The 223,859-nt window shown below is 41.5% G+C and overlaps 13 protein-coding genes, 1 long non-coding RNA gene and 1 pseudogene across 21 annotated transcripts; 5 read left to right on the top strand and 10 right to left on the bottom strand.

The window, feature by feature from the left end:
• Positions 1–21,646: 21,646 nt before the first annotated feature.
• Positions 21,647–23,212, bottom strand: timm29 (translocase of inner mitochondrial membrane 29). The gene is given in 3 exon segments (XM_082529605.1): positions 21,647–22,024; positions 22,026–22,609; positions 22,994–23,212. Coding segments are annotated over 3 exon segments (732 nt in total). The 5' UTR covers positions 23,100–23,212; the 3' UTR covers positions 21,647–21,982.
• yipf2 (Yip1 domain family, member 2) lies at positions 22,678–29,025 on the top strand. 3 transcript variants are annotated; one of them, XM_082529604.1, is made up of 9 exons: positions 22,678–22,699; positions 24,699–24,764; positions 25,798–25,952; positions 26,035–26,115; positions 26,215–26,302; positions 26,748–26,864; positions 26,952–27,118; positions 27,488–27,670; positions 27,755–29,025. In XM_082529604.1, exons 2-9 carry the CDS (start codon positions 24,734–24,736, stop codon positions 27,848–27,850), a joined length of 918 nt encoding a protein of 305 aa, XP_082385730.1. In that variant the 5' UTR covers positions 22,678–22,699; positions 24,699–24,733; the 3' UTR covers positions 27,851–29,025. The 3 variants fall into 3 exon arrangements, with proteins under 3 accessions (XP_082385730.1, XP_082385729.1, XP_082385728.1); XM_082529603.1 differs by lacking the exon at positions 22,678–22,699 and adding an exon at positions 24,208–24,306; XM_082529602.1 differs by lacking the exon at positions 22,678–22,699 and adding an exon at positions 24,220–24,546.
• A 5,287-nt stretch (positions 29,026–34,312) lies between these two features.
• Positions 34,313–51,555, bottom strand: carm1 (coactivator-associated arginine methyltransferase 1). Its single transcript, XM_082531122.1, has 16 exons — positions 51,327–51,555; positions 45,251–45,376; positions 42,897–43,003; positions 42,291–42,395; positions 42,059–42,169; positions 41,611–41,788; positions 41,286–41,376; positions 40,405–40,486; positions 40,159–40,244; positions 39,991–40,080; positions 39,757–39,894; positions 39,437–39,526; positions 39,207–39,319; positions 37,947–38,024; positions 37,474–37,542; positions 34,313–37,387 (listed from the first exon to the last, which is right to left on the bottom strand). The coding sequence occupies exons 1-16, from the start codon at positions 51,466–51,468 to the stop codon at positions 37,248–37,250; spliced, it is 1,746 nt and encodes a 581-aa protein (XP_082387248.1). The 5' UTR covers positions 51,469–51,555; the 3' UTR covers positions 34,313–37,247.
• Positions 51,556–52,174: 619 nt separating this feature from the next.
• On the bottom strand, positions 52,175–54,274 carry LOC309705415. Its single transcript, XR_014276546.1, has 2 exons — positions 54,152–54,274; positions 52,175–52,593 (listed from the first exon to the last, which is right to left on the bottom strand). It is a non-coding gene; the product is annotated as an uncharacterized lncRNA (long non-coding RNA).
• Positions 54,275–58,560: 4,286 nt separating this feature from the next.
• clpp (caseinolytic mitochondrial matrix peptidase proteolytic subunit) lies at positions 58,561–64,779 on the top strand. 2 transcript variants are annotated; one of them, XM_082531232.1, is made up of 7 exons: positions 58,561–58,760; positions 60,668–60,766; positions 61,174–61,245; positions 61,328–61,424; positions 62,645–62,832; positions 62,908–63,013; positions 64,061–64,779. In XM_082531232.1, exons 1-7 carry the CDS (start codon positions 58,749–58,751, stop codon positions 64,303–64,305), a joined length of 819 nt encoding a protein of 272 aa, XP_082387358.1. In that variant the 5' UTR covers positions 58,561–58,748; the 3' UTR covers positions 64,306–64,779. The 2 variants fall into 2 exon arrangements, with proteins under 2 accessions (XP_082387358.1, XP_082387357.1); XM_082531231.1 differs by having other exon boundaries at positions 58,565–58,760; positions 60,665–60,766.
• aldh3b1 (aldehyde dehydrogenase 3 family, member B1) lies at positions 64,477–74,322 on the bottom strand. The gene is made up of 11 exons (XM_082531230.1): positions 74,031–74,322; positions 72,570–72,740; positions 72,137–72,247; positions 71,489–71,609; positions 70,971–71,056; positions 70,777–70,858; positions 70,145–70,537; positions 67,542–67,708; positions 67,352–67,451; positions 67,069–67,270; positions 64,477–66,664 (listed from the first exon to the last, which is right to left on the bottom strand). Exons 2-10 carry the CDS (start codon positions 72,729–72,731, stop codon positions 67,086–67,088), a joined length of 1,407 nt encoding a protein of 468 aa, XP_082387356.1. The 5' UTR covers positions 72,732–72,740; positions 74,031–74,322; the 3' UTR covers positions 64,477–66,664; positions 67,069–67,085.
• A 1,543-nt stretch (positions 74,323–75,865) lies between these two features.
• Positions 75,866–83,465, bottom strand: LOC309705307 (serine/threonine-protein phosphatase 4 catalytic subunit B). Of its 3 annotated transcripts, none has more exons than XM_082531043.1 (9): positions 83,370–83,465; positions 82,401–82,681; positions 81,360–81,411; positions 81,221–81,271; positions 78,584–78,685; positions 78,298–78,471; positions 78,048–78,174; positions 77,738–77,927; positions 75,866–76,855 (listed from the first exon to the last, which is right to left on the bottom strand). In XM_082531043.1, the coding sequence occupies exons 2-9, from the start codon at positions 82,508–82,510 to the stop codon at positions 76,726–76,728; spliced, it is 936 nt and encodes a 311-aa protein (XP_082387169.1). In that variant the 5' UTR covers positions 82,511–82,681; positions 83,370–83,465; the 3' UTR covers positions 75,866–76,725. The 3 variants fall into 3 exon arrangements, with proteins under 3 accessions (XP_082387169.1, XP_082387167.1, XP_082387168.1); XM_082531041.1 differs by having other exon boundaries at positions 83,331–83,464; XM_082531042.1 differs by having other exon boundaries at positions 83,206–83,454.
• Positions 83,466–84,339: 874 nt separating this feature from the next.
• cln3 (CLN3 lysosomal/endosomal transmembrane protein, battenin) lies at positions 84,340–102,007 on the bottom strand. 2 transcript variants are annotated; one of them, XM_082531957.1, is made up of 15 exons: positions 101,734–102,007; positions 101,611–101,647; positions 100,081–100,177; positions 99,418–99,501; positions 97,504–97,583; positions 96,723–96,808; positions 95,973–96,045; positions 94,393–94,536; positions 92,010–92,149; positions 88,449–88,504; positions 88,306–88,374; positions 88,125–88,180; positions 87,936–88,029; positions 87,050–87,190; positions 84,340–86,768 (listed from the first exon to the last, which is right to left on the bottom strand). In XM_082531957.1, the coding sequence occupies exons 1-15, from the start codon at positions 101,786–101,788 to the stop codon at positions 86,652–86,654; spliced, it is 1,329 nt and encodes a 442-aa protein (XP_082388083.1). In that variant the 5' UTR covers positions 101,789–102,007; the 3' UTR covers positions 84,340–86,651. The 2 variants fall into 2 exon arrangements, with proteins under 2 accessions (XP_082388083.1, XP_082388084.1); XM_082531958.1 differs by having other exon boundaries at positions 88,449–88,501.
• Positions 102,008–106,519: 4,512 nt separating this feature from the next.
• LOC309705354 (tryptase-2-like) lies at positions 106,520–110,152 on the top strand. The gene is made up of 5 exons (XM_082531123.1): positions 106,520–106,623; positions 106,803–106,983; positions 107,516–107,778; positions 109,439–109,575; positions 109,822–110,152. The coding sequence occupies exons 1-5, from the start codon at positions 106,569–106,571 to the stop codon at positions 110,029–110,031; spliced, it is 846 nt and encodes a 281-aa protein (XP_082387249.1). The 5' UTR covers positions 106,520–106,568; the 3' UTR covers positions 110,032–110,152.
• A 92-nt stretch (positions 110,153–110,244) lies between these two features.
• LOC309704234 (battenin-like) lies at positions 110,245–123,201 on the bottom strand (annotated as a pseudogene). Its single transcript, XR_014280866.1, has 11 exons — positions 122,964–123,201; positions 122,754–122,762; positions 122,197–122,353; positions 121,416–121,501; positions 120,061–120,133; positions 118,119–118,218; positions 117,671–117,810; positions 111,582–111,637; positions 111,439–111,507; positions 111,258–111,313; positions 110,245–111,162 (listed from the first exon to the last, which is right to left on the bottom strand). The product of XR_014280866.1 is annotated as a battenin-like (transcript).
• A 1,228-nt stretch (positions 123,202–124,429) lies between these two features.
• LOC309704271 (tryptase-2-like) lies at positions 124,430–126,588 on the top strand. The gene is made up of 5 exons (XM_082529329.1): positions 124,430–124,557; positions 124,737–124,917; positions 125,450–125,712; positions 125,922–126,058; positions 126,258–126,588. Exons 1-5 carry the CDS (start codon positions 124,503–124,505, stop codon positions 126,435–126,437), a joined length of 816 nt encoding a protein of 271 aa, XP_082385455.1. The 5' UTR covers positions 124,430–124,502; the 3' UTR covers positions 126,438–126,588.
• Positions 126,589–130,369: 3,781 nt separating this feature from the next.
• dus1l (dihydrouridine synthase 1-like) lies at positions 130,370–140,313 on the bottom strand. Its single transcript, XM_082529469.1, has 14 exons — positions 139,960–140,313; positions 138,816–139,061; positions 138,380–138,488; positions 138,169–138,219; positions 137,912–138,024; positions 137,289–137,371; positions 137,034–137,137; positions 136,790–136,937; positions 136,069–136,165; positions 134,129–134,217; positions 133,850–134,016; positions 132,088–132,125; positions 131,784–131,859; positions 130,370–131,489 (listed from the first exon to the last, which is right to left on the bottom strand). The coding sequence occupies exons 2-14, from the start codon at positions 139,050–139,052 to the stop codon at positions 131,332–131,334; spliced, it is 1,470 nt and encodes a 489-aa protein (XP_082385595.1). The 5' UTR covers positions 139,053–139,061; positions 139,960–140,313; the 3' UTR covers positions 130,370–131,331.
• Positions 140,314–140,854: 541 nt separating this feature from the next.
• On the bottom strand, positions 140,855–152,417 carry slc16a3a (solute carrier family 16 member 3a). Its single transcript, XM_082531253.1, has 6 exons — positions 152,343–152,417; positions 148,043–148,306; positions 147,187–147,330; positions 145,816–146,435; positions 145,551–145,731; positions 140,855–143,586 (listed from the first exon to the last, which is right to left on the bottom strand). Exons 2-6 carry the CDS (start codon positions 148,263–148,265, stop codon positions 143,171–143,173), a joined length of 1,584 nt encoding a protein of 527 aa, XP_082387379.1. The 5' UTR covers positions 148,266–148,306; positions 152,343–152,417; the 3' UTR covers positions 140,855–143,170.
• Positions 152,418–170,466: 18,049 nt separating this feature from the next.
• On the bottom strand, positions 170,467–192,830 carry csnk1da (casein kinase 1, delta a). Its single transcript, XM_082531014.1, has 9 exons — positions 192,331–192,830; positions 183,580–183,690; positions 178,678–178,826; positions 178,252–178,480; positions 177,996–178,166; positions 177,755–177,903; positions 177,195–177,363; positions 176,996–177,105; positions 170,467–173,410 (listed from the first exon to the last, which is right to left on the bottom strand). The coding sequence occupies exons 1-9, from the start codon at positions 192,404–192,406 to the stop codon at positions 173,360–173,362; spliced, it is 1,215 nt and encodes a 404-aa protein (XP_082387140.1). The 5' UTR covers positions 192,407–192,830; the 3' UTR covers positions 170,467–173,359.
• Positions 192,831–193,878: 1,048 nt separating this feature from the next.
• Positions 193,879–214,024, top strand: engase (endo-beta-N-acetylglucosaminidase). The gene is made up of 14 exons (XM_082530966.1): positions 193,879–194,236; positions 195,978–196,054; positions 196,138–196,339; positions 197,996–198,144; positions 198,310–198,464; positions 201,252–201,400; positions 201,574–201,742; positions 201,814–201,920; positions 202,313–202,424; positions 207,822–208,009; positions 208,141–208,283; positions 209,755–209,854; positions 209,944–210,055; positions 210,570–214,024. The coding sequence occupies exons 1-14, from the start codon at positions 194,151–194,153 to the stop codon at positions 210,945–210,947; spliced, it is 2,127 nt and encodes a 708-aa protein (XP_082387092.1). The 5' UTR covers positions 193,879–194,150; the 3' UTR covers positions 210,948–214,024.
• Positions 214,025–223,859: the final 9,835 nt, after the last annotated feature.

Genomic DNA, 223,859 nt, shown 5'->3' with positions numbered 1-223,859 from the left:
GTGCATGCATGGCTGCATGTGAGCACATGTGTGTCTGAATGAGAGAACAGATTGTGGCAAAGTAAAGGAACGGGGTGGGGGTAAAGAGAGACTTGGTGGTGGGAGGGGAAACGAGCAACAGAGTGAGTGGTGGGCCTTGTCTCTCCCTCCATACTTTCCTCCTTTAAAGCCACTGTCCCACTCGCTCCCCCTCCCCCACCTGGGACTTGAACCCATGACCCACCCAGTGAATGAGTTCAAGGGAGGCATTGCCATTACTGAGGAAGCCACTGCTGAGCCTGCGCGAGGTTCAGTGAAAGTTTGTTTCTGTGCTAGGTTAAATTAGCCCGTGTGTGCATGTGTTTGTGTACAAGCATGTTTATTTGTTTTTATAATGGACGTTGTGAATAAGAGTCTAAGCAATGTTTGTGCATATGGGTATCTTTGTTTGTGTGTTTGTGCGTGTGCGTGTGTGTAAGAGTGAGTCTTTCACAGTTGAACCATGTGTGTTTTTGTGAGTGTGTTCACAGAGTTCTGAAACAGAGGCTGACTTTCAATTTCGGGCGATCGTGGCTCAAGAGTTGGGTGGTCGCCTTGTAATTGGAAGGTTGCCGGTTTGAACCCCAGCTCTGACAGTCTCGGTCGTTGTGTCCTTGGGCAAGACACTTCACCCGTTGCCTACTGGTGGTGGTCAGAGGGCCCGGTGGCGCCAGTGTCCGTCAGCCTCGCTTCTGTCAGTGCGCCCCAGGGTGGCTGTGGCTACAATGTAGCTGCCATCACCAGTGTGTGAATGTGTGTGTGAATGGGTGGATGACTGGATGTGTAAAGCGCTTTGGGGTCCTTAGGGACTAGTAAAGCGCTGTACAAATACAGGCCATTTACCATTTAAGGTCAACATTAGAAATGCAAACTGCACAGATATTTGTGTTTATGTGCGTTTTGGAACGCGTGTCTTTATGTTTCTGTTGAAGATGATTTGTTTTCCAATGGTACCTTTAAGCAGCAGACTTATACTTTTAATAAAATTATTAATGCACGTAGATATGTGTGTGTGCGTGTGTGCGTGCGTGCGTGCATGTGTGTGTGTGTGTGTGTAATGGGAATGGTGATGGCCCTTCCCCCCAGTTTGCTGCTGGGTGTGTGACTGAGACGGCATCTCCCTACCTGGCCCAGACTAAATCAATACTTTAATCTAATTGTCATTCACTTCCACTGGGGTAGCCAAGTGCATGCACGCATACATACAGCACACACAAAATATTCAACACATCTCCATGCACAAACCTAACAACCATGGATACTTGTAAAAACATGCACATCCTTCACACACACACACACACACACACACACACACACACACATGCGAAATTATGAATGAAAAGCCCCACTGTGTGAACGCACTCGCTGCTGTGTTAGCGTGCAGCCTCGCTGTCCTGTACTACATCCACTTCCATGCCCTCTCTGCACTCTTTCCCTGCCTCTTTGGGCGTTCCTCCTTGGTGTTGCATCATGCATGCACACATCAGTGTCGGCAAACATCCGCTGACACACTGTCACATCGCATTCATGTCCGCCGGCGAGCGGCCTCTCCCACAGAGCAACAATGGAAAGTAGATGTCAGGGCTGCTGTGGGATCAGAGCTCAGCCGCAGGCACAACAATCAGCCGGGAAAAAACATACACATATTTAAAATTTAAAGGTCCAAACTGACTTACCTCCTTCATCATCGCCAGCAGAAGCATTCCCCTTCTTTTTCTGCATTCCTCTGTCTCTACACCTCCTTCTTTCCCCCTCCCACAGAACCACCACTCTGTCTCTCTCTCCCTCTTTCTTTCATCCTCCCGTCCGTCTTCTTTCTCTTACCACCTTCTCAACAAATCCCTGCTCTTTCCTTACTTCCTCTCTCCTCCCTTTTCCTGTTCCTCTTCCTCTTTGCCTGTCGCTTAAAACACTCTTTCTCTTGCTTTTCTTCCTCTCCGGTGGGCTCTCCGGTGTCTTCTTCCTACTGCTTTAAACTGCAGACTGTCTGGCGAGAGAGAGAGGGAGAGCGAGAGAGAGAGAGAGACTATGGAGCAATGGGAAATGCAAACTGGGACACACACACACACAGCCTCTGTCAGTTTGAATGAATATTGTGCACACTCGGCTTGTCTCTCCTCCCCCTCTCTTTCTGTCTCCCTCCTTCCCTCTCTACCAGACACCCCTCCTCCACTTCTCTCTGGCTTTGCCCTTCTTCTCTCTCTCCTCCTTCCTCCCTCGTTGCTGCTGCTTTCAAACATGTTCACACTCCAAGACTGACTGACATTATAGAGCTGCACTTACTGACCCCCCACCCCAACGCACACACACGGACACACACACTTCTTAGTCTCATGGACCCAGACGGTTAACCCTTTTGATGCAGCTGCAGATCCCGTCTGTTTGGATTTATTTTCATCTTCACAATGTGAGCTGTTTTCCAACCACTCATAATCATACTTTCATGAATGCGTTGCCATTTTTTATTTTATTGTATAGTGACTAAAATAATCAAGAGTTCATAACAGTAAAACTTTATCTGCATCTACAAAAAGAACTTCCTGTGAAATATAAAAACTCATGTCATTGTGATGTTTGAACAGTCGATTCTTGGACTTAGTGAAAGTGAAATGTGTGGTGAAAGTAAGAAAAATGGACATGTGCAAGAATCTGAGTGACTTCAACATCGACCAAATGGCAGTGCCTAGACGACTGAAAAATACACAAGACTGCTCAAGATTATTTGATCTTGTGGGTGTTTGCCATTATGTCTATATGAGTAATTAATATAGCTATCTATAATGAGCAGTGAGCCTTTTATCCAGTGTAAACAGGTTGATGTAGCGCCACATGAATGAACCAGTTCTCAACCTGTTGCAACTTTTGTTTAGTAGGCCTTTATGCAATGGACACGAAAGAATTTGCTTGACTATTTTCGTTGTGTCCTTGGGCAAGACACTTCACCCGTTGCCTACTGGTGGTGGTCAGAGGGCCCGGTGGCGCCAGTGTCCGGCAGCCTCGCCTCTGTCAGTGCGCCCCAGGGTGGCTGTGGCTACAATGTAGCTTGCCATCACCAGTGTGTGAATGTGTGTGTGAATGGGTGGATGACTGGATATGTAAAGCGCTTTGGGGTCCTTAGGGACTAGTAAAGCGCTATATAAATACAGGCCATTTACCATTTACCACATTTTCAGCATTAAAAGTATTTTTGCCTCCCTTATTGTCAATGCAGCTGTTCACACCGACAGTGTAATTACACAACACAAAACTACAGCATTTACTTTTTCACATCATGCTTGATTTTTCAAAGTTTTTGCATGCAAATAAACTGATCTGGCTAATCAGGCCACTACATTTGGCAGCCAGTGCACTCGTAGCTCAAAATCACACCGGTGCTGAATATACACATATCTGTAAATGGTAAAGTAACACTGTTTTACCTCAGATATACAGCTAGATGCTCTCTGAAATTATTTCTCTGTTTCCTCGGATGTGGTACCAAGTCTGCCAAAAAGAGCTCAAACTGCCCCAATGAGATCATGAAATATATACTAAAGCAAACATGATACAGCCCCAACTCTTGGATCCAACCATAAATTTCTCCCTGCTGTTGCCTTCTTGTGAGAATTGAACCCCAAATCTCAGTTTCTTCTTCTTGTTTACAAAGTCCAGATCATCATCGCTTGAGCTCAACTTCATTTTTCAGTGCATTTTTTAAGGATGAAACTTTCAACTATCTTTTTTTTTCAGGAAGAACTCAGTGTGTATATAGGTTACATAACAACATTATAATACATATTCAAAAAATTTGAATTTCATGTGATTTTTTCACAACACACAGTAAAGGTCTTTGGAGTGGCCCACCAGCTTGCAGTGGATCTCAGAGAAGCAAACTGCAGTCCAAGGTGGTAGGATTTGTGTCAGGTAGGTCAAAGCAGGACCCAAATGCAGGACTGCCTAAGAAAAACAAATGGTGCTAATAATCCTCAATGCGTGCTCTCTTCATGTGCTTGTGCCCTGCTCCTGTGCTGTGACTTCTCCCTGTGATCTGTGGGGAGTATTTCCGCTCCCTTCGTTGTCTATGTACAACCGTGTCCAGCTCCCTCCACTCGTTTCCCCCAACTCTCCTGGAAACAGACGCTGCAGTAAGTACAGTCCCTACGACCTGCCAACACAAAACTCTTTCACTTCACTAGCTGGGGGACTGACTGCATTTCTCACAAAGAAAGTTGTGGTGCGGCTGCTGTGGAAGTCGACGTACCGGAGCTGCATCGGCTCATTGCGCCACCCTGCATAAATGGTACTGGGTCCTGAGTGTGGTGTTGTTGATGTGCAGCTTGGAACCAGTCCTGGCCGACACTGCCGCCACCCCCACCGGCGTTCCCCGGGAGCATGGGAGTGGAGGTCCGGACCGTTCAAGCGCCCATGCCAGCCCCCAGGGTGCAACCAGCCAAAGTACAGCCTGCCTCCGCGAGACGGAGGTCCCCGTGCAGGGGAGCCTGCTCGACCTGAACCATACCCCTCCAAATCCACCAAATACTGAAAGCCACTACCGTGTAACATCCGTGTAACGGATTAAGCAAGGGTGCCGTCAATAACCCGGGTGGGTGGTGGGGGCCTGAAAGGCGGACACTGGACTGGACAGGCTTCAGCTGGGAGACATGAAAGACATTATGAATCTTCATATTTTGAGGTAAGTTCAATCGAGCAGTCACAGAATTAATCATAGTCACAATGTCTTGATGCATGCTCAATAATCCAGGTAAGTAAAAGTTGATTCTGTTCATAGTTCAATGTTAAACATGCCAATAAAGTGAGGAGAAAGCTTTTTGGACTCAGTATCTAATGGACGTTTGCTGTAGACAACCATACTTTCTGCCCTGGACTGCAGGAGAGGCGATCCTGTGAACAATTTCCACAGGCGCCAGCAGCAACGGAGGTGATGCTGAACCGAGGGAACCTCGTGTTCCCCTTCAGTGATGGACAGGAGCGTTGATTAATACCCCAATGAATCCTGAGACAGCGACAGATCAGTGGCAGAGTTGGTCATTGAATTATGAGCATGTTCCACTCATGATAGGTGAGTGGAAGTGGGACTGCTTTGATGAAGCCACACAGTGGAGAGTGGACTCCAACTTCTGGTTGGCCCTCTCCACCTGCCTGTTGGTGTAAGGATAAAACCCTGAGGATAGACTCACTTGGGCCCCCAGCACGGTGCAAAACTCCTTCCAAACCTGCGACGTGAACTGCGGACCCCGATCGGACACAGTGTCTTGAGGGATGCTGTGTAGGCGGAACACATGATCAGTCAGTAGCTTCGCCATCTCTAATGCAGTGTGCAATTTGGGCAGAGCAATAAAATGTGCAGCTTTAGAAAAACCATCCACCATGGTGAGTATGACGGTGGCTGTCCAGTTATGAAGTTCAGTGCGATGTGTGACCAGGGCCTTCTGGTTATAGGTAGGGGCCTGAGAAACACACAAGGAGGGGAGTTGGACGCTTTATTCCACGCACAGGTAGGGTAAGCAGAGACAAAATCCTAGACATCTTGGCCCAAAGACGGCCACCCAAACAAGCGTTGCATGAATGATATAGCGTGCTTCAACTTAGGAGAATGGGCCCACTGGATAAGCTTGCCATGAACCACAGGGGGCACGTATATCTGGTTTGTAGGACCCATCCCACGGTCAGGTTTCTCCTGCTGAGCGCTTCTAATTAGAGCCTTGATCTCCCATGTGAGTAACCCAGGCTGCAGGCAGGATGGCATCGTCCTTCTCTGACTGAGAGAATTGCCAGGAGAGTGCCTCCGGCTTCACATTATGGGAGCTGGGTCTGTATGTGATGGTCAAATTGAACTAAGTAAAGAACAGAGCCCACCTGACCTAACAGGAGTTGAGGGGCTTAATGGCTTGCAGCTACTCGAGGTTCTTGTGGTCTGTCCAGATGACCAATAGCTGTTCCTTCCAGTCAGTGCCTCCATTTCTCCAGTGCGAGCTTTATGGCCAACAATTGTTGATCCCCTATGTCGTAATTCCGCTCTGCCAGCGAGAGACGCAGAGAAACAACAAAAAACACACACACACACACACGAGTGAAGCTTACGCCCGGAACTCTGTGACAACACAACTCCAAAATCTGATGCATCCACTTCCACTATGAATGGTTGAGAGAAGTCTGGCTGAACCAAAATGGGAGCGGAGGCGAACTTCTGCTTGAGTTGGATGAATGCTTGCTGGACCGCTGGGGAACACTGGAATGAGACCTTCAGAGAAGTTAAGCATGTGAAAGGCAGAGCAATGCGACTGGAATCTCAAATGAAATGTCTGTAAAGATTTGCAAAGCCCAGGAACCTTTGCAGCTGCGTACGGGTATGGGGCTCTGGCCATTGAACCACCTCTTTTATCTTAGCTGGATCTGCCTGAAGCTGGCCTTGCTCCACAATAAACCCCAAAAAGGAGAGCAACTGAACATGGAACTCACTTCTCTTCTTTGACGAACAGTCGATTTTTCAACTGCTGCAGGACCTGGCGGATGTGCTTCTCATGTTCAACCAAGACTTCAGAATCAGAATATTATCAAGGTACACAAAACCACAGAGGTTAATGAAATCTTTCAAAACGTCATTAACCAAGGCCTGAAAAACTGTGGGAGCATTGGTGAGGCTGAAAGGCATGACCAAGTAGAATCCAGCTCACCATTAACTTTTTATAATTATTTGAACATTAGGTACTCAAAATGTTATTGAGCCATCTTTCACTCATCTCCCTGATACTGACTGAAAGTCAATGGTAGGCATTCCTGAGCTTAGTGGCCCCTTGAAGCAGTTCAAAATTGGAAGACAGCAATGGCAGGGGACACTTATTTTTAAGTATCTTTGTGGTCTTGTTCAACCCCCCGAAAGGCAATGCACAGACGGAGGGTCTTGTCCTTCTTCTCCACAAAGAAAATCCCCACCCCAAGTGGGGATTTGGATGGATGGATTATTCCGCTAAGGAGTCATTAATGTAACATTCCTAGGCCTCTTTCCAGCTTGGAGAGACTGTACAGGCAATTGGTGGGAAGTGTATCACCAGAGAGCTGATCTGTTCCAGTCGCAAGGATGATGTGGAGGAAGGGAGAGCACCAAGTCCTTGTTGAAGACCTTAGCGAGGTCATGATAGAGCGCTGGAACAGAGTACAAATCAAGTAACTTGACCGTTTTGGATAGAGACACTATGGCAGAGTGCAAACAGTTCTTATGACACTAAAGGCTCCAACCAACAATTTTGGACCAAGCTGCGGGGGTTGTGTTTAACCAAGGGCAACCGAGAATAACAGGAGTTTCAGGAGCATCAGAAAGAAAGAAGCTAATCTTCTCTACATGGTTTTCTGATAGGGAGAGCTGAATGGCCTGAGTGCAATGGGTAATTTAAGCAAGCCTGGTACAGTTTAAGGCAGAAACCTGTAGGAGTTCGGTGAGTGGTGTCAACGGGAGGTTTAATTCCTTAGCGAGTGTCTGATCAATGAAATTTTACTCTGTGCCTGAGTCAATTAGAGCATGACTGAGCACTCATACTCTTAGTGTATGAGTTTTGCTAAACACTGAAGACCAAGTAGGGAGGCATCTTTGAATGTGTCTGCCAATTCAATTTTATTTATATAGCGCCAAATCACAACAACAGTCGCCTCAAGGCGCTTTATATTGTACAGTAGATCCAACAATAGATACAGAAAAACCCAAATATCATATGACCCCCTAATGAGCAAGCACTTTGGCGACAGTGGGAAGGAAAAACTCTTTTAACAGGAAGAAACTTCCAGCAGAACCAGGCTCAAGGAGGGGTGGGGCCATCTGCTGCAACCGGTTGGGGTAAAAGGAGGAAGACAGGATAAAGACATGCTGTGGAAGAGAGACAGAGATTAATAACAGGTATGATTCAATGCACTCACATAGTGAGTGAGAAAGGTGATTGAAAAGGAAAAACTCAATGCATCATGGGAATTCCACAGCAGCCTACATCTATTGCAGCATAACTAAGGGAGGATTCCGGGTCACCTGGTCCAGCCCTAACTATATGCTTTAGCAAAAAGGAAAGTTTTAAGCCTAATCTTAAAAGGGTGGGCCATTTATATGGATACACCGTAATAAAACGGGAATGGTTGGTGATATTAAAGTCCTGTTTGTGGCACATTAGTATATATGAGGGGGCAAACTCCTCAAGATGGGTGGTGGCCATTTAGAAGTCGGCCATCTTTGAAAAAAAACAAACAAAAAAAAAAAAAAAAAAAAACACACACACACACACACACACACACACACACACACACACACACACACACACACACACACACACACACACACACACACACACACACACACACACACACACACACACACACACACACACACACACACACACACACACACACACACACCCCAACCAAAAGTTGTATCCATAGGAAGAGGGCCATGTGACACATCAAACTTATTGGTAATGTCACAAGAAAAACAATGGTGTGCTTGGTTTAAACGTAACTTTACTCTTTCATGAGTTATTTACAAGTTTCTTTGTTCACAGCCATTGACATGTCAAAGAGGTTAACACGTGACGAGTGGATAGAAAATGTGTTGATATCTGGTGAACGCAGTAACCGGGTCATTGCAGCAGATTTCAATGCAAGACATCCTACGAGACCACCCATCTCCCATGCTACAGTTAGCAAACTGCTTGCTAAGTTTTGTGAAACTGGTTTAGTGTTGGATTTGCCAAAATGTGGACGCAAGAAAACTGTCACTAATGAAGAAACATCAGTGGCTGTCCTAGCTTCATTCAGCAAGAACCCACAGCGTAGCACTCGCCGCATGTCACTGGAGGGTGGCATTAGTCGAACATCCCTTCGGTGGCTATTAGCTACTCACAAATGGCACCCTTACAAACAGCAGCCACTGCAGCATCTCAACAAGGATGACCCAGATCGGCACAGAATTTGCAGAATGGGCAAAACAAAAATTGGAAACAGGACCCTCAGTTAACGCAGAAGATTTTCAGTGATGAGGCAAACTTTTGTGACTGGTGAAGTTAACAAAACCACCGCTATTGGTCTGACACTAACCCACATTGGATGGATCCCTCCAAGACTGTTGGAACAACAAAAGTGATGGTTTTGGTGTGGTATATGGGGTACAACGATAGTGGGTCCATTCTTCAATGGAAACCTCAAGGCCACTGGATATTTGAAATTGCTACATGATGATGTTTTTCCCTCTTTATGCACTGAAGCTGGCACGTTCCCTGAGTTTTTCCAGCAAGATGGTGCACCACCACATTATGGGTGCCAGGTCCGAGCATTCCTAGATGAACAGTTTCCTGGAAAGTGGATTGGTCGTCGTGGGCCAGTTGAATGGCCCACAAGGTCTCCCGATCTGACCCCCTTAGACTTTTATCTTTGGGGTCATCTGAAGGCAATTGTCTATGGTGTGAAGATACGAGATGTGCAGCACCTGAAACTACAGATACCGGATGCCTGTGCTGGCATTTCTCCTGCGGTGTTGCTATCAGTGTGTGAAGAGTGGGACAAGAGGGTTGCATTGACAATCCAACACAATGGGCAGCACATTGAACACATTTTATAAGTGGTCAGAAACTTGTAAATAACTCATGAAAGAATAAAGTTACGTTGAAACCAAGCACACCATTGTTTTTCTTGTGACATTACCAATACGTTTGATGTGTCACATGGCCCTCTTCCTATTGAAAAAAACAAAAGTTGTATCCAAGATGGCCGACTTCTAAATGGCCACCACCCATCTTGAGGAGTTTGCCCCCTCATATATACTAATGTGCCACAAACAGGACTTTAATATCACCAACCATTCCCATGTTATTACGGTGTATCCATATAAATGGCCCACCCTGTAAAGATAGTGTCTGTCTCCTGAATCCAAACTGGAAGCTGGTTCCACAGAAGAGGGGCCTGAAAACTGAAGGCTCTGCCTCCCATTCTACTTTTAAATACTCTAGGAACAACAAGTAAGCCTGCAGTGTGAGAGTGAAGTGCTCTAATAGGGTGATATGGTACTACAAGGTCATTAAGATAAGATGGGGCCTGATTATTTAAGACCTTGTATGTGAGAAGCAGGATTTTGAATTCAATTCTGGATTTAACAGGAAGCCAATGAAGGGGAAGCCAATACAGGAGAAATCTGCTCTCTCTTTCTAGTCAGGACTCTTGCTGCAGCATTTTGGATTAACTGAAGGCTTTAGGACTTCCTGATAATAATGAATTACAGTAGTCCAGCCTGGAAGTAATAAACGCATGAACTAGTTTTTCAGCGTCACTCTGAGACAGGATATTTCTAACGTTAGAGATGTTGCGCAAATGGAAGAACGCAGTCTTACATATTTGTTTAATATTTGTGTTGAAGGACATATCCTGGTCAAAAATGACTCCAAGGTTCCTCACAGCGTTACTGGAGGCCAAGGTAATGCCATCCAGAGTAAGAATCTGGTTAGATACCATATTTCTAAGCTTTTCAGGGCCGAGTACAATAACCTCAGTTTTATCTGAATTAAGAAGCAGAAAGTTAGCGGCCATCCAGGTCTTTATGTCTTTAAGACATTCCTACAGTTTAACTAATTGGTGTGTGTTATCTGGCTTCATGGACAGATAGAGTTGGGTGTCATCAGCATAGCAGTGAAAATGTATTCGATGTCTTCTAATGATACTGCCTAAGGGAAGCATGTATATTGTAAACAGAATTGGTCCTATAACTGAACCCTGTGGAACTCCATAATTAACCTTAGTGTGCACAAAATGCACAAATTGGAGTCTACTAGATAGATATGATACAAACCACTGAAGCGCAGTACCTGTAATACCTACAACATGCTCTAACCGCGCTAATAGAATATTATGGTCAACAGTATTGAACGCAGCCAGCATCCCTACTTGTACTGACATGCCTGCTCTTTCAGATGAGCAGAGCATGTGTCTGCATAATCTCCCCTAATGTCCCTTTTCCAAGGGAAAAAGAAAAAATTAAAAAACCCACACACACTGCCATCTCCTCCAGTCCAAGGGTGAAAGTTGGGCCCGGCCGAGCTGCATTGGTTGCTCCTCCTCCACAGCAGCCCCCCTCGTCTCTGGGCTCTGATCCCCAGAAACGCACCCTGCATGGGGTCGTCGGAAACAGAAAGCTTGCTCACCATATTCCTGCATGTGGTCATCCTAACACACATGGAAATGAATGCATCCAATGATTTAGGCAATTCTCTGGGGGATAATTCCCATTTCAGATCCTCATTGAGGCTTTTGAGGAAAGTCCATTCTCTCCCAACCCCATGTCCTCTGCCAATATCCAAAAGTCAATTGAGAAATCAGCCATGCTTCTCTTACCTTGCCAAAGGTTGAACATTTTGTGTTCAGCTGCATCCGGGCTCAAGCCTTTGCCAAACAACAGAATTTGGCAAGAAAGTCATTATAGGATAAATCAGGGCGAGCCTTTAGTACTGCCTGAGCCCACTTCAGTGCGTGACGCGTCAACAGCTCCACCATAAAATACATTTTTGAGCTGTCTGAGGTATAGGCTTGGTTCGGCTGGCGAAACACAAGCGGACATTGAGTAAAAACTCCCACTGTTTTGTCCAACTCACCCAAGAACTTCTCTGGGATCGGTAGTGGATGTTCTCATGGCTAGGAGGGCAGCAGGTCTCTCAAGTAGGCCAAAGCAGGACCCAAATGCAAGACTGCCTGTGTAGAATACAGTCCATTTATTCACAGTGCAAGAATAACAAATGGTGCTTCCGTGCCATGACTTCTACCTGTGATCCGTGAGTATTTCCGCTCCCTTTCAGTGTCTATGTAGAAGTGTGTCCAGCTCTCTCCACTCGTTTCACCCAACTCTACTGGAAACAACAGATGCTGCAGTGAGTAAACTTTATATGACCGGCCATCACGAAGCACTTTTACTTCAGTAGCGGGGGAACTGACTGCAAAGATCCAGCGTCAACTGAAGCTCAGCTACTCTGTTAAGTAGCTCCCTTGATGAGGCTGATCAGCAACAGGTGAGTGTGATTACTCCTCAGGTGTGGCTGGCTCCACGGCGGGAAAAAGTCTCCAAGCCTGGTGCCGCAGGAAAACATTGATACCACCACACACACACACCAACATGTAAAGGAGGAAACGAGGGACCGGGAGTGAACAACAACATAGACATGGCAGGTCGACCAGCGGACTGCAGACCATGCAATGAACTGACGACCATGAGCTTTAGAATAGAATAGAATAGAATAGAATTCAACTTTATTGTCATTGCACATGCACAGGTACAGGGCAACGAAATGCAGTTTGCATCCATCCAGAAGTGCTTTAGTGATATAGATATATTACAATATATATTAGCAATAATATAGATATGTGAGTATATTACAGAAATGGGTCTATTATGGTATGTTATAATGTACACGGTATGAAGTATGTTGTGAATATTCTATAACTATAAGTATGTACAGGCTGTAGTGAGTACAAGCTATGTACAGGATATGAACAGGATATAAATATGAAAAACTATACAGAATATGAAATAAATAACTTTACAGAATCTGGGATATACAGCTATACAGAAATGGGAACTATGCAAGTTGTAAACAGTTGTAGGATTAAAGATTATCGAATGTACAGAATGATTATTTACACAGAGCTATACAGTAGTGCAGTTAAGATAAGTGAGGGTGTAGATCGTTTCTACAGAGGCTATATAAAGTGCTAGTGGTTGTGAGTGGTGGTTCAGTCCATGTTATTATTGTGTTTGAGGGTACAGTTGTCCATTGTGGGTGTGTGTATGTTCAGTCCATGAGTTTAACGTGGGTCAGATGTCAGGAGGCAGGAGTCTGACAGCTGTGGGGAAGAAGCTGTTCCGGTACCTGGTGGTCTTAGTCCGGAGGCTCCTGTGGCGCCTCCCAGAGGGCAGGAGGGTGAAGAGTCCATGTGATGGGTGACTGGGGTCTTTGATGATTTTCCCAGCCCTTTTCAGACACCGCTTCCTGTAGATGTCTTTTATGGCAGGAAGTGGTGCTCCGGCGATGCGCTGGGCAGTTTTCACGACCCTCTGCAACGCCTTCCGGTCCGAGGCAGAGCAGTTCCCGTACCAGACTGTTATACAGTTGGTCAGGATGCTCTCGATGGTGCAGCGATAGAAGTTCACCAGGATGTCTGAGGACAGGTGGTTCTTCAGTCCTCAAGAAGAAGAGGCGCTGGTGAGCCTTCTTGACCAGCTTGGAGCAGTTGGTCGTCCAGGTGAGATCCTCGGAGATGTGGACTCCCAGGAACTTGAAGCTGCTCACACGCTCCACAGCCGTCCCCTTAATGTGGATGGGTGGATGTGGGTCAGCATTCCTCCTGTAGTCCACGATGAGCTCCTTGGTCTTCTCGGTGTTAAGCAGCAGGTTGTTTCTGTCGCACCACTCAGCCAGACGATCCACCTCCTCCCTGTAGGCGGCCTCATCGTTGTCACTGATGAGGCCAATCACCGTGGTGTCATCTGCAAACTTAATGATGGTGTTGGAACCATCAGCAGGTCTGCAGTCGTGGGTGAAGAGGGAGTAGAGGAAAGGGCTCATCACCAGAGATGGGCAGTAACGCGTTACTTGTAACGCGTTACTGTAATCTGATTACTTTTTTCAAGTAACGAGTAAAGTAAGGGATTACTATTGCAAAATCGGTAATTAGATTACCGTTACTTTCCCGTAGGAACGCTGCGTTACTGCGTTACTAAAACCGTGATTTTTTTTGCGAGAATGTCTCATGACAGTGACGTAAGCAAGTGCGACGTTGGTGACAGCAGCTGTGTGCAGATCAACAATGGATAATATATCGAGTGCGGGAGAGAGTATGAGCTTGCAGCGTTTAAAGCGTGGAAGCACTGACCTTACTTTGAGTTTGATTCCATAAAAAGTGACAAAAACATTAGCGTCCATCGTGCGTGGGAAGAAAACTTCTTTTTACAGCGAAAAAAACCCCTAAACTTCCGAGCAAGCACCGAGTAGCTACGACGTGATGGGAAACTCACAGAGACACTCGCGCGGATTCTTCAACTGACCGCAGCACACCTGCACTAGGGTAACCCTCCGCCTACCCTGCTCCTGCTTTACAGGTGAAAATAGAGCAAAAGGACCGCTGAGTCTTTGACTTTATTTATTTTCTGCTGTGTTTTACTTGCATCTGTTTGAAAGACTGAGTGTAAACACAAAAAATATTTTATTTTATGTGCTGGAATGTGTAGAAAATAGGTTTAAATGTTAAACTAATTTATTCAAGTCAGAGAATGTTGCATATAATTAAATGTTTTGCTTGATGCATAAAGTTAAAAGATTAAAACTGATAAAACAAGTTAAAAAAAGAGACTTTTCCATTTGATTACATTTTGTATGATGGATTATGTAGAAAAAGTAGAATTGGGCTGAAAGATCTATCGTTTTATCACCTCTTCAGGTTGTAAATCGTGTTTTTAAAAAGTAACTAAGTAACTAAGTAACTAAGTAATTAATTACTTTTGAAAATAAGTAATCAGTAAAGTAATGGGATTACTTTTTGGGGGGAGTAATCAGTAATTAGTTACTGATTACTTTTTTCAAGTAACTTGACCAACACTGCTCATCACACAGCCTTGTGGTACACCGGTGTTCATTGTGATGGTAGATGAGCAGCGGTTATCCAGCCGGACATGTTGGGGGCGGTTGGTCAGGAAGTCCAGTAACCATTTGCAGATGAGGGAACTGATACCCAGGTCTGTCAGTTTCCTGATGAGTTGTGAGGGGTGGATTGTATTGAATGCTGAACTGAAGTCTATAAACAGCATTCTGGCGTAGGTGTTGTTGTTGTCCAGGTGTGAGAGGACAGAGTGCAGTGCGATGGAGACTGCATCCTCTGTGCTCCTGTTCCGGCGGTATGTGAATTGGTGGGGGTCCAGGGTGGGGGGGAGACAGGATTTGAAGTGTGCTAGGACCAGTCGCTCTAAGCACTTAGTGATGATGGGGGTGAGTGCTACTGGGCAGTAATCATTGAGGTAAGATGGGTTGGAGTTTTTGGGTATCGGGACGATGGAGGTGGATTTGAAGCAGGCCGGTACCACAGCGTGGGCCAAGGACAGATTGAATATGTCTGTGAGCACTCCTGCAAGCTCCCCAGAACACGCTCTGAGAACACGCCCGGGGATGCCATCAGGGCCTGCAGCCTTGTGGACATTGATCTTGCTCAGCACCGCTCCTACATCGGTGGGGGAGAGAGTCATAGGTTGGTGGTCTGGCATCATGTCTGCTTTGGTTGTGGTTGTGGGGTTCCCTCGCTCAAAACGAGCATAAAAGTTGTTGAGCTCGTTGAGGAAGGAGACATCAGAGGATGCGGGGGAGGGTTTGGTGGTCCTGTAGTCTGTGATGGTCTGGAGTCCTTGCCACATGCGTCGGGGGTTGGAGTTGGAGAAGTGTTCTTCTACCTTCTTTTTGTAATGGTGTTTGGCTTTTTTGATGCCCTTCTTTAGATTAGCCCTGGCTGTACTGTAGGCGTGTGCATCTCCTGACCTAAAGGCAGTGTTGCGGGCCTTCAGGAGGAGACGAACATCCCGGTTCATCCAAGGCTTCTGGTTGGGGTACATGGTGATCCGTTTCTGGGTGGTGACACTGTCTGTGGTTTTGGAGATGTAATCCAGTACAGATGAGGCGTACTGGTCCAGGTCTGTGTGGGTGAACATATTCCAGTCTGTGTTTTTAAATCTGTCCTGGAGCACTGCGTCTGTCCCCTCTGGCCACACTTTAATTGTCCTCACAGCAGGTTTCACACGTTGGATGAGTGGTGAATACCGAGGTGTGAGGAACAGGGAGAGATGGTCCGATTGTCCAATGTGGGGGAGGGGTGTGGCTTTGTAGGCTCCAGCCAGGTTGGAATACACATGGTCTTTAGGCATAAGAGCAACAAGGGTTTTCTTCACTTTTAAGTTGAGTGTAGATGGTGGTGTTCTATTAAAAACAGATTTTTAAAAAATATATTAATGTAAAAAAAAACTACTCACTGACCTAACCTACCACCAAATGTAGCTAAGTGAGTCTCAGAACATAACAAGGAGCAATGGAAGATGGTGACCTAGTCTGATCAATCGTGGTTTCCTGAACATCATTATGACATATGAGTGACTCATTTACTCCAGAGAGAGATCACAGCAGGATGCACTATTAACAGATGAATGCCAGTCAGCAAAGGAAACATGATGTTCTGAGTAATGCTTTCCTTGGTTCTGACATTTGTGTGGATGCTACTTTGAACCCCCTCATAGTGCTATGAGTAAACACTTGGAGAAGAGTGGGAAGGAAAAACTCACTTTTAACAGGAAAAAACCTAGAAACAGAAGTTAGCATTTTATCCCATAAGCTCATCAGGGAAGAGTTTAGTGAGGTCACGGACATGTTAGAAAAATGGTCTTTTTCCCATGGACTAAATACCTTTACTCCTTTTGAAGGTTATGTACACATGCATTTAACTTAACAGTATTTTCTGATCACCATGGCTTCTTTCAATAAGATAATGCGCCCTGTCACACTGCAAAATGTATTCATATTTTTAACTTCCAAATCTCAGGTCAGTCAAGCAGATATGGAGAGAAGGATCAGCTGGTAATGTCCTGTGGCTGACATTAAAGGACACAATTGAAGGTCTTGTCTGACCGATGTCCAGGTGAGTCAGAGGCTTTTTGGTGGCATGAAAGAGGCATAATATCAGACTTTTTTTTATAAATGTTGTGGTTGATCAGTCTATTTCAGTACATACATGAAAATCATGTAATAATAAGATGTAATTTCATACGTAAGAAAATAACTTCTACAGTTTTTCATTTTCGGAGTTTCGTCAATTCAGGCCAAGCAGACTGTTTGTGACTTCTGTACTTTGTATTGTAATGTGTCTTTGATCTGTCGTTGGTTCTGAAATTTCAAACATTATTGTAATAGCAATAATATTAGTTTAAATTGTGTAGTTTGACTCCATCAGCACCAACCAGTCACAGCCATCTTTACTTGTAGTTTCCTTTCCATTCTTCCTTTCTTCCACCCCTACAACTTCTCCCCACTCTCTCCACCGTGCTCTCTCCTTCCTTAGTTACATATTGATTAGGTCTCTCAGTGTGTGTATGTGCGTACGTGTGTGTGCATGTCTGTGTGTGTGTGTGTGTGTGTGTGTGTGTGTGTGTGTGTGTACATGCCTGGTCCTGCTGTGGTCAATGAGGTCAACATGGTGGCCAGACAGGCTTCTACCCCCCAACCCACCCACCCATTTTTGTTGTTTTTTCTCCCTGCCTTTTCCATCTCCTCCTGTTCTCCCTTTTACAGTCATCGAGTGTAGTTAGATAAACGCAACTTTGAAGGAGTCAGAAAAGATCTCAGTTGGTAGTAGCTGAAACCAAAAATAAGCACTTATCTTTGGTTAATTTCCTATATTACTAAATGTCAGTGTAGGAAAGTCAAGTTTCTGAATGCGTTTCAGACTGAAGTGAAACTGGAATACCACCACACATGAGTAGTAAAGGTCAAAAACTTGCATTTTTACAAGTTTCTTTGGACACAGGCAGACGATGTCCCTCTTTTCTTGCACTGGAAAAAAAGAGGCAGCCTGTTTTTCAAACACCACCTGACAGCAGCTGCCCTCACTGACCCTTTGGCCATCAGACTTGGTGTCTGAGTGGAGGAGGGGTCAGGATGGATGGGAGCCCTGGGGTCAATAGAGGACATAGGGCAAAGACGGAGGGAGAGCCACAAAGAGGAAACTCAAAAGGATGCAGCACGAGAGAGGGCAAAAGAGATAAAGCAGGGACGACATGGTGTGGTCAGTGCTCAGTGTGCAGATTTTATGATCTGATTTTATAATCTGAATACAAAATCAAGTTAAGTTCTTAATGAAGCAAACCACAAACATCTAAGAAAACTACAGTTTCTTAGGAGCTTATCCTCAGTCGCTCACTTAGTTGGCCAGTCCGTCACTTTGATCCAAAGTTAAATAGCTCAACAATTACTAGATGGACTAACATGAAGTTTTAGTTTTTCTTTTAGTTATTAGTTTTACAGACCATCTTCCCCATGCCATGGTGGAGGGCATTAGCTAAATGTGGTGACATTTCAGCTGGTTTTAATGTGTTTGGGTTTTGTTTTTGACATGTTCATTACCAGTCTCCACAGAGAGGTGACCCCCAGTGAGTGCTTTGACAACAGTGGGAAGGAAAAACTCCCCTTTAACAGGAAGAAACGTCAAGCAGAACGAGGCTCGTGGAGAGTCAGCCATCTGCCGTGATCAGTGTGGAGGGAGGGGAGGAAGACAGGACAAAAAGCATGTTGTGGAAGAGAGCCAGAGATTAATAATAATATAATATGGGGTGGCTGTAGCTCAGGTGGCAGAGCAGGTCAGCCACTAATCAGAAGGTCGGTGGTTCGATCCCAGGCTGCCTCCTGGCTGCATGCCAACTATCCTTGGGCAAGATACTAACCCTGTGTTTGCCTACTGGTGGTGGTCAGAGGGCCCGGTGGCGCCTGTGTCCAGCAGCCTCGCCTCTGTCAGTGCGCCCCAGGGCAGCTGTGGCTACAATGTAGCTTGCCATCACCAGTGTGTGAATGACTGAATGTAGTGTGAAGCGCTTTGGGGTCCTTAAGGACTAGAAAAGCACTATACAAATGCAGGCCATTTACCATTTCAATAACTCATTAAATGATTAACTACAAAGTGGTGTATTTAATGTATGCTGTAGTTCCATTAAACTATTGGTCAGACTAACTGTTTGTCCTGTATTTATGCTAAGCTAACTTTAGCTGTTCAATTAAATATATTTTACAGTTCCACATAAATATATTATTGAAATGCTACATTTAAACTAGATGGTACCAGGCTCATAATTATTTTGAACTAGAGCACCCTCTGGTGGCAAAATCCAAACATGAACACCAGTGTAGTCCTTAGACTGCAAATTGAGCAGAAATCCAATAGCAACAACTTAGAAAACCAGCTGACCCGTGGCCTGTGACTCCCTCAGCATGGCATCTGATAGCCCTTGCTACAGGGTCACAGTAGTGACATCATGGGTCACCTCATTGTGGTGCAGTCTCTTTCCTGTGGTTAGGTTATCAGTGTGAGGGGTCAGACTCATTCTCCTTCTCAGGGGTGTCAACTGAACTGCTAAGACGTACTGTAATTGCTTTGGCCGTGTGACAGTGCAGGCAGCATTGCTGCACAGTATACAACCTTATTAGCAACATAAATGTTAATGCATTATAAGGTGCAGGTTATGATGATAAGGTGTGGTGTGTATAGGAATACAAAGTCCGTTTGTGTTAGCTACATATCATTAAGACCTGTTTACATCCACACCACCAATGTGAGTTTGTTATGGGTGAATGCAGAGGGCTTCACATCGTCTGTTTAGAATTCCCCAGTAACTTAACATATTTTTGGATTGTGGGAAGAAGTCTGAGTAACTAGAGAGAGTTCATAGAAACAACACAGAAGGCCCCCAGCTGGTTCTTGCATTTAAACCAAGGCCCTCTGTACTGTGCAGCAATAGTACTAACCACAACCTATGTAGAATCTTAAACACAGTAATTCTTTATTTACTTATGGTCCTCAGTGTGAGCTGGTCAAATATCGCCAATTTTATGGTTGGTAGTTCAATCCCTTCAGTCTGCATGCTGAAAAAGCTTGTCCCTTCTTCATCGTGAAGAAGAAGTGTAATTATTAGATTGAAAGAAAACTGATGTTGAAAAAGGTGCTTGAGATGAGTGAGATGTGTTATGGAAGAACTGTCCCATTTCTATTCTAGTTCTGAAAAAACAGGCTTTCTTGAAAATGCTTTAGCGGGTGCTTGAACAATCTTTCTCCAGTCTTTCAAAGTTTTTCTTTCAACAACACTGGCTAGTTTTTTAGGACAGTTTAATCCAGTCCTATATCTCTCCATTTTCAGAGGAATGTTTTTCGTTTGGTAAACTACTCAGCACTGACTTGTAAATGGCCTGTATTTGTAAAGCGCTTTACACTACATTCAATCATCCACACATTCACACTGGTGATGGCAAGCTACATTGTAGCCACAGCTGCCCTGGGGCGCACTGACAGAGGCGAGGCTGCCAGACACTGGCGCCACCAGTAGGCAACGGGTGAAGTCTCTTGCCCAAGGACACAACGTCCGAGACTGTCAGGGCCGGGGGCTTGAATCGGCAACCTTCCGATTAAAAGGCGAACTGCCAACTCTTGAGCCACGATCGCCCCATACTTATAAATCATTCAAACATATAAAAGGAACAAAAATCAAGGGGTGAGCTAGTATTGTGTTTACATATAAGGGACAACTTAGCAAAGAACCAGTTTTAAAATGCAAGTTTAGGCATTTTTTTCAAACACCTCATTAGTTCCAGCTTCTTTAGTTGAATTGATGAAAAATGCCAAAGAGAGGACGTTTTGACAGGCATAGAGTTGTATTTTTTGCACCAAAAGCTGTTAGCTGAAAATGTGAGTGTATCTTTTTAAAAAAGAAAAGAGGAAACTGGAAAAATGGAAGACAAATGAAGAGGATTAAATACTATCTATAGCAGGTGAAAAGTATCTGAAAGGCATGTTCTTAAGAAACAGGAGTGAAGAAAAATCCAGCAAAGATCCACAATTTACTCTTCACCAAGATCTCAACAGAAACGGTCTCACTGGAACAGAAGTGGTGAAGAAGTGCAAACAGGGAGAGACCAGGGTTTGCTAAATTACATAAGAACTGGAAAAAACTGAGCGACAAGTTCATAAGGGGACTGATGAATTTAACGATGTTCACAGGTTCTCATTAAGAGGAAAGTATTTTCAGTCAAGTATTAAAAACAAGCCTTATATTCAAATGCATTTGTTATTTCTTCCAATTGATGTTAAGCAAGAACAAAAGGGTCTGTAATTCCCAAATAGTTAACTTCATATTTATGTTAAACCCCTTGAATTACATTTGAATCACCTTAATCACATCTTCTTAGTTTGATTTAAATCCACTGCACAGAGACCAAATTACCAACACCTCTGGACCTAACTGTAGGTTCCACAGACCTCACCAAGACTTCAGATTCACTGGAGTTTTGCAGGGTTTTTTCCCCTTTTGTTTTAATCGTTTTTCTCTCTACATTGCTTGGTTATGTGTGGATAACCAGGTAGCTGAGAAGAAATACTAGTCATTTTTTTTTATATTAATAGTGTGACTAATAATCGTTTATAAGCACATAAGCTTCATTTTATCTCAATTTTCATGTTTTGTTCAGAGTGTACAGCCAATTGTACACTCTGTTCATTGTATTTCCAAATTATGCAGCTCTGTACCTCCTCACTACATCGCAGCGTTGCAGTTTTACCTCCACTTTTTTGCTACAAAATACTTTTCAGACTTGAGGATTTTGCAATAAAAGTTTTGTTCAGTGGGAATCTATTATCACCTCTGGTCATTAGCAGTTATGGTTACGTTTCAAAACTACCATTCTCAAGTTTTACTGCAACTAGATGTAAGAAAAGGTTGTATTTGCAGCAGTGCAGTTCTTTTCCTTTATCTTTGTTATAATTAAATACAACAATAGCATTTGTGCTTTCAAAAACTCTACAGTCACACACAAAATCCACAACAGCCATGTCAGTCTGATTAGTGATGACAGATCTTTAATAATCACCCAGAGTTCATATCAGTGCGTCACATCCAGATCAAATGCAAATCTCATGTTACACCTTAACATCTGTAAATAACTGACAGACTCGTTGTCACATGGTTCACAGTATAAATTATATACAACATTTTCTGTAAGAAAACAAAAACATGTCAGAAGGAATTTAAGCGTTTCCTTTTACTTTGATGTTTCCTCTGTCTCAGCGGCAGAATCATCATTTGGTCAGCTGAGATTGGTGTGAGTGTGTGTGTGTGTGTACACAGTCAGGCTTCTGTCCCGCTGTGTGAGTGCGAGGCTGCTCCTCTTCACTTTTCTTTCTGTCTGTCTACCACTTTAGTTTTTGTCTCCCTTGTCCTCCACGCTCACTGGTAACCACGAATCTCTGTGCAACTTCTCATTCCTTTCCACCTCCTTGACGCTGGGTGTTGACGTTACCTGCATGTGCACCGGCAATTGCTTGAATTCATCCTCGTTCACGTCATAGTCCTTCATCTTTGAGCTAAGGATCCACCAGTTGCCAGCAAAGCCAATGTCCAACACCCGCTGAGGGATCTCCCTCCAGGGTACTGACAAGTTAGAGCACTGGGCTTCATACAGCATGGCGTCCGGGTCGTAGTCAGCGTAGTACACCACAGACAGAAGACCCAGGCTGGCATGGCGGAGGCGGCCCTCATTACGGAGCTTCACCAGACTCTGTACATGGACATCAGAGATGCCGCTGCGGATCCAAGGGGACAGCAGTCCCAGCTGGTTGGAACGTTTCAGCAGGGCGTCGTCGAAGGACAAGCGGTCAGGTTTGGTGTAGAAGCAGGCCCAGGCACCGCCCAACAGCGTCACATACACTGATGTTCGGAGTGGTCTCTCCCAGGCGCCAACTACCGCCTCTCTGCACGCTTCTTTGTAGTCAGAGAGCAGGCTGCGACACCACACACCTGTAGGGAGCAGAGGACGAAAAACTAAGCCTGGATGTAAACCACCTCTCCTCATGACAAAAAAAAAAAAACACTGGCCGGCTGCAGGAGGTGAGAGGAGTCAGGTGACCTAATCACCATCTATTTATGACGTTATCACACCAACAACCCAATTCAGCGGCATATAGTTGTTAGGAGGATTAAAAAACTCTATACTGTATCACCGTTTTTGTCATGCAACCAACATGCACAAAGACTAGCAGAATAATGCGTTTAAAATGGTCATTTAAGCAATTAAAATTACTGGGACTGTTTCCGTTATAATAAGCTATGTTTACCACTGAGCTGGCCGTTAACCCCCTTGCTATCCAGCTAACGTGGCTAACCCGTGCCTCAGTTCCTCACCTACTTTGCTGTTTTTCAGCCGCTCCCAGCGGCTCGCTGTGCCCGGAGGCGCCGCTGCTTCCACCGCAGAGCTGAACATCATCCTCGCTACACGAAACGAGGCCATTTTAACGACTCTTCTGCACTAAAGACTCTTAACCTTCATGCAGAATTGACATTTTAACTAGTGACAGGGACCTCACATGAAGTCAAAATGGCAGCTACTTCTTTTTTGTTGGTTGACAGCTAACAAAAAGGTTTATTACCGCCATCTACTGGGCTGGAGTGGTGGTGCGAGACTCCAGAAAGAATTAGCCTACAAATACACACCCTGCTACCATAAATTACATTTCATCTCTGCTTACAATTTCTGTCTCTCTTTATAACTCAAAAATGCTGCTGTCCCACCATTAATAATTCTTTCCAATAACTGCCAATAACTTCTACACCCCCTTGTTTCCGTGTTTTAGTTTGATCATTTCTCTAGCTTTCCTATTTAACAGGAAAGCTAGAGAAATGATCTAGCTTTCCTGTTAAATAGGAAAGCTATTTAACAGCTTTCCTGTTCCCCTTTCCCTTTGGCACTGAGCAAATTATATTTCCCTGATATGCACATGCAGTTGATCATCAGTTGATTATTTTTCCCTTTTCTTATTGTCTTGCTTTGGTACATTTTCCCTGTATAGTCTATGAATGGCTTTAGTTTGCCCCTGTGGCCCATCTTTGCTGCCATTTATTTCTTATTTTCAATACTTTTAATGCTTTTACTACTGCTATTACTACTACTTCTTTATCTTCCAGCTGGTCCCTTTACGGGTCATCACAATAGATCATCTGCTTCCATCTCCCCCAATCCCTTGCATGCTCGTCTGTCTCACCAACCCCCTTTATGTCCTCCCTCACTACACTTGCACCTTCTTTTTGCCTGGCAGCTCCACCTTCAGCATCCTTTGTCCGATATATTATCCACCCTATCAAACTCTTCTCAACCTTGCTTCTCTTACTTGGTCTCCAAACTGCTCAGAAATCTTACCATGTTCACTTCTGACCGCCGACAGCTCCACTAGACACGATAGAGGGTCTCACTCCCTTGCGTGAACCCTTCCTTTCGTTCTTGTTGCTATCCTCCTGTCACAAATCACCCCTGACACTCATCTCCATCCGCTCCACCGTGCCTGCACTCTCTTGTGTTTTTTGTAACGTTAGAACCTTTCAAATAAAGTTATTTTGAAGAGCGCTTCCACGTGACAGCTTTGTTTACGCGGTGACGTGTACCGGAAGCTGTGTTAAAATGACTCCAGTATCAGCAGGACCTGTAAGGCTGTGAAAGACAGGTGTTAGCATTGTAATGTTATTAATGTCTAGCATTTTATTAAGTCCGCACAGACGCTGTTGTAATATATTAACCTTATCTTTATTTACAATTTAAATATTAGCTAGTCGTAGGATTCGCTGTCTCTGCTGAGTGGTTGATATTACGCCATTCAATATCATCATTATCAGCAGCAAGGTCCTGCTGAGCAGCGAGGACAGACTGCCAAGACATATTTCACCTCTCTGGTTATTACATTTTGGTACGTTTCACCTGTTCTTATCGGATTTTAAAGCGTCAAAATTGAATATTTTTATATTATACATTAACTGTAAACTTCAAGTGGTTCTCTTGTCGGTGAACTAACAGATGTTCGACATAGCATTTCTTTACTAACGTTCATTTTTCTCTCAGCTCTTGCATGAAGTTACTGGTTGTCCATTGGAGACATGGCTAGTCCAAACAACCTACAGTTTCAAGGTAAATGTGACAGAATCTTTAAAGGAGATATAGGTTGTAAATTTCTGCTTGTTTTGTTCTGCCTGGGTTTCTTTGTGTCACGTGTTAGTTCCAGGTAGGTAGTTGGGAGATCTGTTTTACGCAGAAACCAAGCTGTCGTGTCCACGTGAATCAGAAAACTGGACTCTCCCCTTACCTAGGGGTTTTAATTGGCTGTAAAAGGGTTTATACTGCAGTGACCATGCAGAGCACATAGTACAGTACTCTGAATCACGAAATCGCCCTGAAAACGTTGAAAAAAAATATTGTTGATTGCAAACCATCTACTAAAGGACAAATAGCGACATCTGCTTGCCATACTCTGCTATCGCAGTCGTATGTAAAGATGCTCTTCCTGCTTCCTTGTAATTTCTTTTACTTTCATGTAACATTGTGTAGATTGCACGGGCGATTATGGGTCAGATTGCAGGAAAATTATGCTTGTTTTCATTTGCATAATATGCATGGATGTATTGAACATCCTGCTGATTTATGACACACAGTGAGTTCCAGTGTATTCTGTGTCAAATACTAAGTCTTTTCTCTGACCTACTAAACGGCATGCTAGCATGGCTATTGAAACACCTTCATGGTGTGTTGGTAACTTCTCTTACTGCTTGTTTTCTAGTCTTATTCAATAAAGTGTGTGTTTTAAAAACCTTTAACAGAAAGTCTGTCTCTCTGTGAGGCAGGCTGATACCAACACTATGTAATCTAAAGCAGCACAACACTGCTGTTGAATAAAATGAAACAAGGTATGGAAGCTTCTTGCAGGAAGTTGTGTTCTTTGTCAGATAATATCATTAAAACAGGACCGGTCCGGTTCAGTGACATCAATTAGGAAACCATAGACAGAAACTGAGATCGCTTTTTCAGTAACAGTTTGTAAATATGCTTTTAAATCCTCTCAAGTTTGACATTTTAACATGAAATCTATGGGAATTTAGTCCCTGTGGGAGTGCTGATCAGAAGAACTGCGCTTACCGGACTGCCTTTTGCCCATGTGCGTCCATAGAGTTTGAAGAAGCAGCAGAGCTGCTATCGGCAGACCCTGGAGCCTCCACACTCAGTATGTCGGGCTCAAACACCCCCAACACAACAGCATCAGCAGGAGAAGATGTAAAGCTGGACCTATCTGAGGACGAGGAGGGTCAGCAAGAGAGTTCAGAGGTAAAAAAGTTGTGTGGACCACGAATAAAGTTTGAGTTTCTACTTTGAGTGCATATCAGCTGATAGACATCTGTGCTTCCAGCTGTTAGGAGGGCAGAAACCAAGTGGTGGCTTCTGGACCTTTGAGTATTATCAGTCTTTCTTTGATGTGGACACAATGCAGGTATGCCTGACATCTACCTGACACTTTGTCTACACATAAAGTCTTTGTCAGTCAGTTTGAAGTTACGTGTTTCTTTTGTTTGACCCTATCATGATGCAGGTGCTGGACAGAGTGAAGGGGTCAGTGATGCCACAGCCTGGGAGAAACTTCATCAAATACTACCTTAGGAGTAACCCAGATCTGTATGGTAAGTGGAAGAAGACACATTTAATTATTAAACTGTATTACAGGAAGAACATATTTTGCACTGTGCCTTGTCTTATGGGGGGCATGTAAGTAGATTTTTGGTAGGGGAAATTAGATTCTAGCTATGCCTGAAGATGAGTCGTAGGTGGGTAGGTAGGAGATTAAGGGCCAGATTACTGTTGGTTTGCACCAAGGTAAGCCTCTTTTTAATCCTAAACGTGTTTAATGTCTCATGGTCTTTATTATCTTATTGAATGTATCAGTTAATTCATGTGATTCAGGCATTTCTGATACATGTTAAAAAGCTGTTCAGGTGTCACTTATTGTCATTCCAGCTTTAACTGTTTGTTGCCCATAGGTTCAAAGGATCAACAAAGTGTCCATCAATTTTTTGACATTGATGAATTAGAAGATGAATGCACTCATATAAGTGTGCGTTTGTGCAGGTCCCTTCTGGATTTGTGTCACACTGGTGTTTTCTGTGGTGATTAGTGGGAACCTGTCCACCTTCCTTGCTGAGCAGAAAAACCCCACCTTCCACTACAGACCACAGTTCCACAGAGGTTAGTGCTGCACACGGTCTCAGTTTGACTCTGTGTCACTGTAGCACACTGGATCTGCATAGCTCTGTCTTGTTTCTCTGCCTTTAGTGACAATTGCTGCAGTAGTGATCTTTATGTATGCCTGGCTGGTGCCGATCGGGCTGTGGGGTTTTTTGACCTGGAGGCAAGGGGCCGAGAGGCAGATTGGAGGCTATTCTTTCCTGGAGACTGTGTGTGTTTACGGCTACTCGCTCTTTATCTATATCCCCACCTCTGTGAGTACATCTGTGGTGTTTACAGGTTTAATAAGTTGTATAAATGATCTCACCCATGATACATGATATACATGTATAATATAGCTCACATTTTCGGAAACCTCTGATGTCATTCTCTATGTAACTTGCCGTAATGTTAAAACTCACCTGTGGTTCTTCATTTGAATGAGTGCAGAGGTCTGTTCTGCCCAATGTTTTGAGTATTTTTGAAGAATAACATGTTCTGTCTGAATAATTCATTTAAGGTTTTGATTGGCAGCTGTGGCCCAGGCCACTGCCAAAAGGAAAGGTCAAACTTTGGTAAATTTCAACAAAAACCAAAGCAGAAACAATAATTAGCTGAATAAAAGGTCACCCTGTCACCTTCAGGTTTTGTGGATAATACCATATGACTGGCTGCACTGGATGCTGATCCTAATTGCCATGGTGATCTCAGGCTCAGTCCTGGTCCTCACCTTCTGGCCCGTTGTCCGTGATGACACCAAGGTGACGGCGGTGGCTACAGTAGTGACCATAGTGGTTTTGCACACACTGCTGGCAGTTGGCTGTAAGGTCGGTGAGCTGCGTGGATCTCAGATGTATGGAAGGACACCTTTACATTGAACCAGATACTCAATCTCCTCTCTTTTCTTCTAGCTCTACTTCTTTCACGCAGAAACATCCCCACCAACAGCTCTTCCTACTACCTCAACTCTCCACAATCACACAACGCTGGCCTTCAAAACCGACTGACCAACACCGAGGAGCAGCAGGGAAATGAAGACCGTCTTTTTTGACAGATCGAAAACGACTAGACTGGAGGAGACGGTGTTGATTATCACCACGGTGTGATTCACTTAATGCTTCATGGATAAAGTGCTGGGACGGTTGTGTGTATGTGCGTGTGTGTTTCGTTTGTCTAACTTATCCTGGGGTGGTTCATCTGTATTTCTACTGTGACTGATGTTTCATGATGTGGTGGATTGAGCAGTCCTTCTTTAACACTGTGACTTCCACTCATTTCATGATGTCGTAAAGGACGCAGGAAGACACTACAAAAGCTAATACATAAAACAATGTCACTCCTACTAATTTATCCTTATGACACATCACACGGACAACAACCAGATTTTTCAAGTTTAAAATGATTAGGTTAATGAGAATGCCCTAAATGTCTAATTTCTCATATAAATACACTTTGTGGCTTGTGGTCAACCCTGTGGGCTCATAGATGGAATTATGCGTGGCTCTGCACAAGAGTTTAAACATTGTTCAACAGCTGTTTTACAAAGCTCCGAATGTTATAATTGATATTATTAGATGACAATGATTGATTTGTTGGTGTGTACATCACTTTAATTTTAGAAGCAGGGGTATGCCCCCCTCCCTGCATCCGCTCTACACGTACAGATACATAGAAAAGGGACAATAATGGGGTATTTGTGTATTAAACATGTAGTGATACTGCCCTTAAGACACTGTTAGATGCTCTCAAGTCAAGCAATCTCTGAACTGTAAAGCTGCGGACTGGTCAAAAGATGATTGTAAAATAAAATAGAGTTTATGTGGTTCTGCCGGAAGAATATACATGTTTAGGTTGGCTCTAACTTATTAGTTATTCTATCACAAACTGAAACTCCAGCTGCTGCTTCTCTGCCACGTGGAAATGTAGTTTACCGTTTTCACTCACAACACTGACTCCCTGAATTTGCTTCAGTCGGATGTGCAGAAAAGAGTTTATTGAACCTGCAAAGGGACTCCAGCACATCACCGCCACTCTTCAGTCTTCAGTCACAGAATGACCTCAGCTGCTTTACTTGCATAGACAGTTCAGTGTAAAATGAAGAAAGGGTTGATGGATGTAGAGCTATTTATTTCCTACTGTGAACCCAGGTAGGGTTGTATTAATAAACGGATTCTCTACTCCAGATTGTTTGGATCTTATTACTGTTCCAATCTTTGATCACTCACAGCTGAAAAGGATTACAAGGTTTGCAGTTGAGCGATGTGAATCACCTTAAGCAACTTCAAAGATTGACTTGAACTAGGTCCCTTATGTGACAGGAAGACTAGAGACATGGCTTTGGTTCAGACTTGATGTCTAACACAGATCTTCAGACATTTGTCTAGATTTGTTTTTTTCTCAACATACTTCATTCTGACCTGGTTTCAGGATGAATTTGACCTACTTTGACTTTGTGTTAGTGAAATGATTTGAGAAGATGCTTGACTGCTTTAAAGCTCAACTTCGACTTCTTTCAATTTAAGATTTTTGTTTTGTAAATATTCAGAATTAAATTGAGATAATCCATCATCGTGATATACACTATTCCCATTCCAGGTACATTGTAACAGCAAACCCTGCTGAAACCATATACCAAAAATGTAACCTGACATGCATCTCCTGAGAAATGTAACTACATCTCGTCATCAGTGCACATCTGCAGTGGATCATCGGACTCCATCTCACCCTATCCCTAGCCTCCCTTTCTTCTGTCACACCAGCCCTCCTCATGTCCTCCTCTACATCCATGAACCTTTCTGCAATCTTCCCTTTTCTCTCATGTACTCATTTCTAATCTTGTCCCAATGAAAATCCTACCAACTTCACCTTTGCCTGCAGTCTTTATGTCAGTGTCACCATCTTCAAACCATCATAGCAGGTCTCTCAACAGTCTTGTAAACCTGTCTCCATACATTCTGCAATCTCTTCTTCGCCTGTCTCGTGCACTGTTCGTTGCTTTGGGTGGTTGACCCCAGGTATTTAAAGTCATCCACCTTAATCAGTCTACTCCTCTTCTTTCCAGAGCATGCTTCCACCTCTCCAGGTTCTCTTCCGTCCGCCTTCTGTTCTCACTACAGATCACTATGTCTGCAAACATCAATCCATGCAGACTCTTGTTGGCCTAATCCATCAACTTGTCTGTCATTATTGGAAATAAGAAGGGACACATCTTTTTCGTATGTACTCCATTTTCAGAATCTCAAAAGTAACAGGACAAAATAACAATTTGAATCACAAGGATTGTTTTTGAGCCTGATGCTAATATTTAGAATAACAAATCCCATGTATTTTTACTCTTTCCCCTTGTCATCCAGAGCTACGTGAGAGGAGGTTTTTGCTGACTCCATCAGCCTCGTGATCATCTTAACGCCTACTACATCTGAGTCAGAAAGCAGCCTTCCCACATTCAGATAAAGAATAAATAACACTGCAGGATTGCAGTGGAGAGACGGGACCAGATTAAACTTGCTGCCCTTGCACTACCCAGACTATGGATCTCTCACACACACACGATAAACTGTACTTTATTTACTTAAAACAGGCTTTCCTGGAACAGAGCACAATAATAATATTAGAAATAATAGGCCCCGCTTACACCGAGTGAACCACAGGAGTCTGTATGTTAAGCAGAATATTAGTAACGCATACAGACTATGAATACAACTGAATAGTTGTGAATGCATTTTACGCTCGTGCATTCACAACTATTAAAACCAGCTCCATTAAGAAAAACAAGGTAGATAAGAGAGCGGGACCAGTATGTGTACACTGTTCTTCATCAAGTAAACATTAAATGCACTACAGAAGAGTTTTCTTTTTGTTTTTTGTCTCTGTCCATTTTCTCAATTCTTTCTCATCTTCTCCCATATGGAAAAGATATTTATAAATCTTATCAAGTTTGTATCTGTCTTGTGTGAAACTTGTATGAAAAGCAGACAAGAGTGAAAACAGACATAAGAAACCTTGAAAAATTATATAAATGAAACTTGTATGTTTTGGATACTTACTAATACAATATATGAAAGTAATGAGAAAGTGGCCACTTTCATGAGTAAATCATATAAACCTTACATGATTTGCTATATGAAGCAAGCCAAAGCCGATGCAAGTTTTTCCTATTTCTTTTCCATTTGAGCTTATCAACAAAAAAATGTATGATCGCAACTTTAGCTCATATTTCAAACAATATTTCTTGTGCTGGTAAATTTAGGGTCATCACAGCAGATCATCTGCTTCAAGCTGATTCTATCCTTTGCATCCTCCAAGGTCACACCAACCCTCTGTGTGCTCTTCTTCATTACATCCATGAATCTTCTGTGGTCTTCCTCCTCTCTGACAGTTGTGTCTCGTCTCTCTAACTTTTGTCTCCAAGGTGGAAAAACTGATGAGTCCCTCTGATATGTTAATTTCTAATCCTGTCCATTCTGGTCACTCCCCAATAAAAATCTTAACATCGCTACCTCCAGCTCAGCCTAATTTTTAAGCCATATTTCGCACCAGGCTTCACTACCATCTTGCAAACCTTCCCTTTCACTCTTGCCATAAACCTCAGCTCAGAGGCAATCCCACCCTAACGTTCAACCCTCCATCATGTCCCTAAACAGGATCACTTCTGGCTCAGAGAAACCATCATGATGGTGGCCTTAAGGCTTTAACATGGGGAGTGCCAAAATGAATGTAATCTTTTATTTACAGCGTGTCTGGACTGGGTGAATGTCCCTCTCCCTCCTCTGTCCAACCAGAAATGTGTATGCAGACTCACTTAAGCCTGCATAAGCCAGCTTAACTAAGAGCTACAGTTGGGTGAATGAAAGCGAAATTGTTTTGTTTTTTAAATCAATAAATAAACTTCTAGACCTCTTGAAAGTACAGAAACAAACAAGGAAACTAGTTCCACAGAAGAAAGACCTGACAGCTAAAACATGTTTCCTATTCCACTAACATCCCTTCCCCCTCAGGTAACCTGCACCCTGAGGGGGAAGTGCTCTGTTAGAACAAGGTACTATGCGATCTTTAAGACAAGACAAGGCCTGATTGTTCAAGATTTCGTATGTGAGGAGGTTTTTAAACTGGATTCTTGATTTAACAGTTAGCCAAATAACACACTGAAGGAAAACTCCTAAAAATGGCTTCATGGATAAAGAAAGTTGGGTATCATCCGTCTAGTGATGAAAGTGTTTGAAGTTTTCTTTCTAACAGGATCATCAAAGGGAAGCACGTGTAATTTTACAAGCAACAGTCCAGAGAGCGTAACTCCATGGAACGTTTTGTGCAACTCCCATTTACATCTATAAACTGTAATCTTTTTGACAGATATGATTCAAACCGTTTCTACTAATCTCTGTTTAAATGTGAGATGCCCTAACTTTACAGAAGGCTTTGGGGGGTTTTTTGTTTTGTTTTTTAAAAAATAGCATTTGGAAAAAGAAAAAAAAAAAGAAAAGAAAGAAAAAAAAAAACACCCAACCTTTTTTCCAGACCAGAGAAAGATCTAAATCAGGGGTGTCAAACTCCAGGCCTCGAGTCCTGCACGGTTTTAGATCTCACCCTATGTCAACGCACCTGATTCAAATGATAAGTTCATTACCAGGCTTCTGGAGAACTTCAAGACATGTTGGGGAGGTCATTCAGCCATTTAAATCAGCCGTGTTAGATCAAGGACACATCTAAAACCTGCAGGACACCAGCCCTCGAGGCCTGGAGTTCGACAACTGTGCTCTAAATGGAGTGCAATCCCAGTTCCACCTACAATTTTATAAATTTAAACGCTTTATGATCTCAGTAAGTACGGCTCTCATCTTTAATTACACCTAGCTACCCAATTGAATTTGGAGTGGCTGGTATTTTTATTATGGCTATTGGAACAGCATTGTACCAGTGAGTCTAGGAGAAACCACCCAAACCGTTGTCCTTAACACTTACCTCAAGTACAAACACCTCAGTGTGGATTTCCTCAATACTGTACCTCTCAAACTCTCTTCATTTTCCCACAGCTTGGCTGAAAACACTTACATATAAACACATGCATGTTCAGAACACTGCTGGAGATTAGAAACATTTGTGAAACCCAAGTTTTTAATCTTGTTTTTAGACCCTTGTTTGGTTTGTAGGCACCACTTGCCCTGAAGGCCTCCCATGAGGTCTGTGTCGCAACCTGCTGTATTCATCACAAAAAACAAAGACAATTCTATTTCTATTTAAATAAAAAACCCTTAGGGGTTTTATGAGCACCCCCAAGGTTTATGAATAAATATCAGCAATCTGACATTACAGTTATTTTCAGCTGGACGCAGCACTGATGACTAATTAGCAACTGCTAGCATACTAGCACCAGGATGGTTGTGACAGAAAGATTTCCTGTGGTGTCCCAGGAGTTCATGGGCCGAGTCACTTATTTGGGGTCAGTGAATAAAAACAGTCTGTTTTGTAAATCTTGGCCACAACATGTTTTTAAATGGAGGATTTCCTGTGGCATTAAACTACAAGCTCATTGGCTAATGACTCAATCAAGCGATGCACCTTCACAGTTAGACCCGCCCTTCTTCACGTATGATTTTGTACACACTCGACTGCACAGGTGGAAATATCGAGGCCTTTATGACATGACAGCTATGTTTTTAACACCCACAGACAATATAAATGTTTAAAATAGCTTAACCAATAAGAGTCCCCCCATTATTTCTTTTGTAAATAATACTCATCATCATGGATAAACTGCATTTTCTTTGCCAATTATCATCAATTAGGACCAATAATATTCAGCTTTCGCCCGACCACTTTCAGACCACAGTATCAGCAGATATCATTGGAAGTACCTCGAAGTTGTCTTCAGCATTACCTCCTGACCCCTTTTCAAATTAAGTAGCAGTGACATTGCCCGTTTTTAAACAGGGAAATTATGAAGACAGAGCCATATCAGCAATCTTATGGTTGTTCCTGAAAGCAAGCCAGAATATACTATTCTTAAGTCATGATTCTATGATCATTTACTTTTTATATTCTATTCTGTTACCAATTTGCTTTGGATATTAGTCGTTTCCATGCGTTGCTCCATAATAGATGCCTCATGGCGTCATTTAAAGGTTTAAAGGGTGCCTACTGGGACATCAGTGACTAATTACCCATAAAGCAGGAATCACTTAGCAGTCTTAAGCACAGTGGCTTCTTTTAACTGTGTCTGGAGCAGACGAGTCAATGTCAGACAGTGAGAAAGGTGTTATTACTAGTTGGTGAACACAAATGAGAGAACATGACAGTGAGTCTTCCTCATACACTTCCATGGTCAAAGTGGATGCCACTATGACTACACAGAGCAATGAATCCATGACAGAAGAGACACGATGGCTATAGAGCAGCTACAACATGGTAAACATCTGTTGTATCCACAGTCTATTTAACAAATTAAAGTACTACAACACCTGACTCCAGGATGCTTTTGAAACATTTCCACAACATTTAATTTGCGCTTTTTTCCTTGTTTGCTTTTTTTGTGAAATAAAGAAAAAATATATATCAAGAAAACAAAAAAAGTTATTCCTACAAACAGACATTTTTCCCCCCTCAGCACTCCTACTAACTCAAATTCCAATAGTTGTGACACTGGAAGCAATGCATAAATGTGTCAGTCTTTCTTTCCTTGACTGATAAAAAGGGGGTGTGGGCAGGGGTGTGTGTGTTGGGGCAATGATATGTTGGAGGTCATACACATTGAACAGACGAGGAGAGAGGCGTACCGGCCCCTTCTCCCTCGCCTTGTCATTGAAGTCTACTTGTGACAGTCTCACAGTCTCAAAGGGAGGTTGGGAGGAGCGTCAGGCAAAGGAAACAAAGATGTAAACTAGGACGTTGCCGGTCCGGCACAGCTTTTCTTTTCCCGCTAGCCAGCTGGCTGCATCCTGGGTCATTGGTCTTTACTGGTTCATTCTCCAAATCTTCCTCCAACTGCACCAAAGCAATCTGGCTCAACAAATGCCTGACTGGCAAGAAGCTGCTGCAATTTATTCTGATTTTTAAAAAAAACCTTCTGGGTGCAGAAAACATGAGCAGCAGCAGAAAGTGCATTTCATATTTTAGGCTGACAGGGCTGAAATGTTCTAGCTTCTCTCTGACTGTGCGATCCGTCACCTTCCATGTTGGGTACAAGAAACAATCAAATCTTCCACAAGTCCCTAAAGAGACATGGCAAGCAGCTAGCAGCTATTTGGCAACCACAGACCAACAAAAGCCAAAATTTGGTGGCAGCCAAAAATAACTCTAACAAGAATAAAGCTGACTACTATGACAGGGCCGTAATTACAGATCGATGTGGATGAGTGAACTGCTGTAAGTTTATCATCTCCTGACCATCTATTACTACTACCACCACTGTAAGTGTCGTACAGTTCACGCACTGATCAGAAACCCTTTCATATCGAGCTGGAGCCGTTTACAGTGGTGACAAACATGTTCATCTTGAATGGGAAGAACCCTACAGGATCAAACAGGTCATCAGCTCAAATACAGATTTGCCTTAAAACTCTGATTTAAAAACATGAATTTCAATGTGTGAACTTCATGCTAAATTCAGTTGTATAACACGAAATAAAGACTGGACCAAAAAAAAAATCTTCCTGCAACTCCTCTAATGGTGTCTTGTTGAATTTTTGTATTCACTTTGGACGGTGGCAATGCCACAATGAAGACGGAGCTGGAAATGTCCTGTGCAGACACAGCATCCTACTGCTGCTCGTCAAAGCATCCGATTCCTCAAGTTTTATTTTCCTGTGATTTTCCTCAAGATATTAAATCCATCTAAGACACCTACTGTTTTTAGAAGGTGTGAGTCGGTAATCTGAACAGTTCTACTGCTTCTTAATATGAAAAACAGGAAGTAGAATAAAGTGGTATTATGCAAAGATGAGGTAAGTTAGCATCCCAACTTATCCCATCTGCAACACCAATATTTCAGCTACTCATTCTTTCAGAGTCCGTGGGTAAGTAGGACTCTAACCCTAACAGCACGCGCAGCCACACTGAATGGCACACAGGAGCATTTACTGAAAAGCCCCAACCATTCAGTCGCTCTTTTCCATTAACCCGAGGGCATCTTCAAGTTTCCTGTTCAGATATTAACCACAGTGAGTCATCTTATAAGGCCTAGTAACATTTACGCATCACTTATATCATCACACAAGTCTCAGTGTAGTCACATTTACTGATAGAAACACACACGGTTACAACTCTGAACGTCCTAAACAGCAGCGCGCACACAAAAAGGAGACTCGCTTCTGACTGACAACAGCAGAGACCCAAACATTTAGAAATGGGGTCAAATTCCACCAGAATTAGTGCTGGCTACACGTGCGGGCAACGCTGTGTACATATTGTGGATTTGTCTGAATAAGACGCTGAACAACATTAACGGAAAGGTAACCTGTCTGAATTGGAGAATGCCATCATTTTAAAAGACTGGGGATGTCAACAAACAGCAACTTATAGCAGACACTGAGACGCTCCGTTATCATGACTCAGCATGGAAGGTGATAGAGCAACACCAATGCTTCCAAGCAGAACTCTGAGGGTCAGCCTGTCCAAGCCACGAAAAAAACAAAACAACAAAACACAAAAAAAATATTTCTACTCCTCTGGGTGCCAAGACTTGTAGATGGCTTCAGTTTGTGATCCATCCTCCTCCGCCTAAACCCAAACTGCATGAGTAGGAGTAAGCAAGATGCCATTTGTTTAATGATTTGAGGGGGCTGTTTCATTCGGCACAGCTCAGTCTCTGGGGAAGTGTGGAGGGAACATGGCTGGATCCAGTATGAAAATCTAAGGTGGCACCTGTAGAGACGCAGTGATGATGATCATGATAACAGTGTCCTACTGCACAAGTGAAAAGCTTCAGCATCACTGGTGAGGAAGTGTGGAGAACCACGGGAGCGGACCAATGTTGGTATCTGACAACAAGCGGATTCTTGAGGAAAGACAAACACTCGCAGGGTCATGACATCTAAATAATGAGCTATAAAGAGAAAATAAGGGAGGTGGAGGGATTGAAATACATATCGAAGGAGGGTGGAAACCCAGGGAGGTCAGATGATAAACTGCTGTGCATCTCAGATGATACAGTCCCAGTGAGGGAGGGGGAAAAGGAAGGCTTCGGCTTTCGGAAAGACAAGAGTCTGGACGGAAACGAGAGTTTTCAACGGTTCATCTAGCGATGATTCAACAGAGCAGAAAGAGGGTGTCAAACAAAAAGGAATCTCCAGCACAGAGCTGGTTTTGGTATACTGGTTTTGGCTGCAGTTGGTGATCAATCTGGGTTGGGGAGGGGAAGGGGGATTCTTCTCATGCGGGGGCATAGGAGGTCTTTGCGAGGTCTTCGTCTTAACTGCCATAATGCATGGTGTTGCTAGGGATGACCATAGGTGAGGCCATGGAGATGGCAGCGCCCCCCATGGTGAACTGGTTGGTAACAGGATAGTAAGTACCGCTGCTACTGGGGCCGGACTGACCCGTAGTGGCTCCTGAATTGGAAACAAAGCATAACAGTCAACGTTCACACTGAGAAGACTTGGACAGTAAACTTGTGTTTGTGGACCAGTGGGCTTACCCTGGACAATTCCTGTGCTCATGATTGAGCCCATCCTGGAGTGGGTATGATTTACAATCCCTGTGTTCACTGTGACCAATCAGAGATGAAAGCACTGTTAAAACCAAGTAGCATCGGGAGTGACAAACCATTTCACCAGAGCAATAAACGCATGCCACATCAGCTGCTTTACAAAAATCTGCAGTAATTTGGGTCCCATCACAGACTATAAGCTGTATTCTGATGTAAACATCAGAAATATCACTAAAATCAAAAGCTAAACTATAACTGAGTACTTTCAAACGTTTTCAAACTAAAAGCCCTTTGATGTTGCTCAGAGGAGCCGAAACAACAGAGTGGGGTTAAAAAAATAAATTAAAAAAACAGCATTAAAAGAGTTAAGTGTGATTTGATGAGCTTGAATGTCAGTGTTTTGAGGACTAAAGATGCACTCCAGTAACAGTAAAATGATGATTTTCAGATGAGATTCATACCCAGGGGGATGAGGTTGTTGTGAGACACTGACGGGCCGCTGCCGATGACTGTGCTGAGGTCATAAGCTGCGGGCATCCCTGAAGAAAGAGGCAGCAAAGAAACCCAAAAAACAGCATTTACTATAAACCGTCAAAAAAAAACAAACAAAAAAAACACTCTTTGGGGTTGGTTCCTGAACACATCCAGAGTGGAAGTGATCTTAAAATGTGATGCCGGAGTTGGTAAGCAGTTAGTGATGCACCATGGCAGGAAGTCCTTCTACTGCAGGGCCGCACTGTACATTTGGAAGTTTAACTTTTCAGACAGGATGTTGTTGCTGTTCATTCCTCATAAATATTTTAGAACAAACTGTTTTAAACTAACATTCAACCTTTAAAAACAAACAAACAGTCTATTAGCATATGTTGCTAGTTTAGCTGTAACCTAGCATTTCCTCTTGTATCTGCACAGTTACAGCTGGAAAAGCTGGTGCTGACTACAAGGCGTAACTCTGGACTTCAATCTAGCTGCAGGGCAAAGTGAGTCACACCTGGCTATGTCCATCATTATATACAGTCTTCTTCCCAGGTTCTCAGAAACTTGAGCTAATAAAGCTATAGAATAGATGTGCATGAAATTTCAGGCATGTGTACTATAATAAATTCATGCAGACTGGTTTTTACACTGGCTCATGTTTGAACTGATTTAGTCTTTCCTGTTTCTACATTGGAGTTTTGCTACTAAAGCGGACGTTTGTGGAACCGCTTCACTTACTTCCAAGAAGCCCAGAGAAGAGGACAAATCTGAAGAACCGCTGCAGCTACACTACTATACAGAACAACTTCATCGCTTGACCATCGTGTTTCAGCTGCTGGTCTTCATCGCTGTCATCATGATTAGTGAGCACCATCCAATGCATTTAATTCTCAGTCCTGCTTTGTTCTAACAGGTAACTATATTTGTTGTTCTTTGGTCTCTGTGCGGCAGCACGGTGGTCTTTCTGTTTGCAGTTTGTTCTCCCCGTGTTCGCGTGGTTTCTCTCTGGCTTCCTCCCACAGTCCAAAGATATGCAGTTAATGGGGTTAGGTTAATTGGCCTAAATTGCCCAGGTGTGCCTGTGAGTGCGAGTGATTGTCTGTCTCTCTGTATTAGCCCTGCGACAGACTACCTGTCCAGGGTGTACTCTGCCTCTGCTCTAAGACAGCTGGGATATGGAGAATGGACATACCACGCCATGTCTGAAGTATTTACTTAATCTAGCAGTGTCTGAGTGTGTTCACCTGATACAGCCATCCCCTGACTCATGTTGTAGGCTGCCCCTGTGTTCCACATGTTCTCAGACGGGGAGGTGTAGTGTGAGCCAGGAGGGGGGTTGGGGGTAGTGCCTGTGTACCTGCACATAGATAAAAATAGATATAAGAAGTTAGAGAAGACTGTTCACCGACACCAGACACTGTGTCAATAGTGCAAAGCAGATTGGCTGTGTTTGCTGTGGTCAGGATAAACTCACCTGAAAAAGGGGTTCTTCAAGTCCAGGAGGTTGCTGGACTTTGATCCTGTCTGGTCCACCTGGGCAACAATACTGATGTCGTAGCTTTGTCTGTTAAGAAGTAAATATTGAGACTAATTATCATCAGAATAACATGATTAGCATGCAAGCAAGGTTCCTGGAGTGGCCACTTAAGGCACGCTCCCATGTTGATGCCCAACTTCAGCTAGGAAATGAACAGGTTTCCAAAACACGACAACAGGGTTTGCTGTGACGTCAAAGCTTATGCTACAGATTTGGGTGAATGAAACTGTAGTTTTCTTGCATTAATTCTAACATACCTCTTGTTGGCCACCAGCAGCGCAGTGCCGGACAAAGTGTCCCCAGCCTTGGTGAAAAGAGGAGACTGCAGGAGACAGCGCACCTGGTACCAGTGAGTGAGAGGCTCTGTGGGTGCTGTGGATAGCCACACTGTCATCCTACAGGAACACAAATAGATTGATGTTTAAGGACAAATCTGGCGCACGTCAAAACTTCTTTAGCTTCAACACACTCACGCAGACTTCCTGACTTACACTGATCCAATAAAAGCCACGTCAAACCAGAAAGCCAGGCCGTGCACCAGGCCCGAATGCATCATGTGGAACTTAAAGGGAATCTCTATCCTGAAAGCAAAACCATTTATCATTTATTAGTAGACACTCCTAAAGTAATCACAGACACACATTAAACTGGACACACACCTGTAAAGATCCTCTTCTTTGGCCTCCAGGAAGTTGACTGTGTATTTGACTGACTTGGCCATCAGAATACGGATATCAAACGTGTCCTGTGGGGGGAAAGAAATCTGCTTTCACACAACTCTAATTTCTACAAAACACTGCGCCCACAAAAAGCCAATTAAGAAGTCGATATTACCGTCAGATCGCTTTGCTCGTTTGTTCAATTCTGATCTTAAAATCCTGCACATGCATGCATGCATTACTTACCACAATTGGCTGGCGGAAATACTCGTCCACTGCTGCCCCCCGCAGGGCAGAGAGGTCTACACCGTGGAAGGAGGGCTGGTACCTGAGGGGACAGGAAGAAGTGTAGATTCCCACTTTTAGATTGCTTGATTCCTGCCTCAGCAATAAAAATGGCTCACCAACACACTTGACCCTGCAGGAGTCTTAGTGTATTTTAAAATGAAGCTGAATTCTGAGTCATAAAAAGCACACGCACCAATGCACATGCCAATGAATGTAAGTAAACAAGAGCAATAAAAATCAAATCATTAGCTCATTTTGGGCAGCGAGTACTCCTGCAAGCCCAACATGACATCATCATTTAAAAAACAAAATCAACAACAAAAACCAAGTACATTTTGTATTTAGGGACACACCTCTCCAAGGATCTACTGCTTCTTAAACAGCCGAAACCGGTTTGACGTCAACTCGACAACATTAGCATCGACTCTGATTGCGTCCTACACTCACTCGTGCCTACTGTTATCACGCTAGTTTGCATGACTCATACCTCTGAGTGCGATAAACACCTTTGCACGCTGCTGAAGCACCAACTCCCTCGCTGATGCAAACGGTCAAACTAGCCCCGAAAAGATGATTAAGATTTCGAACGTAATGACCAACATTTTGAACAATACTCCGCTCTCATAACAGAAACAAATGAATAGTTAAACTGCCAGCAGATGAAAGAAGAAAACTGCCTTTACTTGGAGCTCAGATGCATGAAGGAGTTTCTCAATTTGATAAGGCATTAAAAAGACATTCATGCATAGAAAAGCTTTCTAACCAAATGAATCCGATGAAGAAAACAGTGACGCTGACCCAGAGAACCTCCTTCGTTCCCTCCCTCGTTCTGTTCTTACCAGAAGTTGGCTTTGGTGAACTGCTCCATGTACAGCTGCTCATCTGTGAAGGGGGCCAGGTGGACATCTCCAATAGTGGGGAACATTTTACCTGAAACACCCGCACCGATGAAGACAGTAAGCAAAACTCGTGTTCACGTATCTTCCACCACAGTGCAAGATTCTTCTAAACTGACATCAAATGATTTGGAACACCAAAGCCTGTGGATATCTGACAACATGCAGAACTCGCCAGAAGCAGCTACTGTCACTAATCTGTGGCTGTCTGCAGTCTCAGCCTCCATTCTAACATTTCAAGTACATCTCTTGTTCTTCCAAGACTCACCATTAGGTTTGAGGAACTTCTTAGCATGCAGGTAGCTCTCCAGCATGCGCTCATTGAACAGCATGTAACCCATGGGCTCTGAAATGATGATGTCAACTTGCTCCGGCAGCGTCACCTCCTCTACTTTGCCCGGAATGACGGCCACACGCTCCCCCAGACGGTTGCTGTTCACCAGCACCTGCAGCACAACACAACAAACACATCATCATTCAAAAAGCTGGATTTAGCTTGTCTGATCTAAAGTTAATGTGGACTGTCCAGACAGCCAGAGCTCATAGCTGTTACATTTTCAGCAACAGCGAGATTCCCACAGCTCAAACAACATTACCTGAATTTAAAACATTTAGTATAGTGTTTAGAATGGATCGTAAACAGTGAGAGGCTGTGCATCCAGTGAAAGCATAATCAGAGGTAGGTCACTGATCTCAGCATGAATCTGTGTGTGTACCTCGGCGTGCTGTGCCATGGTGCTGGCCTCTACAGCGTACACCTTCCTAGCTCCAGCTTGAGCTGCAAAGAAAGAGAGGATTCCCGAGCCACAACCCACATCCAGCACCACCTGGAGAAAAGACAGCACACAGTCACAGCTGCAGGACAACACTTTAGTCTGTACTTAATGTAAACCAGCTGTTTTCAAACATCTGTCAGCCTTATCAAATAGCACATATTCAGCTCGCTACCTTGTCCTTAAAGTCAGTGTGGTTCTGGAGAATAGCCCGCTGGTAAGTCCCTGTCCGAACATAGTCCTGCATCATGTTCTGTTGCTGGGAGAGGTAGCCATAAAACTGCAGAAACACAAACACAAGCACGCTCATGAGTTTGGACTTTTGGCACTTTGACTTGAGCTCAATTTGCAGTTTTAAAAAAAGAGAAACAAAGTTAATCTTCTTTAAGTTTCTTAAAAAAAAGATAAGTAAATAAAAGGACCAGCTCAGACATAAAGCACCCAAGTTTGTGCTGGGATCTGTAAACAACCAAACCAAGCGGCTTCTCAACAGATGGATGCTTGCAGGTAGAAGTGCTACAGAGCCCTTTTAACTCCTCCTGGAGCTGACTTGCAGCTACTTTTAAACACAAAGTAGTTCAGATGGTGCCCAAAAAAACAGAAGCAGGCTTCATTCTGACTGAATATTCCTGTAATGAGCAGTCTATAAATACTCAGCCAAGAACAAAGTAAGCGTCATTACTGCAGTGTGTTTAAAAGGAAATGTGGATTCAAATTAGTCAGGAGATAATTCAAGAGTCCCAAAATTATGTGAGAGTGTGTGAGAGTGTGTGACAGTCACCTGGAAATACTGTACAGCAGAGGACTCCTCTGTTCTTTCACTGAAGACAGATTGCTCTCCAAGATGCCCACGACAGTTCTTCAGCACGTTATAAAAAGACTGAAAGTCTGAAGCGAAGCACAAACACACCGTAAGTTGGTTTTGTTGAGCTACACTGCAGTTTAATCCTTTTTCTCTTCCTGTGCTGTCAGCTGTAAACAGTTTGGTTTTCTGTCCTCTCGTGCTGGGAAACAATATTAAATCATGTGCAACAACTGCAACTTAGGTGTAACAAATACATGATTAAATAATTAAGTAATTCAATATCACAGTTTTAAGATTTAAGTTCGCATTTCACAAGCATAGATAATTTTTTTAAACTGCCATGTCCCACATACCTTGGTGTGTGTCTGCATTAATCATGAGTGGGTCTACCTCCTCCTCAGTGCACACAGTATTAGCATTTTTAACACATATCATGGAAAATGCACCAATACTGATGCATCCAACAATCACAACATTTCCTTCTTTTTCTGCTTCATTTGTGCATTTAGACGACTTTTTGTTCAAGGTGAACACAGAAATCTCAATTAATCGCGCGCCTTGAGGCGGCTGTTGTGATTTGGCGCTATATAAATAAAATTGAATTAAATCTCAATTTATTCCCAAATAAAATAAAATTAATAAATAAACAAAAAGCACTTCATTTTTTCAGCATCTGTCAGCTTGATGGCAGTGGCTGCTATTTTTCCAATGTCATCAGATTTGTGGCAGTAGTGAGAAGGGGCATATGCACAGGCACACGTGAGCATGTGTGCGTCCAAACGGAGGTATAGAAATACATTAAATATAATCTTTGCCAACAGCACCCCGTTCATCTGAACATGTATCTGTCAGAGTATAGCCAATCACAAGCACAGATGAGTGTACTGCCTGTGGGAAAAATGTGAAGCTGTTAAATCCATAAAGCAGGTTGAAAGTAACAGCTGCTGACAACGCAGCCCTGTGTGAGTGTGTGCGTGTACATGTTTAGACAGCTTAGTGAGGACAGAAAATGGGCGTGCAGCTATATTAGTGGGGACCAACAGTCACTTATGGGGACAAACTGCCCTTCCCTGTGAGTTTGAAAACATTTTTGAGGCTCAAAATGTGGTTTTAGTGTCAGGGTTACAGTTAGGTTATGGTTACGTTTAGGCTGAGGGTTAGGACTAGGCATTCATTTTCATGGTTGGGGTTAAAGTAAGCAGCTAGGGAAAGCATGATGTCAATGAGATGTCCTCACTGAGATATAAAAACATGTATGTGTGTGTGTCTATAGTAGTATTATAAAAATGTGTGTTTTAAGCATTTGACTAAGACTGATAAAGACCTCCAATATCAACAAAGATTAGCCTGTTTGAAGCGTGGAAAGAAACCTGGCAAAAATACTGACTAATTAAGTTAACTTGATATGAATATCGCAACGAATGAAATGTGGGACAATCGGATCTGATGAGTATTTCATTAAAAGGCATCTTTAGTTTTTATTCTTTCAGTTGCAGACTGGGGGGTGTTTAAGGGTTTGAGTAACAAATAAAAATAAAGAGAATCCAAACCAAGGCTTTGTCTACGTACACATCTGACATGAGGTCAGCAAGGACAGTATAGTTGTCCTGCTTTAGGATCATATATTAATGTTTACAGAAAAATATACTTGTTGTAAAACTGTTTGCAGAAAAAATAAATAAAACAGGGAATAAATTTGGGTGTAAGAATCTACACTTATGCTCATCAGAGAAACAGACACTCTCCTACACTCCCTGCAGAGGTCTGAGGAGCTTTCCAGGAATGGTGACACAATTTTCATTTAACAGATAAACAAACACTATTTTAACTAATAACACTCAAATGACTGCACTGCTCCTGAACACACCGTTGACTCAGTGCAAACTGTAAACAGTGTCCTGCAGGTGATAAAAGCAGGCTGTCATGAGATGAGTATTTGACTTTGTTGTTAACAAGCTGCACCACACCCCAGAAACAGCTCACCATCATCAGCTCCATAAAACTCCAGACACAAAAAACCCTTTCAGAGAGTTGACATATTCTTGGCTCCAAACTTGTATAAAATGCAACGTGTAACAGTCTTACTGTGGTGGGGTGAACGGTGCTTATATTGCACGTTTCTACTCTACTACAAGCTTCATTCACTTACTCACACTCACGCACTTTTTTTTCCTATTACTAAGCATTGCAGTGAGGACAGCTCAGGGTTCAGTATTGTGCCCGAGGACATTTTCACATGCCAACTGGAGCAGCCTGGGATCAACCTACCAACTTTCCAACTGGTAGACAACCCGCTGTACCTCCTGAGCCACAGCTGCCTGTGTGTTTACCTGTAGGTGAGGAGAACTGCAGCAGCACACTGTTACAGCCCAATGTGATGATGAATGACTGCTTCCCCACGCGACTGCACTCGGTCTCCCTGGAAACCGAACATTTGAACACGCTCGCCTCGTCTCCTAGAAAGAAAGGGAGAGAGAACAGAAAGAGTTTATACTTATCTTTACCAAAATATAAACAAGCAGCGAGGTGATGCTGCTTAAACTCTGCTGGTGGTTAAAAGCAGCGAGGGCTGAGATCACAGCATGTGAGTGCCAGAGTGCTGAAGGAGGGTAGCAGAAGAAAGCACAATGACCACAGCTGATATCCCAAATGTCTCATGTTATTAATGACCAGGAGGCCTGCACCACATATCATCTGGGATAATACCAATGTAGATTTTTACGCTGTATAAATAAGTCCGATATGATTGCTATAACAATGGCATATATTTATGTTCCCTAGTGTGGCAATCACAGGCACGTCTGAGAGCAAGAGACACATGTCAGTCTCTGACAACTTAGGAAGGTTATGAAGGAGGAGATGCTAGTAGTTGGATACGTGCCACCTAAATGTAAACAATGACTCCACCAAGTGTCTATGACATTTGTATACACCACATAAAAACAATCACAACAATAAGACAATATGTAGCACAATATGCATCTCAGGGATGATTTCGGGGACACCAATTTGTCAACCTGTGCGCAGCTCATGTTCACAAATTTGAAATAAAGGATTGTTCATCAAAAACAGGTCCAAACTAACGGGGACAATAGTCATTGTGGTGTTTAGGACAAGATTTGCTCTCTTACACCATTTAATGAAAGATTCAGGAACTGGACAGTGCTCATCCTCTCTATCGTATAAGAAGCCCACTAAAGCCAATCGAGAGGGCAGCAAAAATTCTCCTGCCACAGCTGATGAAAAGTCAACAAAGAAATAAATAAATCTTAGCACGACTCCTGATGAGTATGTACTACATGCAGCAAAGTTAATATAGCATCTTCCACCCCATGCTGTGTCACTGCTATTGCACTATAATGCTGGTGTTGGCACCTTGTCTCAGTAGGTTCACACTTAAAATGATTGGAAAAGGAGGATAGAAGAGACCTGGACACAGTGCAGTCTTAGTTTCCTTAGTCCGGCTCAAACAGGCTGCAAGAAGATCTCTGCAAGAGCTGAAATTTACTGATTTGCGTATATTTGTATGTGTACACAAAACAACCGGAACACAAGTCGGAACTACCTTGTTGACATCATTGTTAAAATGCAACGTTTTACCTGTATCCAACTGCTGGGTCTAAACTCAGACCCCGCTGTATCCAGCACTTATTCCCGTGAAAGAAAAACAAGGCAACAGCGATCGATCGTTTCACTTGCAAGGGAGGCCTCGTTGATGTCTACCACGAAATGCCCCCAAATCCGGCCTCCTCTCGCTGCCTTTTATTGAGAAACAGTTCACACAAAACACATCACAGCAAAGCAACGCCCACATGGTTCTAAGACAAGGCATTGTATGTATATGTGTGAACTTCTGTAAGAGAGTGTGTGTGTGTGTGTGTGTGTGTGTGTGTGTGTGTGTGTGTGTGTGTGTGTGTGTGTGTGTGTGTGTGTGTGTGTGTGTGTGTGAGAGAGACCTCCTGCTGACCAAAGGGTCATAAAAGCACAAGAAACAAATCTTCCAGACAGGGTGTATCTGCAATAAGACACTACAGCCCCCCACCCAGAACCTCGAGAATCTGGGAAGGGGGACAGTGGAATTCCTTTCATCAGAGTTGGCAAGCATAAAAAATGACAACATTTAACAATTCACTCTAACACCAACACTTTATTGACAATGTCTAAAGAGACTAGAAAAAAACAAAACTGAGACTAGCTCTCCTGGTTACGTGTAGCCATCTGTGGGCTGATAAGGGAGGAAGTGTGAGCTTGAGCTGCCTTTGGTTTTGTTAACGTTATAGAGCTCTCAGGATGTGCTCCTAGATGCACAGGTTAAATTAACTGGTGCATCCTAAGAACACCCAATGATTTCTATTAAGAAATTCCTTCTGAGCTTTTGTTTCAGTTGTCAAAAAGTTGATTTTACTTCCTCTTTACCACTGAGGTCAAAGTGGACGATAAAGGTGTTTCTAGAATATTGCTTTCTTGTTGCTGGGCTGGCATTCTGCCTCAGTCCATTTATAGTCTGTCTTTAGAGTTTACCAGGACTAAAAGTGTCTGATAAAGGTGTGAAGACTCCTGTAATGTGTTTACTGTTACAGAGGAAATACACGACCAAGACAAAAAGCTATTTTAAAAATCAGAACATACTCCATCAATATAGCAACATAATACGCTCATACTCTACTATAACTGACTAAAGTTCATTATGACCATTTTTCATTTCATTTATTTCATACTGAGAGCGCTTAGTCTTTTATTTTAGCCTCAGGGTACAGTCAGCCTGCACCCTCATGGGCCTCGAGTCAAAACATCAGACTGGAAGAGCCCAATACATTTCTTTCAGTTTCTCAGTCGTCTATCCTGTCAGGTAACTGAGCAGAACGAAAAGCAACTGCTTTGCTATGAAACAGTGGTTTAGTGCAATGGCATATTTTGCTCTTTGCAAGAATGAACGATTGCATGCTGACAACAGCAGAAAGGATACCAGGACACCGAAGCATAAACTTCTATTTTCTGAGGTTTCACATTCACATTTCATTATGAAAAACAGGCCATGTAATAAAAGTCAGGAGGAAGGAAAAAACTGTATAGGGAAGTTCCACAGAATCGTTTCTGTAAAAGTGCCCAATGCAAATATTCCTCCAGGGCCAAACAGCAGGCCCAGTGTGAACTCATAAAGCAGGCGGAGCTAATCCAGCATCTATTAAAGGATTGAGACCGACACTTCAGATTTAGAGACATGCATCTTCTGGGAGAAAAGCCAGCCAAGCATGTCGGTGAGTTCTCTTCTCAACCACTTAGACTACAAAACAAATGATAAGATACCTTTTTAAAAATGTGAGAAATTACCCGTCTCAGTACAAAGACAGATGATCCAGGCAGTCCACTGACCAACTGTAGGGGATCAATGGATCACACAGTTCCTATATTGTGAACAAAAGTGTCGATTCTGATCATTTTTGAAATGTCACACATTCAGTCACCTGAAATTGAGGTGACGCAGTGCACTTGTGATGTCATTAAGGCTTTTTTTTTTTTACGAGCTGGCTTCTGCTAGCCATGACCTACATCTTTACGATCCGTGCAACTTCCCATTAAATGACAACATAAGATAGCAAAGCCCATTTTCTACTAGTACCTACTCAACTACTGTCATTTTCTAGTACCACCTAATGAGTTTGGGGTCACACAGCAACATGACTGAAATTCCTGTGAAATCATTTGCATGTAACACAAACAAAGCAACAATGGACCACACCAAGGCGATGGTACACCTGCTGCTCAGTCTATGGCTTTGTGTCAGACCACAGTGTTGGTTGTTGTCCAGCCGTTTCCCTCATTGCCAGGTTTCAAAAATGGCGGTTTGATTTTTGTGAAGGAGTCACTCTCATGATGCCATTGACTGGCCAATCGGTTGACCCCGGCCGTGCAGGTAGTTGAAAGACAAAAAAAAGCAACTGCTACCCAATGCAAAAGTCGAGCCATGTAGGTACTAGTAGGAACAGCAATTTCAATAAGGCGGCCTCTGTTACATAAACATATGAAGGAGCTCAAGTTCTATAACTTTCACACCGTCCTGCTAACATTTCTCCACTGTTACCTTCATCAATTCAGTGAAAGAAATGAGCCTTCTGTTCTGACAATATCTGGAACTCGCACAAAATGATTGTGCGCAGCTGTCGTCTGTGAGCAGAATTAACGTTGCTTAGTTTTCACTAAGCTGCTTCCTCTCTAGGTCTCCTCTTACTGCCTCACCCACAGTGAGCCTGCACCTGCTCAGCTGTGATGAGTGTGATGATTGTTTATGGGGCTTTACGTCATGGATACATGAACCTGACTGGACAGGAAATGACAATACACAATATGCACATCACTGCATGGTCAGCCAGTCAGACTGCACATCCAGTGTCTATATCTATCTATCTATATTTTTTTTTTCATCTATATGGACTTTCAGACTAGCATGAAAGTTAAAGGTTTCTAATTATGACATTTTAAATATATCATTTGAGACAGCAGTCTAAAAAAGTGCAATATTCTTATGTATTTCAGTAAAGCATGAACACTGGACACAGACCTCCCCTCTAAAACATCTTACAGGGATTGTAAGGCTTACTGCAGCACAAGAGACACTTCACTAACAAGTCCTCTGAAAAGTCTTTGGTTGTTCCCCTGTAATGGTGCATTCATGTGGTGCTAAAATTACAGGGAAAAATCTGCTTCACATCTCCAAAAACTGGCATGAATTCCTACCTAAGTCCAAAAAAAAAAAAACCCCATCTTGGAAAGATTGTTGGAGTTTTGGTACAGGAGCTCCCGAGCTGTCACACACAAAGAGACGACAGATGTTTTATTAATGGTGCTAATGTGTGTATCAAATGACATTTTTATAACAATTAAGTGGTTATATTTCATAAGGCTTTTTCCATTATTTACTAATATTTAATATTTCCACATAGTGACCTGAATTTGTTATACGAGTTTGTTTTTGTAACGCTTTCCAAGTCAAAGACAAATCAAGTGCTTTTTACATTTAAACTTAAATCACGTGAACCCAGCAAAGAGGGCAGAAGACTTCACCATACAGGAAATCCAAGCATCGGAGGAGCACATGAGTGCAGGGTCTCCAGCAGAGACGAGCCTGCTGGAGAGGATTGGTAAAGCGCCCTTCTTTCCAACCAAACCCCCAGATGTCGTTCTTTCAAAGCTGGTAGACTTCAGACCTGGCCCATTAGTAATGTAAGTGACATCACTTGTGGAAATTTACTAGACTACACACAGCTCCGGAAAGGTCTGCGTTACCCACACAGCAATACTGCCCCACAATTTGAAACAGACTGTGTGTAAAATCAATGACATAAGTTATTTGCGGCAAACCTCGTTAGTTTGTATAACTTGTGTTCTCTGAAAATCATTTTTAGAAGAAAGCTCTACGGTCTGATATTATACACTGAAACCTGGGCGCAGAGTTGTGCTTCTCTTGAACTTGAGCGTGTGAAGCAGAAGGCGAGTCCAGCGCGGCCGTTTCTTTTCAGCGGGACATCCCATTCAACAGAAAAGCCGCGGAGGAGCGGAGCGGCTCTGCTGCTGCCTCCACACGGGAGGGAAGGAGGCGGCGGGACCCGGCTATTGTTCCAGCGAGAACAAAGATAAACGCATAAGTAATGAGGGCCCGGTTTCGTCTTGGCACCTTAAACATTACGAACTTATACCAGCACACAGAGTGCAAGTTTTACAAGGGAACGTGCTGATGGCTAAAATAAAGAGCAGCGATGACGGCGAGTCGTCCCAAGGATTACAACACATCGGAGCGGGTCAGGAGTGATGCCCTCTGCTCTGGGCTCCAAAACAATCGGGAAGGCTAGTCCACGAGCTAAACACTCGAACCCGTCCATCGGGTGTCTCTAGACAACACAAAGTCTATTCGTTTACATATTAATATATTGAACATATTTGTGAGACAAAATACACGTTGGTGAGATAGGAGGGGGAAAACAGGGAGAAAACACAAAAAGCAAATGTGCGGGACGTTGGCGCATCACCGCTGAGGCCAGGCTAGTGGCATTGTTTAACTAGCATTAAAGTACACATTACTTAGCTACCCTGCTTACTGATGCGCTTAAGCTACGTTGCATGTGTTACGTTATACGTTTCCCGTGGTCTTCAAAGCACTGAACTCGTGCGAATGGCGAGAGCTTAAAGTTAGCAACATTAAAACACCTACGGGACGGTGATAAAACGGGGTTTTAAGAGCTTCCTCGTGACAAGCAGAAGGTGGCGACGTGGTCTCTCAAGATGCGTTAGCTTCTCGGCTACTAACGCTGGCAGTTTAGCCTGTAAGCATTAACGCTGCAATAGCATTAGCGGCGCGGCAGTTGAGTCAGGCCGACCATCTGCGGCAACTGCGGAAAAGGGTCAACTCACCATTGGAGAGATTGAGGAGGGCAGCATCTTGTGATGTCTTCACTTCTAACCGCAGCGGCTGCTGCTCTGAGTGCCGCTGTATATCTCCATTCGCGTCTCCAATGGAGAGAAGCCGCACGCCACGGAATACCGAGACCGCCATCTTCGCTCTGGAAGTAGAGACAGATCTGTGGCGCTCACATCCAACCAAGCACTGCTCTCTGCTGGAGGCACACTGGGCACCAACGCGATAAGCCTTTGCAACAGTGCCCCCTGGCGGCTAGAAATGGGCATTGCGTAAACACCATCGCGCAATACGGCATGTGAAATCAAATTTTATCATGGAGATTAAAATATATCTATTATTGACGATTTAAAAAAACAAACAAACCTTAAAAACCAAACGAAAACTGTACTTCTGCCCGACACCCACAGCTGGCTATTTGTTTTTAGGGTCTCTTTATCGCCATGTTACACAAGAGCAAACACGGTATCTCACCCCCCCTAACCACCATCGTCACCACCTGCACCCCCCTCTCACTCACACACAGACACACGCCGTAATAGTAAAAACAAAACCTTTGATCAGCACCATAGAGATTAACCACAGACAGTAACACATTTTTCTAGCTCAGGTTATAAACTTACCAGCTTCTTCAACTAGACTAGTACAAGCTCAACACAGATTCAGCCCTACTAATATAACATAAAGACGACTGTAATGACTGTAAGCAGGCAACAGAGAGAAGCCCATTACCTGCAGGTGCTCTCCGACTGTATGGGGTCAGCGCACCACAAAACCACTGAGACTATCATTTCTAGTGGACCAGCTTCTAGATGTATTTGTGTGAGTGCATAGTTTCAACATATAAGAGAAGATAAGATAGAACTTTATTAATCCCTCGGGTGGATTCCTCTGGGAAATTCGGTAATATGAATGGGCACAGTGTTTCATAATTAAATAACCCATCAGAACTTTATTTTTTAGGCTTTGCTCGAGACCAAAGTCCTGGCCTTGTACTTTATTTGAACATCACTTTTTTGCTTTGGCTTTCTAAACATGATGAACTCCCTGAAAAACAAATTGTTGCATTGTTGAGTTTAACCAATTCATGGGTATTTTCCAAAAATGACCAAGAGCAGGGGCAGGAATTACAAGTAATATACGTATTTTCCAGCATGCATCAGCACTGCAACATCAACACTTCTCAGAAAAGGCACTTATTTTTAATCAATGGAGCATGAACTGATTGCTCGAACATCCGAAATGCAGATTCTCAAGAAGAGCCTGCAACAAGAAAAATAAAGTTAGACTTTGGTTCAGAAGATAGAAGTGCAACTTAAACATACAGCGGAACTCTAATCCAATAATCCAGGTAAGTAAAACCCAGAGAGTTGATTCAGCTCATCTGGATACGTTTTCAGTGAGAGAAACGTGTCATCACTCATCTGAGTTTCAGCTTACTGCAGGTTTCCCCAACCTTCTAAACACTGCTGATGCACAGTGAGTGACACAGGCATCACAGGCTAACATGGAGCCACAGGCTCAGTTTTAGGCCTGTTAACGTCATGACCACCGATCAATGGCGACGAGTACTATTCATGATAGTGATTCATTAACTCTTGCGTCCGCTTCCCCATTTCCATGATAGCCATTAGCTTTTCACATCCTAAACACTAACCACTACATTATTAATAATGTATAAACATAGTACATCTTCATTTTTTGAAGATATCTTTTGTGCATTTTGTATTACATTTTTAAAAAACGGAGAAAGCAAACGGAAAGGAAACAAAGTACATACAGATTGTTAGGGTAATAATTTAATGTGATACATGCATAGTAGCAATTAAATGACAGTGCAAGCAACAGTAGGTGTAAAAAACACAAGGGCCCATATCTGGCACATTTCATTACACTGTAAATAAAGTCACCATAAAACATTTGCTGTTCTTTATGTTATGATATGAATTCAAATACATTTTAGAGAGAGCTTTCTGACACAAACTGATGGCTGGTCATTTGTGTAGTACGCTCCGTGTCCAATGAGCTTCATTTATGCTCAGTTAGTTCCTTCATATCTGAATTAACTCGTGGTCATTTTCAGTGGTAAAAATAGATGATTACAGACAGTCAGCTTCTGACTGATGATGGGAATACATGCGTTAAACTCAGTTGTTCAGAAATTGAGTTATATTGAATGTTTTCATCTAGTGCTTGAAAGAATTGACAAAAAATGAATATATAAATAAAGAAATAAAGATTAAAACGATTGTTTTACACCTGTTCTGGACATAGACTAAAGATAAATGGAGCCAGTGTGATGTTGCTCAGTGGGTTTGTTTGAAGTTATATTTGGATGAGAGTGTGACATGTTATTTACCAACACTAGCAGTTAGCTGCTCGTAGTGTTAAGTAACATAAAAAAATATTTGAATAGTCTGAGTAAACACATTTATTTCTGTTTTAAAGCAAACTAAATGACATTTGGAGCCAAGTGGTCATTAGAGGAACTTCTGTTTCTTGATTTTTAAAGTCTAGACTCTAAACTCTAGAGTCTAGAGGTTGCTGCTTGATCCTGGGAAACATCTATAAATGGGAATAAACTGCTTAGGTTTGTATTTTAAGGTGTAATTTTCATGGGAATTTTTCTAGTCATGTTGTTTTCAGCTGTGTGAGTTTTCATCCAGTTTAATTCAGTTGTATTTTATTTATATAGTGCCAAATACAATTGCACATCCACTGATAATGACTGTTAAAAATGTTATTCCACAGGTCTTCAAAACAGAAATGCAGAATGCAGAAACACACAAATAATTAAAATAAGATTGGCTAAATGTTTCACCTGAAATCATTATCATTTAATCAACTCCCTCACTGACTAGGTCTTCGTTATCTTCAACAGTGGCGGCGCACATGACAGAAATCCACGTTAGAACAATGAGGAGACTGCCTGAATGCACTCTACGGATCTACAAAGAGAACAAGTAGATTTAGCTCAGAGGGATACATCTTGTGCTCTAATAAATAACAAGCTTATTGTTTAGCATTTCCAAAATTAAAAGAGCACAAATATATATATAAAAACTCATACCTCAGAGGAGGACACATGACTTGGGAGGCCGGAAAGGATTGTCACTGGAGGGCACCCCGGTGAGGAGAGGGTCTTTGTGGGCATTTTGCAAACAGAAGTTTTTCAGTTCTGCAGCAGCCTGAGAAACCTGAAAGCAAGTGTTAGTGTTAACTAATAAGTACTATAACTAAAAGAAGAGTGCTACAATAACTCCTCAGAAATATTCACAGTATGTGATGTGGAGTTTTGGTTGTTTTTGTTTTGTTGGCATATCCCAAATAGCACAGTAAACACAGTGGAGGCCGTGTCACAGTCTGGGGCTGGATTTATCTAATGGTGTTGAGAATCGTATCAAAACTAACAGAATTATGGACACAGAAAAGTAAAAACCAGACTTTGATTTATTATGTAGTACCACTTGTAAAGCGACTGATCAATGAGCCCAAACACACTGCCAACGCAGTAAAAAGGATAGCTAAATAAAACACACTCACACACACTGAAGCTATGTGGGATCATCCTGACAGAGAATGGAACAAAAACCAGCAAACATCCAAAGAAGAACTGTTTTTAGAAAATCTTGGAGAACCTTTCCTGAAGATTACTAATTTAAAAAAAGTACAGACTGTATTGAAGAATAGATGTGATCACATAAAATGTTGATTTTCAAGCTTGTCAGAATTTTACAAACTCTGATTTTGCATTATATAAAAGTGAAGTCCTAGCCAAATATAAATAAGTGAGAGGTGGCTCAGGACGTCTGCACAGTACTGTACATGCTGTCAATAGACATGGAATTGTCATTTCCTTTTCCAATAAATAGGTATTGCACACTTTACTAAGCATACCTGTTCAACTGCTTGTTAATGCAAATATCTAATCAGCCAATCACATGGCACTTGAGGTGCCATGTGATTGCAAAATGCATGTGTAATGCATTTTGGATGTTACACTTTGTGATTTTGCCCACATTTGTTTTGCTTATCAAAATATTTAAAGTTAAAAAACACTGATGCCAGTTTCCATTGCATGAGCTTGAAAATCATCTGCAAGTTGTTTCTGACACAGTGTGAGGTCCTGTTTCATGTGGATTTCCTGTGAGCCCCTCAGCCTTGTGCTTGGTCCCCAATACCCCAGTTTAACACAGAAACCATAAGAAAATGTTGCAAAACTTACAAAACTAACATCACAAATTAAATTCTTCTGTGTGTGTTTTGGTTTTCGGACTGTAACAAATTACAAGAACTTGTCTGCTGAATGAAACTGTTGTGTGATTTCTTTTAATTCACCAAACACAGACACACTTGAAACTGGTCTGACTTCTGTTCTAAAATAAGTAGCCACCCAACAATCAGTCCAGTCACGCAGCACCACAATTAACAAAGCTGCCACTGTGTTTGCTCCTACAGAAAAGTCTGTTTTGCTACCATTTCCACTGCACACCAAGAGATGACACTGTGAATGGCTTTCAAAACACGCTAACATGGGAATGAATAAAATATAGGTTATTGCAGTGGTGTGCGTATCAGGTCGTTTGATGTCCTTTGTGAATGCAGGAATAAATAATTCAATAATTCATTTTAGTGAGTGTATAGGCTGTATACTTTTAACAAGAGCAAACACAGAACACTTATTGAAACACTGAAATAGCTTTTGAATTTTAATGTTCCCACTTTGACGCTAATTGACAGATTAATTAGCTGCGTCGGGCGCCACGTTAAGCTTAGGTTGTGCTTCAGGGCGGGAGTCACGCGCAGGCAGCGGAGTAATAAAGTGTTGAGTTCAGCTGTGAAGCGAGGTGAGCTTACCTTTATCCGGCGGACGCTGGCCTCCAGACGAAGCTGTTTCACTGCCTTCTGAGCGATGACTAAACTGCTGTTGGCGGCGCTGTTGTTCGACATGATTGAATCCAAGTAACAGAGTGAGGGGGCAAGTAGACAACTGCACTTATGTTCCAAGTTTGGGCTGTAGGAAAGTACATCTTCCGGTCCAAGCTTTCAAAATAAAAATCCTGTTCGTGTTCATGACTGAAAAAGTATTTGGACCATTCAGTTAAAAAAAAAAAATATATAATACTCCATTATAACACAGTAATAAACTTTCGTTTTCTGACAGTGTTACAAAGTTGCTGCTTCCATGACTAAATAAAACAAAAGAGTGAAATAAAATAAAAATAAAATGACTTTAGGCTCATGTAGGAAGTAAAGACAACACATCACAGAAATTGTAATACAAATTGTATAGAAAAGGTTTAATCTTTAAAAACACACTGTCATGGTCCTGGTTTGGTGACCCAGCCTTTGTGTTTAGCTCTTTAGTTCTGTGTCTTCGGCAGGACATGATCATAGTGCCACCAAGCTTCCCTGGGACACTGACAGAATGTGCTGGAAATTTCCCATTCGATGAGTCTTCTTCCTTACCCAACCAGTAGGTGTGATAGAGGGGTGTGGAGCTTACTCTGTGACATCCTCCAGATATCTGCACAGCTGAAGCACCTGTTCACTTTCAGAGACTCCATGGGTTGACTTCCTTTCTGCTTATTTACGGTCAAGAAATGGTGCTTTATGGGGCTTCATGTAGCCCCTGAGGTAAGGTGAATAGAAACCCACTTGTGTTGCAGTCTTTCCTGCTGGCAGATGGCCTTTCCTAGTCATCCACCAGCCTTTCCCAGTTGTCACCTGTCCTTTTGAAGAGGTCACTGGTTTCCAAGAGTGCTCAGATTCTTTTACAGGCGTGATGTTTCTCCTGCTCTAAGCCTGTGCACTTGCTCTGCCAACAAGGGTCAGCTGCACGGTTGTCAGCTGCACGGTCATCAGCCGGAGGCTAAGAGCATTGGATGTTTTGCTCCCTATCTCAGTACATCTCCCAGTGGCGAGGCAGGGACACAGTTTGAAAACCATAAAATTGTATTTCTGCACTCACAAGGGGATTTCCTGTGAAAGTCACATGCAACAGGTCTTATGTAGCAATGAATCCAAATTTGAAAATTTTGGTGCAAATCATCCCAGTATTTGTATCGGGGCCATCAGTAGTGAGGTTCAGCAGTGATTGTCTTCTGTGCAAAACACAATGGAGGCTATGTCATAGTTTGGGGCTGAAATTTCAGCTAGTGGTGTTGGGGATCTTATCAAAATAGATGGAATTATGGTCACAGAAAACTGGCATCAGATTATGAGATAACATCCATTACCATTTGGAAAGCATATAGCAACAGCCTAATTTTTAAACATGACAGTAATTTCAAACACATTCCCAGAGTAAACACAAAGTGCAGCACTCAGTCATGGACTGGCTCCTTCAGAACCTCGATATAAACATACTGAAGCAGTGTACGATCATCTTCATAGAGAACAAAACAAAAGCTTGACAACATTCAAAGAAAGGGCTTTGGAATATCTTTCAATGAGCCTGCAAAACTCCCAGAAAGTTGAGTCTGCTTATACACATGTAGTGTTTTTAGTGGGAGAAACATTTTGTCACTCATCTGAGTGACTTCTTCAGGTCATATTGACATTAGACTGCATAAACAGAGAGCATGCATTGAAAAATAACTGAAAATCAGCATTTACTGACTTTCAAGCTCATTAGAATTGTGCAAACTCTGTTTTTGCCTTATATACTGTATTTCTATATAAACTGACACATTATCAATACATCACTGGACCTGAGGCTCGGGTTCTAGAGTGGGTGTAGCAATGTTTTGAATGCATCCATCAGAGTTTGAGTGTATTTGTGTGGGAATATTAGATAAAAGTGCTTGTGTATAGATAAAAATACTGAATGAATGCGTGTGTCAAAGTACTAAAAGAGATTTGCAGTAGAACCCACTTTGAGTGCTAAAACTGAGTAGAAAGGTGCTGTGTAAGTACCAGTCCGTTTACCTCTATCCTATTATCCTAGCAAAATATGACTCAATACTTTTGTACAGTACTGTACAACAAAGCACAAATTATTCTAATTAATTAATCTAACTAAACTAATTTCAAACGAAGGCTCTTAAATACTTGGTGCCTGATTTTTCACTACTTTGCCTCTTCCTAATCCTCACCATTATTATTTAACACGTGCTTCCTCTTCATACTATATAGATTTGTAGCTGGACTAAGTGCCTCTGAATGGAACTCTTTTTTCTTTTAGGTGCTCACGAAGTTTGAGGAAACAGCGTTAGCCGGGTTAAACGCACCATTGCGTGGTTTGCCAACTGACAGACGAAGAAAGCCAGCACGATGAGGTTGGTCAGCAGGTGGCGGTATAGCACCTCCAAACCCGTTGGATAAGTGCCAATAAACCCAAAGGAAGAAGAAGTTGAAATTGGTTCCGGAGGAGCTCCGGGGTCACACAGGAAAGCTAAACCCTAAAATCCTTCAAAATGCTGTTACGAGTGAGTACTGAAAACCTTTCCAGTAAGCTTGACTGTCCGCAGACGACACATCACAAACTGGTTATATGTGTACTCGGCGGTTTGTGCTGTTATTCTGTCGTGTTGATGATGTTAGCTAACAGCTTGTGTGACATAAGTCTGATGGCATCACCTTTAACTTCCTAAGACTCGAACTCTTCCACGACATGCATTTTTAATTTCTCTTTGATATTTAGGCATATTGGGACTCGATGAATGTAAAAACAAAGAATTACCAGATTTTTTTTTTACCTTATTTTTAAGAAAAATGAGAGCCACATATGAGGATATTTGTTTAAAATTTCGATAGAACAGTAGCAGTATAATGTCCTCGTAAGTGGATATCAGGCCCTTGTAGAGCGAAATTGAGTATTTTGGTCTAAATAACCCAAAATGTGATGTCCACATATGTGGACGCCAGGTCCTAGGAGGTTAAAGCTGCCAGCTCTGTACGCTAACAGCACTGAGGATCACAGAGAGCCCGATCAGCAAACACAACGAGCTTAAAAGCAGTTTGTGGGGCTTTCTCCCCACACGGTGCTTCTTTAGTTTTTTTAGTTTGTATTATTGTTATTATTATTTGATTGTACAAAGAGTGTTCAAAATAGTCGTATGAAAAAAAGTTTCAACTCATGATCAGAATTCTATGAGCAAATTCTCTCTGGATTATTTTTTAGTCCGAGGACAGCTGTGAACTTATGAACATGTTTGCTCCTTAAGCAATTTTAGTCTGTCACTTAAAAACAAACTAGTGCTGAAAACATCCCTTAGAGATGTTGGCCTTTATTCACATGATGCATATGGTCACACATAGTGTCATGCACTTGCTGCAGATTTGACAGCTGCACATTCATGATATGAATCTCTGTTACGTCCCAAAGTGCTCTGTTAGACTGAGATCTTGTGACTCATTTGAGTGCAGTGAATCCATCGTCGTGTTCACGAAACCAGTCTGAGATCATGCTGGAAGCAGCGATTAAGATGGGCAGATCATAAAAGGCTGTACATGGTTACTTCTGCCCTATAAATGATGCTTAGTTAGTATTAAAGGGGCCAAAATGTTCACTGAAAGTATCGTCCACACCATTATACCAGTTTGACCAGTTTATACAAAGCAGGATGGAGATATGCTTTTATGTTGTTTACACCATATTCAGACTCTACCATCTAAATGTCTCAGCAGAAATGAAGACCCAACAAACCGGGCAAAGTTTTTTCCCTGTCTCAGCTAGGACTGAGCCATGCTTGACACTAGGTGGCAACAGCAGTCTGTAAATGAGAGATGAGATGAGATAGCCTTTATTTGTCAGTTGCAGGTCTTTGGCCACAACCAAGATGACAGACCTTGCCGACCGTACATACAATACACAAACATCACATTGGGGAGACAGGTCAGGCTAGGTAGCGAGGAAAAAAACATCGAAATGTGTAACACAAAATGATAATACAGGAATGCACAGATATCAACACACCATAGCACAATAAACACAGACAAGCAACATGGGAAAGAGTTCCAGTGTGTACATCTGATCTGGGACCGCTGCAATCTTTCGACTGCGCCTCCAACTGACCCGATGGCCACATCAGAGGGGAGGTAAGCGTTGGAGGTGGCGTTGGATCCGGGGTAGGGAGGGTGATGCGTCGGTGAGTGCTTATCAGTATCAGTATATGTATGTGTGTGCGTGTCCATAGTTCAGCTGAGACAGTGTCCTTCGCCCTGCCAGGCTAAGTAAACAGTGTTCCAGCCAACCCAGGTGGCCTTGTAGGGAATGGGAAGGAACAGACTAAACACAGTCGTTATCAAATGTCTGGAAACTGCAGTTACTGAACTTTTGGGAGTGTTGTTGATCCTATATCTTGGGAGGATTTTTTTGTCTGTCTTTCAGCAGGTGTTGCGTATCAGTTCTTTGACACTGACACACAGCAGATCCATCCACCACAGTTCCATATGCCGGACTCCACTCATACCCATAGTCGTGGAGCAGACGGTGAGTGTGATCATTTGAACGGCTGAAGCAGGACTTTCTGTGTTTAGTAGAAGTGTATATACAGTCAGTATAGAGGTGTATATACAATATAAATACATGATTGTTTCTTTTCTCCTGCAAACAAAAGTGTTGCACAAAAAGAATTTAAACAGGTGTGAATCATGAAGATTTAGGATGAGAGAATTTTTGTTTGCTTGGCAAAGCAAAGACAGACATCTGTATAAGTGGCTTTATTCCTGCTAATATCGATGTAAAAACATGAATTTGTGTTGCGGCAGCATATTTGTGAACCTTCTGTATGAATTTGAGATACTGTGCTGTTCAGACCTGTAATCCACAGAGAACATCTTTGTCATTTGATTTAAAATCCTCTCCTTTTGTTTCGTTTTTTGTTTGTTTTGTTTCAGGGGAGAGGTGAACGAGCATATGACATCTACTCTCGCCTCCTGAGAGAGAGAATCATATGTGTAATGGGTCCTGTAAGTGTCTTCCTGAAGATTTTTGGAAACATGTTTTCAGAGTGATTTATATTCAAGCTCTTTCTCTTCCCCGTCTGCTCAGATCGATGACTCCATAGCCAGTCTGGTTATAGCCCAGCTGCTCTTCCTACAGTCAGAAAGCAACAACAAGCCCATCCACATGTACATCAACAGTCCTGGTATGACATAATCAAAACGAAGAGTTCCAATCTGAGTATTTTGCTGTGAGGTTTATTGATAAACTTTATGAAAAGAAGGATGAAGGAATGAGACATTTCACCGTCATGAAAATGAAACTGCAAAGAACTTGTTAGAGCACTACTTTTTCATTTCTGATCCACGGAGAAAGGCTGAGCTGCGTCAGTGTTACAGTAAACCACTGCTGACTGCGAGAGTACTCGCACTAACTATCAATATTTTCTCGTATATTTGTGTCATTGTGCTAAGGCTCAATTCTTTTGCCAAAAAGTAGTGCAGTTAAAACCTTTAAAATTAACTATAATTTTTTATTGCTTATTCAAAATATTGATGTTTTTAATCGCAGTATTTATAAAGTAACAGTTTCTTGATTTGTAGTAACAGAAGCAAAACCAGCTGCTTCACTGGCACTTTCACAGGCTGCTGTCATTTTGTTTGTGACTGAAGCCTGTCGGTGTTTGTGGCCATGCTTCAGCTTTGGTCATTGCATGTATGCTTATGGTACAGTTTGTATTAAGTGCTGTAACACTGTTTGTGGGTGTGATGGTTGCACTAGCGTTGCATTGAAGTTAAAGTGGACCTGCTATATTCATTGTCAGCTCCATGTTTTACTTTTGGACTCTGTTAGAGTAGCTTTGCACGATTCACAATACAAAGTAATCTTGATTTATCTTATACTGGGCTTTGGTGCAGCCAGTTTGTCCATCAACAGTCAAAGAAGCAGTTCTAGCCCCGCCCCTTTAAGCCACCTTTCTTCTGATTGGCTGCCAAATAAAAAGTTTGAACAGCAGATGGGCAGAGCTTCCTTTTAGCCCCTCTCTTTGACAGCATGCATTCACGGTAATGGAGCTCAAAGGGATTACTATACATAGGGTGGCCTGATTTTTTTATTTTTTTTATTTTATTTATTTGTCTTTTTTAACGTTATCCATTTTTTAAAATGAGCATAAATTGCTTTTATTGTGATGAAACTTGAGGAAAAGCACAATACGCCCACTTCAGTATATTCCAAATATGGACATATAAGAGCAGCAGCAGATGATCTTGTGTTGTTGGTATCACACAGTCCAAATACTTTGTGATCTGAATCTCACAGATGAAATTTTATGCCTGACATAATTAACGTCTCTGTTGAATGCAGTGTATTTAAGTAAATGAGTAAATTCATGCAAAGACAGCTCTCATTCTGTCTCTTTTTAAGGTGGTGTGGTGACAGCAGGACTGGCCATTTATGACACCATGCAGTACATTCTGAATCCCATCTCCACCTGGTGTGTTGGCCAAGCGGCAAGCATGGGCAGCTTGCTCCTGGCAGCAGGAACGACAGGCATGAGGCATTCACTGCCCAATGCCCGCATCATGGTTCACCAGCCTTCAGGAGGGGCCAGAGTAAGTTAGTCTCTCTGTGAGTACTGGTCAGTTGGTGTAAAGAAGGGAATAACATTCAGTGTGCTGTGTGTCCAGGGTCAGGCCACTGACATTGCTATCCAGGCTGAAGAGATCCTGAAGCTGAAAAGACAGATCAACAACATCTACGCCAAACACACGGGCCAGTTACTGGAGACCATTGGTATGTTTGTGCAGCTCATTACCACAACACAGTACAAACTTAAAAGTAGGACAAAAGCAGCACAATGATTTCCCCCCTTTGCATGTTTCCTGGCGACAAAAAACTTGGATTTCAGACAAAGAAGGCTAATCCAGGCCTGGAGTGCACGTCTCAAGTTCGTGGCAATGTGTGACATGCAAATAACCAACCGTATATTATATATGGACGAGGGTGGCCATAATGTTTTATTCTGAAGAGTGTAGGACTTGCAGGTGTGATGAACATTAATATTTGGAATTCACAGAGGTGTTAGACATCATCTCAAATAGGGATGGGTATTGATAAGATTTTCACGATTCCGATTCCATTTTCGATTCTAGTTAACGATTCGATTCTTTATCGATTCTTTTTTAAAAAAGGAGAACACTAAAGTCGATTAGCTCAGAACTTTGTTTTATATCTTCCCTTTGAACAAGATAGAAATTTAGGAGTAGCATGGCCTTACAAACCCAACAGTGAGATCTTAAGAGATCCAGTCTATGGCTCTTCAATGGGGTGTCACAGGGTCCCCGGGGAAAAAAATGTAAAATAATAAAATAAATATTCTTCTGTAGCAATAACAAAGTATAACATAAATTATTCTGTAGCAATTACACAAGAATATCCAGTAATGTCCCTGCCTACAATTGAACACATTCACTTACCGAAAATCATCTGCTGTGGCAAATGGGTGCAAACCTTTGACCACAAACTTAGTCACTGCTAGGTGACATTCGTCTATCCTGGCCTGAAAGGAGACGCTACCGGCAGACTGCAGCGAGAACTGCCAGCATCTGAGCCAAACTCTGTCTCTCTCATCATGGTCGCCTAAATGCACAGTAATGGCAGGTTTTGTGATAAGGCAGATCGCGCTAACATAATACGCACTGTTAGTTGATTATTTACCTGCCGCATTAACGGGAGAGGACAAGCAAACGTCCTCTCCCGATTTTCATGTGTATAAGGAGAGGAGGAAAGTTAGTTTAAAACATTTAAACTATAAAACGCTCATTTCTGTCCGACTTACAGAAAGTGTAATGGAAAGGGATCGCTACATGAGTCCCATGGAAGCACAGGACTTTGGCCTCATCGACCGGGTCCTGGTCCACCCACCACAGGCAGGGCAGGATGAGCCAGAGCTGGTGCAGAAAGAGCCGGCGGCAGCGGCAGCAGAAGCAGCAGCAGCAAGCCCCTCGCCCCAGCCAGAGTCCACAGATCCTGAGAAGGCCTCCCCTGGGACAAATCCACCCTCCTCATACAAACCAGAGCCATGAACGCACCACAGCAGAGCTGTCTGCTAGCTGCAAGATCATCTTCAGGAGTCAAGAGAGCAAGATCCAGCCTCCCCGTGTTTCTCCTCCACTCAGTAGTAGCTTACACATGAGCAGGACCCAAGCCAGCCTCATGTACAGTCATCACAGTAACGTCTTTTTATGATGGTGCTGTTTCCTTTTTTTTTTTTAAACGTAATTTCTGTGAAAGAAATCTTCAAAGAAGTGATATTAAAACGTAGTTGATTTTTATAATTTATACCACAGGAAGGAAAGCAGTGTTTCATCTGGGTGGGCTTTGGTCCTTTCTCTATGGTGGCTGAGCTGTACTGTACATGAGCTTGTTTAGGGGGAAAGCTTAAGAGTACAGAGCCATCTGTTTCTCTCTCCTGGCTGATGTCCACTCGAGACCAGAGAGAACCTGATTTGATGACCTGATGCTTAATATTTGTAATAAATATGATCAGTTAAACATGACTCACAAAATGTGCTACTTCTTGATCCAGTAGTGTACTGTTAAGTTTTCAGCTGGAGGTTAAAGGCTGTGTTTGAAACTATTTTTATTTTTTATTAATTTTGTCACACCATGAAGCAAAGTTACATTATTCACATTACTTCACGAAAAACAGTGACAGAAACCATCTGGCTAAAACTGTACGGTTGTTAAAACGGCAACACTGTAACAAAATTACACATAACTATGCAGCACAGGAACAGGAAGACGGACACAGTTGACATTTAAGATGCGCGGCCATTTAACGCCACAGCATGTCGTCTATAACAACTGCAGATGTAAACTTACCACACAGTATCATCTTTTATTTCCATTAAGAAGTTAGAGAAAAATTCATGTGTGCACAATAACACAACCAACCTCTAAATAAAAAAAATCTACATGAAATAATACAAGTTTTATCAGTTGATAGGTCAAAGAGGCAATTTTAGGAAGCATATGAAAATAAAGTGTAATAATTACTCCTATTATCATAATTATGCTTAACATGTAACACCAAGTGTGTCATATTTGATAAATGAGCTTTTATGAGATGTCAGTGTACTTTTGGTTTCCCAACCAAAAAAGTAAATAAATAGGACAATGCATTTTTAAGCAATGAGTTGCACAAGTGTAGCAAAGATGAGACATTTCACCGTCATGAAAATGAAACCAGCATATGCTAACAAATGCTAATTAGTATGTTTTTAATGTCAGAAGATTGAATAAACAATAACAAAATATAATTTCCTGGCAAATATAATATGGTTTCAACTTACAGGAGAAAGATACTCATGAGCATTATTGGTTTAAAGTTGCTAAAATTACTTGTATAGCTGCATTACTAACACAATAAGTTTGAAATTGGCACCTTGTTAATCAAGCTAGCTAACGTTAGCTAAACGTTGCACCGCTAAACGTGATAGCTTCTGGCTACAAAAAGACCAACATGCTAACATTTTAGGCAGGCAATTATCAGGAGGCATCATTGTCTCAATCACTAGTTGTAAGTCTTACTGAAGATTACATTCACTTTAATAATGTTCCCTATTTGAAGAGTATTATTAGATATGCTCATTGTCAATGCAATGATATTAGTGTACAGTATTACAATTCTGATACATTTCTAACATACCGACACTCAGCAAACATCATTTTGAACAAAAATAAGTCACTTTTATAAAACATTCAGAAAAAGCTCTATCAAATAAACATAGCCAACACCGATTTGGTCACCGATTTCTCCCTTCATAATATAAAGATTATGAGAGAGAATTTTACTTTTCTTAAAAAGCTTTTTTCTTTTTTTTTTAAAGGCTGTTCGACACAGTTTTTTAAAACATTAACCTGACATGTCAGATGTTATTCAAAACTGTTAGAAAGGCAGGAACTTTTCAAAAAGTACTTGGCACATGACTTCAAGAACCTCAGTCTGGTACAGTCTAACAGGCCAAGTTAAACCACAGGATTAATACAGCACAGTTTGTAGAGGTAGGACAACAAAGAGGGGGGAAAAGGCAACGGGAAGCATCTCTGATTACTCGCTTTTAAAGCTAGTAAGTCAGTAATGCAGTTAACATTTCAGCAGATAGTTTGTGCAGAAAATGAGCACTTTGGGAAAAGCTCTTTCAAAAGGAAATAATCATATGTTTATCATATGCATCATCACTCCTAAGACATGCCCGACACTGCCACAGGTATAATAATCCAGTGAGGTAAATAAAACATCGTCTTTGTTGGGTAACAAAATAAATTCAAAAGAGCTATTTCTTTTTCTGCTTCAACACTAAAATGATTTATTTGAATGCAACTTTATTCATTTTTTGAATGACACTTGACAACATGCAGCGCTCAGTCCAGATGGGGGATCTGTAAAAATAACAGAAATATTATGAGCATAACAGAGTCATGAACCTTAATAAGAAACTTGTCTATTTAGAGCCAATATTAACAAAAATGAGTTATTTAATAAAACAGCATAAAAGTAAGTAAGATGACATAATTTTTGTTATTTACATCCAACTACATCTTAGCAGACCGGTGGATGCAGAAAATATAATCGAGGCTCGAGCGACTCCTTCATGGATAAGTCAAACCACAATGAATTTTAATGTTATTCTAAATAACTAAGACACTCAAAGCAACTTCTTAAACATCTATACTGTTATTAAGTAAGATACGAATGCCTTAACATCTAAATAAACTTAATTACTAAGGCTTATTACAAAATCCTTAATGTGAACTGTTACTCATCATCTCTCGCTCTCACTCACACTCTTCTTGCCGGTCATCACATGATTGAGCAGCTCTTGGGTGAGGTGGTCCAGCGCAGCCAGCTCAACTTTTCATCACTATACGGTGGGTAGCGCAGGGCGTTAAGTTTTTCCAAAGCCCAACCACGCAGCATGACTGCTCGCTGGTGACTGAACGCCTCAAAGCCCCAGTGACCATGGTAGTGACCAAATCCACTGTTTCCTGGATGGCAGAGTGAACACTGGTTACGCATATGACTGCATCTCTTACATCTCTTTCTCAGCAGGCCAGCCTGACACATACCTACACCTCCAAAGGGCAGGCCTGGCAGGGCCATGTGCACAATTCCATCATTAGAGCAGAATCCTCCACTGCTTGAATTTTCCAGCACCTTCTTCACCACCTTAAAGAAATAATGACAATATTAGCTAAAAGACTAAATGTTATAAATGTTACAGCAGAAAGTGGAGGCTGCAGAGTTCTGTGTTCTTACAGAGGATTCATCTGAGAAAACATAGAAGGCCAGAGGCTTCTCTTTTGTTTTGGTTAATTTGATGCTTTCCTCCAGAGACTCAATCGTGAGGATCGGCAGGATGGGGCCAAAGATCTCCTCCTCCATTAGAGCATCATCTTCAGCTACATCCACCACTACCGTTGGAGCTATGGAAAGATGAGGACAAAATATTCTTTCATATATGCATTTTTTTCAGTCAAGGAAATTCAGACTCAAGCTACTTTATAGAAACGTGTGACAAAAAAAAGGATACAAGGAATGAGGTGAGATGACCTGTAAAGGATGCAGTCAAAAGAGGAATAACATAATGATCTCACTGACAAAAATAATGAAGTGTGTTACCCATGTGACCTGGTTTCTGTTAGTAACTTGGGTACAAAAATACACATGAATCCATTTGTTTGGTTTTTGTTTGCGCTTTTCCCCCTTTCACTCAGATTTTTCTAACATTTTTATATGTAGTTAATGTTTGAGTCTTTACTAAGCTAACGACAATGCAGTTTAAAAATAATCTTGTTTTATTGCCCAACTCTGATCTGATCTGCTGGTTGTTGTTTGTTCCATGTTACCAGCAGGAAAGTTGTAGAACGCCCTCTGGTGGACAAACTTTGCAAAATCAACATGCATAACTTGGTTGAAGGGTGTTTCTCTTGTCTCTTCTTTACTTTTTACATTCTCATTTAATCACTCATCACACCAATGAATCTCCAAATAGCTAATGTCAGCCAATATATCAGCCTCATCAATACACTGGTCACACTCTAATATAAAGACTGCTTTAAGAAAAAGTGAGACTATTTAAACACTAGTATTCACTGTGCCATCCAAGTCATTTAATTCAGGTGTTCCAATCATTTCATGGCAAGGTGGATAAAATCAAGCAGTTTTACTGCATTTGTGAAAGAATGGGTCGCTCTCATGAGCTCAGGGAATTGCAATGTGTTACTGTGATAGGATGCCACCTTTGCAACAAGTCCACTCATGAAATTTCCTCACTATTAAAAATATTCCACAGTCAGCTGTTGCATTATAACCAAGTAAGAGCGATTAGGATCGACAGTATGTCGGCCACAAAGTGGTAGGCCATATAAAATAACAACTGAGGTGCATAGTGCACAGAGGTCACCACGTTTCTGCAGAGCCAACCGTTACAGAGCCCCAAACTTCATGTGGTGTTCACCACCCTGCCACTGGACTCTAACACAGTGGAGATTTGTTCTCTGGAGAGACCAATCACACTTCTCTGTCGCTAGAATGGTACTGGTCTGATTGCACTGTGCCAAGTGTAAAGTTTGGTGGAGGGGGAATTATGGTGTAGTGTTTTTCAGAAGTTGGATTCAGTCCCTTAGTTCTAGTGAAAGGAACTCTTAACGTTTCAGCAGAGCAAGATATTTTGAACAATTTCACACTCCCAATTTTGTGGGAACCGTTTTGGGATGGCCCCTTCCTGTTACAACATCACTAACAGTGCATAAAGCAATTTCCATAAAGATATGGATGAGTCAGTTTGGTGTCTAAGAACTGCCAGAGTCCTGACCTCAACCCAAAAGAACACCTTTGAGGAGAATTATGTAGAGCAGAGACTGCGAGTCAGGCCTTCTCATGCAACATCAGTCTCTGACCTCACAAATGTGCTTCTGAGAGAATAGTCAAAAGTTCCCAGAAACACACTGCTAAACTTGTGGAAGTTAGATCTGAAAAGGTTAGGCTGATGTCATTTTCAACCATCCATCCATTCGCGGAAGGTATTTTCAGCCATATGGATTGAAATTGGGATGTCACTCAAGTTCATATGCATGTGAAAGCAGACAAGCAAATAATTCTGGCAATATAGTACAGGTCTCAAAGCTGAAAGGCAATTTCTTTTTCTTTTTTAAAAGCGGTGCAAGGCTAACTCTGGGCTGGGAGAGCAACTTTCCCTACATCAATGGTCAAGAAGACTGTTAATTTCCTCTTTTTGTTTTTCCTTGAAACATTAAGTAAAAGTGTGATCTAAACACAGATCAGCCACAACAATGAACAAAAACTAGGAAAAAGTAATGTTCTGTGGAGAAATCCTGGGTTCTGACATTGATGTTTATTTAGTTTGACTTGTACCACCTACCTAAACATTTTTGTAGACCCAACACACCTTGCCATGGTAATGGCACTCCCCAATGGCAGCAGTCTCCCCCAGTAGGACAATGTGTCCCATCACACCAGAGAAACTGTTCAAGACCGGTTCAACATGACAAAGAATTTAAGTGTTGACTTGGCCTCCTCACTTTCCAGATCCAAATCCAACTGTGCAACAATGGGAAAGACTGGAACAAGCCCGCTCCACAGGCCCTACCCTGCAACCGCCAGGACCCAAGGGACTGGCTACCAATGTCCCGATACCAGACAGAGATTACTTGTCCACGCCTCAACGGGTCAGAGCTGGTGGAAAGAGAGGACCTACACAATATTAGGCAGGTATTCTTAATGTTGTGGCCGACTGGTGTAACATTTTTTGCATTGTTTATTTAAAAGTAAATGTATACCAGCTAATATACGGTCTTATACCAAACACCAAATCCTCCTTAAAATACTTTTTAACCCACCTATGTACCTATCCTTCTCGTCGTGCTCTCCTCCCACAACGACCTTGCCCTTGGTCCTGTTGAGCAGTCCCATCAGACGAGTCCAGTGTTTAGGTGTTACAATGCGTGACATATCGGGGCTCTTCTGAATGTCACTGCCGTAGAAGTCCTCCAGGACCTGGCGCAACGCAGGCACAAGGGCATCACAAGTGGCTTTCGAGCACAGAACATAATCCGGTGCCACACAGCTCTGGCCAGCATTGAAAAACTTGGACCACACCAAGCGGTGAGCAGCAGCAGTGGCATTCACCCGACCATATATTAAGCAGGGGCACTTGCCTCCCAGCTCCAAGGTCACTGGGGTCAGGTGGACTGCAGCAGCCTGGAGGACAACGCGTGCCACAGCCTGAGAACCTAACAAAGACGGGTGAAGACTCAGTTCCCAGAACAGAAAAGGATAATCTACATTTCAGTCTTACTAAGCCAACCAGGGAAAAGAGGAGAGAATTGTGTGTCACTTTACTATTGACATGCTGTATTAGACAGTTCATAATTAACTCATAATCATCTAAACCTCTAAACAGTACAGTGAAGCTTTGGCTATGTAAAATTCCTGACATCTGATGCATACCTGTGTGCTCTGAGGTTTTTACCTGTGTAGAAAATGTGGTCAAATCGATTCTTCAGAAGGGCTTGGGTCTCCTTTGCTCCACCGCGAACAACTGCATAACAGTCCTGTCAACAGTCATATCGTCACTGTCACGTTCACTGTGCCCATCTCTATTCATAACAATTGTGAAAAACTCATTTGTCTGTTACTTCTGGTTGATATTATCAGTTATTTCACCTTAGACAGATATTTGGGGATGAGCTCCGTTATCAGATTGTCTGTGGCGGCGCTGACTTCGGAGGGCTTGATGACCACACAGTTTCCTAATCAAAGACATCAACAACAGGCAGCATGTAAAGGCACGTGAAGTCTATAAAATCATTCAAGGTGGACTCTAGGACTCGTTGCCATATTTGCAAATTCTGTCAGCTCACTTTAAAACTTTCGCTCTTACTTTTAGAAATATTACCAAGTTGAGTTCCACTGTGTCTATGAACTGTTAGTCATCCCTTTATTTCATCACATTTGAATTATTGAACTTCAAAACATCCCTAAGACGTCTGCAGATTGTTCAGCGCGCTCCTGTGAGGTATTCACATGTCACACCACCACGCCCCTCCCAGTTACATTTTTCCTGAGCTAGCATTAAATCTCTGAAGTCACCTCACTCAAGGTACCTGTGATTACATTATTGTCATCAATTTTAATGTTGCCTTCAGGATTTAGTTTTGCTAAAAGCGTGTTTGTGGAACTACCTGCAGCAATGGCTCCAATCAAGGGTACGATGAGAAGTTGCATGGGGTAGTTCCATGGCCCGATGATCAACACAACTCCTAAAGGTTCCCTCCGTACAAAACATTCATCAAGCTTTGTGGCCTGAACAACAGAAAACATTACAAAATAAATTATGCAGCAAGAAAAGGCTTTTCAAAATGCAGGACATGCATAGATATATGAAGATATTCTGGATTGCTGTCAGTAAATGCTAGACATATACATTTTATAAATTTAACATTAAAAACAGTCTGAAAACTATATGTGCCAATGAGGCACTGGCCATAAATTTCATCTTGCAAAAAATAGAAAGCGCAGCACACGTCGTATTTCAGTCTGTGCTCTTTGTTTAACAGTGATTTCCTAATAAATACGTTCAGAGTGGAGTTGCTACATTCATTCTCATCATTCTGCAGTGGTGAATTTCCTTTGGCACTGCCTGAAATCTCTCTGGGAGGTGCCAGGGATTTCTCTCTGCAGGAAAAAGACTGCGAGGACACAAGAGGTTCAACTTGTTTGACATGAGGAGTATTACTTGGGCCATGAAAACAGTTGTGTAACGTTTCCTTTTTTGTTTTATTTGGTCGCACACACACTATTAATAAGTCTTTTTTTTTTTTTAAACTTACCAAGTTTTTGCTCACATACTCCGGCTGCATCCAGCTTGTGAGGTTACTGAGGGCGCAATGGAGCTCGTTCATCACTATTTCAACCTCAGACAGGATAGCCTCAAATTTTGGCTATTGTGCAACGACAGCAACAACAGCAAGACAATTAGTGCTTATTTAAGAACAGCAGACAACAATGAATAATCTACTAATAAAACCATTGGATTTATAGATTAAATTCACTAAACTATTCTCACTTTAATGTTTTTTAAAGGAGATGTTAACCACTTCCGTACAGTTGTATTACGGGCTTTAAAACAAATTGTCATGATTGCAAAATCATCATGACAGCAAGACAAACAAAAGCCTGAGGCTTTAGTTGCGTAATTATGTGTTGGAGAATTACAGTCATGTGTTCATGCTTTGTGTGGAACACGTGAGCACAGTCCTGTACCTTTGTGAGGTCTTTGTGCAGCGCATTTACAATCTGCTCCTCGTTGTCTTTGATCATGGACATTAGGTTGGTCAGCTGTGTCCTGCGAAACTTCTCCGGTATTGTAACACGCGATTCAAACGCTGTGCGCAGCCTTTCCAAAACCTGACTCTGGCTCTCCATTTTTTCAAGCTTCACAAAAAGAAAAGAAAGAAAAGAAGGATTGTTTTCCCTAGAAGCTGTAACGGGCAAATACTTTGTGAAAGGTGGACATTAACTTCTCACATCTTCAACTCAGTGCACGTCGATTACTTATTCCTACTCAGAAATGTTAAACGTCATGAGAAACGTTACAAAAACTGTATTAGGTAAATGATGAATTATACCAAATGTATGTGTATAAAATCTGCATTTTAAAAAGCAAACCACTGCACAGCTCTTTACATACCGCTCCTGTCAGTCTTCTGATGGAATAGTTGGCAACGATATTTCAATTTGTGTAATTACTCTGACAGCGTTTGCATGGTCACTGTTGTGACAGCCTGTAATAACGGCAGATGACTCATTTGAAAAAGGGATTATGGAACCCGGTGAGTAACGTGAGCTGCACATTTCCTCATCCCAGTAAGTCTAGTTTGGAAAACGCCGAACAAGACCAGCGAGTCTGAGAAATTACTGCCACACACAGCTTTTAAATCCACTATTTATGGATTTCGCAACATTTCACAGGGGCAGTAGCGGTTTTTGATAGGGGCGACACAGGCGGTGGGGGGGGGGGGGGGGGGGGCATCGTGGTGGGGGGCGCCATCAGGGACATGGGGGAAAAAAAAAAATAAAAAAAATTGCTGGTACTCATGCTGCCCCGACATCATGCCAGCGCATATTGGGAACGGCATAGGCACCAATCAGTTTTCTATCGCCCGTTTGCTGGGAGTAAGGGCGCCCTTCGTTTGCAAGGTGCGCCAGAGGGAGTGTTCGCCCAGCGCGCAAAAACAGCTAGGACCGCCACTGCACAGCGGATATATCAAATATTTGTGTGGCGAAATGACCGGAACACTGATTTTGCGGAATGGGGAAGAAATACTAACTGTGACATTTCCAACGGACATTCGCACGCTACTGTAGACAATGGCACGCGGACGTTAACTGATAAGTGCAGTCAAACAGCACAGAAACGACGAATTATCAAACAAATTGTTTTTAACATAATTATTACAGCCTGGCAGATTTCCCACGCGGGATTTGGATGCCTATAAGTGCATTCGTACGCTAGCTGTTTGTGGTTAGGGCGAAAAAAACTTTATCGTGGGAAGTAATTCCCGGGAGAGATGAACAATAGGTTCCAGTGTAACCATTTCTTTCAGTGTGGGAGTCAGGATTTTCTCACGATGGTTTAAACTGCTCTAACATTCATTTGCGTGAAGTAGCTAGCATTTTGCAAACAGCAGAAATAAAGCGAAGATATTGCTGTGTTTAGCCTACCTGCTACTGGGCTTATCGTCTGTCCAACTGGCAGACCTGCGAGCAGACACCGTGCCGACAAAATGCTGAAGACCGTTGACGTTTCCGGGCTTCACTCCTTTTTTCGGAAGTACAGACACCGGGTTTCTTTGGGAGGGGAAACACTTTTGGTCGAGCTAGAAAAACTAGCCTTAAAACTTGTCAAGCGGCAAAGGTGGCTGTTTTTAGTATACATTTCCGTGTGCGAAGCATTGACTGTAAGCGAGTTAAGTGTCGCAGTTATTTGGCTCAGTGGTCCCCGCGGAGGGTTACATTTGACGTTTTTACGGGTACAGCAGTTATTCCTGTTTTAGCGTGAATAAGACAAACTCCCGTTTAAACCTTATTTACCAAAGCCAGCCTTATGTGCCCCAGGGACGGAAAAATAAAGCTGTCCACTTTTATACTTTCACACATTTTTCATTGTCTAAACCAGGGGTCTGCAACCTTTTACACACAAAGAGCCACTTGGACCCTGTTTCCACGCAAAAGAAAACACTGGGAGCCGCAAATACTTTTTGAAATCTAAAATGAAGATAACACTGTATATATTGGTTTTTTTTTTTACCTTTATGCTTTGTGTGAACAACTAAAGGAAGTAAGCAAAGTTTATTTATTAAGCGCTGTACACAAATATTAAAATAAACAATACAATCAATAGACATTATACACAATGTAAAAGATCAAATGTACATAATGTAAAGAATATAAAATATGTAGATCAACAAAAGGCTTGTTTGAACAGAAAAGTTTTTAACTGCTTTTTAAAATAATCCACAGAGCAACTAAGGTGTGTTGCTTATGAAATCCATGAAGTGCTACAGAGAAAATTACATTTTATTTATGTAATTAACACATTTTGAACTCTTAAAGAAATATAACAAAAGGAAAGACACCCAGCTGAACTAAAATAATCCATGTAGTAAACAAAAACTGTTGTGAGCCGCCACCCTTATATCGCCTTTGGGCTTTTGGAGCCTTGACCTGACTTTTAAAAAGTAATTGGAAAAAAAAGCACTATGCTGCTAAAAAAAAACAGCACCCGCAATCACGCCTCGCCACCTTAAAGTCTGTGCTCTCTCTGCTGTTGCGTTGTCGGGCTGTGAGCTGAAAAGCTACAGCCGGCTGTGTGCGTACAGCAACCGCGTGTGAAAAGTGGTCAATAAAGAGATGCTGAAAAGCGTGTTCATGCAAACACTGTCAGGTCTGCCGTGATATGTTTACAATAAGACTTATGGTCCCGAACCTCTGCGCACAGCGTCTGCAAATCGGGGCTTTCATCTTTACGCAGGACTGTAAGCTTTCATCTGTGAGGCGTGAGCGGTGTTTGTTTTTAACATAGTTCACGGTGGAGAAGTTACTGACATAATGTGGATCCGAAGATCCATAACTGGCCTATCTGGGTTTGAAAGTCGATAAATGCACGGCGTTTCGGCGGGTATACCGGCTTCCGCGAGTGTGACGCTTATTTTGAGCGATGAAAAAATAAGATATAATTTTATTTTTATATTTCAAAATCACAATAATCTTCCAATTTAGAACTACAAGTTTAAAAAAAGAACTAAACACAAATAAAATACACTTCAGCTAAATACTTCTAATTTCTTTTCCCAAACCACCCGGAGCCGCAGTATAAGGACTAAAGAGCCGCAGGTTTCCGTCCCCTGGTCTAAACAAACAATGATGCTATTTTGACAATTAGTGTATTGTGACTAACATCTTAGACAAGAGGATTTTTTTTTAGTCTGCTTTAAATAACAAACTGACAACTGTGGATTTGTAGCCATCTTTCATAAGGAGGTGCAACTGAATTGATATATCAGCATAGATACAAAACCTTTATTTTCACAATATCAAAATTGACACACCTACAGAGAAGTGTAGATTAAAAGAAATTAAGAGGGCAATGGTTAATACATGACTTGTGTTGGGAGTCGTTACATCTCTGGTGTTAAGATGTGAGGGTGTGGAGCTCTCGGGAAGCTCTTGTTAAAAGGAGCACATGTGGTGGGAGACAGTTAAACAGCAAATAAAGAGAAGAGAGGGCATTTTGTTTAATCCTGGCAGCAACAATTATACAAAAATCAAAAACAGAGACAACATATGCATTGAAGGAATTTCTAAAATGATAAAACTGAAGCTTCCTACGGCTGCATACTTTAGAAAAATCATGAAAAAGGAGAAGGAAAAAAAAAGAAGAAAAAAACAGCACTCCTTCCAAATACGTCTAAAACTAAATGACAGTGTCTGTCACAGGAGGGGGACAAAACAAAAAAACAAAAAAAAACAAAACAACTACTACAATTGTAGTGAAAGTTGAGCCAGGAAAGGAGAAATTCATATCTACACAGAGTGAGGAAGATGAGAACAAATGGAAGGAGAGCAGAAAGAAATGGCCATCTTTATGTAGCTGAAGAGAAATGACAACAGTCATGGGCCCATTAACCACCTCGTCCTTACACCTTCCACAGTGACTGCTCTGTCAGGCTTGGGCAGTAGGGCAAAAAATCCAGCTCTTCAAGCTGAAGCTGTGCAGGAGCTTGGCAGGGTTTGGCAGGTTTTCTGTCTCACTGCTTTGAGTTCACACTGACAGAACGATCCAGCGGCAGGATGGAGGGCAGCTGATTTGAAACGGTACTGGAAATTTGGATGTGTCATGGCTGTCTGCTCAAAGACTTCACAGGAAATAGTCGGCTACTGGTTTCTTGGAGGGTATGCCTCTGGTCTCTTGTGGTGCTGCTTCAAATATGATGAACTCCCGCTGTAGATGCTCATCCAACTCCAAGATGGCTGCTACATTACCACATCTGTTAGGAGAGGAACAAACATTGGTTATACACAAAAAGAGCCTTGTGTATATTTAATTAGCACAGTTTCAAACATTTCTTTGGTATGAAACAACACCGAGATGGCCTTAACCACGCCTGATCACTGGAAACTTTTCCTTTTATTAGTCATGCAATGTATGTAATCCCATCTATTCTGATTGTCAGTGGCCTTTCGTGCCGCCTGTCAAGAATAGAATGAGTTATATCAACTTTATATAGACCATGTTTCATATTTTGATCGAGGAAAATTTCTTTCACTGTAATTATTTTTAGTGTTTTATCACCCAGCCATAGCACAACGGTATAAACTGCTCTATAGATAAAAGTTTCCTTACTACTATGCTTGTTAAAATGCATTCCCCAAAGTGAGTATTGTTTTGTATCTATGCCAATTGGGTCAAAGCAGCAGACTGACATGTATGAAGCATTATGGGGAATCAAAATGTTACACAACGGCTTTTAATGCTTATTTGTCACAGGGGTAACCATCTCATATTTCAACAGTAGTAAGGTAAACAGAACAAATAGTCTGTTTATAAAGTAATCCACCATGAATGGAGGCTTGACTGGCCAATTCAGCTGACGTCAGTTGATGCTAGAACAAACCCGAACATGGTTCAACTTGTTGTACAGCAAGTCTCTACACAGCAGCAGGTATGCCTTTCCAAACATTTGCAATCTTAACATTGGCCTGCATAAGCTGTAGATTTCAATTTATAGTGCTGGAATTTCACTGGTAATTGCTGTTAATACTAAGACAACATGATCCGCCTTTGGAATATTTCAGGGACCAAATCAGTATTTACATGACGAGGACATCTTTCCCCATTCAAGATATCTGAGATTAATGTAGCTATGTACCTGTAGCAGTAGTTGGGTGCTGACCACACTGTGAGCACCGTCTCATTGAAGTGCCACTTGTAGCCTTCCATAACTAGCTGATGAGCTCGACAGATCATGTGGATGTCGTTGGCGGCGTTGAACTGAGCCACTACGTCACTCCCAAATAAGTAGCCGGCACCTCTAGGACTCACCCCCCAGCCTGTGGTGTCTGAAAACAGAGAGAAACTGGTCACACAAACACATCCGTCATACAGTCCTTTAATTCTCCACTGCTGTTTCTTGTTAACGTCAATTTCAATTTTTAGATGTCCAAGTGAAGTGTCTGTACCTTCAGGGTCTGACCACAGGAGGTCACACATTGGTCCATCATGGGGCACTTCCTGTTTTCTATCAATGGTCCGGATCTGATCCAGTGTCTGGATGGAGGGAGACAATCCCCCGTGCACACAGAAGATCTACAGACACAGAATTATATCAAAACAAATGAAACAGCTACGTTACACAGGGAGTTTTAAAAGCAGTAACATGTTCAGAAGAAAACGCTACATATGAAGTAAGTGCTGGATGACGTATCTAACCTTGCCATCGATAATAGCAGAGAGAGAAAGGTAGTCGAAAATCTCTGTGCAGTATCTCCAGACAGTGACTGAGCCATATTTGCGGAGGCACTCGTCATAGAAGCCGTAGACCTGGGTGATCTGCCGGGACTCGTGGTTTCCCCGGATCAAGGTAATCCGGTCTGGATAACGTACCTGGATCGTACAGCAGAGATAAAAGATGAAGAAAAGGGAGTTCTGACACCCCGTGGGAAAGTAAATGTAAAAACTGTGACTGGTGTAGCTCAGCAGTGGACAGACAAACTACCTTAAGAGCTAGCAACAGAAGAAAAGTCTCCACACTGTAGAAGCCTCTGTCCACAAAGTCACCCATGAACAGATAATTTGTCTCCGGGACATCTCCTCCCACCTGTCATGCAGAAAAATGAAAAAGAAGCCCTTTAAACAGATGCATACTGGTAATTTAATGTGCACAAGTCTCTACCTCCCCAACTCACAATAATGGGCTCCAAGACCTGCAATGCACCAAGATTGAACCATACCACTAGGGCTGCACGATTTTGCATAAAATGAGAATCACGATTTTTTAGCTTAGAATTGAGATCACGATTCTCTTTTCCAGTATAAATATTTATCGCGCTTATTAAATGCACATCAACTTCGTAACAGTTGAGACTGAACATAAAAACAATAAATAAACATAAAAACAACAAATGTCTCACATTTTGTCGTTGCTGCAAAATGTTGTACTGCTTGAAATTCCATCTCCACCGTTGCTCGACGCTGCGTGTACAGAGCAGGCAGTGCAACAATAGAAAAATAGTTGCGGGACGGCACTGTGTCGCGTTTGTCTAGGGTGTTGATCATTTTCCTAAATCCCTCGTTTTGCACAGAGTTGATGGGAGCCATATCTTTGGTCAGGTGATAAGTGATAGCCTCCGTAATTTCTTTGTGCCTGCGGGAGTTCGACGGGTATAGGGAAGCGCTGTATAAGGTTCCCGTTATTGATGTTTGGGTGGTTGACCAGGACGGATTTTCTCCCGTCACTTTCTCGTCATCCCTGACGTGCTCTCCGTTGTTGTTTCCCTGCTAATTTTAGCATCACACGGCACAGCTTCTGTATCCGGTTGTTCAGTCTGACGTCACTAGCCGTGTCTGGGTCTAAACTCCGCTGCAGGTCCATATATCAAACGATCACTATGGCATTACTGTGAGTTGAAAAACGGTCTAAAGTCTTTCATCTTTAATAAAATGATCAGCGTTCTGCTCTACCAGGTGTAACAATTGAGTTTAACATCCAGGCATCCATGAAAACAGAATTTATGACATTTAACGGAGTTAGAAGTTAGCAGGGAGTTAGCTCGCTAGCTTCTATCTAAATACAATATAGCATGTCCTGACTGCGGGGTTTTGGAAACAAATTCAAACGTACAGCTCTGTTATCACTTCCAACATAAATGAAGACAGAAAGCTAAACAGCAGTGACGTTTGTAGGGTTACTGAAGTTTGGCTAGCTGGTATATAATGATGTGCTACGTGACCGCTAGCGACACAGCTATGTTAGCATAATATAAACAAGCTAACTTTTTTTCCACTTGATAAAAGTTACCGTGAGTGTTCTCGGTGGTCAGGAGCAAATGTAATTGCATGGCAGGATGCTGTAAACGGACAAAACTTCAGCCAGGAGAACAACTGAGATAATCCATCCACAATACGAGGTTCGTCATTCATATACTGCTGCATGGGCTGTGCTGTAGTTACATCCTAAGGTTTTAAAAACTGAGCTTAAATAAATGATTAGCGGTAATAAAAGCCGAGGGAGGTCAACAGTGATCGCTGACTGTTTTAGGAGCTTTTTGAGATCAAATAGAAGAAAATACATAACATTAAACATGTTAACAACACAAATGCCATATTAAACGCAGACTACTTTAGACCCGGAAGTAGGATTCGTCGCGTCATCACTGAACAACCGGATCACGTGGTATAAGGCTCCGCCCTTGCCATTTGTTGAGCAGGAAGAGTGAGCGCTTGTTTTCATGCAGAGTACGTCCCGGATCAAAATGCGGTACAATCGTCGTCGTTTTTTTTTGTTTTTTGTTTTTTTTTTTAATCGTTGTCATTTGGAAATGAGCTCGCACATAAGTATGAATCGAGATTGCGATTTTCTAACGATTAATCGTGCAGCCCTACATACCATATCTCAAAATATTACCTCACATGAGATTAGTAAAAGAAACTAGCATCAATTCACTATTTGGACGACATTTTGGTCCAATACTGACTCAAGGCTACACTGGGTATCGATACATTGGAGCAGCAGTGTACTGCTTGCACCCACTCTCGCTCTTCATTACGTCTGCTGTAAATCTTATTGAGAAGCCTCTACTGGAGCATTTACAGCAACATAACATGATGCCAAGTTTCTTGTCAGCTTCACTGTGTGAGTGTGTGAGGAGGTGTACTCACAGGAAGAGCCATAACAGGAGAAACTAGGATGTCCATAAGTAACAGCAGTATGAAATGAGACTCATGCATATTTTAGCTGAAAAATAAAAATGTACCCCCCCCCCCAATTTTACTAATACCTTTTCACTGGATTTATATTCTTAAATATATTTATTGATGAATTTAGGAGCGCAGTGTGAAAGCTGAGCGACACGTTGCCTTAAACATAAAGAACGATACCCAGATTTTCATCAGAATTAAGAATACGAATTATTCATTTAATACAGTTATGGAATCAGTACTCAGTATGGTCACACACTCAAACTCCAGGCAAGAGTATCAAATTTAAAAAGCTGCATTTATTTCTAATAACTAACCAAGTTTAGTAGTGCTGTGCAGGATTGTAACTCAGCAACAGCAGTATCATACTTAAACGATGAAATATAACCCAATCAGAAGCAAAAGAGATTTTAAAAACAAATAGAAAAAAACTTACTCTAAAAAGTTCTTTCAAGTCATAGAACTGACCGTGTATATCTCCACAAACCTGTAAGAAATAACAGGAGAAACATTATTACCACATTTATCTGACATCCAGGCAAATTCGGAGACAACAGTGAGTAGATGTTACTTACCGTAACAGGAGAATCTACTCTCTGGACATTGCTTTCTTCAACCAAAATCTCTCTAAAGAAATAAAAATACATATGTGTATTTATTAATAAACAAATAACGCACAACAGCACAAGACTAACAGCAGACATAAAACAATCCTTGAGTTACAGACAAGCACCCCCTAGTGGCCACATCTACCGTTTCCTGTTGTGACTCCAGAAACACAGCTGACAGGTGATGTAACTGCAACTTGAAAAATATCCAAACTAAACAGATCGACTTTTTGAAGCCCAGTGACAGGGGGGGGGGGGGGGGGGCACCTTCACTCCTCCACCAACCACAATAATCATTTCAAATTAAGATCAGATTGCTTAAATTGTTTCTCCATCATCCTTATCTGAGTTACTTGATTATTTAATAATATCCAGGAGCAGCTGATTGGCTAACAAAGGTCAGTCAGGATAAGGCTCCATTTAATGAGTCTGTATGGCAGTTTGCATCCAGTAGACTTATCCCAGTTCTTCCTAGTTCACAATAGGCCTGTGATTGGTCTTGCGCCTTATCCTATAATGATCGTAGCATACCTTTGCGTATATTTTTTTTTTCCTGGACTCCTCCAAGATCTTCAATCTTGATTAAATTTAGTCTATTCCTGTTATATATCGTTAATAGATAAATATATTTTCTTTAAAATTCTCAGCTGTAACTGGTCAGCGTCTGATGCAGGTCTGGCTAGTCTAGTTAATCAATTTTTGGCATCTGTAAAACTGTGCCAAATCAAACATGCGGAGCTCACCCATGTAGTGACCCCTTTGTCGAAACAGCCATTGGTCTGCATATAGTTAAGACAAAGAGGCTGCCCCATTACTTTTGAACATTACATATAAATATATTTAAGCTCTACTAAATATCACCCCTCTTAAAGTACGTTTAATTCGCAATCCTTCCCGTTCTTTAAGTATTCAGAAATAAGACAACAGCTAAACAGTTTTCTGCCTTGAATCGAGAGTGTATAATTGATTAAATAAAAGTGCTGTTGGTCCAAGCACACTGATGCTTACCTAGCTTTGGCACACAGTGCTTTGACTTCATTTTCCTTGATGAGCTCACAGCGTCTGAGCTGCTCTATCTGTCGGTCCAGGTCACTGATGTCCCCCATTGTCACACACATAGGGAGAGCTGCTCACACACCAGGCACACACTCCTCTTCTCGCACACTGGGCTCGCTTAAATATGTGGCTCCAAGAGCGAACAGCCCAAACAAAAACTTCCTCGAAAGCAGCCGGGGGGCTTCAGCTCTTAAACGTCAGGGTATTGCTACGACGATGCTCGGAGTGACGAACTGCAGACAAAAAACATAAATTAGGTTATTCAACCGAAGTAATTCCGAGCTAAACATCGCAATAACAACCTGGTAGGCGGATAATCCAGTTTAGGTAATGTCTGCTGTATGATAAATAAGACCCGGTCGTACATAGAAATCCCTAACTAAACGCCAATTTAACACACCACTGTGAAAGTCATACGACTAGTTTGTTCACACCTAACATAAAAGTAGTCTCCCACAGAAAACTGATGTTATTCGTTAGGGAATGTAAGGCCTCGGGGCGTAGCAGTAAGCTAATATTAGCACGCTAGCTTACATCACAGCTAACGACGTCAGCGAACAACTGATTCTTTGATAACTTAGCCAACCATTTTGTTTGGGAATTTGAACAGATGCTTCACAAAAATGTCTGACAGTCGATACCAACAAACTACAGATAATCTATGTGCCAGAAAAAAACAAAATAAAAGCAATGTGTTAAGCGTAGTTGAAATGTTGCATGTTAGCGGGCTAATCGATGCCGACCTGGGCTAACTTACTTGGTTTTCGGCGTCAACGCTGGTTACTGCTAATGTCGCCAGGAAACTAGCTAACGCGAATAACACTATTTAAAAACGGCTCAACTCGAATAACCAAAAACAGCGAGCAAACGAAAAGAACCAACGTTAATATATTTCAGTCCATGGAGCGTCGGCTCACTCACTGGCCCCTCTTCTTCCCCCGGTCTCGTCTTTGCCGGTTTACGCCTGCCGTGCTCGTGAACACTTGCAGGTCGGCTGTAACTTCCGGTATAGGAAGCGCACTACTCAGTCTACTCAACCCGACATTCACTGTAGTGGTAATTTACAGATCGCTTACTAGTCCATCCCAAATACTGAATATCATGAAAAGTTTATTTTTGTTTTCTTTTTTTAAGTGATTAATTTAAAAAAATAAACTCGATATTTATTGTATGAAAAGTATTTCAAAACCCTTTCTTACAATTTTGATCAAGTTTAAGGACACTGAATAAAGTCAGAAATACAGTATTTAATTTTGAGCCTCCCTATGGCCCCACAATAAGCAAGCAGGTTCAGGGTGGACTGAGCCGAGGTCAAAGGCAGGCCTCGGCTGTCCGATCCCCTCTTGCTGCTGTCTGAAACTGGAAAAGAGCTATTCTAATATTTTGATTCAGGATTTCTGATTACCACCAGCTATAAACCATTATCATTAAAATCAAGAAAATATTGAACTACTGAAATATTTGACTTGTAATGAAGGTAGAATATACCCTTTTAATTTAATTATAAAGAATTAAAGTTTTTGTGTCATGTTCTGTGCTCCACTATGAAATGTAATGTAGTTCAAGTAGAAGTTTAACAAGAAAAATGTGTGTTATGGAACAGTAACCTATATTTATACATTTTAATTCATTTTGGCTTAGAAACATCACCTATAGCTTTGGGATACCACAGTATAAATTCTCCACTCTACAAGCATTTGTCTGATATATTAGGCACAAAGTGGACAGCAGAGAAAATACTGCAGATTGCTGACTATAGCAACCTTACTTTTTTCCCTAAATAATTTTGAATTAAATATTAGGTTAATAAATGGTTCACGAAACACCCCAGTTAAAGACCAACCTATGTTATCTTACATCACTATAAGTAATAAAGCACAACACATTCCAGTTTATGACACATACACTTTATATCAAAGAAAAAAATCGGTACAATTAGAAATGTCACGGCTCTCTGCGCAAGAAAGGACAACCACATGTTTGTAGCTAACTGGCAAGCTAACAAAGTCAAAGTGAACCTCATCTCTGATTTCCTGTAAAATTTGATTTGAAGCAAGCAGAAGATTAAAAAACAATATTATGTTGTAACAAGGTTCTTCCAGTTAAGCATTAGCATTAGCTTTATGTGGTCATTAGAATGTCAGTAGGACCGTTGGTCTGCGTTTGAGTGTTCAGGAGAAAACAGGACACATGAATCAAGTATTTAAGGACATAAACTGCATTCCAAGAAAAGAAAACAAATTCAACAGCCCACAATGTTACAAAAAAATAACAAAAGTGCTTCCAAGAATTTTAGTAAAATACATGTCAGCATGACGGCATGAGCAACCTCTATTTTCTTTATTTTACAACAAAAATATTAAAATCAACTTTGTTTCACATCTCAGCCATTCCCAGGTGTTCTGTGCTCCACCTGCAGTGACTAACTGTGCCACAGTTTAACAAGCAGTCTTTCATTAGAATCAGACAAGCCACAGCTAAGCAAAATGATGTCAAGTTGCACACGATAAACATCACAAAAACAAATCTGTGTGTGACATTGTTTTTGTACAAATCTGAAACAAGTGGCATTTTAAAGCTCCGAATGATCTCCTGGTATTAAAAACTATAATAGAAGGCATTTTTGCTCGCTTTGTTACATACACTCACATTTTTGCTCGCTTTGTTACATACACTCACATTTTTGCTCGCTTTGTTACATACACTCATCATGGACATGAATGTCATGGTAATTTTGGACTTTAATCATTTCTTTGAATTGTTTTCTTCCCAGAGAGGAATGATTTTATAGCATCTGCAAAAACAAAAGACTTTGAAAATGAGAATTGGATGCACATGGTTGAAGTTAATTTGGAAAAATTTCCACCTCAATCAGGGATGATTCTGACGTTATATTTGACCATTATTCTTCTCTTGGTTTCCTGGTACCAACCTGGATTTTAAGCATAGTCCACAATCTTTCAGTAAGATTGAAGTCACCTATAGTCATGTCAAAAAAATAATGAAAATCCCAAATTTCAGATTCATTTCTACGATGAGTGTTTGCAAACGTTTGACTACAACTGAAATACGAAAGTAATCTCTGCTATTTATTAACATGAATTAAACTCTTAACTATAGAACTACTTATTATAGAAGGCACTTAGTGAGAGCCGTCAGGCTTCAGCATTATATTTACTCACAGTTTCTTCAAATAATAATAATAATGTATACTTTATTGATCACCGTGGGAAAATTCCTCTCATTTAACCCATTCACTCAGTGAAGCAGTGGGCAGCCACCAATCTAGTGCCCAGGGAGCAGTACCTTGCTCAGGGTAGCTGTTCAGTAGATTCAAACCCCCAACCTTCCGATCATGGGGCAACCACTCTACCTACTGAGCTTTATTTGCCCCCTGAAAGCAATAGTTTTATAATTTCACCTCCCAAAAATTTAATTGCAGCATTCAATGACTGAGCTCTCTGACTTTTAAAATAGTTTGAAAATAGTAATGGCACATCCTAGCTGAGTAGTCATTCATAGAACTGTTTCTGAACCCAGAGTTCAGTTTGAGGAGTTAATGTTAAAATGAAGGTCAGTAAAATAACAGTTTAGATTTTAAGGTAAATCTTAGCGTTGAAGGTTGGTGTGGAGGGATTTCCTACACGATACTAGCTGCCTGGTCACAGCTCAGAGATACTTTATACCTAAAGAGGACTCTTTAGTTACCACAATTAAAACACAGTAAACTTACTGAAATGACATCTCCTCTTCTGTGACTTTAAAATGTATTGCATTTATATTTTTTTTATTCATTATGTCAAATTGAAATATATCCCGATCTTGTTTCACATTGAAAGCTTTTGTTCTGTGAACCACTGGAAGGTTTTTCATGAAGGAAAACCACAAAGAAACTGGTCATCAAAACAAGACAATATTTTGATCTGTGTTTCAGGTTTACCTTCTGTGATCGTAGGTAGGATGTTATTGATATTATTTGATCTCTGGCTGAAGGTAAAAAACACTTTTGTGGACTCTGGACTTTCTATATAGTTCACTTGCTGTTATCTATAAATATGCAGCAAGTACAGGATGTGGAGTCAAAGACTTTATATTGACATTTTTATGTAATGTCTGCTTTTTGTCTCTAACCCAGTTCGGATTTAAAAATCGAACGCACCCACGTTTTGCTTACTCATCGTGCTGGTCAGTGTGTGGGCTTGGTTATAATGAACAGAAGTAAGTGTGGACAGGAAGAGATATGAGTCCAGCCACAGTTATGCCCAGGCTGTCTCCAATGCTGGCAGCAGCCATGGAGAACTCCCTGTGTCTGTCTTCAGTCTGTAGGAGAAAAGAGAAGACACTCTGAGGTAGATGCATGCTTACTGTGGAGTAAAAACAGCTCAACAGTGCACAGCTGCTTCTGTACTGATCTCCTAAAATAATCATTGTGACATTTGCAGAGTGTGTATGTATCCGTGAATGGATAAAAAATAAAATGCAGCTTTGCACAGAGGTCGAAGAACAGAAAATATATAATTATCCAGATTCCTAAAGTCAGAACTGTCTAGAATACTCCAGAGTCTAAACTATATGAATGGTTCTCTGAAGCTGTCCTTTACCTCCTTGCTGATGAAGTGGAAGGTGTTGACATATGCTGCTCCACCCAGCAGACCCTCATAGAGGATAAAAGCGAACACCAACCAAACAGTGGGCAGGAACAGGTAACGTACAGCAAACAGAAGAAACACAGCGTTCAGCGTCTGTGGAGAGGAGAGAGAAGCAGCTCTGAGAAACACAGCAGTGTCTGTAAAGTATACATTCACACACATTTAACAACCCCATATGCATGTACTATAGTTATCTGCATCACAAAGCAACACAAATTATTCAGTCACCTGAAAACAAACCATAAACTATGCAATGTATGATGGAAAATAATCATTTATTCAGCTCTCCTATTATTTCAGCCTGAGTGTCACTTTGTCCTAAACAGTTGTTGAGACACTCTGCAAAGCCACACCTCTCCTGGCTTCTTTCTTTTTCTACAGTCAGATTTTCTCCAAATTTCTTGCCTTAGAGGTGCAGGCTTCTCTCTTATACAACATCATCAGCACTTTCTCTGTTTCACCTGGAAATTTACACAGGGTCACTGTGTAAATAGTATGAACGTTTCCTTGTAAATATTACTAGATGAGGATCATTGTGTGGTCGTAATTTTTTGAGGACAGCTGCTGCGCCGTTTTGTTATTGGCTGCTCCTAACACTTCTATGCACTAATGCAGCTTCACCTACTGCCTAATGGACCAATTATGGATTTGTGCACAACATTTTATATGCACTACGTACACACAAGCAGCAAAAAATACTGATGTTCAAATCTATTGTTTGTAATGAGTAGCCAGTCAGAATAAAGTTGCAGGTTAAGCTCCTCTACCAAAAAAAGGGAGCCTAGCTTAACCCAGACATCCTTCTGGTGCTGATTTGTATTTTATTCTCATTTCTCACCTGCAGAACACTGAGAATCCACACTTTCCTGATCTTCACACAGTGCAGAGAGGATCGAGAGAGCAGTACACCAAGCTGGTACAGAGTCTGATACCTGAGGATGCAAACAAGAGACAAGTAAAGCTGCACACCCCAAACAATCTGCACGAAGTCATTCATACTGAATATTCTCTGTAATGGATCACTGACCAGCGATACTGAGCTGCATGGGTCAGGAAAATATTGTGGAAGAACAGGAGTTCCATCTTACAGAGAGGGAAAAAATATTCCTGGTTCAATATTCTCACAACATCACACAAAATCAGAGCCAAGTTTCACTAACAGCATGCAGTGAGCTGAGTGTGCTGCTAGAGGGCATCAGAGGACTCACCAAACCCTGGTTGATGAAATACTCGGTTAAGTAGACCACTCCCAGTGGAAGCACAAACCTCCACAAGCCCTGCTCACAGAAATCAAGTTCAGTAACAGTTTGGCTGAACAGTTTCAGATCAAACAAGTAAACGGTGTACTTACTCTGATAACAAACAGTCTCTCTCTGAAACTGAGAGGCCCAGTGGGTTGGTCCTCTGCTACATTCAAGAGGAAGAGAACATTATTTCCCAATAAGCAGCAGAACTTTAAAACGACAATTCATTCACATAAACTGTGAAGTTCCACAGCAGGAGATGAAGTCAGCAGCCTCATGTTCTCTGTCTTTGTTAAGTGTTAACAAACAGTTTGCAAAAAGAAAGCTGTGATAACGTGGTCAGAAATTACAAATCATTGAAACATTTCATTTCTGGGTACTAAATGATACGTATACACATAGCAGCCTCTCACTGAGGCCACTGTAAGGTAACATATACAAACTGTTGAGCAGCAATAGGAAGCAACTGCCAATACACTGAGTATCAGTATCAGTCACATGAGTAAGAACAGAGAGGAACATGTGATCCGTTTAGCTTAGCACGCAAATTTGTGTTCCAAAGGGTGGTCAGAAACTGAGACAGCTACTGCAGAGCCTGTGAGCGCTCGTATTTTACTCCGGCTACAATTTGGCCTTCTGGCACAGACGTACCGGAGCATTCAGGCCCTCACTGCCAGACCGCGAAAGTTTCTTCCCCCAAACGTCAGACTACTGACCACTCAGTGACTGGACTGACACACACACTTATCTGCACAATCTCATATACACAAACATGCACAACCAACTGTCATTGATGCACATTTCTGTTGCACTGTTGTGTCTGTATCGTTCTGTTCTGTCTGGTGCTGCAATGTTTTTTGCAGTTTTTGCACACTTGCACTGTATGTATGTATGTTGAAGCACCTTGAGGTGACTTTTGTTGTGATTATATAAAGCGCCAAATCAATTCAATTCAAATAAATAAAATTGAATTGAATTAAAATATGTAGTCCTGTGTTGATTGTCTTTTATATGTCATGTCATATATGTCATTGACCATGATACTGGAGGGACGCTGTCTCGCTTCACTGTGTACTATAGCACTGAACATGGTTGAAATAACAATAAAGCCATTTGACTTGACCTCAGGTTTTCCTGTAACCATTTCAAATTAAAAGCACTTTGGTGCTTCACTGGATAGAAACACTTAATTTCTTAACTGGGCTCTTATTCTGAAATATTATGAAAACAAACGTTTTTTATTTACTTGTTAAGAACCACCATACAGTAAGTGAGGAAGAGAGGAACATGCATAGTTTAAATGGAGGCAGTGAGAGTCAGGATGAAGCTGTGCACAGACGACTTTCTGCAAGTGAAACTAATGTTTGATGCCACTGCAGATGTGTCATTTGATATATGCAAAAACTCAGGTAACCTGCATGCACATGTGCGCTACACCTCTGCCAATGCAGTCACACTGTGGCTGTATCCCAATTCAGGGTCTGCAGCCTTAAAGGCCGCTTTTAAGGCCGATTACGTCACAGTGACGCGACGAAGGCTGTACCAATTCAAAGGCTGCTCGGTTTTAAAGCCTTTACTTTAAAATATACGCCGTTCAATAGCTGACCTTAATCCTACAGAGAATGTGATGATTTTATGGATATTTAACCTCCTAAGACCCGAACTTTTCCATGACATGCATTTTTAATTTCTCTTTGATATTTGGGCGTATTGAGGCCCGATGAATGAAAAACAAAGAATTACCAGATTTTTTTTTTATCTTATTTTTGTTTTTAAGAAAAATAAGAGCTACATATGAGGATATTTGTTTAAAATTTTGATAGAACAGTAGCAGGATAATGTCCTCGTAAGTGGATATCAGGCCCTTGTAGAGCAAAATTTAGTATTTTGGTCTAAATAACCCAAAATGTGATGTCCACATATGTGGACGCCAGGTCCTAGGAGGTTAAAGTAAACACTGAGACAAATTGAGTAATACCAACATATTAAAACAACAATATTTGTCTCTTATATATAACACAGTTATATATACAGTGTCAAAGAAACCTGTCTTTGAGTGAAGATTTAAGGTGACAGCAAATACAAATAAATGCAGCTTGAATCTTTACTGAAGCTCAGTATTTGAAACAGAATTCTTTCACTGCTTTAATAACTAATAATGATTGAAATAATGACTTTAATATTGTCCATATTATATTTACATTACCAAAGTAAGATGACTTTAGTCTCATGAACAACATTAGCTAATTGTTATTTACGAGCTAATCTTAAAATGACTGTTCAGTACAGAAGTGAAGCCCAATAATCATGATTTCACAGTCCTGTGGTCTCAGCCTCAGATACTCATCAAATCAAAGCTCATGTACAAACAAACAAACAAACAAACAAACAAACAAACAAACAAACAAACAAACAAACAAACAAAAGATTTTCTCCTTCATTTCTGTCAAATAATGCTGTATGAAACGTTTCCAGCTGTTAGTGTCATGGTTGCTAGGCAACCTGGGCAGTGCCACGGAGACTAGACCGTCCCATTTCACAAGCCTCGCACTTCCGGCCTTAGTCTTCCTTGAGTACGCGGCCCTTGTGGACCGTTAAGGCTGCAGACCCTGAATTGGGATACAGCCTTTGTGTAGGTCAAATGCTGATTGGTTAAAAAGGAAACAGCATGTTCACCTTGAAGACAGAGGCATTAAGAAAAATCAAAGACCAAAAAGTACACGAGAAAAACATGAACAATACTGCAGCAGACAGTTTTGAGGAAGTTTCACTTCCCCACTTCACCAGAGTCTCTTATGACTCTTCTGTGAAACAGAGGCTGAGCTAAAGAACCAACTGAAGGCCAAACATAATCCACCGTAGCCCACATTATTGGCTCTTTCGAGACACTTCACTTAGTGACAATAGGCAGCCACAACACATACCTGCCAAACTCATAGCTCCTATGGACTACCAGCACACATTCAAAAAAGGAAGAGAACTTTTAAGAAGTCTGTTGTTTATACTTTAAACAATAAAAATATAAAATTAGCCCCGTTTTGCAATTTTAAAATTTGGGCTATAAACCTGCTGACTGACAGATTAATAACATTACTTCTACCTTCTTAGCTGAGGTAAATATAAACTACTGTTGTGCTTTAAATACCTTTTCACTGTTTTCCATCTGAGCGACTCACATCTTCCCCTAAGTCATGACCTCCTTTTATCAATTTCAATAAAGATGTAGAATAGTGCGTTTCCTCTCACCATGTCAAACAGAAACTGACACGTGTTGATGACCATCTGATTAGATAACAGCAAAGCAACGCTCTGGGATCTTTCAGGCGTGTCTATTGGGCAACAGTGTAAAGTCATCATTGTAAGAAAACGTGAGTGTCTGTGGACAAACTTCAAATGTAAATGATTTTATATCTTCATCATATTTGTTGCATCTGCCTTTTTGTGCAAATTATTGCTTAAAATGTTAAAATTCATGTATTCTTACGGAAAAACAAAACTGGTGTCATGGAGGACTCAAACACTTACAGGAACTCATGTGTTCGTGTTCAGTTAGTAGATATATCAAACAATGAAACAGAGTTTGTCTTTACAGGATTTGGTTGCTGAACTTTATTTAAATTTCAGTTTATTGCTGATTTCATGCTACACCCTTCTAATGTGACATTTACCTGTGGTGGAGCTCTCGGGCTCCTCCTCGTCTGAACTGTCCAGAAGTTGCTGTCTGTCCTCAGAGACCAAAGCTGCATACTCAGTGTCCTTGGTCCTCCACTGAGGTAATGAAGGTGGACAAACCAGCAGGAGGAAATAGCTGGTAAAATTGTTGGGATGAAGAAGACGACAAATCATTTTGTAAGTTTCAGCTTCATTTATACGCAGTTTACAGGGAAAAAGTCTCAACAGGAAATACAAACTACATCCTGTCAATGTCTCATTTGACTGAAGTGAACTGGAGTCAACTGAACTCAATTAAAGTGACTATTTGGCCACCACTTCACCTCCACAGATGAAAGCATTGGGCTACCTACACCTTAGACCTACAGAAGCTTAATTCAAAATTGGACCCTTGTTAAGTCTCTGTTACGACCCAGCTCAAAAGCCGCAACATAAAAAAGGAGATGAATACCAGATTGTGGGTGAGAAGAGGTTTTAATCCTAAAATGCATAGCAGGTCGGCTAAAATGGCTGGCTAAAAAGCCTGCCTCAGATATGCCTTTATCAGCACCTGACTAGGTGAACACACTGAGGAGATTAGGGGCTGCAGAGGGACATAACACCTCCTCCCTCAAAAGGGTTCCTCTAGGACCCCTACATTTATTAAAAGCCCCCCTGAAGCCTTCAGGTCCTTGAACCACAAACCTGAAATAAAAGTAAAAGCTAACAGAAGCACAGTGTTCACATTATAGTAGGCATCTTTAAGCATGGATGCCCCTGCATGAGGATTTGAAGTTGCCACACTGAACACACAGGAAGTAACATGTGACCAACACAAAGGAGCACGACAGTCACAAACTCAAAATGATTACTTGACCTGCTACAACACAAAACCAAAAGTAGCAACAAATACCCACAATCAAGTGATCTGTTGTTTCCACCACACAAATGGTCACATTCAAATGGCCTTATACCAAAAGTTACTTTAACCCTTTAAGACCTACCATAGAACCAAGTCCGCCAGAGCTTATATTATATTTTTACATGCTGTGGAGCCATTTTTGGGAGCATTTCAAGTTGCTATACATCAATACAACCATTATAGCCCAGATTTTAATAATATGTATTCATTAAGTGCATAGTAATTACATAAATTGCAAAAAAGTGCAATAAACTACAAAAAAATTGAAAATCGTTTTTGCTTTTTTAACATATATTTGTAGTTAGAGAAATTTAAGAGGCTTATCCCTCAAAACTGTAAATACAAAAAAGTTGCACAAAATAGTTTCCTACCACAGGAAATTTATTTTGAGTATCTTCATAGTTTTATTTTTGAAATACACCAATTTTTATATACTGCAGGAAAAACGAAAATAAATATTATACTGCAAATTTGCAAAAAAGCAGCATATGCATCAAAATAAACTATTTCCAGCAGTGCAATATGAGTCCTCAGCATCCCAGAAACGACACAGAAAGTCATAAAGTCAAAGATAACTTTTAAAAAGACCAGTATATGCCCTGAGGCCCTGATGGTAAAAAAAGACTACATTTCCGTGAAAATGAAGTCACTTCCGGTTTCGGGCCGGTAATGGCGGAAATGCAAAAGTTCGCGCTGACGTCTATTCCAACTAGGAAGTGTTACGAACAGCTGATCGGATCGGCAAAGCGTGTTTCTGGAATATCATGTTTTTGTTCCTGCAAGCGCTTTTTATGCAGTTTTTGCAAAGCTTTATGTGGAAGGAAACCGTGACCTAGGACAATCTGATGGCATAAGATGTAAGTACAACTCCTCCGATTTCATATGCAAAAAAAAAATTTGCGCTAGCTTACGTGGTTGCAGAGCTACTGGGATTTAAAAATAGTTACGCAAAACAGAGCGTGTCCGCTCCGATCGGCTCTAAAGGGTTAATCCACAAGGTTCAGTAAAGAAAGCATACTAGTGACCAACCACAAAATGGAGAGCTATGGCCACACAATGATCACATCAAGGATGGCTCAGCACCCCTCAGTGTTATTGCCATCACCTGGCCAACAACACTCACAAGTGATCCAGTAGCCATATTTCCCACAGCACTAAAGGTCACAGCACAAAACACTCACCTCGTGAGGATGTCATTAGCATCCATCACCACTGACATATTAGATGCACACACGGTGTACATGCTATGACAACTTAAAAACAGCCTACCTGCCTAAGCCACAAGACCATAGTTAAAGAATGTCTTAATCCCCTGCCAAGTTTGGTGCCACTGATTCACTTTAAGCAACTCCCATCCAAAAATGCTAAAAACAAAATAAGATAATATGTCCACAAATAACAAAGCACAAACTAACTATCTGAGTGAGCGATGAGTCACAACACAAAAATACAGAGAATCCTTGTCCCTGCACACTTACCTTACCACCATAGTGAATGGGACGACCAGCATGATAAGCAGTGTAACCCGTGGTGAAAGGCCAGCTTGGATGAGGACTGAGTAAAGGAGGGCTCCAATAAGACCAGCAGCACCAGTGCCTGAGCCCCAGCCTTCCAGTACACTCCTGGAGCAGACAGAAAACCACCGTTAATGTTCCAGAGTAAAAATAAAAACACGGTTGGAAGACCATTCACAGCTTCTTAAACTCATTTCTGACCGGGACTTTATCTGCTGTGAGTCTAAGCTGTAAGCAGGATTACTGTTAGAAGGAAACTTGGAGTTACTGTGAAAAAGCTCTGTCATCGTGGAAACTGACATTTAAAGTCAAGCACCCAAACTACGTAACTCAGTGGAAAATGTCTGATATCAAGAATATCAGATTGATAACTCCTTCATAACTTTTCTTTTTGCAAACCTGTAGCAGTCCATCTGTTCTCTGCTAGGCATCAGCACAGCTGGTCACTGATGCCAGCTGATTTATGCTGCTGATGTCTTTTGAAGAAGGAATTATCTTACAGAGGCAATCAGTGGGCCCCAGGGCAGCTGTGGCTACAATGCAGCTTGCCATCACCAGTGTGTGAATGTGTGTGTGAATGGGCAGATGACTGAATGTAGTGTGAAGCGCTTTGGGGTCCATCAGGACTAAGTAAAGCGCTACGCAAATACAGGCCATTTACCATTTTTACCAAGATCATATAACTCTGTGGTGCAGACTGTCCAAGAAGTCTGGGAATTCTGGTGGTGTTTTTTATTAGTGTGTAACTTATTAATGAGCAGGTGTGTCTGTGTGCACAGCTCATGGAGACAGCACTCCAACCTCTGCTTGAGTCTGGCTCCATAAAACACTATGACGCTCCAGAAACAAATGGGTGGCATCAGGGAGAAAATGATGAATGGAAATTTGTGTAAAATGTATGAAAAATAAACTCACTTTGCTTTTCTTGTTATCATCTGTATTTTATTTCAGTTTTTAGTTAGAACTGTCAACAATCCCAACCCCTCTAAACTTTTGTTTTTATAAAACAACCAAAGCTCCTTACTCTCAACTTACATTTAAACTACTGTAAAATTACTTTCTGCAAACCTCCATTAATACTGCACACTTGGTATTGTTCATTTAATTCTGACACATAGAATTAGTTTTGTTTTGTTTGTTTTTTTCAATTTTTCTTTTTCCATAGCAGTTAATTCACTTGGACTTTGTTATATCAACTTAATGAATTATTATTTTATTTATAATTTTTTATCTTTTCACAATTTTTACTAAGCAAGTGTAACAAAAAGTAATTTCCATTGAATGATTCTGGTTTCAAGCTATTCTTACTTCAGTCCTGGCAGAAACGGGATTCCACATAGCAAATAAAATACAAATAAAATTTTGTCTTTATGCAGGAATTCAAAGAATTCGACTGTGTAAACTCTGCCTTGTTCACAAACTTTACCCTACACTTTGGGCATCAACCCAAGTTCTGTCATCTGGACAAGCTCTGTTTGAATCTTTAATAAGAGAGCAGCAACTGAATTCAAAATTGGCAAAAAGAATGAGTGAAGAGTGTTTACCTGCTGAAATATACTGTTAGAGAGAGGAAGGACAACTCTCCCAGTCCTGAGCTGATACTGGCAAAGATCACTCCTGCAAACACAGCCACAGAGAATGTGATCAGAGAGAGCAAAGAGGAAGAATTTATTCTTTTGTTTGAAGAACAAACTTCAATAAAAAGAGCTCATTTACAGGACCTTTGTGGGCAGTCACAATGGTTGCATTTTAGTTACTGGTGAACTGAATCGAATTTAGTTGCTCTTTACTGACTTATTTTATTCACATAGAGGTCTGCTTGATTCTAACAGTAATGTCTGAAATAGTGCTGTCTATTAAAAAAAAGAAACAATTTCCATCCACTGCTAATGGTATTTTGCTGCACAAGCCCTTTAGAGCCTATCAGGACATTTCTAGCAAGCAGGGGCCATCTTTGCATCTGGTATCCAGTTCTACCAGTAGATCTGTGGTGCCAGTATCACTACTGCTTTCAAGGTGGCAGCATTTAGTTTGGGGCTGGTACGTTTGGTGTCTGGAGGAGTGTATTTGATAGAAGCGTGAACTGGTACGATAAATGATTATTTATAGCAGCAGTAAAGCTCTATCAAGCTTCTGTGGAACAACCACAGATGCTCACAGTAGATAAGAAGAAATTAAACCGAAGAAAATAACTCAAAGTTTTATCTAATCCACCTTCTAAAAGCTCATCAGAGCCATATCAGACACCCTTAATGATAAAAGATCTGATCTGAATTATTAACAGGTTGCTTTACCGAGAATACTCATCCACACAGCTGAGGAGAAGGACACCAGGAGGAAACTCGTTGCTGCCATGATGGCACAGAACAACACTCGAATGCTGGGATAAAAGAACAGGAATTAACCAGGAAAGCTGGAAAGCACCATGACAGCGATGTTTTTATGCAGACAGCAAGAAGAACTCAGTCTGTTAACAACTGACTTCCTGACTATATCACACACAAAACATATAAAGTCCAATTTTTCTTTTCTTTTTCAGCTCTGATTAGTCAGCCGGGGCCACTGAAACCAGGCACAGCCATTAACCAAGTAGGTTTGTTTATTGCTCCAATTTCATATGTTTGGTCACTGCTAAGCTCTCATTCATAAATTTAACATCTTATATACATGAAAACATTAAAGCCAGACGAAAACAAATGGAGATCATTATTGCCAAAAGACATCACAGCAGCTTAGCAGCAGTACAAAAAGAGCGCCAAAGGTGGGATTGAGTGGAAATAATATGCAAATAAAACAAAGTTCTTGTTGTTTTCTTCTTCTTTCTCTTTTTTTAAACCAAACTCAAACCTCATGTTGCCAGTGGGGCTAAAATCCTGACACCTGATACAAGCACACTACTGTAAAACAGGAAGGACGTCACAGTTTTTGTCATTTGCAAGTTTGTCAAAGAAACAACTATTTGTTTATTATCAGTGCAGTGAAATCAGATCGTACCAATAATGTGAGTGATGATTGTTAGTTACTGTAAAAACACAGCAAGTGGAAACAAAGAACAGCAATCAAAGTAATAATTACCCATAAGGCATTTTGTGGATCACAAAGGGAGCGAACAGTTTGATGAAGAGTGTTGGTAGGATGTCAGCTAACAGCACAGCCTGCCAAGAAAAATGTAACAACTGAACGTCTGTGGACACAAATGATACAGCTTGTAGTTTCTGCCACACCATCCATCCTTATGCCCTCCTTCACTACCATCCATCAATCTCCTCTGAGGTCTTCCTCTTGTCCTCCTGCCTGGCTGCTCCATATCTAACATCTTTTGTCCTGCATTTTCAGTTTCTGTCCTCTGTACACGTTCAAACGCTCTGATATACTAATTTCTAATCATGCCCATCCTGGTCACTCCTAATGAAAAGCTTCAGCTCTACCTTTTGCCAGTGCCCACTGTTATCACACCATACATCATCACAGCTTTTACTACATTCCTAATTCCTCCTCTAATTCTTCTGTCACAAACCACCCTTTACAATCGTCTCCACTCCTCTCTGTTGTGCACTGCACATTACTTTGGATGACTGATTACAGGTATTTAAACTTATCTACCTTCTCCATTTCTACTGCTTGCATGTTCACCTTCTCTCTCTCTCTGACTGATGTTCAGTCCTCATCTCTCCCACGCTTACCTCCACCTGTCCACACTCTGTTCCACCTGCTCTCACTACATATCATAACGTCATCTGCAAACATCATCGTCCACAGAGACTCCTGCATGAACATCACAATCACAATCAAAAGGGGCTCACAGTAAAGAGTGCGGATGCCACCCCCAGCTTAAACCCATCCGTCACTCCTACCACACACCTCACCACTGCTGCCTCATACATCTGTCAATAGTTTTAATGAAGCTGGGAAACAACCAGAAATAAAACTCAGCTTTTATTTTTGGGTGTTAGGAGAAAACTCTGTAAAAAACCCAGGAGAAATAAAGACACAATGAGACAAAGTTACTTTCTTTGCTAAACATGTACACGGGTGAGCTGCTGAGAACAACTCACACCATGCACAGTGGCTTGGCATTTTTTATAGGCACAGAGCACAGAGACAGTGAGAACAGGATAAGAAAATAATAAACAGATAAAATAAACAACTCCATATGTGGTACTAGTCTCGTCAGCAGAGAGCTGGGAGAGAGCTGTGAGAGATAAAACAATCTAAAACAATATGTCCCAAAACAATATGTCTTTGCTGGGAAAGTCTAAAAGGATAATTCTAAACTAATCTAACCATAGACAAAGGGCATCTTTGTACATTTAAAAGAAGGTAAAGAAACATAGAATCATTTTTCCTGTAACATTGGGTTTTGTGGATTAAACTGAGAACACATGTTAGGCCTTTTTCTTTTCCACACTTTCAAATGTACCAACAAACAGAACGCATTATTTATGTGGAGCGTGCTACTACAGTGATGGTGTTTGGCTGGTCCACCATAATGTAATGGCCATGACAACTAAATTATATAATACATAAATGTATGTGCTCAGTAATGTCTCTATAATGATAATAACATTTTATGAGTTTTTCATAACCTCCAGGAACCTGAAATATTTATGATCTGCTAAATACTGTTGACTACAAACATGAACATGTTTCCTAACTTACTAAGATACAATCTACAGTATATCTGTTATTATACCAGATATTGGACTGTATTTATTGATTGAATATACTTCTGTTAATATGTACACATTAGCCTTATTAGTGTAGGAAGCTTTCCTGCTGTTATCCTTCTTTGGTTAAGTGTTATACTAGTTTCAGTACCTCATCAATCATGTGACGTTTGTCTTTTTTAAAATAAACATTTAAAAGGAAGTCACCGCTTCTAAACGAGAGCACAAACTGTGAACCAGTCAAAAGTTTATAACATTTGTCTCGACACTAAACACCCAGAACAAACGTTTTACTGCATCAGTGCAGTGAACCTTTATTTACCGCAGTAGAGACAGGGTTGCAGTCATAGATGCTACTGTTGCTACTGTTCCCAACTTGGAAGTCCACGTGCAGTGAGGCTGAAGTCTGGGAAACAATAATAGAAATATACAGCTGAGAAGTTCACTTAACCCTAAACATAGAACGACTTTGAAACGTGACCACTGCCAAACTACACTGCTCAAAAAATAAAGGGAACACTTGAGTCACACATCAGATCTCAATGAATGAGATTTTTAACTTGAGAATCTGAACTGGTAAAGTACATCATGCAGTTTATTGTGGAAAAATAAGATGTAATGATGGAAATGGAATCAGAGGAAACTAAAGACATCCTCTGCCTGGAACATGATGAGTATATGAGCTCTGGCAGCGCTCCTCATCACATGACCGTCCTGCTGCAGGGTTAGAGCTGTGCACTCTGAATAGACTGCAGGTACCTTCTCTTACTATGAGCAGTGACATAGAAATAGTTGTTGTTACTCCTCCAGTGCACCTTATGCATCTTTCATTTGCACCTAAGCAGGTGAAATGCATTCACAACAGTTTCTGTTTCCTGATTGGACAGATCAACATCTCTGAAGACTTTGTGCCAGAATCCAGTGATCAAGTATTCCTTTCATTTATTTGAGCAGTGCATATTTAAATACACATTTGTTCTCTTACAGACGCCGTTTCATTTCGTGACTCTTGTTTCTCGAGAATGTCATGTGCGGCGCTCAGCATCACCACGTAAGCAAAGTTGTTGCACAAACCGAGGAGCCTGTATAGATGTGGAAAGATAAAAACGAGATACGGAGATGCATCAAAAAATAACAACTTAATCAGCGGCTGCAAAATTTCTCTCAACATAAAACCCCCCAAAATATCGTGCACTCAGTACCGTGCACTTTCAAAACTTTTGCATTAGCAAGCATTTATCAGCTACTCATAGTTTAGTTTTTTGAATTCATTTAAGGATACATTTTTTAAAATAATATTAAAACTTTTTCAACAAAGACCTTTTCACAGTCTTTGTGCTTTTCATGTCGTTAACCTTTGTTCTTTCAAGCTTCTTCAAAGTCTTCCTTTTCCAACCTGCCTTCCACCTTTTTCCTGTCCATCCTTCCAGTTTGCTTCCTCATTATTTTCTAGCTTTCATCTTCTTATAGCTTTGTGTATTTTTCCCTCCCTCCTTTGTTAATTGCTTGTTTTCCAGTAGCAGCTAAAGTGCCTTTTCATTTCACTACCTGCTATGCCACCTTGGGCTTTCCATCTGTGCTTCAGTTTACTTACTAATGTGAATTATCAGTGTGACAGAATTCAATGACAACTTTTCTTTTGTGACTTATTTGTGGCTTTTTGTTTTTACTACAAGGTGATGGTTGAATGGCAATAACGTAAAGAGACAGACCGTGGGAGAGACATGCAGCAAATGCAAAACACAACGGAACTCAGGTCTCTGCAATGAGTACGAAGCGGAGCACGAGTACTCGGTCCCTGGCCTTTCCTCTGCCTTTCTGTCTCCATTTTCCCTTTGCTCCCTTTCTGTCGTACATGCTTGAGACCTTTATTTATATCTGCGTTGCTCTCGTGAACCTTGAGCCGTGAGTAGGTGAGTAAGAGACGTGACATATGACACTGTGCTTCAGATACAGTGATAGATCTGAAGCAAAGACTCGAATGTACAAGAGAGGCTACTGATTATTCTCCTGCTCAGTCCTGATTATCATCTTTGCTTTCCCAGTGCCGACTCAAGTCTGTCGTTTTTCCACATAAAGACCTGACTGCACACACAGTGAATAGCCAATCTTAATGTGCCACCTTGAAGCAATTCCTGAAGTGCATGTGGTCTTAGGAAGGCTTGCTGGAGGAGCTAAATACATAAAAGGGGCGGGGCCCACAGCTGAAAAATCCGATTAATGGTGAGAGGAAGACTACAAATAAGACCTAAAAACATTTCCTCATTTCTGCGTGTGAATGAACATAGCAATGACGTGTATCTATAGGTTCTTATCACATCCCATTAAAGTTTAGGGAGAAATGAGAGATGACGAAGCTGTGGACTTCACTTTCACAGTCAGCACTTTTTATTCGCATAAGAAGTACTTACGAGCGAACAACGTCTTTTACTATAGATACGACACAACATGTATTTAGATGAAATAAGAGGGATCTTTCTTATTGGTGATCTGTTGAAAATATCGGGACACTCACCAAAATCCAATCCAGTTGCGGATTTGTACGCAACGACCTATAAATGAGAGGATAAAGCAAACGTTAGGGACTCACGGAGCAATAATGCTGATAGTTACACGAGTCCGCCGCTGACACACTCACCGGTACCGTCAAGTCGCTGAAGAGGATCTGAGTTGACACTGGCTGGCTGCTCCATGTTTACAAACCAGTCCAAGCTAAATGAAAGAGAAACTGAGTTGGTCTCGAACCGCTGAAAAGCACACAGCTCTCATTCTAACAGGCTCTGAGCTCCCACCAACACTGGCGAGAAGCTGTCACTAAGAACGCCCCGTAACTGCTTTTACGGTCCTCAGCTCAGCAACTTTCACAAACCTCACCGACGAAGAACCAGAGACGGCGCTTCAACCTAAAACCTCCCCGCGGAAACAATATCAGCTCTGAACGTTCCTGATCCGCCTGAGACATTAAGTTTGCTCAAATTCAAATAATGTCAAGAACACAGTTGGATTTTTATTATAATATGTCAAACAGATATTCGTGAGTGATGAAACGTTATTCTTATCAGCAGGTAGAAGCTGCAATCGGCTTGGGAAAAGTGATCGTTATGTTTCTCCTTTTTTTATCTGGTAAAAAAGTCTTTCCATCAAAAAATGCCTCCTTCAGAGATCGTAACAAATACAAAATCACAGTAAAGTAAACCAAAAAAAAGACTTCTAAAAAGAGGACTGACTATAATATAGGTTCAATAACACATCATAAAGATACTTGCAAAACACTTTATTTTTAGAATCAGAATACTTTATTGATCCGTGGGGGAAATTATTTTTTGTTACACTTCTCCATTATAAACAAACATTAACAAGACAGACAATACGCTAACTAAGAATAGTACCGTGTGTGTGTGTGTGTGTGTGTGTGTGTGTGTGTGTGTGTGTATATATATATATATATATATATATATATATATATATATATATACATATATATATTAGGGGTGCAACTAGGGCTGCCACGATTTGTCGACTAGTCACGATTACGTCGACTATCAAAATCGTCGACGACTGATTTAATAGTCGACGCGTCGTTTGAAGCTTTGTAGGATCACAAAAGACGCAGGAATAAGTGGCAGGATTTAAGAGTGTAATACCGGACTGAAACAGAAGATGGCAGCATTGCATGTACAAGGATGTCAGCTACCGTTAAACCCCGAAGAAGAAGAAGCAGCTGTGTCCCAGAATTCATAGCGCGGCCCAGCGCAGTTTCCAACAATGGCGGCAGCTAGTTAGTTTTAATGTTACTCTTATTATTCTTTCTGGGTCACAAAATAAACGTTTAACATATTTTCAGCCGAGAATGTAGCTGTGTAAACCTCAAATATCTGCTCAGTTTATCAGGACACCACATATTTTCAAAAGCGCTCCGACGTTTTCGGAGACATCTGTTACCCACTAGCTCGTTAGCGAGCCGGGGGCTAGGCTCACTAGCACCGTGAGAACCCCGGACTCCCCGCAAATCGTTTTCAAACCCACCGCCGTCTTTCGCTACTCAGGTTAAATATATATATGAGTCACTTAGATAACTTAAAATGTTACTGTTTGGCTTTTTTTTAGTATTTTATTTGTTCCTGAGTAAATCAGTTTGTCTGAGATTAAAGTTATAGTTTTTACACAGCTGAATAAACGTCAAGCAGACAACTGATTATCAGAAGTGTGAGATGCTCCAGAATATACTCCAGTGTCCTGTTATATTTTAGATAGCAAGGAGTTTATTAAACTTCACCGAAACAATCTGCAAATTTCATTAAACTTTAATAAACTATCATCTTTTCTTTATTTTTAGTTAGCACAGACCTTAAACACTTAAAGCTGTAAGCTAATGATACTTATATAAGAGCAGATGCTGCTGGTGCAATAAGCTGTAGTTTTACGTCCAACGGATGATGATCTGATTAGTCGACTAATCGCAAAAATAATCGGTGACTAGTCGACTATCAAAATAATCGTTTGTGGCAGCCCTAGGTGCAACGATACACAAAATTCACGGTTCGGTTCAGTTCGATACTTTGGTGTCACGGTTCGATATTTTTTCGATACAAAAAAATGTTCATGCCTTTTTAATTTGTCATTTATTAAAATTATAAATATATATTTTAACTCAAAAGTACAGTTTTTAAATTTAACCCTAACTCTTGTGCGTGTTTTTTATTTTGACAGCGAATGCGTACCTGCGGACCACTTATGTGCAGCCCTGGTTATATAGCTCATCATATCACAGCCACAGAAATTATTTTGTCCATGAAACCATAAAGCTGCACTTTCTTTTTGCCTTATAGTCTGATTTGTCATAACTTTTCCGTTTTGTGGTAAGCTTTTCTTTGGCTGTCACTTCTTCACTCTGACCTGTCTTATTTGGCTCAGCAGAACTGAAATATATATCCTGATGCTTTTACACACGCACTCACATAAGCTCAGCGATTCTCTGCGCGATCAACCTCTCACATGTTTAAGCTTGCTGCGGGAGATTTCACTTGTCATGTTTGCGTAGTAAGCTAACGATTAATAAGACGATGTCAGAGGAATTGGTGCGCAAATTATCATCACTCACCAATCAGTGCTGTCTGAGCGATTGCAAAGTGAAAGCAAAAAAACAAGCCCAAATTCAAACACAACTTCAATATGTCACATATTGACAGTGGCTCACCGATGCCAATGACATAATTACCCAGCTACATTTCCGAAAGAATGCAAAAGCATTGACATATATTTTTCATTCCTACAATAGCCCGACGGGCAGGGCAGAGATAGATTTTGGTAGCTCGACTGGAAAAATCACTAGCCCCTGGACGTCGGGCTAGGGATATTGCAAGCCCTGTATCTGATTGAGGAATCATGCATCTTTGGAAAAGAGAGTTTATTACAGAGAAATGGCTCTTTCCAAAATAAAAGCTATACTACATGCTTCTTCTGGGCTATATTCTCAGCAGCATATTAAACATATCAGGTCCCCATAAGGAGACTCATGTGCTAACGGCTGTCTAAATGACTCGGCTAAAGTTTGTAGCATGCATGCTTGTTGTTTTTGCACTAGGATGATGTAAATGTGCAGTCATATTCGTTGTGTTCCCACTAGTGCTTTCAGGTTAATCTCGTTGAAATGACGTTGCCACAACACGGCAAATCTCCGTTAACGAGCTACCCCTGATCGCCCCGTGCATGGGGCTAGACGGCCAACACGTTAACGAGCTAACTGCGCTAACACACTAGTTCCCACCCATGTAATTGAGCATTGCGTGGCACATCCAACATACTGTTTTACTTTAGTCCATGACGCGCTTACCTTCAGGGTCATACGTCACATGAAAAAACCAAAATAATTCCAAACGCCAGATCTGAATGAGGGTGGGGGAGGTCCATGTTGCAAGGAGAGCTTAACTTCTGTCTCGCTAGCTTGCCCTGCGCTCTTCTTTCTGACGATGCTGTCTGTGTTGAGCGCTCAGTGGATCTGCGCTCGACAGTGCAGCCTAGGCAGAGTAGTCGAACGCAGATTCACTGAGCGCTCAACACAGACAGCATCGTCAGAAGGAAAGTTGATGAAATAAATTACAAATGTTGTATTGTTCGATACATATGCGTACCGAACCGAAAGCACTGTATCGAACGGTTCAATATTGATACGAATATCGTTGCACCCCTAATATATATATATATGTGTGTGTGTGTGTGTGTGTGTGTGTGTGTGTAAAAGCTGAAAAAGAAACATGTGTAGTTGTAGCAGTATCCAGTGTGTTAAGTGGATGCGTTGTACAGGGAGCCACAGGCAGGAAAGATTTCCTGTGTCGTTCAGTGGTGCTTTTCGGTAATCTCAGTCTCTCACTGAACGAGCTCCTGTGACTGACCAGCATGTCATGGAGTGGGTGGGAGGTGTTATCCAACATTGTCTTTATCTTGGACAACATCCGCCTCTCTGACACCACCTTGAGGGAGTCCAGCTCCATCCCCACAACATTACTGGCCTTACGGATTAGTTTATCGAGTCTGTTGGCATCTGCGACCCTCAGTCTGCTCCCCCAGCATGCAACAGCATAGAGGATCGCACTGGCCACAACAGACTCGTAGAAAATCCTGAGCATTTTCTGGCAGATGTCGAAGGACCTCAGTCGCCTCAAAAAATAGAGACGACTCTGGCCCTTCCTGTAAAGTGCTGTGGTGTTTTTAGCCCAGTCCAGTTTATTGTCAATGTGTACTCCAAGGTATTTATAGTCCTCCACAATGTCAACACTGACCCCCTGGATTGAAACAGGGGTCAAGTGTTTCCTGGTCTTCCTGAAGTCCACGATCAGTTCCTTGGTCTTTGCCACGTTGAGCTGCAGATGATTCTGCTCACACCACGTGACAAAGGAGTCGACCACAGCCCGGTACTCTGTCTCGTCATCCCTGCTGATGCATCCAACCACCGCATATTTTATATTATAATATAAAATATATTAATGAACCCTGTTCACTACAGTCTGTTTAACAATATAAGTAAAGATATTAGACATTAGCAAAACACAGAGAACAATTTTAAAATAACATCAATATGAGATCATTTCAGTGGAATAGGAGAAAGCAATCCCATAGTTGATCTGGTTTAACCTTTTATGCCTTACACTTTAACTCTATCATTACAATTTAAGTGGAAATTAAACACAGCAGTAGCAGGTAACTTTTCAAGCACACTGTGCCACACAAACAGGTCTGCAGTGCAGATAATGAAACAATAGAGGTGAAAACCTTGACACATTGGAAAAATGGTCAACCAAACTCTTCAACAATTTTTCCACTGTATGTTAAAAACACATGTACATTTTTTTAGGTGTGGTTTGAGATGTAAAGGGCGGGACTAATGATAGTCATCTCTCCAGCAGTGCATATAAAGCTGCACTTCTTCCCCCCTCACCACACAGAGGTACTGCTACACTGTTCTTCATCACGGCCATGGCTTTCTGCAAACTTCTGCTAACTGTGTTGGTACTGCTGCACAACAGTGATGGTGAGAGAGAAAAATGCTGAACCTTAATTTCCCAACTCCAGAGCCCAGATTTCAGAGTGCAGCCTCGATAGACTGATGCTCTAATGTTTATCATCCATTCTGAGCAAAATAGCAAACATGGGATTTAATTTTCTTAGATGCCTCAAACTTACATCCAGCATTTTGTTTGTGTTTTTCAGGTCTACTGGGAAATGAAGTGAGGAGCTCCATCATTGGTGCAGAGGATGCCAAAAAGGAAAGTTGGCCATGGATGGTTCACCTCAACATGACATCTAAAGATTCGAAATTGGAGAAATGGGGCTGCGGCGGCACCGTCGTTGCAAAGCAGTGGGTGCTGACTTCTGCACAGTGCGTGGCTAAGTAAGTCTGTGTGTGTTTGCAGAAACGTGTCTCATTATTTTTATGAACATCCTCCAGAGCAGTCATAACAAAAAAACTTCACACTGCATGTGAGTATTTTGGGGGAATAATTACTCATAGGGACCTTCACTGTTGGCCAATAAAGACAAAATCATTTCAGGACACTTTCTGACAAGTGTCCTGAAATGGTCTGACAAGTTAGGTGAGTGGGCCTAACTTGTCAGACCTGGAGGCCTCAGTCAGTATTTAAATACACCATATGCACATTTCAGCACCTTAAGCTGTGTTTTTAGTGAGTAGCTGCATATTTACACACCCAGCAGACACCGCATCAAGTCCAAACTAATGTAATGTTTACTCCACTGCAGCTCCTTTTCTTTTAATTCCTGCCAACTATGAAAAAACATGCGCAGCCCTTTAAACTGCTGAATGCACCAGTGTCCACAAAACCCATGTGTAGTGTTGTTTTGTTGAAGGCTTGGTCATTCCAAAATACATGAGACTTAATGTGTGTGTTTCTCTTGTCATGCAGTTATCATCATCTTCGATCGTTCGTTGTTATCGGCACATATCAGCTGCAAAAGGCGGCTCACCGTTACATGGGTATAGCCAATATTGTTCCATACCGAGACCTGGGCAACAGCAACTACGAAAATGACATTGCTCTGATCAAGCTGTGGAAACCGATTACATTTTCAAAAGATGTTGCACCAGTGGCTCTGCCTGACAAGGATGACACCTTTGGTCCATCATCTGAGTGTTGGATGACTGGCTGGGGGGAAGTGGGAAATGGTGGTAAGTTAAGCACAGAAAGTAGGCTTTAAAGTATACATGCTGTATCAAGGCAGGCTCACATTGTACTCCATTGTAATTATCCATACCGTCACCAATAAAACAGATGTTTATAACGTGCAAAGCACTTTACAGATAAGAAACATCACTGAGGAGCTAAATCATCGTCAGAAGTTTTATTAATTTGAAAAGTGATTTGAAAATGAAATTCCAAATGTTTATATTGAATAGAGTGTGTATAGAAAAAAAAGAATTATTTTATTTGGACTGAATTATTCGTTTTCATTGATAATGTTTCGTTTTTTTGTTTTTTTTGTTTGTTTTTCACTTGTTTTTTTTCTTCTTCAGTTTCAGACCTTTGAGCCCGTTGTGTGTTGTGGGCGTGTACAAAAAGGAGGGGCGGGGCACATACAAATGATTGACAGCTCCAGTTTTACCCCAGCAACAGAGAATATTGTTTTCTGATTGGCTGGGCTGAGCTGAGCTATAAACTGGAGAAGAATCGAAGACTCGACCTCAAATTCTAGACATCATTTTCAAATTTGAATCCCCCACTGTAATAGAGTGAATTGTTGCCCCCCAGTGGTAAAATACAGAAGTGCTTGTTACAGGGCTAGTTCTTGGTTGACCAACATAACAAAAAAAAGGTAGCTTGTGCACCGCTAAGAAAAACAACAAGTTTGTGTGTGATGTCCTGCTGTTCAATAAAGCACGTATCGCGTCCTTCTGTCCTGATCTTTTCGAAGAGCCTAATCCAGAATATCACATCCACCTTAATACATCTATAATTTCAGTGTATATCAATATGGTCCATCACAGGCTCATCAGAAACCGTATGTCTTTATTGTTCGGCTAGTGCTGGCAACATTCATTGAAGGAGCGCCATCTTTAACCAAAGGCCTCATTTTTAACTTTTAACGAACACGACACAGGAGCTGTCAATCATTAGTTGATTTGATACATGCCTACAAGTCTGAAGCAGAAAAAAAAGACCTGAAATATGAAAAACGGGTTTGAAACAAAATTTTTTGATTTATAATAAAATAGGCAGCACGGTGGTTAGCACTGTTGCCGCACAGCAAGAAGGTCCTGAGTTCAATTCCACCATCAGGCCGGGGTCTTTCTGTGTGGAGTTTGCATGTTCTCCCCGTGTTTGCGTGGGTTCTCTCCGGGTACTCCGGCTTCCTCCCACCGTCCAAAGACATGCAACTTGTGGGGATAGGTTAATTGGTTAATCCAAATTGTCACTAGGTGTGAATGTGCGAGTGAGTGTGAATGGTTGTCTGTCCCTGTGTGTTAGCCCTGCGACAGACTGGCGACCTGTCCATGGTGTACCCTGCCTATCGCCCTATGACAGCTGGGATAGGCTCCAGCGCCCCCTGCGACCCTGAAAAAAAAGGATAAGCGGAAGCGAATGGATGGATGGATGGATGGATATAATAAAATAAAGAAATAGAAGCCAAACCCCCTGAAACTATAAAAACAAAAAAAGATTTGCTTGAAAAAATAATTCATTCAATATAATAGTTTTCATTTAGTGTTTGAAAGACATTTTTTAATTTGTTGAATACCAAAATGTAAAATTTCTATTTCAAATCACTTTTTCAAATAAAACCGATTTAGCAAACCGTCACTTCCATACTTTTCCTGTGTGTCCATGCAGTACCACTGCCTGATCCAAAAACCCTTCAACAGCTGAGGATTTCCATCATGCCTCGGAGTACCTGTAACGAGACATATCCTCAGATAGCCCGTAATACACTTTGTGGTGCCAACAGGAAGGGAAGGGATGCCTGCAAAGTGAGTTTTATTTTATATGAGTTTTTTAAACTCTTTTTTTGCATTTAATTGAATAGATGATTATACCTTTGAAAACACTTGATTTATCACACATGAAGTACTTTAGTTTCACTCAACTGAAGTCACTTGACAGCTGTAGTTACTAGTTACTTTTTAGTGTATAATTGAATCTGCTGTGTTTTAAATGAGACCTAAACAGGAACAAAAAGGCCACACTAATCAGTGTTGTGTGTTTCATTTCCACAGGGAAACTATGGTGGTCCCCTGGTGTGTCGTAAAAGGGAGAAATTTGTGCAGGTGGGAATCATGAGTCATGGGAGTCCTGGCAGTTGTGGCCTCGCCAACCATCCTAGCGTCTATACCGAGGTTGCAAAGTATCTGACCTTCATAAATGATTACGTCCACTTGTCTGAGAAACCTTCAGCTTTCCTGTATTGCAAAGTCACTGCCTGTTAATGGAAGGTTACCCTGATTCAGTTGCCAGACTTCATTGCATTAAAGCATTACTTTTAGGTCCTTTTTGTAATTTGATGAATTCCTGTTCATGCTTTAATAAAAGACACTGATGACACCTGCACATCCATAGCAACACCTTCATCAGGTACAGAGTTTCATTACTTGTGTGCTAATGTTTTGGTCTAATTTGTGGCATTTTAATAAGTTTATACAGTAACTTCACCTCAACCAGTGAAACCAGCAAAAATTGTACTGACTTGACATGTAAATATATATATATGTATGTATTATTGTGTAAAGTCTTGACCAGGCCTTACTTTCTTCATGTTTTGCTTCCAAGTAACCTAACTTTCTTGTCATTTTTAAAACTCTCTCGGCTTTCTGAAGATATTTTAAGGTTTTTCTTGAACACTGGCTTCTTTTTCACTCATTTTCAGTCCAGGCCTTATACCTGAACAGTTTTAGAGGCAAGTTTTGTTTGTTAAGCCTTCTGACACTGACCAATGATTCATTTCAAAAAGGCAACCAAACTAAAGTGACATGTATACTTTTGACCCTGCCTCTGGTAGCTCATTCCCCAGACTGACCAGTTTTGTAGGTTTTGTTGTCGTAACAAAAACAGAAGTGTCCATAGTAGAAAGAAAAACACATTCATTTATTGTTTATTGCTTAATTACTTTGTGTAATATGAATGTCCATAAATATGTTTTTTATCAGTAGGAAAAGGTGTAAAACTTATAAATATACAGTTAAAGGTGCAAACTGTATTCTTGTGCTTGTTTGTGGTGAGCAGCAGATCAAGCAAGGTAAGTATTATAAATGGCTTCAAGTGCAAATTCAGACACTCACATTAGGCAGATTAGACACACATATTTGTGTGTACACACTTTGAGCACAGCAGCCACAAATACTGATGTTCAAATCTATTGTTTGTAGTGAGGAGCCAGTCAGAGAAAGTTGCAGGTCAAGCTCCTCTACCTTGTCAAAAAAAGGGAGCAGACTCTGATGCTGATTTGTATTTTATTCTCATTTCTCACCTGCAGAACACTGAGAATCCACACTCTCCTGATCTTCACACAGTGCAGAGAGGATCGAGAGAGCAGTACACCAAGCTGGTACAGAGTCTGATACCTGAGGATGCAAACAAGAAACAAGTAAAGCTGCACACCCCAAACAATCTGCATGAAGTCATTCATACTGAATACTCTCTGTAATGGATCACTGACCAGCGATACTGAGCTGCATGGGTCAGGAAAATATTGTGGAAGAACAGGAGTTCCATCTTACAGAGAGGGAAAAAATATTCCTGGTTCAATATTCTCACAACATCACACAAAATCAGAGCCAAGTTTCACTAACAGCATGCAGTGAGCTGAGTGTGCTGCTAGAGGGCATCAGAGGACTCACCAAACCCTGGTTGATGAAATACTCGGTTAAGTAGACCACTCCCAGTGGAAGCACAAACCTCCACAAGCCCTGCTCACAGAAATCAAGTTCAGTAACAGTTTGGCTGAACAGTTTCAGATCAAACAAGTAAACGGTGTACTTACTCTGATAACAAACAGTCTCTCTCTGAAACTGAGAGGCCCAGTGGGTTGGTCCTCTGCTACATTCAAGAGGAAGAGAACATTATTTCCCAATAAGCAACAGAACTTTAAAACGACAATTCATTCACATAAACTGTGAAGTTCCACAGCAGGAGATGAAGTCAGCAGCCTCATGTTCTCTGTCTTTGTTAAGTGTTAACAAACAGTTTGCAAAAAGAAAGCTGTGATAACGTGGTCAGAAATTACAAATCATTGAAACAACGGCTTGTACTTTATGCTGAATGAATTTCTGGGTACTAAATGATATGTATGCACATAGCAGCCTCTCACTGAGGCCACTGTAAAAGGTGACAACTATACAAACTTTTGAGGACGAATAAGAACCAATTGCCAATACACGGAGCATGACGTCCGAGCGGCATTGAGGAGAGTGAACACAAGGAAAGCGGCGGGGCCAGGCGGCATCACCGGCCGTCTGCTGCGCTGCTGTGCTGACCAGCTAGCAGGTGTGTTGACTTACATGTTCAACAAGTCCCTGGCGAAGTCTGTGGTCCCCACATGCTTCAAAAGATCCACCATCATCCCTGTGCCCAAGAACAGCAAACCCTCATCCCTGAACGATTACCGGCCAGTTGCACTGACCTCGGTAGTAATGAAGGTGTTTGAGAGGCTGCTGAAGAACATCATCTCCTCCTCCATCCCAGACACCACAGATCCGCTGCAGTTCGCCTACAGATCCAACAGATCCACAGAGGATGCCATCGCCCACGTCCTACACACCACTCTCAGCCACGTGGACAAGAAACAGGGTAACTATGTGCGAATGCTGTTTGTTGATTACAGTTCAGCGTTTAACACAATAGTGCCCTGCAGACTGTTCACAAAGCTGAGGGATCTGGGACTTAACAGCCGTCTGTGTGCATGGGTGTTGGACTTCCTCACTGGCAGAACTCAGGTGGTGAGGGTGGGCAGGTGCTTCTCCAACAGCATCACCATCAACACAGGAGCACCTCAGGGATGTGTCCTCTCGCCACTGCTCTACTCCCTCTACACTTCAGACTGTGTGGCCACCCATGGCTCCAACACCATTGTGAAGTTTGCTGACGACACAGTGGTGTTGGGTGCCATCTCCAACAACGATGAGGCAGCCTACATGGATGAAGTGAAGAATCTGGCATCGTGGTGCCAGGACAACCACCTCCAGCTGAACGTCAGCAAGACCAAGGAGCTGGTGGTGGACTTCAGAAGGGGTCAGCACAGAGACTACAAGCCCATCATCATCAATGGAGCTCCAGTGGAGAGGGTGCAGTCCTTCAAGTATCTTGGTGTCCACATCTCCTCAGACCTGACATGGGCTGCCCACATTCAGGTCCAGACCAAAAAGGCTAGGCAGCGCCTGTATCACCTACGACAACTGAGGAAGTTCAGGGTCTCTCCAAAGATCCTCAGGATTTTCTATACAGGCGCTGTGGAGAGCATCCTCACACAGAACATGACATCGTGGTTTGGGAGTACAGCAGAACGCTGCTGCAGGATTGCTCTCCCCCCGCTTCAGGACACCTACACCAGGAGATGCCGGACTAGAGCAGCGCAGATACTGAAGGACCCGTCCCATCCTGGCAACAAACTGTTCCAACTTCTGCAATCTGGTAGAAGGTTCCGCATCTTCCGGGCAAGGACAGAGAGACTCAAGAGGAGCTTCTATCCCCAAGCCATCCGGGCCCTAAACACACACACCCGTCCTCTCACATCATCTATAATTGACTGAGTCAGGACTCTTCCAGACACTAAACCAAGGCACAATGTACATTTCAATTCCTTTAATTTTAAATATGTTTATATTGTCTATCCTGTAAAATAGTCAGATGTCTATTCATATTAATGTACAGAATTCACCTGCTTCACTGTGTGTTATACTTTTATAACTGTGCATGTGACAAATAAAGAACCTTGAACTGAGTATTATTATCAGTCACATGAGCGACTCAGGCTACAATTTGGCCTCATCAGAATCAGAATCAGAATCAGAATACTTTATTAATCCATGGATAAATGTAAAGCTGCTAGAATGTGCCAGAGCAACGCACTGCTACTTTCTTCTGTCCTGACGAAAAAGAAGATTTGGTATCAGCTTTCAATCACATGCATGACAGAGCCAAGAAAGAATCTGAATGGTCAAAACTGTCAATTGTCAAACTATGTAGAGCCAGATTTACTAAAGAGGCCCAGCGTCAGCTGAGCAACCCAAAAGCCTGGACAGTGATTCCACATATGGTTTTATTGTGTATATATTTCCCTTTTAGAGCACAACATTATGAGAGGAGACAATTTAAATGAGTCACTCAGCCACGAGATACTTATGTTAGCAGATTGCATCAAATTTAACACTGAAATAATTCTGTCCTGATGAGGTCGTGACAGCTGCGAGATGCATCAGTTTATCTGGAACGAGAGAGGGAGATGTTATCATGACGAGTACGAGTGCAGCTCGAAGCCAGGAGAGTAGTGAACGCGCAGTGTAGCTCCTCAGCAACTAAGCCTCATTAATAATACAGATATTTTATTGTAACAGTACTGAAGTGAATTTAGCGTGGAGCAGTGAAAAGACAGAGATACACATTAACATGTGTCTTTTGTTCATCACACAGCTTACACCCACACACCCACAGTCACCTATAACTGAACACACACACATCTAGACAAAAACAAAAAAATGTCCAACTGTACCCTCATACACACAATAATAACATGGACCGAACCACCACTCACAACCACTAGCACTTTATATAGCCACTGTAGAAATTAGCCACATATCTCACTGATCTAAACTGCACTACTGTAAATTCTGTACAGACAATCATTCTGTATGATAACAATTATAGTTCTACAACTGTTTATTACTTGGACCTATACCATATTACTGTATAGGTCCAGAGCAGGTCCACTGCCGGTTCAGATAGAGGTAGAGGAGGTGGAGGTGGTCAACAAGTACAAGTACTTTGGTCTGTGGGTGGACAACAAACTGGACTGGTCATGCAACACAGAGCACCTGTATAAAAAAGCCCTGAGCCGACTGTACTTCCTCAGGAGGCTGAGGTCTTTTAACATCTGCAGGAAGTTCCTGAGGATGTTTTACCAGTCAGTGGTTGCTGGAGTACTTTTCTATGCTGTGGTGTGCTGGGGGAGCAGCACAGCAAAGAAGGACTCATCCAGGCTAGAGAAACTGATCAGGAAGGCTGGCTCTGTGGTCGGCATGAAGCTGGACACTCTGGTGACAGTGGCAGAGAAAAGGACACTAAAAAAGCTGCTGGACATTATGAACAATGCTGGGCATCCTCTGCACACGGCCATTAACAACCAGAAGAGTCTGTTCAGTGACAGGTTGCTTCTCTCAAAGACAAGAACCAACAGACTTAAAAACTCCTTTGTCCCACACGCCATCAGACTGTTTAACTCCTCTCTGGAGGGGAGGGAGGGGAAACAGGAGGACAAAGGAGGGGGGGGGGGGGGGGGGCAACTAAGCTGTAGTGCCTTTTCACTGTGCAATACTTTTTGTTAATATCCAACGGTGCAATAGACTTCAATACTTGAAATGTGCCATTCCCTTGTATTATTACTCCTATTTATTCTATTTATCCCTTTTGTATTCTCTTTATTTATATATGTCTCTGTATTTATATATGCGTATGGTATTCTGCTCACATTCTGTAACTTCTGTCAGTGCTGTGTTTTTGGAAACCGAATTTCTCGGAGGAACCCACCCGAGGGATTAATAAAGTTTTATCTAATCTAATCTAAAAGCTTGAATATTTATATCCTGTTCATATCCTGTACATAGCTTGTACACTCACTACAGCCTGTACATACTTATAGTTATAGCATATTCATAACATACCTTCATACCGTGTACATTGTAACATACCTATAATAGACCCATTTTTGTAATATATCAAGTTCAAGTTCAACTTTATTGTCACTTCAACCATATACAGTTTAAAAATACACAGTGAGGCGAAACAACGTTCCTCCAGGAACCAAGGTGCTACAAGACAAGTTAGTGCAAAAAAAAAAATATATATATATAATATATCTAGTAATAATATTGTGCAAAAGAGCATTTACAGGTTGGTGTGTGCGATGGTTTGGTGGTGTAGGTCAGTGTGTTTGCGCTTGTGTTGGTTAGTCAGTCCAGTCTCAATGTTTTGAGGTATTTGAGTTAAGCTGAGTGATAATGTTAGTGTATGTGTGTGTGTGCGTGTTTATCAGTCAGTCCCTTTTTGCTGAGGAGACGGATGGCTTGTGGAAAAAAGCTGTTGCACAGTCTGGATCTATATTATTGCCAAAGCACTTCTGGATGGATGCAAACTGCATTTCATTGCCTTGTACTTGTGAGATGTGCAATGACAATAAAGTTGAATTCTATTCTATTGCACATTGAATTCAGCTTCATACTTGCAAACTCTAAATAACCTCAGCACCGTCTCCCAGTTAACCCTGCTCTCTTAATAAGCTGTCAAATTATTCCAGGAAACAACAGTCTCAGCTTCCAAGACCCCAAATCAAAAAAACTGTTAAAACCTGTCATAACACTGCATTTGTTTTGTTGGTGCATTACACGCTTCCTCTTGGAAACAGTTCATTATCCACTTCTCTTAGCCCCGCTCAAGTTTGAACTGAATTGGCTACACAGTTGCTCAAAAATGAGCACATTAGAGTAAATTAGCACACCCTTCACACACACTCTTCACTTTGCTGCCTTCTGGCAAAGACGTACTGGAGCATTTGGGCCCTCACTGCCAGACCGTGAAACTGTTTCTTCCCCCATACGACTACTGAACACTCACACTGGACTGACACACACACACACACACACACACACACACACACACACACACACACACACACACAAGTACGCACACCTTAATGCATCAAGCTACATTTTGCACAAACCTCAGAGTTTTTTGCGCAACCAGCTGTCACTGATGCACATTTCTGTTGCACTATTGTGTCTGTATCGTTCTGTTCTGTCTGGTGCTGCAATGTTTTTTTGCAGTTTTTGTATACTTGCACTTTATGTAGTCCTGTGTTGATTGTCTGTTACATGTTATATATGTAGCACATGTTATATGTTACATGTTATATATGTAGCACTATGGTCCTGGAGGAACGTTGTCTCGCTTATTCTTTTTATAGGAATCTGTTGTGGAAAACACAGACACCTTTTATTTACATGTTAAGAACTACCATGCAGTAAGTGAGGGAGAGAGGAACATGCATAGTTTAAATGGAGGCAGTAAGAGAGTGAGGATGAAGCTGCACAGATGACTTTCTGCAAGTGAAACTAATGTTTGATCGTGTAGTCAGTTATAGCTGATTAATATATGTACAATGTCAAAGAGGTCTGTTGTTGTTTAGACTTCAAATAAAATAATAAAATAATAAAGTGAGCCCTGTTGTGCAATTTGCAATTTTAAAATTTGGGCTATAAACCTGCTGACTGACAGATTAATAACATTACTTCTACCTTCTTAGCTGAGGTAAATATAAACTACTGTTGTGCTTTAAATACCTTTTCACTGTTTTCCATCTGAGCGACTCACATCTTCCCCTAAGTCATGACCTCCTTTTATCAATTTCAATAAAGATGTAGAATAGTGCGTTTCCTCTCACCATGTCAAACAGAAACTGACACGTGTTGATGACCATCTGATTAGATAACAGCAAAGCAACGCTCTGGGATCTTTCAGGCGTGTCTATTGGGCAACAGTGTAAAGTCATCATTGTAAGAAAACGTGAGTGTCTGTGGACAAACTTCAAATGTAAATGATTTTATATCTTCATCATATTTGTTGCATCTGCCTTTTTGTGCAAATTATTGCTTAAAATGTTAAAATTCATGTATTCTTACGGAAAAACAAAACTGGTGTCATGGAGGACTCAAACACTTACAGGAACTCATGTGTTCGTGTTCAGTTAGTAGATATATCAAACAATGAAACAGAGTTTGTCTTTACAGGATTTGGTCGCTGAACTTTATTTAAATTTCAGTTTATTGCTGATTTCATGCTACACCCTTCTAATGTGACATTTACCTGTGGTGGAGCTCTCAGGCTCCTCCTCGTCTGAACTGTCCAGAAGTTGCTGTCTGTCCTCAGAGACCAAAGCTGCATACTCAGTGTCCTTGGTCCTCCACTGAGGTAATGAAGGTGGACAAACCAGCAGGAGGAAATAGCTGGTAAAATTGTTGGGATGAAGAAGACGACAAATCATTTTGTAAGTTTCAGCTTCATTTATACGCAGTTTACAGGGAAAAAGTCTCAACAGGAAATACAAACTACATCCTGTCAATGTCTCATTTGATTGAAGTGAACTGGAGTCAACTGAACTCAATTAAAGTGACTATTTGGCCACCACTTCACCTCCACAGATGAAAGCATTGGGCTACCTACACCTTAGACCTACAGAAGCTTAATTCAAAATTGGACCCTTGTTAAGTCTCACTGTGGCATGCAAAACTCTAAAAATGATGAATGGACTAACTGTCTGAGCTTGGAGGCCAGCTTGGATGAGGACTGAGTAAAGGAGGGCTCCAATAAGACCAGCAGCACCAGTGCCTGAGCCCCAGCCTTCCAGTACACTCCTGGAGCAGACAGAAAACCACCTTTAATGTTCCAGAGTAAAAATAAAAACACAGTTGGAAGACCATTCACAGCTTCTTAAACTCATTTGTGACCAGGACTTTATCTGCTGTGAGTCTAAGCTGTAAGCAGGATTACTGTTAGAAGGAAATTTGGCTGATTTTCTTGAAGGTACTATTAAAAAGCTCTGTCACAGCTGGCTGCCGGCAGAGCCCGCGGGCACACCACTGCAACCCCCTCTGGCCTCTGCTCCGTAGCTGCTGGGTGACCTCTCGTTTGGGGTTCTACTCAGCTCTTCCCAGGAGGGTGGCACGGTTCCCCTCCCCCTTTGGTGGTCCTCCTCGGGTCCTTGTACTCTGGGGCCTCTGGATATCTGGGGCCTGGATCTCTTCCATACCTGCTTCATACCCTGGAGGACGGGGCTGTGACCCCCCCACACTCCCTAACAGATCGTTACACGGAGAAACCTTTGGAATACAAGCATGTTGATCCACACAGGTATGCACACAAGTGTACACACGAGTATTCACAGACGCGGACTACAGCTTTCTTGGCTGCTGTATCTACTTAGTATCTACTGTTATCTACTGCTAGCTAGTTTATTGTGATGGTGCTGTTTTTTATTATGTTGCTCTTTTTTTTGTTTGCTTTCTCTTCTGTTTTTTTTTCTCCATACAGGTGATCCAGGTGTTTTGTTTGTTTTTCTTTCTTTCTTCCCCCCTTTCTCACCGTCTCTTCTCCCCTTTGGTTTTCTTTCTCTCCCTCTCTTTCTTTCATTCTTTCTCCCTGTCCTATCCCCCAGTCATGTCTGTCACGTTTGTAGCAACAGAAAATAAATTCATAATTATAATAAAGGTCAATCAAATGGACCAATATGGCAAGGCCATGATGCTCCACTTGGTAAAATAAATCCGCTTGGCATCTTTCTTGGCCTTAAGACAACAATTCTGATGGCTAAAGATCCAAGCGGGACAAAGAAAAAAAAAAACCTGATTGAAATAATGGGCTGAAACTGGATCGTTGTGGTCGGTTGCAATTACAACCGAATGCTTTCTGCAGAAAAAAAAGAAAAAAGAAAAGAAAAAAAGCTCTGTCACTGTGGATCTTGATATTTAGAGTCAAGCGCCCAAACGACCTAACTTAATGGAAAACGTCTGATATCAAGAATATCAGATTGATAACTCCATAACTTTTTTTTGCAACCCTGTAGCAGTCCATCTGTTCTCTGCTAGGCGTCATCACAGCCAGTTACTGAGGCCAGCTAAATTTGTGCTGCTGATGTCTTTAAATTATCTGAAAGGTCATATAACCTACTCTGTGGTGGAGAAAAATCTGCTGGTTTGTGTTTTTTGGTTTTTTTTAGTGTGTAATTTATTAATGAGCAGGTGTGTGTGTCTGTGTGCACAACTCATGGAGACAGCACTCCAACCTCTGCTTGCTTCTGGCTCTATAAAACACTATGATGCTCCAGAAACAAATGGGTGACATCAGGGAGAAAATGATGAATGGAAATTTGTGTAAAATTCATGCAAATTTTTTCATAATGCAGGAACTTAAAGATTGTGAAGAAAGTAGAATTTCAAAAGTGCAAACTTTACCCTACACTTTGTCACAGACCCAAGTCATTTAATCTGGACAAGCTCTGTTTGAATCTTCAATAAGAGAGCAGCAACTGAATCAGAATCGTGTTTATTGCCCATGTATATGTGCAAACACATACAAGCAATTTGGTTCCGGTAGATGGTGACTCCCAAGCACTGCAATGTAAATCACAACAATATGTAAACAACACAATAGACACACAAATTCAAAATTGGCAAAAAGAATGAGTGAAGAGTGTTTACCTGCTGAAATATACTGTTAGAGAGAGGAAGGACAACTCTCCCAGTCCTGAGCTGATACTGGCAAAGATCACTCCTGCAAACACAGCAACAGAGAACGTGATCAGAGAGAGCAAAGAGGAAGAATTTATTCTTTTGTTTGAAGAACAAACTTCAATAAAAAGAGCTCATTTACAGGACCTTTGTGGGCAGTCACAATGGTTGCATTTTAGTTACTGGTGAACTGAATCGAATTTAGTTGCTCTTTACTGACTTATTTTATTCACATAGAGGTCTGCTTGATTCTAACAGTAATGTCTGAAATAGCGTTGGCTATTAAAATACAGCATTTCTAATGCTACTGCGAATGATATTTTGACACAGTCCACAGAAAACACTGAACTCTCTCAGTTGCAGAGAGTGAGCACAGATCTAAATTACTATTTGTGCAAGCATTCACCTTTACCTACTGATACAAATATCAATGCTTAATTCGCCCCTCTTTGTGATGTAAAATATCATTTCCAGACTCACCTCTCCACTGTGTTATAAAATATTTCACTAGCTGGGCCCTTTACAACCTATCAGGACATTTCTAGCAAGCAGGGGCCATCTTTGCATCTGGTATCCAGCTCTTCCAGTAGATCTGTGGTGCCAGTATCACTACTGCTTTAAATTAAATGTAAAATGCCAGTTTGGCCCCATATCAGCAAAAAGTCCACTCATCTTTAAAGGTTTACATGCATACACAGCCAGCAGGATTACTATAAAAACACTAGTACTAGTATCTACGGTGGCAGCCTTTAGTTTGGGGCTGGTATGTTTGGTGCCTTGGATCACCTGCTGCATCACCTTTAGACTCAGCATTTCCTGAAAGCACTCCCTCATCCACTCTTTCACTGGTACTTTTCCAATCGACAAAATGTTGGTCATCTTCAATTTGTGATTCCAGCAGAGTACTTTGTGGAGTCATTCCAAGTTAAATACAAACTAGTACACAGAAAAAGAGCAGGACAAACAGGGTCATTAAAATGGCTCCATAGCTCATCATGGGACATGCTGAAAATTCATCGAAGCATTATCGCTGTCCCGTAACCGACTGCTGATTCATATTAAACTGCCTACTTCTCATAAATTCTTTGATATGTGTATTTGACAGAAGCGTGAACTGGTACGATAAATGATTATTTATAGCAGCAGTAAAGCTCTATCAAGCTTCTGTGGAACAACCACAGATGCTCACAGTAGATAAGAAGAAATTAAACCGAAGAAAATAACTCAAAGTTTTATCTAATCCACCTTCTAAAAGCTCATCAGAGCCATATCAGACACCCTTAATGATAAAAGATCTGATCTGAATTATTAACAGGTTGCTTTACCGAGAATACTCATCCACACAGCTGAGGAGAAGGACACCAGGAGGAAACTCGTTGCTGCCATGATGGCACAGAACAACACTCGAATGCTGGGATAAAAGAACAGGAATTAACCAGGAAAGCTGGAAAGCACCATGACAGCGATGTTTTTATGCAGACAGCAAGAAGAACTCAGTCTGTTAACAACTGACTTCCTGACTATATCACACACAAAACATATAAAGTCCAATTTTTCTTTTCTTTTTCAGCTCTGATTAGTCAGCCGGGGCCACTGAAACCAGGCACAGCCATTAACCAAGTAGGTTTGTTTATTGCTCCAATTTCATATGTTTGGTCACTGCTAAGCTCTCATTCATAAATTTAACATCTTATATACATGAAAACATTAAAGCCAGACGAAAACAAATGGAGATCATTATTGCCAAAAGACATCACAGCAGCTCAGCAGCAGTACAAAAAGAGCGCCAAAGGTGGGATTGAGTGGAAATAATATGCAAATAAAACAAAGTTCTTGTTGTTTTCTTCTTCTGTCTCTTTTTTTAAACCAAACTCAAACCTCATGTTGCCAGTGGGGCTAAAATCCTGACACCTGATACAAACACACTACTGTAAAACAGGAAGGACGTCACAGTTTTTGTCATTTGCAAGTTTGTCAAAGAAACAACTATTTGTTTATTATCAGTGCAGTGAAATCAGATCGTACCAATAATGTGAGTGATGATTGTTAGTTACTGTAAAAACACAGCAAGTGGAAACAAAGAACAGCAATCAAAGTAATAATTACCCATAAGGCATTTTGTGGATCACAAAGGGAGCGAACAGTTTGATGAAGAGTGTTGGTAGGATGTCAGCTAACAGCACAGCCTGCCAAGAAAAATGTAACAACTGAACATCTGTGGACACAAATGATACAGCTTGTAGTTTCTGCCACACCATCCATCCTTATGCCCTCCTTCACTACCATCCATCAATCTCCTCTGAGGTCTTCCTCCTTCCTCTTTTCCACTCATAAAAGCTGAGAAGTTCACTTAACCCTAAACATAGAACGACTTTGAAACGTGACCACTGCCAAACTACACTGCTCAAAAAATAAAGGGAACACTTGAGTCACACATCAGATCTCAATGAATGAGATTTTTAACTTGAGAATATGAACTGGTAAAGTACATCATGCAGTTTATTGTGGAAAAATAAGATGTAACGATGGAAATGGAATCAGAGGAAACTAAAGACATCCTCTGCCTGGAACATGATGAGTATATGAGCTCTGGCAGCGCTCCTCATCACATGACCGTCCTGCTGCAGGGTTAGAGCTGTGCACTCTGAATAGACTGCAGGTACCTTCTCTTACTATGAGCAGTGACATAGAAATAGTTGTTGTTACTCCTCCAGTGCACCTTATGCATCTTTCATTTGCACCTAAGCAGGTGAAATGCATTCACAGCAGTTTCTGTTTCCTGATTGGACAGATCAACATCTCTGAAGACTTTGTGCCAGAATCCAGTGATCAAGTATTCCTTTCATTTATTTGAGCAGTGCATATTTAAATACACATTTGTTCTCTTACAGACGCCGTTTCATTTCGTGACTCTTGTTTCTCGAGAATGTCATGTGCGGCGCTCAGCATCACCACGTAAGCAAAGTTGTTGCACAAACCGAGGAGCCTGTATAGATGTGGAAAGATAAAAACGAGATACGGAGATGCATCAAAAAATAACAACTTAATCAGCGGCTGCAAAATCCCCCCCTCAAATTTTTTTTTAAATAAATAAATAAATCGTGCACTCATTACCTTTCAAACTTTTTTGCATTACCAAGCATTTATCAGCTACTCACATTCACTCACATGAATAAGACTTTCACAGTCTTTGTGCTTTCCATGTCGTTAACCTTTGTTTTCAAGCTTCTTAAAGGTCTTCCTTTTCCTTCTTCCTCCTGTCCATCCTTTCAGTTTAGTTCCTCATTATTTTCTAGCTTTGTGTATTTTTCCCTCCCTCCTTTGTTCTTTGCTTGTTTTCCAGTAGCAGCTAAAGTGCCTTTTCATTTCACTACCTGCTATGCCACCTTGGGCTTTCCATCTGTGCTTCAGTTTACTTACTAATGTGAATTATCAGTGTGACAGAATTCAATGACAACTTTTCTTTTGTGACTTATTTGTGGCTTTTTGTTATTCCTAGAAGGTTGAATGGCAATAAAGTAAAGCGAGAGATTGAGGGATATGCAGCAAATGGCAAACACAACAGAACTTAGGTCTCTGCAATGAGTACACAGGTCTCAATAGTTGGAGCACGAGTACTCGGTCCTTGCCCTTTCCTCTTCCTTTCTGTCTCCATTTTCCCTTCGCTCCCTTTCAGTCGTACATGCTCAAGACCTTTACTTAGACTTAGAGTTTTTTATTGTCATTGTGCAGTTTCTTGCACAGTGAAATTGGGTAGCTGGACCACAAAGGTGCAAAGGTAAGAAGAGAAAACAATATACAACAAGGGGAAAACAAATAAATAATTAAAATAAAATAAAAAGCATATATGGATACATATATGTGAGTGAAACTATATACATGGAGTATGCGTAAGAACCATTGAAACAGAAACATTGTGGGTCTGTATACAAGAGCAGTTATATAGTATAATAAATAAATAAGGGTGGAAGGGCTAAGGTCATTTAGGGTGGAGATGGAAATTCTACTGAGACCACACCTTTTATGCCTTACACTTTAACTCCACCACCCCCCACTTTTAGATAATTTAAGTGGAAATAAACACAGCAGTAGCAGGTAACTTTTCAAGCACAATGTGTCACACTAACAGGTCTGCAGTGCAGATAAATCAAATAAAAGAGTTAAACTCTTTCATCAAAGATGGCATTCGATTGTTCAAAATATATATTTTTGTCACGTTGCCAGAATATTCAACCAAACTCTTCAACAATTTTTCCACTGTATGTTAAAAACACATGTACATTTTTTTAGGTGTGGTTTGAGATGTAAAGGGTGGGACTAATGATAGTCATCTCTCCAGCAGTGCATATAAAGCTGCACTTGTTCCCCCCTCACCACACAGAGGTACTGCTACACTGTTCTTCATCACGGCCATGGCTTTCTGCAAACTTCTGCTAACTGTGTTGGTACTGCTGCACAACAGTGGTGGTGAGAGAGAAAAATGCTGAACCTTAATTTCCCAACTCCAGAGCCCAGATTTCAGAGTGCAGCCTCGATAGACTGATGCTCTAATGTTTATCATCCATTCTGAGCAAAATAGCAAACATGGGATTTAATTTTCTTAGATGCCTCAAACTTACATCCAGCATTTTGTTTGTGTTTTTCAGGTCTACTGGGAAATGAAGTGAGGAGCTCCATCATTGGTGCAGAGGATGCCAAAAAGGAAAGTTGGCCATGGATGGTTCACCTCAACATGACATCTAAAGATTCGAAATTGGTGAAATGGGGCTGCGGCGGCACCGTCGTTGCAAAGCAGTGGGTGCTGACTTCTGCACAGTGCGTGGCTAAGTAAGTCTGTGTGTGTTTGCAGAAACGTGTCTCATTATTTTTATGAACATCCTCCAGAGCAGTCATAACAAAAAAGCTTCACACTGCATGTGAGTATTTTGGGGGAATAATTACTCATAGGGACCTTCACTGTTGGCCAATAAAGACAAAATCATTTCAGGACACTTTCTGACAAGTGTCCTGAAATGGTCTGACAAGTTAGGTGAGTGGGCCTAACTTGTCAGACCTGGAGGCCTCAGTCAGTATTTAAATACACCATATGCACATTTCAGCACCTTAAGCTGTGTTTTTAGTGAGTAGCTGCATATTTACACACCCAGCAGACACCGCATCAAGTCCAAACTAATGTAATGTTTACTCCACTGCAGCTCCTTTTCTTTTAATTCCTGCCAACTATGAAAAAACATGCGTAGCCCTTTAAACTGCTGAATGCACCAGTGTCCACAAAACCCATGTGTAGTGTTGTTTTGTTGAAGGCTTGGTCATTCCAAAATACATGAGACTTAATGTGTGTGTTTCTGTTGTCATGCAGTTATGATCATCATCGATCGTTCGTTGTTGTCGGCGCATATCAGCTGCAAAAGGCGGCTCACCGTTACATGGGTATAGCCAATATTGTTCCATACCGAGACCTGGGCTACAGCAACTACGAAAATGACATTGCTCTGATCAAGCTGAAGAAACCGATTACATTTTCAAAAGATGTTGCACCAGTGGCTCTGCCTGACAAGGATGACACCTTTGGTCCATCATCTGAGTGCTGGATCACTGGCTGGGGGGAAGTGGGAAATGGTGGTAAGTTAAGCACAGGAAGTAGGCTTTAAAATGTTCACGCTGTAAAAGGCAGGCTCACAGATCCATTGTAAATTGCCATACTGTCACCAGTAAACTGTATTTAATTGTGTATAAACATAGCCTACGTCCATACTTTGCATAGTAAGGTACTTCACAGATAAGAAACATCACCTTTCTGTCACTTCCATACTTTTCCTGTGTGTCCACAGTTCCACTGAAAGCTCCAGAAACACTTCAGCAGCTCAAGATTTCCATCATCTCTCAGAGTACCTGTAAGGAGAGGCTTCCTCAGATAGCCTCTAATACACTATGCACAAATGACAGCAAGGGAAGGGGTGCCTGCAAAGTGAGTTTTTCCCTTTTTTTAGTCTTTTGCATTTAATCAAATGGATTATTACCACTTTGAAATAAACAAACACTTTTTGATTTATCACACATGAAGTACTTTACTTTCACTCAGCTGAATTGACAGAAACTAGTAGTTACTCGTTACTTTGGAGTTTATTGTTGAATCTAAGTCTAAGTTGTGTGTTTTGCTTCCACAGGGAGACTATGGTGGTCCACTGGTGTGCCGTAAAGGGGGGAAATTAGTTCAGGTGGGAGTCATGAGTTCTGGTGGTTGTGGCCCCAAGGACGGCCCTGGCGTCTGTACTGAGGTTGCAAAGTATCTGACCTTCATAAACGACTACATCCACCGTCCTGGGAAAGCTCCAGCTGAGATGTGAACTCCTCAGAAACCGACACTGCCCGCTGTACTCATCTCATAAGCTGTCTTACTTTTAGCTTCTTTCCTGTAAAGCACTGTCACTCCATGGTAATGGTAGCTGACTGTGGCTCAGTTAACAGATTTCTTTGCATTAAAGCTTTAAAGCATCACTTTAGTGTCTCTTTGTGATTTGAAGAATTCCTGTTCACATGTTTCAAAAAAGGCACTGATGACACCCCCACGTCCATAGCAACGCCTTCCTTGGATACATAGTTATATGTGTGCAAATTTTTCAATCTGATTTTTAGCATTTTTACAAGTCTATATTATATACTGGGCCGGTTCTAGACAGGCATACATGAGGGGGCAGAGAGAAATGTAAAGACAAGACAACACTCTTTGCAGTCGTCTTTTCTTGCATCATTTCTCCTTGTGTCCTTTCATCTCCTCCTTCTCCGTCACCTCATCCACCTGATTCATTTCTGTGTTGTAACTACTCTGCAGTGACTAAATGTCATAACAACAGTTTGTTAATTGGATAAAATCAACTGTTATCTTTTCTTTCTTTCTTCTACTTTAGTAAATGTCCAGGTGAACAAAGGTGCTCCCTCTTCAGGAGACAAAGTGTACATATCACTTATCTTTGACAGCTTGCAGATGGTATAAAACTTTCTTTTTACAATGACAGACTTTTACCGCTTTGTTCTCACTTTTATTTATTTTGTTTTATTAAATACCTTTTAACTTTTCAGAATTTACACTCAAACCCAACCCATAATAGCCACACAGTGCACTTTGCAAATCCAACCAGCAGACTTGGGTGGGCGGGATCTAGTCTATGGTCTGCATGTTTGACACCCCTTAAATATTACATCATAGAAAGTCTCATTTTTGACACATTTGAAAGAGAGTCTTTCCAAATTTCGTTCACAATTTGACCACCTTGATTTGACCACTAGATGGCACTCTGCGCTCAAAAATATTTATAGTGTATATCCAACAACAGGAACAGAATAAACTGATGCGGTCAGAGGCACGTCATTCTTTTGACTAATTCTCATATTAACATGTAAAAAATAAAATAAAATACAGTATGCAGTATGGAACAATAACTAAAACAGATGTGTTCAATATTAATTTTGTGTTATTTATAACACAAAAGGTGTGTAGTCTAAGGAGCTTGAAAAGAAAAGCGTCTGGGCTTCTTTAGGTTGCTTGAAGATGGTTCACCTCTCATCTGAGAAGCTTCAGTTCTAAGGTCAAATGGTGGAGAGTCCCAGATATAAACCTAGTGGGAGTGACCCCCCACAGATGGACAAAAGGACCCACTGATGATCCTCTACCTAATCACATGAGCCAACGTTTAAAACTGGGTGTGGGTCCCAATCAGCCAGAGTTTCGGGTGAGCTCACTGTGAAACCTGGCCCCACCCTATCATGTGATTTCCTGAGGTCAGATGGCCCAGGATGTGAGTGGGCGTTAAGGCGTCTGGGAAGGGATCTCAAAACTGGATTATAGATGGAAGAGAGTTGGTGTCGTAAACCCCCGCCTCTGTTCAAAGATGGTCACTCACAGTGGACATAGATGCTTCTTTCACTCCTCTTTCAAACCATCTGTCCTCTCTGTCCAAAATGTGAACATTGGCATCCTCGAAAGAGTGACCTTTGACCTTTAGATGCAGATGGACTGCTGAGTCTTGTCCTGTGGAGGTGGCTCTTCTGTGTTGTGCCATGCGCTTGTGAAGTGGCTGTTTGGTCTCTCCAATGTAGAGGTCTGGGCATTCCTCGCTGCACTGTACAGCATACACCACATTGTTAAGTCTGTGTTTTGGAGTTTTGTCTTTCGGGTGAACCAGTTTTTGTCTGAGCGTGTTGCTGGGTCTGAAATACACTGGGATGTCATGCTTGGAGAAAACTCTCCTGAGTTTCTCTGATACACCGGCTACATAGGGGATGACAATGTTGTTGCATCTGTCCTTCTTATCCTCCCTCGCTGGTGTCTGGTCTTCTTTTCTGTGCCTCTTTGCTGACTTTAAGAACGCCCATTTAGGATAGCCGCACATTTTGAGTGCTTCCTTTACATGTGTGTGTTCCTTCTTTTTCCCTTCAGGCTTAGAGGGAACATGGTGTAGGGTCCTGATTACTCCAAGTCTGTGTTCCAGAGGGTGATGGGAGTCAAAAAGGAGGTACTATTTGTGGGGAAACTCCCACTGGGTTTAAATATGGGACTCTCCACCATTTGACCTTAGAACTGAAGAAGCTTCTCGGATGAGAGGTGAAACGTCTTCAAGCAACTCAAAGTTCAGACGCTTTTCTTTCCAAGCTCCTTCGACCCCGCATGCTACAAACTTTACTCGAGTCATTTAGACAGCCGTTAGCACATGATTCTCCTTATGGGGACCTGATATGTTTAATATGCTGCTGAGAATATAGCCCAGAAGAAGCGTATAGTATAGCTTTTATTTTGGAAAGAGCCATTTCTCTGTAATAAACTCTCTTTTCCAAAGATGAGTGATTTCTCGATCAGATAGATTTTTTTATTATTATTTTGTTGTTTCAGCAACATTAAATTTAAAAACTGTACTTTTGAGTTAAAATATATATTTCTAATTTTAATAAATGACAAATTAAAAAGGCATGAACTTTTTTTGTATCGAAAAAATATCGAACTGTGACACCAAAGTATCGAACCGAACCGTGAATTTTGTGTATCGTTGCACCCTTAGTATTAATGTTTATTTTTATAAACACAATTTATGTTAGCATAGATGACGCACCTTGCTTTAAAATACTGCATTGTACCAGCTGCAAAGGCTATAAGAAAAACCAATATGAAAAGCAGGAAATAAAATCGACAGGTTTACCAATTTGTCATAAATTAAAAAAAATTTAAAAATAAAAAAAAACGTAAACAGGAAGCTACTGGAGCCTGCAACCAAAATTCATGTTTTTTTTTTAATTGGATCTAAAATAGCTCATAACAGTAAATACTTTCCAGCTATTTTAGGGCATAAGTAATAAAAAAAATATTGGAATTAGTTAAAGCATTTTTGGGCTTGCTTAGGTGGTCCTGTTAGTAAACAAGCTAGTTACCAAGGAGACAAAGACATCAATGCCACCCAAACAGCAACCTGAAAACGTGAAGCAAAAACTGCAGTTCCTGGATTCGCCACTTGAGGCTGTCAGTCACCAAACACTTTGCTAAAATGCTTTACAATATTAAAAGTGCATTTACTGTCTGCTGTAAAAATGGTTTGGACCTTTGTTGTAGTGTCAATAGATTTTTTCTCTGAATCTGAACACCTCTAAGACTTAACATTAGGGACTTTACCACAATGTTGAACAGGAGTCCTGTTAATCCGAGTTACCTGGATTTAGCATTTTTGTGAGTTTTGCACCTTTTGAAGCATTTTTAAATGGCATTAGTCCAAGAAGTTTGTGCTAAAGGCTGACGAGTGCAATTTATGACTTCTTTACTTTGTCCCTTATTAGCAGGTTTGTGTGAGAGCCATATGCATGTGGATGACGCTTGCTAACCAAACTAAGCAGAGCTAGTTCACAACTTAACTCTTCCACCCAAAAGGACTTTTTAAAAATTACAATGGGAAGAATTAAAATGTATTTTCAAAAATTCAGAGTCCAGAAACCAGAGGGTGATTTCATTATAGCTCCGTCCATTACAGATAAAAATCTATATATTTGTTCATCTGTGTTGCCAAATTTACAGTTGCCCCCAACCTTTGACAGTGTGGGGCCAACTACCACAAAACACACATCCTCTTTGATGTCCATTGTACCTTATTACCCTGTATACACAAGAGCATGTTTTACTCAGCAGCAGAGGGAGCGCTGAATTGTGTCCTTTATGCTCAAGTTCTGGACAGACAGTGATTTCATTCAAAAGGCACACAGTGCACTATGGCTAATCTTAATGCAAAATAAAGAAAGTAACCACATTTATGACTTTAATTAAACACATATAGACAGGTAGATGCTGCATCCAGTCATGTCAGAAGAGCTTGCTCAGGCGATACTAAGGCTTCTGACCAGCTCCTGTATGAAACGCCACTTATTTTAAATATATGTCAAACTAAGAAATAAGTAAAGTTCCACTTGTGAGAACTGGTTTTATATTTTACTTCTGACTGAATTAAAATGGATTCTGTCATGTTTGAACAAGAAGATGAACGCTTTAATCAAAGTAATGTATATGAGCCTGAAAATGACACTTATCAGTCCCTATGATGGGTTAGGTAGTCCTAACTTATCAGAATGCTTCAAAGCATTAACGTGACAGACATTAACGTGTGTGCTTGAGTTGTACATACAAAATTAAGCACACTAAACATCTTGTACCATAAGTACAGTTGCAGCATTTGAACAATCGAAACTGCTTCAGGATCCTTTTACAGTTCAAGTACTTAGAAACTCTAACTGTGTTCTGCCTCCACAGAGAAATAAGCAAAAGGAGACCGTGCTCTCCCTGAGCTATATATGTATGTATATGTTGGCACAGTGTTCCAGTGAACAGCAGTTGAGCAATGCAGCATCTACATGTGTGTATAACACATCTGCCACCAACAAGTTACTAAATCTTTCCCTGTGAAGACTCACCAACAACTTTGGGCAAAATAATGTCTTTAGAATATCTGTCCTTAAAAAAAATGTAAAAAATAAATAAATTATATTTGAACCACTGCCAGTCCCCCGCCCCAACTGCTTATTCACCTAGAAATCCCTTTTACATAAAAATAAGCTTTTATTTTTTGGTCTGTTGATTGATGACACTTCACCATCAGTCCCAAACAGACTACTTAGCAGCTGTGTACACAGTATGCACCGACTACTGCATGCACTGCTTCCACCCTCCAGTGAGTGTGTGGCTTGTGCACGCAGAGATGGCTGCAGTCCTGCTCATAGTAGCAGCCGAGGCTCCTCCAGTTCCCTTCTTGAATCCTGCAGAGGCTGAGGAATGTGGTCGCTTCTCTCCACCTCTGTTGTGGATCTCTCCGCCTGCTCCTTCTCCTCTGCTTTCCGTTTCTCTGCCTTGGTCTTGAACCTCAGCCCGTGGCCTGTTAAACACAGGAAATAAACACATTTATATCACAGATGAGTCGATCCTTTTCATTTCTTGTTTTTTCTTTTTCTTGATTGTGGATTCACAATCTGGATAATTGCTGTATTGTATTGCTGTGGACTGTGTAACCCAGTCTAACACATTAATGTCCTAACATGTGGCGGTAATAAACTCTGGGAGTCTTTGTGTCAATAAATCAGCAGACAGTGTGATTAGAAATCATATCCACTACACAGGATCAACACACAGCACCTCATGAGTGAGTGAGTGTGTGTACGTACACACTTACTTGGACAGTCTGCCACTTCTTTGTAAGCCTTCTTCTTACAGCAGCCTCGACAAAGGCTGAAGACGCACTTATTTCCCTGCAGAGGAAAGTAAAAGCTCACAGGATTCAGGCTAACGATCAAATAAAAGCAAATTAAGTGGCTTAATCTCAAAAGCGGTGCGAATGGAACAAAACAAAGAATTTCTAACTAAATGTCATGTCTAACCTTTATGAAAATGTGCTTGAGCAACTGACAATTGAATCTAATAGCTCATCTTTTAATCTGTTGTCCAAACTAGAAGGTCAGTGTTTGAATTCTGCTTACCTTTGGGTTACCACATTGTTCACATTTGATGTATTTGGCTGCAGGAAGAAATAAGATGCACATTAGTGACCAGTGACTCACATTTTCAATGAGGAACTTGACAATTTACAAGACCGGTCAAAAGTCTTACAGCACCCCAATTTTTCCAGTTATTTATTGCAATTCAAGTCCAATGAAAAGTTTGAAATGGTACAAAGGTAAATGGTGAACTGCCAGAAGTTAAAAAAAAAAAAAAAAAAAAAAAAAAAAAAGTAAGGTTACACAAAACTGAAAAATATGTACATAATGTACAAAAGGCCTTTTTCAGAGAACACAATATGGGTTAACAATTTAAAGCTGTTCTGCAGCAATGGAGGTTGATCAAGCTGGTGCTACTAATTCCTACAGGTGTTCCAACTTTTCTGGATTACTTACTGTGGCGGGGCGTGGGTGGCGGCGCCACAGCAGGGAAGGCGAATGCACCTGTGCGGCATCACAATCACACCTCGCCAGCTTCAGAGTGGTGTAGGGTCCCGTCATGGGGTTGCTGTCGATGTGTGTGCCTGGCAGCCGCAAAGCTGCAGCCCATTGCAAGTGTACAGCAACCGTGTGTGGGAAAAGTGGTTGAATAAAGATGCAACAAAGCATGGTCTGCCGTGGTCATTTACACTTACAACCCCCTCTGTCTGCATAAAAGCAGTGTGGTAACATACACTTGTGAGCATCACCTGAAAGTATTGTACTGCAGAAAATTCTGTGTTGCTACAAAGATGGCGCGAATAGGGGAATTAACAATGGAAGCGAGACAGACCATCAAACACTTAAAAATGTTATTCCTACAGAGAAATTGGAAAGAAGGTCAAGGTGTCAGTGAGCACAGTTTCCTTCAACATCAAAAGGCCTCAGAAACTGTGACAGGAAGAGGCCACAACTGAATCAGAGGACAAGTTTCTGAGAGTTAACCGCCTTGTGTGATCAGCGGCTCACAGAACAACAGCTTCAAGCACAGCTTAATAGTGGTATAGAAAGCAAGTCTCAGTCTCAACTGTGAAGAGAAGACTTCGAGCTGCAGGTATGACAGGACGAGTTGCAGCAAGAAAGCCATCGCTAAGACGTCAGAATAAGACAAAGAGGCTTGCCTGGGCCATGAAACCCCACCAGTGGAAGACTGGAAGTCTTGAATTTGAAATCTTCAACATGTAGGATCTTTGTACGCCATCAAGTAGGCGAAAGGATGGTTCCTCAGTGTGGCGCATCAACTGTCAAAGATGGAGGAGGAAGAGTGATGGTCTGGGGCTTTTTTTTACTGGATCCAGGGTCGGCGACTTGTACAGAGTGATGAACTAAAACGGCTGCCACAGCATTCTGCAGTGCCATGCAATACTCTCTGGTTTGTGCCTAGAAAATAGTCGGGGTTCATCCTACGGCAAGATAATGACCATCGAGTCTCCATCGAGCTGGTTTGGGATGAACTGGACAGAAGAGTGAAAGCAAAGCGACCTACGAGTGCCACATTTATGGGACCTTCTGCAACAGATTGGGAAGGACTTTCTGAAGAATATTTGATTTCTATTGTAGAAAGACTCCCACGGGTGTGTTCAGCTGTTATATCTGTCAAAAGTAGATACTTTTTTTTTTTAACTCCAATTCCGTATTTGTACAATGCTTTCATTTCAGAGTGCAATGAGACATTAAAATGCATAATTTTCAATTAGAAAAACTGGAAAAATTGGGGTGTTCTAAGACTTTTGACCAGCAGGTTAAGTCGACAGCACAAACTTACGTTTCTGTTCGGGGCAGAAGTTCTTTTTGGGGTTGCGGGATCTCTTCTTCTGCTTGTTTTTAGAGAGTGTGTCAGCTGACTCACAGTCCTCCAGTGCCCTCTTCTGACAAACTGTCTTTTTCAACACTGATGCCTGGCTGTTACCGTTGGTAACCGTCTCTTTTGGCCTGTAACGTGATCATCCATCAGTGAGAAATCTTTTGAGAAGTGTGTTCATGGATCAAAAGATGTGCATTACTTTCTTTTTACTGAAGTAAGTAGAGATGTGTTGTGACTTACACTGGTCTGACATATGGCTGGCAGATCCAGTGGGGGAAAGGAAGTCCGCTTTCTTTATCTTCTGAATCTTTTCCTTTGGCTATCTCCTCCTGAATAGACAGAAAGCCACAGTCAGGAAACTTTCAGTGCCGCAATGTCTCGATGCATGCTCAATCATCCAGGTAAATAAATCCCAAAAGGTACGTCCAGATGAACAGAATCAACCTTTTGGGAGGGTGCCATAACATCACACAAACCCATTGGCTGCATTTCAAACTAAAATATAGCAAAAATGTAAAAAGTCTATGCTAATGAATCTAATAATTTTTTTCTTCTTTTTTTAGAATTACAAAAACTTCCCAACTTGTGGAAAGGACAGTAAACACTTTCTACACTATGACATACAAATCAAAGGTCATGTGACCCTGAACAAGCAGCAACTGAACAAGCTGAAGCTCTAAACCAGGGGTGAGGAACTCCAGGCCTCAAGGGCCGGTGTCCTGCAGGTTTTAGATCTCACCCTGGGTCAACACACCTGAACCAAATAATTAGTTCTTTACTAAGTAGGACCGTGTGACATGACCAAATCTCATATCCTGATATAAGACATTTATCGTCCCGACAACGATATAAACCACAAACATTTTTCCTTTTTTGTAAATTCTGTGAATCTCGGGCAGCTCAACTTGCGTGAAGTGTTTCCAGCTGGGCGTTGTATACCTGGAGTCGACTGTTTTGACCGATGCATGAAACGATACATTTTTAGACATAAGTTGTAACGTCTGCCATTTTCTTTCTGAGTATTTATTACATGCGGGGAAAAAGCCTGTTCTAATGTTTGAGTTTAAGGGTTATTTTGAGCACCTGACGGCTCTTTTTTGCTTCTCATCCGTAAACTCTCTCCATACTCTTTTACGTGACTCTTGCGTAGGTGGTAGAAGAGGTTTGTCATGTTTGAGTTTATGGTGGAAACCAGTTTGCAGCAAAATTTGCATCGTACAGTTTTCTACTCCGTGTCAGACTTTTCATAACCAAACCATGTCCATGCTACAGAGGCAGCCCCTTGTTTAGGAATAAGGTCCTTGGTTTTTTTTTTTACTGGTCCTTCTGTTTGTCATCATTTCAGTTTATTGCTAACGACAACGCATAAAAACAGTCGCTTGTCCATCCGTAGTGTGGTTATTTTAATTATAAGAGAAAGAGAGAACGTTAAGAAATTCATATAGCCACTACAGTGACCATCAAAACGATGAAAAAAAAAAAAAATATTGCCGTAAACGGTTTATGTTGCGACACCACGAAACAAACGATAGCGTAAAACGAAACGATAGACGTTTTCGTATCGCCATCTGATATATATCGTTATATCAAACAGTCCTAACTTCAAGACATGTTGAGGAGGTCATTTAGCCATTTAAATCAGCTGTGTTGGATCAAGCACACATGTAAACCTGCAGGACACCGGCCCTCAGACACCCCTGCTCTAAGCAGTTATACATGGTGTCAGTGCCGCTTTCCTTAAAGCTTAAAAAATCAACAGACAACATCAGGTTAATATCAGCATTTGACTGAAATATTAGTGTCTGCCTCTAAAAATCGAACTTTCTTGCACCTTGTAGGTGTTAAGGCTGTGATGACATCTTGACCACATGTGAAAACTATAGAGGAAATGGGTCATGGTGAGTTTCTAATGCAACACAAAGTCTACTTGCTACCGAACAATGCACCTCATTATCACATCATTCCACGGATTCTTTGGGAACTGTGTTGCTGAAATGCCTGTAGTACACAGACATGACTGCAGTCTACCCACTACACAGCACAGAACTATATAAAAACATACAATGATTACTTTAATAATGTCCGTCTGCTTCTGGTTTCACCTCTGTCGCTATGGTAATGCTGAGCTCTTAGCTACCTCCTCAGTTGTGCATATTTGAAAGGATGTTTCCTGTTTGTACCTGACAGCGAAGCCTCAGCTGTTTGCTAACGTCAGCCAAACCCTCCAGAGTCTTCACCTTGGCCAACTCCTCCCTCAGGTCCTGGTGGATCTGCAGCCTGAACAGACACATGCATGCAGCATGCAGGAAAGGTCACATTTTAAAGCAGTACTGCTGAGCTATAGCAGGAAGAAACATTGTGTATGTTTCCTACCCTGTACTAGATCACTCAATGAACAGCGAGCATGAAATATGATCTGGTGCAGTTATGTTTAAACTCAGTAACTGGGTAGACATGACACGCTATCATTTAGTCTATTAGGAACTACTGAGACCTTCCTGGTGTCATGCCCGATGTTAAAATAAGCACAGAGGACAGATGTTCATCTATGCTGGCACCTGAAATGTGTTGTAGGTCATCACAGAGAAAGTTTGATCCACCACAGCTTGTATAGGAAAAGATGGACACTGTGATGTCACTTATTGGCCCTGATGTTTTAAAACACACATAATAGACGAGGGGCGGAGCTCCTAAACCAGACTTTATCGTTTTTTATTACTCCACACTGTGTAAAATTAAAATCATGTTGTATTCAGTAATTTAAACTAATGACTGAGGCAATAAACTCATCAGCAAGTATTTTTTTGAGCTTATAAATTAAAGAAGCCATATTTGACTCTTGGACCAGTAGCATTTCTGGGAAACAGAATCTCCAAGTGCAGGAGGCAAAGAGAGACATACGTGTGATGCCACAGCTTGAAGAGGTGGGCTCGAACATAGGACAGAGTACATGGAGGATACCGCTTCACCACCTCTAGATACTCCTCAGCCATTTCCCACACCGGGGGGCTGCGGCCTTCAAACAGCGCTGGGTTATGGAGGTTCCCCTCTAAGAACAATACAACACAGAAATTGTGGTTGCTATGGTCGTCATCGTCACATCAGGGAAGAAAAGTAATAAATAAAACAAACTCCTGCTCCTGACCTGCACTCATCACTCCCTGCACGCCTGTTTCCTGAATGCAGCGCTCCACATCACTGAGGTGCTGGATGTTGCCGTTAGCAAATACTGGAATATTTACCGCCTGCCTGTAACAAATCACAGAAGTCAATATACAATAATGTTATTTGGCTCATCAGATTTTGCTTTAATATCAAAGCTACTGCATTTAATTATTAGTTAGGAAACATTGGAAACAGGAATACATCCCACATCAGATACAGAAGACGAGCAGCTCACCGTACAGCCTTTATGTGCTCCCAGCTAGCGATACCTGTCATGGCGCCTTTCTGGTCTTTGGTTCTGCCGTGCACTGTCAGCAGCTGGGAGACACGTCAAGACCCATCAACACAGATTTATTCTAATGCTTCTGGAAACACCATTTAAAGCAAACACACAAATCAACAGTCAGAAATGAAAATAAACTATGCAGCTGTGCGTTACGCTCGTTCAGTGAAGCGTAAAACAAAGATGGCCGAGCCACACCAAACATCAGATTTGCTGAATTTACTCCTCATCACTGCTCCAGTTTAAAAAATGATTTTCTAATGTAACACACTGTTTTCTGTGCATGTAGTTTTCCTTAAAAGCTCTTATTTGTAAAAGGACTTTACATAGAAATGGAACACATCCTTAAAAATACATACTGGCAAAGTTTGCTTATGGTGACTTTTACAATAGCCCAGCTTCAGCCCGCTCGTCTGTGTCTTTCTATACACTGTACGAAGCTCAACTTAGAAAAATCTTTCCCCCCCCCTTACAACAACAGCTAAAGTAAAAGGACAATTCTGTTTCTGCTACAGACTGGGAAGTGACAAGCCGGAGAGCTGGCAAACTCATTCAAATTACTGCAGAGGTCATACCTGACATCCAGCTTTCTCGAGCATCTGGGCATAGCGGACTGTTTTTTCAACCTCCTTGAACACACGGATCTTGCACGTGATTGGCACTTTGAGCTTTTCGTTGGCTAAGCTGACTGACAAATAAGGGGAAAGTTTAGGTGCCTGAGATTAAACTGATTAAACAAACAGAAGATGTGGAAAAAATGTTTTTGCATCATGAATATTCGTGAAAACATTATGTCCAACAACAGTCTTCAGTCACACAAATACAGACTTACCCATTTTTTCCAACAGGTCCCATTCATCTTGTAGAAAAACTCCATAGTGTCCTTAAAAAAAAAAAAGAAAAGAGAAAAGAAAAGAAAAACATCAGTGTCAAGTTCCCCTTTCAATCGTCTGCAAGTTTGGCAACACTATTCTTTCTGATGCAATCTTTAAGAAATGGTAACGTAAGAAATTCATGGGTTCATATATGAATGAAAGGTTTACCTCTCTTAGCGATCATCTGTGGACAGCCCAGGTTGAGATCAATCGCGTCACAATAATCCTGAGCCAGCAAAGCTGCCTGAAGGAACACCTCTGGATCATTGGCACAAAACTGACACACAGAGGATGGAACACTGATTTAGATTAGGCAACAGCCGATGAAGTGATTAAGGTGATGTAATGGTTACATTTGTTTCTTTCTTTCTTTGCCTCTGATAAGGAGGTTTTGAAATGGGCAAAACTGAAAATTTAAATTAAAAATGGACAAATAACAAAAGCCTGCACTTTGAATTTTTTTTTACTGCACCACAAACGTCTTGAAGTTTAAAAAGAAAACAAATAAATAGAAAATACAAAACTATTAAAAGCATTTTTAAATTACTGATATTACTATTTAAAAACAAACAAACAAAGAACTCAACTCAGTGTTGATTCTCACCTGTGCAATGAGAGGGCTGTCCTCCTCACAAACTTCATTGTAGAGGTTTTCCCTCCTGTAGTTGGCGTCACGGACAAACACCTGAGCATGCAGCATGGGGGTGTAGCAAAGCTGAGCACCGTGTCGGCGGCTAAGCAAACGCCAAGCCAGCTCACTCTGGTCCACCATGGGAGCCACCACATAGCGTGCTTCTTTCAGAGTTTTCCTCCAAAACTCAAAGCCCTGAAGTTTGGCCATCACAGCTGACTTTGAGAGAAAAGGAAGGATAAGAGGTAAATGGACTGGTTCTTATACAGCTTTTCTACTCTACCTGAGCATCCAATGCTCTTTCTATGCCGGTGCTTTCTAGCTAACATTCTCACACGTTCATTCAAACAACTGGGGGCAAGCATCTTGTCCAAGGATGTTTGGCATAAAGACTGGAGCAGTCAGGGATCGAACCATCAACCTTGTTATTAGTAGATGACCTCCTGAGCTGCACAGGTAAAAAGTTATTTTCCTGCAGTTTCAACACAAAAACTCATCAAGGCATAAGTTTTTGAAAACTAACCAACTACTCCAAACCCTGTCAATATAGCTAAAATAAATAATAAAACAATAACGTAGAAGCAGGAAGAATAAACAGAGGTAGCCCATCAGGTAAATGTGTAACAGATACATTTTTTGATTCTCCATGGGGAGAATCAACCCCAACCAAATGTCCAGTGTTTAGCCTCTGACCCTTCAACGCTGTCTGGGGATTTTACTTTCAGGGCTTCATTCCTGACTGTGTTATTGGGCTGCAGTATAATTATAGTAGTGAACTGTCGGTTTCTTTTTATTTACATTTGGTTTAAATCGTCCACTTATTATTCAAATTAATTAACGAAAGTGTACTCTTTATTATTCCATGACAATTGGACAAATTGTGGCTCCAGTGTCTCTAGCATGTATCACTGACTCTTCAACATGTAGCTAGCAAAGCTAACCGCAGGGAACAGACATGTACCGCATGATGTCCCACCGTAGTAAGAAACACAGCCACCAGCTGAGAAACAGAGAAAATATCCCAACATAATGATACATCTCTAAGACATTTACGTTTAACCTTGCTCATGTGTTGACTGCACCTATTTAAAAATCTAGAAATTAGGGTTTTTTTCACCTGTAGTCCTGGCGTAGCACTTTCCAACTATGTGTAACAGCGAAACATCGCCGGTCGGAAACCTTTTTCAGTTTCCCCCGCTTGTTCTTCTTCGTCTGCTTAAAAGCAGTTGGCATCAGTCTACGTCAGTGTTTTACTGACCCCATGTGCTGTGGTGCATGGAAGCACCAGACGAAACAATAAATCTACAGTACACGTACAATGACCGTACATATGTGATTATTTTAAGTGTTCGGCATTTTAAATCTCACTTAAGAAAAAGTGCATAACTGCTTGTCATGCAAACAATTATTTTTGCAATTATATTATATTACTTTCTGTGTGCAGTTTGCATGTTCTCCCCGGGTACTCCGGCTTCCTCCCGCAGGCCAAAGACATGCACTTTGTGGGGATAGGTTAATTGAAAAATCTAAATTGCCGACAGGTGTGATGAATGTGAGTGTGAATGGTTGTCTGTCCCTGTGTGTTGGCCCTGCAACAGACTGGCGACCTGTCCAGGGTGTACCCCGCCTCTCGCGCTATGACACCTGGGATAGGCTCCAGCACCCCCCGCGACCCTGAAAAGGATATGCGATGGATGGATGGATGGAAAAATATAGAGGTACTATGTTTAGTTTTAATATCTGTTAGTTTGGTCAAAATGTTATTGCAATTTGCCTGATGAGGTATTCATGGGAATGTTTGGATGTCTACAAGACTGTGAGTGCACTGCCTTTTGTAAGTCTGGCCTCTGACACACACCATCCACACAAAAACAAAAACAACACTGAAACTATATTAAATGTAAAATAAAACAATTTCCAGTAATGTATTTAATGGGGTGGCACAGGCGAGAGAACAAGAACATAGTGAGGGTGTTGTGAAACAGACATTCTCTTGTTTAATGGTGTTGGGCCAATCATATTTTAGGTCACCCCACGGACCATGTGGCCAATGATTTCTGAGTCAATTCTTGTGCAATTCTAAAATGTAATTTTCTAAATAAAGTTTTCTTACATAAATACATAAATAATATAGATTTAAACAGACACTTGAACACAGGTATTTAGATTACATTTTTATAGTCAAGACATTTACACAGTCGTAAAGATTTATTTCTGCATTAGAACATATAGTTTCCACACAAAATAGAGTCAAATCATTTAGAACAAAAGTCTGGATCGGTCGTATTTGACTGATGTGACATTCAGCAGGAATTAGTAGTAAGGTGCAAACAGCGACATTATTCCATTTTCGGATTAACAGTCAACATGGTAACACAGTTAATGGAATAAAAACAAAAACAACATAAGCTCACATAGTCACATATCTCCTCACCACCTGTTTAACTGCAGCTTCACACAGAAATGCAAATACTCTACATTCAAATAACACTGACTCGTGTTTTAGCTTTAAACAACAAAACGAAGACAAAGCATAACAATCAGCGACAAGCTCTGTTTGTTTAAAACACAACATATAACATACACAATTTAAAAGAAACAAGACGTCCAGCATTTATTGCAGGCAGGTTGCTGTTGTGGTAGGCCGTCCTACAAACCAGTCAACCTTTTAAATGATCCAAATGTAACCATTATGGCCCTTTACTATTCTAAGTGGCACACAAAGCCCCACTCACTCATCTTTGCATGAGAAATCACCCGTCACCATGGATACTGACAGATCTCAATGTTCACCCAGCTGTTGTGTTATATTTCCTGCTGTCTCCTTACTGAATTGTAACAATCCCGTTTGATTTCAACTTAGATGTTATTTATTGATTCTTAGATTTTACTTAAAGTAATGGTCTGAGAGAACCGATGGTTATGAATCCAAGTATTGCAAACACAGCTGAGAAAATGTATTTCAGGAAGCACCCTGCAGCTTTTTCAGTTACCGATTTAGACATAGAGCAGTAGTTACTATAGTCACTCTCTTTTAGCTACGTGTTTGGTCTTTATCCAAATCTGAGAGATATAATATTTATAACAGAAAATATGTTTCTTTTTTCTCCTCACTGTAAAACAACTTCCTGGTAGGTGCCTGCAAAAGTTATACAAAATAACATAATAGTAATAGTAATGGTAAAAGTCTGCACAGTTCCATCCCAGGAGTTCCTTTCATGTTTTCTGCCATCTTTCAAACATTCACTAAGTTTGCATCTCTGCACTTATTTCTGTGAAAATTAAAATGAGTGACACAAAGCCAAAACAATCCCTTTAATGTTCTGTTTCACTGAAACACAAACAGTACAGGCAGTACAAAGCATGTAGGCAACATGAGGGAAAAGCTTTATAGTCATCAGTAAATCGATGCTTTAACCACACCTGTTTCATCCTAAGGGGACACACATATAGTCAGCCTGTCCTTTGGTCCATACAAACATACTGCGTCTTTATCCTATCTGTATATAATTTGCTTTGTAGCGTAACTTGGTGCTTTTGGGGGATGAACAACACAATCAGCACATTAAGCCCAACAACAGATACCCACAGTCAAACACATGTACCACAGTGCATTGAAAACATCTGATGCTTGATAGTGAAGGAGGGTAAGAGAGACTGGTACCTTCAACCAAAAGCACCTCAGACTGAACCGACTGCTTCCTTCTTTAAAACATCACACTTTTAACTAATCCTAACATCACAGTGAAGCTACAAATAATATTTGGAGCCTGCTTCTAATCCACACACAGCTACCACTTGACTGGGAACAACCTTTAGAAAGTTCGTCCTAAAAAACATAGTTTTATCAATCTCAATGGTGACGGCACAGATCAGGTGGGAAGATCATTTTCAGCTTTGGACATCGGGTGGAGAAGAGCTTCTGGTCATTACACAACCATCATTACATAAAGCTTTCCTGACCCTTTAAAACAAGCTGAATCAACCATTTACACAACATTTACTGAATTTCTCATGTGTTTTTTTTTTTTCAAGTAAAAACACAGAATATTCTTTCAAATTATCCCTCAACTTTATTTGCTGGTGGCTTTTAACATGAACTGTATAGACAAGGCAGTGTTGTGACAGCTAACCACACTAAAAACATCTAGAGATAAAATATTGCTCACAGAACTATTAGTATTTGATACGGCAGTGACTCTAATCTGCCATATCAGACACGAACACCTGGGTTAAACACTACATCATGGGGAATAACTATCCAGTACGGTGTGGTCCCGTTCACGTCACTGAGCTGTGTGGAAAATAATCCCGTCTTCTACCCATTTTCACAGGCATGTTTCAGGACTGGGGGTCATGCCACCATTTAGTTGGGGCTCTTTCAAGAACTTTTCCACTTCCTGTGAGTCCACTGTTACGCTCTTTGGCCTGACCTCGTCTACTTTTTCTTTGTCTTTTTCCTCCTCCTCCTTCAACTCCTTCGATACCTCCCTCTTTGTTTCCTTCTCTTGCTCCTCTCTCTCTCCCTTCTCCTCTTCATCATTTACCTCCAAAGGCCTGCTGCATACTTCTGTCTTGGTGTCATCTGTGACTGTGATGCACTCAAGTTTGTGAGATGGCTCCTGGGGCTTCCTTTTGATAAAGAAGAAGTTGCAGGTAGCTAGAACCACAGCGGAGAGGACCACCTCGCTTCCTGCCAGCAGGAAGACGTACATGTATTTCTTGGTGGCATCGAGCAGTCGGCCTGAAACGGAAGAACACAGTGAAAGATGCAATTATATAGTAGAAATGATTTCGCTTCATTTGTGGCGATGCTGGTTTAAATAAACATATAGTGACACGTTTATGGATTCTTTAGAATTATCTGAATTTCTGCACTCATAACTCATAAAATGTGCTTAAATCATCCTGTACAATAAAACTGTAGACAGAAAGTAACTAACCCTAACATATGAACAGTTTTTATGAAGTATACATGCAGTCCAATTAAAAAAAAAAAAAACTAAGTGCATGTTTACCAGTCCAAAGCAATTAAAAGGGTATGTACCCACATAGCAAGCAGGTCTGGCCCGGATCTGGTGTCAAGCTGGCACTTCTGACTGACTGGTGTCATGGCAGGGTGTATGTCAACCAGATGTGGGCCAGGTCTGGCAGTGATGGCACTGTTTATGTTCCTATTGTCCTATTTTAGTTAGAAGACTCAAATGCCATGTTGCAATACTACACTGCTATGGTAGCCAACGTTTCAAATGCAGGTTTGACAGGTTTGTGAGTGTACACTTTGTCCAAAACTTAGTGACGGTTTACTCATCTTTGCCAGTGGATGGCTGTAGCTCAGGAGGTAGAGCAGGTCACCGACTGATCGGGAGGTTAGTGGTTCCCTGTCTCCTCCAGTCTGCATGTCAAGAGTGTTTATGTGAATGAATGTAGTTAGGAAGCACTCAGTTTAGAGAAAGTGTGCGATTGGGTGAATGTGACATGTTGTATAGAGCACTTCTGGCGCATGTTGTTATTACATGGCTTGATTAAGGTGCACATTAGGCTGACATCTGGGGCCAGAGCTGAAACAGTTCTGGGCCAGCAGTGTGTCTACAACTAGCCCGTGGCTGCACACAACTTACACATGGCCCACATACCACAAAGAATGACGGCCCTTTGGTGGCCCAGATCAGGTTTGCCAGAGGTAATGTGAACACCTCTTTAAAAATCATTTTGGCAGTTTACCAGCCTGGTCTTTACTGGCTACAATTAGCATGTTCATGACTGTCCAGGGTAGAAAAAGATGAACAAGTATGAACAATGTCCTCTGGACAGATAAAACCAAAGTGGAGATGGCCAATAGGCACAGCGCTACATCTCATGCACGGTGGTGGAGGAGTGAGGATTTGTGTTTGTTTTGTTGCAGCGGGATGTTGACCCCAAGCACGGCAGCCAAGCTGCAACAGAATATATGAAAAAAAGTGTTGCAATGGATCTCAACCTGATTTAAACGCTGTGGTGGGACCTTAAGAGAGCTGTGCTTAATTGAATGCCAGCAAACCTCCATGACCTGAAGTAATGCTGTAAAGAAGAGTGGGTGAAAATCTTAAACCTTTCACATGATTTGAGATAGTGATACAGTGGTACAGAGAACAGTTACTTCAAGTTATTTTTGTTAACAGTGGTTCTACAGCTACTGAACTGTGTATAAGACATGAGCCAATTAAATAATCACTAAAGTCCCAACTATGACCCGTTGGTCTTGGATACAACCTCATATCTTCCTGTTGGGCTCACTATCAACAGCTACTACCAAATAAAACAAGTCTTCCTTTTAAACGCAGACTTCACGGAGGCCAAATGTAAACTCAAAAGCAGCTTTATTGCTGACACAAGGGAAATGATGCAAAACTATACTGGGACATGTATGAACAAGTAAACAAAGAGGCAAACTGGGAAACACACAGCCATGAATGAGGGAGACTGCGACACTCGACAGAAGAAAACAAAAGGCTTAAATACACAGGGAATGACGAGGGAACAGGAAGCTCATGAGGAACACAGCTGGGACACAAAACATAAACATAACACATGAGACAGGGTACCGTCAAAGTAAGAGAAGCAAAGCAAAACATGGCACAGATGGGAGACTACCAAAGTAAAACAGGAAGTAACGGGAACACACACACAGAGGCACTGGGTCAAATGGCCCAGGATGCTGACACTGACCTGCACCCGGTGGCCCCACCAGCACAGCAATGGCCTCCATGAGGAGCACAAGGCCAATGGCACTGGAGAACTTCTCAGTACCGACAATTGCCATGAGAACTTCAAATTGTAGGGCACCCACCATCCCATAGGAGACGCCAAAAAAGACACAGAATACCACCAGAGAGGCATAGTCTTTGGCCTGGGAACAAACACAAAATAATGAACAGAAACCTTCAATGTTTGGACTTCATTTTCCAGTTCAAGGAAGTATGTGATCACTCACCTGTGAGCCAATCAGGTCAGTGACTCCATTGAAGAGCATAGCAAAGCTGAAGAGGTAGACGCAGCGAGGCCGGACCCATTTGAGTCCAGCGATTATACCGCACGTTGGCCGTGCAAAAATATCAATGAATCCCAGGATAGTAAGCAGTAAAGCAGATTTGGTGTCTTCATTTCCCAGCTCCTTAGCGTAACTAACAACAAACACAGGAGGCACGAACAGTCCCAGCACCATGATGGATGCCGCCACAGTATAGATGACAAAGCCACCATCTTTAAACACGGAGAAGTCCAGAAGTTTGGCTTTTGGCTTCTTCTTCTCCTCTTTCACCTCTTCCTCCTTGTCATTGTCCTCTTCGAAGCTCTTGGCCTTGAGGTTCTTTGGGGCCACCAGAGGCTTCATGAGGGCCCCGCACACACAGCAGTTCAGCAGGATACCACCAAGGATAAGAAATCCTCCCCTCCATCCATACTGATACTGAAGTACCTGTCCCAGTGGCGAGAGGCAGCAAAGGGCCACGGGGCTTCCTGCTGCTGAAAGGCCATTGGCCAGAGGACGCTTCTCGCTGAAGTAGCGGTTCAACATAATCAGAGAAGGTTGGAAGTTCAGGGCTAATCCAAGACCTGCAGCAAATAAAAGAAAGGGTTACACTCTTCAGCCTTTTTAACTTGAACTTACCTGCTTTCATTAACATAGTTTTCTTTTTCCCTACATTTCTACATGATATGGAGACAAAGCATTTCAAGATGTTTCTAACCTTACTCTAATGTTTGAGATATGCTCATGCAGAACTTGTTTACATGACATCAGCCATATGATTTAATATATCTTAATGGGTATAATGATGCAAACTTTCTGACAGCATCTCCTGTAAAGTATTTGTGGTGTTGTTACCTTGAAACCTTTGTACCACTAACCTACATTACGGTTTCAAATGCTGCTCAATGATCCGATAAGCACCTGCGGTGGAGTATACTTTCACTGTAACCTTAACCCAGGCGGCACACCGGGGTGTTCTCATTATCAAAGCTGCAGGCTTGTCTCAGTTAAACACAAGGTGTCCTTTGGTGAAGGGGCTTATTTGACCCCAGACCACAATATTTCCCAAACTTAACCAAGTAGTTGTAAGCCGGTGTACCTTACAAAGCACCTTTTGGTGTTTATAAACCTAAGCAGCTTATAAAAAGCCCAATGGGGGAGGGAGCAGGAAGGAAAAACAAATGCAGAGCAAGCAGGGATAATTTGATTATGATGTATTGAAATATAGGAAAAACATTAATGCATTCTTCTAATAATTGTATTGTAATCTATTCTTAATTTATTGGGCGTAAAGCATTGTGTGATTTTATTTGACAATGTACAAGTGTTCGTGACCTGTAATGACTCCAGCAGTGAGGTAGATGTGGATGATACTTGTGGCAAAGGAGGCCAGAATCATTCCCAGAGAGGCAAAGAGGCCCCCCACCATCATGACTGGACGACAGCCTAAGCGGTTCACCAGCACGCTGCACAGGGGACCTGGACAAAGTGTAACATAGTATGACTGCATGCATCAGGCGCAGTGTGCAGCACATGAAAAGAAAAGCGGCGAGTATTAAGGTACAAACACAAGCATTTTCCAAAATTTCACATTTTATATCATTGTTAATATGATATAAAATATCCCTCTGAGAATATGCAGATACATTATTTTCAAAATGAGATCATCAAATCCTCGAGCTAACCCTTATTTCTTTACACAAAGCTCAAGAAACGAACCAGTGTTTGTGTCTGCACGTCAGACAAATTTGCAAAGAGACACTTTTTAATTAACACACAATTTGTTCCAATTTCTTAATCTGAATCTTAGGGTGATGCCATGGATTACACAGTTTGACAGCAAAAAAAAATAATTTTTGCACCAATAAGTCGATTCGCAAAGAGCTATTAGCTGAAAACATGACATCTGAGCATGGTGTGTGTTTCCCCTCTTTCTGTCCTGCTCACGCTTCCGGGATTACTGTTATGTTTGATCCAGGGCTGCAGACTGTGGAGTTTTGTTCTGTGCCTGTCTCCAGTGTTCAGTGCTCAATCAAAACAAATGTTTAGGATGAAATGGGGCAAAAGGGAGTTTCAAAAAGCTTCTATTGCAGTATTTTTTAAATTAAAGAACTGCATAGGTACATAATGCTTCCAAGTACAAAGAGTTAAAAAAAAATGTGAATACTGAATACAAAGGGTAACAGCCTACCTGTGCCATAGAGCATGGCCAGCAGTATGGAGGAGATCCATGCAGTGTCGCTGTATCCAACACCAAACTCCCTGATCAGCTCTTTGAAAAATACGCTGATCGCTTTTGGGAAAGCATAGGAGAAGCCTGTGATGACAAAACAGCCAGCCAGCACTGCCCAGCCCCAGCCTCCGTCTGGAGCCTTCACCCTGGAATCACCCACATCCAATGCAACACCTCCCATAGTTCTTTAGGGCTATATCTTAAAGAAGGCAAATGGAGAAGCTGGAAAAAATAAATAAAAGCAACAGCAAGATGGGGATTTAGTTTGTGTCTAATTCAGTCCTGCATGAAGTGCCTATGTTCTAATAACTGCAACAACATCTGTTCTCTGTAATTATGAAGAATCAGAGAGGTGCATGGTACTCTAAGCATGGCTAGCTCTCAGTTCACAAGTCTTCACTGTGATACATCATGTGCATCAACAGCTCTAGACTCAAGTTATGCTGATTGGCAGAGAAGAAAGATTTTTAGTAGACAGGATCTGTGAACACCCACAAAGAATCAAAACTGTCAAATGAAACAAAGAGTGCACACTTTATATTCATTTTTTAATGTATTGCACATCTTGTTAGCCACACATTCTAAAAAATGTGGCTTCAGTAGTTTAAATACATCGAGGTGACAGATATATCATAATTTAATCAGATGTTCCAAGATGATAACAAACAGAAAATGTCCCATTGCCACTGCAGTGTATGTGTGAAAACGTTGTTAGTTTGGTTCCAACAATTATCCCAAACCAAAGACACCGAGGAGTTTTGTTGTTGATTGACCGAGTCTGACACCTCACCTCAATGCAATGGATCCCATGTTTTATGTTTTCCCCTCTCCCACTTACACGAGTGGAAAGATAAGATAGTGGTCACAGACTTTAGACAGACATCATAACAATCGATGACTCATGTAATTCATTTTTTATGTCTCCAATAACTTTGTGGATTATTTAAGAACTGACCAGCAAACAGATTGTGTGTACAGTAAAAGACCAAGAAAACAGTTTAATCCTGAAAATATTATCATTTCTTTCCAAGTAAAATTGCTAAAGTAGAGATTAAAGAAATCAAAATAACTCATCACTGTATTTACTATTAACTAACTAGGTAAACAAACCACTGGTAAGTGTTAAAACTTGTTCAAATGTAAAGAGTCTTATCTTATTTTAATACAGCTGTTAATGCTTGTTCAGCCTCATCTGCTTCAACCAGTTGTTATTTATAAGACAGCAGAGAGTTACATGTCATCCTATAATGCTTTGTAATGGACTAGCTCAGAGATTTACAGGCTCACTGGTCCTCTGGAGCGATCATTGGCTTTTACCTCACAACCATACATCAGCACCACCACTTACACCCGATAGTTTCATGTATTGTATGTAAATCCAAATTATATATCAGTTTTTATTTTGGCGTGGAGGAGGGGTGGGCTTAGCTGCTTAGATGCTCAGCTGCTGGTGGGACAGTGAGGAAACAGCCAGTGGCTCCATCAGTTAATTTACGATCCCCTGAAGAAAGAGAAGGATTGAAATGCAGGCTGGGCTCTTGTTAAACAATCAGCAATCCTTTGTCTCTACGAAACATGAGCATTTCAAGCCTCGTGCTGTCAGGATTGTGACGTGACCAACCTAACAAATTTTAAAAACCCCGCAGGCCACCAGAGCCTGTGCAATGCTCAGTCCCCAGGGCAATATCCTACATTATTACACAGTCACAATAAGGAACATATCTTAGGACTATTGTTTGGACGATGATATCTGCTTTCCAAAATGTCCAGAGTGTCCTTGAAAAACAGATAACGTTACATCTCTGCTAAAATCGACTTGATTTATGCTGCACTGCTTATCCACAAATAGCTCAAGTGCACTCTGTCGTCACAGACGGATGAGCCAAAACGCTAAAATGTTGCATTTTAAGTTTTCTGCTGCATGTATTCACAAAATTAGGGAATGTAGTTTTAAGGCCATGTAATGTAGTTTTAATGGTAACTGCCCCAAACCTAAATAAATTATTGAATACATAAAATCTGAATTTTCCTTTTACAAAAATATTTTAAGTGTATTTTTTAAAACTACTTCAGTAACATTTTTTCCATTTTTAGCTTTTAAAAAATGCTGTTTTCCTTTTCTGTAGCCAAGAAAGGTAAGAATTAAAAATATATGTAATATTGAAAATTCTGTAACTTTATAGGTTGGTCCTCTATAGTTTATTGTTATTTATAGGAAGAACAAAGTACAGTTATGGTACAATATCATGAAGGAATGATTGTTTTGTGCTGGGACTTTAAAACTACACTAATCAATATTTCCATGGTAACAGTGGATCAATTTACGATGTGTACTCACACTGATTAACCCACAATTGTCCCCTTTCCTGTGTTCTGCTCAACAGAGAGTATTTTTTTACTGAGGTTAATAACTGTTGATTCCAGCTTCACTCAAACCATCACTTTATTTTCAGACAGCTGTTTTCAGCAAAACGCTCTAAAAACACTTCACTATGAACACAACATCCAGCATTTTGAAGCATTTTTCTGCTAATGAGTTACATATTTCTCTCAAGAGTTCACAAAAACCCAGAGACTGTATATAAAAGAAAGACATAGCCACTGTAATCTGATTTTAGGTGATGGTGTATCAACCCTGTGCCTGGTTCAAAGTGTCTTAACTTGTTTATGTCTTCTTTAGTTAATCGAAATACACTTCAAAAAGAATCTGTGTTTGTTTTAGACCTTTCAACTTTTTATAAGTATTACTCATGCACGGCACATCTCTAAGCTCAGTTTTTAACAGCTCACTGTGTACACTGCACCCCATGGTGTCCCAGGTACCCAACATTTGAATCACTCTTTACTCTTTCCAGCAGACTGAGAATAATTTATTCTACAGCCTCCCTCTGCTAATGTGGTTATATTAGCACATTATTTTAGCACATGAACCCTCCCCACATCGCTGCTGTATGGTTTTCTGTCTGTTCCTGTGCAAACTAACAGCAGAGCTGTATTTTTTGTCTGTTTTTTAGTGAGTGAGCAGATGGAATATTATATTTAGATTTAAACTAGGTAGCTAACTTCCTGCTAACTTCTAACTCAGCAAAATCTTATAAACCCTCTTCTGTGTGGATGCCCGGATGTTTATTGCAACTCCCAGGAAAAAAGCCACACTGACAATTTCATTGGATTTTCTTCATTGTTATTTTAGCAGCTCTTAACTTTCAGTGGTGCTGTTTTTGATTTTGAATTGTCAGACATACCTTAAGATTTCTGTTTTAGTACTATTAGTATTAGTAACAGTATTTATTTATTTTTACCACATTTTAAAGAGAAGATGTTGTTTTCAGTAATACTTAAAACTAGTGACTGAGACCATAAATTACTTTCTTTTTGAAAGCACAAAGTATCCCTTTGCTGTCCATGAGAAAGAAGCCTTTTAAGCCTTATGTTTATCTTTTATATACAGTTTGTGTAAAGACCGAAAAAGAAAGTAAAGTGATTATACTTTATTTTATGTTAGAAATATGCCTTTGTCCAGTGGATGATCATTCATCTTTGTGCCTTTTAGAAGAAAATTAAAAAATATATATTTAAACCATTTTACATTTCTCACATTTTTTAAATAAAATAATGTAAACCAGAAGTCTGAAGTCAGGAAATGTATACAAAATATTTGAAACAGTAAGGTTGATAAAATGTATACAAAATAACTTAAAAAGGGCTTTTATAGCTTTGATGATGTCATTGGCTTATTGATTTAATTTTAATTCAGAGTCTTTTTGTTTTGTATGTGTCTTTTTTTTTAAATAAATTATTTTAGGTATGAATTCGACAATTTGACATTAACAATATTTCGATTCCAATATAATTTTGATTTCAACCTTTTAAGATAAAAGTTTCAAGACTAAAGCAACAAATCCCTGCTGTGTGTATACCAACGCCACTCACATCCCAACAGGGGGGGTTGCATCGTGAAAAGCCTATAAGCTATTATCCCTGAATACCGACGCACACCTATGTCAAAACACTATCACGACACGCAGTCAGAATCGCGTGAGAAAACATGCATGAAAATTGAGCTATCACGAGAGATCACCCGTCCCATGAATATGTGTCACTGTGGCAGAGACTTTTCTGCTCCAATCGTCTCTAAATGAAGTTGAATTTCTATATAATACATATACTGTATATAACAGGGAGAGTTAACGGTTCCATCAGTGATATCAGGAGCTAAATCAATGCGCACACACAGAACAACTGTTGAGTGTCTTACCGGGTGATGCTGGCCTGCCCTTCCTCCAGCCTTCTGCTTCAGCACCGGAGATGCGCGTTCCTCCCCGCACGTCTGCCTGCAGATCATCACAAAGGAAGCCCCCTTGCTGCTGGGTCCTAAAGCCTACACACCACTGACGTCACTCAGCAGCATCCAATGATGAGCATTGCTTTTTTAGTCCTTTGTTTTTATTGGATAGTCTAGGTGATACCGGAACTGGTGATTACTGTTTTCCTTACGAGTGCATCCCATGGGAGTATTATGGATTTCAGATAGGAAGTGTCAATATAGAGATGCAGCTGGATGTAGTACTTCTGATAAAAACAATTAAATCAAGTCTAAAATCTGCCTTTAATTATTCAGTTGCACAAAATAAAGGCTGGGTTTTGAAAAACCTATAATACGATTTCCTGGGTGTTGTTTGCAACAGCAGTGACATTGTAGTAGAAATCCAAGCATACAGATTCATTTAATTTGTACTGAAGACCTTGGAGGACTTCAATAAAAAGGTATTTGAAATCAAATACTGCTGTGGACTCTGTGTAACACACAGTGGGGACCGCATAGAATAAATGTGGGTTTGCCCTGCCCACACAGTCCCATAGTTCACCCATACCCGCCCACTGTTGTCCTTCACGGGTATGTTTGTTAGGTATGGTTGGCAAAACAGCCAATTTGGACAGAATGCAAAGTTGTTGCCATGACAGCAGGTAATATGCTCCAAAGAGGCTACAAGTTCCAAACATCTTTACACGCAACAGAAGAGTTCAATCGCTCCAGATTAGCTTTAGTTAGGTACTAAAACTAAGTGTCCAGTCAATCCAAAAGTGCCAACCTAATGTGAAATTTGGTGAAAATCCCCGCTTGTTATAAGTCAAAAAGAGTGAAAGTCTGAAAAAAGAAAATTGAAGAAAGTGTTTCAGAGATATTATGTTCATGAAAATAAGATAGAAGAAAAACAACCTGTAAACATAACCCCTCAGGTCATGTGTCTCTGGGTTAGGGACACGTTGTTTTTATTAAAAAAGCTTTGTTTTCAGATTCATAGTGCATTACTTAATAAAGAGTTAATCCTTTAAAGCCCACCATAGAGCCAAGTTCGCCAGAGCTTATCTTTCTATCTTTACATGCTGTAGTGCAATTTTTGGAGCATTTTAAGTTGCTATACATCAATACAAACGATATATCCTAAAGTTTAATAATATGTATATATTAAGTCCTTAGTTACTACATAACGTGCAAATAAGTGCAATAAACTAAAAAAAGAAAAGAAAATAATTTTAATTTTTTTACACATATTTGTAGTCACAGAAATTTCAGATATGTCCCTCAAAACTGTAAATGTACAAAAAAGTTGCATAAAATAATTTCTAACCACGGGAAATTTATTTTGCACAGTGTGCCTGGTCTCGTTCGTTCTTTAGTAACAAATAAGTCACTGTTCCATAGCTGTCCTCAGATGCATCTGCGAAATGATGTAACTGAGCAGTTTTTACAGTTCCAAAACTGTTGGTTTTAAAACAACGATCAACCTTAAACTCCTCCAGCTTGTAGAGCTCTTGCATCCAAATAGTCCATTCCTTTATAACTGCATCAGGTAATGTATCATCCCATCCAATCTTTTTACGACACAGATTTTGCAGACTCTTTTTAGCATTTAAGATTACTGGTGCCAACATTCCTAAGGGGTCATAAACAGAGCTGACTACAGAAAGGATGCCATGTCTTGTCAAAGGTTGATCTCTTAGAGTGATTCTGAACTTGAAAATGTCAGATTCAACACACCATTGAACGCCCAAAACTCTTTCCACTGGAAGCTCATCACTGATCAAGTCTAGATTCTTTATTTTGTTTGCTCTGTTACTTTCAGGTATTACAGCCAACACATTACGACTGTTACTTATCCATTTGTTCAGTGGAAAGCCTCCTTTCAAACATATGGCACAGAGTTCACGATAGAGATCTATCGCATCCTCTTCTGTGGCTGCTGAGACGAGACAATCGTCAACGTAAAAGTTGTTCAAGATTGTATCCACGGCTTGAAGGCTAAACTGTTGTTTATGATCTTCAGCACATTTCCTTAGTGCAAAATATGCACAACTGGGAGATGATGTTGCTCCAAACACATGTACTGTCATCCAATATTCAACCATGGCTTGAGTGTAATCTCCGTTGGGCCACCAAAGGAATCTCAACATATCTCGATCCTCCTCTGGTATTTTAACCTGATGAAACATGGCTTTAATGTCTGCTGCAATGACAACAGGTTCTTTACGAAATCTTGTCAGAACTCCAATTAACGTGCTGGTCAAGTCTGGACCTTGTAAGAGCTTGCTATTTAGCGACACTCCTTGATACTTGGCTCCACAGTCAAACACCACTCTAAGGGTTTTCTTCTGCGGATGCAGAACACCATGGTGCGGCAAATACCATTTCCTGCCATCCGTCCGTTCTAAGTTGTCCTCTGGTACCTTTTCTGCATAACCTTCAGAGATCATATCTACCATAAAGCTGTTATAGTCCTGCAGAAAAGAAGATAAGTCTTTTCTTCCAATTCTGAAGGCGTTGTTCAGCAACACTTTTATTATCTGGCATGCAGACCTTTAAGTCTTTCAATGGGAGTCCAATATAATAATGACCATTATGTAGCTTAGCAGTATTGGAAACTTTATCCAAAAACTGTTGGTCTTCCCTAGAAGGTTCTTTCTCATCTTTGGCACACTCTGGAAAATCAGTTTTAAACTGCTGATTCCACAGCTCATCAAGTTTCACCACTGAAACTCTATTGACAGCCACCGGATTATATCGTTCTGGTGAGGAACGATTGAAAGTTTGAATTCATCTTTACCGGCCCCAGTAAGAGCACTGGTCTGAATAGAGACTATGGCACGATCTTGAGTTTGTTCCTTTGATTCTTGTTCTTTACTCATTGTCTTTTGATAAATGTGTAACATTTGAGGATGCTTTAAACCACACGTCTTGCAACTGAGGCGCTTTTTGCAGTCTCTACTAATGTGTCCTTTACAAAGACATCCGAAACAGACTCCATTCTCTTTTAGAAAAGTGATTTTGTCTTTTTGCGTTTTTCTTTCCAGCTCTTGACAATTTTCTAAGGTATGTTCACCTTTGCAAAACAAGCAACTCCTTATTTGTGCGGCTCTTTCTTTTTCCTTAACTTTGTCAAGGAAGTTAGGGAAATAGGAAACATTAGAACTGTAAATGTTTTCTTCCTTGTCTGCAGATTAACAGTCCACAGGTTGGGTGCTCGCATTCTGATTCGTTCCCTGGAGATGAAGGAGAGAGAGCTCAGAGGACAGCAAGATGGAGGAGTGAAGAAGAAGGTGGTGCAGCTCAGTGTCCAATCAGGAGTGAGCAGTTCTTTCACTGCCTTCATTGCTGTCAACAAAGACAACAGAGAGGCGATCCAAGGACCTCTGCACCGCAGACATATTCTTCCACCCTGTGAGGTTTGTTTAAAGCAAAAAAAGCAATACCATGAAAGTGTTACAGTTTTTCTCAAATGTTAAAACACAAAAGCCAATCCTGTAACCCAAATGACCAGTAGTCTAAACACATTTACTAAATGTAGCCACCATATTCCAGTACCATAAACACATGTCACATGAAGACACAATTCACAAAACACAACCCTCTGTACTCATAAATCTAAACACATTTTTCCTTGCTAAAACACATGTTGCAAAACAACTCTGCTCATATCCTCAAATGAAAGCCCATGTGATGCAAAATGCTTGCCACAGTCACCAATCTTTGAACACAGGGAACACACCTGGCGTCATTCACTACACACAATGACTCAAAATTGAAGACACTTGTTGCTAATGCTGTACCCACATGTAAAAGCAAGTTCAGAGTGCACAGTATGCTGAAGGTTCCAAACAAACACAATGGATGAAGGCAGAGTCAGGGGAAGAGGAATTTGATGCAGAGGAGGGAGAAGAGCTGGCCCTGGAAGAAGAGGAGCAGGCCAATGAGGAAGAGGAGTTCAAATGAGAGGAGGAAGAGGAGCGACCAACGAGGAAGAGGAGAAGGCCAACATGGGAGAGGAGAAGGTCCAGGAGGGAGAGCAAGACAACCTCGCACCATCATTACGGACGAGATGCGAGCAACAGCTCAGCGACATGATGCCGCGCAGTGATTGTGGTGTGTGTGTGGTGTGAATAACGTAAATACACTTCACACCCTGTTCATGTTTTCAAGATTACTGTTGTGTGCAATAGATTCTGTTTTTGCATTGAGTTGTGTTACAGTAGTGTACGTACATGCAGGATTTTCTATAGATTTATACTACTCATATGAAACTCACAAATCTAAATGCCTAATCCTCTGCAGAGATCTACGACGATCCGTTACTGTATAGTTTCTAAAATATGTATTGGCAGTTATGAAACAAAGAACCTTCTCACAAATTGAGCATTGTGTTTTCAATTGTTTTGCTGTAGTGTGTAATGCTGTGTATAGTGTTTACAGTTTTGACAGCTTCGAGCTGCTCTCTTGGTGTGGGAGTTTGAGTTTTGCAGTGGGAAGGTGTGGTTGTGTTTATGTAGCTTTAGAGAAGGGTGTTGTGTTTGGACATTGGGGGACCTGGTGGTAACGTTTGTGACATGTGTTTTAGCATTTGAGAAAAACTGTAACAGCAGGATGTCAGAGTCAATAGAGAGGACTCAAAAGAGCAACTTCAAATCAAACTATGTAGTAGGTGTTTCTTTGCCAATGTCTTTTCCCTGCATTAGAAAGTAATAAGCCAAATGGAAGTACAACACACATCTATGCATTTCTATAAAAACTGACCTGCCCTGAACTTATAATCTCTCTCTCTCTCTCTTTGTTTTTCCTTAAAGTGATGGCTGTCCATTCTTCCTGTAAAAGGTGTAAATATAAACCTGAATGAATGGGAGAAGAAACTGTGTGTGCGCATGAAGACATGCTTGTGTCGCTGAGATTTAACAGATTTATGTACGTTCACGTAGCCAAGTGATAATCATATATAATAATCACTGAATAGTAATAATGTTATTGAACAGGTTAAACATTTAGATATTACAAAAAGTTGCAAAAAACCAAAAAAACCAAAAAAACACACACACACAGCTGTGAAGTCAGCTGCACATGAATAACATTAGTACAATGACAACTTTAATCAGAGTGAGTTCAGAAGATCCAAAAGTGGGACACTAAAAACAAACTAGTGAAAGCAAAAAGTGACTTTGAAAAATTTATTTCAAGGAATTAAAACACCAATAGGAAAAAAACTAAACATGAGAAGAATGGCAATCCTGCAGCGACCAGTCAAAGAAGACTGTAATGGCTGCATTGTAAAGACGTGAGTGAAGAAAGCTGATTTTTTTTTAGTTTTTCTGAGATATGCAGAGTTTTAACGAACAATTTGAACACTATTATTCATTTACATTATTTGTTCTCAACAGAGATGGGCAGTAATGCGTTACAAGTAACGTGTTACTGTAAACTGATTACAGGCACTTGCCCTGGTGGCCATTCTTTCAGTGGGCATTTCTCAACAACAACTACAAACACTAGTGAAGTGAATGGGCATTTAATTAAATAATGAAAGATTTAATTCAGTAATTAATGGCATATTTAATTACAGTTTTTCTCAAATGCTAAAACACATGTCACAAACGTTACCGCCAGGTCCCCCAATGTCCAAACACAACACCCTTCTCTAAAGCTACATAAACACAACCACACCTTCCCACTGCAAAACTCAAACTCCCACACCAAGAGAGCAGCTCGAAGCTGTCAAAACTATAAACACTATACACAGCATTACACACTACAGCAAAACAATTGAAAACACAATGCTCAATTTGTGAGAAGGTTCTTTGTTTCATAACTGCCAATGCATATTTTAGAAACTATACAGTAACGGATCGTCGTAGATCTCTGCAGAGGATTAGGCATTTAGATTTGTGAGTTTCATATGAGTAGTATAAATCTATAGAAAATCCTGCATGTACGTACACTACTGTAACACAACTCAATGCAAAAACAGAATCTATTGCACACAACAGTAATCTTGAAAACATGAACAGGGTGTGAAGTTTTTTTATTTACGTTATTCACACCACACACACACCACAATCACTGCGCGGCATCATGTCGCTGAGCTGTTGCTCGCATCTCGTCCGTAATGATTGTGCGAGGTTGTCTTGCTCTCCCTCCTGGACCTTCTCCTCTCCCATGTTGGCCTTCTCCTCTTCCTCGTTGGTCGCTCCTCTTCCTCCTCTCATTTGAACTCCTCTTCCTCATTGGCCTGCTCCTCTTCTTCCAGGGCCAGCTCTTCTCCCTCCTCTGCATCAAATTCCTCTTCCCCTGACTCTGCCTTCATCCATTGTGTTTGTTTGGAACCTTCAGCATACTGTGCACTCTGAACTTGCTTTTACATGTGGGTACAGCATTAGCAACAAGTGTCTTCAATTTTGAGTCATTGTGTGTAGTGAATGACGCCAGGTGTGTTCCCTGTGTTCAAAGATTGGTGACTGTGGCAAGCATTTTGCATCACATGGGCTTTCATTTGAGGATATGAGCAGAGTTGTTTTGCAACATGTGTTTTAGCAAGGAAAAATGTGTTTAGATTTATGAGTACAGAGGGTTGTGTTTTGTGAATTGTGTCTTCATGTGACATGTGTTTATGGTACTGGAATATGGTGGCTACATTTAGTAAATGTGTTTAGACTACTGGTCATTTGGGTTACAGGATTGGCTTTTGTGTTTTAACATTTGAGAAAAACTGTAATATCAAAGCTGAATGTGTTTGGAAGTAGTTTTTAGTTTGTTTTTAGTTTTAGCTATTTTAGGGGGATATCTGTGTGTGCAGGTGACTATTACTGTGCAGAATTATTAGGCAACTTAAAAAACAAATATATACCCATTTCAATTATTTATTTTTACCAGTGAAACCAATATAACATCTCCACATTCACAAATATACATTTCTGACATTCAAAAACAAAACAAAAACAAATCAGCGACCAATATAGCCACCTTTCTTTGCAAGGACACTCAAAAGCCTGCCATCCATGGATTCTGTCAGTGTTTTGATCTGTTCACCATCAACATTGCGTGCAGCAGCAACCACAGCCTCCCAGACACTGTTCAGAGAGGTGTACTGTTTTCCCTCCTTGTAAATCTCACATTTGATGATGGACCACAGGTTCTCAATGGGGTTCAGATCAGGTGAACAAGGAGGCCATGTCATTAGTTTTTCTTCTTTTATACCCTTTCTTGCCAGCCACGCTGTGGAGTACTTGGACGCGTGTGATGGAGCATTGTCCTGCATGAGAATCATGTTTTTCTTGAAGGATGCAGACTTCTTCCTGTACCACTGCTTGAAGAAGGTGTCTTCCAGAAACTGGCAGTAGGACTGGGAGTTGAGCTTGACTCCATCCTCAACCCGAAAAGGCCCCACAAGCTCATCTTTGATGATACCAGCCCAAACCAGTACTCCACCTCCACCTTGCTGGCGTCTGAGTCGGACTGGAGCTCTCTGCCCTTTACCAATCCAGCCACGGGCCCATCCATCTGGCCCATCAAGACTCACTCTCATTTCATCAGTCCATAAAAACTTAGAAAAACCAGTCTTGAGATATTTCTTGGCCCAGTCTTGACGTTTCAGCTTGTGTGTCTTGTTCAGTGGTGGTCGTCTTTCAGCCTTTCTTACCTTGGCCATGTCTCTGAGTATTGCACACCTTGTGCTTTTGGGCACTCCAGTGATGTTGCAGCTCTGAAATATGGCCAAACTGGTGGCAAGTGGCATCTTGGCAGCTGCACGCTTGACTTTTCTCAGTTCATGGGCAGTTATTTTGCGCCTTGGTTTTTCCACACGCTTCTTGCGACCCTGTTGACTATTTTGAATGAAACGCTTGATTGTTCGATGATCACGCTTCAGAAGCTTTGCAATTTTGAGACTGCTGCATCCCTCTGCAAGATATCTCACTATTTTTGACTTTTCTGAGCCTGTCAAGTCCTTCTTTTGACCCATTTTGCCAAAGGAAAGGACGTTGCCTAATAATTATGCACACCTGATATAGGGTGTTGATGTCATTAGACCACACCCCTTCTCATTACAGAGATGCACATCACCTAATATGCTTAATTGGTAGTAGGCTTTCGAGCCTATACAGCTTGGAGTAAGACAACATGCATGAAGAGGATGATGTGGACAAAATACTCATTTGCCTAATAATTCTGCACTCTCTGTAGTAGTATAAGCACTACATGTTTACCACAGTCCGTCGCTAACAGAATATCGTTCATAACCTTTATGAGAGCTGTCTCTGTGCTATGAAACGGCTTAAAGCCGGACTGAAAAACTTCAAACATTTGAGAGTTGTTTAGATAATCCATCAGCTGAGTGTGAACAACCTTTTCCAAGATCTTACTCAGAAAAGGAAGTTTAGAGATGGGTCTAAAGTTTGACATTACTGAAACATCTGAGCCTGGCTTCTTAAGTAAGGGGTGAATAACTGCATGCTTAAACCCGCTTGGTACTTGACCTGACAAGAGGATGGTATTAATTAGGTTCAGAATATGTGGTCCAACAGTAGGAAACACTGTTTTTTAGAAAATATAACCATAATACCACATAACTACTAGATGCATAAATAAGCAATTTCTCTTTTTCTTTTTTCTTTTTTTTTTTTTTGCCTGTCCCGTTTGGCTCTTTTGCCATCAGAATTATTGTCTAAAGGCAAAGAAAGATGCCCAACGGATTTACTTTACCAAATTGACCATCCCGGCCTTGCCGTAATGGTCTATTTGATTCACCCTTTATTGTTTATTTTATTTTATTTTCACTTTGCTAAATATGGGACAGACTTGACTGGGGAAAAGAAAGGGGAGAAAGATAAGCAATTTCTCAACTCTCTCTGTTATTCTCTTAAATTTCTCATATTGGGATGTGGCCTGGTTTATTATTAAAATGATTTATTATACTATGTTTATTATGTGATAACATAAAACAGATTTCTATTATTGTGAAGAAAAAACCCTCAAAAGCAACCAGGTCATAACTATACTGAAACTAATGAATACCCAACAGATGACACCTCACTGGTAAGTAAAAGTAGCTCATCACTGACTAATCTTAAGGAACTGGTATCTCCAGTAGACATTGCTGACTCAGTATCTTGCTGCTTTAAATTCTACTTTAGCGTGCCTTTAGGCAGCTGTTGCTGTGGTTTGGCACTATAGAAATAAATTAGAATTAAATCGAATAGAGCTGCAGTTTTAAAATACATTATGAAAAGTTGTTAGCTAATTTTCTTGTATTTTATTCTTGTCAAACTGTGCTAATCTTTGGCATTTTTTATAGACTCACCTAAAGAAATGGAAACACATTATGTTTGTTTGTTTGTTTGTTTTCTGCATCAAGCTGCTAATAACAGAGTTGATGCTCTTTCAAATAGAATTTTAAGCTGCCTGTTATGTGTAGACACAAAACTGGTTCATTACCTGTGTTAGGTGTCTTTTTATTCTTAAACAATGCACAGATCAGTGTTAAGTAGTTTAGCAAATAAAAAGCATTCCTCTGGAAATTGCCGGATATAATAAATTGACAAATAAAAGTAGCCAATGTCCACAGGAAGAACTTGAGAAACGACTGTCAGAAATCCTCGACTGTTGCTTGAGATTATTTTTGTTTGTTTGTTTGTTTGTTTTAATTACAAGCAGGCCTATCTCCATGGAAGAAAATTTCAAGAAATGAGGGCTGGCTCAAGACCTTTGCACTGTTACAACTGTATGCAGTAACTTAAAACTTTATTTTATAAAACGAGAAAAGAAAGAAAGAAAGAAAGCTCCAGCTGATTTTCCAACAGTCCACTTCCTATGTAATCATTAAGCGTAATTAACATTTGTCTATTAAATCCAAAGGTAATGCCAGAGATTTGTTGCCTGACTTTTCTGAGAGGGTGCCCTGAGATTGCAGGATTTACTATCATGTGTGGGCCACAAGAGTTTGGTATTCACTGCAGCATCCACAACAGTATACCCAGTGCATATGTACAGAGTAAATACAAATTCTTGTGCCTAAACAACTCAACTCACAGGACATTATGCAACATTAATAATCCTATTTGAATAAACTGAACCCTGAATGTAAAATTTCAGGCAATTATAGTAACTGTCACGGAGAGCGTGAGTGGAGAACAGAACTGGAGCTTGAACAAAAGGCGAGTCTTTATTGGGCTGATACGAGAGAAACATAAATACAAGGCAAGGTCAACGTGGGGCGAAACTAAAACTCAACATAAACTGGAAAAACTAAATAACTGACAAGCTGTGACGAGACCGTGGAACTGGGAAACAACTACGAACGCTATGATACCTATGAAACTATGGCCATAACTATGACAAGAAGTACATGACTGAACGGGATGAACAGACATCCTGACACAGACTGAATAACAACACAAAGGGTAAATACACACAGGAGGTAATTAGGGGAAGAGGAAACAAAATAGGGACACATAAATAAACGCCATGACACGACAGGGAAAGTGAAATTAAGGGAAAGTGAAACTAAAACAATGAACGTAGAACACAAGACCTCTACAAAACAAAACAGGAAACACAGGAAGACATAGACATGACACAGGCTTGACAACATGAAACCACACAGACAGGAAATACATGACACAGAAGACCAGGACAGACTTACACCAGGGGACATGAAGAGACTCATAACTAAAGAGACATGAAAGGACCTAACGAGACTACAACTCAAGGCAATTAATAATAATACTAATAAGACTTAAAATTATCTCATAAATAATCAAAAAATGCAAAATAACTCAACTAAACCCTTAACTGAAGAATAGCACATGAATTAAACATAATACAAATGTAAGAAAACAATACAAAATAACACAAAACGCTGGGTCAAAGACCCAGCCCCTGACTGTAATAAAGAGAGGTAGCAGGAGACGGGTGTGGTTTGGGGGATGGGTGTGTGTGGGAGGGGGGTGTTACTGACTAACCAGAGCTGCAGGAACAGCTTTTGCAAGACTGGCAAAGTTTGGTTTTGTTTGCATTTTTTTTTTATTTCTAATTACTTTAATAATTGAATGACCTGAATAAATCAATTGTGTGACTACGTTTGATGCCCTCTTCACCCCTCAATAATGACACAACATGTTTTAGCCCATCAGACACTCCCATGTACAACACAGCTAAATTTGTTGTGTCAAGGTGACTGCTATGCTCACCACGAGTCATGTGTTTTCCTAAGAAAGCAAGCTCAGGGTATCAAAGAAAAGAAAGAAAGACACAACCCTTTGCTCTTGCTCCTGTCTCTCTTCACTGCTCCACTAAAAGACAAAAAAGAGCTTCAGCCATCAGCAGCTGTTAAACATGGTGAGTCAATGTCCACTCCAAAGGATGCGATATAAGGTGACGTCATATACTGGCAACTAAAAGCCATTCCAAGCAATCATATGTGTCCATAGCCTCAATAGCAAGACTAACAGCAAGTAGCACTGAGCTTTAGTGTATGAGGATCAGCTGTGAGGTAAGCAGGGAATTGAAGAAGACTGCTCTAGCGGATGAAACGGCCTTTTAAAATACCACACTGCTTCTTAATTTTTAAAAAAGGAAAAGAACAAATGCAGGTAGCCACTCATATTGCAAGGATGGATTTATTTAGCTTTTACTAGTTCTAATAAAACACTGATATACCCATTTACTCTCCTTTAAATGTTATAATCTGTCCATTTCCACCTGCTTTTCCAGGTCTGGGTCACAGAAGCTGCAGTCTAGGCAGAGATTTCCAGACCTCCTTCTCACCACCCACTTCCTCTCAGTTGACATGTGATGCCGGTGCCACTGAGCCAAACACCCTCCACTCTTGGCTGTGTCTACAAATTCAGTCCATAAAAATTATGAATACAGACTGTGACAAAGTGCATTCATTCACTATGAATGAATGCAACTTATTGGCAGCAATGTGAACCAAGCTCTTGCTTGGTTGTACATGGACAGGACTGCACACAACATGGAACTGATAACACATACTCCAGGATACCCCAAAGGATGTGGCCGAATGCTTTCTCCAAGTACACAAAATACTTGTAAACTCGCACATACCCTCCAAAAGTTTAAAACGATGGTTCAGGAGTCCAAGGTTCCAGGATCTCGATGAAAACCACATTGTTGTTCAAACATGGTGTTTGTTATGGAGAAACTATGGTTAGTACAATCCAACAACAAAACAAAGGAACTGTCAGAAGACTCAAAGACAAGATGCAGTGGGAACAGTTCAAAGATTTTAACGAACACTTAAGTAAATAACAGGTGAGTGCTTGCAGTTCTTCAAAAAACTACTAAGATGAAGTGTCCATTTCTTTACAGGATCTGGTCAAATCACCACAAGGTTGTCAGGCTCATTGTTTCTGTAGGTTGCAGGTTCAGATAAGTTAATACAGGATTCACATGAACAGTCACAGATAGGTCTACAGTGTATTTCACAGGGTTCAGGTAAGGATTTATTGTTTCCCTCAGGCTCGAGTTAAAAGCTCTCTGACTTTACAGGTTTGAACTTGATGAGGGAGGACACCAAGATAAGTATGTTGCAGCTTAGCAAGCAGGAAACAAACAAACTCAGTAAGACTGCCACGTAATGTATATCAAGAACCCAGCGAGGGAAAGCAGGAGCAGGGTTACATACTGCTGATGATTGTAGATGAAAATCTGACATAGTTATGCCAACATCTGGAGGAGGTAAGCAGAGTTACTTCACTCGAGTCTGCATATGGATGATGAAGAGAGGGAAGAGGGCATGGGGGACATGAGAGGAACGCTAATAGAAAATGTTCATTGCACATATAATAAACCTAATTTAATCTAATGCATTTTACATTCTAACGTTAAGCTTCCTCAACCAAGGTACTGTAATTTTAGATGAATAATTTGTTAAACATAAAAAGGTTTGGAGAAACATTTAAACTTTCATGGAAATAAATAGAATTACATTATTTATGATGTGGTTTGACCTCTGATGTGCCTTACCACCGGAAAGGCTGAAAACAATATTAGACTCTAAGCAGGTTAAGAAGCTAATAAGAGGCTCCTGTATTCTTCAGTCTGGTAGTGGCTCTGTCTGTGTAGCAGATAGTCAGCAAGAACATGTAATGGAAGATGATGGAAGTGAAGAGAGCAAGCAAAATGAAGGTTGCCCTGAGGGTGATGTCAAAGATAAGGAGAGGCCAAAGCATGTTGGAACGGTGCTAAAAAGAAAGAAAGAAAACTCTTAAGCTCAAGTTTACTGCTACACTGTTGAGCAGGAGACTGGGGTTTGTCCACAGTCTTTGGTTATGGGATCAACAAATGCATAAACTGAAGTTTTCCTGTGTTCCATTATTGCATCTTGATGTCACTGATGCTCCAGCTCAGCACTGTCCAACACTAAAATGGCAAATATAAGGAATCTGTGTCCAACCCATCTGCTGGGGTCAAATGCAACAATCTTTTCATGCATCTTCTCCAAAACTGGATCACTGAACACTGATGACTGAGGTCTGCTGCTTTTAACTTTCTCACTCACTTTCATCAGCTAAAACTGTGAAAACTGTCCCTATTAGATACAAAAACACTGGAAGTCCCCTTTATAAAAAAAATCTATAATATTAGTTTAATAATGTAAGTGAAGATTTTTCAAGTTTCAAATTTTTATTATAACATGTTTCCCTGTACAATTAAATTCTTCCTTTGCAGTCTGCAATAGATACCAAACAAACAAACAAACAAACAAAAAGAAATAAAGTGGCCAAATAGAATAGATCGTTTAAAAAGAGTTATTAAAAAAACACCATATGAGAAACACAGTAGAAATATAAGATGCAAAAATGTACTCAGTTGTAGGCCAGGGCTATGTCAGATGTTTAGGGGTCTGATGGGGAAACAAAGAGTTCTTCAAAGTGTTTGTTTTGTTTTACTCACCTTAAACATAAAAATGATATTAATAAACTGCAGAAGGTTTTCTGGGGCAGTAAAGTTGCACCCTTACATACATACTTATAGCTCTAATGTGGAGCGTAATTATCATGTTGTATTTAATAAGACTCAAGGCTAAAGACTGAGCCCAGGAATTCATCAAGAAATTGTTTGTACGGGTCACAGAAGAGGGGAGACAAAAGCTAGTTCTTCTAATGGCCACAAAGGGCATTATTTCACATGGGCCCTGCTGGCCATTTGAAATAATGCAGCTTCACGGCATTGTATTTCCTCAATGTCTTCACTTTTAAGGACATACTCCAGCCTTCTTTTATATTTGCTCTATGGCATGAACCAAAACATTAAAGTGTCAGCCTGCAAAACTAAACAGGCTGCTCACTGTGCAACACTGAAGACAACTGCAATGCTAGAGCTCCCTCACATAACCAATTGATTACTGTCAGTATAAAAATACTGACTGACTGGAGCTTTAAGAATTTATGAGACTCGTGCTTTGGAGCTGATTACTTGATTGACAGGTGCCTTCCTTTATTACGATAGGCTGTGGTGATTACTTGGTCGCCACCTCAGCCCCACACTGACCAAAGAAATCTTGCATTCACACATCACCATCATTTTGTTTTTCTGATGACCTTCCTGTCAGTTAGTCCCTGTCGGCCACATGACCTGTTTGCGGAGCCGGGAAAGGCCTTTAGAAAGCTGACATCAGGATTGACTGTCATAATTCATCATTCAAGTCTTATCTGTGACTATGTGCAGGACTAAATAGCAAAAACACAAAGGAAATGATTGTGCACCTGAAGGCGAGTGGGTTTGCTGTGATTCTGCTCCCATGCCTTAGGTGACAGAGTGTTAATAACAGGGGAATAAATAAACTGCAGCGCTGTTGCTGTGGGCTGGAGACTGTGGGTTGCTGACGTCAACGATCCCCCTGCCCCACTTTAACCCTAGACAGGGAGCATGTGCGCGTGTTCAGACTCTTCATCCTCTAGTTCCCTTAGGACTTCACTCCATTTGCCCTGACTGATAATGAGCACATGTTCTAAAAGAACGCCCAGCCGTTTGCTTAATATATAACACCATGCTCCAAAAACCACCTCTGTTTTTTCCACCTAGCTTTGCATCTGCTTTAGGGGTTTTCACCACCACAGCCATGCTTGTCTTGGATGCCTTAACCTCTGCGCAATCTACAGGGAGCAGCTACGTGGTGTGTTGTATAACTGTCATGGTTGTGCAGTGGCATGGAAACTGTCTGACAGCACCGCCCACTGGTTTCACTATGGCACTGATGTAGTGAAAATACAAACATACAATCCTGACATTGTTTTCACCAGTAAAATAATGTTTTACCAGCATTTGCGGTGTTACAACTTTGCTATTTTACGATAAACGTAAATTAAATACAACCTGAGCAACTGAAATGTAGAAATAATGGAACAAATGGACTCAACTCAGTATGATGGAACTTTTTGTGGCCATCATCATAATATCATTGTTGTAAATTCTTTTGACCAGAATATTTATGAAATGGCAATCCTATGTGTAAAATGTTAAACTAGTAGCCTAAATTCTAGAGAGTATGAATAAAGAGGCAACTGGACTTCTGTTAGTTTGTGCAGACATTTGAAGAGGCATCCAGGAGACTTCCCCCCCAAAAAAACAAATAGTGGAGAATGCTCTGGTTTGGTTGTCCCCTTGGACATCGTTTTGGGGGTCGTTAACCCACCACTGAACATGTCAGTCATCATTTCATTTCATTTCATTTCATTTCATTTATTTCACACTTGGTCAACAGTTTCCACAGTTAGTTCTTAAGAGCCAAAGTGGGGAAAAAGGCATGGGTCATTGCCATCACTGGGGATTAAGGGTAAAACCACTGTGAGACCATCACATAACCTATTGAGCTCACCTGGGGTGTGGTGTGAGTGGGGGTTGGTGCTTCTGGGGTGTCTAGTGGTCATTTACAGAACGCATCAATGGCCTCCTTTACTCCTCTTTCAAACCATCTGTCTCATCGTCTGAAATGTCATCACAGCCATTCTCCAAAAAATGACCTTTGTCCTTTAGATGCAGATCGCACTTCTATGTTGTGCCACGAGTTCGTGGAGTGGCTGTTTGATTTCTTCTATGTTGAGGCCTGAGCACACCTCACTGCGCTGCACACCACAAAATTCTCTGGTCCGATGAACGCTCTGGCCTTTATCTTCTAACAGGACAATGGCCCTAAGCACACAGCCAAGAGAACAAAGGCATGTCTTCAGGACCAGCCAGAGCCCAGACTGGACGCTCCCCATCCGAGCTGATGGAGCGTGAGAGCGTTTGCACAGAAGAATGGGAGAGATTGCGTGCCAAGCTTGTCACATCATACTCAAAAAGATGTGACTGTAATTGCTGCCAAAGTGCTTCAAAAACTTTTGAGCTAAATCTGTGAATACTTATGTACATATTATATTTTTGTTTTGTTTTTAACATTTTTAATCAATTTGCAAGAATCTTAACCAAACATTTTCCCTCTTTGTCATAATGCGGTATTGCGTGTAGAAAATCTCACTTTAATCCATTTTGGAATCAGGCTGTATCATGAAAAAGTATGGAACCGCTGTGAAGTATTTCCAGGTGCACTGCTTGGAAATCGTGTCACTAACGAAAGTGACAGGAAGTGAAGATGAAGGTAGCATTTTCATTGGGAGTGACTAGGATGGACAAGATTAGAAATGAATCTATGGACATATGCAGAGGAGGGATAGTAGATGTACTGGACAAAGGATATAAGGTATAGAGCAGCTAGCCGTGAGGAAAAGAGACAAACGGACTTTGTCATTCAGTATACAAGCATACAAGGAACACACAGAGAAGATTCACAGATTTAGTGAAGGAGGATGCAAGGACCGAGTGAGGAAGCACTGCAAAATAAGAAAAAGAAGACGCCCATTTATAAAAGCACAGTTGCTTCAAGATTAGCTTTAAGATTGTTCCCTTAAAAGTGTAAAGAAACTGAACAAAAGGAGGACAAAAAAAAGTGTCAGACCTAAAGAACATCCACAGCAGATGAACTGAAATCAGGTTCTTAAGAAACAGGAAAAAAAACTCGGAATGTGAGAAATGCAGCAACTAGTAGCTGGTCCAGCTACTAGTTGCTGAAGTAGTCTTTGAAGTTATGTGTCTCAGAGAATTCAGCTTTATTTCCTGTCAATGATTAGTTCCCTAAATAGCTCTTGGTGTATCTTTGTGCAGTCTTCTCTTCTCTTCTCTTCTCTTCGTGTGTTTATCTTATTTGTGTTCCTTGTTGCTGTTATTTTTTTTTTTACTTTTGGATTTCAGTTTTTTGTAATTAATTTTTATTCATCAATTATAAATGGACTGATTCATATGTAGTGCTTTCTATCTAACATTCACACACACATTCATACTGTGTGTGTGACTCAAAAAGCATTTTGGGGGTTAGTATTTTGCCCAAGGACATTTGGCACGCAGACTGGAACAGCCAGGACTCGAACCACCAACCTTCCAGTTAGTAGATGCCCTGCTCTACCTCCTAAACCACATTTTTTTCTGCATTCCTTAAATAGTTCTCGTTTAGGTAATCTCCCTGACAGCCTTGCCATTGGGTCCACTTCTTGCCTACTTATGACAATAGTCTGTGTGACTGATCCTACATCTTGTCTTTTCTAAACTACTAAAGAAAGTGGTTTCCACATAAATACATCAGCTCTGTCCTTTAACCTTACATGTGCTGGGCTCAAATATCTGGGCATTAATGTTACACGTACATTATGTCTATTCAGGTAGTTATGCCTCGCTTATGACTTACATCTGATTTTTGCTTCTTTTTGAGGTAACAATCATCCTCTCTTCGACTGGAATGATGGATATTGTCATACGTTTTTCAAACACTGCTGTTATTCTTAACAAATCCTTTTTTGTCAGTTCCTTTATTCGAGATGCACAGCCTCCACGGGGAACTCCAGGCCTCGAGGGCCGGGGTCCTGCAGGTTTTAGACGCGTCCTTGATCCAACACAGCTGGTTTAAATTGATAAACGAGGACCTCAGCATGACTGTGCCTAAGGGTCTCACACTGACACAATATAAAAAAATAATAAAAATAAAATAAAATAAAACACCACACACACATACAAGTACTTAATTTATTTAAACAATTTTAAAATACACAAATACAGTGGTATTACAAATGAGGAGCAAAAGTTTTGAGGTGGGAGTGAAAAGAAACGATTTCCCATGATCCACAGAAAGATGCATTTTGGGACATGAGCAACCATCTCCACAACGCACAGTTCAAAGCAAAACTGACAAAAGGAGAACTGCGTGAGGCAGACTGCAAAATCTATCCCATGTAAATTGGACTTGCATTTATTATAGCCATCAGTGAAACGAACAAGTTAATGCATCACTTTTTTTGATTTTCAAGCCCACAGGTGAAGTGTATGAAACAAAAACTGCCTTAGCGGGAATTCTAATGGAGTGAGGCATTCCCATTCCCTCCATACACTGTCGTCATCATCCAAAACCAGGGGCTCATGTGGACCTGGTAGACAAAGTAGGCGCATCCTATACACAACGACGAGTACAAAATACCACGACAACCCCTTTCCCCTTTAACTACAGAAAATCAGCCTACGTTACATTGCAATCAGTGTACCACATCGACAGTTTTCTACTTTAAAATGTGCACGATTCAGATTGAGCCACAGAGAGGAGCCGTGCGTGGCTTTTAGTACCACTGGGACTCGTCCAACCCGCCCCGCCCACCTTTTTTAATTAATACTTGCTTCATTTGTCTCCAAAATCATTCTGTTTAAACCAATCCTGTCCATTTTCTACACAAACTTTCACATTATTTGCCAGACCCTCTGATGTGGGTCAGCACCAGACTGAAACTAATGATCTTTATTTTCTTTATATCAAGCTCCTTCTATGCCAATTACTTTTAAAAGTCATTGCAACATAGGCTGCACAGTACAATTCTAAACTGTGAAGAAAAAACAAACAAATGCAGGATCAAATACTACCAGGAGGTACAAACTGAGGCCATGACATCTGAAGAGTTGTGGCATTTTTTCATTTTATCTTTAACTTGCTATCGGCAGAATGGATCCCAGCTTGAGGAAAGTACATTACCAGAATCTACCTTTTTAAAAGGTAACCTCAGTAATTTAGTCTTTAGCTCACAGAAAGTTGCGCATTTGCAAAATCAGACTTGAAGATGGTTTAAACGTACAGCTGTTTTTCTCACACGTAAGACACGGCAGCACAGTCGGCTCAGAGACGCCCGCTGTGTTTAGGTGACCGAGTGCATTCTGGAGGCAGCACACACTGGCGGGGAACACACTGGAATATTAGCTGCAATCCAACACCACACGCACGGACTGGAGAGTCGGCAGGTTAAACAGCAGCTAATGTGTGATCTCTACTAGATGAGGGCTGCAGGTGCAATCAGGAAATCAGGTTTGAGGGTCAAAGCGTGTTTTCACAGTTCCACCCTCAGACTTAAACATCGATTTGTTAAAAAACTGTGAAACCCCCATTTAAGGCAAATCAAAGACACCTTACCCAAGCGGCTTGCGCTGCACTGTGCAACCATGATGTAAAATACTTTGCGATGTAACAAACTGGGTATCAGTAAAATCCAAGTCATTAAACTGCCTTGGAGCCTTTCCTCCAATGTAATTAATCCTTTAAGTTTCTGTCTTGCAGTTCTGCTGCGTTAAAACATTTGAGAGATTCGTTTTTGTGGCTTCTACTAGAGACACGTGGAGACAAGGAGGCTGCATGGAGGTTGAAATCATCCATGAGTGTTTATTAAGGTTTACGAAGAAAGCTGTCAGAGTACGCGTGAAAAACAAAACAATCTTTGGAAGTAGATGGACAGATGGTCTAGAGTGAGGTTGAGGAGGCAAAGGAGACAAAAAAGAAAGAAATACCCTCAACATGTTTATCCCACAACCATTTGAAGCTTGTACAACCCTAAGATAACCCTAAGACAGAACCACACAAACACACAAAAACCACATCACTATGCACTGAGTTTAAAAACAATTTCTCATCCGTTCGGTGCGGACACACCAGCCTCCAGACTAGATCATCGTTTCATTCACAGCTTTTCCCACCGCAGCCACAAACCTGAAGACACACTATATGTGCTGTATGGTTTTTTTGGATTTACTACAATGTCCTGGTTGCAACGCACCTGAGGTGGACGCAGACAAAAACAAAAACCCCAAAACATCTACTCATACCATTGGGATCATTGCAAAGAGAACATTAAATCCCCTGTTAATGTAACTGTAGAGCTAAACCTCAAACACCTAAAATACAAAATAAAAGAAAAGTATGCCCACTTGTGGGATTTAAACAGTCATTCAGGACACAAAAATAGAGTTGAGGCACTGCTCTACAACACTGCCACGATGGATCACGTGTCTCTGGTAGTTTTAATAAATCCCACAGGCTAATTTTGACAGCTAACAGACATGTCATTCTCTCTTGTGAAAGTCTGGCCAGCTGGTGCAGTACAATTTCTCTTAATGATTAAAAATAAGTAAAAACAAAAAGTTGGGGGAAAAAAAAAAAAAAAATAGGAAGATGATGCCACAGAGAAGTGAATCCATGGCTTCATCAACAGCAAGGGGGAGGCAGGAGGAGGAGGGGGGGTTCCAAATCTTCCCACGGAGAAGAAGAGATGCTGCGGCTGCTACTTTGCCCAAATTGTTGTTAAGGCAACCAAACCGTACTCCACCTGCCCATCTCTCTGTCACATACACACACTCACACTCATTTCTGGCTGTGCACCTCTTCTGTCGAGTGAACAGGGGAGTAGCCAGATACTTGTGCAATCGTTGGTAAGTCCTCCGTGTAATCTGCAAAGTCCTGTTCATATGTGTAAGTGTGTTGTGTGTAAAGTGTGTGTGTAAAGTGTGCGTGTAAAGTGTGCGTGTGTGTGTGTGTGTGTGTGGCTGCAGGTGGTACATGTTGAGGCCTCCATGGTGCACAGCTGGATGAAAGGGTTTCACCGAGGGGCTGCAGACTGGAGGCCGCTTGGTGTGACCCGGGACAGAGCCTGAAAGAAAAATAACGTCACAGTTTGAGCAGGGAGCACATCACTGGAAGTTACAGTTACTGCATGGTTACTATGATGCTACAGCCAGCAGCCTAGCTTAGCGCAAACACTGCATACTAGAGTTCTGCTCAAAACCTTGGGCTAGAATGAACACTGAAATAGCCCATTTTATTTCATTTATTTTACCAAATATCCAATATGTTAATACTAATAAGATTCAGTTAATATTAAATGCCCCATCATAGTTTGATGTAGGCAAGGAGCAACCTCAGAGGCTAAAAAAAATAAAGACGGCAAGAAGTGCCCACACGGCAGATCCTCTCCAACAGTGAGCCATAACACTCCTGTGTTAAAAAGGCTAAAGTTACATTTAAAAGTGAAAATGTTTACAGGCTGATACAAACACGTGGACGTGACTGCCTTCATTAACAAAAGGAGGCGCTGTAACACACAGCTAAGCCTCACTTTCACAATATTTTCCAAAAAGTGTACTTTAGTTTCACCGAATTACAACGAAAGATTTGATTCATTACTCGGCACCAATTAGCAGATATCTGTGTCTGTGGATTACAAAAGTCCAGTTTCAGCCCAGCCTGCTAAACAAGCTTGGCTGTATTAGCTGATAACCACTCTCACCCACAGACAAACCTGACTCCAAAAACAAATAAAACAAGATGGCTGCAGCCACAACACAACAGTACAGTCCTGAACTTTGCAGCCCCGAAGCAAACAGGTGACAGCCTGTTGGCTACATCCACCCATGCAGACCATGCTTGCATATTTGCACCCTTGGAAATGAATATGATCGTCACTGCAAAATAGACAAGCACTGATGAAGCTTCTGTGTGCAGAGCTGAATCTAAACTGTGTTTGCACCGTTTCTCTTCCCCACTCATTCTTACATTCTGTGTAGAGGAGACACTGCTCAAGTAAAGATAGCATTTGGGCTTGATTTTAGACTTCAGCGGGAAATCTACATCCCAATTTGCAATGTAGCTGGAAACGCCACTTCCCCCTACACCACAACCTTCACTGTTCAGGTTGCTGCAGGCTACGTCGACCTGACGTGTGATTACATTTCCCAGGAGGTGCGCATCAGCTTCTGGTTCAGAATCAGAATCAGAATACTTTATTAATCCCGAAGGAAATTAGGGTTACAGCAGGCAGCACGCTAATGGCGCATGCGCACTTACAAAGGAACCTTCTGACCAACTTTACACAAACATCACATTGGGGAGACATGTCAGAAAGGTAGGCTGATAGGAAAAAAACAACAAAAATACATAACATGAGGTAAGAGGAGGAGAAAAAAAACTCCACTCAGACTGAGCTCCTAGTGGGAGAACAGTTTGATAACAGAAAAAACACCTCAGCACAAAAGCACATGACTATCAATACACCATAGAAACACAAGACAAGCAACAGGGGCGGGTAAAGGGTGAGAGAGAGCCGGTGTAGACAGCACATTCGGTCCTGCAGCATGTCTGCGCTGGTCCAGTCGACCGCCATCTTCCCCGGGAGGGGACAAGCATCGAAGGCGTTTGGAAAGGGAGGGGGGATCAGTGTGTGCATATCAGTGTATGTGTGTGTGTGTGTCCATAGTTCAGCTGAGACAGTGTCCTTCGCCCTGCCAGGCTAAGTAAACAGTCTTCCAGCCAACCCAGGTGACCTTGCATGGAATGGGAAGAACAGTCTAAACACAGTCGTTATCAGGGTGTTTTTGTTCGGCTCCAGCCTTGAGACCGCAGCTGGCGCCGATGGGGTCTCCGCATGAAGTGATGGTGGTTTTTACTTTAGTGCGAACAGCTCATATGAATTTCAAAGCTGTTCTAACAGTCCAACACTGGTCTCACAATCTCCCGTTGGAGAGCCGCGAGCTTTCTATGATGTTATCCAAACTTACGTTCCGTGATGTTGTCATTCTTTTTGCCCAAAGAGCAGATTCTGAGAACTCACGATCGCATTGCACTTCCCCAAGATTTGATCCAATTTGCGCTCAAAGGTGTTGTTCGAGCTAGCCCCTCCAGATGTAATCCAGTTTTTTCCACTCAGAGGTCTTGTTCTGAGTATTCACGGCAGCCGTGTGTTCTCCAAGATCTTATCCGTGCTGCACTCAATGAGCCCATTTTGAGAAACTCACGCCTCTCCCATCGTTTCAATCCCAGCGGGCAGCCTTGTGGGGGTTTGAACAGCCGGTTCCGCTTCCTTAATTCTTCGATAAGTCAGGGCCAAGCCAGCTCGGATCAGCAAGAACCATGTTATCATGGTTCCGAATAGGTAGATATCTTCAGCACTCAGGCTCACCCGAGCCCAGACTTCTCGTTGAGAAGGGGTGTCAATTGCATTCAGAGACCAGTTGATCAAATCCATAATTCCTCTTTTAGGTTTTAGAGAACAGACTGTGAGAGTGTGTTCCAGGGAAAAGTAATTCAAAAAACACGAGACTAGACAAGGACACAAGAGGCTAAGCAGGGAAGATAAGGGCAGGAGAGGAGAAAAGTGCGACCGCCTTCGCTGAGAGCCAAAAGAGAAGTTACTTCATAAGTTGCGATGCAGCTTTCCCACTGAAGTATAATTCACACTGAAGTTTATGTACTACTTTGGCTGTGTTTCCCTGTGAATATACTCTTGTATATATGCTGAAGAAGCCAGTGCAGCAGGTACAAACTGACCAATCAGGAGCCAGCCAGAAGCATAAATGAGCTGGATGCCTACCTAAGGACAAATCACCGGCCTCCATTGGTTGTCCTTGGAAACACTTCTTTGTTTTTGTTCTGAATAAACAAAAGTTTCATGTAACTTTCCTATTTTCACAGACTTTGTGTTCTATATTTGAATTTTCTCTTCATCATACTGCCACAACATTAAACGAATGCTCCATAAAGCTATAGAAACAAGTTAATTATGGTTCATTTTATTCATGGATAAATGTAACTAGTATGAAACTGACATGCAATGTCTTATCCCGTGTCTGTGTGTGGGATAATACACAGAAATGTTTCACTTTTTAAACACTCGATTAAGAAAAAAGAAACAAAAACGTCAAAGTGACTGGAGGAGACCGATTCTTTTCATTTGTTCAGCAGTTCTCCACTTTGCCCTCTGGGGGGCGCGGAGGTCCACGCAAAGAAGAGAACAAAGGACTTAATGAAGCCTTTAAACAATGACCTCCTTTGCTCCATGAGTGCTTTTACGCTTATTTTACAAACTGGGAAGGACTGTGTCAGTGGAAATGAATCAGTACAGATACTGTTCAGTTTGAACAGAGGGAAAAGGAGAACATGTATGCATGTGGTGTCTGCACAAACACTATGTTCTCTTATGCTAGACGCTTCCTGTTTTCAGGATTTGTTGGGCAACTGAGCACAAATGATTCAAGTTCTTCTTATTAACTGACACGCAATCATAAAGTCCTCCCAGTAAACTGACTGTTTCTAACGACAATGTTTTATGGTCTGCCAACCTGCACAGCGTGTACCCTGCTACTCAGTCACTTGAGATATGCCACAGCCTAAAGAAATGTGGCTGCAAACAGCTGTCTGCTGTGGATTTTCAACGTGATATTTGTAACGCAGTTCGTGTTACCTGTGAGGACATGCGGGATGTTTCCTGGCGTCCTGTCAGGTCTGACGAGGAAATGTTGACAGGGGCTCCCCGATGAAGGCGCATGCTCACCTTCCTCTCCTTCTCCATACCTGAAAGACAAAGAAAAGGTACAAGGGTAGGCTAAATATTTCAGCAACTGTTTAAAGAGAAGGAAAAACAAAACATATTTTTTGCTCACCTGTGTGTGAGGCGGGGTTGAGCGGGGAGGGGGCTGCAACTTCCTGAGGGGCTCTGGCTCTTCCTGAGGCCGAGGCCATACCTCTGGCCCCGGGGTTCCTGCTGTGCCTCATTCTCTCATCCCGTTCCCGACGCTCCCGCTCTGCATCCTCCACGGCCCTATTGGCACCCTGACACACAAGACAGCTGAGGTTATTAACCTTTAAGACAGCTGCACACTTAAAAAAAAATAAACAAAATAACAAACATGTTGCATGAAAATGCATCTAGGCAGAATACACAAGGCCATTTAACAGTGGAAGGTCAACTTAACATTATGTTACACAACATGTTTATAGCTGCGTTTATGTCACTGAGAATGCTGATGTTCCAGTTGTAAACAGAAAGTACACATCACCCAGTTCTTCTCAAGTTTGACTCATATTCTGCTTGCCAATGAAATTCCTAAGAAACACTGTTTGTTTTTGGCACAACCTTCTAACGAAAGCACTTATATAATTAAAGTAAGACAGTAGTGAAAAGCACAAAGAAAGTCTTCTTAGATGTGAAGCTATAACTTACAAATTTCAGCATGTTCCAGTCAAAGACGTAGTCGTAGGAGAATCCCTGCCTGTGGAAGAGGTTCCTGAAGAGCTGGCGCAAGTATGAGTAGTCGGGCTTATCGTCGAACCGCAGAGACCGGCAGAAGTTCAGGTAGGTGGCAAACTCGGCTTTGGGGACAAAGAGGTGTTTAAAACATTAGTGTTGGCTAACACTGATGTGGTGCCTTTATTCATAGGTACATAAGAGCACTAGAACCTACACGGGTAGCCTTTGCAGAGGACCTCAATGGGTGTCGACATTTTTTTCTCGCTGATGCGTTCATACTTCTGCCTCTTAGTGGCAGCTTTAAGGCCTTGCCAAGGCAGAGACCCCAGGTTGAAGTACATAAGGACGTATCCCAGTGACTCCAAGTCATCCCGCCTGGACTGCTCTGTAAATGCAGAGAGAGGGCCAGGTCAGTCGGGATCTGGACGAATCAGAGTTATTAATCATCAGTTTGTGGAGGTCGGTCTTACCGATGCCCAGATGTGTGTTAATGGAGGCGTAGCGGGCGGTGCCTGTCAGGTTCTTGTTCTCGCGGTAGGGGATGTGTTGGTGCGTGCGTGCGTCACGATATTTCTTGGCCAGGCCAAAGTCGATGATGTAGACGAGATTTCCCTTCTTGCCCAGGCCCATCAGGAAGTTGTCTGGCTTTACGTCTCTGTGGATGAAGTTCTTGGAGTGGATGTACTCAATTCGGCTGATCTGGAAGGAAAAACGGTGGTTAAAAATGAACACAAGGGGTCATTCCAGGAGCTTAACCAAAGTAGATATTTGAAATCAGTGAAGAGATTAAACCGTTCTGCACTACTGTACATACAATTTGTGATGCATCTTTAACATCAAGTGTAGGACCAGCATTCCTCATTTTATTCCTTTTCTTTTTCCTTTTGGGAACTCACCATCTGGTCAGCCAGCAGCAGGACTGTCTTGAGGCTGAACTTGCGAGAGCAAAAGTTGAACAAGTCTTCCAGACTGGGACCCAGCAGCTCCATCACCATCACATTGTAGTCACCCTCAGCGCCACACCATTTTATCGTTGGAATACCCACTGCAAGAAATGTAGGGAACACAAGGGTCACATTTATAGTTTGGTTTGGTGCCATTTTGTTCATGTTGGCACTTCAGTGAGAACCACAAGCTGACACTAAACTGTAATAACTTGATGAAACTGCAGCCACTATTAAGGCTGGAATGTGCAAGTCCTCAAATCAGAATCCTAAAAGTCAAATATAGGACTTTACAGGCCTGTATAAGGAAGCCAAAGGTCAAGCGTGTTTAGTACTGACAGCTGTGACTCCTCCACAATCACGTCTTCTGTTAAAGCAACCCAACAGCAAGTCTCATGGTTGCACACATATTAACACATTATGCTCATAATTACATGTTTGTCAATATGCTATATGGGGCAGTGATCAGAAAAAAACAGAATAACAAACCTTTGGTAAACTCAAACTAAAATTGTCGTTTTTGGTTTCAAAAACTGTCTGCCATAATGTGTCAATCTGTGATGCAAGCATGTGGTTTGATGTTGGGTTGTTTGCAGAGGGGGACCATGGGTAAACCATTTTTGATTAATTGGCATTCACTTAGAAAGTTTGTAATTTCAATCCCATTTTTGTGTTAAGGGATTAAAATTACAAACTTTCTCCTGAACAAAGTAGATTTCCCTCCTTGTGTGTATGCATAACAGTATTTCTACTCCGTTTTTATTTTTGGTGTTTTAAACATGTGCACTGGTGAACACGTTTCAGGGTTAAATCTGCAGAAGTCTACAGACGTATGTGAGTCTGATCAACCATCACTGCTGATGGCAGTGTTTAGCAATGATGTCAGGTCTTCACACTATGAACGTGTGCAATGTCATTTCCCTTTTCTGTGGATCGTATTACAGACAAGCTTGTGTGTTTTGAGGTTTTTGAGCAAACACAATTAGTGCAGCGCACATACACACTTTTCTGATTTCTGTCATGAAGGGGTTTTTCCAAGTAAGCAAGTCACACTGTGTATATGTAAACAGGAAATGCATAACACATTTACTCTGCATGCATTATTTAGAAAGAAAAAAAAAACAACTTCCTGAAACAAACTTATACAACTCCAAATAATAAAAATGGCTCGACTCCTGCCCTCATACACAGAGGCCAGCTGGTTTCGTAGGAGCCGGTGACCCTGCCAAGGCAAATAGACCATCTGGCATTTCCTTCTACAGGCAAGCGGCAACAAAATGCTGGTGCTCAGCAACACACACACAGCATAAGCTATTTATATACATACAAACACAAATACATCTCACAGTCTGAGTCGGCTACTGTGCCCTAATAAATCTAACTATGCTGGAACTAAAATACAAATGCATGTGGGGACATAGCTGTGCATACAGACAAACTGCTGACTTCTAAAGTTTACTGTTTTAAAGGCAGACGCCAGTAGTATAGACGACATGAATCAATAAGTCACAAAAGAAAAATACATTTCAAAATGTACATTTCATGCCACACAGTAATAGTGTAGTAATATACAGTATGAGGTACAGAAATACAAACATGCAAACAAGTCTACCCCAGGTATGATGTTGCAGACACTACTGAGCTGGCAGAACAATTAAACTTTACCCATGCTTACTGACTCAAAGCAGCAAGTCCTTTCTTGCTTCTTTCACGTTGGAAGTGTGTGAGCATGTTTCAGAGTCAGATGTTCTTTTCCTTTGCTCTTGGTACCTTTGCAGTGGCACAAGGGGTTCTTTAAGCTATGCTAGTAGTCGGACTATCAGCCAGTTAGCTAGACTGAATGATCACTTTGGTTTAAACTTAAAAAAAGAAAAAAAAAAAGAAAAAATCAACAGGAACCATTCACGGTGTCTATCGACATTAAACAGTAAATATTTTTCCCCAAACAGAAATTTCTCCTAAATACAAACTATATGCAAATCATTTTTCTTTTGGTTTCTTCAACACCAACAGGAGATAAGTACAGCTTTATGTTTTTATCGTGCCACGATACTGTGCAAATTTGAATATTTTTTAGTATCAGTGGTGCATAAAAGACCGGGTGCTAAAAGACTGTGCTGCGGACCTGGCGGACGTCTTCACCTCTATATATAACACCTCGTTGTCCTGTTCACTGGTACCATCCTGTTTCAAAGCAGCAACCATCGTTCCCATCCCAAAACAGTCAAATGTCACATGTCTGAACGATTTCAGACCTGTGGCACTCACCCCCATTCCCGCCAAATGCCTGGAGAGACTGGTCATTAAACACATCAGAGCTGCTTTTCCACCATCCCTGGACTCGCACCAGTTTGCATACAGGGAGAACCGGTCAACCGAGGATGCGATCGCCACAGTGCTGCACACATTACTGAAGCACTTGGAACACAGGAACACCTATGCACGGCTCCTCTTTGTAGACTACAGCTCGGCTTTTAATACCATCCGGCCATACAAACTCCGTCCCAAACTCCACCAACTGGGACTTAACTCCTCTCTGTGCAACTGGATTGTGGACTTCCTCACTAACCGTAGACAGAGTGTCAGAGTGGGTAAGAACACTTCTTCCACCCTTGTGGTCAACACCGGTGCCCCTCAGGGTTGTGTTCTGAGCCCTCTGCTATACACTCTCTTCACCCATGACTGTATTTCCTCCTGCGCGTCCAATCTCATTGTTAAGTTTGCAGATGACACTACAGTGCTCGGACTTATATCCAACAATGATGAGACAAACTATAGGACAGAGGTGCAACAACTAGAGTCATGGTGCCACGACAATAACTTGGTCTTAAACACCAAAAAGACCAAGGAGATCATTGTAGATTTCCGGAAGAGGGGTCATAACAACCATCTGCCTCTCTTCATTGGCAGTGAGGCGGTGGAGAGGGTGAGCAGTTTTAAATTCTTGGGGGTAACTGTGACCGAGGACCTGTCCTGGGGCAACCATATCACCTCAGTTGCACGGAAGGCCCAACAGCGCCTCTACTACCTGAGGAGACTGCGGAGCGCACACATTCCCAGATCTCTGATGTTGAACTTCTACAACTGTGCCATCAGCAGCGTTCTGACGTATGGATTTCTAGTGTGGTTCCCCAGCTGCACCAAGGCCGATCAGCAAGCACTCCAGCGGGTGGTGAAAGAAGCTGGCAGAATTATTGGAACAAGTCTGCCAGAGATCAGTAATATCTTCCCCACTCGCTGTCTGAGGAGGGTGCACAGCATCCTGCGGGACCAACATCACCCTGCGCGCCACCTTTTCCATCTGCTGCCCTCAGGGAGAAGGTACAGGTCTATACAGGCCAGAACATCCAGACTGGCCAACAGCCTGTATCCACAGGCTGTGAGGCTCCTGAACTCTCTGCCCCCCTCTCACGGACAATAACCATATCCAACTTCTTAATAGCAATGAACTGGTCTGCATTGGTGCATCATATCTTTATTCTCTTCCCCCTCCTGCCCCCCCCCCTCTTTCTTAAATAGATAACTATCATATCTGATATCATATCTCACAGTACAATAATATTGAATGGGTTGCATTGTTGTATTTTGTCATGTTTCTCAGGTCTTTGTCTGAATTTCTACGAACATTATTGCTAAGGATTGTCTTATTGCATTGGAGTCACACTGGGTTAAATATGTACACTTGGGTTTTAAGGGGTATTTATTATTTTCTTCTTTTTTTGGGTTGTATGGAAGCCCCAAACGCAATTTCATTGTTCTTGACAATGACAATAAATAAATACTACTAAGATTTTGAGGATGGCCCGCTTCCATGAAAATGTAGTTGTAACCTGTTACCTAATACGATAGAAAAAAGGTGTTACTTGTGTTTTTCCAACAGTCTCCACATCAGTCCTCGATTTATGAAGCTTGAACTGTAAAGAGCTTTTCAGCTTTACTGAAGTAAATAACTCTTTCTCTTGCATGGCTCAACACTCGTGTATTTATCTTTTATGTGATTTAAACTCAACGTTAGTGTGCACATGTGTGTGCGTGTACATGTCTATACATAGGAATAGTAGTGGTAGAATAGTTATGTTAAGCTATATAGTTTATGTCTTGCATATTTCCACAACCATATCCATAATCACATACTGTGTATGCTACTGTTGTATTTAGTGTATTATATTACTTATTTTTTTATTTGTATTTTCCTTCTGATATCTGTTCCTGAGCTGAGGTAATGCAAAAATGTCCCCGTTGTGGGATCAATTATCTTATCCTAATCTCTACTTCTTGTTTAAAGTCAAAGTGGTGAAACAACAGCTATGACAGATGAGTTGAAACTGTATGACCTGTACGCAAAAATTACAGGGAAAACTGACGATCCAACAAGTGATTTGACAACAAGGTACAGGAGGAGATACTAGCAGCTGATGATGTGACAGCCAATGGTAAACAAATGACTCAGAGTATCGCTGGAGCACTCAGTAACTGTACTCCATAATGTCAGATAGCCCAAACAGTTCATGGACAATTACAATGCTAATGTTATGCTTACAAAAAACTGGTGTCAGAAGTGATTAATAGAGGGAATGGAGGAAAAAGGAAGGGAAAAATCATTTGGTGTGTGCTTTAAGCACCCAGCTATTGGGTGGTGTTCAGTTCAGGAGGGTCACTTTAATAACAGAAAAAAATGAATGAACAAACATCCTTTACCAATGTCTACCAGACAACCAGTACGGAGCATTTTCTTTGTGGTTTATAATGACAAAAGTGTAAACCAGCCTCCATCCAAGTACTTTAAAATGATGAGGAACTTATAAAAGCTGCATGGATGCATGTGTGTAAAGTGAGTGTCATAGTGTACAGTACCTCCACCCTGCATCATCTTGTAGATTTTGCTCTCTATGTGGAGCTGTGGGTGTTTGGTCTTGACACATTCCAATTTGATGGCGACCTCCTCTCCAACAGAGATATCAGTACCTGGGCAAAACAGCAGAGGGGTTAGCTGCATGAAGATGCATTACACATTCAGTCAGAACCTATATTTAATTAATAAAACCCAACAGTATCTAATCAACAATATGAACAATGGGCACTGCGTCAGGGGTTAACACAATCAAGGGAGTATTATTGTCATGTCAAAGTCCAACACAACTCTGTCATGGTTATACAATTTAATGATGTAGATAAAAAATGTCGTTTTTATTATAATCTTATTGTCCTTCATTTATGTCGCTTTTCCAATATGGACCTGGGCAATGGGGCAGTAGGAGTTACAACAATACAACACATTATATAGCAAGAAACAAATACAAATGATATTCAGTACAGACAAGTGGATACAAACACGTGAATCGTACAAAATAACCGATTATTACAACAGCAACCTTAAAACCCTGTATGGTGTACCGTCTGTGGTTTTTACACATGCAGATAAAGAGGAACTAGCGACAATTTATAGCTAAAAAACAACTGATGGGGAAAATCTTTAGATAAACAGAGATTGCAACATTGAAGCAGCACACAGAATGATGTAGGACAGGACAGCTAGCAATAACATGAAAAGCACAATGACAGACAGAATCCAACTTCCTTAGGTCTGGCCTGCTGCAATTTTCAGCTTTACTGACAGTGAAGAAATGACAGGAAAGTGGAGGGAGAGAGAGAAAGGGGAAGGGCCTGCTCAAACCGGCGCCCAGGCCTGGTGCATTTACAAAGAGCAGATCGCCATAATCCAATAAAGGTTAAAAAAACAAAACCTTTAGAGATCAAGTTTCCTCACTTGGACAGAGAAACAAGATTTAGTCTTAAATAATGCCTTTCAGTGTGAGTTTTAAATGACACATACTGATCTGATGATACGCAAATACTGCATATCATTTGCATAAAAATAGGAGCAATTGATTTTTCTTTATATATATATATATATATATATATATATATATATATATATATATATATAGAAAGTTGGACTGTTCTAGCAGACAAGTAATTTAGAAACCAAGTTACAGCATCAGCAGATAAACCAATATTGCATCATCAGCTGTGCCATAAGCCTCTGAAAATCAAGAAAACAAGTAACAGTCCATTAGATCAATGTGATTCACTACTTTAAAAGCAGCAGTTAATGTGCTGCGTTGTCATTTAAAGGTTTGCTTTATCAACATGTCACAGAAAAAACATAAACCAGCACTTGGCTGGTGGATGAAGTTAGGAAGCCCTGCTTGGGTACACAAGGAAATATCAGTGGTTATTAACACAGCAAAGCCAGCCAAGTGTAAGATACACCAGCCAATTTTGTGTACTGGATGTACTTGTACCGTGCTCTTCTTTCATACATCTACGCTCTTATTCCTCACAACTATCCTTACATTTAGATACGGTTTCACACAATCAAGCATTTTGGGAAATGGCTCTCAAACTGACAAACTCATTTCTTCCCAATCACAGCCATAGAAGCCAGTTCCCTCCACATGAAAACAGCAACTGGACACCAGGTTATGTAATGCCATTACACACACTCTCACGCATACAGGATCTCACACAAGGAACTGTTCAATCATGTAGGCCAACCAATGGTGTATCAGACAACTCTAAATGATGTCATTCGGCTGGAACGAGTAGCAATCATGGGTGGGGCTTCCAACTTGCACCATAACTGTTTAATCAAAGTTTTTAATACAAGAACAACACTAACAGGGTGAAGAGGACTTCATATTTATTTTGGGTTTTTTAAAGCTGCATGAGTATGCATGATGCACCTGCTGCTCCTCATCTACGCAGTTAAATTTGACTTTGATCTACTCCAAGCTAGCAATCCAAACCCACTGTCAAATCATTCGAGACAGTTACTTTAAAGTTTATCCAAATCACTTGGTCATCTGCACTCAGAAATATTTTTCTCTCTTAGCATACATTTTCTTATATATCCTATAAAACTAGAAGCAAAATCAATGTCACTTTTTCTCACCAAGCAGAGAAAATCTTATTATGATTTCTTTCAGATAACAGCATATTCTCCCTGCTCCATTAAAACTGCCACCTGCATTTGGCTCCTCCCATTTTTTCATGGCCGATTCTTTTTAAATGTAAGTTCTCAGAACTGTTTCTCATGTACACACAATCCATTGTATCAGTATTTTAGTGTAACAGATACTGACTTCTGTTCACAGTAAACAATAATGCATTGTGATAATGCATTAACATCATACACTTTTCAGGTACATATCCCACTGTGGACTGAAATGCTGTAACTTGCTGTATGTGATTTAATTGACTGTGTGCACATTAGCATATGCTACTTCCGGTGCAAAAACTCCTGTGGGGAGCTTTGTTTCCGGTGTCCTATTCGCGCCCAGTTTACGGTCCAAAACAAGTTAAGCAAATGAATGAATCAAGCGGCGATTTACATTTCTATAGATGTCTTGGGCATTTACTCAATATATCTGTAAATGATGTTCATCGACTTGTCGATATTTTTTCCCCGCGCCTCAGAGCAAAAGAGAAAAGGGATTCAAATGTTATATTTCTCAGCTGTCCCTCGTTTACAGCGGGTGTTACGTTCTAAAAATAACCAGCGATAGGTGAAATCAAGTAGCCAATTTTATTTTTTGACGGTGCAAAACGTTTCGTGGACATACAGTACTGCACTTCAGAGTCACACTGCTAGCGATCGATGCAGCGATTCTGTACTGTACAGGAGAGAAGTCACGGAGGAGATCGTCTGCAGCGATCAGGACACAGGACACAATGTGACGTAAAAAATAAGCATGCAAGCTTGCACTAAAAAAAAAATTCTGCGAAACAGCGAGGTGAAAGGTGAACCGCGTTATTAGCGAGGGACCGCTGTAAATTTTAAGGTAAGTCACAACATACTCTTCGTAAATACTAATGTATAGAAACCGTTACCAGCAGTCATTAATTTTTTGTGTGGCTTTTTTCACAGTTTATTAACATGCTGTGTAGGTGTGTACTTGACTAGCTGATCTCGACATAACGGGGGAAACATCTGGTTTGACTATTCTTCACCTGTAGTTTGAATGCTGAACATTTGCCTGTTTAAATCATGAGACCAGTCACTATACAGAGATGTGCTTCTGAATGTGGACGATGTGTCTTCTGCTGCAGTGATGCAGTTCTGCTTGTGTTGAGTGATGTAAACAACTGATCGATCTAAACTCTTTAAACGTCAAAATTGATCATTAGATTTTTTATGACACAACAGTGGTGAGTGTTCCCACCTTCTGCTCTTTGTAACTTAACGCGATCTTTCCGTTTTCGAGTTTTGGATCCTTCAAACCAGGAAGTTAGCATGTTCTCGTGCACAGGGTCAATTGCATGTAATGTAATATACAAATATATAACATGTATATGCATGCAAATATGTGGATCCCAGGCAGAATACATGAGATCTATCTGGCACAGAGAACCCACAACAATCTAAATAAACATTTCTTTATGGATTTCCCTGCAGAATTAATGTTCTCCTATTTGAAATGCCAAAGTAGTTCCTGAACATGCAGTAATCTATTATTCATTGGTGGATTGATATAATTTTATAGAAATCCAGTTGCATAGTTATGCAAAATATGTTTAGTTTTTAAAAACACACCCTTAGCGTTTCTACCCTATTAAAGCTTTCAGTACAACACAAAGACACTTAACTCGAAATAAGTGTTTAATCCAGTATGTGCTCAGCCAATCGATTGATAAATCAATCCGCAGTCACAACGAAAAGGCTTCAAAGCCTCTTTATGGGGAGAACTAGCGTGTGTTTGACTGTGGTGTCTGCTCTCTTGCATCATAGGAATGTGATTTGCCTGGACACATTTCCTAGAGAATGTAGTCCCCCACCTCCACCCACCAACAACCCCCTTCTCTCAACCACATGGTTTTAAATGCGAGGCTGGGGGCATAGATGTGTTTGTCAGTGGAACACCCCCCCCCCCCAAACAAAAAAACAAAACAAAAACACAGTGTGTATGTACATGGTGTGTGTTTCTATCAAGTGCAGTCCTGCTTGTGAAACGTGTTCTGACATGTCTCTCCACACTGGCTCACAAACAAACACAGGCAGGCTACTGAGACTCTAAATATGCAAATATTTGACGAGATTTGCATAGAGACCAGCGCACAAAACTGTGCTGTAATGACTATATAGGAATAAAAACAAAACTCAGCATTAACACACTTTATAGAATCAAAGTTGTTTTTTGCCATAAGCATAATAGAAACATAGAAATATATTACAGACTACCATGATCGAGGCAAACAGGTAGAGAGTAAATCAGAGAAACTGACAGCACAGGCAACACGATCCAAGTAAAACCAGTCAGACCAGCAATCCCCAATAATGCTGAAGCAGGTCTAAGCTGGCATTTCACACAGAAGATGACCAAGACTGCAGTGGTTCAAGTCTTCAGTGCGAGGACTCCATTGAACTAAGGCTTAATTTAGGCTGCATTAACATATTCTACGCTCAGTTAAGAAAAAAAAAAAAAAGACTCAAGATTGCTCAATACCAAAGTTTCTGGGCTGGATGAGACAGCGTCATTATAGCTACTGTTGACACCATAACACGGCAGATGGGAAGCAACGGAACGCGTCATCAGTTTGAAGACTGACTCACCGCCAGCATTAGTTCTGAGCAGATCTTAGGTTCTTTGTTATTATGGCAGCCTTATAGCAACCTCACTGTTATTTTTCCTTGTGTAAGCAGAACCATCCCTTTTGGTATACTCTACTGGAAGCTTTTCAAAAATCAAAAGCTGGGAAAATGTTAGACAAGTCTCAGGTAGCTAAGTAACAGGCTGAGGTAGAGTTTGGAGCTCTGAACACTTTGAAAAACAGGTTTTATTCTTACTGATAGTGATCAATAATGCGGTGTAAAAGAAATACATCAATGGTTAAATTTACGTCAATACAACGCATCATCACAGCATATCAATATGGGTAATTTTGTGACATTTTCCCCACAAACTCACTCAAGTTTTTTCATTTCAACTTTGCACTGATTACGTATGAGAGTGTTCAGTGCCTCTGGGTGAAGGGGTGTGGTAATCGCCCTAAAATTATAAAATATTAGTCATAAATACAGAGTACAATGATACAGAATAGGGATGTCACAGAACCAATACTTATATGCAGTGTATGTACTGAAGCAGCAACTCTTCCAGATCTGAAGGGTATTCAGGTCATTCAAGTTACCACGATAGCGTTTAATACGAACAGGCAGAGCTAGCTATGAAGGTACTTTGCATTTACTTTGCATTTGTAAGGTGGATTCTTATATTAAAAATGCCACTAATAAGTCAAGTTTATTTACAAGCAGTCATTGTGAAACAAAAGCTCAGGCTCCACGCTGCTGTCAGAGAGGAAATGTATAAAATTGTTTATTTTTGGCAAATTTAGACCTACACCAAGGCCCCAAAACAACAGCATTATTTTAAAACCTCAAATTTGTAGACTACTCTAGTAAATTCAAATCATAAAAATATTTTGCTGAAAGTAAGTATAAATACATTCCCTTTAAATAACTCTACAGAAAGTCAATAAGTCGTATTTCTAAATTGTTGATTAAAATAATTGTACAACAGAAAGACATAAAAGAACTTTGCCTAAGTTAGAATCTGTAATTGGCCACAGAACTCCAATGAAAGACCAACATTTCTGTCCATCTCCCAAGTTTAAACTTTAGATATTGGCAGTACTTGAATGCTCCTTTTCAGGCGATACCAAACAAGTATTGACGTCTGGTGCTGTGATGAGGGGAAAACCTTTACAGTTCAAGGAGTTTGGACAATGATAAAGACCACATCCGGATTTTTGAACCGTGTTTCAACATGCACATCACCCAACAGATAACACAGCAAGAGATTCAAATGGAAGATCTTTGGAAATACAAGATGACTCAGACCTTGACTAAGCGCTTGTGTGCTCTGTGCATAACTGGCATTTTGTCGTGACAGCCTCTCAAAAGTGGAAAAGCTATTCTACCACTTGTACCAGAATATTTGACAATCCACATTTGCGTCCAGTCACAGCACACAGAGTACAAGGCTTCACTCCAAGAGCTGACCTCAATCCTGCTAACAACAACCGATCTCTCGCACAATCCACTGCTCAGCCAAGCTGCTCACACATTGTCAGCATTATTAACGCGCTGTTTTCACACACTGTGTGGGAGCCTTAATGTGGGAATGACTGTGAAATCCAGTTGCCTAAACTGTCAAAGTTTCATTTTCTCAAGACTTTTAAGAATTTGTTTACTTCCTGGAGATTTTACTTCTCCAAATGTGTTTGACTTGTTCAATTCTATTATTCACTTAAAGTGCAAATTTGTGCTGTAAGACTTGGAAAAACACCTCTGCACAATGCGTGACTCTCTGTTCTGGCTGATTAACAATGTTACATCACATTATCCACCAGCCAATTGGAGGAGAAAAGAGGAAGGGAGGGAGAGACAAAACCACAAAGTGATTATGCAAGCAGCTGGCAGAGCTCACTATCAGTCGAAACAACGCATCACGTGGAAAGCAAACTGGATACAGTTGATGCATTAACTTCCACTTTGCTCTGTTTAAAACGTTGCGTTTTAAAAATAAATGCATTTATGAATCTGAATCTAAGCACGTTGTTAAACCTGCAGTCCACCCTGCATAATTTCTGATTTCACAGATTAAAAAGTCATCTGCTATACTGCAGAGGGCAACATGATTAAATCATGTACCGTAACAGCCGTCAGACACCAAATCTTATTCGTTTTTTCCACAAAGAAAAATGTCAAAAACCAACAAGTCTGGGTAAAACGCTATATAAACTATGTACACAGGTTTGTCCCTACAGGAAACTAGGCTTGTTAACCAATAATCAAACACATACTTTATCCTTTCAAGTAAAATTTAAATATGAATAAACTATTAAGTCAGCTGCAGCTTAACTGCTCTAGACTGAGACCTTAACACACTACATGGGTTGGAAAAACCCAACACTAATTCAAGAAGGGACAATAAATGCTACTGGTGTAACTCTACATGTTGTGCTGTTTAGCATTTTATCATTTACTCAAAAAAAAAGAAAAAGAAAAAGAAAAAAATGTTACAAATTAGCCTAAAAATTTAACAGAGACTGTATTTATTACAACTGGACTGATCGTGTTGACTTTCATGTCATAGAATCACAGGAAAACCACAATTCCAACTTAGACAGCAAATTCAAAATGCTTAGTGATTAAATTAAACTGATGATGAAACATTTAACCAATCATATGTACCTATCTCACTGTTTCCTGAGTAAGCGGAAACATTGCACTTAATACTGTGTAACATATACTCAATTGTTACCAAGTCCCAGCAGTCAGAGCTGACCATTTTCTCTCCTGGTTGATTAGAGCGCCGTCAGTCACAGAATAGTCAGTCCACCACCAGAGAAAAACTCAAATGAATAACCTCTACATTTGTTTAGATGACTAGGTTTTAAGCTCAAAAATGTGATCAGCTGTTCTCCACTGCTGATGCCAAAAACCTCCAACATGGCCACAAGAGAACACATTACAGCAGCTGATGAAGCCCTGTTAGAGAATGTTTTTTGCATATTTATATTCATAGCTCAGTTGGAGAGCTCAAAGAAGATACACTTCCCTCTGCCACTATCGACTTCCCCCATCACACAATAAATTATATCATTGCTAGCAGCCAGTATTAGCCCACACAGCCTGTGCAGTAAATAATATTCAACATCTACTGTTCACCTATGCCAGAGGAAGGACATCCAGTTCATTATAGTAAGGACTGATCCACCAGTAGTCCAAAAGTGTAGATGAAAAACTATATGAACGTGTACCTTAAACCAAACAACCAGTACTATACTCAAAGTTACCCTCGCCTGTCTCAGCAGGCCATAGAGCCTCCTTTGATCAAATGTAGTCCCAAATATACCATCCTCACAGATTGAATAACTAGGTTATCATTTTAATAAATAAAGATGTCTTCAAAAGTATCTTTAGGATATAAAGGACCATATCCTCCTCACTTCTCAAGAACACTAAGGTAGTCTTTTTAGTGCATTTATGAACAAGAGGAGGAAATTAAACCGGTCTGTTGTGTTTAAAGAAGGATGTTCAGCTTAAGTAAATAAACGCTGGATATCGGTTACCAAAAAAGCTTAAATGAAAGCCTGTGGCCTGATCTGCTATTTTGTTCGAGACTATCACTGCTGCTGCTTCCAGGGGAGCAAAGACTGGAAACCTATACATTAGCTATCTATAGGCAGTGGACATTTAGTTACACAAGAGCCGTCAGTGTCAATTCTTATCGTTAGGACGATTAATTTGGACAATAATTGAATCTTGTAACAGAGAAAATGCTCTCGAAGTCAAACACAATGAAGAATGATATCGTTTATTATCAAATGTTTTATGGCAGCGGATGTCACTGCTAGCTCCTTTGCTACACAGACTGATAGCTTAGTAGCTAACGTTACTGGGACTAAACACAGAACAGCTGATTGATTGTGAGCTCGAATAGGAAACCCGGAGAAGATGACTTATTGTTAGAGACGTCTATATTATAACGAGACTAACAACGGTAAACAATACAAAAATGTTGTCCGCCAATAACTTACCTAGGTAGATGTCTCCAAAAGAGCCACTTCCAATTTTCCTCCCCAGTCTGTATCGGTTACCCACTCTCAACTCCATGGTAAGCAAGCTTCAGTCGGCTAGCAAGCACGCTCGCTAGCTCGGAAACAGCCAAAAACGTCCTGGTTTAGAGCTCAGCCTTATTTAAAAGCACCACAGCCAAAAGCATCCAACGCAAACGAGCTATTCAGGCGAAGGACTGACTCTTCTCTATGCTGTCGCCGGATGAGGTCGATACTCACAATCTTTCGCCTCTTGTTTTAAAGTATTCCTAACTTCATAATGTGACAATATGAGGTTCACTGGAAAGGTTAATCGTTGTACTTTCTGCTCCTGGTGTTTTCTGTGCCGATACACTTTAATTCTCCACGGATGAAGGCGGATTTTGAGCAGGTTACTTTTACGATTCTGCTCTGATCCTCTTCGTCTGGCTGCCTTGTCTGCTCTCTGTGAGGACCCTGTTCAGCACTTCTCTGAATGTGTCTGACATCACTTCCCTGCAGGGTGAAGTGGGGGAGGACGCTAATCAGAGAGCCTATTGCAGTAGAGTTCCCAACAGATACCACTAACGATAACGGACCCAACCACATCTCCAGCCTTGGTAGTTTCTTCACTTTGAACTGTTACAAGAGCTAAATTTAAAAACGTTTGCTTTTAAATAACCGGGAAATACAGTGTAATGAAAAATAAATGAAAATCATTCACACGGGACAAGAGTGTGAGGTTTCGCCTGATCCGTAGCCGCCATTTTTACCTTCTCCGGGGCTCTGTGTTGTTGCACCTGTATTTTCCGTTAGAGACTAATCTTTACAAAGCGAAAGAGTCTGGTCGTGCACATAAACAAAAGATGTACTCTTTTGTCCAGCTGGCCACTGTCCACCTTCTCATAAACAAATTAAACAAATACAGTCTTTTGCTGTATGACATGGTAAAAAAAAAAAAGAAGTCCTAAATAGATATTTATTTTAAAATAAAACCGTTAATACAAAATGTTACTGATCGGGGACTGAGTTTAATGTTTAATCTAACCAGTTTCTTAAAAATTGTTTAAAAAAATAAAATAAATTAGATCATCAATTATTTTATAGCTGTTTGGTAATTAACAGTGGTTTAAATTGAGTGTTATCAACTGGATTTTGACGCCTATAGGTTTCGTATATCGAGCATAGTGACATCAAAAAGTACAAACCAGATTTTTTTTTTATCACATTATATTAAACAGCTCCCACGTTGTCCAGCTTTGTCGTTTTAGTTTGTGAAATTGGAATGGAAATGAAAATGCCGATAAATTACCAAAAGGTGCTTTTGCTAAAAGAAATAATAATACCCATTCCACTTGGAAAATGTGAAGGAAGGGCAGTTATCAATAAGATAAGGATGGAACTATGGCAGAAAAGATAGTATGAGGATAAGAAATGAAAAAATATTTCAAAAATGTGAAATACACTAGAAAGGGGAAACTGGAAGCAGGGAAGGGAACGGTCATTGATGGATATTTGGGGGAACAGATGGGCGGGGCTGAAGGTGTAGGAAGGAGACTAAGAGAAGAAGGAACTAGGAAAGCAATTTTTGTTATTTGAGAGAAACACAGCTGGTTGGGAGCTGATTTAGTTTGTTAATAACATGATGATGTACACACTGTACAGTAGGTGGTGGTGTGCACCTTTCAGCTGTCTGCAACCGCCTATTAACTTGAGAGAGAATGAGAGAGAGAACGACGTCCTCACTGGTTGAAAAGCCGTTTCAGTTTCCATGTCTTCAGATAACTTGACACTTCATTACTCTCTGCACGAAATTCAGGGAAATGGCATCGAGTGGTGAGGAAATCCAGCTTCCTTTACGAAGGAAAAGAAAGAACGGAGAGGAAAGTGATGGTGTCGCAGGAAAGAGGTACAACATTTAGTCAGGAGAGCCCTTCTGCCTGCTGTGTGAAAATTAGGCCTAAAAGTTCCCGATATACGTATTTCTTTTTTTTTATGCCTTATATCTTTATTTATTTTGGTAAATAGGCTGTAGTCAACATAACCTATGGCGTTAAATATAAAACAAAGAACAGCTTTGCAAGTATGTTTAACAGTCTGCTATTCTTCCTGCTCTGCGTTTGATATTATAATTAATCACCTTTTTGCCACTTGAAATGTCTTTATTGAAATGCTATGAGATATTTGTCAGGTGTCTTTTGTAAAACTGATTTTTAAATCTCAAAGAGAGGATACGAAATGATCGATCACGTTGCCAAAAAAAAGTTATGTTAGAGAACTTCCGGTCAAGATCTTCTGTCTTGTCAAGTTAAGCTCCGTCTTCACCTAGGAGAAGAGAAAGGAGAAAACTACGGGACACATTACTGGAAGCAGGAAGGGAATGATCATTTATGGGGATCATGCCAGATACATTGGGGTTCTCGTCGGTGGATGAGAAGGTTGCTTCCCTGCACCTTCTGGTCAGGGAACGATTCCTGACTGTTTGTGCTTATGCATCAAACAGTTCAGAGTAGCCAGGCTTATTGAAGTCACTGAGTGGGCAACGACAAGGAGACATCGAGGAGCGTGACTGGGAGGAACGACCTGTCTAAACTGATCCCGAGCTGTGTTTTGTTTTTGGACTTTTTCATAAACCACAGTTTGTTTGTTTGACAGGGAGAGTGTTTGTTAGTTGAACGACAGATACAGGAGGAACAAGGTGGTTTTTGTCCTGTTCGCAGACCACTGAACCAGCTCTTTATCCCCTCAATGATATTTGAGAGTGTGTGGAAAAGGCATTGGAGTGTCCCATGGGGGATGCTTCGGGAGTATGGGGTGTCCGGTCCATTGTTATTAGCCATTCAGTCCTTGTTACGGGAGCTTTGTCCACATTACCGGTGTTATGCCAAGAAATGATCGTCTGCCAAAAACTGATTTCCGGTATTTGCCAAAAACTGGTTGCTCGTATTTAAACTGCTATAAATAACTTGTTGGTCTATAATATGTGAGACATATGTCAAATATATGTATGTATGAATGATATCAGGTCATCTTGAACCACAAACAGCATTCTTGTAACAAGGTAGAAGCCGTAATCAGTTTTTGGCAGTGACTTTTATATATCCTTTATTTATCCAGTTAAAAATGTGTTTTTTAAGAGCAATCTGGCCAAGAGGACAGAAGATATTGCAACAACTATAACAACAGTTCTGTAAACATATTTTAAGTGGACAAAAAGGACCAGATTGGTTATAATGTAAGTACAATAACACAGAGTTATAAAGATACTTGAAAAACATGTAATTTTTACATTTTGTATATAACCCCTTTGTAAACCCTCTTCACTGAAGTCTATTTACCAACATACACAAAGAGATTACACATAAAAACCAGGAAGCACTGGAAATCAGGTTTTGGTAGGCGATCACTTTCTGGCACAACACTGGCAACAATTCGGACTAATTTCCGGTGGGTGCTGGACTCTTCCAGGACTCTTCCAGAGCAACTTTTTTATGTTAAGGGAATTTTCTCTGTCTGGGAACCGATTAATTGCAATATTGTCAGAAAAATTTTTGATGTCTGGGAACCTTTTTCGGAAATACTGTCACATCAGATTAGTTTAAAAACCAATTTTAAAAAAAACCTTTTCCTGGTTTCTTATCCTTTATCAGGTTGGAATCTTGTTTGGATCAGCCCACGGACTCAGTTACTTGTGAAGTCGTCACGTATACAGCGTCACCGCTACCTAGTAAGGTTACAAGTCTAAAAAGATCTGAGTTAAAGCTGGTATGTTGTACATTCTTGTACATGCTGTTTCTTGTTGTCTTCAAGAGAAACATTATGATGCTGACACCACTGAACCAATCACCTGCGGTCTTGAATCAATGGAGGATCTGTTGTCGTGGACAAGAAGTAAGGCAAACCCCTTCAGTGTGGCAGTTGTCCCCTTGGCACCTAGAGAGCCTCCTCTGGACCGTTGTCTGCGACGGACCTTGGTGTCTCATGACATGATGGGTGGCTACCTTGATGACAGGTATGAAGCGAGTGAGCCATGCCAACATGTGATACGCACTTTCTTTGTCTATGCTTCACGTTTCTGAATCATAAGATTCAGCACGGTGATTTCTGGCTAATCTTGCTGACAGACCTTAATGTGACACCTTGCGATATGATCACAGAGCACCCAAACCTTGTGCATGCTGACCTTATAAAAAGGGTTAAAGCCACTGGGGTAAAGGGTACAGCTAAAATTGTTGCCTTGGCAAATATCTATATTTAATTAGCTTGTTGAAATACAAAACTGTAATTAAAGTCAGATATTTGTCTGTCTTAATAATAGGGTGTGATAGTTTTCTTCGTATTTTAACATAGACTATCAATACAGCAGTTTACTATGGTGCTTTAAATAATAACCTTCTTCTGTCCGTGCATGTTAAGCACAAAAATGATATGTGTGGGTGTGTTATGGTGTTAAATCCTGATTGTTTGGTACTCTTACACAAGGACCACGCTGAATCAGCAGTCCTTGTATATTAGTCCTTTTCCATATAACCACTTTCAGTGGCATTTTTGCGTCATTTACCCTAACACCTGCAATCATGCTCAATGCTGATCGATTCTATACATGAACAAAAGCTATGTTTATGAGAGCCCTAGAAAACAAAGTGTCTTTCGCAATATATCAGCAGGCCTACGGTCAAAGTGGCATATTTTTACAATAATAATGAGCTGCAGCCAAAACAGCAGCGTGCGTGACAGGAAACAGGCCATGGAGCAGCCGAATAATTAAATTTGTGAGCTAGCGTTTGTGACGGGGAAGGCTAATACATCGACAGTAGCTGCTTCTGTCTCAGTGCAGACGGTCAGAAAACATGCAAACAGGTGATACAGAGCGGTTTTTGTCTTTTTTATCTTACCAACAATTTTTTTTGAAAGCATAATTTCTTTGTGGCTTTAGTTAGCATTGTGTGTGCGTGCGTGCGTGCGTGCGTAAGCGACTGCAACAATATTGGACATATTCTCCTCTTATCATCTTTGCCACAAATAGTTCTTTAATTTACTTTGAAAAGATTTGGTCAACACAACTAATCCCCTGCCTTTGATTTAATAACTAAAGGGTCCACCCTAAAACCAGTGTATTATATTAAAATCTGTAATTATTCATTCTGAATTATTCTTAGACACTGCACCAGGTCATCCAACTGATTAGCTTCTAACTGGCTGCAGGCTGCCGCTCTGCCCAGTTCTGAGATCCATCAAGGGCCAGCCCACAAACTATGCCTTAGACCATGGTATAGCTACTTAAGAAAACTGCAGCAAACGGCAGTTTTGTATGCATGACAGTTTTTAGTGAGGCTCCATGCCGTAAAATAACCTTAAAACGCGTAGAGTTTCATTACTACTTTAAATTATTTTAGATCTGATTGACACATTTTCTTCCTCTGGAGAAAAGATGTCAGGTCACTTGTTCCCAGCTAGAAGAAAATTCGAAATGCTTGTAAATCCCAACACACATCCAGTTACAACCAACTACATGTACTGTAAATGCTACAGTTTGATACACCTTACCTAGAACAGCCTAAACTTGTGGCTTAAGCTTTTATTTCTTTGGTTTAAGTTCATGGAGATGTTGTTACAGTCACACTGTTGTACTGGTCTCACACAGGCTTTCTTCTGTTTCCCCTCTAAGGTTTGTTCAGGGCACAAATGCAGAGGCTCCATATGCTTTCTACCACTGGCAGTACATCGATATTTTTAACTACTTTTCACACCACCTGGTAACTATTCCTCCGGCTGTGTGGACCAATGCTGCACACAAACATGGAGTCATCGTTATTGGTGAGCAGAAAGTCTCAATAAAGCAGAACCAGACCCAGTTTAGTACGTCTGAAATAGCATCATAAATTTTAAATGTAGGATATACTAAAAGAAAAGGAGTATGTTGGCAGAAAGAGAAATGGTATCTTTTCTTGTCTTGAAATGTTAAACTGCTGTGGTCTACAGGGACTTTCATCACAGAGTGGATAAATGGAGCTGCGATGTGTGAAGACTTCCTGAAAGATGAGGAGTCGTACCGGAGAGTAGCTGATAAACTTGTCCAGATTAGCCACTGTTTTGGCTTTGACGGCTGGCTCATTAACATAGAGAACAAGCTCAGTGTGAGTAAAGCTTCTGTGCTCACCTCTAAAACAAAATGTTTAGGAAATACAGCCAATTTTTTAATCCATCTCCCAACCGGCACCAAGTTTTACCCCTAGTCAGCTCTTCCAGCTCATCCAGGGTACTCACAGGTGTTTTCCAAGCTAGCTAAGAGATATAATCCCTCCAGTGTGTCCTGTGTTTATTGTGGGGTTTCCTCGCAACACCTCATTTAGGAGGCATTGTAGACAGATGCCCGAATCACCTAAATTGGGTTATTTAGATGTGGAGGAGCAGCAGCTCCACTCCAAGTTCCTTCCTAATGACCAAACTCGTCATCCTATCTTGAACGGAGAGCTCAGCCACACTTCAGAGGAAGCTCATTTCTGCTGCTTGTGCCCTCATTTATGAACAAGACCCTCAGGTACATAAACTCCTGCACTTGATCAAGAATTTACCATAGCTTGGAATGGCATGGATTAGGAGGCAGTCAGGGACAGAGTTCCTGATGATTACAAAGCCAACATATTGGGTGCCAGTGTAGCTGACATAATGAACCTGTGTTTACAGTTTTTCTCAAATGTTAAAACACAAAAGCCAATCCTGTAACCCAAATGACCAGTAGTCTAAACACATTTACTAAATGTAGCCACCATATTCCAGTACCATAAACACATGTCACATGAAGACACAATTCACAAAACACAACCCTCTGTACTCATAAATCTAAACACATTTTTCCTTGCTAAAACACATGTTGCAAAACAACTCTGCTCATATCCTCAAATGAAAGCCCATGTGATGCAAAATGCTTGCCACAGTCCCCAATCTTTGAACACAGGGAACACACCTGGCGTCATTCACTACACACAATGACTCAAAATTGAAGACACTTGTTGCTAATGCTGTACCCACATGTAAAAGCAAGTTCAGAGTGCACAGTATGCTGAAGGTTCCAAACAAACACAATGAATGAAGGCAGAGTCAGGGGAAGAGGAATTTGATGCAGAGGAGGGAGAAGAGCTGGCCCTGGAAGAAGAGGAGCAGGCCAATGAGGAAGAGGAGTTCAAATGAGAGGAGGAAGAGGAGCGACCAACGAGGAAGAGGAGAAGGCCAACATGGGAGAGGAGAAGGTCCAGGAGGGAGAGCAAGACAACCTCGCACCATCATTACGGACGAGATGCGAGCAACAGCTCAGCGACATGATGCCGCACAGTGATTGTGGTGTGTGTGTGGTGTGAATAACGTAAATAAAAAAACTTCACACCCTGTTCATGTTTTCAAGATTACTGTTGTGTGCAATAGATTCTGTTTTTGCATTGAGTTGTGTTACAGTAGTGTACGTACATGCAGGATTTTCTATAGATTTATACTACTCATATGAAACTCACAAATCTAAATGCCTAATCCTCTGCAGAGATCTACGACGATCCGTTACTGTATAGTTTCTAAAATATGCATTGGCAGTTATGAAACAAAGAACCTTCTCACAAATTGAGCATTGTGTTTTCAATTGTTTTGCTGTAGTGTGTAATGCTGTGTATAGTGTTTACAGTTTTGACAGCTTCGAGCTGCTCTCTTGGTGTGGGAGTTTGAGTTTTGTAGTGGGAAGGTGTGGTTGTGTTTATGTAGCTTTAGAGAAGGGTGTTGTGTTTGGACATTGGGGGACCTGGTGGTAACGTTTGTGACATGTGTTTTAGCATTTGAGAAAAACTGTAATGCAGTGGCAGGTTTGACTTCAACCGGATGCCATTTGTTCCATCTTCCCACTCTCTCTGTCTCCAGTTTCTATTCTTAACTATCTAAAAAAGGAAAAAAGCCTAAATTTTTTTCTGTTTATTTTTTTAATAACACTTAAAAAAATAAACTGGACTGAGACGAATAAGTCATCTTTTACACAATACTTAATTGTATGTTGTAAATCTTAATGTACCGTTTTCCCAGAAATGGCAGCACCCTCTACATCTTTGTCAGTAGATGTAGAGGGGAAGGATTACAGACAGCTTTTATGCAATCTTATTGAAAACCTATTAAATCACTGAAAAAGCCACAGAAGCAAAAACAAATCCTACATCTGTCATTAATAACAGGCTGTGAGTATTTAGCTTTTACTCTACCATCTATTGGAGCAGATCAAAGAAATGATTTAATCAGAAACAGCGGTCCCTCGTTTATGGCAGGAGTTACATTCTAAAAATAACTCGCGATAGGTGAAATCCACAAAGTAGTCAGCTTTATTTTCTACAATTATTAGAGATGTTTTAATGTAAAACCCCTCACTACTCACTATATACACTTTTTTTCAGACAGGCATGAACATTTTCACACTTTTCTCTCTTGTTTAAAGACTTAAAGTTCAAACCGTTGTAGAAAAATAAGTCCAGTAGTATAAAACGTTTCGTTGACATTGCCGTGTTTGTTGGGGAGAAAACGTACAAACACACAGTGCAGCACTTCAGAGTCACACTGCTAGCAATTGAAGATTTATGTAAATTTGACAAGCTGAACGCATTCTTTACTGGACAGGAGACACGACACGATTGACAATGGTCTACAGCCAATCAGCATGCAGAACACAATTCGCTGTGTATTTAAAAAAAAAAAAAAAAGCATGCAAAATTGCACAAAAAAATCTGCAAAACAGCGAGGCCGTGAAAGGTGAACCGTGCTATAGCGAGGGACCGCTGTACTACTGATGTGTGCTTTGATTTGTGCTTACCTTTTGGGAAAAAGTAAACCGATTGCATGACAGTGTCAGTCTTTGCAGCTGTAGCAGATGGATCATGTGTGCTGCTCTCTGCTTACAGGAGGTTGCAGTGCGAAATGTGCCGCTGTTCCTGCGCTATCTGACAGACCAGATGCACGAGAGAGTGTCCGGCAGCCTTGTGCTGTGGTACGACAGTGTACTTGACAATGGAGAGCTAAAATGGCAGAATGAGCTCAACCAGTCCAACAGGTAGATTAAAAAAAAACAAAACGTGTTTCCTTTATAGCATCTGATCAAAAACAAAGACTGAAAAAGAGAACTTTGGTCCACAGAAGTGTGTCAGACCTTTTAGATCACGATTGCTTCTAGCCTGTCAGTTCCTGGCAAACAGTTATGTATCCGTGTCAATATCTCCATACCAGGGTGTTTTTTGATGCTTGCGATGGCCTCTTTACCAACTACAACTGGAAGGAGGAGAACCTAGTGGAGATGAATAACCTGGCGCTCCAAGACCGCCAAGCTGACATCTATGTTGGAGTGGATGTGTTTGCTCGAGGAGAGGTAGTAGGAGGAATGTTTGAGACAAATAAGGTAAGAAACTGTGAATTGTGTTTACCAGCTTGTGCTTGTACCGTGCAGCGTCTGATTTTGGTTGTCTGCAGGCGCTGGAGATCATTCGAAGGCACAACTTCTCTGTAGCCATCTTTGCTCCTGGCTGGGTATACGAGACTCATGAGGATAAGAGTGAATTCCGCAAGAATCAAGACAAGTGAGACTAGTGCAACATCTACTCTGTGAAAAAATCAGACTGTATTTATAGATGGGTGTAGGCACCATAAGTTGAAGGCTTTAGCCATCACTGTCTTGTTTTTTAACAGTGAGCAGCAGAAGTGAGATTGTGCACTGAGAGGCTAGTAACTTCTCACTTGTCAGTCCTTTTGGGCTCTAATGAGAACCATAATAGGGGGAGGAAGCTGAGAGCCTTTTTCACATTCAGACTTACAATCACTCCTTGCTGGCTGTTGGAGTAAATGCTAAGTTAAGGTTCTTGTGCATTTGCAACACTTCTGAGAACTGGACACAGCATCCATCTTTCAAATATAGACAATATGTGGGGCATGTTAGTCAGTGTAAAGACTGAGATGTCTGTCCTCTGTGCAGGTTCTGGGCTCTTCTGTCAAACTACCTGTACATCCACCGACTAGCCTCACCGCTCCCCTTCGTCTCCTCCTTCTGCCAGGGCTTTGGGAATGCCGTCTACTGGCAAGGACAGGTACTGAAGTAAAGCGTTATTTATGTATTACACTGCTTCATGTATTACCTTTGCATTACTCCCTGTGTAAATGCCAATAACAATATGACACTAAACTTTCTTTTGCTCACATTTTATTTAGAAAGCACTTTAAAATACCCAGCACAGGACCAAAGTGCTGTACAGAAAATAAGTTAAAAACAATAGAATAACAGAAGACAGCAAAAATAAATAAAACACATAATACATAAAAATTAAAACAGCCCTATATTAAAAAACAAGATAAAACAGCATAGAATCAACTAAAATAACACTAAAAATAAAAACCAAAATCTCACGTGGTGTCAAAGGCCAGGGTGAAGAGGTGGGTTTCCAGGAGTGATTTAAAAACAGGTAGAGAAGAAGCCTGTCTGCTCTCTGAAGGGAGATCGTTCCATAGGTTGGCGCACGATCTCCTCTATGCTCAGCCCTGGGTACATTCAGGAGCAGCTGATCAGCTGACCTGAGAGAGCGGGTGGGTGTATAAGGCTGTAGCAGCTCAGAGAGATAAGATGGGGTTAGGCTATGGAGGGCTTTAAAAGCAAATAAAAGAATTTTAAAATGAATCCTAAAAGAAATGCTCCTACATACTTGCACATATTTCTATCCTAATAAGGAAAACTTCCATAAGATATTTCTTTGAAGTTTTACCACAAAACTCACGGCAAAGTCAAAAACAGCCCTGGAGCAGTTTACAGGGCTGACAGTGATCTGAGTACACTTGGAACAAGGTGTGATTCTAAAAGCTGTTGCATCACTTCTTTTGTTTTGTTTTCAATCCCAGTCAAGTTTCATCTGCTTGGCTAGTGTGAAGGGGTGTGCTAACTTTGTGTTAGCGTCATAGATTGTGTAGAAAAGGGTTGATTTCTGAGGTGTTGTATAGCTTTGATGTACACTCCTTAAGTTGCTTTGCCATTGCTGTCCCGTCTCCCATTCTTCTAAACAGAGCTTTTCCTCACAAACAGAAGGTTTGAACAGCAGGTGGGTGGTCTTCTGTACTTACAGAGAGCTTTGTGACTCAGATGGCCTTATTTAGGGTGTCCCCCTCTGGTAATGATCTCACTGACATCACTATAGAGATAGAATAGAAGAAACTGTCTGAAGCCAAGACCAAGCTGAAGCCTGTGCTTTTGGATCAGAGGGCTTACTCGTGTAATATGAGTATTCACTGTTGTACTGGTAACAGTGAATACTGTCCTTTTTCTTTTTTATGTAAAGGAAAGACAATTTACATAAAAAAGAAAAAGGACAGTATTCACTGTTACCAGTACAACAGTGAATACTCATATTACACTTTACATTTTTTTATGTAAAGGAAAGACAATTCTCCTCCTTGAATCGCTACCTTATCGTGGTGGAGGGGTTTGTGTGTCCCAGGGATCCCAGGGGCTATGTTGTCTGGGGGCTTTTGCCCCCTGGTAGGGTCTCCCATGGCAAATTGGTCCTGGGTGAGGGACCAGACAAAGAGCGATTCAGAAGACCCTTATGAAAAGAATATCGGGGGAACAGTTTACCCTGCCCGGGATAGGGTTACCGGGGCCCCGCCCTGGAGCCAGGCCCGGGGAGGGTGCCTGAGGGCGAGCATCTGGTGGCCGGGCCTTAGTCCATGGGGCCCGGCCGGGCACAGCCCGAAGAGGAGACATGGGCCCATCCTCCCGCAGGCCCACCACCCGCAGGAGGCGCCATAGGGGTCGGGTGCATTGTGTGCCGGGTGGCGGCCAGGAGCGGAGGCCCTGGCAGACTGACCCCCGGCTGCCAAGACTGGCAATAGGGACATGGAATGTCACCTCTCTGGTGGGGAAGGAGCCTGAGTTAGTGCGTGAGGTTGAGAGGTACCGGCTAGATATAGTCGGGCTCACCTCTACGCATGGCTTGGGCTCTGGAACCAGTCTCCTGGAGAGGGGCTGGACTCTGTCTCAGTCTGGAGTTGCCCCTGGTGAGAGGCGGCGGGCTGGGGTGGGTATCCTAATATCCCCTCGGCTTGCTGCCGGTATGTTGGGGTTTTTCCCGGTGGACGAGAGGGTTTGTTCCCTGCGCCTTAGGGTCGGGGAACGGGTCCTGACTGTCATCTGCGCTTATGCGCCGAGTGGCAGTTCGGAGTACCCAGCCTTCTTAGAGTCCTTGGGGGGGGGTGCTGGAAGGTGCTCCACCTGGAGACTCTGTTGTCCTGCTGGGAGACTTCAATGCTCACGTGGGTAACGACAGCGAGACCTGGAGGGGCGTGATTGGGAGGAACGGCCTCCCTGATCTGAACCCGAGCGGTGCTTTGTTATTGGACTTCTGTGCTAATCACAGTTTGGCCATAACGAACACCCTGTTCGAACATAAGAGTGTCCATAAGTGCACGTGGCACCAGGACGCTCTAGGCCGTAGGTCGATGATCGATTTTGTAATCGTATCACCAGACCTGCGACCATATGTTCTGGACATATGGTCGCAGGGCTGAGCTGTCAACTGATCACCACCTGGTGGTGAGTTGGATCAGGTGGCGGGGGAGGACGCTGGACAGACCTGGTGCACCTAAACGCGTAGTGAGGGTGTGCTGGGAACGTCTAGCAGAGGCCCCAGTCCGCGAGATCTTCAACGCACACCTCCGGCAGAGCTTCAACAGCATTCCGAGGGAGACTAGGGACATTGAGTCCGAATGGACCATGTTCAGCGTCTCCATTGCCGAAGCTGCTGCATTGAGCTGCGGCCAAAAGGTGGTTGGTGCCTGCCGTGGTGGTAATCCCCGAACCAAATGGTGGACACCAGAGGTGAAGGGAGCCACCAGGCTGAAGAAGGAGTCCTATCGGGCTTGGTTAGCCTGTGGGACTCCGGAGGCAGCCGACAGGTATCGACAGGCTAAGCGGAATGCGGCTCGGGCAGTGGCTGAAGCAAAAACTCGGGTGTGGGAGGAGTTCGGAGAGGCCATGGAAAAAGACTTTCGGACTGCCTCGAAGAGATTCTGGCAAACCGTCAGGCGTCTCAGGAGGGGAAAGCGGTGCTCTACCTACACTGTGTATAGTGCTGGCGGAGCGCTGCTGACGTCGACTGAGAAAATTGTCAGGCGGTGGAAGGAATACTTCGAGGACCTCCTTAATCCCACCGACACGTCTTCCGAGGAGGAAGCAGAGTCTGGGGATGAGGGGAATGACCCGCCAATTTCCAGGGGCGAGGTCACTGAGGCAGTTAAACAACTCCTTGGTGGCAGAGCCCCTGGTGTTGATGAGGTCCGCCCCGAGTTCCTGAAGGCTCTGGACGTTGTAGGGCTGTCCTGGTTGACACGCCTCTGCAATGTTGCGTGGAGATCAGGGGCAGTACCTGTGGACTGGCAGACCGGGGTGGTGGTCCCCATCTTTAAGAAAGGGGACCGGAGGGTGTGTTCCAACTACAGGGGGATCACACTCCTCAGCCTCCCTGGGAAAGTCTATGCCAGGGTGCTGGAAAGGAGAGTTTGTCCGCTAGTCGAACCTCGAATACAGGAGGAACAATGCGGTTTTCGTCCTCGTCGCGGAACACTGGACCAGCTCTTTATCCTCTCGAGGGTACTTGAGGGTGCATGGGAGTTTGCCCAACCAGTCTACATGTGTTTTGTGGACTTGGAGAAGGCATTCGACCGTGTCCCTCGGGGTGTCCTGTGGGAGGTGTTGCGGGAGTATGGGGTGTCTGGCCCATTGCTACGGGCCATTCGATCCCTATACAACCATTGTAAGAGCTTGGTTCGCATTGCCGGCAATAAGTCGGACTCGTTCCCGGTGGGTGATGGGCTCCGCCAGGGCTGCCCTTTGTCTCCGGTTCTGTTCATAATTTTCATGGACAGGATTTCTAGGCGCAGCCAAATGGCGGAGGGCTTTCGCTTTGGTGGCCTCAGAATCTCATCTCTGATTTTTGCGGATGATGTGGTTCTGTTGGCTTCATCGGTTCGCAGCCGAGTGTGAAGCAGCGGGAATGAGGATCAGCACCTCCAAATCTGAGGCCATGGTTCTCAGCCGGAAAAGGGTGGAGTGCCCACTCCGGGGTCGGGGATGAGTTCCTGCCCCAAGTGGAGGAGTTCAAGTATGTCGGGGTCTTGTTCGCGAGTGATGGGAGAAGGGAGCCGGAGATCGACAGACGGATTGGCGCTGCACCGGTCCGTCGTGGTGAAGAGGGAGCTGAGTGTAAAAGCGAAGCTCTCAAGTTACCGGTCGATCTACGTCCCTACCCTCACCTATGGCCACGAGCTGTGGGTAGTGACCGAAAGAACGAGATCACGGATACAAGCGGCAGAAATGAGCTTCCTCCGAAGGGTGGCTGGCCTCTCCCTTAGAGATAGGATGAGAAGTTCGGCCATCCGGGAGGGGCTCAGAGTAGAGCAGCTGCCGCTCCACATCGAAAGGAGCCAGCTGAGGTGGTTCGGGCATCTGACAAGGATGCCCCCTGGGCGCCTCCTGGGTGAGGTGTTCCAGGCATGTCCCACCGGGAGGAGGCCCCGGGGCAGACCCAGGACACGCTGGAGAGATTATATCTCTCGGCTGGCCTGGGAACGCCTTGGTGTTCCCCCGGATAAGCTGGAGGATGTGGCTGGGGAGAGGGAGGTCTGGGCCTCTTTGCTTAGGCTGCTGCCCCCGCGACCCGGCCTCTGATAAAGCAGATTAAGATGGATGGATGGATGGATGGAAAGACAATTTTGCATATCAGGTGATAATTTAAAAAACAAACAAACATCATCAACAGTGTAATTATTTATTTAAAGAAGACAAACTCCAGAATTAGTCCGTGAAAAACAAAGTACACTTCTTGTTAACGTCTTGAACCACTTTCAGTTATTCTGTTGTAGATTTACTTTGTGTGTTTAAGATGATCGGTTATCGCCCAGACAGCCGGACATTTGACTCTAGACTAGTTTAGTGTACGGAGGAGTTCAGGGTCAGCAGGGTGTCCGGGTCCCATCCTCTGAAAACCAACCTAAACCGTCATCTCTGCACCACCTTGCTCGTTAGTTGGTATGAGGTGTTTGTTTTCACATGTGGTGCAGGCACCTCCCCTTGTGTGTCCAAAGGACGTTATTCCACAAGTCTTGTGGTTTGTTCAGACACAACAACTTTGCAAACCTAAACCATGCTGCCGTCTTCTCATGTTCAGAGAGAAGTGGACTTTTCCTACAACCATTGCAACAAGCCAGTCTTATTCTAATTGTATGGTCATGAACTTTAACCTTAACATGCTTACAGAGGTTTGTAACATGTAATGTTTTACAGGTCATCGTTAAGCTGTAAGCAGCTGAAAGCTTACCTGTTACTCAAAAGTTTACTTGTCAAACCTATTAAAGTGTACTATTTGCTTTATTAGTTTATTAACATTGTTTAAAAATGTGCAGAGTAATTTTGTATTTTTTACTCTTTTTTTTTCTGTATGTAGCATGAGACAAATAGCAGCTGGTTCAACCTGACAGCCCAGGAGATTCAGCCTTTGTACTACCACCAGACTCTAGGGGGCCTCGGGTGGCTGAGAAGCTCTGGCTGCCCGAAGGACGCCTGGAATGGAAGTTGTTCGCTGCTGCTCGACGGACTCATCCCTGCAAGCCACACCACTCCAGTTTGTGCCAAGTGTGTGGGTTTGTTTGATTGAGGCTTTATTTTGTTTTAGTTTCTACCTTATTTTCACATAGAAAACTCAGAACTGCAGTCTAAGGCACATATGGAACAGCTCATTTCTCTTTTTTTTCCCCTTGATTCAGGATCTTCTCCATCCATGTACCCCTGCCGTCCAGTACACTGGTGAGCCTCATCTACAAGGCGTCTCCTGAGATCGCAGTCTCCTTGGAGCTGAAGACGACTGATGCCAGTCAGTGCACACACGTCGATGTCCAGGAAATCCAACGTGAGTTTCTTAAGACCCTTCAAAAAATCTTTTTGAATCACCACCATTAAGCCTGACAGGGAATCACTACTCATTTCGCACAGTCAAAACCCTCTCTGTTTTAGTTTGGTTTACATTATAGTTGAGAACATTTAAGGAGCAGACTAATTAAAAACTGACTGATTTTCATGTGTGAAATTAAGTTTGTACGGCTGTTGGTTGTTTTTATAAACTGTTACCTTATTGAGTTTCATTATAGACAGTTTACCCAGCGAGTGCCTCTTTAAAAACGAGAAAAAGGACCCTTCCTTTGGTGAGTGGTGTAGATATTTAGACTTTGCAGTGTTTCAATCCAAACTATATGAAATTACTATTCTTCAATGGCTGGAAACTATAGACTGTATACAAAAGATGGATTAAGAGACTCATCCATTGGTTTCTGGATTCCACAGGTTAAAACCTCAGCGTTGGCACTGAGCTGTTTGAATATTAAACTGTATGATTGTGAGAATAGTCTGGCTTATAGACACTCTAAGCAAAACTCTTGCTTAAATCAGAATAATTCCATTTATTTAGAGATATGGGTTTTTTTGCTTTTGACGCCTCAATTCTCTTGTGATTTCTCAAAGAGACGGAAGGCAAAATATAGAGTTTGTCAAAAGAAGTGTTGCAGCGATGTTCTGGATGAGGAAAATGTGTTTATTGAACATTACTGCGCGAACCTGTTCTGGCAGACCTGCAAATAAAGAACTTTAAACATGTTTACAGCACAGTATGGGCACTTCGAGGCCATTAGGTCTCATACAAAAACCAATATTCAATAAACAAAACCTTTGTAGAGCCATCCTATTGGTCCCTAATTCCTTTAGCAGCACATCATCCATCCAGAGTCATAAAGGAGTATCCTCATGATTTAGGCCATTTAGTACGTTTGTTTAACTTAATTTTTAACTGCTATTAAAAAAATCTAACACTGGGATAAATAAAATATTTGTTATCTTATTTTAAGAAGAACAAAGAGCCCAGCAACAGATGGTGTGGCCCCCACAGAGCCCTGATCTTAACACCGGGGATTATGTCCGGGGTTGCATGAGGAGACATAAGATACTGACATTTTAAATCCACAGAAGAACTGTGGCAAGTTCTCCAAGATGCTGATCAACAGGCCTTAAACAGTGTGCTGAGGTGAACTGGTGCTATAAAAGGCACCAGTACATGTTGTGTGTGTGTGTGTGTGTGTATATATATATATATATATATATATATATATATGTATATATATATATATATATATATATATATATATATATATATATATATGTATATGTATATATATATATGTCTCAATTTATTACATAGTGCTGTTGGTCAGGCTTAGGGGCTTTAGTTTCACACAGTTGCTGATACTTCATCATTTATTGAAGGTTTGTGATCCTGCCTCCAAATCACACAGCAAGTCGAGTCGTTGTTGGGTGTTTTTGTGTGTCTATAGTTAACAGTGTATCCCCTGAAGTACTGGATGACGAGCACCAGTTAGTGAACAAGTTCACTCAGCTATGTGGAAACTTGAACCACAATGGTTGGACCATGAGGTGTGTGGAGCACTAACAGTTGAGTGATTTTAATTTCTCCAAAGAGTTGAAGTTCTTGGACTTATTTTTTTCCCCATGTTTGTGAGCAGGTGTTCACAGCTGGAGCTTCACTGCTGCACTCTTCGAGAAGTTTGTGTGAAGATCGAACGCATCGGACAGCCTGAGGACAGGCCTTTCAGCTGCAGGGTGGGAGAACTCATGGTGAGACAGTGGGAGCAAGTACTCCTCGATGTATTACTCTGTGCCTGCTGTTAGAGATTAGAATGTAAGCTTGGATCCATAAATAATAATGATAATACATTTTATTTATAGGCGCCTTTAAAGACCTTTAAGGTCACCTTACAGTACGACAAAATAAAAGCATAAGGTAAACAACAACAAAAAATAAGCCCTACACACTGGGCTTGTGTGGGGTTATTTTGTGGTATTTGGTACACATTTTATTAGCCACACATGACATGAAGACAAATGTAAAGTTACTGATAAATATGTTTATTCCAGTCCACTTGAGATTAAACTGGGAGAATACACTCCAAGTTTGAAGCTGATTAAATGAACAGGTTTCAAGACAGACAAAGAAATGATGGACAGAGGTTTTTTGCCAACTATAACAATATCAGCAGTAAGGTTACCAGTTTTCTTTGAGAAGTAATCTATTCAAAATTTGAATTTAAATCTGGTTCTAGCATGTTTCTTATTCGTCTCTTTCTACAAGGTCTTAGATGTAGCTAGCCTGCAGGTGCCCCCAGACAGGATTCACGGTGTGTGCATTGATGACGTGGTGTGGCTGCGTGGGGCTGGAACCTCACTCCTCAACGCCACTCTGCGCTGGGACTACCCTGGCAACCTCGTACGTCACTTCAAGGTGTACTGGCGACAGCTGAGAGGACCTCATCCCAGCATCCCCCCCGGTCAGTTGGTTCTGGTGGGTCGCTCGTATTCCAATTTGTTCAGGGTGACGGAACTGAGAGTGCCAGAACCTCCTGGCCTGTTGGAGCTGGTGGTGGAGCCAGTGATCAAGATGGGTTTCCCAGTCCCAGAGAGCCACTGGGGAAGAAGAAGCCTCAGCTACACAAAGGATTCCTCGAAATGAATTTTACACAAATACCAACCAGTAGCATCTTCATTTACTCTCATGCTACGACTGTTACTATCACACCTGTGAAGCAGAATGTGGAGAAATGCCTTAATTTGTTTCAGGATCAGTGTGCATCAGTGATGTAATCACCAATCTCGTCCCAGTGTAGTAGAAGCTTAAAGAAACATGTCAAACATCTTGTGAAATGTGAATTGAGGCTGTGTAAGTATACTTATGAATACAGCTTTGTAACATTTTACATCCTGTTTAAGATCTAGTTATTAACAAGAATGTTCAACAATAAAACTGGATAACTAAAGGATATTTTCAAAAATTTAAATTGAAGGGATAAAAGCAATATGTAACCTGTACGAAAATGCAAATATGATCCATATTTGGGTCAAATAAGTCTGGTGTCTGGGCATTCCAGACAAGAAAAGAAAGAAAGAAATTTGTTAAATTTGATAGTTTTGATCAGTTATGTGTAAAGCCAGTAGCATTCTAAACAAAAGAAAGGTGCACCTTACCCTTATACAGCCCACACAAATATATCAACAGCAGTGATCACAAAACGGTGTATAACTGAAGGCAGTAGTGAGATCTTTAACCAGGTCTTCCCATTAACACCTGACCTGGCCAGAGGGTCAGTCAATGAGCTCGTCAATAGCTTCAATGCAAAAATGTTAAATGTAATGGACACAATTGCTCCCATTAAGGTGAAGGTTATCTCTGGAAGGAAAAAGTCTCCATGGAGAAACTGAGTGTAGGAAAGCTGAGCGCAGATGGAGAAAAACAAACCTCCAGGTTCATTATGACATCTATAAAGAGAAACTTCACAATTATAATTTACAACTGAGGAGTGCAAGAAGGTCCTACTTCTCTGACATCATCACTAAAAACAGCCATAATGCTCGGGTCTTATTTTCTACAGTTGACAGGCTAACAAACCCTCCTGTGTCAGTGGCAGCTGAACTTCATTCAACCATGGCCTGCAATGACTTTGGCAAATTCTTCACAGAAAAAATCCAAAAGATTAGACAAGCAATTGGTACATCAACAGCAGATCCAGGATATGTACTGTGTCCACCATCAAACAGTTTCACCCTATTAACAGCAAAGACCTGGAGGACATCTTAGGTCAACTGAACTCCTCCTCTTGCTGTTTAGATGTCCTGCCAACAAGCTTTTTCAAAAAGGTCTCAAAGACTTTAGAGTCAGACCTGTTACAGATCGTCAACTTTTCTTTAATGTCAGGTGTGTTTCCAGAACCACTAAAAACTGCTGTAATCAAACCTATACTGAAAAAGGACAATCTTGACAAGACACAAATGAACAACTACCGATCTCAAATCTCCCATTTTTAAGTAAGATCATTGAAAAAGCAGTTTCTCAACAGCTCAGTTACTTCTTAAAACAGAATAATTGCTACGATGCCTTCCAGTCAGGTTTTAGACAGAACCACAGCACTGAAACCGCTCTGACCAAAGTGTTTAATGAAATATGTCTGAATACAGACAGTGGAAAAATGTCAGTCTTAGTTTTACTGGATCTCAGTGCAGCATTTGACACAGTTGACCACAACATATTACTCAAACGACTGGAGAACTGGGCAGGTCTTTCAGGAACTGTACTAAACTGGTTCAAAACATACTTAGAAAACAGGACATACTTTGTATCAATAGGTAACTTCACATCTGATCAGACAAGTATCACATGTGGAGTTCCCCAAGGTTCCATCTTGGGACCCCTTCTGTTTAACATTTACATGCTCTGGCACAGATTATAAAGAACAACAAAATAAACTATCATAGCTATGCAGATGACACACAAATATATATCACAATGTCACCAGGAGCCCGAGGCCCTGTACAGGCTCTTGGTAAGTGCATTGAGGAAATTAATGACTGGCTGTGCCACAATTTTCTCCAGCTAAACAAAAACAAAACTGAGGTAATAGTCTTTGGCGCCAAAGAAAAACGATTACAGGTCACCAGAGAACTTCAATCTATACATCTAAAAACCACAAACCAGGCGAGAAATTTGGGTGTAGTGATGGATGCAGATCTAAACTTAGAAAAACACATTAAGACAATAACAAAGTCAGCTTACTATCACCTCAAGAATATTTCAAGGATAAAAGATCTGATGTCTCAACAGGACCTGGAAAAACTAGTCCATGCATTCATCTTTAGTAGGCTTGATTACTGTAACAGCATCTTTACAGGTCTACCTAAAAAATCAGTCAAACAACTACAGCTCATTCAGAACTCTGCTGCTCGAGTCCTCACTAAGACCAAAAAAGTGGACCACATCAGTCCAGCTCTGAGGTCTTTACACTGGCTGCCTGTCCGTCAGAAGATAGACTTTAAAGTTCTAATACTGGTCTATAAAGCTCTGAATGGTTTAGGACCAAAATACATCAGTGACCTCCTGACCCAGTATGAACCTTCCAGATCCCTCAGGTCATCTGGATCCGGTCTTTTATCAGTTCCCAGAGTCAGAACCAGACACGGAGAAGCTGCATTCAGCTTTTATGCTCCTTATATCTGGAACAAACTCCCAGAAAGCCTCAGATCAGCTGAAACACTCAGTTTATTTAAATCCAGGTTGAAGACTCACCTGTTCTCAGCTGCATTTGAATAAAGCACCAAATCCACACTTTTAAGCTTAAATTTCAAAACTAACATTTTAACTACTGATTTTATCTATTGTTCTGATTTTATCTGTTTTGATTTTATATACTGTTTTGTTTGTTTGTTAATTAGTTTGTTTGTTTGTTTGCTTGTTTTAATCAATTTTAAACCATGCTTTTTATTTGTTTTTGTTTCTAATGTCTCTGTAAAGCACTTTGAATCACCTTGTTGTTGAATTGTGCTATACAAATAAACTTGCCTTGCCTTGCCTTATACTGTTTTATGTCTTTGTCTGAATATCTAATCACAGTCTGTATAAGTGAATACAATCAAATCTACAGCCATGCTAACTGCTATAATAACTAAGCTAATACAATGCTAATATTAGCATGCTAACATACTATGCCGGTATCTTTTTATCTTTTATTTATATATTCTTTGATACATCTTTTTTTTTCTTTTTTTTTTTTTTGCCTGTCCCGTTTGGCTCTTTTGTATCAGAATTATTGCCTAAAGGCAAAGAAAGATGCCCAACGGATTTACTTTACCAAATTGACCATCCCAGCCTTGCCATAATGGTCCATTTGATTCACCTTTTATTGTTTATTTTATTTTCACTTACTGAATACTGGGGGAAAGAAGGGGAGAAAGAAAGAGGGAAAGAGAAACAGCTGGGAAGAGGGACGGGGGAGAAGGGCACAAAACAAAAACCAACAGAATGAGCAGAAAAAAAAGAAGAAAAAAAATGCATATATCAATCACCTGGGTCACCTGCTGAGAAAGAAAAAAGAAAACAAGCAGAAGAAAACAAGAGTAATAGAATAAACAACATCACAATGATTATGGGAACATGACAGTAAATACTAAATATTAAACATTATTGTGCAGCACATAAGATCAACAGAACACAGTGTGCTTTGAGGTAGGAGCCAAAAAGGGTGTAGTTTGTGGGTGTGATCACCCGTGTGTACACCTGTGAGCATGGACGCGCTTGTTTTGTTTTTTTTTAAAGGTTCCTTCATGTAATGATCTGCTAGAGGGTGTGGGGGGGCCACAGCCCCGTCCTCCAGGGTATGAAGCAGGTATGGAGGAGATCAAAACTCCAGACATCCAGAGGCCCCCAGAACACAAGAGACCAAGGAAGACCAACAGAGGGGCAGCCGCGCCACTGTCCCAGAAAGAGCTGAGGAGAGTCCCAGATGAGGGCTCACTCAGCAGCCGCGGAGCAGAAGCCAGGGGGAGTTGCAGTGACGCGCCCGTGAGCTCCGCCGGCAGCCAGCCGTGCCTGAGTGACCGAGCCCCAGGCCGAGAGGCCGAGGGCACCCCACCTCCGAAGTGGCCCGAGCGAGCCAGGCCAGGCCCCGATAAGCGGCCGCCAAGGAGTGAGCCGGTGTGTACCTGGACGCCCATCCCCGGACACAAAGAACCACCAACGCACCGATGTCTGAGGGAGTCCACCACTGGCAGGGGAAGTGGTGGTAGGGGGAGATAGAAACCTCAGGCCCTCCAAACCTTGGAGGGCCTGAGATGTCCCCAGAGAGGTGGCGCCTGACACCCAACCTGACATATAGACACAGAAATACAGGCACACACAGATACAAACATCCATTCCCACCCTCATGCTCTCATATGCACTTACTCCACACTCAACCAACGTGGAGACAGACATAAAGAGACGCTGTACACACGATCACACTCCCCAAGCGTACTCTACGAACCGGGTCTAGGTACCCTTGCCCCTGGAGGGGGGAACTGCATCCAGACCCAGGTGGTGTTACCCTTTTCCCTGCGGTGGGGGGAGGCAGACCGCCCCGACTCCGCAGCAGCAGGGAGGCACCACACTCCAGACCGCAGTCGGACGGCCAACTCCTCCTCCTAGCCCCCCCGCTCCAGCAGGTCGCAGAGAATGGGGGTGAGAGAAGACTCCAAACCTCCCTCCACCCGCTCATTGTAGTGTTGATGCATTTAAAACCCAGGAGGGCATGGAGCTACCTGCCAGAGAGCAGCAGGTAAGCGCATGGTCCCTCCTGCTAGCCCTCAATGTCTACGTGTATTTAACATTGAGAGGTGGGCAACGACGCCAGGGGTGAGGTGTACACCCTGATGGTACTTTGGATTCCGTGTATCGTGCCCACCCCAAAGATCCTATATGTATGTGTAATGAGAGTGTGAGTAATGTGAATGTCTAAGTTGTGGGATAAAATTGAGGCAGAGGCAGCCAGAAGGGGACGGGGGGTAGCCTCCTCTGCACCCTGGTGACATACCCCTACTTAGGGATGGGTATCGTTTAGGTTTTATCCGATACCGGTGCCAAATCGGTACTTTTGAAACGGTGCCGGTGCTTAAACGGTGCTCGAACCGGTGCTTAAAGAATGGAGAACACAAACTTTGTCCAAAAACCTCTCATGTTCAGCTGGTTTTTTTTGTAAAAAGATAACAATGTTAGCCTTTTCTGCAGCTATGGGGCATATATGGCATCACTCTTGGCTGGAAGCAGTGCTTAATCAATGGAAAAAACACAAACTTTGTCCAAAAACCTCTCATGTTTAACTGTTTCCCACTTTTTCTTTAGTCATTTTAGCCTTTTTGGCCAGGGTGAAGGGAGTACCTGCCATCAAACAAGAAGACAGCCGCATGTAGCTATGATGATGTTTGCTAGTTCACCTTACATGCATTAATGTAATAACGTGGTTAGCCTACTCAACGTAAATTACACACGAACAACATGAAGCTACTCATGCAGAGAAGAACGGCTGCTGCTGCCATCATCACCCGTCATCATTTCTGCTACACTGGCAGGGCTAGGGGCCAGGACTCTATTCTTCGGGTTTTTGGGGGATGTTGCTCCGGGTCCGATAACTGGCAACCCACCCGACGTGCACGGTGTGAGGTCTCGCAGCAAGCTATCAAATACGGCGCATTTCTCGGCTTTAAAAAAAACGCTATGCGTCGCCAGCTGTTTAATCGGATTCTTGGTGTTACCTCCTTTGACAGTATCACAGTATCAGCTTAAAGCAATTGTTGCAGGCTGCTGAGTTTGCATATTTTGCTGTGACTTTTGACCGCTTCGCCTTGGGCATTTTTAATCTGTAGCTCTGCTCTAACAGAACGTACGTACCTGGCCCCGCCTACTATCCTCGGAAACGTAAAATGATTGGCTAGAAGTTTATCACAGCTCAGGAAAAAAAAGCACCAAAATAAAGCACCGAAATGTGCGCTGCTTTTCGGTCTGGTTACTACCGTTTATGTCAGAACCGGTGCCATCATGGCACCGGACACCGGTACCCATGCCTACCCCTACTCCAAGGTCCTGCATGTGTGGGTGGTTGTGGTGGAGCGGGAAGAGGGAGGCAGCTGGAGATGGGGAGGGAAGGAAGGGAGGGGCACGTGACCCCTCCCTGGGGCCAGCTCCCCTGCTGACCCCAGTAGGCACTCCCATACTCCGCGACCCGCCAGGGAAAGGGGGCCCAGGCCCATCCAGACTGGGGCCCAGCGCAGCAGCGCCTCCCGGCCCCACAGAGCCCGGGACAGTCCACCCAACCCCACCACAGATAAAACTGCACCCACTCCACCATCCACTCATCTTCCAGACTACATAGGACAATAAACACCCAGGCTGAGATCTTCCTCCACCTCTCCTGTATCTCCCCCTCCTGCAGAGAGAGCCCCTGAGGAGAGGAAAGCTCCTGCAAGATGTGACAATCTTCCCCACCAGTTGAAGAGCCCCCCAGGTGGCTCGATGCACCGGCGGCACCCTGCTCCAGGGCTGGGCCCCCATGCACCCACCCGCCCACAACCCCGGCAACACACCAACCAGGACCCAAGCCCCCGAGGCCCGGCCCGGGCCCCAGCCCAGAGACGGAGCGCCCCCAGAACCTCACGCCCATCCCGGACCCAACCAGGGGCAGCCAGGCTACCAGGTCAGTAACCCACGTCCGTCAGCACAGACCCTCCCCTAGCCCCGCTGCACGCAGCCGTGAGGAAACAGTCACCTGAGAGCCAACAGAGCCCCTAACCGGACATGACCGCTACCCCGGGTTGAGCCCCCCAAGGAAGATGCCTCCGGGGAACCCCCCGACACCCTAAGCCTGTCCCTACCCCCACACCAATCACAACAGTGAAGGCGGGACCAAACTATGACCCCCCACCCCCACTAGATGATGGATCTGATCAAAGGAGCCCAGAGCAATTGATCTGATGTGGTGGCAGAGGCTGTATCAAGACTAATGTAATCTAATAGATAATTTCTATATTGGTTAGAATTAAGATTATTTTTATTTTTCCAGTTCATGAGGACTGTTTTCTTGGCTATGCATAGGGCAGTGAAAACCATATGGGCGATATTCTTTTCTGAAGTGACATCATCTAAGCTGCCCAACAAACACACTAAGGGGGAAGTTGGAATGTTACATTTCAGACACTTCGATAAGTCTTCACATATCTCGCGCCAAAACTTCTGAACTGGTGGACAGAACCAAAGAGCGTGGATATAATTGTCCGGTGAATTGGTTTGGCAGTGTGAGCAGTTGTTGGTAGACGTAAAGCCCATCTTGAACATCCGATGACCTGTATAGTGTACTCTATGTAATATTTTGTTTTGAATTAATTGAAGACTGGGATTTCTAATTAAATGAAAGGTTTTTAAGCATATCTGAGACCAGAAGTTTAGGTCTAAGTTAACTGATAAATCCGCTTCCCATTTTGCAATAGGAAGTGATATTGATTCATCTGTTTTAGAAAGCATTCTGTATATTTTGGATAGTAATTTGGGGGTTTTAAGAGTAAGAAATTGAACCACACTTGGTGGTGTTTGTAGTTCAACTTGACCCGGTTTAAATTTCTTTTTCACTATGGATTTAATTTGTTGATATTCTAAAAATCTTTTCTTGTTGATCCCATATTGTGTAACTAGTCCGTCAAATGAAATAAATTCTGTTCCTTCTAGTATATGTTCTAAATATTTGATTCCTTTACCACTCCAATCTGAAAAGTTTATCATATTATTGTTTTTAATATGTCAGGGTTGTTCCAGATAGGTGTACGTTTGCATGGGATTAATGAAGACGCCGTCAATTTTAGAAACTCCCACCATGCTGTCAGAGAAGAGCTGATGTTGATGCTTTCAAAGCATTCATGTCGTTGGATGTTTGAGCTGATAAATGGTAGGTCTGAGATCTCCAGATTATTGCAAAGTGCTTGTTCTACATCTAGCCAAGGTTCATCTAAGAGGGTATGTTTTAGCCATCCTGAGATAAACTGAAGCCTGTTGGCTAAAAAGTAGTGCTGAAAGTTAGGCAGTTCTAGTCCTCCTTTATCCTTGGTCTTTTGTAGTGTTTTTAAGCTTATACGTGGGGGTTTATTTTTCCAAAGGAATTTGGACATGCATGAATCCAGAGATCTGAACCAATCTTGTGGCGGTTTAGTTGGGATCATTGAGAATAAATAATTTATTTTTGGTAAGACCATCATTTTTATAGCGGCAACCCTTCCCATGAGTGATATGGGTAGACATTTCCATCTAGCCAGATCACCTTCTACCTTCTTTAAAAGTGGGATATGGTTTAATTTAGTTAGATCTGCAAGCTTGGGAGAAACATTAATACCTAAATATTTTATATTTCCCGATTGCAGTGGTGTAGAAGAGGAATTATGGAGGGAGCAATTAATCGGTAGAACTGTAGATTTTGACCAGTTAATTGAGTAATCTGATATTCTTGCAAAAGAGTTTATCAATTCAATCACCCCAGAGATATTGGTTTGTGAATTTTGGAGAAAAAGTAACACATCATCCGCATAAAGGCTGATTTTATGTTCCACGTTCTTGCATTTTATGCCCTTAATTACTGAATTCTGTCTAATTGCTGCTGCTAGTGGTTCAATAAAAATTGCAAACAGTGAAGGGGAGAGTGGGCATCCCTGCCTGGTGCCCCTCAAGAGACAGAAGCTGGAGGATGTTTGGTCATTTGTTCTGACACAAGCTGTTGGGGAATTATATAATATTTTTAACCAGTTTATGAAAGAGGATCCAAAACCAAATTTGTGTAAAGTTGCAAATAGAAATTTCCAGTTAACTCTGTCGAATGCTTTTTCTGCGTCTAAAGAGAATATTGTAGTTTCTAGGTTTTTACTGTATGAGTAGTCTATCAAATTAAGTAATCTACGTGTATTTGTTGATGAGTGCCTACCTTTTATGAAACCAGTTTGGTCAGGATGAATTAAGAGGGGGGTTATTTTCTCCAGTCTCTTTGAGAGAGCTTTGCAGATTATTTTAAGGTCTACATTTATAAGGGATATTGGACGATAGCTTGAGGGATATACAGGGTCTTTGCCTGGTTTTAGCAGGAGATTAATGTTTGCAGAATTCATATTTGATGGAAGTCTGCCCTTTTCTTTGATTTCCAACAACGTTCTGTAGAAAACTGGTGCTAGAATCGACCAGAATTCTTTGTAGAATTCTGCAGGAAAGCCGTCTGGACCTGGAGCCTTATTATTGGGCAAACTTATCAGGGCTTCCTGGAGTTCACCTGGTGTCAGTGGTGAATCCAGTGCCATTGCTTGAGTGTCCAATAATTTTGGAAGAGTTATGTTGTCCAAAAACTGATCAATTTCTTTTTTAGATGGGTTTATTTGTGGTGAATACAACGTTTTATAGAAATCCCTGAAAATGTTGTTTATTTGTATCGGATCATATATTGTGTTCCCAGATGTTGAACAGCACATATAGTTGTTTTTTCTTTATTTATTTTTAGCTGGTTTGCTAGAAATTGACCGGATTTATTACCATGTTCATAATTTTGTAGGCGTAGTCTTTGTACTAAGAATTATGTTTTTTTATCAATTATCTCATTTAATTCTAGTTTTGTTTTGCGTATTTTGTTCAATGTTTCCTGATCTTGGTGGGACGCATAGGCTTCTTCTAGTGATTTGATGTTTTTTTTCTAATTCCTGAATATTTTTGTTTTCTTTTTTCTTTTTATGTGATGAGAAAGAAATTATTTTACCTCTCATCACAGCTTTCCCTGCTTCCCATAGAACAGAAGCTGATGTTTCGGGAGTGTCATTATAGTCCAAATATGAAGTCCACTCTTTTTTAAAATATTTAATAAAGTCTTCATCTTTAAGTAGTGATATATTAAATCTCCAGTTTTTTCTTGGCGTGGTATTATTCTTGTGCATTAGTGTTAAAGATACAGGAGCATGATCGCTGACAGCTATAGGGTGAATCTCAGTGTCTGAAATGTCGTTCAGCAGTGAGCTGCTGACCAAAAAATAATCCAGACGGGAGTAGGAGTGATGGACATGTGAGAAAAAAGTATATTCCTTACTGGTGGGGTGAAGGGAGCGCCATGCATCGCAAAGACCAAAGTCGCTCATATACTGTTTGATTATATTTGTGGACTGCCAATTACGCTGAGTTCCCGCTGTATTGAGCCTATCCATGTCTTCATTTAGTCCAAGGTTGAGGTCGCCTCCAAGAACAAGTGTGCCATCTAAGTGTTCAGAGAGTGCACTGAAAAAACCATGAAAGAATGAGGGATCATCAACATTTGGACCATATACACTTGCAATACATAGCTTTTTATCAAGTATAGATAGTTTAATGATTAAGAATCTGCCCTCTGGATCTATAACTGTATCGAGTACTGTGAAATTAATATTTTTATGTATTAAAATTGCTACTCCCCTTTGTCTAGAATTATAACAAGCTGAGAACACATTGGGAAACTCAGGTGTTTTAAGTTCATTCGAACCTATAAGAGGTCTGTGGGTCTCTTGTAAAAGGACAACATCTGCCTGTAGTTTTTTGAGTTGGTTAAATATTTTTAACCTCTTTACTCTGGAGCCAGCTCCATTTATATTCCATGTAATGAACCTCAGTGTACCCATAGATGTTTGTGTATAACTAGGGATGTATGCTGTGTGCGTCGCTTAGACAGGTGGAGAGAATACGTCACTTGTTCATAAATAAAGAGAAGGAGAGAGAGAAAAAAAATGTGTGGCGAGATGCTCCCTGAGTCTGACTTTGTGTATGCATAGTTACTAATATGAGTAGGCTTGGCTTAAGTGTGTGTATCTTATATGACTGTGTGCGCTGTCTGACTGATGTAAATGTGCTGCCGTTGAGCGTATGGAGCGTATGTGTCGAAATAAAGGATGTTTGTGGATGAGTGTCGAAGCAGGTGATCGAGCCAGTGAAAGGAATAAAGAAAGAAACCAAGGACAGGGGTGAGCAGCATAAAACCAAGAGGGGGAAAAGAGAGGAAAAAAAAAAAAATGAGAAGAAAAAAAAAAACAGAAACAAAACGTAAACATTCCAATTAAATCACTGACGGAGAGTGACGGTGTTAATTCTGCTATGAAATCACACTTTAAGATGCGATTTGATACCGGTAAGTTAAACAGATGTTAATGCAAGTTAGTGTGAGTGGATAGGGAAATGGTGTAGCTGATTCTTATCTGGTGTGAGGTTAATACAGCCACGGAGTGATGTTGGGGTCGCGGTGGAATGTTTTTGTCAAGCCTCTTAACCATGAATCATTAACTGAGTATAAATGCTCATCTGTGGGTGGGTGAATGACTGAATGTAGTGTAAAGCGCTTTGGGGTCCTTAGGGACTAAGTAAAGCGCTATACAAATGCAGGCCATTTACCATTCAAGCATAAAAAAGAACCAACTCAAGGGATGAACTAGTTTTGTGTTCATACACAACAGACAGTTTAGCAAAGGACCAATTTTAAACTGTGTCTTTATGCACCAGCAGCTTGTCAAAACCAAAACACAATTTATGGAATTATTATTGTAGTAAAACACCATTAGATTGTTAGTCACCATGCAGCATTAAAAAACAAAAAAAGACTGACAGCAGCTTAATTGTTCAGATACACACTGGCACACGTGTATTCATATCCTTGCGGGGACATCACATTGACATAATGCTTTCCCTAGCTGCTTACTGTTACGAGTTCAAATATTGAGGGTGAGCACAAAAACAATAATGGTCCAGAAGAGCTTCGGTCAAACAATGATTTTAATGAACACACACGCGTGGGGAGATGAACACTGCACATAGACAGCATTGATCTCCCAATGGTGGAGCAGTGCTCAAACTCTTATAGCCTCTAGTGGCCCCCACCTAGTCATAAAAGCCTAAACATTCACATTCTTTCTCTCACACGGCGCCTTGGCTCCCTGTTTATCTGCTCCTGCTGAGATGGGGCAGAAAACCTCTCCGGTATATTCTGCTCTCTTCTAATCAGACAAATAAGATCATGACTCTCTGAAAACAGTATTTCGTATAACTCAGCCGTATAATGCATCATAAACAATATCATTCATTCACAATAAATAAAGCAGTCCAATGTAATACAAATCAGTTTAACAAAATGTAATAGTTATCACCTTCTTCTAATTCAGGAGAATAATGCAAACTAAAACTACATAATAGCTTCACAATCCTTAATTAGGGGCATAACATGGCATAAGACAATATTATAATCTCACATTACCCTAACCATCAAAAATGAATGCCTAAACCTAATCATAACCCTGACACTAAAACCACATTTTGAGCCTCAAAAATGTCTTCAAACTTGTAGGAACTGGGATTTTGTTCCCCATAAGTTTAGTAGACTTCCAATTTTGGGTCCCCACAAAAATATTAATACACGTGTACACACACACACACACACACACAGATCCTCAACATCCTCATCATTACTGAAGCAGTGTGGGATCATCTTAACAAAAAAGGCAGCTAAGATCCCAAGAAGCACCTCAGGATGTCTTTCTTCTTCTACAGGGAGTGCAGAATTATTAGGCAAATGAGTATTTTGTCCACATCATCCTCTTCATGCATGTTGTCTTACTCCAAGCTGTATAGGCTCGAAAGCCTACTACCAATTAAGCATATTAGGTGATGTGCATCTCTGTAATGAGAAGGGGTGTGGTCTAATGACATCAACACCCTATATCAGGTGTGCATAATTATTAGGCAACGTCCTTTCCTTTGGCAAAATGGGTCAAAAGAAGGACTTGACAGGCTCAGAAAAGTCAAAAATAGTGAGATATCTTGCAGAGGGATGCAGCAGTCTCAAAATTGCAAAGCTTCTGCAATTTTGAGACTGCTGCAAAGCGTGATCATCGAACAATCAAGCGTTTCATTCAAAATAGTCAACAGGGTCGCAAGAAGCGTGTGGAAAAACCAAGGTGCAAAATAACTGCCCATGAACTGAGAAAAGTCAAGCGTGCAGCTGCCAAGATGCCACTTGCCACCAGTTTGGCCATATTTCAGAGC

Source organism: Aulonocara stuartgranti (assembly GCF_965226115.1).
Source record: "Aulonocara stuartgranti genome assembly, chromosome: 4".
Lineage (NCBI taxonomy): Eukaryota > Metazoa > Chordata > Actinopteri > Cichliformes > Cichlidae > Aulonocara > Aulonocara stuartgranti.
The sequence above is the reverse complement of the archived record's forward strand: the minus strand, read 5'-3'. Positions and strand labels throughout refer to the sequence as shown.

Coding starts and splice junctions, on each gene's coding strand:
- yipf2 (XM_082529604.1), top strand. CDS start 24,734: ATGGCTAGTCCAAACAACCTACAGTTTCAAG. Junction 25,953..26,034: donor GTCAGCAAGAGAGTTCAGAG/GTAAAAAAGTTG, acceptor CTGTGCTTCCAG/CTGTTAGGAGGGCAGAAACC. Junction 27,671..27,754: donor TGCTGGCAGTTGGCTGTAAG/GTCGGTGAGCTG, acceptor CTTTTCTTCTAG/CTCTACTTCTTTCACGCAGA.
- carm1 (XM_082531122.1), bottom strand. CDS start 51,468: ATGGCGGTCTCGGTATTCCGTGGCGTGCGGCTTCTCTCCATTGGAGAC. Junction 41,789..42,058: donor CCATGGCACAGCACGCCGAG/GTACACACACAG, acceptor GTTGTGCTGCAG/GTGCTGGTGAACAGCAACCG. Junction 40,487..41,285: donor TTCACCAAAGCCAACTTCTG/GTAAGAACAGAA, acceptor CTGTCCCCTCAG/GTACCAGCCCTCCTTCCACG.
- clpp (XM_082531231.1), top strand. Junction 61,425..62,644: donor CATGTACATCAACAGTCCTG/GTATGACATAAT, acceptor TCTCTTTTTAAG/GTGGTGTGGTGACAGCAGGA. Junction 62,833..62,907: donor AGCCTTCAGGAGGGGCCAGA/GTAAGTTAGTCT, acceptor CTGTGTGTCCAG/GGTCAGGCCACTGACATTGC.
- aldh3b1 (XM_082531230.1), bottom strand. CDS start 72,731: ATGGAGAGCCAGAGTCAGGTTTTGGAAAGGCTGCGCACAGCGTTTGAA. Junction 70,859..70,970: donor TCCCCAAATATCTGTCTAAG/GTGAAATAACTG, acceptor GACTGTTGACAG/GACTGTTATGCAGTTGTTCG. Junction 67,452..67,541: donor TTTTCTCAGATGAATCCTCT/GTAAGAACACAG, acceptor TATTTCTTTAAG/GTGGTGAAGAAGGTGCTGGA.
- LOC309705307 (XM_082531043.1), bottom strand. CDS start 82,510: ATGTGTGTGACAATGGGGGACATCAGTGACCTGGACCGACAGATAGAG. Junction 78,175..78,297: donor CTGCTATTATCGATGGCAAG/GTTAGATACGTC, acceptor CTGTGTCTGTAG/ATCTTCTGTGTGCACGGGGG. Junction 77,928..78,047: donor CCTGTGGTCAGACCCTGAAG/GTACAGACACTT, acceptor CTCTGTTTTCAG/ACACCACAGGCTGGGGGGTG.
- cln3 (XM_082531957.1), bottom strand. CDS start 101,788: ATGGAGCAGCCAGCCAGTGTCAACTCAGATCCTCTTCAGCGACTTGAC. Junction 101,648..101,733: donor TCAGCGACTTGACGGTACCG/GTGAGTGTGTCA, acceptor TCTCATTTATAG/GTCGTTGCGTACAAATCCGC. Junction 88,030..88,124: donor CATGCAGCTCAGTATCGCTG/GTCAGTGATCCA, acceptor TTGCATCCTCAG/GTATCAGACTCTGTACCAGC.
- LOC309705354 (XM_082531123.1), top strand. CDS start 106,569: ATGGCTTTCTGCAAACTTCTGCTAACTGTGTTGGTACTGCTGCACAAC. Junction 106,624..106,802: donor ACTGCTGCACAACAGTGATG/GTGAGAGAGAAA, acceptor TGTGTTTTTCAG/GTCTACTGGGAAATGAAGTG. Junction 109,576..109,821: donor AGGGAAGGGATGCCTGCAAA/GTGAGTTTTATT, acceptor TCATTTCCACAG/GGAAACTATGGTGGTCCCCT.
- LOC309704271 (XM_082529329.1), top strand. CDS start 124,503: ATGGCTTTCTGCAAACTTCTGCTAACTGTGTTGGTACTGCTGCACAAC. Junction 124,918..125,449: donor TCTGCACAGTGCGTGGCTAA/GTAAGTCTGTGT, acceptor GTTGTCATGCAG/TTATGATCATCATCGATCGT. Junction 126,059..126,257: donor AGGGAAGGGGTGCCTGCAAA/GTGAGTTTTTCC, acceptor TTGCTTCCACAG/GGAGACTATGGTGGTCCACT.
- dus1l (XM_082529469.1), bottom strand. CDS start 139,052: ATGGCCAAACTTCAGGGCTTTGAGTTTTGGAGGAAAACTCTGAAAGAA. Junction 138,489..138,815: donor ACAGCCCTCTCATTGCACAG/GTGAGAATCAAC, acceptor TCTGTGTGTCAG/TTTTGTGCCAATGATCCAGA. Junction 134,218..136,068: donor AGCTGAGGCTTCGCTGTCAG/GTACAAACAGGA, acceptor CTGTCTATTCAG/GAGGAGATAGCCAAAGGAAA.
- slc16a3a (XM_082531253.1), bottom strand. CDS start 148,265: ATGGGAGGTGTTGCATTGGATGTGGGTGATTCCAGGGTGAAGGCTCCA. Junction 147,331..148,042: donor GGCCATGCTCTATGGCACAG/GTAGGCTGTTAC, acceptor CACTTTGTCCAG/GTCCCCTGTGCAGCGTGCTG. Junction 146,436..147,186: donor CACTGCTGGAGTCATTACAG/GTCACGAACACT, acceptor TATTTGCTGCAG/GTCTTGGATTAGCCCTGAAC.
- csnk1da (XM_082531014.1), bottom strand. CDS start 192,406: ATGGAGTTGAGAGTGGGTAACCGATACAGACTGGGGAGGAAAATTGGA. Junction 178,481..178,677: donor TGCTGCTGGCTGACCAGATG/GTGAGTTCCCAA, acceptor TTTTCCTTCCAG/ATCAGCCGAATTGAGTACAT. Junction 178,167..178,251: donor TAACACACATCTGGGCATCG/GTAAGACCGACC, acceptor CTGCATTTACAG/AGCAGTCCAGGCGGGATGAC.
- engase (XM_082530966.1), top strand. CDS start 194,151: ATGGCATCGAGTGGTGAGGAAATCCAGCTTCCTTTACGAAGGAAAAGA. Junction 201,401..201,573: donor GAGCTCAACCAGTCCAACAG/GTAGATTAAAAA, acceptor TCTCCATACCAG/GGTGTTTTTTGATGCTTGCG. Junction 201,921..202,312: donor TTCCGCAAGAATCAAGACAA/GTGAGACTAGTG, acceptor TCCTCTGTGCAG/GTTCTGGGCTCTTCTGTCAA.